Source organism: Panthera uncia, chromosome B1 (genome assembly GCF_023721935.1).
Source record: "Panthera uncia isolate 11264 chromosome B1, Puncia_PCG_1.0, whole genome shotgun sequence".
Classification (NCBI taxonomy): Eukaryota; Metazoa; Chordata; class Mammalia; order Carnivora; family Felidae; genus Panthera; species Panthera uncia.
The window spans coordinates 158,255,232-158,458,341 of NC_064811.1; the positions used below are offsets into that span (position 1 = coordinate 158,255,232).

The 203,110-nt window shown below is 36.2% G+C and overlaps 2 protein-coding genes and 1 pseudogene across 11 annotated transcripts in view; all 3 read left to right on the forward strand.

Moving 5' to 3' along the window:
• Positions 1–25,161: 25,161 nt before the first annotated feature.
• Positions 25,162–156,666, forward strand: LOC125923825 (disintegrin and metalloproteinase domain-containing protein 5-like). Of its 8 annotated transcripts, none has more exons than XM_049632427.1 (21): positions 25,162–25,341; positions 25,833–25,912; positions 41,482–41,537; positions 43,952–44,030; positions 44,771–44,847; positions 45,669–45,843; positions 46,721–46,786; positions 72,603–72,674; positions 72,867–73,030; positions 73,771–73,852; positions 92,039–92,175; positions 94,916–95,105; positions 97,089–97,184; positions 113,026–113,221; positions 122,038–122,128; positions 122,652–122,871; positions 134,791–134,877; positions 135,576–135,687; positions 144,806–144,965; positions 146,899–146,949; positions 153,489–153,643. In XM_049632427.1, the coding sequence occupies exons 1-21, from the start codon at positions 25,287–25,289 to the stop codon at positions 153,607–153,609; spliced, it is 2,367 nt and encodes a 788-aa protein (XP_049488384.1). In that variant the 5' UTR covers positions 25,162–25,286; the 3' UTR covers positions 153,610–153,643. The 8 variants fall into 8 exon arrangements, with proteins under 8 accessions (XP_049488384.1, XP_049488387.1, XP_049488386.1 ...); XM_049632428.1 differs by lacking the exon at positions 153,489–153,643 and adding an exon at positions 156,502–156,666 and having other exon boundaries at positions 25,166–25,341; XM_049632430.1 differs by lacking the exon at positions 43,952–44,030 and having other exon boundaries at positions 45,785–45,843.
• LOC125923831 (60S ribosomal protein L15-like) lies at positions 143,559–144,191 on the forward strand (annotated as a pseudogene).
• A 30,838-nt stretch (positions 156,667–187,504) lies between the features above and the next one.
• The window catches only part of LOC125923284 (A disintegrin and metallopeptidase domain 3-like), a 138,429-nt gene continuing 122,823 nt past the window's right edge, over positions 187,505–203,110 (forward strand). For 2 of the 3 annotated variants that reach the window (XM_049631462.1, XM_049631461.1), the window contains exons 1-4: positions 187,505–187,634; positions 188,165–188,244; positions 193,097–193,152; positions 200,420–200,498. In XM_049631462.1, the coding sequence (XP_049487419.1) occupies positions 187,577–187,634; positions 188,165–188,244; positions 193,097–193,152; positions 200,420–200,498 (273 nt within the window). In that variant the 5' untranslated portion in view covers positions 187,505–187,576. The remainder of the gene's footprint in view (positions 187,635–188,164; positions 188,245–193,096; positions 193,153–200,419; positions 200,499–203,110) is intronic. The other variant, XM_049631460.1, reaches the window with a different exon arrangement.

A 203,110-nucleotide genomic window follows, 5' to 3' on the forward strand; every position in this document is an offset into this window, starting at 1 on the left:
TCTTTTCTTTTCTTTTCTTTTCTTTTCTTTTCTTTTCTTTTCTTTTCCTTTCCTTTCCTTTCCTTTCCTTTCTTTTCCTTTCTTTTCTTTTCTATTTTTTTTTATTGTGGATGTTTTCCTATTTGACCTTAATTTTTGCCTAGTAGTTTTCTTTTAATTTTGTTTTTAAATTTTATTTTTTTAAATTTACATCCAACTTAGTTAGCATATAGTACAACAATGATTTCAGGAGTAGATTCCTTAGTGGTCCTTACCCATTTAGCCCATCCTCCCCCCCAGAACACCTCCAGTAACCCTCAGTTTGTTCTCCATATTTGTGAGTCTCTTCTGTTTTGTCCCCCTCCCTGTTTTTATATTATTTTTATTTCCCTTCCCTTATGTTCATGTATTTTGTCTCTTAAAGTCCTCATGAGTGAAGTCGTATGATACTTGTCTTTCTCTGACTAATCTCACTTAGCATAATACCCTCTAGTTCCATCCATGTAGTTGCAAGTGACAAGATTTCATTCTTTTTGATTGCCGAGTAATACTCCATTGTATATATACCACATCTTCTTTATCCATTCATCCATTGATGGACATTTGGGCTTTTTCCATACTTTGGCTATTGTTGATAACACTGCTATAAACATTGGGGTGTATGTGCCCCTCTGAAACAGCACACCTGTATCTCTTGGATAAATACCTAGCAGTGCAATTGCTGGGTCATAGGGTAGTTCTTTTTAGGTCAAAATATTTTCTAATTTTCACTTTGATATCTGAATTATAGGTTACTTAGAAGTGTATTGTTTAACTTCCAAATATTTGGATATTTTCAGTTTAATCTTTTCTTATTGATTTATAATTAATTCAATCATAGGCAGGGAACATACATACACAATTAACAATTCTTTGAAATTATTGTTTTCTTTATGGTCCAGACTATGATGTACTTTGGTGAGTGCTCCATGTGCACTAAAAAATGTACAATTTGCGGTTATTGAAAAATGTCAATAAAGTCAAGTTTGTTACCAGTATTTTTGAAACCTTTAAATTTTTTTTCCCTTTTCTATTATTTCCTGAGAGACATGTGTTAAAATTGCCTATTATTGTTGTTCATATGTTATTTGTTTTAAGTATATTATTGGTGTTTCACATGTTTTCAAGTTATATTTTAGTGCATATATCTTTAGGATTGGTATGCTTTTCTGATGAAGTAACTGACCCTTTATCACGACATAATTCTTTTTATTTCTAATAGTCTTAGTTTTTAATTTTACTTTTTTTCTGATATTAATATAGCCATACCAACTTTTTTACAGTTCTTTGCATACAGATATCTTTTTCATCCTTTAACTTTCAATGTATCTTTCCTTATATTTAAGATATATCTGATGTAAACAGAATAGAGTTGAATCTTATATTTTTTAAATTCAGTCATATAATGTTTTCAAATTGAAGTGTTAAAAGCATTTACATTTAATATAACTTCTCATACTATTGGTTTTAAGTCTACCATTTTATTATGTGTTTTCTATTTGTCCCACATTTCTTTGTTCTTTCCCCCACCTCTGTTTTTCTTTTAGGGTAATTGAGGATTAATCTGTTTTTCTTCCCTGTTGGCTCTTGTAGCTGTCCTTTTTTTCTTTTTTAAAGTTTATTATTTATTTTGAGAGAGAGAGAGAATTACAGTCAGGCTCCACACTGTCAGCATGGAGCCTGATGCAGGACTTGAACACATGAACCATGAGATCATGACCTGAGCCAAAGTTGGAAGCTTAACCAACTGAACCACCCAGGCGACCCTCTAGCTATCTTTTTAAATATTAATTTTTTGGTGGCTACTCCAGAGATTATAACATTTATCCTTAATTTATCACAGTCTACCTTGAATTAGTATTATCCTACCTAACAACAGAATACTTTACAACAGTATAATTTTTGTTATCTCCTCCTACCCTTGGTGCTCCTACATTTAATTCTACACATTTAATAAATTCGACCTATATACTGCTATTATTTTCACCTGAAAGAGTCAATAGTGTTCTCAAAAATTTAGTCTTTTACATTTACCCACATGTTTAATCTCTCAGGTACTCTTCATTTCCTCTTATAGATCTGTGCTTCCATGTGGAATCACTTCCTTCAGTGTGAATAGCTTTCTTTAGTATTCCTTACAGTGTGCTACTGGTGGTGATAATTCTTTCACTGTTTTTTGTGTTTGAAAAAGTTTTTATTTATCTTCATTTTCATAAGATATGTCTAATTATTGCACCTAGAATTCTAAATTGCCATTATTTTCCTTTCAGCACTTTTATTTCTGTGTTTATTTGGTGTTTTGTTGTTTTTAAAGTTTTTATTTAAAGACTACTAGTTTTTAAACATGCTAGTTAGTTAGCATATAGTATAATATTGGTTTCAGGAGTAGAATCCAGTTGATTCATCACCTACATATTACACCCAGTGCTCATCCAAGTGTCCTCATTAATGCCCCTTGCCCATTTAGTCCATCCCCCTGCCCAACACCCCACCAGCAACCCACCATTTGTTCTCTGTATTTAAGAGTCTCTTAGGCTTTGTCCCCCTCTCTGTTTTTATGTTATTTTTGCTTCCCTTCTTTATGTTAATTTCTTTTTTTAAAAAAATTTTTTTAACGTTTATTAATTTTTGAGACAGAGAGAGACAGAGCATGAATGGGGGAGGGTCAGAGAAAGGGAGACACAGAATCCGAAACAGGCTCCAGGCATTGAGCTGTCAGCACAGGGCCCGACGCGGGGCTCGAACCCATGGACCGTGAGATCATGACCTGAGCTGAAGTCGGCCGCTCAACCGACTGAGCCACCCAGGCGCCCCAATTTCTTTTGTATCTTAAATTCCATGAGTGAAGTCATATATTTGTCTTTCTCTGACTAGTTTCGCTTAACATAGTATACTCTAGTTCCATCCACATTGTTGCAAATACACACACACACACACACACACACACACACATATATATATATATATCTCCATCCATTCATCAGTTGATGGACAACATTTGGGCTCTTTCCATACTTTGGCTATTGCTGATAGCACTGCTATAAACACTGGGGTGCATGTGCCCCGTCGAAACAGCACTCCTGTATCCTTTGGATAAATACCTAGTAGTACAATTGCTGGGTCATAGTGTAGATCTATTTTTAATTTTTTGAGGAACCTCCATACTGTTTTTGAGTGGTTGCACCAGTTTGCATTCCCACCAGCAGTGCAAAAGGGTTCCTCTTTTGCTGCATACTCACCAACATCTGTTGTTGCCTCAATTGTTAATTTTAGCCATTCTGACAGATGTGAGATGGTATCTCATTGTGGTTTTGATTTGTATTTCCCTGATGATCAGTGATACTGAGCATTTTTTCACGTGTCTGTTAGCCATCTGGATATCTTCTTTGGAAAAGTATCTATGTCCTTTGCTCATTTCTTCACTGGATTATTATTTTTTTTTTATTTTATTTTTTATTATTTTATTTATTTTTTGGTGTTGAGTTTGATAAGTTCTTTATAGATTTTGGATGCTAACCCTTTATCTGATATGTCATTTTCAAATATCTTCTCCCATTTTGTTGCTTGCCTTTTAGTTTTGCTAATTGTTTCCTTCACTTTACAGAAGTTTTTATCCTGTTGAGATCCCAATAGTTCATCTTTGCTTTTGTTTCCCCTGCCTCTGGAGACATGTCAAGTAAGAAGTTTCTGTGGCCAATTTCAAAGAGGTTGTTGCCTGTTTTATCCTCTAGGATTTTGATGGCTTCCTGTCTTACATTTAGGTCTTTCATCCATTTTGAGTTTATTTTTGTGTATGGTGTAAGAAAGTGGTCCAGGTTCATTCTTCTGCATGTTGCTGTCCAGTTTTCCCAACATCTTTTGCTGAAGAAACTGTCTTTTTTCCATTGGTTATTCTTTCCTGCTTTGTCAAAGATGAGTTGACCATATAGTTGTGGATCCATTTCTGGGTTTTCTATTCTCTTCCATTGATCTATGTGTCTGCTTTTGTGCTAGTACCATACTGTCGTCATGACTACAGCTTTGTAATACAGCTTGAAGTTCAGAATTGTCATTCCTCCAGCTTTGCTTTTCTTCTTGAGGATTGATTGCTTTGGCTATTCAGGGTCTTTTGTGGTTCCATACAAATTTTGGGATTGTTTGTTCTAGCTCTGTGAAGAATGTTGGTGGTATTTTGATGGGAATTGCATTGAATATGTAGATTGCTTTGGGTAGTATAAAAATTGTAACTATTTTTGTTCTTCCAATCCATGAGCATGTAATATTTTTCCATTTCTTTGTGTTTTCTTCAATTTCTTTCATCAATGTTTTCTATAGTTTTCAGAATATAGATCTTTTACCTCTTGGCATAGGTTTATTCCTAGGTATCTTACTGATTATTTTGCAATTATAAATGGGATTGATTCCTTGATTTCTCTTTCTTCTGCTTCATTATTGGTGTATAAAAATGCAACAGACTTCTTTTCATTGATTTTATAGCCTGCAACTTTGCTGAATTCATGTATCAGTTCTAGCAATTTTTTCTTCTGGGTTTTCTACATACAGTATTATGTCATCTGTGAAGCATGAACGTTTGACTTCTTCCTTGCCAATTTGGATGCCTTTTATTTCTTTTTATTGTCTAATTGCTGAGGTTTTATGACTTCTAGTACTCTATTAAGTAACAATGGTGAGAGTAGACATCCCTGTCTTGTTCCTGACCATAGAGAAAAAGCTCTCAGGTTTTCTTCATTGAGGATGTTATTAGTTGTGAGTCTTTTGTGTATGGCCTTTATAATGTTTGTGTATGTTCCCTCTATCCCTACTTCATTGCGGGTTATTTATCAAGAATGGATGATGTATTTTGTTATATTTGCTATATTTGTTTCACCAAGAATGAATGCTATCCAGGGCCAGCTCCCTCCACCCCAGAAGTGCACACCACAGCTCCACTCTGGGGAAAGTTGTGCACTTCCAAAACCTCAGAGTTTGAGCTCCAAACACTGTTTGCAAAAAAAAAAACAAAAAAAAAAAAACCCACCACACACACACACACACACACACACACACAACAACAACAACAACAAAAATCCTGTGGAATGCAGCACTTCTTGATCCCTAATCCATGGTCCAGAGAGGTTTTCCTCCTGTGTGAACTCAGTGCCACACTTTCTCCACCCATCTCTCTTTGTCTCCCTTTTGTCTTTCCACAGGAAGGGTTCCCTCCCCTCCATAGCACCACCATTTTTCTCTACCCCAATTCACTTCCACGCAACTTCTACCTGCCACACTGTCTCCCTCCAACAGTGGAGACTCTTCTGCTACTTCTCAGATCATTTTCCTGGGTGTTCCAAGTGATATGACCTCAATATAGCTGTGTTTGAGGGACAAGGAAAGCCCCGGGACCCTACTTCTCTGCCATCTTAACTCCTCCACCTTGTCAGAAACTTTTAACCATGACTGTTTCTCTGAAGACAAATAATATGTGAAAAAAAGTGGCATTCCTCTCCCACAATAACAGGCACTGCAGCAGCAGAGCCAGTGGGTGAAATCCTGTCTTCAATACCCACTATGTTAACAAGGCAATTTTACAGAGCCTGTGTATGGAACTCTGACTTCCACTGCCACCATCTTGCAATAACAAGGTGATGGTCCTCTCTAGTTAAGTCAGTGAGTGGAATCTTGATTCAAATGACAGTTTTTTCCTCAGAAACAATGCAGGACAAAAGAAGTAACAGAACATTTATTTTCAAGTGCTAAAAGAACTCTCAACACAGAATTCTATATCCAGAAAAAATACCTTTTAGAAATGAAAGTGAAAGACATTCTGAGATAAAGAAAAAGAATTTGTAACCATCAGACCTGTTCTAAAAGAATAGCTAAAGGAAATTGGTAAGAAAGAAAGAAAATTGTATTAAAAGCAAACTTGGAATACCAGAATGAAAGAACAATGGAAAGGCTAAATACATGGGCACATACAATAGATTATTCTTTTACTGTTGAGTTTTGAAAAGTGTGATGATTGAAAGCAAAAACTGTAACTGCTAGATAAAGTTCTCATTATATGCAGAAAAATATTTGAGACAATGATATCATAGTGGGGATCACTTTGTGTGGATGTAAAGGGGCCTAAATGATGATAAGTTACCAACATTCCACTTCAAGTGGTAAAATGTTAATACCAGCAGACTGTAATAAGCTGTATTATATATATTGTAATCTCTAGAACAACTACAAAGAAGCTTTTAGTTTTTACATGTTTATACAGTTGTTTTAGTGTATACTGTTTTTATATGGTCTTTAAAAAAATAGTATAAATTAAAGTGTGGTGCTGAAAAATGTTCAAATAACTTATAAAAAGTCAGGAAATGGGAAACAGAGTGGGAAGAAACAGAAACCAAATAACCTGATGGTAGGGTTAAATTCTTATATATCAATAATTACATTATATAAAAATGGCAAACACATCAATTGAAAAACAGGGATTGCAGAAATCGATATTTAAATGACACAAATTTCTAAAAAAAAATCTCCCTTTAAATATAACATATGTAGGTTAAAGGTAAAATGATGAAAACAAGTATATGATGCAAACACTAATCAGGAGAATGCTTTAATGGCTATATTAACATAAAAGTAGACTTCAGAGCAAAGAAAAGTTCCAGAGTGACATTACATAATAATAAAAGGGTCAATCCACCAAGAAGACATAACAGTATTATATGTATGTGAACAAAACAAGGGAGTTGCAAAATATGTGAAGCAAAATTGACAGAACTGAAAGGAGAACTCCATTATATTATTATCAGTTGAGGAATTCTCCATCTTTCTCTCAGTACTTTATAGGACCTTAGACAATAAAGGTATAGAAGAAATGAATATCCCATCATCCAATGAAACCTACTGGACATTTATGGAACATATTATCTGACAACAGCAGAATACAAATTCTTTTTAAGCACACGTGAGACATTTAGTAAGCTAGACCATATCTTCAATCATAGAATGGATCTCAAAAATTTATACCTCCTCACACTTTTGTTTCTTGGTTGATTCCTATTATTGAATCTGGGTGAAACCTCCTGACTTACTTCTAACAGAATATCACAAAAGAGATGGGGTGTCCTTTCTTACATTAGGTAATAAAAAAACTAATGTTCCCATCACGCTTATATTCTCTGTCTGACTTTTCTCCCTTGCTTGCACTAATGAAGCAAGGTGCCATGTTTTGAGATCCACCTTGAGTAGGCACACATAGAAAGGAACTGAGATTGACCTTTTTCCAAAAGCCAGGAAGAAGGGCTCTGGCTCAATAGTACATGAACTGAATCTTGCCAACAAGGACAGGAGGAAGTGGATCCTTCTCCAGTTAAGCCTTAAGATGACTGCGTCCCAAGGTAACATCTTGATTCATGCCTGAAAGAGACTCTAATTTAGAGGATCTAATAAGTACTGCCAGGATTCCTGATCTATAGAAATTAGTATTATAAATGTTGATGTTTAAAAAAAGCAGAAAGGGAGGGATAAAAGGAACAAGGGAACTCCAAAATATCCAGCAAACACTAAACAAGATGGCATTAGTAAAGCCTTACATATCAATAATTACTCTATATTTAAATGGATTGAATTCTTCAATCAAAAAGACACAGTGAGGGGCGCCTGGGTGGCGCAGTCGGTTAAGCGTCCGACTTCAGCTCAGGTCACGATCTCGCGGTCCGTGAGTTCGAGCCCCGCATCAGGCTCTGGGCTGATGGCTCGGAGCCTGGAGCCTGTTTCCGATTCTGTGTCTCTCTCTCTCTCTGCCCCTCCCCCGTTCATGCTCTGTCTCTCTCTGTCCCAAAAATAAATAAAAAACGTTGAAAAAAAAAAAAAAACAAAAAGACAAAGTGACTGAATGGATTAAAGTTACTACTATGAACAACTTTATGAAAATACATTGGATAACCTTGAAGAAGTGGATACATTCCTGGAAACATACAACTTACCAAGAGTGAATCCTGAAGAAAGAAAAAATATAAACAGATCAATAACAAGTAAGGTGACTGGAATCAGTAATCAAAAACCTCCCAACAAAGAAAAGACCAGGACCAGATGGTTTTACTAGTAAATTCTACTAAAGAAAAATTAATGCCAATCCTTCTCAAACTTTTCCAAAAAATTGAAGATGAGGGAAAACTCACACTCATTCTATGAGGCCAGTATTGCCCTGATACCAAAGCCAGATGATGACAGTATGAGGAAATAAATGGAATCCCTTATGAACATAGATGCAAAGATTATCAGTAAGGTATTAACAAACTGAATTCAACAGTACATTAAAAAGACATACACTCTGATCAAGAGGGATTTATCTGTGGAATTTAAGCATTATTCAACATACACAAATCAATAAATGTAATACACCACATTAGTAGAATTAAAGGTCAAAATCATAACATCTCAATAGATGCAAGTAGAGCATTTAACAGAATATAACATTGCTTCATGATAAGAATCCTCAACAAATGGATACATAGAAGGAATATATCTCATTATAATAAAGCCATATATGACAAACTCACACCAAATATCATACCTAACAGTGAAAGGTTGATAGCTTTTCCTCTGAGATAAGAAGAAACATAAGGGTGCCAACTCTTACCACTCCTCAATATAGTACTGGAAGTCCTAGCTAGAGCAATTGGGTAAGATAAGAAAAGAAAAGCCATGCAAATCAGAAAGGAAGAAGTAAAACTGACTTTATTTGCAGATTATATAATTTTATACAAGAAAATCCTAAAACTCAACCAAAAACTCTTAGAACTCTTAACAAATTCAATAAAGTTGCTGGGTATAAAATCAACATACAGGAATCAGTTACGTTTTTTACATACTAACAATCTGAAAAAAAAGTAATCTCATTCAAAGTATATCAGGATATTAAAATACTTAGGAATAAATGTAACCAAGGAAGTGAAAGATCTGATCTTATCAACCATAAGGCTTGATAAAAAAAGTTGAAGATGACACAAATAAATGGAAAGATAATCCATGTCCATGGATTGGAAGAATTACTTTTGTTAAAATTGTCCACACTACTCAAATCCATCTGTAGATTCAATACAATCCCTATCAACATTCCAGGTACTTTTCATAGAAATAGAAAAGAACAATCCTAAAATTTTATGGAACCACAAAAGACTCCAAATAGCCAAAACAACCCTGAGAAGGAACAAAGCTGGAAGCATTGTACTTCCTGATTTCAGACTATACTCCAAGGCTATAATTATCTCAAAAGAATATACTACAAGCATAAAAGTAGACCTATAGATGAATGAAACAGATTGAGAGCCCAGAAATAAACCCCTGTATAGATAATATTTGGAAAGGGAGCCAAGAATACTCAATGGGGGAAAAGATAGTCTTTTCAATAAATGGTTTTAGGAAATCTGATAACCACATGCAGAAAAATAAAATTAGAGCCCTGTCTTATACCACTCATAAAAATTAACTAGAAATGAATTAAAGACTTAAACATAAGACCTGAAACTGTAAACCTCCTAGGAGAAAACATAGGGAAAATCTCCTTGACATTGGTCTTGGCAATGATTGTTTTGGTTATGACACCAAAGCACAAGTAACAAAGGCAAAAATAAATAAGTAGGGCTGGAGCTTCTGTACAACAAAAGAAATATTCAACAAAAGAAATATTCAACAAAATGAAAAGACAACACATGGAAAGGGAGGAAATATTTGCATATCATATATCTGATAAGTGGTCAATATCCAAAATCTATAAAAAAAATCATATGGGGCATCTGAGTGGCTCAGTCAGTTGAGCGTCTGGCTTCCGCTCAGGTCAAGGTCTCAAGGCTTGTGAGTTTGAGTCCTGTGTCAGGCTCTATGCTGACAGCTCAGAGCCTGGAGTCTGCTTCAGATTCTGTGTCCCTCTCTCGCTCTGCTCCTTCCTAGCTCATGCTCTGTCTCTCTCTCGCTCTCAATAATAAATAAAATATTTTAATTGTTTTTAAATCATATGACTTGGGGCGCCTGGTGTCTCGATTGGTAACCCAGATCATGATCTTGTGGTTTGTGAATTACAGTTCTGAATTGGGCTTGCTGCAATCAGCACAGTGCCCACTTTGGATCCTCTGTCCCTCTCTCTTTGCCTCTCTCTCTCTCTCTCTCTCAAAAATAAACAAACATTAAAAAGACTCATATGACTCAATAACAACAAAACCCCCAATATTTTAAATAATATTTTTATAATATTAAAAAATGGGCAGAGTAACTGAATAGACATTTTTGCAAAGAAAGCATACAAATGGACAATAGCTATATGAAAAGATGCTCAGTGTTGCTAATCATGCAAATCAAAACCACAATGAGATATCACTTCACACCTATTAGAATGGCTATCATCAAAAAGACCGGAGACAACAAGTATTGGCAAGGATGTCGAGAAAAGGGAACCTAAATGCAATATTGATAGAAATGTAAATGTATACAGCCACCATGGAAAACAGTATTGAGATTCCTCAATGTTGAACACCGAATTGCCATATGATCCAGTAATCCTATTTCTGGGTGTATATCAAAAGAAAATGTAAACAAGATCTTGAAAGAAATATATACATAGCACAGTGATATATTAGGCAGCTATTAAAAAGAAGGAAGTCCTGCCATTTGTGACACGTATGGGCCTTGAGGGCATTATGCTAAGTGAAATAAGACAGAGGGAGACAAATATTGTATGGTATCTTTTACATGTGAACTCTAAAAAAACTGAACTCATAGAAAGTAGAATGATGGTTACCAGGAGGTGGGGGCTGAGGGAATTAGGGAGGTTTTGGTCAAAGGGCATAAACTTCCAGTTAGAAGAAGAATAAGTTCTGGGTATCTAATGCATAGCATTGTGATTATAATTAACAGTATTGTATTGTCTACTTGAAAATTGCTAAAAGAGTACATCTGAAATGTTCTTACCATAAAAAAGAAGTGGTATCATGTGATGTGACAGAGGTGAGCAGCTAATGCTATGGTGGTAATCATATTACAATGTATAAGTGTATCAAATCAAGTTGTACTCCTTAAAATGACACAATGTTATATGTCAATTATATCTCTATAAAGCTGAAAAACAGACCTAATAAATAAATGTTAAAACATAAAAAGAGAAGGAAACAGCAGACAGATGAAGGAAAAGAAAGAAGAGGGGGAGAAACACACATGCATATTGCGTAGAAATACAAACACATAGACTAGTAACAGTTGTCACCATATATCTGAAAACAGCTCTATGTATAGACTCTCAGCACATGAACTTCATGGACCGTAAACAAGTTACTCTCTAAAGTAAGGCCAAGTCAACTTGATTTTACCCACAGAATGACATGAGCACTTATGGAAAGTCATCTAAGCCTCACATATCAAGTTTTTGTCCTCTATTGTGTTTTTATTTCAGCTAACTTTTGTAGTTGTTAATGTACAATACTAGAATATTGAGTTTTAAAACTACACTAGTAGTGAGAATGTTGAACATGCTAAAAAGTGGCATCAAATTTTTACAGAAAAAAGGTAGAGATTATTGTGGTAAATATAATTATTAATCAAAAATGATAAGAATAAACATCTCAACAGAAAGAATAGTTGTGAAGGAAAAAGAATAATTTGAGCAAAACATGAATACATAGATCTATGCCTAAGGTGTAAGAAAAAAATATGTCTGGGGTGAAGATATTTTCTCTGAATTGTCTGATTAAAAATATCTATGTACATATATATGAACAATATAAAAGAGCTAGGTGTATTGGGGCTTACATTTACTATACAAATACAAACATCATCAAGAAGACAATAAACTTCATATTAAAAAAAAGAAAACATAAAATTATAATTCAAATGAGGAGCTATCTATCTGACTCCAAAGACTGGCACTAACAAGCTATTAGACATGAAGATGCTACTTAATCTCTCTGAGCTTAAAGTTCATCATGCATTAAATGAGGCTAATTATACCCAGGTAAGAGTATTTTCAATGATTCACGTGAAGTCCTTGGCTTGTGGACATATGAGAGTTTTTCAATAAGTGGAAGCTATCATTGGAAAATATCTTCTAATCTCTAATCCTAATAATGAGTTACTAAAATCAGAATAGGCAAGGGGACATTTCACCATACCCGGCACCTAGTAAGGTATGAAGTAATGTTAGTCTTTTTGCCTTGTTTTTACTTATTATATTAATTTGAATAGGAAATGCATAAAATTCAGTTTCATAAGGAAATAAAAGATTAATTATTAAGTATTTGCTTATTCTCACATAATGAATGACTAAATTCTCATTAATTTGCTTTTTAGAATAGTCAGTTTCTACTTCAGAAATGAATTTCCCAGTAGCATATTTGATTAGGAGGGAGGTATTGACTTTTCATTTCTATTAGGATGATTTTGTAAAAGTATACCAAAAACGTGTTTAAATAAGGACAAAAATATATACATAAGTGGAATATAGGCAAACTCCTACTCATGACTCTTAAGGATGAGCAAGGATGACCAGACAAAACAGTGAATGGAAAATAGACTTTTCCATCATCACAATAATTCATGAATGTACCTCAGCTAAGGAAAGCAGGTAATACATAATACATTGTTAAAAGTGTACAGAATAAGGTACTTTGGGGGGAGTCAAGCATTCTCATGATAGTTAGATGAAGATTTTTGGTTGTAGGCTAAACTGATAGTCTACTGAGTTCTGGAATAAGGGAGGCACATCTATCAAATCTTTAGAATCCCTTGACTTGATTGTTTCATCTTTCATTTTAACATGATATTATTTATATTGGATTACCCAGAATGAAAATGTTTTGGTTATTTCTTTTTACAACTAAATAAATGTTTGCTGAATAAGAAAGTTAAAAAATGTTAATGCTGTAAGATATGAAGTTTAGGGTAATTTGTTCCACAGTGATAAATAACTAATCCACCTACTTTAGCTTTAATACACAGTAGGTATTTGAAAATAGTAATTTTTTAATTAGAAGACAAAATGCTTTCAATATAGGAGAAACCATCTGATTTAACAGATAATACTTCATAAAAAATCCATTTAAAAAACAAACTTCAAAGATTACAAAGCAGATCCAATATGATTCATTTTCAGAAACCAGTTTCAAGGTACTCAATACAAGGTGTGTTGCCGTTTTTCATTAGGAATTTTGGATGCCACTAAGATAACATTTTTAGCATTTAAAAATTTTGAAATAATATATTACTTATTGGAGTAAGGATAAACCAGAACTAATATATACATAATGTGCACTCTTCCGTATTACAGCATATGATTATATTTCAGACTCAGATTTACACCTGTGTGACTCTGGAAGTTAATTTTTGAAATCACATATTGCAGAAGCAAAATCAAACTTGATATTACATATTTATTTAGAAAAGAACCAATATTAATCTAGTGGTTGTACATTCACAAGTTAGTGCTGGGTAGCCTTATAGAAAGACAGGTGTTTATGTACACTACATTTTCCAGTGCATCTTAGTAATCAAACTAGTCACTTTCAGGAATGGAATTATTAAGAATTGCTCAAAGCCCTTCCTCTATGCAATAATTTATAAAATATCTACAATGACACTTCAAACACCTATTTCATATTTCAGGACTCTTATCTTGGTTTCATGGCTTAAATTCCTCCAGAATAGAATAAAAATAAACCTTAATATTTCATTAACAAAATAAAAACTTAATGGTCTGGTAATTTGCCTTGATCCCTCAACTCATGATTTTATTATCTATTACTAAATGATCATTTATTACCAAATATTCAGCCAATGGCATGGCATAGAAGATTTATATTAATAGTAAATGTAAGTTTTGGGCTGGTGGTAAGATGGCAGAGTAGGAGGACTCTACGTTTACCTCATCCCATGAGATGAGTAGATAACACTCACATCAGTGTAAATAACCTAGACAATGACCAAAGACTGGAAGAACAAACTCCACAACTAAATGTAGAGAAGAAGCCTCACTGAAGAGGGTAGGAAGAGCAGAGTCTTGATGGGAGCTAAATGGACTGAGTCTATCCATGGCGGGGAGGAACCTGAGGACATGGAGAAGGGAGAGAAACAGACTATCACACCAGAGAGCCCACATGGGAAAAACAAACCCCCTATAATTTTGGCTTTGAAAACCAGAGGGGCCAAATTAGGAGAGTTCTTACAGCCAGTGGGACTTAAAACCTGGAATTTATAAATTTTTTTTAACATTTATTTATTTTGAGACAGAGAGAGACAGAGCATGAACGGGAGAGGGGCAGAGAGAGAGGGAGACACAGAATCAGAAGCAGGCTCCAGGCTCTGAGCCATCAGCCCAGAGCCCGACGCGGGGCTCGAACTCACGGGACCGCGAGATCGTGACCTGAGCTGAAGTCGGACGCTTAACCGACTGAGCCACCCAGGCGCCCCTGGAATTAAAAATTCAGCAGGCTCAGCTCTGGGAGAGCCAGAAGGTCAAGAGGAAGCTGAGTCCCTGCCCTTAAAGAGACAGCACAAAAAACAGCTTGTGGAGATACAGCATCGAAGCAATAGTTTGAAGTGTGCCTGGAACATATGGGAGGGGACATAATTTATTAATCTCAGAGCAAGTGCTGGAGGGGCCAAGATCATTGGTAGACTCTTCCAGGAACAAAGGAGCTGGCAGGTGCAATTTCCCTTCCCTGGTCCCAGCATAAACAGGGCCTCCAACCAGAACCAGCACAACACTGACACTCATTACCTAATTAATGACACTGTAGCCCCATACCCCTCACACATTGGCAGATCCACCCCTTCCAGCCAAGCCTGCTTTAGTCTAAATGCTGCATGTCCCCTCCCCCAGAGAATTTCCTCAAACCTTACTAACACTGGGCCTCCCCCAAAGGGTTGAAGATCCACCCCTTCCAATTGGCTCTTGGCTAGAGGCCAGCCAGGGCAGTGCTGCAGGCCTGGCAGTGTGCAGGTAGCCCCAATGGGGGCCAGTACTACACTGAGTGACTCTGCCTCTGGGGAGAGGACAAATGTCAGACTGTGGCCCTAGCAGCAGGCTGGGGGCAGACTGCTGGTCTGACTGCAGGCCACACCCATCAGTGAAAGCTTCTCAGGGGGCAATACAGGGAAAGCATCTGAAATTGGGTACTACTGTGTCTATAGCAAGCTACTGGTCTGACTACACTTAAGCCCAAGGTGGCCACAGACTGACCCACTAACACCACAGGGACAAAACATTGCCCACAACAGGCAAAGAGAGACATTGCAGACAATTGGACTGAAGGGAAAAGTCATCAGAGCACAACAGCAGGGCACACACAACACACATAGGAGGCACTCCTTGAAGGACCAAGTCCTAGGCAACAAGGTCACTACACTGCAGAGCACTATAGGACCACTTCTTTGTAAGACCACTACTTAAAAAAATTTTTTAAAGTTTATTTAGAGAGAGAGAGTACTAGTCGGGGAGGGGCAGCTATATAGAGAGAATTCCAAGCAGGCTCCATACTGTCAGTGCAGAGCCTGATGTGGGGCTTGAACTCTCAGACTGTGAGATCATGACCTGAGCCAAAATCCAAAGTCAGACACTTAACTGACTGAGGCGCCCAGGTGTCCCCATAAGGCCACTATAAAGAGCAGAAGACATATCTGCTTTCCTAACATACAGAAATACAGAGTTAGACAAAATGAGGAGACAGAGGAATATGTCACAAATGAAAGACCAGGACAAAATCACAACAGAAGACCTAAATGAAATGGAGATAAGTAATATGTCTAAAGGAGAATTTAAAGTAATGATCATAATTATACTCACTGGGCTTAATAAAAGAGTATAGGACCTCAGTGAGACCCTTAACAAAGAGGTAAAAAAGAACTGGAGAAGAACAGATTAAGTGAATTTAAAATACACCTGATGGAATGAAAAGTAGACTAGAAAGGGAAGAATGAGTCAGTGATCTGGAGGACAGTATAATGGAAAGTAATCAACCTAGCAGGTGAGAGAACAAACATTATGCAAAATGAGAATAGACTTAGGGAACTCAGTGACACCATCAAGTGTAATAACGTTTACAATATAGGGATTCCATTAGAAAAAGAAGAGAGAAAAGGGGGCAGAAAATTTATTTGAAGAAATAATAGCTGAAAACATCCTAAATTTGAGAAGGAAAATAGAAATACGGATCCAGGAGGCATAGAGATAACCCAACAAAATCAACTCAAGGAAGTGCACATTAAGACACACACATTTTAATTACATAGTAATTACTATGTAATTAAAATGCCAAAGAGTAGTGATAAAGACAGAATTTTTAAAGCACCAAGAGAAAAGAAAACAGTTATACACAAGGAGAACCCCATAAGGCTATCAGCAGATTTTTCAGCAGAAAGTTTACAGGCCAGAAGGAATGATATATTGAAAGTGCTGAAAGGAAAAAAATATGCAGTCAAGAATATTCTATCCAGCAAGGCTGTCATTCAGAATACAAGAAGAGATAAAGAGTTTCCCAGATAAAAGTTAAAGGAGTTTGTGGCCATTCAACTAGCCCTACAAGAAATATTAAAGGGGATTCATTGAGTGGAAAGGAAAGAATGCAAGTAAGACTAAGAAAAGTAAGAAGCACAAAACAGGGGCGCCTGGGTGGCGCAGTCGGTTAAGCGTCCGACTTCAGCCAGGTCACGATCTCGAGGTCCGTGAGTTCGAGCCCCGCGTCGGGCTCTGGGCTGATGGCTCGGAGCCTGGAGCCTGTTTCCGATTCTGTGTCTCCCTCTCTCTCTGCCCCTCCCCCGTTCATGCTCTGTCTCTCTCTGTCCCAAAAATAAATAAAAAATGTTGAAAAAAAATTAAAAAAAAAAAGAAGCACAAAACAGATATGCAAAAAATAGAGATAAAAGAATCCAAGTATGTCACTAAATAGAGCACAACTTAACACAAGAGCACAACTTAACACAAGAGCACAATAACAGATATGCAAAAAATAGAGATAAAAGAATCCAAGTATGTCACTAAATAGAGCCAACTTATTGTGAGAGAAGAGAATAAGGAAACAGAGAAGTCACAAAACAAGTGACAAACTGGCAATATATACGTATCTATCAATAATTATTTTGAATGTAAATGGACTAAAAACTCCAATCAAAATACTTACGGTGGCAAAACCTATCTATACACTGCCTAAAAAATTCATTTCAGACTTAAAAACACATGTAGATTGAAAGTGAGTGGATGAAGAAACATTTATCATGAAGTGGATGTCAAAAGAAAGCCAGGGTAGTAATACTTATATCAGACAAAATAGAGTTTAAAACAAAGACTGTTAAAAGAGACAAGGAACAGTATACAATCATAAAGGGAACAAGCCAACAAGAAGATTTAACAATTGGAAGTATTTATGCACCCAAGATGAAAGCACTCAAATACATAAAGCAGTTAATAACAAACATAAAGGAACTAACTGATAGTAATACAATAGTAGTAGGGAACTTTAACACCCCAATTACATCAATGGATGGGTCATCCATATAGAAAATCACAAAGGAACAGTGGCTTTGAATGACACATTGAACCAGATGGATTTAACAGATATAATTAATAATTAATCCTGAATCCAGCTGAGCTGCCTAGACTCTTGGCTCAGCCTTGCCAACAACAGACATGGACATGCCATCCCAAATCCAAAACAGGTGAAAAAATGTATTTTCTGAAAAGGTACTATGGAATTGGGGTAATGTTGCTCCTGCAGAGTTGCCTGTAAACTGAACGAGAATTAGCTCAAGTGAAAATAAATGTTTTGGTTAATGGATAGGATAGGGAGCTACCCATTGCAATCTACCTGCCAGTGACAAGCAGGGTCAATAATAATTTTAGGAACAATAGGACACCTTGGGCAAGAGCTAATTTGTAGCTAACTTCACACTGATGAGTTTCTTAAAGGCATTCTTATGCTGCATTAGCCTGGATCCATATATAGGCAATTACTTATTTGTTTTCAGGGTGTTTGATGTGTCAGGGATGCTATAGGTTTTGCATGCACATTAACAGCATCGTTCAATGTCAATGTATGCTAGAGATTTTGTGAATGTCCACCAAATTAGTTTTTCTTTTTAAAAAATATTTATTTATTTATTTTGAGGTGGGGGGCAGCAAAAGAGAGCCTACTCAGGCAGGCTCCATGCTCACCACAGAGTCTGATGTGGAGCTCAATCTCATGAAACGTGAGATCATTACCTGAGCAGAAATCAAGAGTCAGATGCTTAACTGACTGGGCCATCCAGGTGCCCCTAGTTTTTCAATTCTATTAGAAATATCAGAAGATTGACTGTACAGGAATTTGACCAGTTCAATGCTAGTCACATTTCTCCACCCACTAGAATGCCAGATAAGTCAGCTAAAAATTAGAATGCCAGGTGTCAGCACAGACAAGTAATAGAGGTCTATAAGGATTAGGCCTGATGTTAACTATAGAGTCCAGGTAAATTCCATGAGTACTGTCTTTACTCATGCTCCCTTGATTAGGTTCCTTCACTCTCCTCTAAGAGTATAAGCCAAGAGGCTGGGTGTAGTATATCTGCCACCTTAGCTGTTTGGAAGTGAGGGTGGTGGAGCCATCCATAAGTTATGTAGCAGTCAGAGAAGAATGCCTCATAAGAGGTAAGGCTCCAGGATCATGAGATGATGAGATGAGAGATGAACTTTATCTGTCAATACAATGGCACTCTCATTTCCCATCTAACTTTATGGTTTTTCAAGTAGGACACAATCCTATTCCACTTAGATATTTTGGTTTGCAGAAGGACTTGGTGAAATTTATGAACCATTATGGTTCAACTAAAGTCAAATAAGCACCTAGCAATAGAAGTTCAAACTGAATATACATACCCTATGGCAGAATTAAGGAAGCTATAATTTATACCTTCTCAAAGACTTGCTAAAAATGATGCCGCCACATCATCAAAGAATAACACATGGACAGTCATATCATGATCTGGTCATTCAGAGCCCAAAGGATTGGAGACAGTAATTAGCCACTTATTGTAGGAAGAATTCTAAAGATGTCCCTCCAAAATTCCTGTGCTCTATTCAGTTAGACAGTAATCTAGGTATTCCCGTGAAGGGACTTTGCAGATGTAATTAATATTGCTAATCAGTGTATATATTAAGATAGAGAAATTATCCTGGGCACCTTTTGTAATTCTAAGGTAACCAGTAAAAGAAATATTTGAAAACTACATAGTTGTCATGCCAATAAAGGAAGAAAATGGAATAATAAAGAATGATAAATTCAAAAAATGGCAAGAAAGGTGAGAAAAACGTATAAAAAGGGCAAGGCAAGTGGAAAGTCAGTCAATAGGAAGATGATATATTACAATCCAACTATATGAATGATTTTTAATATAATTGGAAATAAATATAAATTGAATTATGTACTTATTCTTTAAAATTAGTTGAAATATTTTAAGACCTAGGACATGATAATTTTGTTAATGTTTCATGAGTGGTTGAGAAGAATATGTGTTCTCTACAGTTGATTTAGAATTGTATGAACGTTTAATGGGTCAAATTTATCTGAGTCATTTAATTCTATTAAATTTTTTTTTAAAGTTTGTCTGAATTTTGACCTATCCATAATTATAACGTGTGTTTAAATTTCCACCTCTGATTATGCTTTTGCCAATTTCCCCCTATATTCCTATAATTTTGTTGATATATTTTTAGGATATTTAGTTGTATAAACACAAGTTTAGAATCAAATTGAAAAATTTTTATTATTTTGGCATCTTCCCTCACCTTGCATCACGTAATATTAATATTGTCTCAGAATTTGATTCTGGGTTATTAGAAATATACTTTGTTACTGTTTCATTTGGTCAATTTTTCTTACATTTATTTATTTATTTTTTAAATGTTTTACCATGTGTTTAGATTTGTATATTTTAAGACTTTAATACATTTTTGGGGGGAGGGACAGAAAACTATCAGTGAGGACTTTATGGTAATAATGCTGTATTTGGTTTTCTCCTTGTAATCAAGTTTATGGTACACTACACGAGTGGTGCTTACCAGGATCTAAACTCCCCCTGTGAGATTAATAAGGTGAATCATGGTCTTTCTGTTAATAAAACATGCTCTGATTGACAGAAGGGGTTTGTATTCTGATTGATTCTTAATGCTGGTGATGGAAGCCAGGGAATTATAATGTAGACATGTTTCCCAAAACCAATATGACTACATATAAATGTTGTGATGGACACTTGATTAACTGGCAGGGCCCGTTTATTTGGGATGTGCTGGTCTTGCTGTCCAGTGTGTACTGAAAATCTGTTCTGGTGCTGCAGGGCAGACACACAGAGGGCACAGGATGCATTATTTCATTCATGCATATTCTGATTATTTCATTCCAGATTTCTGTATGGAAATGTGGGTCTTTTCAATTGACTCAAGGGTATGCATGAACACTCTCTCTGAGCCATTTCTCCTGTTGACTCCTGTGATGCCATATTTTTTCTGATCTTTCTCCTGCATCTCGGTCTTCTCCTTTGGGTCTCCTGTACAGGTTCAGTCTTCTTTCAGTTGCTAGAAGTTGTTTCATCATTAGTCACCACAGGTTGGTTGAGAGGTGATGGTGGGTCTGGAGGTGGCTTAGGAGGTATGGTTGGTCCTTCCAAGGAGGCATCTCCAGTGCAGAAGCCCTAGGAATGGCTGTCAAGTGACTTGCATTCTTTTCTTAGGGCTTAGCTCTAGCTCCTCTCAAGTTATCATGGGGCAGTCACTTTGTAGTCCTCATTTACTTCAGGTGGCAGAGCAGTTTCTGACCATGCCACCCTCTGAATATTATAACAGCGGTGTGATGGATGGTATGTTGTTTTAAGAGCTCTGTTCCTGGACTGAAGCACTTGCTCTCCTGGACTTGCCCTTGGCTGAACTGAATCTCCTCATTCACACTCTTGTGAGCACTGGGACAGCTCACATCCAATGACGGGTAATTGTGGATTATGAAGGTCCAGCCTCCTTGCTTCAACTCAGGACAGCAATGCAGGGCCATCCCATATCTCCCTGTGGGACCAGACAAAGTCTTTGCTTCAACTGTATCACATTTCTTCTTCTACTCAGTTCTGCATAGCTTATGCCCCCTTTCCTAACATGTGTCAATACTGAGAACAGTTCCCAGTAAAGCTCCTGCAACACACAACTGCGTCTCAGAGTCTGCTTTCCTGGGAAACTAGCCTATGAGTTTCTCACACCCAGTTAGTATGAGCAGAAGGCAGCTGCACTGGGGGACCTTCCCCAGTCCCCTGTTTTAAATTGCTATATATAAATTTATATACATAAACAAAATTTACATTTTCCTTACAAGCACTTTACTATCTGGCTATCACTTCTTCCTTTAAAAAAAAAAACAAAACAACTTAAATCCAAGCTAGTTAACATAGAGTGTAATAATAATTTCAGGAATAGAATTTAGTGATCCATCACTTACATGTAACAACCAGTGCTCATGCCCCTTACCCCTTTAGTTCTTCCCAACACCCACCCAACACCCTGCCATCAACCCTCAGTTTGTACTCTGTATTTAACATTTCTTATGGTTTGTCCCCCATCTCTGTTTTTATATTAGTTTTGCTTCCCTTCCCTCATGTTCATCTGTTTTGTATCTTAAAGTCCACATATGAGTGAAATCATATGATTTCTGACTGACTTATTTCACTTAGCATGATACACTCTAGTTCCATTCACATTGTTGCAAATGGCAAGATTTCATTCTTTTTGATTGTCAAGTAGTAGTCCATTGTATATATAAGCCACATCTTCTTTATCCATTCATCAGTCGATGGACATTTGAGATTTTTCTATACTCTGGCTATTGTCAATAGAGCTGCTATAAACATTGGGGTGCATGTGCCCCTTTGAAACAGTACTCCTGTATCCTTTGAATAAATACCTAGTAGTGCAATTGCTGGGTCATAGGGTAGTTCTATTTTTAACTTTTTGAGGAACCTCCATACTGTTTTCGAGTGGCTGCACCAGTTTGTATTCCCACCAGCAGTGCTAAAGAGATCCTCTTTCTCCACATCCTTACCAACATCTGTTGTTTCCTAAGTGGTTAATTTTAGCCATTCTGACAGATGTGAGGCGGTATCTCATTGTGGTTTTGATTTGTATTTCCCTGATGATCAGTGATGCTGAGCGTCTTTTCATGTGTCTGTTTGCCATCTGGATATCTTCTTTGGAGAAGTGTATATTCATGCCTTTTGCCCATTTCTTCACTGGATTATTTGTTTTTTGAGGGTTGATAAGTTCTTTTTAGATTTTGGATACTAACCCTTTATCTGATATGTCATTGCAAATATCTTTTCCCATTCCATCGATTGCCTTTTAGTTTTGCTGATTGTTTCCTTCACTGTGCAAAAGGTTTTTGTTTTGTTTTGTTTTGTTTTGTTTTAGTCTTGATGAGCTCCCAATAGTTAATCTTTGCTTTTGTTTCCCTTGCCTCTGTCAAGGGACGTGTCAAGTAAAAAGTTGCTGTGGTTGATGTCAAAGAGGTTGTTGCCTGTTTTCTCCTCTAGGATTTTGATGGATTTCTGTCTTACATTTAGGTCTTTTGTCCATTTTGAGTTTATTTTTTTGTGTGTGGTGTAAGAAAGTGGTCCAGGTTCATTCTTCTGCATGTCACTGTCCAGTTTTTCCAGCACCACTTGCTGAAGAGACTGTCTTTATTCCCTTTGATATTCTTTTCTGCTTTGTCAAAGATCAGTTGGCTATACGTTTGTGGGTCCATTTCTGGGTTCTCTATTCTGTTCCACTGATCTGAGTGTCTGTTCTTGTGCCAGTACCATACTGTCTTGATGATTACAGCTTTGTATATAGCTTGAAGTCCGGAATTGTGATGCCTCCAGCTTTGGTTTTCTTTTTCTTTTTCTTTTTCTTTTTTTTTTTTTTTTAATTTTTTTTAACGTTTATTTATTTTTGCAACAGAGAGAGACAGAGCATGAACAGGGAGGGGCAGAGAGAGAGAGGGAGACACAGAATCTGAAGCAGGCTCCAGGCTCCAAGCTGTCAGCACAGAGCCTGATGCGGGGCTCAAGCTCACGGACCGTGAGATCATGACCCGAGCCGAAGTCGGACGCTTAACCGACCGAGCCACCCAGGCGCCCCTTGGTTTTCTTTTTCAAGATTGCTTTGGCTATTCGGGTCTTTCGTGATTCTATACAAATGTTAGGGTTAGTTCTAGCTCTGTGAAGATTGCTGGTGTTATTTTGATAGGTGTTGTATTGAATATGTAGACTGCTTTGAGTAGTATTGACATTTTAATAATATTTGTTCTTCCTATCCAGGAGCATGGAATATTTTTCCATTTTTTTGGTGTCTTCTTCAATTTCTTTCATAAGCTTTTTATAGTTTCCAGTGTATAGATTTCTCACCTCTTTGTTTAGATTCATTCCTAGGTATTTCATGTTTTTTGGTGCAATTGTAAATGGGATCGATTCCTTGATTTCTCTTTCTGTTGCTTCATTATTGGTGTATAGGAATGCAAACAATTTCTGTGCATTGATTTTATATCCTGTGACTTTGTGGAATTCATGTATCAGTTGTAGCAGTTTTTGGAGGACTCTTTTGGGTTTTGAATATAGAGTATCATGTCATCTGTGAGAGTGAAAGTTTGACTTCCTCCTGGCAGATTTGGGTGCCTTTTATTTCTTTGTGTTGTCTGATTGCTGAGGTTAAGACTTCCAACATTATGTTGAGTAACAGTGGTGACGGTGGACATTTGGTTACTATTACTTCTGATGTCATTTAACAGTATCTCCTATTTCCCTAATCATTTCTTTATGTCAAAACTTCCTTGAACTGACATACTTAAGAACAAATTTTGAATTGTGTCCTTAATAATAATTCAAAGTTCCTTTCAGCCCACACTTTAATAACCTACTGATTTCATCAATCCAGTAAGTCTCTTAATGTCAATTTCTTGTTCCTTGAATGATCTGTTTTTTCCTCTTGTAGATTTCAGAATTTTCTCTTGTTGTCATTTTAAATTTCAGATTTGTTTTTCCTTCAATGTCCAGTTGTTAATATATGGGTTCTTTCTAAGGTCATTCTTTTATTTTTTAAATCGAGAGAAACTTTTCTATTATCCCTTTTAATATTTGCTTCTAACTTTTTAAATGCTATTATCTGGATAGTGACAGTTCTACTTCTATTCTTCTTATCTCAATTTTATTTTTGTATTTTCTACTTTTCAATTCTTTCTTATTCTTTTGTAGGAGAGTTTGTTAATCTGATAGTACAAGTTCCTAATTCATTAAAGGGTATATATCCATTCTGCTATTATTCCGTCTATTGTGACTTTATTTCTGGGCCACTTGGTATTTGTTACTGTTATATTCTGCAAATAACTTACTTTAGTTTTGGGGACAGCCAAGCAATTTCAAATCAAATTTATAATCATGATTTTGGCATTTATTAAAGCAATATTATAGTTAATGTGGGGTGTGGCTGTATTTTAATGTTTTTACTATGATGTGGGCTAGGATCTGTGAAGAAAAGAATGCCTATAGACTTCAAAAATCGAACTATTTTTGCTCCTTATAAAGGCAGAATGCAATAATGTCTAATTAAAGTAGTAAAAACTAGGGGCACAGGATTACACAGAGTGTAGCAATAATAATTTGGGATATTAAAGATGATTGGAAGAGACTGAGGAGGGATTGTATGAGGTCTGCATTCAACAGCTGTCCCATAATGGCTTATCCAACGAACTTAAATTTATAAAAGTCACAGTGTTTGCAGCAGTTTTTGCAAATACAAGCATTTTGCCTGTTTGGATGATATGTAAATATAATAATAGAGGACTGTTTGTTATCAGTAACTTGAGCATTTTTATCTTTGCTCTTTCTCCTCACTGTAACTAGAAATTACTTCAGAAGTCGTTGGACTAAGTACAAGATATAAACAAAAGCCTTACCAGGCACCACCCTAATCTGGGAATTGAAAATTTCACAGCCTTTCCTTCCTTAATAAACCCAATGTGTGTGGGTCTTGACAGTCTGGCCTTGAGCCCTCCCCGGTCTGTCCGCTCGCTGCACGTTACCATTACCGAGCTAGTTATGCCACCTCCAGGGGCACGGGGAGAGCGAGAGCCCCCAGTCGACCTCTCCCTTGAGCTCCTCCCTGAGGCGCCGCCTGCGCTTCCCCGGAGGCGCCCTGCGCGAGCTGGGCCTCCACCTTCCTCAACGCTTCAACTGCTGTTACACCGCCAGCCGTGCTCCAAGACAGCGGAGCCATGTTCCTTCTTCTGGTCCTTCTCACCCAACTTGGAGAGCTGCACGCAGACCCCCGTAAGTCTAGATACTTGTTCCCCCTCGCCATCTAACCCCCGGAGGGATTGTGTTCGCTTAGGGGGCTGTCATTTTTGGTCCAGGCCCCAGACCCAGACCTTATCCCAGCCCCGCACTCTCCCTACCCACTTTCTTCTTGCCCCTCGCTCGGGAGCCTGTGGCCAAGAAAGCAGAGGCAGACTCCAGGCAGAAAATCTTTTCACGTCTCTGGGTATTCTTTATGTAAAACGGACACAAATGGAATAAGGGGTCTTCCACGTACAAAATTTTGCTATTCTAGAAACAGTCGCATCGCCATAAAGAAGCTATTTGTCAATGATGTTCTGATTTGGTGACTGCTGTCCTTCACCTGCTTCACTGAAAATTGCAGGTCACTCTTGAATTCAGTATTATCTTTCCCCTGCAAAAAACAGAGAAACAAATGTGGAATTGGATATGGACAATGTAGGATTACAGGTATATCAAAATAACTTTGCTTATTTTTGTTTTAGATTCCGATAAAACATTTCTGGAAACCACAATTCCTGAAAAGATTTCATCATCTGATGCAAAAACAGATCCAGAAAATAATGTAATTGAGAAATATTTTTATATCATAAATTGGGCTAAGTTGCCTTTAATATTAAGACCAGAGTTGCTGAATGGAGGCAGGAACTCAATTCTTGGAGGCAGAGCTGATGGCTGGAGCAGGGTTCACAACAAGGAACATTTTGAAGTGTATGAATGTGTGTGACTTTATATGTGTGTGTGTGTTTCTGTGGAAGATGAAGGATTTTAAGGGTGGGATCTACCATGGCCAGGGCCAGGGAGAAGCTGGCAAAGTGCCTGACTCAGGCAGAAAATGTAAGGGAATGGCAAAAAACAGATTCCTCCAGGACCGGGATTAAGGTAAGGTGAGTGAGGTGAGTCAGGGTCAGATTCTGTCTTGATTTAAAACTTTGATAACTTGTTCATCATGATTTTTTTTTTTTTGCACTAATTTTGATGTCTTAAATATTGCATTGAAGTGGTTTTTTGTTTGTTTGTTATTGAGTTTTCTGGTCCCCCAGTGCTAGTCTTAGCCCAGGTGATTTCCTCCAGTTTATTTTCCTCAGGTTTCAGAGTCAGTGAGACTGAAAGGTGATCTGGTAATTAGCTTATAGATGGCTTATATAGCAATTAGCACATAGGTTTAACAGTCTGAGCTTGGGTATTGGTACATACTCCTTCTCTAATTCCTCAGGAAAATCTGTTTCTCACATGGTTCCTTCTATACTATAGGATAATCTAATACTAGTCATAATTGTGGTCTCCAAATTTATTTTTATCTTTTAGTGGTTTTTTGAAAACCTTCCCTCTGTTTCACATGAGGATACACTGTATCAGGTTTCTCCCTCCCCCATTACTCCCAGTTCTCTGAAGGTAGCCTCTCCTCCCATGCACTCTTTACATTTTCTTTCTTTAGTAACTAGGTTGGTTTGTTTGTTTGTTTGTTTGTTTTTTTACCACTCAGTCTCCAGCCCCTACCCACCAAGTGAATTCTTAGCTATGCAAGGTATATGAGTGCTACTCCAGCTTTTTTTTTTCTGATTGGAAAGAAGGGGTTCCATTGGACTTTTTATTTAATTTCCTTTTTCCTGAAATGAATAATACCAACCCTCTCTATTACTTATCACTGAGCAATCTTTGATATTGTCAATATCAATATCAAAGACAATAGTTGACTTGTCCAATATCTAACATTTAAAAAAAATTATTTAATAAAATGGAATTTCAGTGTGTTTCTTTTGACGATAACAGTTTTAAAAGCTTCCTTTTAATATTTTTGCAACAGTAAACTATTCCTAATGTGGGGTGTGACTGTATTTTAATATATTCAGTATAATATGAGGTAGGACCTGTAAAAGTAAGAATGCCTAGAAGACACATAGAGAGCTCCCAGATTTAAGAAATAAGAACATGGGGGTACTCAATTAATTTTGAATGTTTCTAATTGCCTATGCATATGTATATAAAGATAAAAAAATATTTCATGGGGCATACTATATAATTATAAATACTAAAAGCTATTTTTTGTTCATCTGAAACAAATTTTAAGTATTTTTGACTTATAAAAGAGGTGGAACTGAAATTAAAATATTTATTTGGGGTCTCAGAATTGCAATTCAGGAAGCACAGATTCCATAGCAACCCAAATTGTGTTCCCCCAGGCAACAAAAGTAAGACAAAAGGGGGTGCTTGTATAGTTGTTTACAAAGAATTTTGAGCAATGTTGGCAGAAAACTAATCTTGTCTGAATATAATTAGTTGCTAAGACTATCACTAAGAAAACTCTCTTCCTGTAATGAGTGTTTGGGCTGAGTTGTTGGAATATTTGCAGTTTGGCCCGATTCACAGGTTTGGCCTAGTCAAAAGTTCACACCATGTGAAGACACGCCTGAGTTTCATTTTCTTAATGGCCTCCTGGATCCATTTTAAAACCCCTTGACATAAATGACTCCATTTTATTTCATCTTTCTCAGTATCTAAATTATATACCTTTTTCTTAAATTGTATTTCCCTGATGATTTGACTTGCCTTAGCAGTAGTGTTGCATCCACACGACTCCTGAAACAGAATGCTACGGGCATCAGTGACAGTCACAACAAAGTTTATTACAATGAGAGGCAAGGCCAGCCGATGGGACCAACACTCTTGATAAGAGTGCGGCCTCGAACAGCCGGGGGACAGAGTTTTTATAACCAATCACATCGTTTTATCATCACCTGGGAACAGAACAAAGAAACAGGTTCCAGATGAGTTAGAAACAGTTGCCTAATGTGTTTACTTTAGACTTTCTGCCTCTAAGTTGCAACCAGTGGATCTCCTTGACCCTGCCTCTGATACTCTTTTCTTTGAACTTTTGTTTCCTTAATTGGTGAAGCCTAATTTACAAGGGTATGAGGCGTAGTTTACCAGAGCAAAGCAAGGCTGTTATCTCTTAACCTTCAGTGTCAACACAAAGCTGTTATTTTTCAAGCTAAGCATTAGCTCTACACTACAATTTAACCCTTACAGTAGTTCCTTGTTCTGAAGAATTTGCTTCTAAAATTATTTGCAGTTATTCCATTTAATTGTAACATAGTTTCTGCAGTTGGTCACATCCAATTTATTTCATTCTTTTTCCCAGTGAACATTTGTTGGTAAACACACGCGCGCGCGCACACACACACACACACACACACACACTGGAGATTAGCATTGTGAAGTTAACAACTCTAATCATTGCTCTTGTTAGCTTGCTTTTGCATTCTTTAAAATGTCTATTGACAAAACCAGAATATTGTCATTAAATTTTATTATCTTCTCCAACATTGCACATGATGCTTCCATTTCTTCCCATACTGGAAAACTATTTAGTAGTATCTAGATAAAAGAACAGAATTCTTCAAGGTATTAAAACTCTTTCAAAAGATAGAGCAAGTACCATACTAATTATCCACTTCAAGTTGGAATTTCTTTTCTTGTTCATAAGGCATGTTTTCCCCTTTAAGAACATACTTGACAACAGAGGGATACCTTTTGTTTGTATAATTTATTTATTTTTTAAATTTACATCCAAGTTAGTTAGCATATAGTGCAACAATGATTTCAGGAGTAGATTCCTTAATGCCTCTTACACATTTAGCCCATCCCCCCTCCCACAACCTCTCCAGCAACCCTCTCTTTGTCCTCTATATTTAAGAGTCTCTTATGTTTTGTCCCCCTCCCTGTTTTATATTATTTTTGCTTCCTTTTCCTCATGTTCATCTGTTTTGTATCTTAAAGTCCTCATATGAGTGAAGTCATATGATATTTGTTTTTCTCTGACTAATTTCGCTTAGCATAGTACCCTCTAGTTCCATCCACATAGTTGCAAATGGCAAGATTTCATTCTTTTTGATTGCTGAATAATATTCCATTGTGTGTGTGTGTGTATATCTATATATCTATATCTATATCTATATCTATATATCTATATCTATCTATCTATCTATCTATCTATATATATATATATATCACTTCTTCTGTATCCATTCATCTGTTGATGAACATTTGGGCTCTTTCCATACTTTGGCTATTGTTGATAGTGCTGTTATAAACATTGGGGTGCATGTGCCCCTTCAAAGCAGCATACCTGTATCCCTTGGATAACTACCTAGCAGTGCAATTGCTGGGTTGTAGGATAGTTCTATTTTTAATATTTTGAGGAAACTCCATGCTGTTTTCCAGAGTGGCTGCACCAGTTTTCATTCCCACAAGCAGTGAAAAAGAGATCCTTTTTCTCTGCATTCTCACCAACATCTGTTGTTTCCTGAGTTGTTAATTTTAGCCATTCTGACAGGTGTGAGGTTCTGGTTTGAATTTGTATTTCCCTGATGGTGAATGATGCTGAGCATTTTTTCATGTATCAGTTGGCCATCTGGATGTCTTCTTTGGAGAAGTGTCTATTCATGTCTTTTGCCCATTTCTTCACTGGATCATTTGTTTTTTGGGTGTTGAGTTGGATAAGTTCTTTATAGATTTTGGATACTAACCCTTTATCTGATATGTCATTTGCAAATATCTTCCCCCATTCCATTGGTTGCCTTTTAGTTTTGCTGATTGTTTCCTTCACTGTGCAGAAGCGTTTTATTTTGATGAGGTCCCAATAGTTTTTTTGCTTTTGTTTCCCCTGCCTCTGGAGACATGTTGAGTAAGAAGCTGCTGCGGCCAAGGTCAAAGAGGGTTTTGCCTCTAGGATCTTGATACTTCCTGTCTTACGTTTAGGTCTTTCATCATTTTGAGTTTATTTTTTGTGTATGGTGTAAGAAAGTGGTCCAGGTTCTTTTTTCTGCATGTCGCTGTCCATTTTTCCCAGCACCACTTGTTGACGAGACTGTCTTTATTCCATTTGATATTCTTTCTTGCTTTGTCAAAGATTAGTTGGCCATACGTTTGTGGGTCCATTTCTGGGTTCTGTATTCTGTTCCATTGATCTGCGTGTCTGTTTTTATGCCCGTACCTTACTGTCTTGATGATTACAGTTTGTAATACAACTTGAAGTCTGGGATTGTGATGCCCCCAGCTTTGGTTTTCTTTTTCAAGATTGCTTGGGTGTTTGGGGTCTTTTGTGGTTCCATACAAATGTTAGGGCTGTTTGTTCTAGCTCTGTGAAGAATGCTGGTGTTATTTTGATAGGTATTTCATTGAATATGTAGATTGCTTTGGGTAGTATTGACATCTTAATATTTGTTCTTCCTATTCAGGAGCATGGAATATTTTTCCATTTTTTTGGTGTCTTCTTCAATTTCTTTCATAAGCTTTCTATAGTGTATAGATATTTCACCTCTTTGTTTAGATTCATTCCTAGGTATTTCATGTTTTTTGGTGCAATTGTAAATGGGATCAATTCCTTGATTTCTCTTTCTGTTGCTTCATTATTGGTGTATAGGAATGCAAACAATTTCTGTGCATTGATTTTATATCCTGTGACTTTGTGGAATTCATGTATCAGTTGTAGCAGTTTTTTGGAGGACTCTTTTGGGTTTTTCTTCATAGAGTATTATGTCATCCACGAGAGTGAAAATTTGACTTCCTCCTGGCAGATTTGGGTGCCTTTTATTTCTTTGTGTTGTCTGATTGCTGAGGCTAAGACTTCCACTATGTTGAATAACAGTGGCGAGAACGGACATCCCTGTCTTGTTCCTGACCTTAGGGGGAAAGCTCTCAGTTTTTCCCCATTGAGAATGATACTAGCAGTGAGTCTTTCGTATATGGCTTTTATGATCTTGAGATACTATCCTTCCATACCTACTTTCTTGAGGGTTTTTATCAAGAAAGGATGCTGTATTTTGTCCAATGCTTTCTCTGCATCTATTGAGAGGATCATGTGATTTTTGGCCTTTCTTTTATTGATGTGATGTATCACACTGATTGTTATATGGATATTGAATCAGTCCTGCATCTCACGTATAAATCACACTTGGTCGTGGTGAATAATATTTTTAATGTATTGTTGGATCTGGTTGGCTAGCATCTTGTTAAGGATTTTTGCATCCATTTTCTCCAGGGAAATTGGTCTGTAGTTCTCCTTTTTAGTGGGGTCTTTGTGTGGTTTTGAAATCAAGGTAATGCTGGCTTCATAGAAAGTGGAAGTATTCCTTTTTTTTTTTTTTTTTTTTTTTTTTGGAATAGCCTCAAGAGAATAGGTGTTAACTCTTCTTTAAATGTTTGGTGTTTAAATGTTCTTTAAATGTTCTTTACATTTTTCCAGAATTCCCCTGGAAAGCCAACCTTCCCTGGACTCTTGTTTCTTAGGAGATTTTTGATTACTAATTCTATTTCTTTACTGGTAATGGGTCTGTTCAGATTTTCTATTTCTTTCTGTTTCAGCTTTGGTAGTATATATGTTTCTAGAAATTTGTCCATTTCTTCCTGATTGCCCATTTATTTGCATATAATTGCTCATAATATTCTCTTATTATTGTTTGTATTTCTGCTGTGTTTGTTGTGATCTCTTTCATTCTTGATTTTATTTATTTGGGTCCTTTCCTTTTTCTTTTTGATCAAACTGGCTAGGGGTTTATCAATTTTGTTAATTCTTTCAAAGAACCAGCTTCTGGTGTCATTGATCTGTTCAACTGTTTTTTTTGTTTTGTTTTGTTTTTGTTTTTTTTGGTTTCAATAGCTTTGATTTCTGCTCTGATCTTTATTATTTCCTGTCTTCTGCTGGTTTTGGGTTTCATTTGTTGCTCTTTTCCCAGCTCTTTGAAGTGTAAGGTTAGGTTGCGTATCTGAGACCTTTCTTTCTTCTTTAGGAAGGCCTGGATTGCTATATACTGCCCTCTTATGACCGTCTTTGCTGCATCCCAGAGACTTTGGGCTATGGTGTTATTATTTTCATTGGCTTCCATATACTGTTTAATTTCCTCTTTACCATCTTGGTTAGCCCATTCATTCTTTGATAGGATGGTCTTTAGTCTCCAAGTATTTGTTATCTTTCTAGATTTTTTCTTGTGGTTGATTTCAAGTTTCATAGTGTTGTGGTCTGAAAATATGCATGGTATGATCTCGATCTTTTTGTACTTGTTAAGGGCTAATTTGAGTCCCAGTATGTGATCTATTCTGGAGAACATTCCATGTGTACTGGAGAAGATGTGTATTCTGCTGCTTTAGGATGAAATGCTCTGAATGTATCTGTTTAGTCCATGTGGTCCAGTGTGTCATTCTAAGCCATTGTTTATTGATTGATTTTTCTGCTTAGGTGATCTGTTCATTGCTATAAGTGGGGTGTGAAAGTCCCCTACTCTTATGGTGTTCCCTAAAAATTGACATGTGTAGACCTAAGATCTATGATGATTTCTGTAGTTGCAAAGAGAGCCATTGCATTCTTTAATTATTGCAGTGGATTTCAATTGGACACCTGAAATTTTGCTTGCAATTTTAGAATCAGAAAATACTTCTGTCAGTTGTACATTCAAATAGTCATTTAAGTAGAAAGACTGGTGATATGCTATGTGAAAAAACATTGCAGTGTCTATTGAAATTCTTAGATCTTCTAAATTTTTTTCAATCCAAAAAAAATGTTGTATCACCTTTTTTTGGTACTGTATGAAGAAATGACTCATCTCTTTTGTTTAGTTGTTAATATATGTTGCCTTATATTTGACTTCCCACCATTTTTATGTAAAAGAACAATTGCATACTGTACAAAGAGCTTCAAAAGGACTTTTTCCTCGGTTGATAAAACTGTTTAGAATTTTGGCATTTGGAATTTAAATGTACACAAGAAATAGACAATAGTCCAAAATATTTCAAAAGGAATCGAAAATACTGAATTTGATCATGTTGCAGCTGGGTCAGTGCATCTGTACAAGTCCAGACTCAACTAATCATGAACAAGTTGAACCATTGAAAGGGTTGCAAAGTTGGAAAATAAACAGTAAGTTCAACTAGATATGTGATTCAAAAAAATAATGAACTTCCAGTTAGCCTGTTGTAGTAAACACAGTCTTCCTGCAGAAACCCAGAGCTAATCTTACATAAGGTTTTAGGAAGCCTGGTGTTCAGAGATTAGTGAGATTTCAGAAGGGAGAGTGCTTAGGTATTGACATGTTTTCAACTGTGTTAGTGGTTGTCGGAGTAAGGCTGCTTGTTGACCATCTCACTTTCAGAATCCTCCTCAGTGGAGTGAGGCACTTAAACTTATCTAGAAGCTGGGGCTGTTACTGCTTTGTTAACCTTCAGAAGCTAGTTATTTGAGTGTGGCTGTTGGTGACTGGCTGATTGTGTGCTTCTGATTGTGTCTCTGACCAGAAGTTCTCTCTAATTGTAGTTACTTGTTCATGACTTGGGACTTTGGCCAAAGAAGAGCCTTTCCCTTTCATGAGTATGAAAAATAAGTACTTAAAATTGTTTTAAAAAAATCTTTATTTACTTTTGAGAGAGAAAGAGAGACAGCATGAGCAGGGAAGAGGCAGAGAGAGAGGGAGTCAGAGTATCTGAAACAGGCTCCAGGCTCCGAGCTGTCAGCACAGAGCCTGATGCGGGGCTCGAACTCATGAACCAAGAGATCATGACCCGAGTCAAAGTCAGACGCCCAACTGACTGAGCCACCCAGGTGCCCCCCAAAATAAGTACTTTTTTTTTTTTTTTTAATTTTTTTTTCAACGTTTTTTATTTATTTTTGGGACAGAGAGAGACAGAGCATGAACGGGGGAGGGGCAGAGAGAGAGGGAGACACAGAATCGGAAACAGGCTCCAGGCTCCGAGCCATCAGTCCAGAGCCTGACGCGGGGCTCGAACTCACGGACCGCGAGATCGTGACCTGGCTGAAGTCGGACGCTTAACCGACTGCGCCACCCAGGCGCCCCCAAAATAAGTACTTTTAATTCTCCGTCTCTCATTTTGGATTTCCCTCAGACAAACCTATAGGGAGAGTTGAGGGATAATATCGGTCTTTATTTCTGAAGGTATGATTTTTAGCTCAAGTTGCCATTTAAATTATTTAAGCACAGTTACTCTGGTGGAAAAGAGCTTTGACTAGCACAGTTTTGTAATGTACTGAAAAAAGATGAATACAGAATATTTCGGGTGTTCTGACAAACTCAATACAGGGCACAGGGTAAAAATCATTAAACTCAGGACATGTCTATACATACAGGATGCCTGGCAACCCTAAACACATCCCAGGGTCTGTTTAGGAATGAATTTTTTTTTTTTTTACGTATTTCTTAGTGTCTCAAATGACTTCTTTGAGTTAGGTAGAGGAATTAAAGGCAGCCTAGGCCTGTTCCAAATCTTCACATGATTTGATCAAAGAGAACACTCATTACCATAAATTACACACACACAAAAAGGCCTACTTAGTTTACTGGTCAAAGAAAGAAGTCCTACTAAATGCTTTTCCTTTTTTCTTCTTTGGTTTCTGGGCAAAAAAGTATCATGATACAAACATTTTTCCCTAGAAACATATATCAATAACAAATGTTGCTGTAGTAATGATTCCTCCTGAAGCATGAATTGACTGAGTCAAGGCTATTTGAGAGGAATTTGGAACAGTAAGGTGGAGTCTCAGGATATTTTCTAGCACACCAAATTTATGCCAATGGAAGCTGCTCTTTACAACCCCTTGGAACTTATTTTTATTAATATTCTTCAAGTCTGTGTCCTAGTATCTTATAGGGGTGGTATAGTGTTTTCATATTGCTTGGTTTATTTACATAATAATGTTTGCATACTTTTTTTCCCCACCATAACCACCAGACCCCTAGTTCTATGTTAAATGAATTTTGTGAATGATGGTGGTATGTGTAATTCCTTCCACAAGAACAAAGTGAACAACATAAAAAATCTTTGTCATTCTTCCTGCAACTGAAAGTTTTGCTAATAGAGCAAACTAAAGAAGACATGTCCACATATAAAATATGGCCCAGAATATCTTTGAGATCCTCACAGCCTCCCCTCCAGTGCCCCCCATATAAAACAGTGAAAGTGGGAAATTCATTAATTTTTGCTTAGTTAGGAAGAATTATTAACATGCTACAGAATGTCATCCAATTCATTCCAGCAATGATGTAATATGTTATTAAGAGGGATTTGTAGGTCAATTTCTGTGATTAATTTGATTCAAATGTAGTGTTTCTGGAAATACTATATAGAGGAATTTTTTGGACCTCAAGTGCAGATATATACTCCGATTTCATAGCGTGCTGTGATTAATGGTCCTATCAAGCCCCTTAATTGTTATACATTCTCTTATTCCTATAGCCCCCATTCCCATTCCCTCTTCCATCTGATGATAACCATGCCTGTGTACTTGATATATTTCTTTACATCTATATATACATTTGTATTCAATTGTATTAGAATTCTTAGATGGCCCTCAAGAGTCTCACTCCTTGATGTACACACTGTACAATTCTGTTCTCTTGCAGATCAGTGAGACCTGTATATTTGATGGAGTAATCATTGCATTGATTAGTTTCTGTTTCACAAGACTCTATTACAGCTTTCTGGAGTATTTCTCCACCTGACCTCAGAGAACACACAAATTGCCATGATATGAACTGCCTATGGGGACCTTGTGGCAAAGGAACCGTTGGCAGTGTCTTTGAGCTGAAAACAGCCTTGGCATCCTTCCCATCCCCTTAACCCCTGACAATCACTGATCTTTTCACTATCTCCTTAGTTTTCCCTTTTCCAGAATGTTCTATAGTTGGAATCATATAATAAATAGCCTTTCCATATTGTCTTCTTCCACTTAGTAACATTCACTTAAGTTTCCTCCATGTCTTTTCATGGCTTGATAGCTCATTTCTTTTTAATGCTGAATAATATTGAATTGTCAGGATGTACCACAGTTTATCCATTCACTTACTGATAACATCTTGTTTGCTTACAAGTTTTGGCAATTATGAATAAAGCTGCTACAAACATCCATGTGTAGGTTTTTGTGTGCACATAAGTTTTCAGCTCCTTTGGATAAACACCAAAGAATGTGTTTGCTGGATCATATGCTAAGAGTACATTTAATTTTGTGGGAAACTGCCAAACTTCTTCCAAAGTGGTTGTACCATTTTGTATTCCTGCCTGCCTGCAATGAAAGGGAGTTCTTATTGCTCCACATCCTTGCCAATATTTGGTGTTGTCAGGATTCTGGATTTTGGCTATTGTAATAGGTGTGTAGTAGTAAATCTCATTTTAATTTACGATTCACTAATAACTTATGATGTGAATATCTTTTCATTTGCTTTTCTGCCATTTGTATATCTTCTTTGGTAAGGTTCAGTTATGGTATGACTGGGTTCAGTTCTTTTGCCCATTTAAAAAAATTTTTTTAACGTTTATTTATTTTTGAGAGACAGAGAGAGAGGCAGAGAGAGAGGGAGACACAGAATCCAAAGTAGGCTCCAGGCTCCAAGCTGTCAGCACAGAGCTTGATGTGGGTCTCGAACTCACGAACCACAAGATCATAACCTGAGCTGAAGTTGGATGCTTAACCAACTGAGCCACTCAGGGGCCCCTCTTTTGCCCATTTTTTAATGAGATTGTTCATTTTCTTTTTGTTGAATTGTAAGCGTTCTTTCTATATTTTGGATAACAGTCCCTTATCAGATGTGTATTTTACAAATATTCTCTCCCAGTCTGTGGCTTGTCTTCTCCATTGTCTCAAAACTTAACCAATTAATCTCAATTTATTCATCCTTTATTTCCTTCTTATTGCTATTTGCGTTTAATTTAAGAAATTTTTGTCTACTGTAGGGTTATACAATATATTCCTGTGCTTTTGTGTGAAAGCTTTATATTCCTTTTACCATTTAGTCTGTGATCTATCTGGATTTTTTTTTTTCTATCATGAGATAGAGAAGTCAAAGTTCATTGTTTTTTTCCATATGGATACTGAATTCACCAAGCAGCATGTACGGAAGACCATTTTTCCTCACCATATTATAGTGGCCACCTTCAGTTTTTACTGAAGGTCAGATAAGTATATATTTATGGCTCTCTCTGGATTCTCTATTCTGTGCCATTGGACTGTTTTTCAAAACTCTGGCCCATATTTCACTACCCTAATTACTGTAGCTTTATAAGTTAATATAAATTGGTGTGGGCACTCCTAACTTTTTATTTTTTTCATATTCTTGTCTTGACGATTCTAAGCTCAATTTGTTTATATCCACAAATGACCTGCTATGATTTTATTGAGTTTTCATTGAATCTATAGATCAAATTAGGGGAAATTAAACAATATTGAGTCTTCCAATTCATGTACATGGTGTATCTTTCCATATATTTTAGTTTTTCTTTCGGTAAGGCTTAGAAGTTTTTATTTTTGATGTCTTGAAAACCTTTTCTTAAATTTATTCTCAGTGTTTTTCGACATATTTTAATACTGTGACAAATGGTGTTTCTTTATGTTAATTTTCTAATTGTTGGTTGTCAATGAATACAAGCTAGATTATCAAAATTTGATGAGATTTGTTTTATTATTCTTCATATGACCTATTTTGAAAGATGTTATATGTGCATTTGAATATTTCTTTTTCAGTGATTGGATGTAGTATTGTATATACGTCAGATAAATTTAGTTGATTGTGCTGTCCAAATCTTTATGGCTTTACTGGTAGTTCTCTTGGGTCCTTTCTATAACTGATAGAATTATAAAATCTCCACATAGGCTTTTGAATTGTATATAATTTATTTTAGTTCCATCAATTTCTATTTTATATATTTTGGAGATATAATATTAAGTACATAAAATGTTTAAGACTGTAACATTTTTTTTAATTGATGCTTTTATCATTATAAAGTGTCCCCCTTTATTTCTTGTAATTCATTTGGAATTACATTATATATTGCTTGCTATTAGTATAGTTATCTTTCTTTTGGGTATTGTTTGCATGGTATAACTTTTAATCCTTTTATTTTCAGTGTTTTGTATTTAAAATGCTTCTCTTTTATATAAAAGTGTGTAATTATTATTTTTAAAATTCATTTGGTCTTTCTTAATTTTCCCTTTCCTCTGTTTTTATAATCCATGATGTGATTATTATTCTAATTTATCTTTTTAGGCTATTAGTGATGTATTCTTTTTTATTCTTTTAATGGTTAACCTTGTGATTATAACATGCGTCTTTAATTTTTTACCTGCTACATTAAATTTGTATTTTTGCCACTCCCTGAAAAGCTCAAGGACCTTGAAACTTTACTCCATTTATGTTCTTTTTGTCATTTATGCCATTGTCATATATCTTACAACTATGTTTTTTTTTTAATGAGAATAGCATTTACTATCACTGTTTAAAACAAATGATATTCACTTAAATTTACTGACATACTTATTTTTCCTGTGGTTTTCATTGTCATACATTTTCATCATTCTATCTTGGAGCAACTTACTTTCCATTAAAAAAGAAACACACTATTTTTAGTGTTTCTTTTAGTGTAGGTTTGCTGTCAGTGAATTATGTCATTTCCTCTTGTGAGGAAATGTGTTTATTTCGCTGTGCATCTGCTGGATATTTTTGCTGGATATAAACTCTTGGTTGGATATCATTGTCTTTCTTCACTTTAAAGATACCATTCCATTGTCTTCTGGTATCCATTGTTTCTGTGGGAGTATGCATACTTTATTTAAAAGCCTTTTGAGAGTAATGCACCCTTTCGTTCTTGTTGCTGTTTAAATATATGTTTTTTTGTCTTTTTGTTTTAGCTGTTAGAGTATGATATGCCTAGGTTTGTTTTCTTGGTATTCATTCTATTTTGGATTAATAGAGCATTTGAGAGTGTGAGTGGACATCTTTCATAAGCTTTGGAAAATCTCAGATATTATTTCTTTTTTTTTAATGGATTTTATTTATTTATTTATTTATTTATTTATTTATACAGCGTGAGTGCAGGAGCCAGTGGGGGTGGAGCAAAGGGAGAGGGAGAGAGAATCTTAAGCAAGCTTCATGCCCAGCATTGAGTCCGATGCAGGACTCAATCTCACAACTCTGGGATCACTACTTGAGCCAAAATCAAGAGTTGGATGCTTAGCCAGCTGAGCCACCCAGGTGCCCCAGGCATAAATTATTGATATTTAATTAATATTTCTTTCATAGTCTCTATATCTTTCTCCTGTTTGCAAAATTACATGAATGTTAGACATTTTTAATGGGTCACACTTCTCTTATTTTTGTTTTGGTATTAATTTCACTTTGTCAATCTGAATATTTTCCACTGACCTATTATATTCCTGTTCACCAATCCTGTCTTCTGCTCTGTCTGATCTTCTCTCAAACCCCTTTTATTGACTTTTTAATAGAAGGTATTACATTTTTTTCTGCTCTAGAATTTCAGTTTGTTTATTAGATATTTTACTCTTCTGAAAATCTCCATATTTTTCTCATTTTAGTCATGGTTATTATACATACTACCTGTAGCTTTGTTATAATTATCTATTTGTTTTCTTTTTTGCTGATTTTGGTAATTTTATCCTGTTCTTTTGCATTTCGTACAATTTTTTATTGAAAGTTGGTGTAATAGTTTGCTAGGGCTTGCATAACAAGGTAACACAAACCATGTGCCTTATACAACAACAATGTATTGTTTCACAGTTCAACAAAGGAGACTAGAAGTCCAAGATCAAGTTGTTGGCAGGGTTGATTCTTTCTGAAGACTCTTAGGGAGAATCTGCTCCAGGTCTCTCTTCTTGGCTTATAGATGGAATCTTTTTCTGAATTTTCATAGGCATTCCCCTTTGTGTATGTCTGTGTCTAAACTTCCCCTTTGTGTTTTTGTTTGTTTATTTATTTATTTTAGAGAGAGAGAAAGCATGCCATGCACCTGCACACAAGTGGGAGAGGGACAGAGAGAGAGAGAGAGAGAGAGAGAATGAGAATCTTAAGTAGGCTCCATGGTCATGCAGAGGAGCCCTATGTGGAGTTTGATCCTATAACCCTGGCGTCATGACCTAAGCCAAAATCAGTCAGATGCTCAACCAACTGAGCCACCTAGGTGCCCCTAAATTTCTCCTTTGTATAAAGGTATCAGTCAGATTGGTTAATGCCTACCTTAATGACCTAACTTTATTACTTCTGTAAGGACCCTATCTCAAATAAGGTTATGTTTTGAGGTCTTGGGATTATGAATTCACATATAACGTTGGAAGGAAGGAGACACAATTCAACCCAACCATTTGGATATTGTGTATGAAAAGTTTTAGAAGCTCTAGATAATGTCTTTTTGGATTTTTTTTTCTCTTCCTGTCAGTTTTGTACATTTCCTGTTATTTAAATTCTACCTGTTTTGTTTTGTAAGCTGTGTGGATTTAAAAATTTATTGATGCTGTCTTATTCCATTTATTTTTTATTATATTTGTTTAGTAACAAGGTATTTTTGGAGGGCACAATTCTCAAGATCCTCACCAGATTCCACTTATACTTATTTCTAGAGTGCCATTAAGATGACTCTTTCAGAACATTTATCTGTTGCAAAGAATCTTGTTCTGCTAGAATACAAAGTTAAGGCACTGAAAACTTTTAAGAGGCTATTTCTCTTGTTAAAATTATCTTTAAAAAGTAGCTAAATAAATGACTTAATGACTCTTATATTTTCTGTTATCTTCTGGAGGGTTTTCTAGACATGTCTCTGCTTCCCCTCTATCCTCTCTCACATTCTATTCCAGAGGAGTTTCACTGCTTATGTGTGGAAAGCAAAGTGCAGTGGTACTTATTATGTTATAGTGCTGGAGGTGTAGTGCATTTCCTGTACTGCTATCTTCTGGAGTATTTATTCCATTGAGCACAACAATATACTTTTTAGGAGGTCTGGGAGTAAACAAGCAACAGATTCTTTCAAGTGAGGTGAGCGTCTTTGGCATTTGCCTTGGGCATGGTGAAGGGTGGTATGTGTCTAATCCAAAAGGTAATAGTCATTAGGCAAGATTATCCATCAGAAATGTTAGTTAGGGTGAATAATAGACAGCGACTACTACCTAGTTCTCCATTTAGAATTCCGAGGCTTCAAATAGTCACATGGGAAGGGAAACATATGTAATGGTTATATCTTATTATTAATTTTGTCAATATTTTTAAAACATAACTCAGAAAAGAAATTATTTAGCATATGTTATTTACAAGTATTTTCACTGATTTTTTTTGGATACTCATGTTACAGATTGCTTATATCATTACAATAAAAGGAAAACCGTATTTTGTCCATCTCAGAAAGCAGTAAGTAAAAATTTTATCCTTTCAAATTTTAATTCTCTGGTTTCTTGATTTTTAAAAATAGGTATGAATAGAATAATTTCAATTAAGATGTATATTTGATACCTATATATATGTGATACTTACTGCATATTGATTATTGGGTAAAATCATAGGCATACTAAAGGTAATAAAACATGATCTGCAATTAAAGAATTCTTATATATTCAGATGAAATAATGGAGAAAGGGAGAATTTTGCTATAACATAGTATTGTAATAAATGTGTAAATAGTATTCTTTGGAAATCAATGAAGGTTTTTGGAAGGAAGTAAGAGATGACTTATCTCTTGAAGGAAGATACCTTGTGAGTTCTGTAAAGAAATGAGGTAGTGTAGGAGGACATTCTGTTTAGAGGAAATCATGTGCAAAACATGGAGGTATGAGACAGAGTGGATTCAGTGGTGTGCAGAAAGTCCACATGGATTACTAAAGGACATATTTCTGGAGGATAGAAGTAAAACATTTTGGAAAGGTAGGCAGGAGTCAGGTTGTAGATCTATAAAGCCATGCTAAGGATATTAGAAGCCAAAAATGTTTTTAAGCAAGTACATTATAGTCCCATTTAGTTTAGGCTGTTTTTGAGAAAGCAGAAGTAGAGGTAAGGTGTGTAATTCTGTGGTTATATAATAATTTAGGTGAATGATGATGGTGGCTTAAACAATGGTATTGTTCATAGCACTGGAAAGAAAAACTCAATAGACCTTGAAGATGGATTTGTTAGAGTGATTGGGAAAAAGTGAAGTATCTTGGATAATTTAGTTGTTGCTTGAGAAAATGGGTAGTCTATAGTTAATTAAGTGAGGAATAAGTGAGATATATATATGGGGGAGGGGGGTGAGTTTGATTTGGAATGCCTACGAGATATCCAAGTGGATTTTCTCCACTAGGAATATGAATATAAGAATTTGAATATATGAGAAGAGATTGGCAATGAGGATATAGGTTTAGCAGTAACCAATAGTTTGGCTATAAAATAAAAAGTGAGAATTTATAGAGTGCTTATGAATAGACTAGTGACTAAAGACTAAATCTTGGTAAAGATCAATATTTCTGAGATAGGTAGAACAAAAAAGAGCAGCCAACATGGAAGATCAAGCTGGAAGTGTCAGGGAGGTAGGAAGAGAAGCAGAAGAGTAATTTGTGATGTAAATTAAGTGATTATATTGAGTGATCACAGTTTTCAGAATGATGCTAGAGAGCAGGGCAATGTTGATTTTAAAATTACCTTTTGGATCTGACATTCTGGCAGCTATGAATCTTTTCCAGAGCCGTTTCAGGGTGACTAAGAATGGACACAGTGGAGAAATTATTTGTAGACTACTCTTATGAGAGTATATTTGGAGAATTGAAAATGTATAAAGAATAAAGTAGGACACAGGTCATGGGAGAATTATTTATGAAGATAATACTTTGATAATGAACTTTTTAATAGCATTAAGTTAAAAAAATAGTAGAGAGGAATAGTTTGAAATTATAGGATTGAAAAATTATGTATCTTCAATATATGGCATAGAATGGGATTCATAGCACAAGTGTTAAGAGTGTGCCTTGAACAAAAGAAGTAGTCATCCTCTGGAAAAAAAGATGAGGAATGAGGGTAGATATAGGTGATCTGAAACTGAAATGATGTGGAGATTATGTGAGATGATTGGCAGGAGTGGGGTCAAGTTTCTGAATTGTTACTGAGGATAATGAAGGAAAATTATGACAAAGGTTTTTGAGAACTTGGTACTTAGCTAAGCTTAGTGAATATGAATTTGTAGTAATGCTAAGAAAATATTTTTTAAATTCTGTCCTAAACCTAGTTTTTAATTTTAAGATTCAGGTTTAAAATCTGGAATCCGTGAGTAATAAAGACAAAGATTTTAAAGTTCTATGCTGGAGGGGCCCGTGAGTGGCTCAGTCGGTTAAGCGTCTGATTTCAGTTCAGGTCATGATCTCGCAGTTCATGGGTTTGAGCCCAACATTGGGCTCTGTGCTGGCAGCTCAGAGCCTGGAGCCTGCTTTGGATTTTGTGTCTCCCTCTCTGCCTCTCCTCCACTTGTGTTCTGTCTCTCAAAAATAAATAAGTGTTAAAAAAAATTTAAAGTTCTATGCCAGAAATTGGGACCTATGTTATTTACACCGTTTGCTATCTCTAGCTGTTTGGATTGTTCATTAGGATGCATTTTAGTGTTATATGTCACCAGAGTTAAATGCTTCCCTCAGCACTTGATTTATTGTAAACAACAGAGAAGTATTTGGACAAGAGGATATGCAAAGGTAACTGGCACTATAATTGTTCAGTAAAAGGAAAATTTGTACTATGAAGAATAATTTTTTATGTTTCATGTTTTCTGTTTGACAGATTGAACATGTTTTGTGATTTTATTCTAGATCATTTTTATCTTCGGTTTCTGTTGTTTACTTTTATGACAAAGATGACATCCAATATTCTAAGCCTTTGTCAGCTCAGGTAAAACAGCTTTTTCTTACAGATTTCTTTCTCTAGATTATCTTTAAAAATGTTAATTTCAGTGGCACCGGGGTGGCCCAGTTGGTTAAGTGTATGTCTCCACTTTTTTTAATGTTTATTTTTGAGAGAGAGAGAGAGAGACAGAGACAGAGAGACAGAGAGAGAGACAGAGAGGGGAACAGAGGATCCAAAGAGGGGCCTGTGCTGACAGCAGAAAGCCTGATGTGGGACTTGAACTCACGAACTGTGAGATCATGACTTGAGCCCGTCGGATGCTTAGCTGACTGACCTATCCAGGCACCCTAAGTGTCTGACTCTTGATTTCGGCCCAGGTCGTGATCTCAGTCCAGGTTGTAAGCTTGTGGTTTGTGGGTTCAAGCCCTGTGTTGAGCTCTGAGCTGATGGCATGGAGCCCACTTGAGATTCTTTCTCTCCCTCTCTCTCTACACCCTTCCCTTCCCCCCTTCCCTGCTCTCTATCTTCCTCTTCCTCTCTCTCTCTCTGTCTCTCAATAAGTAAACATTTTAAGAAAGTAAAAAATGTAAATATCCTGAAATTTACACATTCACTGACATTTAATAATCTGGACTACATCTTACTTCTACGTGGCACAAGTTTATTGGGTAATTGCCCATTCAGTTTGAAGTTCCAATATTGATAAAGTAATAGAAATAAATGACACATCTAGGATATCCATTTTAAAAATAAGTTATCTGTTTGTTTTTGTATATTCTTTTCAGATGGATTGCAATTATCAAGGATATGTTGCAGGTTTTCCAAATTCTCTTGTGTCACTCAACACTTGTTCAGGACTCAGGTTGTAGTCTTTTTAAAGATATTCTATTTGCTGGTATTAGATCCTGCTAGTCTATGAGTTGATTCTCTATTTATCTTTTCTAGTTTTATATTCACCTTTGTTATTTCAGTTCCCTAAGGAATGAACCAGAATTACTGATAAAATAGAATTGGTCACCTTGGAAACATTTGTCCCTGATGGAGGGCTACTTGTTGATTCTGACTGCTTGACGCTTTGAGCAGTCTTGAGTGTAGGGAGGGTTGGTTGGTCTCTCCATACTTCTTTAGTTTTTCCAGATTTTTAATGTTTTTACTGATTTATTAATCTCCTAGAATGGTTCACAACTGTAGAATGCCTAGATCTGATAGATATTTTGGCTCTACTTCTAGCCATTTTTAGGCAGGTAATACCTTCAGTTAAGCCCCCCACAAAAAAATGACTTATGGCATTAAGTGTCAGGAAAGATTAGATGTCTCAAAAAGAAGAAAGGACTTAAGACTAAGGAAGAGAGTGCCTGAAGATCTGACAGTTTGGCTTAGAAAATCTATACCCTAGGAAGGAATCCTAATCTGTTCAATCACATGGATCTATGCCACTAATATGCTTTCTTTAGATGATCAGGATATTTCTCTTAGAATATTTGTCATATAAAGCAATAGGCATCCTGTGGTATTACTGGCCTAGTTCTGAGTTTAACACTTCAATGCATAAAGAGGTAAAGTGGAGAAACCAAGGTGACTTTAAATGTAAAAAAAAAATGCATTTGGCCAAAATTCCACATTAGAATATTATAGTTTTGTTAGAATAATTTCGGACTTTGTTTTGATGATTTTAATACTCAGGGGAACATTGCAGCTTAAAAACATCTCATATGGAATTGAACCAATGGAGGCCGTATCAGGATTCGTGCACATGATTTATGAAGAAAAAAATGATAACACTAATATTCCTCTTTTAGGAGAAAATAAGACTTATAGCTATAATAACTTATATTATCACATCAGGAGGAGTTCAGAAGTAAGTGTTGACTTTTTAATTTTAACTTATTTGTTAAAACTTTGTGAAATGAAAAATACTCTCAGAGCAAAATTTAATGACTTACAGATCTTAAGGTTATTTTACTTTTTCATGAAGTCCCTCCATGACTTTTAAAATGGGTAAAGTTCTTTGTTAAGCTTGTTAGTAGATCAAAGTATAGTGAAAACTTAGGTAATTAATCTGGGAAACAAATGTGAACATAGGAGTTAAGACACCAAAAAAAATTAATTTCACATGTGGACATTTGGATGATTAATGTAAATGGTTCCTTTTTCTCAATTAGGCTGACAAATTAGGTTAAAATATTACGTGATCTGGATTTCTAAGTTAAGTCTTTGTTTCATGAGCGTTCATGAATGAATACTATTGTGGCCTACATAAGGTACATGTAAAGCAAAGTGATGAATTCTTCCACAAAGGCCTGTAAACTGCTATACCATCATAAATAACATTCCTGGCTCTAGTGAACTGCCATTGATTATAACCTTTAGTAATGTTTTTCTAAACTTTATTGTTTGCCAAAAGTAGTTTCCTAATAATTGGTAGCAGAAAATCTGCCTATGTGGAAGACTACTATGAACATTATCACAAGGCAAGAAAGAAAAGATTTATGTTGTAAACTTAAGATTTCCAATTTCAGCTATTGCTAAAATCAAAAGATACCTGGATTCTTGTATAGCGTGGGATCTCATTGAAAATTCTTATTAACCAAAGGCACTTTTTGGACCTGGAATTTTCTGAATAGTATCTAAATTTTGTATTTGAAAACAGCTTTGTTATATAATCAGTCTCTCACTTTATCAACAGAAGGTAAATTTTTGGAAATTTCTCAGCACTCATGTTGTGTGTTTTACAGAGAACTGAATTTTTCAAGTTATACCCTCAATATCTTGAAATATATATTGTTGTGGATAAAAATCTGGTAGGTCATTTTTTATGTACTGTTATTTTTAAATGATTTAACCTTTGTCTTTAACTTGATTTTAATGACATAATAAAAATTTTAAAACCACTTGTTGATAAATGTTTGTTTTTGCTTTTGCAGTTAATAACTTCTTAAAAATTGTGCATAAACCACATTTGTTAGTTCATTTATTTTATAAATAGGATCTCTAATTACTTTTGTAAAGTAAAGCATTTTTCTTTTTCTTTTTTTTTTAAACGTTTATTCATCTTTGAGAGACAGAGAGAGACAGAGCATGAGCGGGGAAGGGGCAGAGAGAGGGAGACACAGAATCCAAAGCAGGCTCCAGGCTCCAGGCTCCAGGCTCCAGGCTCCAGGCTCCAGGCTCGGAGCTGTCAGCACAGAGTCCAAAGTGGGGCTCGAATTTATGAACTGTGAGATTACGACTTGAGCGGAAGTCAGACACTCAACCAACTGAGCCACGCAGGCACCCCGTTTTTCATTTTTTTAAAAGCTTGTCAGTCTATTTTTCTTTTCTTTTTCAAAAGAACTACATCCTTGGTGAAACCCTCAACCCTCACATCCAATAGTACTTAACTGCTTCAGCCTAATAGAAAGGATAGACTACAAAACAAATATGCTACTTCTTCCAAGCAAAGGGAGAAAACAACTTATCTGTGCTATTCTCAATTTTAGGTAAATGAAATGATGGAAAAAACAAATGAACAAATTTTCGTATTGAGGATTATGCTTCTGATCTTTGAGTTTAGGTTTTTAATTTACACAACTTAGGTGGTTAGGAGATTCTAAACTATGAGGTTACATTTTTTTCCAGGTTGGTAAGATCTGAGGCTACCTGCTGGAGTCAAATAGTATTTCTCTCTGTGGGAATGCAACTTCAAACAGGATTCCCACAGATCAGCCATATATGAGCTCAAAATTCGTAAGAAAATGAGCCATCATAAATAAGGGTTAGCAAAACGAAACAAAATAATAGATTTAAATCCAGAAAGCGTTCAAATATTAACATTTTAAGTTATAAAAATATTTTGTTCCGTAAGGGAGTCTGTTGATTCCAGAAGAGGTGGATATGAGGCAGGAGAGCTGAGCTAAGTATTGGCAGAGGTTACAAATATTGAAGTGCATTGGCTCAATAAAGAGTGGAGGGTTTTTTTGTTTGCTTGTTTGTTTTTTGTTTTTTTAGTATAACTAGGATGATCTAGTACAAAGCCAACACATATTCCAAAATCCTATTCCTACAAGATTACAAAGCAATTAGAAGTAGGAAAACAGAATTTTAAGCATAATCAACACAAAGAAGTGAATAAAAGGAAAGAAAACCATTGTATCTTAAACATTTGTTTCATAAATGTGGGACAAATAAATGTAAAAGCTAAGATTAAGATAAATTTCAACTCAAATATATAAGTAATTATATTAGGTGTAGAGGGACTAAGTACTGTAATTAAAAACCAAAGGTAAAGATTAATTAAAAGAAAGACAAATATTATCATGCAAGACACCTGAATGCACATTTTCTATCTAAAACTGACATATGTAAAATATGGTACAAAATGAAAGTAAAAGACTTCAAAAGTATATAATAAAAATGAAAATTCTAAAAACTTGTTTTAACTAGATTAATATCAGACAAAGTAGACTTCAAGATAAACATAAGTTATCTATTACTGCATAGAAAATCACTCCAAAATTTAGTGGCTTAAACCAATGACCATTTATTTGGTTGGGAGCCCAGAGACCTTTTTGGATTTATATTAATCTCAAATCTTTTTAACTAATCTGGTAGTCTTTTATTGATACAGCTATCTTAAAAACTGTGGGCTTTCTTTCTTTTCTTTTTACAGGATTCCTTTTTAGGCAGTTTCCTCACAGAGAAAATATTCTTCATTAATATTTAAAAGTGCATTAGGGATACACTTAAGAGGTATCAGCTAGTTAGTTAAGTAAAATTTCCATTGCTGTGTGGTTACCAGTGGCAGGTATGAGGATTGACTGTGGCCTTGGTGAAGTTCAGTGAGGAGTTTGCTAAGGAAGTTCCCTGGTGCTCTTGAAATAGTCCAGCAGTGTGAAATTACCCATTTCTCTAATTGTTTTCAAGTGAATAAGTACAGAGTTTATTGTGTTTCATAGTAAACTAGATTTGGCAGTTACAAGTACATAATCTGGAGTCAGATCTAGCATTGAATCCTAGTTTTCTTTATTCTTTTTTTTATTGTGGTAAAAAGCATATGCCATTAAATTTACTATCCTAACTATTTTTAAACATACAGTTTGGCAGTATTGAGTATATTCACATTGTTGTTCAATAGCTCTCTAGAACCTTTGTATCCTGAAAACCAAAACTCTATGCCCTTTAAAGACTAATTTCCTCTGCCCATCCCAGGCCTTGGTGAACACCTTTCTACATTCAGTTGCTATGATTTTTACTACTTTAGATAATTCATATGAGTGGAATCATAAAGTATTTGAACTTCTCTGACTGCTTTATTATACTTAGCATAATGTCCTCAAGTTTCATCCATGTCGTAGCATGTGACAGGACATTTTTCCTTTTTAATGCTGTGTGGTATTCCATTGCATGTATATACTACATTTTTTTTACCCAGTCCTCTGTTCATGGACATTTGGGTTTCTACTACCTTCAGTCTATTGTGAATAATGCTGGAGGGAACATGAATGTGTAAATATCTCTTTGAGACTTTGCTTTGGATTTTTTTTTTTTTTGGCATATATCCAGAAGCTGGATTGTTAAAACATATGTTAATTCTATGGTTAATCTATGAGGAACTGCCATACTGTTTTCTATTATTAATATTTACACTATTAAATAATTTTAAAATTGTTTTTTGTTGAGTTATAGGAATTCTTTATATATTCTAGATACTAACTTCTTATCAGATATGTGGTTTGCAAATGCTTTCTCCCATTCTGAAGGTTGCCTTTCACTCTGTTGATTGTTTTCTTTGAGGCACAAAAGCTAAGTTTAATGTAATACCATTTGTTTATTTTTACTTTTGTTGCCTCTGCTTTTGGTGTGAGATCTAAGAAATCATTGTCAAATCCAATGTCCTGAAGATTTCTCCTGTGCTTTTTTTCTAGGAGCTTTATAATTTTAGGTCTTACATTTACATCTGTAATTAATTTCAGTTAACTTTTATATATGATTTAAAGTAAGGATCCAACTTCATTCTTTTGCATGTAGATATACAGTTTTTCCAGTGACATTTGTGAAAGACATGACCCATTTTCCACTCTGTATCTTGGCACCCATGTTAAAAATCATTTGGTCATATACTCAGGGCTTTGTTTTTGGGTGCTCTAGTCTATTCCATTGATCCACATATATGTCTTTATGCCAGTACCATATAGTGTTGGTTACTTTTGCTTTGTAGTATGCTTTGAAATTAGGAGGTGAGACATTCTGGCATTCCTCTTTTAAGATGTTTTTTCTATTTCTTCAAAATAGGCCATTGGGATTTTGATAGGGATTGCATTGAATCTGTAGATAGCTTTGGCTAATTTGGGTATTTTAACGCTATGAAGTCTTCCAACTCACAAACATGAGATATCTTTCCATTTGTTTTTATATTCTTTGATTTCTTTTACCAGTGTCTTTAGTTTTCATTGTGCAAACACTTCACTTCATTGGTTAAGTCTGTTATTAAGTATCTCTTCCTTTTTGATGCTATAGTAAAAGGGAACATTTTCTTGATTCCTTTTTGTGATTGGTCATGGTAGTATATTGGAACAACTGATTTTTGTGTGCTGATTTTATATCCTGTAACTGCTGAAATTGTTTCCTAGCTTTAACAAAAAATTTTTTTGGTAGAATCTATAGGGCTTTCTATGTATAAAATCATATTGGTGAACAGAGATAATTTTACTTATTTATTTCTAATTTGAATACCTTTTTTTCTTTGACTTCTCTGATTGCTATAGTTAGGACCTCTAATACTATGTTGAATAGTGTGGTGAGGGTGTGCATGGTTGATTTGTTCCTGTTATTAGAAAAAAAGCTGTCAGTCTTTCACTGTTGAGAGTGATATTAGCTGTGATCATATATGGCTTTTATTATGTTGAAGTACTTTCCTTATATTATTAGTTTGTTGGGTGTTTTTGTCATGAAATAGTGCTGAATTTTGACACTATTTTTGGCATCAGTTGAAATGATCATGTGGGTTTTTTTGTCCTTCATTTTGTTAATGTGTAGTATTACATTGATTTTTTGATGTGTTGAACCATTCTTACATTCTAGGTATAAACCCCACTTGGTAATAGTGAATGATCCTTTTATTAGCTGTTGAATTCATTTTGATGAAAGAATACCATTTTGATGATATTTTACTAGTGATTTTTGCTTCAATATTCACCAAAGATATTGGTTTCTATTTTTCTTTCCTTGCAGTGTCTTTATCTGGCTTCAGTATTGGGATAATGCTGACCTCACAGAATGAGTTTGGAAGTTTTCTTGCCTCTGTAATTCTTAGAAAGAGCTTGAGGAGGATTAGCGTTAATTTTTCTTTAAATGTTTGGTAGAATTCTCTAGTGAAGTCATTTAGTCCTGAGCTTTGTTTTGAGAATTTTTTGTGGATTTTCCAGTTTCCCTTCTATTGATTTATAGTTTCATTTTATTGTGGTCAGAGAGCATACTTGGTATTGTTTCTGTCTTCTTAAATTTGTTAAGCCTTGTTTTGTGGCCTAACATGTAGTCTATTTTGCAAATTGTTCAATGTGTCCTTTAGAAGAATGTATATGCTACTGTTAAGTGTTCTGTATATGTCTGTTAGGTCAACTGGTTTATAAAAAGTCTTCTTTTTCCTTATTGATTTCAGTCTGGTTGTTCTAGCTATAACTTGATCATGATGAATGATATTTTAATGTGCTGCTGAATTTGGTTTGCTAGTCTTTTATTGACAATTTTCCATTAATGTTCATCGGGAATATTGGCCTGTACTTTTCTTTCTTATAGCATCTTTTTCTGGCTTTGCTATCAGGGTAATGCTGGCTTCATAAAATGACTTTGGGCGTATTCCAACATCTTTGATTTTTTTTTTTTTTTGGCAGATTTTGAGAAGAATTGGTGTTACTTATTTAACTATTTGGTAAAATTCACCAGTGAGGTCCTCTAGTCCTGAGCTTTTCTTCATTGGGACATTAAAAAAAATATTAATTCAATTTCCTTCCTAGTAATTGCTCTATTCATTTATTTTATTTCTTCTTGATTAAGTCTTGGTGGGTTGTATTTTTTTTTTATTGAAGTATAGTTGACATACAATGCTATGTTAGTTTCAGATATATAACATAGGTATTGGACAATTTTATATATTACACAGTACTCACTACGTTAAGTGTAGTTACCATCTGTCACCATAGAAAGCTATTATAGTACTATTGACTATATTCTCTATGTTGTGTTTTCATCCCCACGACTTATTTTATAAATGGAATTTTATACCTCTTAATCTGCTTCTTATACTCTGCCCATCTACTTGACCCTCCTCCTTTTTTTTCAGTTTTGTTCTCTGTATTTATGAGTCTATTTATGTTTTTGTTTATTTGTTCATTTATTTTTTATTTTAGATTCCTCATATGAATGAAATCATGTAGTATTTGTCTTTCTCTGTCTGACTTATTTCACTTAGTATTATATCCTGTAGGTCTACCCATGTTGTCATGAATAGCAAGATTTCATTGTTGTTGTTTTTTTTAATGACTGAATAATATTCCATTGTTTATATATACCACATCTTCTTTATCCATTCATCTTTCAATGGACATTTGGGTTGCTTCCATATCTTAGCTATTGTAAATAATGCTGCAATGAACATAAGAGTGCATATGTGTTTTCAAATTAGTGATTTCATTTTTTTCTGGCTAAATAATCAGCAGTTGAATTACTAGATTATAATTGGTATTTCTGTTTATAATTTTTTGAGAAACATCCATACTGTTTTGCAGAGTGGCTGCATCCATTTACATCTTTTCAGGTTCTTTGCTGTTTTTAAATCAGATTATTTGTTTTTTGATGTTGAGGTGTGTGATTTCTTTATATATTTTGGATATTAACCCCTTATTGGATATATCATTTGGAAATATCTTTTATATTTTAGTAGGTTGCCTCTTCATTTTGGTAATGGTTTCCTTTGTTACCTTCGTATTTTGATATGATCCAAAAACTGTATTTTTGCTTTTGTTTCACTTTCCTGGGAGACATATATAGAAATATGTTGCTAAGGTTGATATCCAGAGATTACTGCCTATATTTTTTTTCCAGGAGTTTTATAATTTCATGCCTTACATTTAAGTCTTTAATATTTTTGAGTTTATTTTTGTATATTTTTATTTATGTATATGGGGTAAGAAAATGGCCTAGTTTCTTTCTTTTTTAAAAACAAATATTTATTTATTTTGAGAGTGTGAGCATGAGCAGGGAAGGGGCGAGCAAGGGAGAGAGAGAATCCCAAACAGGCTCCATGCTGTCAGCACTGAGCCCAATCTCAGCCCAATCTCACGAACCATGAAATCATGTCCTGAGCTAGGATCAAGAGTTGTATGCTTAACAACTTCGCTATCCAGGCACCCCAAAAGTGGTCTAGTTTCATTCCTTTTTCATGTAGCTGTCTAGTTTTAGACATTATTGACTGAGGAAACTGCTTTTTCCCTGTTGCATATTCTTGCCTTTTGTGTTGTAGATTAATTGACCGTATAATTATGGGTTTATTTCTGGGTTTTCTTTTCTGTTCCATTGATCTATGGGTCTGTTTTTGTTCCAGTACCATACTGTTTTGATTACTATAGCTTTGTAGTATAGCTTTAAATCTGGGGTTGTGATACATCCATCTTTGTTCTTTTTTCTCAAGATTGCTTTGGCTGTTTGGAGTGTTTTGTGGTTCCAGACAAATATTATTTGTTCTAGTACTGTAAAAAATATTATTGGTAATTTGACAGGGATTCCATTGAATCTGTAGGTTGTTTTGGGTAGTATGGACATTTCAACAATATTAATTCTTCTAGTCCAAGAGCATGGTATGGTATATCTTTCTATTTATTTGTGTCATCTTCAATATCTTCATCAGTGTCTTATAGTTTTCAGAGTACAGGTCTTTCTCTTATCCTTAAGTAGTTTGTTATTCTTTCCCCAAGTTTTAATTTAAATTGCAGTTAGTTAACTTATCAGTGTAATATTAGTTTCAGGTGTAGAATTCAGTGATTCATTACTTACATACAACACTCAGTGCTCATCACAACCAGTGCCCTCCTTAATGCACATCACCAGTTTAACCCATCCCCACACCAACCTCCCCTCCAGCAACCCTAGTTTGTTATCTGTACTTAAGAGTCTGTTTTATGGTTTGTCTTTCTCTTTTTTCCTATGTTTATTTGTTTTGTTTGTTAAATTCCATGTGAGTGAAGTCATAAGGTATGTCATTCTCTGACTGACTTATTTAGCTTAGCACAATACATTTTAGCTCCATCCATGTCATTGCAAATTAATGATTTGCATAAAATAAATAAATAATGATATTTTATGGCTGAGTAATATTCCATTATATATCTGTACCACATCTTCTTTATCCATTCATCAGTCAGTGGACATTTGAGCTCTTTCCATAATTTGGCTATTGTTGATAATTCTGCTATAAAGATCAGGATGCTTGTGTCCCTTCAAATAAGTATTTTTGTATCCTTTGGTTAAATACCTAGTAGTGCAATTGCTGGATTGTAGGGTAGTACTATTTTTAACTTTTTGAGGACTCTATTACTGTTTTCCAGAGTGGCTGCATGAGTTTGCATTCCCACCAACATTGCAAGAGGGTTCCCCTTTCTCCACATCCTCACCAATATATGTTGTTTCTTATGTTATTAATTTTAGCTACTCTGACAGATGTGAGATGGTATCTCATCGTGGTTTTGATATGTATTTCCATGATGATGAGCAATATTGAGCATCATTCATGTGTCTGTTAGCCATCTGTATGTCTTCTTTGGAAAATGTCTATTCATGTCCTCTACTCATTTCTTAACTGGGTTGTTTCTTGGGTGTCGAATTTGATAAGTTCTTATAGATTTTGGATACTAACCCTTTATCATATATGTCATTTGCACATATCTTCTCCCATTCTCTAGGTTGCCTTTTAATTTTGTTGATGGTTTCCTTCACTGGAACCTTTTTATCTTAATGAAGTCTCAGTAGTTCATTTTTGCTTTTGTTTCCCTTGCTTCTGGAGACATATCTGGTAAGAAGTTGCTGTGGCTGATGTCAAAGAGGTTGCTGCCTGTGTTCTCTAGGATTTTGATGATTTCCTGTCTCACATTTAGGTCTTTCATCCATTGTGAATTTACTTGTCTGTATGGTATAAGAAAATGGTCTAGTTTCATTCTTCTGCATGTCATTGTCCAGTTTTCCCAACACCATTTGTTGAAGAGGCTGTCTTTTTTTCTGTTGTGTAGAAGATGAATTGACAATATAGCTGTAGGTCCATTTCTGGGTTTTCTTTTCTGTTCCTTTGATCTCTCTGTCTGTTTTTGTGTCAGTGCCATACTGTATTGATCACTATATCTTTGTAATATAAATTGTAACATAAGTAATATAAGTTGAAGTCTGGAATTGTGATGCCTCCAGCTTTGCTTTTCTTTTTCAAGATTGCTTTGTGGTTCCATACAAACTTTAGGATTATTTGTTTTAGCTCTGTGAAAAATGCTGTTGGTATTTTGATGGGGATTACAATAAATGGGTAGATTGCTTTGGGTGGTATAGACATTTAACAATGTTAACTCTTCATCTTTCCTATTTTGAATGACAGCCTTGCTGGATAAAGTATTCTTGGCTGCATAATTTTCCCATTCAGGATGGTGAATATATCATGCTACTCCCTTCTGGCCTGCCACATTTCTCTGGGGAGATCAGGTACTAACCTTATTTGTCTTCCCTTATAAGTTAGTGACTTCTTTTGTCTTTCTGATTTTAGGATTTTTTTCCTTTTCTCTATGTTTTGCAAATGTAACTAGGATGTCTTAGTGTTGGCGTGCTTTTATTGATTTGTATGGGAGTTCTCCTGGATTTGAATGTCTGTTTTCTTTCCCAGATTAGGGGTGTTTTCAGCTGTAATTTCTTTCAAAGCTTTGAAATTATTTATTTGATTATAGACAGATGGACAATATAGGGTCGGAAAGACAGTCTGCAAAACACACTTGAAAATTGTTTAGCATCCAGTTTTTCTCTTGCTCAATTATTCAAGTGCAAAGAAATTGTATGGGACATAAAGTAACAAAATCAGATACAAATTAAGAGATAAGACTTCTTGATTTTATATATATATAAATATATATATATAATAGTTTTAAATTTAAATTCTATTTAGTTAACATACATATACGTATATATGTATACGTATATATATACGTATATATACGTATGTGTGTGTGTGTGTACACACACACACACACACATATATGACTTCTTTTTTTTTAATTTATTATTATTTTTTTAATATATGAAATTTATTGTCAAATTGGTTTCCATACAACACCCAGTGCTCATCCCAAAAGGTGCCCTCCTCAATACCCATCACCCACCCTCCCCTCCCTACCACCCCCCATCAAACCTCAGTTTGTTCTCAGTTTTTAACAGTCTCTTATGCTTTGGCTCTCTCCCACTCTAACCTCTTTTTTTTTTTTTTCCTTCCCCTCCCCCATGGGTTTCTGTTAAGTTTCTCAGGATCCACATAAGAGTGAAACCATATGGTTTCTGTCTTACTCTGTACGGCTTATTTCACTTAGCATCACACTCTCCAGTTCCATCCACGTTGCTACAAAAGGCCATATTTCATTCTTTCTCATTGCCACGTAGTATTCCATTGTATATATAAACCACAATTTCTTTATCCATTCATCAGTTGATGGACATTTAGGCTCTTTCCATAATTTGGCTATTGTTGAGAGTGCTGCTATAAACATTGGGGTACAAGTGCCCCTATGCATCAGTACTCCTGTATCCCTTGGGTAAATTCCTAGCAGTGCTACTGCTGGGTCATAGGGTAGATCTATTTTTAATTTTCTGAGGAACCTCCACACTGCTTTCCAGAGCGGCTGCACCAATTTGCATTCCCACCAACAGTGCAAGAGGGTTCCCGTTTCTCCACATCCTCGCCAGCATCTATAGTCTCCTGATTTGTTCATTTTGGCCACTCTGACTGGCGTGAGGTTATATCTGAGTGTGGTTTTGATTTGTATTTCCTTGATGAGGAGCGACGTTGAACATCTTTTCATGTGCCTGTTGGCCATCCGGATGTCTTCTTTAGAGAAGTGTCTATTCATGTTTTCTGCCCATTTCTTCTCTGGGTTATTTGTTTTTCGGGTGTGGAGTTTGATGAGCTCTTTATAGATTTTGGATACTAGCCCTTTGTCCGATGTGTCATTTGCAAATATCTTTTCCCATTCCGTTGGTTGCCTTTTAGTTTTGTTGGTTGTTTCCTTTGCTGTGCAGAAGCTTTTTATCTTCATAAGGTCCCAGTAATTCACTTTTGCTTTTAATTCCCTTGCCTTTGGGGATGTGCCGAGTAAGAGATTGCTACGGCTGAGGTCAGAGAGGTCTTTTCCTGCTTTCTCCTCTAGGGTTTTGATGGTTTCCTGTCTCACATTCAGACCCTTATCCATTTTGAGTTTATTTTTGTGAATGGTGTGAGAAAGTGGTCTAGTTTCAACCTTCTGCATGTTGCTGTCCAGTTCTCCCAGCACCATTTGTTAAAGAGACTGTCTTTTTTCCGTTGGATGTTCTTTCCTTCTTTGTCAAAGATGAGTTGGCCATACGTTTGTGGGTCTAGTTCTGGGGTTTCTATTCTATTCCATTGGTCTATGTGTCTGTTTTTATGCCAATACCATGCTGACTTGATGATGACAGCTTTGTAGTAGAGGCTAAAGTCTGGGATTGTGATGCCTCCTGCTTTGGTCTTCTTCTTCAAAATTACTTTGGCTATTCGGGGCCTTTTGTGGTTCCATATGAATTTTAGGATTGCTTGTTCTAGTTTCGAGAAGAATGCTGGTGCAATTTTGATTGGGATTGCATTGAATGTGTAGATAGCTTTGGGCAGTATTGACATTTTGACAATATTTATTCTTCCAATCCATGAGCAGGGAATGTCTTTCCATTTCTTTATATCTTCTTCAATTTCCTTCATAAGCTTTCTATAGTTTTCAGCATACAGATCTTTTACATCTTTGGTTAGATTTATTCCTAGGTATTTTATGCTTCTTGGTGCAATTGTGAATGGGATCAGTTTCTTTATTTGTCTTTCTGTTGCTTCATTGTTAGTGTATAAGAATGCAACTGATTTCTGTACATTGATTTTGTATCCTGCAACTTTGCTGAATTCATGTATCAGTTCTAGCAGACTTTTGGTGGAGTCTATCGGATTTTCCATGTATAATATCATGTCATCTGCAAAAAGCGAAAGCTTGACTTCATCTTTACCAATTTTGATTCCTTTGATTTCCTTTTGTTGTCTGATTGCTGATGCTAGAACTTCCAGCACTATGTTAAACAACAGCGGTGAGAGTGGACATCCCTGTCGTGTTCCTGATCTCAGGGAAAAAGCTCTCAGTTTTTCCCCGTTGAGGATGATGTTAGCTGTGGGCTTTTCATAAATGGCTTTTATGATCTTTAAGTATGTTCCTTCTATCCCGACTTTCTCAAGGGTTTTTATTAAGAAAGGGTGCTGGATTTTGTCAAAGGCCTTTTCTGCATCGATTGACAGGATCATATGGCTCTTCTCTTTTTTTTATTAATGTGATGTATCACGTTGATTGATTTGCGAATGTTGAACCAGCCCCGCATCCCAGGAATGAATCTCACTTGATCATGGTGAATAATTCTTTTTATATGCCATTGAATTCGATTTGCTAGTATCTTATTGAGAATTTTTGCATCCATATTCATCAGGGATATTGGCCTGTAGTTCTCTTTTTTTACTGGGTCTTTGTCTGGTTTAGGAATCAAAGTAATACTGGCTTCATAGAATGAGTCTGGAAGTTTTCCTTCCCTTTCTATTTCTTGGAATAGCTTGAGAAGGATAGGTGTTATCTCTGCTTTAAACGTCTGGTAGAACTCCCCTGGGAAGCCATCTGGTCCTGGACTCTTATTTGTTGGGAGATTTTTGATAACCACTTCAATTTCTTCACTGGTTATGGGTCTGTTCAAGCTTTCTATTTCCTCCTGATTGAGTTTTGGAAGAGTGTGGGTGTTTAGGAATTTGTCCATTTCTTCCAGGTTTTCCAATTTGTTGGCATATAATTTTTCATAGTATTCCCTGATAATTGTTTGTATCTCTGAGGGATTGGTTGTAATAGTCCCATTTTCATTCATGATTTTATCTATTTGGGTCATCTCCCTTTTCTTTTTGAGAAGCCTGGCTAGAGGTTTGTCAATTTTGTTTACTTTTTCAAAAAACCAACTCTTGGTTTCGTTGATCTGATCTACAGTTTTTTTAGATTCTATATTGTTTATTTCTGCTCTGATCTTTATTATTTCTCTTCTTCTGCTGGGTTTAGGCTGCCTTTGCTGTTCCGCTTCTATTTCCTTTAGGTGTGCTGTTAGATTTTGTATTTGGAATTTTTCTTGTTTCTTGAGATAGGCCTCGATTGCAATGTATTTTCCTCTCAGGACTGCCTTCGCTGTGTCCCAAAGCGTTTGGATTGTTGTATTTTCATTTTCGTTTGTTTCCATATATTTTTTAATTTCTTCTCTAATTGCCTGGTTGAGCCACTCGTTCTTTAGTATGGTGTTCTTTAACCTCCATGCTTTTGGAGGTTTTCCAGACTTTTTCCTGTGGTTGATTTCAAGCTTCATAGCATTGTGGTCTGAAAGTATGCATGGTATAATTTCAATTCTTGTAATCTTATGAAGGGCTGTTTTGTGACCCAGTATATGATCTATCTTGGAGAATGTTCCATGTGCACTCGAGAAGAAAGTATATTCTGTTGCTTTGGGATGCAGAGTTCTAAATATATCTGTCAAGTCCATCAGATCCAATGTATCATTCAGGGCCCTTGTTTCTTTATTGACCATGTGTCGAGATGATCTATCCATTTCTGTAAGTGGAGTGTTAAAGTCCCCTGCAATGACCACATTCTTATCAATAAGGTTGCTTATGTTTGTGAGTAATTGTTTTATATATTTGGGGGCTCCGGTATTCAGCGCATAGACATTTATAATTGTTAGCTCTTCCAGATGGATAGACCCTGTGATTATTATATAATGCCCTTCTTCATCTCTTGTTACAGCCTTTAATTTAAAGTCTAGTTTGTCTGATATAAGTATGGCTACTCCAGCTTTCTTTTGGCTTCCAGGAGCATGCTAAATAGTTCTCCATCCCCTCACTCTCAATCTAAAGGTGTCCTCAGATCTAAAATGAGTCTTTTGTAGACAGCAAATAGATGGGTCTTGTTTTTTTATCCATTCTGATACCCTATGTCTTTTGGTTGGCGCATTTAATCCATTTACATTCAGTGTTATTATAGAAAGATACGGGTTTAGAGTCATTGTGATGTCTGTATGTTTTATGCTTGTAGTGATGTCTCTGGTACTTTGTCTCACAGGATCCCCCTTAGGATCTCTTGTAGGGCTGGTTTAGTGGTGACGAATTCCTTCAGTTTTTGTTTGTTTGGGAAGACCTTTATCTCTCCTTCTATTCTAAATGACAGACTTGTTGGATAAAGGATTCTCGGCTGCATATTTTTTCTGTTTAGCACACTGAAGATATCGTGCCAATCCTTTCTGGCCTGCCAAGTTTCAAAAGAGAGATCAGTCACGAGTCTTATAGGTCTCCCTTTATATGTGAGGGCACGTTTATCCCTTGCTGCTTTCAGAATTTTCTCTTTATCCTTGTATTTTGCCAGTTTCACTATATGTCGTGCAGAAGATCGATTCAAGTTACGTCTGAAGGGAGTTCTCTGTGCCTCTTGGATTTCAATGCCTTTTTCCTTCCCCAGTTCAGGGAAGTTCTCAGCTATAATTTCTTCAAGTACCCCTTCAGCACCTTTCCCTCTCTCTTCCTCCTCTGGGATACCAATTATGCGTATATTATTTCTTTTTAGTGTATCACTTAGTTCTCTAATTTTCCCCTCATACTCCTGGATTTTTTCATCTCTCTTTCTCTCAGCTTCCTCTTTTTCCATAACTTTATCTTCTAGTTCACCTATTCTCTCCTCTGCCTCTTTAATCCGAGCCGTCGTGGTTTCCATTTTGTTTTGCATTTCGTTTAAAGCGCTTTTCAGCTCCTCGTGACTGTTCCTTAGTCCCTTGATCTCTGTAGCAAGAGATTCTCTGCTGTCCTGTATACTGTTTTCAAGCCCAACGATTAATTTTATGACTATTATTCTAAATTCACTTTCTGTTATATTATTTAAATCCTTTTTGATCAGTTCATTAGCTGTTGTTATTTCCTGGAGATTCTTCTGAGGGGAAGTCTTCCGTTTGGTCATTTTGGATAGTTCCTGGAGTGGTGAGGACCTGCAGGGCACTTCCCCTGTGCTGTGGTGTATAACTGGAGTTGGTGGGCGGGGCCGCAGTCAGACCTGATGTCTGCCCCCAGCCCACTGCTGGGGCCACAGTCAGACTGGTGTGTGCCTTCTCTTCCCCTCTCCTTGGGGCGGGATTCACTGTGGGGTGGCCTGGCCCGTCTGGGCTACTTGCACACTGGCAGGCTTGTGGTGCTGGGGATCTGGCGTATTAGCTGGGGTGGGTAGGCAAGGTGCACGGGGGCAGGAGGGGCAGGCTTAGCTCACTTCTCCTTAGGTGATCCACTTCAGGAGGGGCCCTGTGGCAGCGGGAGGGAGTCAGATCCGCTGCCGGAGGTTTGGCTCCGCAGAAGCACAGAGTTGGGTGTTTTCGCGGAGCGAGCAAGTTCCCTGGCAGGAACTGGTTCTCTTTGGGATTTTGGCTGGGAGATGGGCGGGGGAGATGGCTCTGGCGAGTACCTTTGTTCCCTGCTAAGCTGAGCTCTGTCGTCTGGGGGCTCAGCAGCTCTCCCTCCCTTTGTCCTCCAGCCTTACCGCTTTCTGAGCAGAGCTGTTAACTTATGACCTCCCAGACGCTAAGTCGCGCTTGCTTTTGGAACACAGTCCATCAGGCCCCTCCGCTTTTGCCAGCCAGACTCGGGGGCTCTGCTTGGCCGGCGAGCCGCCCCTCCACCCCGGCTCCCTCCCGCCAGTCCGTTGAGCGCGCACCGCCTCGCTGCCCTTTCTACCCTCTTCCGTGGGCCTCTTGTCTGCGCCAGGCTCCGGAGACTCCATTCTGCTAATCCTCTGGCAGTTTTCTGGGTTATTTATGCAGGTGTAGGTGGAATCTAAGTAATCAGCAGGACGCGCGGTGAGCCCAGTGTCCTCCTACGCCACCATCTTCCCTCTACTCTCTTCAGCTGTAATTTCTTAAAATACCCCTCTGTACCCTTTTCTGTGTCTTCATCTTCTGAGACACTTATAATAGGAATGTTATTATGCTTTATGTAGTTACTCTATTCCCTAAATCTATATTTGTGATCTAATATTTTTCTTTCCCTCTTCATTTCAGCTTCATTATTTTCCATAATTTTGTCTTTATATCACTTATTCATTCATCTGCTTCTTCCATCCTTATGGTCTTTACTTCCTGGACGTTCTGAATCTTGGTTATTGCACTTCTCTTTTTGGCTTACTTTTTAGGTCTTTTATCTCTGTGGTAAGGGATTACCTGGTGTCTTCTATGTTTTTATCAAGCCCAGCTAGTATCCTTATGATTGTTGCTTTCGATTTTCCATATGGCATTTTACTTATATTTGTTTTGAGTAGATCCCTGGCTGTGACCTTTTCTTTCATTTGGGATGAATTCCTCCATCTTGGCATATTGTCTAGGTCTCTATCTTCTTTTGTGTGTTAGGAAAGTGTGTTATGTTTCCTGCTCCTGAGAGTAATGGCTATATTATGAAGGGAGTCTATACTTTTGGGGGCCTGGCACTTTAAGAATTGTCTCTGGTATGTGCTGTGTGCACTCTGTTGCTGTGTTTTGCCTGCTCTTTCCCTCAAGTCAGTCCTCTGCAGAGTTTCTCCTTGCCTGCAGTGGGAGTATTTGGACCTTGTTTACTGTGTGGCAAGTTTAACTAGGTGTGCTCTGGTCTGCTTGTTTAAAGAGATTTGATGCTATTTGCATTAGAGCTGAAGCTTTGCATAACTCATGGTGCATTGGGTGGTGTTTGTGTTGGCCTTCTGGGAGAGGGGACTGCTGCTCTGATTCTCAGGCACATTTGCCCAAGGAAAACAGCATCTGTAGAGTGCAGGGGGCTGGGGCTTGGTGTAAGTAGTTTAGGCCACCACTTTTGGCAGAGTGCTGGTTACTGAAGTTAGTTTATGCTAAGGTGTGGGGAAGGCAAATGGCTCCACCCAGCTTCCTTGTTTCCAGAGAAGGAAGTTCATGCCTGCTGCTTTCTGGGAAGCCCTTCCAGAAGAGTGAATAACCTCTTTTGGTGTATCCCTGGCATGCTTCATATTGTTGCCTTTACACTGTCTGTGTCCAGGCTGCCTGCCTGCCTGGCAGTGCAGTACACTGTGGGCTCTATTGAAGGCAGGATGGCTGAGTTTTAAAACTGCACACTTTAGGGGCTTAGTATTGTGGGGACATGTACTGGATCTCTGGGGGAGGGTCTCACCATGCTGGGACTGATGCAGGTTTGATACAGAATGGAAGTTTCACCAAAGCTCATGAGTGTTGAGTTTGGAGTAAAACACATCAAAGAGCCAGTGTCCAGGTTAGCTGCCTTCAGCAGGTGTCTCTGCATCCCTACTGAGGGGTGAGGGAGGGAAATGTTGCCTGCTGACTCTTTTGTCCCCAGAGAGACAGTGCCACCTCTCCCATATGTACTCCAACAAGGGGAAACTGTCTCTCACAGTGTCCCAGGGGATCCTCAGATTGCACTATCTGTCCCTCTTCTATCTGCCTTTGTTCTCCATATGAGCAGTGCAGCACTCTCAGGGCTCCACACTGGCCATTCTGTGGACCTCTAAAACTCTAGTCTTTGAGCCCTGCTGGGTGTAAAAACACAAAAATCAGCCCCTCTTGTTTTCCCACTCAGTGGCTTTGGAGAAATGTTTTCCTTGTGCAACCCCCTATGCACTCCTCTCTCGCTCTCTCTCTTCTTCTCTCTCTCTCTTTCTCTTTCTAAATCTCACCTCTCTCTGTGATCAGGGATCCCTCCCCTGCACAGAACTCATGATCTGTTTTCCTCAAACTAATATGCTGTTAGTCTATTTGGTAGATCTTTAGGGTTTTCTCCAGAGATTATCATGTCTTCTGCAAATAGTGACAGTCTTACTTCTTCCTTACCAATTTGGATGCCTTTTATTTCTTTTTTTTTATCTGATTGCTGTGGCTAGGACCTCCAGTGCTCTGTTTATTAAAAGTGGCAAGAATGGACGTCTTTGTCTTGTTTCTGATGTTAGAAAAAATCTTTCAGTTTTTCATCGAGTCTGACAATAGCTGTGAGTTTTCATATTTGGTCTTTATTATGTTGAGATATGTTCCCTCTAATCCCACTTTTCTGAGAGTTTCTATCATTAATGTTGAATTTTGTCATGTGCTTTTTCTTCATCTATTAGAATATTGTATGGTTTTTATCTTTCATTTTGTTAATGTAGTTTGTCATGCTGATTGATTTGATTTGTAGATCAACCACCCTTTTACCACTGTAATAAATCCCATTTGATCATGGTGAGTGATCCTTCTAATGTATTCTTGAATTCAGTTTGCTAATATTTGTTGAAGATTTTTGCATCTAAATTCATCAGGGATATTGACCTGTAGTTTTTTATTTTTGTAATGTCTTTTGCTGGTTTTGATAGTAGGATAATGCCAGCCTTGAAGAATGAATTTAAAAGTATCCTTTTTCTTCTAGTTTTTAGAATAGTTTGAGAAGGAAAGGTATTAAATCTTTCAGTATTTGATAGAATTTACCTGTGAAGCCATTTGGTCTTTGACTTTTGTATGTTGGAAGTTTTGATTATTGAATCAATTTCATTACCAGCAATTGGTTTATTCGGATTTTGTATTTCTTCCTAATTCAGTTTTGGAAGATTGTATGCTTCTAGTTATTTATCCAGTTTTTCTAGGTTGTCAGATTTGTTGGCACATAACTTTGTAGTAGTCACTTATAATCCTATGTATTTCTATGGTGTAAGTTATTTCTCCTTATTTCTGTTTTTGTTTGAGTCCTCTCTCTTTTTTCTTAATGAGTCTGACTAAAGGTTTATCAATTTTGTTTATCTTTTAGGCTCTTTGTTTCATTGATCTTTTTCTTTAAGTGTTTATTTCATTTATTTATGTTCTGATCTTTATTATTACCTTACTTCACCTAGTTTTGGGCTTTGTTCTTTTTTCCTTTAGGTGTAAGGATAGATTGTTTATTTGAAATTTTTCTTGTGTCTTGAGGTATGACTGAATTACTGTAAACTTCATTCTTTTATGGCTCTTGACTGTGCATGAAAAATTTTGAATCACTAGGTTTCCATTTTCATTTGTCTCCAGGTATTTTTAAAAATTTCCTCTTTGTTGGGGCACCTGAGTGCCTCAGTTGGTTAACTATCAGACTCTTGATTTCATTTCAGGTCATGATCTTGTGGTTCCTGAGTTTGAGCCCTGTGTTGGGCTCCAGGCTCACAGTGTGGAGCCTGCTTTGGATTCTCTCTCTCCATCTCTCTCATCCCCTTTCCCTACTTGTGTGCTCTTTCTCTCTCTCTCTCTCTCTCTCTCTCTCTCTCTCTCCAAATGAATAGACAAACCTAAAAAAAATTTCCTATTTGTTTTCTTCATTGAAACATTTGGTACTTCCTAGAAATTTAGTAAGCCTCTATGCCTTTGTGTTTATCCAGTTTTTTCTTGTAATTGATTTCCACTTTTATGCCATTGTGATCATAAATGACACTTTATGTGTAATTTTAGTCTTCTTAAATTTATTAATACTTGGTTTTTTCCTAACATGTGATTTATCCTGGAGAATTTTCCATGTGCTCTTGAAAAGTATGTATTTGCTGGTTTTGGATTAAATATTCTGTATGTATCTGTTAATGTCTATGTGTAGGTTATATGGTCAAACATGTCATTCAAAGTCACTGTTCCCTTATTGATTTTCTACCTGGATGATCTATCCATTGATGTAAGTGGGGTGTTCAAGAATCTTGTTATTATTGTATTACTGTAAAATTCTCCCCTTGTGTCTGTTAACACTTGCTTTATATATTTAGGTGCTCCTATTTTGAGTGCACAGATATTTACAATTGTTATGTCCTCCTGTTGGATTGAACCCTTTATCATTATGTAACACCCTTATTTGTGTCTTGTTAGTCTTTGTTTTAATGTCTGTTTTGTCTGATATAAGTATTGTGACCCTGGCTTTTTCTTCACTTCCATCTGCATAGAATATCTTTTTCATCCCTTCACTTTCAGTCTGTATGTGTTTTCAAGTCTAACACAAGTCTTTTCTAGGCAACCTATTAAAAAAAAACCTGTCAACCAAGAATATTATGACTGGACAAGCTGTCCTTGTCCTTCAGAAATGAAGCAGTGATAAAAACTTTCTTAAACAAACAAAAGCTGAGGGAATGTATCATGACTAGACCTGACACACAAGAAATGGTAAAGAGTTCTTTGAGTATCATTGGAAGCACACTAATTAGTGTAGCATTATAAAAACATATGAAGGTAGTATATAAAAATATCTGGTAATGATAAATATGTACTCAAAGTCAGATTTCCCAATGGTGATGTGTAATCAGTGTTTAGTTTAAAAATGAAAAACAAACATATCAGAAATAACTATAACAAAAATGCTTTTATTGGATACATAATATTAAAAATGTGTAAAGTGTAACATCAACAGCCTAAACTTCAAAGGAGAGAAGTAAAAGTATAAAGTTTAAGGATTTTATGAAAATCAAATTGTTATCAGTTTAAAATAGGATGTTAAAATTTTTACATACTTTATGTAAACTTCATGGTAACTGCAGGGGAAAAACATGTAGTAGTTACACAAAAGAACATGACAAAGAGGTCAAAGCATACTGATACCAAAAGTTATCAAATTAGAAAAGAAGACAGGAGAATAAGAAGCAAGGAACAGTGTATTTATAAAATAGCCAGAATGCCATTAATAAGAGGACAGTAGTAAGTCCTTACCTATCAATAATTACCTTAAATGTAAGTAGATTAAATTCTCCAATCAAAAGACATAGAATGCCCGAATGGATTTAAAAAAAAAATCCAAGGATATTCTGCATACAAGTAACTTGCTTTAGCTTTAAACACATAGACCTACTGAAAAGATAGAAAAAGAAATTTGAAGTTAATGGTAACCCAAAACACAAGCAGGGTTATCAACATTATATCACAAAATAGAATTTAAACTAAAAATGGTAAAAATAGAAAGAAGTTCATTATATAATAATCAAGGAGCCTATCTTCATTTTGTTCATGCATTGTTTTCTTAATTTTAATTGTCTCTATGTTCTTGTGGTTTACTAAGCTTCTTTAAGGTGATTACTCTAAATTCTCTGACAGTTTATAGGTCTCTATTTCATTGTGGTCAGTAATTGGAGCTCTATTAGTTTCCTTTGGTGGTGTCAAGTTTTCCTGATTTTTCATGATCCTTGATTCCTTATGTCAGTATCTGCCAATTTAAATAAGTGGTATTATTTTCTAGATTTTACAGGTTTGGTTTGGCAGAGATAGTAATTCACCATTCAGCTTAAATTGAACTCTGGGTGTGTCAGCTGGTATCATCCTTGGTCAGGTGGTGTTTGCTATCATGTCAGTTTTGGGGTAAGACTACTGATTGAGCTCTGAGGTTGAGGGTAGGTGCTGCTGGATAGGAATACTGGCTTAGTTCCTTGACCAAGTGAGGCTGTAGGATAGGTTCTGCAGTTGCCTGGATTATCTACTCCTGAAATCTAAGACTTCAGGACTAGGTCCATACTCAGCAGTAGGCAGGGTTATGAATTCATTCTTGTCCTGGTGTGGCAGCAGAACAAACCCCATGGCTTCCACAGCTAATGTTTGTGGACCCAAGTTAGGCAGCACTACACACTGAATTTTCTGGCCAGATGGGACTATTTGTTTTGCTCTGCAGATGTGGAAGGCCACAGACTATGTTTTCTGTTTAAGTGCTACTGTAAGCAGGACTGTAGGATGCACTAAGTAGCATCCTATGTGCTCTGGTAGGTTCCTGGGTGGGTGGGATAAAGTTGTATTCCACAGTGTGCTGAGATATGAATTAGTTTCCATGCCTGGTACTATCCTCAATAGAGAACACGGTTCTGGCCTGTCTCTTGCTTGGGAATCAAATTAAGCAGAACTATGTACTAAATCCCTGGCCTGACAGGCCACCATCCTACCTGTACAAATGGGTAGGACTACCAGCTGGGCTTTCTGTTTGAGTGTTGTAATTGGAGTTGCAAGATGGGATACACAGATTCCTCGAACTCTGATTAGGTTTCCTGCTCAGATGGGCTGGAGACTGTACTTGGCTTTGGGAAGGTCTATGAAGTAGTTTTCATGTCTGATTTTGGCTGCAGAACAGGCCCTCAAATAGAATGCTCTTTCTTTGTGGATCAGATCAGACAGAATTGCATCCTCAGCTCCTTGGCCAATGAGGACAGGACCATCATCTTGGCTCTGTAGATGCAGAGGCACTTGATAGGCTCTCCGTTGAAGTGTCTCTGTAATTGAGGCTACAGAGTGAGCTACCAAGATTTCTGGGAACTCTAGTTAGGTTTTATTGTTGGCAGGGTTGGATGGAAGCTGTACTCAGCAATGGGCAAGGCTACAGATTGGCTTCACTATCTGGGAATATTATGTATTCAACATTATATATTAAATATCACTAGACATGAAATATAGGTTAAATATATACAATATATTTAATATTATTGAATTAATGTTAAGTTTCTTGCACACAGGTGAAAATCCTTATTCTTAAGAACTACATGCTGAAGTGTTTGCAATTTAATATCAAATAGTCTAGCAAAATGGACAATGAATGCCCAGACCCACATCCATAGACACATATGATAAAGATATATATAAAGAAGTGTGTCTAACATTAATAGTAGATTAATCTAGGTGAAGGATAAATGGGTAGTCTTTGAATTTTAAATTTTCTGTAGGTTGAATTTTGTCACCATAAAAAGTAAGTGGTATTATCAAAATTAATGACTCCTTAGAATGGCTGAATTTTATTGTATGTAAATTATACCTCAATAAAGTCCTAAAAATTTTGGGGTAGAGTAACAACAAACAAACATTCATTTCAAGAAAATTATTTACACAGATTTTATCACTAAGTCAAAAAGAAAGAGAAATGCACTATTTCCTCTAATGACTTGGTAGGGTATTGGGTTTCATCATTTACATGATCATATTCAGCAAATCCCTAGTGAGAATTTATATTAAGCATTTCAAAAAAAAGAGTTGAATCCTAATAAGTCTTAAAATGTTTTTATTGTCACCTCACAAGGGGTTGAGGTCTTCTTATGTAGGTGAGTCCAGTTGATAAAAATGGAGAAACTTTTTTTACAATATTTAAACATATCTGAATATACAATCTTGAATGTATAACTTGGAAATCAGCACCAAAATATTCTCAGATAATATAGAAAAAGTCAAAAGAAAATACCATGAGGACATGAATAAGAAAAAGAAAATTATAGGTCAGCTTTATTGATTACAATATTGTGAGTGTGATAAATATCCCTTTCAAAGTACAGAGAATCTCAGATTATGTGACATTTATGAGACAGCTTAAACAAAATGGAAGTGTTAGGTATAAAACTTTTTTAATGTTTTATTGTTTTAATTTTATTCATTTATTTTTGAGAGAGAGAGAGAGAGAGAGCAGGGAAGGGGCAGAGAGAGAAGGAGAGAGAGAATCCCAAGCAGGCTCCATGCTGCCAGTGCAGAGCTTGATGCAGGGCCCGATTCAATGAACTGTGAGATCCTGACCTGAGTTGAAATCAAGAGTCAAGGTGACTCAACTGACTGAGCCACCCAGGCACCCCATTTTTAAAATGTTTTTTGTAAGTATAAAACATCATTATTATTATTTATTATTTTTTATGTATAGAACATTTTTTAAAAGACCATCAAAAATATGCCAGGATTGGCAATCAAAAGATAATGAAGGTGGTATTACTAACAGATAAAGTAAAATTTAAGATACTTAAAGTAGAAGAATGAGGATATTTTATATTGAAAGGTATAATTCAAATTAAAGAAGCATTTCTTTTTTTTTATTTTTTTAATGTTTATTTACTTTTGAGAGAGAGAGACGGAGCACAAGTGGGGGAGGGGCAGAGAGAGAGACACACACACAGAATCCGAAGCAGGCTCCAGGCTCCAAGTTGTCAGCATAGAGCCCATCATGGGGCTTGAACCCACAAACCATGAGATCATGACCTGAGCTGAAGTCAGATGCTTAACGAACTGAACCATCTAGGCACCCCTAACAAAGCATTTCTAATGATGAATATTTAGCTGACGAGTTATGAAGAAACTATAAAAACAAAACCTCTGGAAATATTCAGAAGAAAGTGATAAATGTCAAAACTATAGTGGAGCACATTAAGGCATTTTTCTTAGCCTCTAACAGATAGAAAAAAATTTTAACATACAAAGATCAAATTATTTATCAACCAGCTTTACTTAACACTTAACCTTTGTACCTTATGAGTGAATGACACATACATTTAATGGTAGTCATTTCTAGGTCACAGGGAAAACAGTAATTTTGTAAAACTAAAAACTGACATGCCAAAACTCCATCATAATACACTAAAACAATAAGGAATAAAAAGAGATATAATAATAGAATGAAAAATTTTAAATATTACCATAAGTGACTTTTTCAAGGTGGAAACACAAAACTATATAGGCTATTTAGAAATTAATGAATTCCATACAATATTTAAAAATTTTGGAGCATATGTATCAGTCACAACAAACTTGGTGGCGCTATGATAAAAAAAATCCTAATCGCTAAACACAGTTTGTTTTTTGTTCATGCAACATCAGCCATGGGTCTGGGTGGCTCTTTGGGCAGCTGTCTTCCATGTGTTGGCTCAGCATTCCAGAATGTTTAGGTTTTTTGGCATTTCTACATTGATAGTTTTTTTTTCTCCCATTTTCTAAGTCAATAGAAGAACAGACCAGACATGAGCCACAGTAGGGAAATACTTTCTCTCAGAAGTGACATTTATCACTTTTGTCTTCATTCCATTGTCCAAAGTGAACTGGCCTGCTTATATTTAGAAAGGAAGCATTCCTGGACTAGAAGAGAGCTGAATATTGGTTAAGAGGGAGAATGCCTACCACAGAGAATTGTACCAAGACTTAAGTTCTAAAACTGTAAAGCAAGAGGAATGTGAGGCGAGCAGGCAATAGTTAATAAGTTGAACCACAGGAACATTAAAATAAATAAGTAAATCTAAGAGCTGGTTATTGAAAAGAAAAATAAATGGGTAGAAAGTACTATTAAGCAAAAAGAAAAAAAAAACATGGTTTAGAAACGATCAAGATGATATAACTATGGCCTTGGAGAAGAGTAAAACAAACAAATGCAAATTTGATGAATTCTCCAAAGGAGATACGAATTTAAGTCAAATTCATCATGTTGTACACCTTAAACTTACATAATGTTATATATAAATTGTATCACAAAAAAGATGGAAAAAAAAGAATTTTAATAGATTCAGTTGCCAGTGTTAGGTATAGATAGTTTTAAAGGAAAGTTTTTAAGTGTTTGGGAAAACATAGTTCATATACTACTACAATTTTAGGGTATATGAAAAACATACAACTTAATTTTAAGTAGTGCTATAATAATTACTAAGCAACATTCATTTGCTCCATTATGATAAAGTGTGTACACACATAAAAACACACGAGCAACATGTCCATATTAAAGCAGTATTAATTTTAATAGCATATTAATAGAATGTAATGTTTTGATCAAGAATATGATGGCTTAGTGTTAAGTAATATATTAATGAAATGCATTGCATCAATAGGTCAGAAGACAAAAGTAATTATCAATCATTATCAAAATGCTGCTGATAAAAATTCAACTCCATTTTTAATAAAAATTTTAGTAAATAGGGAGATATATAAATAGTTTTTTCTCAACATGATCTAGAATACTCATAAACTGAATACCACCTAATGATGAAATTTATGAGGTTTTCCAATGAAAAATCCATAGCAAAGCTCACAATGGTGATATCACCATTGTTGTTTAATATTGTCTTGGCATTTTTAGGCAGTTAGACATAGAAAGAGCTTATTGGTGATGAGAAAGAATATTTCCAAACACATTATCCAGAATCACTTTAAAAGTGAACCTCTCATTAAGGCTCTCCTACCCCTCCAAAAAAAGTATTTTTCCCCTCTTCATGCTTATATGTTTTGGTTTGTGATTACATGTTATTATTTTAGAATAAGTACATTTTAAAATACCACATCAAAAACTTATGATTAAATTTTCATAAGTAATAAGTAATGCTACAAGTTGAGTGCATTAAACATTAAAGTCATGTTATTAAATATTTTTATTTACTTATTATATACATTAAGTTATAAATTATTTTATTTAATTATATATAATATATATATATATTGATTTCCTAGATTTCAACTAGAATATAGTCCTATGGCTACTTTCGAATATAGCACATTGTATAGGTGAAAGGTATGTGATATTTTCTTGATGGCATCCATTAGTTTTTAAAAATAATTTATCTTTTTCAGTTTGATTACATGGGCTCTGATATAAAGGTTGTAACACAGAAGATTATTCAGATAATTGGCTTTGTTAACACTGTAAGTTTTTATGTACTTTGTTTATATATTTTGTAAAAGTGTAGGTAATATGAATTGATGTGTATAATATTTTGTTGTACTGTTGAAGTTCCTATAATCAAAATACTGCATTAAATGTCATATGTGTTCTTATGAAAGTTTAATATAATTTAATTAAAATTTATTTAAAATTTATTATTATTATTTTTTTAGATACTTTCACAATTAAAACTGACTGTTGTAATATCTTCCATAGAAATCTGGTCAAATAAAAACAAAATTTCTACTACAGGGAATCCTAATATTATATTATCTAGATTTTTAGAATGGAAATACAAACATGTCTCCCAACCTCATCAGACTGTATACTTATTTGCGTGAGTATAGTATTCCATTTTTGTATAGCATTAAAGGAATAACCCAAAATGATTTCATATGTTAATTATGAAAATAAGCACTTAATGAATATATACTCTGTCCTATAAATTTGTTAGACACCATGGGATGGGAAAAACATGTAAATTTAGAAGTCCTTGTTTTCAAGGAGCTAATGTGAGGCAAGACTTAAAAATTTTTATCAACTGACATAAAATGACCTGATAAAAGTAAAATTACATGAAATACTGAAATAACTAAAGAAGGTTAATGATGAGTGATATAATTTCTTTGGCTTTCCTTGTTATACTGCTTGCTCTCTCTACATTTTTGTCTCCATTTGTTTTTTAAATAACATCAATATATAGAATTTATACATGCTCTAGAATCTAATGCACAGAAAAATCTATACATCTTTAATGGATAAGTGAATAAGGAGATCACAGAAAACTGAATGTACAGGAAACCAGAATAAAAACTATAAACATTAGTGCAGTAGCCTTTTGCATAAGCTATTAGGCCTTATCCTTATTACACTTCTGGAAGTTTATTAAATTTACAATTTACAAAATATCGAAATATTCTTAACATTGAAGATTTGAAAAACATATTTAAATAGTTTAATTCAGAGTAGCATAGTGCTTAGGACATAGTAATTGTTTAATAATTGTTGCTATGAAAATGATTATCATTAATAATACCATTCTTAAACGCAATTCTGAGGAAAATTATTATTTTTTAGCTTCAAGAAACATCCTAGTTTTATAGGAGCCACATTTCCTGGGAAAATATGTAATAAGAATTATGCTGTAGGAGTTGCTCTGGTATGTAATTATTTTCCAAATCCTCATATTTTCATGTTTTAAAATTTTCTAAATATTTTAAATGAATAAGTATATTAGTTTAATCATCCTTTAATAGTTTTTATATTGCTAAATTGGAGCATAAATACTAAACTATATAATTGCTTTTAAAAACACAACAACTTTAAATTAAACTGATCACAATGCCATATTATTTTTAAAAAACATATTTGACTAAGTAAAAGTTTAATTGTTTTGAACAGTGGCATGCTTGTATCAATATTTATTATATAACCAATGTAATTTTAATGTTAATTATTAAACATATCAGCTTCTTACAACATTAATAATTGGTGTAAATTCATTTGCTCTTTTATTACATGACTTTTTTTATTTTAACGTAACTTTTATTGCATTCAATTCTTTATTATGTTTGGGATGAGCAGACTGTTGGAGGAAGAAACAGCCATCAAATGTTCATAACTACTGTTTTTTGGCAAAGTAAAAATGATCTCCTGCTACAGAATTATATTCCTTTTACAAGTTATATAAAAAATGGGGAAGGGAACTAAAAGTACTTCAGAAGTCTGAGCTATGATTTTTTTTACTGATCCGTTTGCACAATTGGTTGTGTTTTAGTAGCAAGTAAAATGAAGCAAATTGCTATTCACAGATATTTAAAATCAGTTCCAGGGCGCCTGGGTGGCTCAGTCGGTTGAGCTTCCGACTTCGACTCAGGTCATGATATCACGGTCTGTGAGTTCGAGTCCCATGTCTGTGGGCTGTGCTGACAGCCCTGAGCCTAGAGCCTGGAGCATGGAGCCTGCTTCGGATTCTGTCTCTCTCTCTCTCTCTCTCTCTCTCTCTCTCTCTTTCTCTCTCTCTGTCGGTCTCAAAAATAAATAAAACATTTAAAAATTAAAATCAGTTCTTCACTTATTATTCCTATAAAATACATATTGATTGATTAGATAAATCCAATAACAGTTGTGCGGTTGTTACTATGGGTAGAGAACAATCATACATTTCATAAGGATTTGTTTTTATTCTTAGTGCCTAGTTTTGGTTTTCTCTCAGTGAAAACTTGAGGAAAGACCATCAGAAATTGTCCAGGTCTTCATTGTTGTTGTTAATTCTCCTTTGAAAACAATGTTTCATTGCTGAAGACTAATTTTTAGATCGTGTGTGTGTGTGTGTGTGTGTGTGTGTCTGTGTGTGTGTGTGAAGCAAATAAAGCAGACGATAATTATTGAGTATAAGTGGTTAGTATGTATGTTTTTCTGAGGCATTCTTTAAGACTTTAGTTTTGATTGGAATTTTCATAATAGGAATTTGTAAATAAAAAGGTGAATATATGAGTTAAGCAAGAATGCTATTAAAATATCAGTATAACATTAAAATATAAATATAAAAATAAATTATTTCTGATTGTGCCAACAACAAAGAGTTTGAAGATTAGATTTCAAAAAGATAGCTACCAATCATAATATTCCAGAAGTTTTTTTTAAATTAAGAATTACTTCCTTGAATATTGTGGCTTTATTAAATGTCTTGAAATCACGATAGTTTAGGTCCTCTGACTTTGTTCTTTGTCAGTACTACATTGTACATAATTTTGCATTCTCATATAGATTTTGAAACCAGCTTTTCTAGTTACACACACACACACACACACACACACACACACGCACACATACACACAGGCTTAGATTTTGACTGGGATGGTGTATAATTTATGAATGAATTAGAGGAAATGACGTATTATCAACATTGGATCTTCCCATCCACTAACATTGTTTATGTCTCCATTATTTTTTTAAAATTTTTTTTTAATATTTTTAAATTTATTTTTGAGACAGAGAGAGACAGAGCATGAGCAGGGGAGGGACAGAGAGAGGGAGACACAGAAGCCGAAGCAGGCTCCAGGCTGTCAGCACAGAGCCCGATGTGGGGCTCGAACTCACAGACTGTGAGATCATGACCTAAGCCAAAGTCAGAAGAAAACTGACTGAGCCACCCAGGCACCCCGTTTATGTCTCCATTATTGATGTCCTTAAAAAATTCTCTGTAGAGATTTCAAACATCCGCTAAATTTATTCATAGAGATTTTATATGTTCTGATGCTGTTGCAACTGGTATTGTTCAAATTTATCTTCCAATTTTTCACTGTTAGTGTATATATATGTGGTCTATTTATATATATTTTTTACATATGACCTTGATGAATTTATATAGGAGATCCATTATTTTTTCCAGCTTTAATGAAATATAATTTTGCATATATCATTGTTTAAGATGTACAGCATAATGATTTGATATATGTCTATGTTGTGAAATGTTTTCCACAGTTAGGTTAGTGAACATATCCATCACATCTCACATAATTGCCTTGTGTGTGTGTGTGTGTGTGTGTGTGTGTGTGTGTGTGTGGTAAGAACCTTTAAGATCTACTCTGTTGGCAACTTGCAAATGTACAATACAGTATTGTTAATTATAGTCACTATGCTGTACATTGCATCTTCAGAAACTAGAAGTTTGTACTATTTAACCATTGGCACTTATTCCTGCCCCTAGAAACCACCACTCTGTTCTCTATTTCTAGGATTTTGGTTGTGTTAGACTCCACATATGAGGAGATCATACAATATTTGTCTTTCTCTGTCTTATTTCACTTAACATAATGCTCTCAAGATTCATACATGTCACAAATGTCAGGATTTCCTTTTTTATGACTGAATGTTATGTATATATGAATATATATCACAATTTATTTATCTATTCATCTATCAGTGGACACTTAGGTTGTTATCATGTCTTGACTATTGTGAATAGGGCCGCAGTGAACATGGGGTAAAAATGTCTCCTTGAGGCAGAGGGTTTTATTTTTTCCAGATATATACCCAGAAGTGGAATTTATGATTCATATGATAGCCCTATTTTTACTTTTTTCAGGAATCTCCACACTGTTTTCCATAGTGGTGGTACCCATGTACATCAGCAGTGTACAAGGGTTCCATTTTTTCCACCAGCATTTATTATCTATTTTCTTTTAGATAATAGTCATTCTATTAGGTGTGAGGTGATATCTCTTGTGGTTTTGATTTGTAATTCCCGGATGATTAGTGATGCTGACCATGTACCTTTTCATGTACCTGTTGGCCATTTGAATATCCTCTTTGGAGACATGTCTATTCAGGTTCTTAGACCATTTCTTAATCAGATTATTTGGGTTTTGGTAGTGAGCTGTGTGTGTTCCTAATATATTTTGAATATTAACCCCTTATCAAATCTATAGTTTGAAAGTATTTTTCCCAATATCTAGGTTGCCTTTTCATTTTATTGATTGGTATTTTGCTGTGCAGAACATTTTATGTTAAATAAGTACTACTTATTTTTGCTTTTGTGGTTTTGTGTTATATCCATAAAATCATTGTGTAGACCAATGTCAAGGAGATTTTTCACTATGCTTTCTTATAGGAGTTTTATGATTTCACTTCTTACGTTTAAGTATTTAGTTCATTTTCAGGTAATTTTAGGAAGTAGTATGAGATGGAGGTCCAGTTTTGTTATTTGCATGTGAATATCCAGTTTTCCCAACATAATTTATTGAGGAGACTATCTTTTCTCAATTGAGTGTTCTCAGCTCCCTTGATAAATATTAGTTGACCATATACACGGAAGGGTTTATTTCTGGGCTATCTGTTCTGTTCCACTGGTCTTTGAGTCTGTTTTTATGGCACTAACACTTTTTGATTACTATAGGTTTACCATATAGTTTGAAAACAGTAAGTTTGATGCTTCCACCATTGCTCTTTTTTGAGGGAGAGCTTAAACAACCAATATATACAATATTGCAATATTGCAACAATATTGCAATTCTGGATGCAAGAAAGTCTAACATCAAGGTGCTGGCAGATACAGTGTATGGTGAAAGCTGACTTCTTGATTCATAGACAACTTTTTCTTTTTGGTACTTATGTTTTTTTGTTTCAGTTTTTATCTAATTCTAGTTGGCTAACATATAGTATAATATTGGTTTAGGAGTAGAATTTAGTGAACCATCACTTACATATAACACCCAGTGCTCACCACAACAGATGACCTCCTTAATACTCATCACCCATTTAGCCCATTCCCTACCCATCTCCCCTCCAACAACTCTGTTTTTTGTCCTTGGTTAAGACTCTCTTATGGTCTTTGTCTTGCTTTGACTGACTTATTTCGCTTAGCATAATACACTCTAGATCCATCCATGTCATTGCAAATGGCAAATTTTCATTCTTTTTGATCACCGAGTAGTATTCCATTGTGTAAATATATACCACATCTTTTTTATCCATTCATCAGTTGATAGACATTTGTGCTCTTTTCCTAATTTGGCTATTGTTGATAATGATGCTATAAACGTTGGGGTGCATGTGTCTTTGTGAATCACTATTTTTGTATCATTCGGGTAAATTCCTAGTAATACAATTGCTGGGTCATAGGGTAGTTCTATTTTTAACTTTTTGAGAAACCTCCGTACTGTTCTCCAGAAGGACTGCACCAGTTTGCATTACCACCAACAGTGTAAGAGGGTTCCCCTTTCCCTACATCTTTGCCAACATTTGTTCTTTCTTGTATTGTTAATTTTAGATATTCTGACAGGTATGAGGTGGTATCTCATCATAGTTTTGATTTGTAATTCTGTGATGATGAATGATGTTGATCATCTTTTCATGTGTCTGGTAGTGTCTGTTAAGTCTTTCTTGGAAAAATGGCTATTCAGGTTTTCTGCCTATTTCTTAACTGGATTATTTGTTTTTTGGTTGTTGAATTTGATAAGTTCTTTATAGATTTTGGATACTAACCCCTTATCAGATGTGTCATTTACAAATATCTTTTCCCATTCCATGGATCGCCTTTTAGTTTTATTGATTATTTTCTTTGATATGCAGAAGATTTCTTTCTTTTTTTTTTATCTTGATGAGGTCCCAATAGTTCATTTTTTCTTTTGTTTCCCTTGCCTCTGGAGATGTATCTTACTACATACTAGAAGTTGTTAGAGCTGAGGTCAAAGAGGATGCTGCCTGTGTTTTCCTCTAGGATTTTGATGATTTCCTATCTCACCTTTAGGTCTTTCATCCATTTTGAGTTTATTTTTGTGTATGGTGTAAGAAAGTGGTCCAGGTTCATTCTTCTGCATGTCGCTGTCCAGTTTTACCAACACATTTGTTGAAAACACTGTCTTTTTTCCATTGGATATTCTTGCCTGCTTTGTTGAAGATTAATTGACCATAGGGTTGTGGTTTCATTTCAGGGTTTTATTCTATTCCATGGATCTACATGTTTGTTTTTGTGCCAGTACCACACTGTCTTGATGAGTACAGCTTTGTGCTTGAAGTCAGGAATTGTGATGCTCCAGCTTTGCTTTTCCTTTCCAAGATTGCTTTAGTTCTTTGGGGTCTTTTGTGATTTCATACAAATTTTGGGTTTATTTTTTTTAGCTCTGTAAAAAATGCTATTGGTATTTTGATAGGGATTGCAATACATGTGTACATTGCTTTGGGTAGTATAGACATTTTAACAATATTTGTTCTTCCAATCCATGAGCATGGGATGTTTTTCCATTTCTCTCTGCCATCTTCAATTTCTTTCATCAGTGTTCTATATTCTTCAGAGGACAGATCTTTACCTTTTTGGTTAGGTTTATTCCTAGGTATCTTATGGTTTTTGGTGCAAGTATAAATGGGATTGATTCTTTGATTTCTTTCTTCTGTTTCATTAGTGGTGTATAGAAATGCAACAGTTTTGGTACGTTGATTTTGTATCCTGTGATTTGGTGGAATTTGTGTTTTGGTTCTAGAAATTTTCTAGTGGAGTCTTTTGGGTTTTCTATATAGAGTATCATGTCATCTACAAATAGTGAAAGTTTGATTTCTTCCTTGCTGATTTTAATGCCTTTTATTTCTTTTTGTTGTCTGATTGCTGACTTCCAGTACTATGTTAGGTAACAGTGGTGAGAGTGGATATCAGGTTTGTTCCTGACCATAGAGGAAGAGTTCTCAGGTTTTCCCCATTGAGGATGATGTTAGCTGTGGGTTTTTTGTATATGGCTTTAATGATATTGGGGTATGTTCCCTGTATCCCTATTTTGTTGAGGGTTTTTATGAAGAATGGATGCTGCATTCTGTCAAATTCTTTTTTTGAATCTATTGGAAGGATCATATGGTTCTTATTCTTTCTTTATTAATGTGGTGTATCACGTTGATTAATTTGGAAATATTGAACCACTCTTGCAGACCACAACTAAATCCCATTTGATGTGGTGTGTAATTCTTTTAATGTACTGTTGGATACGATTTGCTATTATCTTGTTAGAAATTTTTGCATCCATATTAATTAGGGATATTGGCTCCATAATTTTCTATTTTAGTGGAGTCCTTGTCTGGTTTTGGATTGAAGGTAATTCTGGCTTTGGAGAATGAGTTTGGAAGTTTTCCCTCCATTTCCACGTTTTGGAACAGTTTGAGAAAAACAGGTATTATTTCTTCTTTAATTTCTGGTATAAATCCCCCAGGAAGCCATCTGTCCCTGGACTTTTGTCTGTTGGGAAATGTTTGGTTACTTATTCAGTCTTTGCTAGTTATGGATCTGTTCACATTTTCTATTCTTCTTGTTTCAGTTTTGGTAGTTTATATGTTTCTATGGAAAATTCTTTCCATTTCTTCTAATTGCTCAATTTGTTGGCATATAATTTTTCATAATATTCTCTTATAATTGTTTGTATTTCTGTGATGTTATCTCATTTGTGATTTTACTTATTTAGATCCTTTCTCTTTCTTTTTGGTAAGTCCGGCTAGGGGTTTATCAATATTATTAATTTTTTTTAAACAACCAGTTCCTAGCTTCATTGATCTTTTCTACTTTTTAAAAATTCTATGTCATTTATTTCTGCTCTAGTTTATATTATTTCCCTTCTTTTGCTGGATTTAGGCTTTATTTGCTATTCCTTTTCTAGCTCCTTTAGGTGTGAGGTTAGGTTGTGTGCTTGAGACTTTTCCTTCTTCTTCAGAAAGCTCTGTATTGCTATATACTTCCCTCTTAGGACTGCTTTTGCTGTATCCTGAAAGTTTTGGGCCGTTGCGTTTTCATTTTCATTGGTTTCCATGTATTTCTTTATTTCTTCTTTAATTTCTTGGTTAACCCATTAAGTCTTTAGTAGGATGTTCTTTATCCTGCATTTATTTTTGGGCTTTCCAAATGTTTTCTTGTGGTTGACTTCCAAGTTTCATAGCATATTGGTTAGAAATATGCATGTTATGACCTCAGTCTTTTTGTATTGTTGAGGCCTGATTTGTGACCCAGCATATGATCTCTTCTGGAGAATGTCCCATATGCACTAGAAAAAAATGTGTATTCTGCTCCTTTAGGATGATATATATGTGTTAAGTCCATCTGGTCCAGTGTGTCATTCAAAGCCATTGTTTCCTTTTTGATTTTCTGCTTAGATGATCTGTCCATTGTTGTAGTGGGGTGTTAAGGTCCCCACTATTACTGTATTGATATCATTGAGTTTTGTTGTATTTGTTATTTATTACTTTTTTTAGAGAGAGAGAAAGTGCGAGTGGTGAGAGAGGTAGAGAGAGAGAGAGAGAGAGAGAGAGAGAGAGAATCTCACGCAAGCTCCATGTTTTCACAGATAGACCCCTTTATTATGATATAGTACCATTCTTCATCTCTTGTGCCAGTCTTTGTTTTAAAATCTAGTTTGTCTGATGTAAGTACAGCTACTCCTGCTTTCTTTTGATGTCTCATAGCTTGATAGATGGTTCTCCATCCCTTCCCATTCACTCTGCAGGTGTCTTAGGCCTAAAATGAGTCTCTTGTAGGCACCATATAGATGGGTTTCATTTTTTTATCTGTTCTGATACCATATGTCCTTTGATTGGAGCATTTAATCCATTTACATTCAGAGTGATTACTGTCGATATGAACTCATATACTGTCCAGGGCCTTGCACTTCAGGAAGTGTTTCTGGTATATGCTATGTGCCCTTTGCTGTTGTGTTTTCACTGCACTTAACTACTGATCAGTCCTCTGAAGGGTTTTTCCTTGTCTGCAGTGGGTATTATTTGGACTTTGTCCACTGTGTGGTGACAAGTGTGCGCTATTCACTGAAGTCCATCGGTGCTGATGGGCAGGGGTAGAAATTGTGTCAGCCAGCTCTATCATCTTGGAGAGGGGAGTTCATGCCCACCACTGTTCAGGAATTCCCCACATAAGAGCAAATAACCTCCCCTCAATTGTCCCAGGCATCCTTCAGATCTTTTACTTCACCCTGTCTTTGTCTGAGCCAATGCCCACCTTTATAACAGTGCTCCTGTGTTTTATCTCTGGCACACGAACTGTGTTTCAAAACTTCAAATTTTAGGGACCCACTGCAGCACAGATTTGTGCTGATCTTTTGGGTGAGGTCTTGCTGTGCTGTGGCTGGTGCCAGTTTGTCCCAGAAGAGAAGTCGTTTGAATGTATAGCGGCTTGGAGTTTATGGTAAAGAACAGCACAAAGCCAGAGTTCAGGTTAGCTGCCCTCAGCGGGTGCCTCTGTTCCTATGCTAATGAATGGGGAAGCTCAATGGTGCCCACCAGCTCTATTGTCCCCAGAAAAGCAGTGCCATCTTTCCCAAATGCACTCTAAGAAGGGGCACTGTTCCTTCCAGTGGGACCCAGGGGATATTCAGACCACGCTATCTGCTCCAAGGCCTCTGCACCCCTTCTCCACTGGAGCACCTCTATACCCACCAGACTCCACCCTGTGATGGTGTGGACTTATAAAACTTAAGACTTTGGGCTATGCTGCTTGTAAAAACTTGCAATCATCAGTCCCTCTTGTTTTGCCCATCTGTGATTTGGGGGATGTGTTTTTATTGTGCAATGCCCTGCACCCTGTTTTCTCTCTCTCTCTCTCTTTCCTCTCTCCTTGATCAAGGCTTCCTCCCCTCCACTGCATGGGTGATTCTTTTCTCCCCCCAGTCACATCTCTGAACCTCCTACCTTCCATGATGTGGCCTCTTTTCTCCCTCTAGTTGTGCAGTTTGTTCTCTCAGTCCTCAGATTGATTTCCTGGGTGTTCAGAATGATTTGGCATTTATCTAGCTGTGCTTGAGGGAAAAGGCAAGTCTAGGGTCCCCCTACTACTCTCCCATCTTAGCTCCCGGTCTAGAAGGGGAATATGGGCATTTTAACAATATTAATTCTTCCAGTCATAGAATATCTTTCCACTTATTTGTGTCATCTTAAGTTTCTTTCATCAATATCTTATAGTTTCAATGTGCAGGTTTCTCATCTTCTCAGTTAAATCTATTCCTAGATATTGGGGCACGTGGGTGGCTCAGTCAGTTAACTGTCTGACTCCGACTCACATCATGACTCGTGGTTTGTGGGTTTGAGTCCCAGGTCACACTCTGTGCTGACAGCCTGGAGTCTGGAGACTGCTTCAGATTCTGTGTCTCCCTCTCTGTCTCTCTCTGCCCCTTCCTTGCTCATGCCCTCTCTCTCTCTCAAAAATAAAATGAACATTTAAAAAATTAAAAAAATTATTCCCAGCTATTTTATTCTTTTTAATACAATTGTAAATGGGATTGTTTTCTTAACTTCTCTTTCTGATAGTTAGTTATTAGTGTATAGAAATGCCGCAGATTTCTATATATTGATTTTGTACACTGCAACTTTACTGAATTTATTAGTTTTAACAGTTATTTTTTTTTTTTGGTAGAGTTTTAAGGTTTTCTATATTTGCAAATAATCACTGTTTACTTCTTTCAATTGGATGTCTTTTTTTTCTTGCCTAATTTCTTTGGCTAGGACTTTCAATACTATGTTAAATAAAAGTAACAGTAATGGAATTCCTGTCTTGTTTGTGATCTTAGAGAAAAAGCTCTCAGTTTTTCACCTTTGAGTATGATAGCTGTGAGCTTGCCATATATGGCCTTTATTATGTTAAGGTACGTTCCCTCTAAACTCACTTTGATGAGCAATTTTAATCATAAATTGATGTTGAATTTTATCTTCTATTCATTGTCCTGTTTTTTCTTTTTTAATCTTTCTCTTTTTTGTCTTCTATGGTTTTCATTGTACATTTCATAGGATTCCATTTCCTCTCCTCTCATCATATCATCAGTTATATTAAGAAACCTACTTAAGCATTTGTCCTAGAGTTTACATATACACTTGCAACTAACTTAGTTGTAATGTAGTTTTAATTAACTAGACTAAACTAATTGAACTAAAATAGCACTAATCTAGATGGGAAAAAAATTTAAGGTTACCTAGGATTTATTTTCATCAGATATTAAAAGACATACAGACATATTAATGACTCATGGAAGAGGGGAAGATGGCGGCATAGGAGGACCTGGGCTCACCTCTTCCTGCTGGTCACTTAGATTCCACCTACACCTGCCTAAATAACCCAGAAAACCACCAGAAGACTAGCAGAATGGATTCTCTGGAGCCAAGCACAGAGGAGAGGCCCATGGAAGAGGGTAGGAGAGCGGAGAGGTGGTGCGGGATACTCGGACTGGAGGGAGGGAGCCGGGGTGGAGGGACAGCCCGCCAGCCAAGCAGAGGCCCCAAGTCTGGCTTGCAAAAGTGGAGTGCCGGACGGAGTGTGTTCAGACAGCAAGTGGGACTTAACATCTGGAAGGTTATAAGCTAACAGCTGTGCTCGGAGAGTGGGAGGGCTGGAGGACAACAGGAGGGAGAGTTGTTGAGCCCCGGGCGACAGAGCTCAGCTTGGCCAGGAACAAAGGTGCTTGCCAGCGCCATCTCCCTCGCCCATCCCCCAGCCGAAACCACAAAGGGAACCAGTTCCTGTCAGAGAACTTGCTTGCACCGCGCAAACACCCAACGCTGTGCTTCTGTTGATCCATCCCTCCAGCGGCAGGTCTGACTCCCTCCAGGTGCCACAGGGCTCCTCCTGAAGCAGATCACTGAAGTATAAGTGAGCTGAGCCTGCCCCTCCTGCCCCAGTGCACCTTGATGATCCATCCCAGCTAATACGCCAGATCCCCAGCACCACAAGCCTGACAGTGTATAAGTAGCACAGATGGGCCACGCTACCCCAGTGAATCCCACCCCTAGGAGAGGGGAAGAGAAGGTACACACCAGTCTGACTGTGTCCCCAACAGTAGGCTGGGGGCAGACATCAGATCTGACTGAGGCCCTGCCCACCAACGCAAGTTATTCAAGACAGCACAGGGGAAGTGCCCTGCAGTTCCGCACCACTCCAGGGACTATCCAAAATGACCAAACGGAAGAATTCCCCTTAAAAGAATCTCCAGGAAATAATGACAGCTAACGAACTGATCAAAAAGGATTTAAACACTATAACAGAAAGTGAATTTAGAATAATAGTCATAAAATTAATCGCTGGGCTTGAAAACAGTATAAAGGACAGCAGACAATCTCTTGCTACAGAGATCAAGGGACTAAGGAACAGCCAGGAGGAGCTAAAAAATGCTATAAATGAGCTGCAAAATAAAATGGAGACAACCACAGCTCGGATTGAAGAGGCAGAGGAGAGAATAGGTGAACTGGAAGATAAAATTATGGAAGAAGAGGAAGCTGAGAAAAAGAGAGATAAAAAAAAAATCCAGGAGTATGAGGGGAAAATTAGAGAACTAAGTGATGCACTAAAGAGAAATAATCTATACATAATTGGTGTTACAGAGGAGGAAGGGAGAGGGAAAGGTGCTGAAGGTGTACTTGAAGAAATAATAGCTGAGAACTTCCCGGATCTGGGGAAGGAAAAAGGCATTGAAATCCAAGAGGCACAGAGAACTCCCTTCAGACGTAACTTGAATCGATCTTCTGCACGACATATCATAGTGAAACTGGCAAAATACAAGGATAAAGAGAAAATTCTGAAAGCAGCTAGGGATAAACGTGCTCTAACATATAAAGGGAGACCGATAAGACTCGTGACGGATCTCTCTACTGAAACTTGGCAGGCCAGAAAGGAATGGCAGGAAATCTTCAATGTGATGAACAGAAAAAAATATGCAGCCGAGAATCCTTTATCCAACAAGTCTGTCATTTAGAATAGAAGGAGAGATAAAGGTCTTCCCAAACAAACAAAAACTGAAGGAATTCATCACCACTAAACCAGCCCTACAAGAGATCCTAAGGGGGATCCTGTGAGACAAAGTACCAGAGACATCGCTACAAGCATGAAACCTATGGACATCACAATGACTCTAAACCCATACCTTTCTATAATAACACTGAATGTAAATGGACTAAATGCGCCAACCAAAAGACATAGGGTATCAGAATGGATAAAAAAACAAGACCCATCTATTTGCTGTCTACAAGAGACTCATTTTAGACCTGAGGACACCTTCAGATTGAAAGTGAGGGGATGGAGAACTATTTATCACGCTACTGGAAGCCAAAAGAAAGCTGGAGTAGCCATAGTTATATCAGACAAACTAGACTTTAAATTAAAGGCTGTAACAAGAGATGAAGAAGGGCATTATATAATAATTACAAGGTCTATCCATCAGGAAGAGCTAACAATTATAAATGTCTATGCGCCGAATACAGGAGCCCCCAAATATATAAAACACTTACTCACAAACATAAGCAACCTTATTGATAAGAATGTGGTCATTGCAGGGGACTTTAACACTCCACTTACAGAAATGGATAGATCATCTCGACACATGGTCAATAAAGAAACAAGGGCCCTGATTCATTCCTGGGATGCAGGGCTGGTTCAACATTTGCAAATCAATCAACGTGATATCTCACATTAATAAAAGAAAAGATAAGAACCATATGATCCTGTCAATCGATGCAGAAAAGGCCTTTGACAAAATCCAGCACCCTTTCTTAATAAAAACCCTCGAGAAAGTCAGGATAGAAGGAACATACTGAAAGATCATAAAAGCCATTTATGAAAAGCCCACAGCTAACATCATCCTCAATGGGGAAAAACAGAGCTTTTTCCCTGAGATCGGGAACACGACAGGGATGTCCACTCTCACCGCTGTTGTTTAACATAGTGCTGGAAGTTCTAGCATCAGCAATCAGACAACAAAAGGAAATCAAAGGCATCAAAATTGGCAAAGATGAAGCTAAGTTTTCATTTTTGCAGATGACATGATAGTATACATGGAAAACCCGATAGACTCCACCAAAAGTCTGGTAGAACTGATACATGAATTTAGCAAAGTTGCAGGATACAAAATCAATGTACAGAAATCAGTTGCATTCTTATACACCAATAATGAAGCAACAGAAAGACAAATAAAGAAACTGATCCCATTTACAATTGAGCCAAGAAGCATAAAATGCCTAGGAATAAATCTCACCAAAGATGTACAAGATCTGTATGCTGAAAACTATAGAAAGCTTATGAAGGAAATTGAAGAAGATATAAAGAAATGGAAAAACATCCCGTGCTCATGGATTGGAAGAATAAATATTGTCAAAATGTCAATACTACCCAAAGCTATCTACACATTCAATGCAATCCCAATCAAAATTGCACCAGCATTCTTCTCAAACTAGAACAAGCAATCCTAAAATTCATATGGAACCACAAAAGACCCCGAATAGCCAAAGTAATTTTGAAGAAGAAGACCAAAGCAGGAGGCATCACAATCCCAGACTTTAGCCTCTACTACAAAGTTGTAATCATCAAGACAGCATGGTATTGGCACAAAAACAGACACATAGACCAATGGAATAGAATAGAAACCCCAGAACTAGACCCACGAATGTATGGCCAACTCATCTTTGACAAAGCAGGAAAGAACATCCAATGGAAAAAAGACAGTCTCTTTAACAAATGGTGCTGGGAGAACCGGACAGCAACATGCAGAAGATTGAAACTAGACCACTTTCTCACACCATTTACAAAAAGAAACTCAAAATGGATAAAGGACCTGAATGTGAGACAGGAAACCATCAAAACCTTAGAGGAGAAAGCAGGAAAAGACCTCTCTGACTTCAGTCGTAGCAATTTCTTACTTGACACATCCCCAAAGGCAAGGGAATTAAAAGCAAAAATGAATACTGGGACCTCATGAAGATAAAAAGCTTCTGCACAGCAAAGGAAACAACCAACAAAACTAAAAGGCAACCAACGGAATGGGAAAAGATATTTGCAAATGACATATCGGACAAAGGGCTAGTATCCAAAATCTATAAAGAGTTCACCAAACTCCACACCCGAAAAACAAATAACCCAGTGAAGAAATGGGCAGAAAACATGAATAGACACTTCTCTAAAGAAGACATCCGGATGGCCAACAGGCACATGAAAAGATGTTCAACGTCGCTCCTCATCAGGGAAATACAAATCAAAACCACACTCAGATATCACTTCATGCCAGTGAGAGTGGCCAAAATGAAGAAATCAGGAGACTATAGATGCTGGAGAGGATGTGGAGAAACAGGAACCCTCTTGCACTGTTGGTGGGAATGCAAACTGGTGCAGCCACTCTGGAAAACAGTGTGGAGGTTCCTCAAAAAACTAAAAATAGATCTACCCTATGACCCAGCAATAGCACTGCTAGGAATTTACCCAAGGGATACAGGAGTACTGATGCATATGGGCGCTTGTACCCCAATGTTTATAGCAGCACTCTCAACAATAGCCCAATTATGGAAAGAGTCTAAATGTCCATCAAATGATGAATGCATAAAGAAATTGTGGTTTATATACGCAATGGAGTACTACGTGGCAATGAGAAAGAATGAAATATGGCCCTTTGTAGCAACGTGGATGGAACTGGAGAGTGTGATGCTAAGTGAAATAGCCATACAGAGAAAGACAGATACCATATGTTTTCACTCTTTTGTGGATCCTGAGAAACTTAACAGAAACCCATGGGGGAGGGGAAGGGGAAAAAAAAGAGATTAGAGTGGGAGAGAGCCAAAGCATAAGAGACTCTTAAAAAGTGAGAACAAACTGAGGGTTGATGGGGGGTGGGAGGGAGGGGAGGGTGGGTGATGGGTATTGAGGAGGGTACCTTTTGGGATGAGCACTGGGTGTTGTATGGAAACCAATTTGACAATAAATTTCATATATTGAAAAAAAAATGACTGTGATGCAGGAAGAAGTTTATCACACAGTTCCCTAGAAACAGAAGGCACACCATGCAGGGACCATACAAGGAAGCACCAAGATTGTTCAGGCAGTGTAGTGAGCAAGGGGTAACATGGACAAAAACTTCCGTTGTTGTTTCTTTGGGGAGGAATGGGTAAGGCAAGGTAAGCAGGTCTTGGATTGGCTCATTTAAATAATTTCAGCAGTCTTTCTCGCATGGAGGCTGTACCTAGTTGTCTGGTACTTAACTCTGGTGTGGTTTGGGCAGATGAAGAGTGGCCTAGGGTATGTCAGCCTAATAAAAGAAGGGATAGGGCATATGGGCTCTAGGTTGATTGATTTGCATATGAAAGATACACTTGCAGGTAAGTTGTTTACTATTTTAAGAAATTGGGTAACTCTGGGATGGAAAGTCTAGCATTGGCAAAGCCCCAGATATTAAAGCATCACAATACATAAAATAAAATACATCATTAATACAATTAGCCCATTAATACAGTTTGATACATTACCAAATTTAAGGGGTAATAAAAGAGAAGACTTTTATATAGTAGGGCATAAGTTGTGTGAAACAGCACAGAAAACATTTTATTATGAGTAAAAGGGAGAAACACAGGTAGAAGTATAAGAAGCCTTGTAGGCCTTCCCATAACTAAATTAAAACACCTCATATATAATGAGTCTTTCTATATATGAAGGCAAGACATATCCCCTTCAAAGGTAGGAAAGGGTAATGGGAAAGTTTTTAATGTTGATGTGAGGTGTAAGTTAACTAAGCATCCTTGAATTAAGAGAGATTAAAGTCTTGGGCAGTAGAGAAACTCATTTAGGGATCCATTTGCTGGACTACAATTTGAAAAGGAATTGTTTGAGGAGACCATTATCCTCTTAGTTGAACCTGCTATCTGGGACCTATCAGGAACATTGAAAGTTATACTGAATGCTTCTTTAAAGAGACCAGCATTTTGTCTTCTAAGAAGTGAAATGTGTTTCTTAGTTAATATTAATGATCTCTATAACTCTGGAGGGGATGAGGAATGTCCTGGCAAGTCATTGTATATTGTCCTAAGAGCTGCTCCTGATGAAAAGCTTGGATGGAGGAAGAAGGTGGTGCTTGAGTTCAAGCAGTTTTCAACTAAATGAAATTGCTTTTCTCTGAAGGTGGACTGAAATGTCTGATGCACCAGTTGATTGCTTTAGTGTCTGTAGTTGAAATATTAAGCAGCCAGCACAATATTGTGGGATGGAAAATTTAGAAACGTCTTCATGGATCATGGATGCCTTCTCTGAACTCTTCTTTATTTGCCATCTGTTCATAGTGCTTTAGCCTGGGTCATCAGGAACCCATCACTTTTTTTTTTTAATTTTTTTTAACGTTTATTTATTTTTGAGACAGAGAGAGACAGAGCATGAACAGGGGAGGGGCAGAGAGAGAGGGAGACACAGAATCTGAAACAGGCTCCAGGCTCTGAGCTGTCAGCACAGAGCCCGACGTGGGGCTCGAACTCACAGACTGTGAGATCGTGACCTGAGCCGAAGTCGGACGCTTAACCGACCGAGCCACCCAGGCGCCCCCATCACTTTTTTTTAAGACTATTTTTTTTTAGAACAGTTTTAGGTTTACCACAAAACTGAGGGTGAAGGTACAGATTACCCATATACCTCCTGTCCCTAACATGCACAGCCTTCTGTATTATCCACATCCTCACCAGAATGGGATATTTTTGTACTAAGGATGAACCTACATTGACCCATCAAAATCACCCAAAGTCCATAGTTTACCTTAGGGTTCAGTCTTGGTGTTGTACATAAGTTAGGGCAAAAGATGATAGATATCTATCATTTATGGTATTATAACAAGTGTTTTCACTCCCCTAAAAATCCTCTGTGTTCTGCCTATTAATTTCTCCCCTCCCTGTCTGCAACCACAGAGCTTTTTATTGTCTCCACAATTCTGTTTTTTTCTGGAAGTCATACAGTTGGATTCTACAATATGTAGCCTTTTCAGATTGGCCTTTTTTCACTTAATAATATGCACTCAAGCTTCCTCCATTTCTTTTCATGACTTGATAGCTCATTTGTTTTTAGTGCTTAATAACATTCTGTTGTCTAAAATGTGCCACAGTTTATCTGTTCACGTACTGAAGGTCATTGTGGTTGCTTGCAAGTTTTGGGAATTATGAATGAAGCTTCTGGAAACATCTTTGTGTAGAAATTCGAAACTATCCAGAGATGAACAATATACCTATTGAGGGTGTTTTGGTTTTCTATTGCTATGTAACCAATTATGCCAAAACTTAAAGAGATAAAAACAAGAGAGTTCTGTGGGTCAACAATCAAGGAGCAGCTGAGAGGGTTATCTCACAGTTCAGCATGGGCAGGATTTTCTTCCAAACGTAGTCATTTGGCTGTGGTAGACCTCAGAAAATCTGTTTCCAAACTCATTCTTGTGGGCCTCTCTACAGGACTACTTCATGACATAGTAGCTGGCTTCCCACAGAAAGACTGAGACCTAGAATCCAAAAAGTCAGTCTTTTTATAATCTGTCTTGGAAATGGTGAACCATCTGTTCCTCTACATTTAGTTAATTAGAGGCAAGTCAAAAAGTCCAGTTTACACACAATGGAATGGAAATACTCAAAGACATGAATACCAGGAGGTAGATATCTTTGGGACTCATTTTAGAGTCTGCCTACTGCAGAGAGAATGTAAAATTGATTATTAAAATAAAAGATTAAAATCATTTTCTTTAAAATAACTCAAAGAGGCAACATTATATGGTGTTTGAGACTCAGTTGGATTAGCTAAGATAGCTGATATTGTCATGAATAGTATTTTGAAATTAAACTACTGTGTTTACTTATCTATGTTTAATAAATCTATTATCCAAATGCTTATATAACTCTACTACAATTGCATTTACATAGGCATCTTGGATGCATTGATTTAAAAAATGAGTTTTATGTACTAATTTTTTACTATAATTGTATTTAGAATAGTATATATATAACATACACTAATTTTTTATAGTATAGTAATTTTAATTTTGTTATAGTATAGTATACTATAGTATTCTTAGCTAACTCTTTTCTTTTTCCTTGTCTTTAGTATCCAGAGGATTTATCCCTGGAGTCATATACTATCAGTATTGTGCAGTTGCTTGGCTTTAATCTGGGATTGAGTTATGACAATCCTGACACTTGTTATTGTTCAGAAGATGTTTGCACAATGTCACCTAAAGCAGTGTAAGATAATTTTCTTTATTACACATATTCCTTTATTTATTTATTTTTGTTTGGTTAGGACCTTTTACACTTCTATTAACCAAACTGAAGTAATTGACAGTTATAGAACACTATACCTAACAACCACAGAATACACATTTTTCAAGTACAACAGAACACAAACCAAAATAGGCCCACCACCTCCCCCATGTGTCTCCATGCCTGGAGAAACTCTCTTCCTCCTTCCTGCATTCTGGAGTCTGACTTGTATTTTTCTCCCCTGGCCAGATTGAAAGCACCCTCTAAGGAAAAGCCATATGAATTGTGTAATTTCAGTGATTGTGCATAAAGCTAAATTAAATGCTTTGATATTTGCATTTAAAACTGGCATTGTACGGTATAGGGATGAGTGGTACAATTCATGTTAGTAGTTTCAATTAAGAATTTTTTTTTATTTAGAAAGACATTAAATTGTAAATAAATAATAACACCATGACCCATTGAAAGACTGCTGAAGAAAGGAAAAAAACCTTTATTTTAGAACCATTAATAATACATATTCCCTGCTCTATTTCTTAAATATATTTTTAAAGTTTATTTATTTTGACAGAAAGAGAGAGAGAGAGAATGCACAAGTGGGGGAGGGACAGACAGAGAGGGAGAGAGAGAATCCCAAGCAGGCTCTGTGCTGTCAGTGCAGAATCCAGCGTGGAACTCAATCCCATGAATCATGAAGTCATGACCTGAGCCAAAATCAAGAATCAGATGCTCCACTGACTGAGCCACCCAGGCACCCCTTCTGTTGGTTTTTTAATCATTTCAACATTCTATTTGTTTCATATATTTTTCTCCTGATGTTCATGCTTTTTGTCCCTAAGAAGTACTTGGTCTACTCTTTACTACACACCTATTGCCCAGGAGAGTGCTCAGTAAATATGTTGCAAACAGTGACTAAATCAGCTCAGTAGATTTTCTCATTATTTCATTTTATCCTTTGATTACTGAATCCATGATACCCCAAAGTTTTGTAAAGGCACAAAGTAGATAATAACTAAATTTATTTCTTCTTCCTCGGATAAGTGGTTACTCAGAAGAATATTCATTCTTTCACCATCTTCTTGAGCATTTTATTTATAAACTTTATAATAATTCAACTTTGTCAAGGTATGATTCTTGCTGCAATAAAATTTGTGCACTGTAAGTGTACAAGTTTATGACTTTTGACAAATACATAAATATCTTTGAACCACAGTATCAGTGAGATTATGCAACAGTTTCATTTCCCCAAAAGTTCCTTTGTGACCCTTATTGTCCTTCTACCTTTTATCCTTGCCCCAGGCAACAACTGATCTGATTTATTGTTACAATTAGTTTTCCTTGCTTCAGAACTTTATGTAAATTGAATTATTTGTGCTCTATTTTGAGTATTGAATCTATGACTCTGAATTATGTAAACACTTTTTTTAATTATTTGAATATTTATAGTGCTTTAATTTAGGTATTTGTATGCCAAATCGTAACATCTGAACCATCTCAGTTTTGATTTCTTTTGACTGCTTTTTTTTTTTACATTGACTATGGATCACATTTTTTATTTCTTTGTGTTTCTGTTGTTGTTATTATTATTATTAGCATATTAGATATTTTTGATAATACAATAGAAAGCTTGGATGCCCCTACCTTCCTCTGAAAAGCATTGATTCTTGGAAATTCAATTATTGGCTAATTATATTGAATTTTATATGCTTGGTTTTACACTTTGTTAATATGGATCTATAGAAAGCTCAGGGTATTTTGAAACCCCTATAACTTGGCCGGATTGAACTTCCAAATTCACTCTCTTCTGGGGATCTTGTCAGGGCTTGAATTTAGGCTCTATTGGAATTGAGATAGAGTAGATTCTAGTTAGGGCAGAGGTCAGCAAACAACAATCCCCAAGCTAATTTCGGTGGTAGCCTGTTTTGTAAATAAAATTCCATTGAAATACAGCTAGGCTTATTGTTTCACTTATTGTTTATGGTTGCTCTTGTACTCCAGTGGCAGAGTTGAGTAGTTGTACCACAGTCTATGGCATATTAGTCTATAATATTTATTGCCTGGCCCTTTACAGAAAAAGCTTGTCACCCCCTGGTCTAGGACATAATCTTTACTCTTAAGTCAGATTCTTTATAGTGTTTTAGTTGGATGCTGAGCTATTACTAGAGTGCTAACAGCTCTCTCACTGTCAAGACAGGTACTTATGGTGCCCCTCCCATTGTGTAGCTCAAACCACAGGTTTTTATTTGAAAAATGTTTAATTATGTTGAACAAAAGCCCTAATATGTACTTAAGTTAATGCAAACATCTTTATATTGGCATTACAAGAAAAATCCAAGACATATTTAAAAAAATAAAAAATGTGTTAAATACTGAGGCTAAACATTTAAAATTCAATTGTTTGGCATTGGCAAAGAAAATAAAGTGAACACAGTTCTTATGTTTAAAGGTTTAATAAATGTCATAAGACAGGTAAATAATACATCTTGTTTAAAACAGGATGAATGGCAATGAAAAGATTTTGGATTTTTTTTTCATTCCAAGAATTTTCATGGTGAAATTTTAAAAATATGGTAAAACATGTTATCAACGCAATGAATAGCTTTCAAAATGTGCTTTTTTCCCATAATGCTTTTTAAATATCTTTCTAAAACATCATACATTAGTGGAAATGCAGAGATATACAGCAATAATTTTTGTCATACCCATTTTTAAAATATTTTAGGCAGTCTCGGGGTGTAAAGGATTTTAGCACCTGTACGTTGGATGACTTTAAATACTTGGCCTCACATTCCGGCCTTGGATGTCTTCAGAGAATCCTTCCTGAAATGCCAGTTTATAAACAACAAAAGAAAAGGACATGTGGCAATGGACAATTGGAACAGGGTGAACAGTGTGATTGTGGAACTGTAAAGGTTAGTAGAAATTTTTTCAATTTTTAAAATTTCCTGTATTTGTGTGTAATAGAAAAGAAGAAGATGAAGACCTTGTCTTTTAGAAAAATAAATTTAAAAAGACCTTCTTTGGGGAAGATGGAAGCTTTTAAGTTTCCTTATTTTGCTATTTTTTGAAGTGGACAGCAAAAGCCTTTTAGATAATATTTACCTTCTGACATTCTTTAGTGTATGCATCAACTCCAAACAAAATAATTAGTTACCACAAAGAGTGTCTAAAGAGTTGAAGAAATGTACTTTTAACATCAAGCAGTAACAAAAACAGGAATATCTAAAGACCATAGACTATTACCAATGGAATAGCAAAATGCATTGTTTGATAATATAGAGTGAAAAGTGTGCTATTGGCAGGTGATGTCAATTAAAAGTATTTTTTAAAAAATCTATCACCTGTAGAAAATATATAAATATAGAACCAAACCCAAAGAAAGATGAAAGATGATAGAGGAAGCATTGACAATAAAGTGAAGTAGTCATAGGATAATAAAATGAAACAGCAATTGTAATATATGGAACATATTATTAACTATATATTAATATGTTATTAAATATACAATATGTAAAAATATGTAATACATTATATATAGGCATATTTATATTTACTATATATGTGTGTGTGTGTGTGTGTGTGTGTGTGTGTATTTAATGGCACTGGAACACATTTAAAAGAAAGAAGCCAGAGGAGAGTTTACTCTTGAAAAATTGCAGCTGGAACAGATAAGAATTTTGAGTTTATATTTTCCTAGTCTTGGGTGCTCCTCTACTTCCACAGTTGTGGCAGAATGAAATAGCTGTGAAAAATTGCAGCTTTACTGACTCGGTGTGACAGAGAACAGATTTCAGGGATGAGAATCACTGGAAATTTAAGGGGAAAACCCTGAAAGTAAGACAACTGTGAAAGTGCTAAAACCTAAAATCTGATGACTAATTTTACACATATTTGGCTGACTGCTAAAATATGCATAGTCCAGAAATACCCCACGGAGGAAAAAAGTAGGGTGAGACCATTGAAAGACACCGGTGCACCAGGCGAACCCTGTGAGTTCGATGATTTTTTTTTAAGAGAATATTTTCTAACCATGTGCAATTCAGGCAGCAGAAATCCAAAGCCCTACTGGTTTCATTTATCAGAATGTAGAGCCTGAGACTGGCTACAACTGGAAATTAAAGAGGAATCTTCAGAAACAAGGCAATTACAGGTAGATTATACCCTGAAATCTAAGTACTGTCTCGATTAAGAATGCTACTTCGGGTAACTAAAATATTAGTCCAATTAAATCCATGATAAGTAGAAGGAAATAATGATAAAGGTAAAAGTAGAAATCAATGAGATAGAAATCAGAAGATGAATATCAATGAAAATAAAAGCCAGTGCTTTGAAAATAATCAATATATTTGATAAATCTGCTGTTCTGATGAAAGAGAAATGAGGAAAAGAAAGGAATTCCCAGTATCAGTAATGAAAGAGGGTACATAAGGAATATTAAAAACTACTTTATGTAAATAAATTTGACAATTTAGGTGAAATTGGCAAGTTTTTTTTTTTTTTTTGCTTTTTAAAAATTTTATTTATTTATTTATTTATTTATTTATTTATTTATTTATAATATGAAATTTATTGTCAAATTGGTTTCCATACAACACCCAGTGCTCATCCCAACAGGTGCCCTCCTCAATGCCCATCACCCACTTTCCCCTCCCTCCTACCCCCCATCAACCCTCAGTTTATTCTCAGTTTTTAAGAGTCTCTTATGGTTTGGCTCCCTCCCTCTCTAACCCTTATTTTTTTTTTCCTTCCCCTCCCCCATGGTCTTCTGTTAAGTTTCTCAGGATCCACATAAGAGTAAAAACATATGGTATCTCTCTTTCTCTGTATGATTTAAAAGACAAATTATCATAACTGATGTCAGAAGAGACAGTTTGAATTTGTCTATTTGTTTACAGAATTGTACACATAAAGACTGCTGTGATCCTAAAACATGTTCAATGAAAGCAAATAAACAGTGTGGCTCTGGGGAATGTTGCACACAAGATTGCAAGGTAAGAGGCAATCTATTTTAGAGTAGCTCAGCATTAAATTTCTTTTCTTTTTTTTTTTTTTTTAATGTTTATTTATTTTTGAGACAGAGAGAGACAGAGCATGAATGGGGGAGGGTCAGAGAGAGAGGGAGACACAGAATCTGAAACAGGCTCCAGGCTCTGAGCCGTCAGCACAGAGCCCGACGCAGGGCTCGAACCCATGGACCATGAGATCATGACCTGAGCCGAAGTCGGCCGCTTAACCGACTGAGCCACCCAGGCGCCCCTAAATTTCTTGAAATACTGTTTCAAAGAGCTGGGAAGTATGTCAATATCCTATCTGCCTTTCCCATTGTATTATATCCAAGTACATTGGACCCTTCTTACACTTCAGTCCATTTGGTAATCTGTCATTTCCAGAAGTCTCATGTACATATGCCTGATGATTCTTCTTTCCCAACAGTTACAAATCTTTCTTGTACCTGTTGAGACATTCCTATGATCAACATACACCTGAAGCAACCCTCTTTAGTAAGGTCTTATTTTTTAACACCCTACCTTACATGGGGTCAAGAAGTTAGATTAGATTTTTTTGTTATTGTTGTTAGGTAAATTCTCTTTACCATCTTCTGGTAAAGTCTTCTGTTCCTTTGCAGTTCAGTTATTGTTACAATCAATTAAGTGCTCTTTATTTAAAGCATTTAAAGAATTCCTGAATAATTGCCCCACACCCAGAAAAATTAACTGGAAATCTAAAGAAAAAAGAAGCAAACTATGAAAAAAGTAAATGGCAGATGTTCAGATAGGATTGGAGTAAGAATATGCTTTTATCTTTAAAATTTTGTTCCTGGGGTGCCTGGGTGGCTCCGTTGGTTAAATGTCTGACTTTAGCTCAGGTCATGATCGCACGGTTCCTAAGTTCAAGCCCCACATCGGGCTCTGTGCTGACAGTTTGGAGCCTCGAGCCTGCTTCAGATTCTGTGTCTTCCTCTTTCTCTGCCCCTCGCCCACTCATGCTCTGTCTCTGTCTCTGTCTCTCTTAAAAATAAACATTAAAAAAATTTTTTTTTAATTTTGTTCCCAAACTTTATTGGGATATAATTGGCATATAACATTGTGTAAGTTTAAGGTGCACAATGTAATGACTTCATACGAGCATATATTGTGAAATGATTACAATAAGGTTAACACATCTACAACTTTACATAGCAAAAATATTTAACATTTACAAAGAAAATTTCAAATATACAATACATTATTAACTATAGTTACCATGCTGTACATTAGATCCCCATAGTGATTCATTTTATGGCTGAAAATGTGTACCCTTGACCAACATCTTTCCATTTTTCCCCACAGTTTTACTTCTTCCTTTCTTTAAAAACAATTTTTTTAATGTTTGTTTATTTTTGAGAGGGGGGGGCATGGAGGGGCAGAGAGTGAGGGAGACAAAGAGTCTGAAGCAGGCTCCAGGCTCTGAGCTGTCAGCACAGAGCCTGATGTGGGGCTTGAACCCACAGACCATGAGATCATGACCTGAACCGAAGTCGGATGCTTAACCGACTGAGCCACCCAGGTGCCCCTATTTCTTCCTTTCTGACTTGAATATCTTTTATTTCTTTTCTCTTGCCTAATTCCTCTGGCTAGGACTCCTAGTACTATGTTAAAAAGAAGTAGTTGGAATGAAAAACTTTGTCTTGTTCCTGATCTTACAGTAAAAGATTTCAACTTTTCACAATTGAAAATTATGTTAGCTACGGCTTGTCATATATGGCCTTTATTATATTGATACATTTGCTCTATACCAAACTGTTGAGAACTTTGGTCATGAACGTGTGTTGAATTTTGTCAGATATTTTTTCTTCATTTCTTTGGAGGATTACATGAATTTTACCCTTATTTATATTAATGGGGGTGTATTATGTTTATTGCTTTCTGTGTCATCCTTACATCCCAGGGATAAACCTCACTTGATCATGATATATGAACCTTTTAACATGCTGTTGAATTTGGTGTGCTGATATTTTGTTGAGAATGTTCGCATCTATGTTCATTAGGGATATCAGCCTGTAATTTTCTTTCTTTCTCTTTTTCTTTCTTTCTTTCTTTCTTTCTTTCTTTCTTTTTCTTCTTCTTCTTCTTCTTCTTCTTCTTCTTCTTCTTCTTCTTTTAGTGTCTTTGTCTGTCTTTGTATCAGGGTAAAGCTGGCCTTGTAAAATGAGTTTGGGAGAGTTCTTTCCTTTTTAATTTTTGGGGGAGTTGAGAGAAATTAGCATTAATTCTTTAAATATTTCATAGAATTCACCTGTGAAACCATCTAGTCCTGTTCTTTTATTTGTTAGGAAGTTTGATAACAGATTGAATATCTTTAGTTGTGATTACTTAGTTCAAGTTTTCCATTTCTTCTTGATTCAGTTTTGATAGATTACCTGTTTCTAGGAATTTATCCATTTCTTGTAGTGTTACGCAATTTGTTGGTGGATAATTGTTATGGAAGTCTCTAATGATACTTTGTATTTCTATGGTATCAATTTCAGTGTCTTTTCTTTTCTTTCATAATTTTATTTTATTGAGTAGTCTAGCTAAAGTTTTGCCATTTTGTTTATCTTTTCAAAATCCATCTCTTGGTTTAATTTATTATTTTCCTATTGTCTCTCTGGTCTCTATTTCATTTATTTCTGCTCTGATCTTTCTTATTTCCTTTCTTCTACTAACTTGGGTCTTAGATTGTTTTCCTTTTTTAATTCCTTTAGGGGTAAAGTTAGGTTATTTGAGATTTTTTTTAACATAGGCATTTATTGCTGTAAACTTACCTCTTAGAACTGCTTTTGCTATATCGCATATGTTTTGGTATGTTGTTTTTTGTATTTGTTTTTGTTGATTTTAAGATACTTTTTATGATTTCCTTTTTTCCTACTTCTGTGGGCCATTAGTTCAGGTATGATGTTAAATTGTACATTTTGTGGATTTTTCAGTTTTTTTCTCTGAAGTTTCATAACATTGTGCTTGGAAAAGATATTAGATATTATTTCAGTTTCCTTAAATTTCATAAAACTTGCTTTGTGGACCAACATATGTTTTGTCCTGGAGAATGTTTCACATGTGCTTGAGAATATTTTGTTCTTATTGGACATAATGTTCTATATATGTCCTTAAGGTCCATTTGGTTTATAGTTTTATTCAGGCCTGCTATTTTCTTACTAACTTTCCTTCTGATTGCTCTGTCCAATGTCAATAGTAGGGTATTGAAGTCCTCTACTATTATTGAATTGCTGTCTGTTTATCCCTTTGGTCTGTCAATATTTACTTAAGTTTTTAGGCATTCCAATATTTTGAGCATGTGTAGTTACAAGTGTTATATTTTCTTGACCTTTTTTTTTGTGATTGTTTTAATTGAAAGTCTGTTTTATATTACGTAAGTATAGCATACCCTGCTCTCTTTCGGTTACCATTTGCATAGAATAGTTTTTTCTTCCCTATACTTTCAGCCCTTGCATGTCCATAAAGGTAATTTGAGTTTCCTACAGCCAGCTTATTGTTGGGTTCTACAATAGTAATTTGATTGGAAAAAATCCGTTTACATTTAAAGTAATTATTGATAGTTAAAAGGACTTTCTACTGCCATTTTGTTAATCATTTTCTGGTTTGTTTGTTTTAGTTCTTTTTTTCCTTTATTCCTTTCTTACTCTCTTCTTTTGTGATTTATTTTTTGTAGTGCCATTCTTTAATTCGTTTCTCTTTATATTTTGTGTATCCACTGTAGGTTTCTTCTTTGTGATTGTTATAAGGCTTACATAAAAATTTTTATAGATACAATAGATATAATAGTCTATTTTTTAAGTTTTTATTTTAATTCCAGTTAGTTAACATACAGTGTGTGATAATAGTTTTAGGTATACAATGTAGTAATTCAACAGTTCCATACATCACCCTGGGCTCATCACAAAAAGGGCACTTCTTCATTTTCATCACCTATTTAACCCATACCCCCACCTACCTCCTCTCTGATAACCATCAGTATGTTTTCTATAATTAAAAGACTGTTTCTTGCTTTGACTATCTCTCATTTTTTCTCCTTTCCTTGTTTGTTTTGTTTCTTAAATTCTACATATGAATGAAAACATATGGTATTTGTCTTTCTCTGTCTAACTTATTTTGCTGAGCTTGTTGTTGCAAATGGCAAGATTTCATTCTTTTTTATGGCTGAATAATATTCTGTTGTATATATGTATATATACCACTTCTTTATTCATTCATCACTTGATGGACACTTAGGCTGATTCCATATCTTGGCTATCGTAAATAATGCTTCAATAAACATCAGGGTGCATGTATCCCTTTAAACTAGTGTTTTTGTATTCTTTGGGTAAATACCCAGTCATGCGATTATTGGATTGTAAGGTAGTTTTATTTTTATTTTTTTAACTTTTTGTTTACACTTCTAGTAGTTAACATACAGTGTAATGTTAGCTTCAAGTGTACAATACAGTGATTCGACACTTCCATACAACACCTGGTATTAATACTCATCACCTGTAATAATCTATTTTAAGCTGATAATAACCTACCTTCAATCATATACTAAAGCTCTACATTTTAAATTCTCGTTTAATTCCCCCACATTTTGTGCTATTAATGTTACAATTTGCATCTTTTTATATTGTGCATCCTTTAACAAATTATGTAATAATATTTACTTTATAATACTATTGTCTTTTAACTTTTTACTGGAGATAAAAGTATTTTGCCACCATTACAGTATTAGGGAATTATGAATTTGATTATATATTTACACTTACCGGTGCGTTTTATACTTTTATGTTTTCTTGAGTTATTGTCCTTTCATTTCAATTTGATGAACTCCTTATAGGATTTCTTATAAGACAGGTCTAGAGGTGATGCACTCACTTAGCTTTTATTTATCTCGGAATGTCTTTAACCCTCCTTAATTTCTGAAGGAAATTTCTTGCCTTGTATAGTTTTCTTATCCAGCAGTTTTTTTTTTTTCTGCTGCTTCATTTTTGGTGTATAGAAATGCAAAAGATTTCTGCAAGTTGATTTTATATCCTGTGACTTTGCTGACAGTTTGAGAAGAATAGATGGCTTGTGAAGTCATCAGGCCCAGGATTCTTGTTTGTTGGGAGATTTTTGATAGATGATTCAATTTATTTGCTGGTTATGGGTCTTTTCAAGTTTCCTATTTCTTTCTGTTGCAGTTTTCGTAGTTTGTATGTTTCCAGGAATTTATCCATTTCTTCCAGATTGCCTAGTTTGTTGGCATATAATTTTTCATAGTATTCTCTTGTGGTGTTGGTCCCTTCTATTTCTGTAGTGTTGGTCCCTTCTTTCATTAGTGATTTTTATCTATTTGGGCCCTTTCGCCTTTCTTTTTTTTTTTTTTTTCAACGTTTTTTTTTTTTTTTTTTTTTTTATTTATTTTTGGGACAGAGAGAGACAGAGCATGAACGGGGGAGGGTCAGAGAGAGAGGGAGACACAGAATCGGAAACAGGCTCCAGGCTCTGAGCCATCAGCCCAGAGCCTGACGCGGGGCTCGAACTCACGGACCGCGAGATCGTGACCTGGCTGAAGTCGGACGCTTAACCGACTGCGCCACCCAGGCGCCCCTCGCCTTTCTTTTTGATAAGTGTAGCTAGGGGTTTACCAATTTTGTTAATTCTTGCAAAAAACCAGCTTTTAGTTTTGTTGATCTGTTCTACTGGTTTCTTATGTTTATTTCTATATTATTTATTTCTCTAATCTTTATTATTTCTCTTCTATTGGCTTTAGGCTTTATTTGCTGTTCCTTTCCTAGCTCCTTTAGGTGTAAGTTTAGATTGTATATTTAGATTGTATATTTCTTGCTTCTTGAGATAGGCTTGAATTGCAATTTACTTTCCTATTAGGACTACTTTTGCTGCATCCCAAACTGTTGTGTTTTCATTTGTATTTGCTTCCATGTATTTTTAATTTCTTCTTTAATTTCCTGGTTAACCCATTCATACTTCAGTAGGATGTTTTTTAACTTCCATGTTTGAGGGCTTTTTTTTTCCCTTGTGGTTGACTTCAAGTTTCATAGCTTTATGGTCTGAAAATATGCATGGTATGATCTCGATCTTTTTGTACTTATTGAGAGCTGATTTGTGATCCAGTATGTGATCCCTTCTGGTGAATGTCCCATGTACATTTGAAAAGAACGCTTATTCTACTCTTTAGGATGAAATATTCTGAATGCATCTGTTAAGTTCATCTGGTCCACTGTGTTATTCAAAGCCATTGTTTCCTTGTTGATTTTCTGCTTAGGTGATCTGTCCATTGCTGTAAGTGGGGTGTGAAAATCCCTTAATATTATTGTATTATTATCAATGAGTTTCTTTGTGTTTTTTATTAATTTTTTTCTATATTTGGGTGCTCCAAATTAGAGACATAAACTTTTTTTTGTTAGAAAACCATGTTTATTAACATAATCATGAAGCTTTTACATTTATTTATTTTATTTATTTATTATTTATTAAATGTTTATTTTGAGAGAGAGAGAGAGAATGCATGCACGCAAGTGGGGGAGGAGCAGAGATAAAGGGAGAGTGAGAATTCCAAGCAGGCTCCACATTGTCAGCCCAGAGCCCAACTCGGGACTTGATCTCATGAACTGTGAGATCATGACCTGAGCTGAAATCAAGAGTCAGTCATTGAAGTGACTGAGCTACTCAGGCATCTCAGAAGTTTTTAATCTTAGTCAAAGAAAGTTGAAGTCAAGACAGATATAATATAACTGCTATAACTCTTCTTATACACAGAGAATAATGACAGTCATAAAACCCAAAATAATATGAGACCACAGAGATTCACTGAGGCTATGTTTCTATTTCTGAAAGTGACAAATTCCATTGTTTTATATAATGGCTATGGTAAGCTTTTAAATGAAAGCCCCCACTCCCCATCACTTCCTTAACCTCTCCTTCCATATACAGATTTGGATAAGTGTAAATGGGATACTTTGCCTTATCCGGAAAACTTGTTCTGGAAGAAAGTAGAAGGAAGTTGAAATTTAATAAGGCTTGTGGGATTTTCCAAAGTTCAAAATATTATTGTGACTACTTGTGTGGTTCCCTGCCCCCAAATATATGCCCTACCAGATACTAGAGTGCTTAAAATTTCACAATGGATTTATTACTTTGGGTTTTAAGATGACTTTGGGGCATTGAGAATCTCTCTGGGAGTGATAACACCCAGTATGACACATAGTGAATGTCCAATAGATGTTTGTTTGTTTGTTTTTTATTTTTAATCATTTTATTTATTTTTTAAATTTACATCCAAGTTAGTTAGCATATAGTGCAACAATGAATTCAGGAGTAAATTCCTTAATGCTCCTTTCCCATTTAGCCCACCCCCCCCCCACAACCCCTTGAGTAACCCTCTGTTTGTTCTCCATTTTTAAGAGTCTCTTATGTTTTGTCCCCCTCCTTGTTTTTATATTATTTTTGCTTCGCTTCCCTTATGTTCATCTGTTTTGTCTGTTACAGTCCTCATATGAGTGAAGTCATATGATATTTGTCTTTCTCTGACTGACTAATTTTGTTTAGCATAATACCCTCTAGTTTCATCCACATAGTTGCAACTGGCAAGATTTCATTCTTTTTGATTACTAATACTCCATTGTATATATATACCACATCTTCTTTATCCATTCATCCACCAATGGACATTTGGGCTCTTTCCATACTTTGGCTATTATCAGTAGTGCTGCTATAAACATTGAGGTGCATGTGCCATTTGGAAACATCATACCTGTATCCCTTGGATAAATACCTAGTAGTGCAATTGCTGGGTCGTAGGGTAGTTTTATTTTTAATTTTTTGAGGAACCTCCATACTGTTTTCCAGAGTGGCTGCACCAGTTTGCATCAGTGCAAAAGATCTTTCTCCGCATCCTCGCCAACATCTGTTGTATCCTGAGTTGTTCATTTTAGCCATTCTGACAGGTGTGAGGTGGTATCTCATTGTAGTTTTGATCTGTATTTCGCTGATGATGAGTGATGTTGAGCATTTTTTTCATGTGTCGGTTTGGCCATATGGATGTCTTTTTTTGAGAAGTGTCTATACCCATGTCTTTTGCCCATTTCTTCACTGGATTATTTGTTTTTTCGGTGTTGAGTTGGATAAGTTCTTTATACATTTTGGATACTAACCCTGTATCTGATATGTCATTTGCAAATATCTTCTTCCATTCTGTTGGTTGCCTTTTAGTTTTGCTGATTGTTTCCTTTGCTGTGCAGAAGCTTTTTATTTTGATGAGGTCCCAATAGTTCATTTTTGCTTTTGTTTCCTTTGCTTCCAGAGATGTGTTGAGTAAGAAGTTGCTGCGGCTGAGGTCAAAGAGGTTTTTGCCTGCTTTCTCCTCGAGGATTTTGATGGCTTCCTGTCTTGCATTGAGGTCTTTCATCCATTTTGAGTTTATTTTTGTGTATGGTGTAAGAAAGTGGTCCAGGTTCATTCATCTGCATGTCGCTGTCCAGTTTTCCCAGCACCACTTGCTGAAGAGACTGTCTTTATGCCATTGGATATTCTTTCCTGCCCTGTCAAAGATTTGTTGGCCATACGTATGTGAGTCCATTTCTGGGTTCTCTATTCTGTTCCATTGATCTGAGTGTCTGTTCTTGTGCCAGTACCATACTGTCTTGATGATTACAGCTTTGTAGTATAGCTTGGAGTCTGGGATTGTGATGCCTCCTGCTTTGGCTTTCTTTTTCAAGATCACTTTGGCTATTTGGGGTCTTTTTGGGTTCCATACAAATTTTAGGATTATTTGTTCTAGCTGTGAAGAATGCTGGTGTTACTTTGATAGGGATTGCATTCAATATGTAGATTGTTTTGGGTAGTATCGACATTTTAACAATATTTGTTCTTCCTATCCAGGAGCATGGAATCTTTTTCCATTTTTTTGTGTCTTCCTCAATTTCTTTCATAAGCTTTCTATAGTTTTCAGTGTATAGATTTTTCACCTCTTTGGTTAGATTTATTCCTAGGTATTTTATGGTTTTTGGTGCTACTGTAAATGGGATCAATTCCTTGATTTCTCTTTCTGTCACTTCAACCAATTTCTGTGCATTAACTTTATATCCTACAACTTTGCTGAATTCATGGATCAGTTCTAGCCATTTTTTTGAGGAATCTTTTGGGTTTTCCATGTAGAGTATCATCTCATCTGCGAAGAGTGAAAGTTTGACCTCCTCCTGGCTGATTTGGATGCCTTTTATTTCTTTGTGCTGTCTGATTGCTGAAGCTAAGACTTCCAATACTATGTTGAATAACAGTGGTGAGAGTAGACATCCCTGTCTTGTTCCTGACCTTAGGTGGAAAGCTCTCAGTTTTTCCCCATTGAGGGTGATATTAGTGTTGGGTCTTTCGTATATGGTTTTTATGATCTTGATGTATGATCCTTCTATCCCTACTTTCCTGAGGGTTTTTATTTTTAATCCATTCTGATAACTTATATCTTTTGATTGGAGCCTTTAGTCCATTTATACTCTGAGTAATTATTGAAAGAGATGAATTTGGTGCCAATGTGTTACCTGTAGAATTGATATTTCTGGCAATGTCCTTTGGTCCTTTCTAGCCTTTGTTGCTTTTGTTCTTTTTTTTTTCTGACTCAAAGGTTCCCCCTTAAAATTTCTTTGTAGGGCTGGTTTAGTGGTCATGAAGTACTTTAGTTTTTGTTTGGGAAACTCTTTTCTACCTTCTATATTGAATGGCAGCCTTGCTGGATAGAGTATTTTTGGCTGCATATTGTTTACATTCAGCACATTGAATATATCTTACCACTCCTTTCTGGCTGCCAAGTTTCTGTGGAAAGATCTGCTGTGAACCTGATCCCAACCTGATGCCTTATAGTTTAGGGACTTTTAAGTTTTTTCAGGATTCTTTCCTTGTCTTTGTATTTTGTGAGTTTGACTATGATATGTTTTGGTGATGGCTGGCCTTTGTTGAATTTAATGGGAGTTCTTGGTGCTTCTTGGAACACAGATTTGAAGTCTGTGTTCTTCCCCAGATTAGGGAAGTTTTCTGTGATAAATGGCTTACATAAACCTTCTGCCCCTTTTTTCTCTCTTTATCTTCTGGCACTCCTACTATACAAAGGTCATTATGTTTTAATAAGTAATTGAGTTCCTTAATTCTGCTTTTGTGTCCCTGATCTTTGTTTCCCTCTTCTTTCCAGCTTCATTATTTTCCATAATTTTATCTTCTATATCACTAATTCACTCCTCTGCCTTACCCATCCTCATTTTTATGGCCTCCATTTGGGTTTGCATATTGGTAATAGCATTTTTAATTTCAGCCTGACTAGATTTTAGCTCTTTTAGCTCTGCAGAAAGGGATTATCTGATGTATTCTATGCTTTTGCAAAGCTGCCTATTATCCTTATCATTGTTCTTTTAAATTCTAGTTCAGATATCTTACTTATAACTACATTTACTAAGACCCTGGCTATCATTTCTTCTTTTCTTTCTTTTGAGTTGAATTCCTCCATCTTGTCATTTTGGAGGAAGAAAAAACAACAACAACAACAACAACAACAACAACAATAATAGAATGAAATAAAAACAAAAATTGTGCAAAAATCAAATAAAGGAAGCTAGACCCTAGGTGTGTTTTGGTCTTCCTGTTAACACAAGCTTGATAGAAAACAAAGAAAAGAGCAAAAAATAAAAATTTTAAAAATAAAAAATAAAATAAAAAATTTTGCTCTTTCTGCATCCAAGACACAAAAGAAAAATAACAACAACAACAGTAAAAACCAACAACAACAATGAAAAATGAATAAACAAATTACAAACAAAAAATCCCAAATGAAGCTAGATCCAGTTTCCCCTAGAGCTAAAACCTTGCAGCAGTCTGTGGGTGGTAGATTAAGATCGTGGAAGGGATTCACGCTTGTCTTCTGAGGGAGGAGCTTGCTGTTCTGATTCTCAATCCTACTTGCTCTAGTGGAGATGTGCCTCGAGGGCCGGGGGTGTGTGGGCTCTTGGTGTAACAGCTCCATTCTCCATTTGGTCGTGCTTTTTAGCTTCCTGGTGTCCGACAGTATTGGTGGACTAAAGGTGAAAATGGCTTCACACTACTGTCAAGTCTCCAGAGTAGGAAATTCATGCCCTCACAGACACAGGATTGCATATCAGTCACCGCTCTTATATCCCCCACTTCTGTCAGCACCCTGCCTTCCCCTGTGTCCCAGCTGTCTGCCTACCAGGCAGCATCTCCTTCCAGAATTTTATATCAGGTATGGTTGTGTTTCAAAGTACTTCAGAAGACCCTTGGGATTTGGACACAGTGATCTTCTGGGGGAGGGTGTCACCACACTGTGGCCAGCATGTCTCAGGAAATAGTCATGCCACTGCTCAGTGGCAGGGACTCAGAGTTAATGGGAAGTCACAACACACAACTGGCACCAGGGTATGCTGCCTTCAGCCAGTGTCTGTGTTCCTTTACGGGTGAATGGGTGAAGGTGACAGCTTGATGGTGCCAGCCCTGTCTTTTGCCCACAGAGAGGCTGTATCATCTCTACCAAGCATATTCCAAGCAGGGGAACTGCTTCTCCTTGAGCAACCCAGGTTATCCTCAGATGGCTCTGCACACTCCAGGGGCTCCACCCTGCTTCCTCCAGGGAACACCACCAGGGGCTGACCTCTGAAACTTCAGACTCTGTGCTCCACTGTTCGTAGAAAGTACTGGTGGTATTGAAACTGTCCTTTTTCCTCTGTCAGTGGTTTTGGGGAACAGTTTTCTTATGCAGTCCCCTATGGATGTTTTCACTCTTTCTCTCTTGCTGCTTTCAGGGGGGAGTGCTTTCTTATGCAAATCTGATGCACTTCTCCTCCTACCTCCCATCTTTCTCCTCTCTGGGAAAACGGCTGTCTCCCCTCTGTGGCACTGGCACTGTGGCTATTCTCTCCCCCAGTTCACCTCTTTGCACCATGTACCTGTTGTGTTCTCTCCCTCAAATTATACAGATTGTTCTGTTAGTCCTCAGATCAATTCCCTAGGTATTCAAAATACCTTGATGTCCATCTAGCTATGTTCAAGGGACAAGACAAACCCAGGATCCCCTTACTACACCATATTAACTGCCCCAAGCCATAGGCTCTCTTTAATATTTTTTCTTTTTTCTTCTTCTGACTGGATAATTTTATTTTATTTTATTTTTTTTAACTTTTTTTTTTAACGTTTATTTATTTTTGAGACAGAGAGAGACAGAGCATGAAGGGGGAAGGGGCAGAGAGAGAGGGAGACACAGAATCTGAAACAGGCTCCAGGCTCTGACCTGTCAGCACAGAGCCTGATGCGGGGCTTGAACTCAGGGACCGTGAGATCATGACCTGAGCCGAAGTCGGACACTTAACCGACTGAGCCACCCAGGCGCCCCTGACTGGATAATTTTAAATGATTGCCCTTGAGTTAACTGTTTCTTCTGCTTGATCAGCTGTGCCTTTAAAGCTTTTTAATAGAATTTTTCAGTTCAATCATTGTATTATTCAGATCTAGAATTTCTTCTGTTTGGTTCTTTTAAAAAAATTTTTTCTCTTCTTTGTGAAACTTCTCATTTCATTCATGTATTGTTTTCCTGATTTTGTTTATGTCTATCTGTGCTCTCTTGTCTGAGCTTATGATGATTATTTTTAATTTTTTGTCAGACACTTTGTACATTTCCATTTCTTTCATTTGTCTTCCACAAGACCTCTGTTGTTGGCATCATGTTTCCTTGATTCTTGATGTTTCTTGAAGTCTTGAACTGCTGCCTTCACAATGGAAGTGTTTCACATCTCTTCTAGTGTTTACTAGCTGGCTTCGAGAGAGAAAGAAACCAGTCAGTAGTCAGACCAACTAGAGTTTTGGGGGTCTCTCAGACCTTTTTTATGGGTGTGCTTGTTCCACTCCTCTTCCCGGGTTGTTTCACACCTCCAGAGGGCCGGAGTTTAGGGTTGTACACCTTCTCTCAATCCCAGAAAGTCAGTATGGCTATGGAGAGCCCCTCAGAAAATTTCCATAAAACAGTGCCCTGAAGTGTTCAAGGTTGTGCAATTCAGCAAAGTCCAGCCAGGTGCTGATATCCATGTGTTGTCTGCAGGATTGTGCCCACTTGTTGGAGCCTCATGTGTGCCATCTGCTGGAGAGTTTGTCGTTCTGGCGACAAGTTGTGAGTGTGGAGTACTGGGGGTGTTAGTTGGCTTGTTGTGGGTGTCCTCAGATAATGCATCCTGTTGGCTCATGGGTGAGGTTCTTGCTGAAGTCTGTAAGACAGTTAATTAGATATGTGGCTGGTTGTTGTAATCTATGTGCTAGTTGATGTGAACCCCCATCTCTTTTCCCTAGTCCTTGGTATCTCAAGACTATTTAAGTATGCCAATTCCCTAAGTGGTCTGAGTCGGGTGAGACAAAAGTAAATCTCTTGGACAGTGTTTTTCAGGGCTGGGGAAACCAGCTTCTCATCACTTTTATTTTCCTCTGTCAGAGAAATCACAAGCCAAGAGTCTCTCTTGGCATTGAGCGGTGCCACCTTGAGGAATGGATAATGTGGGTAAAATGAAACTGTTCTTACCATGTTCCAATGAATCTACTCTCAGATTTTTTGCTTCATGTGGGGACTAGAACCTTTCAGCCAGATTGTCATTCAAGGTAGTTGTTAAAACAGGCATTTCTGTGAGGATATGCAGCCAGGAATCTCTTATTCTAACATTTGCTGATGTTACTCTCCTCTTCTTTTCCATTATTTAATATAATTTAGTCATAATTATTCATATTAAGGGTAACTTTAAAAAAATTGACTAACCTATCAAACACAAGAAGTATAGAAGATTACTAAGTTTCCTGACATTGATGCATCAAAAGGGAATAACTTAAACCAGTTGTATCAACAGGGATATGTGAACAAGTGCTATTGAGACTGGAATAGTCGTTGGGCCTAATTATCAAAAGGGACATAGCCCAAGCTATGAATTTTCTGATGTACATAATACTCTCTTTACTATGCAGTCAAGGCTGGTGTGGTGGTCAGAGGCAATAAATTAACCCACCCATTCCTTAGTTGTGTAAAGGGTCATAGCCCTGACAATGAATGACACATTACATGTACAGACTGAAAGTCTTGGCAAAAAATAAAAATAAATTAAAAACAAAATAAAAAAACAAAAAAGATTTTAAGAGAAAGCACTTCAGAAACAAGGAGTCAGCCATTTTTAAGTTTTAGGGCCATTTTGGAATTAGGGAGCCAAGTAAAGAAAAATTAACACCTCTTAATAAAGGAGCAAGTAGGATGATAAAACATTTGAGGAACTGCACATTTATAAGTGTATTGAAAAAGAAGTTGGGTGAAAGAAGCCAATCTGAAAAAGTTACAGACTCTATGATTCCAAATATATGACATGCTGGAAAAGGTCAGACTACAAAAAGGACCATAAAAAGATCAGTGATTGCCAGGGACTGAAGGGGAGATGAATGGGCAGAGCATGAGGGATTTTTAGGGCAGTGAAAATACTTTGTAAGATACCATAACAATAGATACGTGTCATTATACATATGTTTAAGCCCATAAAATATATAACAACAAGAAAGAACTTTCATGTAAACTATGGACTTTGAGTGATTATGATGTGTCACATAAGTTCATCAATTGTAACAAATATACCACTCCAGTTGGAGATGTTGATTAGAGGGGAGGCTTTGTATGTGCTGATCAAGGGTTATATGGGAAGTCTCTGTACTTACCCTCATATTTTCTGTGGCCCTTAAACTGCTATAAAAGACAGTCATAACAATAGAGGAAATTAGAATAAATGTAATATTTCCATTTATACATATTTATAACAGGAAGCATATTTTAAAGAAAGTAATATTAATACTTTTTCATTATACTTATATGTATCTTCCTTTAGAAACAATTTTGATCATTGTTTTTTATTTGATTGTTAACTCTATAAGCTTGGGTGACACAAGTATTGTGTTTTGTCTTCCCACCCATCACTTGAAGAATTTGTGTCAGAATTGCTATATATTGCAAATACTTGCCAACATGGAAAAAAGTATACAGAAAACCTATTTTGGGGAGTGGTGAATGTTACAGAGGTTGAGCCTCTAGGACCTTTGAAAGCTAGAACAAATTTGACTTGGTCTGCATAGGATAGTGATGATAGCGATGAGAAACTGGGGCTTAGGTTGAGGAAAGGGTTTGCAGTGATGATATTTGGGTATTTGTTGGTGAAGACAGGTATACAGGAAATGAATCCTGAAGCTATTAGCTAAAGCATAAGTGCTAAAGAGATCAGAGATATGTAATTGAGGACATTATTTTTTTTTACAGTTGTTTACAATATGATATGTGAAATAAACATTTCCTGTGTGTCCTTAAATTACCTTTAAAAACATCTAGAAACTGTTTTCTAAATCTTTATCATGTATATTTATTGTTTTGTAAATGGTTGATTTCTGCTTTAAGGAACAGCATATGGAGAAACCATGTGAGCATAGCCATAATGGGTTGGAAGTAACTTTTTTGAAAGTAATTTTTATGTTAATTCCTTAGCCGTGCTTTTTGTCTTTCTTTTTTTTTTTTTTTAAAATAATTATGGTAGTCTACTTATCTTTGAGTTTCTCACTTCTCTCACGAGCATTATCCACTCCTTTATCCACAGTAAATTTAGTTTTTTAAATTTCTGTGCAATGCTTAAGTAGTTAATAAGAAGACTTAATTTTCTCATTGCTCTTAGCAACTTAGGAAAAAGTAAATGAATGAAAATTTAAAACTTGAAGGGAAGTAGAACTTGAGTATCATTGATGCATAATCTTTTCTTATGTTCCTTTTCCCTTTTAGCTAAAATCAATTGGTATACAGTGTAGGAAATCATATGATGAATGTGATTTCACTGAATATTGCAATGGAGTTTCCCCACACTGTATGCCTGACACTTATGCACGTAATGGACAAAGTTGTGATTCGGGCGATTCCTTCTGTTACAAAGGACGATGTCGCATATTTACCAAACAGTGTAAAGAATTGATTGGAGGAGGTAATGACCATAAACTTTCTCCTTAGTTCCTAAATTCTGATTATTACAAGCTTTGTTATTCAATTTTATAGAACAAAAGTAAATGTGATTTTTAATGAGTGACATCTGCCTAGTATATATTAGTGTTAAAGGAAATAAAATTTTCTTGATTCTGAAAAATGAAAAAAAACCCCAGAATTTATATGGAATTCTTGTTTGCAAAGGAAGAAACCTCAAGTGGAAATGCAATTTGTCAGAATATTATATAGAATTTGTGGTGGTGGGGTTTAGTTTAGGCTTAAATGAAACAAGGGTTTTTACTAGAACAAAGCAGAGCTCACCAAAGCCAGTAGGGAGATTCAAGACACCCTCTCGTTAGAGATTCTTACCACAGTGCAGTGCCTTACAAGCAGGGAGAAAACATCTAGCTCTCAGCTTCACCCAGCAGAGAAGGATTTGCTTAGATGTCCAACATGCATACATTTTCAAGGGGGATGCCCAAACATCTGGAATCTGTCCTGCCAGTTCTGGGAGCTCTGATGGGTCTGAACTGTCTAGATGTCCAGGGGCAACAGGGGTGGCAGCTTGAGCTATTAGACATCAATGGTACTCCTCCTGCTCACCACCAAGTGAGTAGATAAATAATCCTAGTTCCCAGCTTTCTATTTGGGAGGCAAAGACTTGATCCATTAGTCCAGATCCCCAAGTACCAAACAGAAATCATGACGCTTATAATACACTAACAACTGAAAAATGCGTTAGAGGTATTCAACAGCAGACTAGATCAAGCAAACAAAATGACCAATGAACTCAAGGAGAAGTCACTGGAAATGATTAAGTAAGAACAGCAAATAAGATAAAGGAATGAGAAACAGTGACTTAAAGGACTTATGGAGCACCATTAGTGGGACTATATGCATTATGAGAGTTCCAGAAAAAAGAACAGAGAAGAAAAGGATCAGAAAGCACATTTGGGGCACCTGGGTAGCTCAGTCTGTTGAACATCTGACTCTTGGTTTTGGCTCACATTTGGTTTGTGGGATCAAGCCCCACATTGGGTTCTGAACTGACAGTGTGGAGCCTGCTTGGTATTCTCTCCCCCCCACTCATGCTTGCTCTCTCTCTTTCCCTCTCTCTCTCTCACTCTTCCTAAAAATAAACAAATAAACTTTAAAAAAGAAAGAAAGAAAGCATATTCTAAGAAATGATGGTTAAAAAATTCCAAAGCTGGAAGAAGGAAATGAGATATCCAGATTGAGAAAGACCAAATAACCTCAAATAAGATAAACCCAAAGAAATCCATAAAATACATTATAATAAAATTGCCAAAATTCAAAGACAAAGAGAGAATTTTTTAAGTAGAAAAAAAAAGTAAGTTTTTACATCCAAAGGAACCCCCATAGGACTATGAGGAAAGTTTTCATCAGAAATCTTACAGTCCAGAAGGTAGTGGGAAGATATATTCAAAGCACTGAAAGAAAAAGCTGCCAACAAAGAATATTATATCAGGCAAAACTGACTTTCAAAAATTAAGGGGATATAAAATCTTTCCAGACAAACAAAAGCCAAATGAATTCGTGACCACTAGATCTGCCTTACACAAAATGCTAAAGGTAGTAATGCTAGCATTATGGTGGCATAAGACATCCCTCTTTTTGTGTTTCCTTTTTAACAAAAAATCCACATATATTTATTATATATCAGGTCTATTTTAGGAAGAACAGAAGATGGGAAAATTGTTCCCAAGCTCTAAGAAATTAAATTTTAGATGTAAACATCTAAAAGATGATGTTAAGAGTAAAATACTAATTAGTAATGGGCTTCTGAGTAAGAAAATAATGCAATGAAGCTTTAAAAATGTTTTAGCTGAATTATTTTAAATAATATATAAGACAATGTCTACATATAAAATGAAATGGGTTCTTTTGTCTTTCCACAAATTTTTTATTGTGTTAAAATACACGTAACATAAAGTATACCATATTGAGCCATTCGTAACTTTTCACCTTGTAAAACTGAAACTCAGTACCTATTAAGCAATAACTCCATTCTTTCTCCTTCAGTCCCTGGCAACCACCATTCTACTTTCTGTATCTTTGATTTTGACTATGCTAGGTACCATATGAGTAGAATCATATAGTATTTGTCTTTTTGTGACTGGCTGATTATTTCACTTAGCGTAATGTCCTCAAGATTCACCCATGTTGTAGAATATTGCAAAATTTCTATCCTTTTTAATGCTGAATAAAATTTCATTGTTTGTGTGTATATAGCACATTTTTATTTTTCCATGCATCCATTGATGAACACTTGGGTTGCTTTCAAATTCTTAGTTAATTTTTATTTTGTTTTTTGAGAGAGAGACAGAGTATGGGGCAGAGAGAGAGAGGGAGAAAGAGAGAATACCAGGTAGGCTCCATGTTGTCAGCACAGAGCCCGATGTGGGGCTTGAACCCACAAACTGCGAGATCATGACCTGAGCCAAAACCAAGAGTAAGACTTTGCCTCAGGTCATGATTTCACAGTTCGTGGGTTTGAGCCCCACGTTGGGCTCTGTGCTGAGAGCTCGAAGCCTGGAGCCTGCTTCAGATTCTGTGCCTCCTTCTCTCTCTGTCCCTCCTCTCTCCCCCCCACCCCCGTCTCTCTCTCAAAAATAAATAATGGGGGAAATAAGGATGTTATTTGAGTATTGAGTTTTTGTTACTCTACCTCCTTAAATTTAAATTTTGCACCATTCTAATCCTGGTCCTTGGGTAGAATTTGGAGGAATTGAGAAGTTTGAACTAGATTTAATCAAACAAAATCAAATCAAATCAGTAAATTGGGACAAAGCAAACAGATGCTAATTACTTATTGGGTGGGTTCAAGAGTAGGCCTTTTCAAAAGAGAATTGCTTATTATGGTAGATTCTGCTCACAAACCTATTTGTAGATTGTGTTTTGTAGCATCCTTTATGTGTATAGGTTGTGTCAGGAGAGAGAATGAAGTTTATTGAGCATGTTCTTCAACTATGAGAACTGTAAAGTTGCTAAGGAGAGCTCCTTTGCCAATTAATAGTGGTGACAACAAAAGATCTCAGTTTTTATTACATGTGACTAACATGATCAACACAACACACCTCTAAATAACCAAGTCAAAGTGATGGGGCAGCTATTATTAGATTTGAATTTTTTGTGATTTAAAAATTAGACATAACTAAACATATGACAGGGGTGAAGTAGGTGCACATTGGCATCCTTCCTGATTTTAAAATGCAGTAATTATTTTTTTTAAGATTTTATATTTTATTTTGAGAGAGTGTCAGTGGGGGAGAGGGGCAGAAGGAGAGAGAGAGGATCTTAAGCAGTTTCTGTGCTCAGCATAGAGCCAGACGTGGGGCTCAATCCCATGACCCTGAGATCATGACCTGAACCAAAATCAAGAGTCAGAAACTCAACTGACTGAGCCAAAAAAGACAATTCTTTTTTTTTTAATTGAAGTATAGTTGACACATAATGTTACAGTAGTTTCAGGTGTACAGCGTAGTGATTCAACAACTCTATACATTATGCTGTGCTCACCATAAGTGTAGCTACCATCTGTCCATACAACACTATTACAACACCATTGACTATATTCCCTATGTTTTACTTTTTATCCCCATGACTTATTAATTCCATAACTGGAAGCCTGTATCTCCCATTACCCTTCACCCATTTGCCCATCTCCCATACTCCTTACTGGCAACCATTAATTTATTCTTTGTATTTATGGGTCTGTTTCTGCTTTTTGTTTTTGCTTTTTGTACATGTTTTGTTTCTTAGATTTCACATATAAGTGAAATCATATCGTTTTTGTTTTTCTCTTTCTGACTTATTTTACTTAGCATAATATCCTTTGGTCCATAAATTTTGTCACAGATGTCAGTATCTCATTATTTTTATGGCTGAGTAGTGTTCCATTGTGTGTGTGTGTCTATATATATACATATGTACATATGTATATATATAGACACACACACATATATGTGTGTATATAAATATGTATATGTATATGTATATGTATATGTATATGTATATATATAAAGAATATTACATCTTCTTTAACCATTCATCTATTGATGGATGCTTAGGTTGTTCCATATTTTGGCTACTGTAAATAATGTTGTAATAAACATAGGGATGCATGTATCTTTTTGAATTATGGTTTTTTTTGTCTGTTTGTTTTTTTGGGTATATACACAAGAGTGGAATTAGTCATATGATATTTCTATTTTTAATTTTTCAAGGCACCTCCATACTATTTTCAATAGTGGATATACCAATTTACATTCCTACCAAAGGTGCACAAGTGTTCCTTTTTCTTTACATCCTTGTCTTTATTTTTATTTTTTTTACTTTTAAAATTTACATCCAAATTAGTTAGCATATAGTGCAACAATGATTTCAGGAGTAGATTCCTTAGTGCCCCTTACCCATTTAGCCCATCCCCCCTCCCACAACCCCTCCAGCAACCCTGTTTGTTCTCCATATTTATGAGTCTCTTCTGTTTTGCCCCCTCCCTGTTCATCCTTGTCTTTAATTGTCTTTTTGATTCTAGTCATTCTGAGAGGTATAAGGTGGTGTCTCATTTTGTTTTTTCTTTGAATTTTTCTGATGATTAGTGATGAGTATCTTTTCAGGTGTCTGTTGGACATCTGCATGTCTTCTTTGGAAAATGTCTATTTAGGTCCTCTGCCCACTTTTTAAATTGGATTGTTTGCTTATTTTTGGTGTTGAGTTGTGTAAGTTCTTTACATAATTTGGATCTTTTTTTTTTTTTTACATAATTTGGATCTTAACCCTTTATTGGGTATATATCATTTGCAAATATATTCTCCTATTTAGTAGATTGCCTTTTTTCTTTGTTGATGGTTCTCTTTGATGTGCAAAAGCTTTTTAATTTGATGTAGTCTTACTAGTTTATTTTTGCTTTTCTTTCCCTTGCCTGAGGAGACATATTTAGAAACATGCTGCTATGACTGGTGTCAAAGAAATTACTGTGTGTTTTCTTCTGGGAGTTTTATGGTTTTGTGCCTTACTTTAGGTCTTTAATCCACTTTGAGTTTATTTTTGTGAATGGTGTGAGAAAGTAGGCCAATTTTTATTCTTTTTCATGTAGCTGTCCAGTTTTCCAGCACTATTTATTGAAGAGTCTGCCTTTTCCCCAGTGTATATTCTTGCCTCCTTTGTCATAGATTAATTGACAATGTAAGTATGGGTTTATTTCTGGTCTCTGGATTATGTTCTGTTGATCTAGGTGTCTCTTTTTGTTCCAGTACCATACTGTTTTGATTACTACAGCTTTGCACCATATTTTGAAACCTGGAATTGTGATACTTCCAGTTTTGTTCTTCTTTCTCAACATTGCTTTGGCTGAGGTCTTTTGTGCTTCCATAAAAATTTTAATATTATTTGTTCTATTTATGTGAAAAATGCTGTTGAATTTTTGACAGGGATTTCATTGAATGTGTAGATTGTTTTGGGTAGTATGAAAAATTTAATAATATTGATTCCTCCAATCCATGACCATGGAATCTTGCATTAGTTTGTGTCATCTTCAACTTCTTTTGTCAGTGCTTTAGTTTTCAGAGTACAGGTCTTTCACCTTGGTTAAGTTTATTCCTAGGTATTTTATTATTTTTTGGTGCAATTGTAAATGGAGTTGTTTTATTAATTTCTCTTTATTCTACTTCATTGTTAGTGTACACAGGCACAAGAAAATTTTGCATATTAATTTTATATCATGTAACTTTACTGAATTCTGCACATTTACTGAATTATTACTTCTAATAGTTTTTTTTTGTGGAGTCTTTAGGCTTTTCTATATATAGTATCATGTCCTCTGCAAATAGTAACTGTTTTACTTCTTCCTAACCAATTTGAATTTCTTTTATTACTTTTTCTTGTCTAATCGCTGTGGCTAGAATTTCTAGTACTAAGTTGAATAAAAGTGGTGAGAGTGGACATTCTTGTATTTTTCCTGATCTTAGAGGAAAAGTGCTGTTTTTCACCATTGGGTCTGATGTTAGCTGTGGGTTTTTCATATGTGACCTTTATTATGTTGAGGTATGTTCCCTCTAAACCCACTTTGTTGAGATTTATCATAAAAGGTTATTGAATTTTGTCAAATACTTTTTCTGCATTTGACAAATGATCATATAATTTTATCCCTCATTTTGTTAATGTGGTGTATCCACATTATTGAACCATCACTGCATCCCCAGAATAAATCCCACTTGATTGTGGTGGATGATCCTTTTCATATATTGTTGAATGTGATTTACTGATATTTATTGAGGATTTTGTATGTATGTTACTCAGAGATATTGACCTGCAGTTTTTGCTTTGTAGTATGTTTATGTGGTTTTGGTCTTAAGGTGATGCTGGCTGCATAGAGTGTATTTGAAACTTTCCTCTTCTTTTATGTTTTGGAAGTTTGAGGAGAATAGGTATTAATTATACTTTAAATGTTTAGTAGAATTCTTGACCTTGACTTTTATTTTTTGGTAGTTTTTTGAGTACTAATTTAATTTCATTACTAGTTATTGGTGTGTCCAGATTTTCTATTTCTTGTTTTGTTAAATTGTTTTTTTAAAGAAAGAGAGAGTTTACATGAGCAGGGGAGAGGGGCAGAGGAAGGGAGGGAGGGAGAGAAAGAGAAAGAGAGAGAGAGAGAGAGAGAGAGAGAGAGAGAGAATCTCAAGCAGGCTCCATGCTCAGTGCAGAACCCAACATGGGTCTTGATCCCATGACCCTGGAATCACAACCCAAGCCAAAATTAAGAGTTGCTCAACTAACTGAGATGCCCCTAAATTTTCTATTTCTTCTTGGTTCACTTTTGCAAGATTGTATGTTTCTAAGAATTTATATATTTTTTTCTGGATTATCCAATTTGTTGGCATATAATTTTTCATAGTAGTCTCTTATAATTCTTTGTATTTCTGTGGTGTCAATTGTTATTTATGCTCTTTCATTCTGATTTTATTTATTTGAGTCCTCTCTCTTTTTTTCTTAATGAGTCTGGCTAAAGATTTATCAATTTTGTTTATCTTTTCAAAGAACCTGCAAGCTCTTGATTTCATTGATCTCTTCTGTTTTTTTTTGTTTGTTAAATTTTTTATTTATTTCTACTCTGATCTTTATTCTTTCCTTCCTTCAACTAACCTTGATCTTTGTTCTTGCAAATTGAAGTGGGTGCAAACTGGCAGTGGGAGGGAGAGGGGAGAGTCCCAGAGCTCTTTGCACAGAGTGCAGAGCTGAAACTGAAGTGGATGAAGGTCATGTTGTCCCAGGGCACTCCATGCACAGGGTATCTAAAGCAAGGCAGGGCATGGGCTGGAGGTTCCCAGGGCACTTTGTGCAGGGGTTGTTCTTGTGGGGTGGCTGGAGCTAAAGCAGGTGTGAGCTGGGAGGTCCCAGGGCATTCTGAACTGGGAGTGCCCCCATAAATCCATCTATAGTCAAGGTGGTATGGGCCTGGTGTGTTCCCCAGGTGCTTTGCACCTATGTCAGTTGGGCAAGATGGTTGGAGCTGTAGTGAGCATGGACCAGGGGTGCCCTGGTGTGGCTTTGGCCACCTTGGTGGGATTACTGGGGATGTCATGGGCTAGGAGCCTGGGACTCACTGAGGTAGTAGACCAGCTAGGGCACCCAGGCCCCTTTCCTGTCCATGCTATCAACGTAGAAAGAGGGTGCAAATCGTGGTGCTTGCCAGCCCCTCCAACCCAAAGGAGTTTTAGTAACTTCCCTGCCATGAGGCAAGATTCTAAGGCTAGTTCTTTTATATTCTAGCTGCTCCTTTAAACCACAGCTTTTTATCTGTGCCAATAGGGTCCAGGGCTGGTATGGGCCAAGGACCCAGATCTCACTGAGAAAATTGTCAGCTGTGGTATCAGGATCCTGCTTTTGCCTATGCTATCAAGGTGGAGGGGATATGTTAACTGTGGTGCTTGCCAGCCCCTCTGACCCATAGAGAGTTCCAACAGCTCTCCTAGTATTTGGCGGAGTTCTAGAACTGCATCTTTTATATTTTAGTTGCTCTTTTAAATTGCATCTTTCCCCCCTGTGATTTCAGGGCAGATGAATCCGCTCATGGTCCCTCAGTCCTATCCCTCCCTACTGGAGCATCAAGGGTGGAAGTTTCCTTTGCTACCATGTCTCCACCTCTCTTGTGATTCTCTTTATGGTCTTTCTGTCTTTCATTGTGTAGAAGCCATTCACTCAGTACTCAGTTCTTCAGGAGGAATTTCTCTATAAATAGATGTATATTTGGTGTGTCCATGGAAGGAGGAGAATTCAGGGTCTTCGTAAGTTGCCACTTGGGACTGGAGCCCTTCAAAATTCTTTTTTTTTAGTGATTGTTAGCATACTAGGAAACAGAGATGAGGGCTTAAGTGTAGAAGAAGAAGAGTTAAGTCAAATGCTCTTTGGGTTTCTTATCAGCATTGCATTATAGATACTCTTTCTCTCCTGTTTCATTTGGACTAAGGACAAACTATGTTTTCACACTGGATAGGAAACTAAGACAGAAAGTAAACAATTTAGAGGACAAAGAGAGAGCTATGGCTACTTATATTCCTAATAATGTAACAGCATTTGAATAATTTTGCTGGTTATTTTCTGTTTGGTGCAGAACAAAGTCTATAGATTTAGAATGAGAGGCTCTCTTTTTAATCAGATCTACTCCAGCAACTTTTTAATGCTAGGCAATTATAAGCCTCCTTAGGTATCACATTATAATTTCCAAAGTGAGTTTATTATTTATATAATGATTGTTGGAATTATGTTTTGTAATTTACTTAAATTTTTTTCTTTCAGCTTCTAGAGGTGCTCCATTTGCTTGTTATGATGAAGTAAACTCAAGAGGAGATAGATATGGAAACTGTGGCCGAAACCATTGTAGTTATGCGTATGTATTTAGAAAATTATAATTTTGTTTGGGATGTTGGTTATATATTGCCAAGATCCTAGAATGTATATGATAATATATCTTATATCTTATTATATGGCAGTTTATCACACATTTCTTTGTTTCATGATCTGAGCTGAACAGTATTACCCATTGCCTACAAATAACATGTGTTCAGTGCCTATAATGTTATAACAACGATATTTATAGTGAGAATTATTTATCCTGTTTTACTAATGAGAGAATTGAAAACCAGTGATAATTTGCTCAAATTTCAGAAGCTAATATCAGACAGATCAGGGCTGTCAGGTTGCAAATATCATTATTTTTTCCCTTGCCACTTCGCCTCACAAAACAAAAAGAGTCACATCATACATAAGTCACTGTGCTCAAAAAATTTGCTGAGAGAAAATTATTGAGACCTGGAGTTAAATTAGTAAGACACTTTAAAAAAACTTAGGTATATCAGCAATCTATGTTATTTCAGTAAAAAGAGAATATTTTTTCTGCCTTATGCTTCTAGTCATCTTCTATGTGGAAAATTAGTTTGTGCTTGGCCACACAAAGAATTAGTGTCACGTGCAAATTTATCTGTGATTTACACACATGTACGGGAAGAAATGTGTGTATCTACATATCGGAACCAAAACAAGGCAAATAAAAATCCATGGACAACAATTGACAGTCCTGAAGAAAGAGATGATACATTTGTAGAAGATGGATCTGTGTGTGGTCCTGATATGGTAATTAGAACAACAACACTTAAAGTGTTCTAAGAATTTTTTTATGGTTATACTCATTTTGAACATACACCAAACAATTCATTTTTAAACAGACTTATTGAGATATTATTTACCATAAAAGTTACCCATGATGTGTACAAATATTTGCTTTTGATTAATGTATGGAATTGTACAACCATCACCACATCCAGTTTTAGAACATAGCATTACTTCCCCAAATTTCCCTCTTGCCCATCTTTCCCCATAAGCAGCACATCCTGTTTTCCCAGATACTAACATCTAACCATAATATGGTACATTTGTTATAATCAGTGAACTAATGTTGGTACATTCTTATTAAATAAATTCCATACTTCATTCAGATTTCTTTTACCTAAAGTCTTTTCCAGGATTCCACTCAGGATACCACATTACAATTATTAGTTATGTATCCTTAGGCTTCTCTTGACAGTTTCTCATAGTTCTTTGTTTTTGATGACCTTGACAGTTGAGGAGAACTGGTCAGATACTCAGTAGAATGTCCCTCAAATTAAGATTTGTCTGATGTTTCTCTTATGATTAGGCTTGGGAGGAAGACCACAGAGGTAAAGTGCCTTTTCACCATATCATTATCAAATGTACATAACTTGTTGATGTTAACCTTGATGGCCTGCCTGATGTAATGTTTGTCAGATTTCTCACTGTAAAATTACTCTTTATTTCCCTTTCCATGTTGTCCTTCCTTGAAAGAAGTTACTGTGCATAGTCCATATTTCAGGAGTAGGAAGTTATGTTTCACCTTGGGGGCTCAATAGCTTGTCTATTTTTCTCCATTTATTTATTCAATCATTTATTTGTAAGATTATAGACTCACGGATATTTATGTTATAGTCTGGGTTATAAACCAGTGCTACTGTATTTCTTTCATTGTTCAACTTTTTCTAGCTTTGGCCATTGGGAGTTCTTTTAGTTGACTCATGTGTCTCTTTGACGAACTCCTAACATTTTGAGGTTTTTTGTTGTTGTTGTTCTTTTTGAATGCTTCCTTACTTTCTGGAATCACAAGATGTTCATTCATATTGTATGTTTCCTACCCCAGTTTCTAAAATCAGCCATTCTCTAAGAAGCCCTGGTTCATCTGAATGGGAAATGGTATTTAGAAAACAAGATCTAGGTATTAATTGTGCTTTTTGCTACTGGAGTGTCACTGCTTCTGGTCCCATCAACAGACAGAGCTAGGAAATCTATATCTTTATAATATTCATGTCTATGTAAACATATGGATAAATACACATGAATATATGGTATATGTATACATGTATATATATTCACACTTACACTCATTATATGGGTGTGTGTGTATATATATATATGTATATATATATATATTTCTATATATACCTACATTAAAAAGAATGAGGTCAAAATTATACTTCCAAATTGAATCCACAATATAAGGTTTATTCTAGCCTCCTACCTTTTCATATTTGTGACTGTTTTCAAAAAACCAAACAAAAGAAATAAAAAATATTTTATTCAAGAATTATTTGGGTTAATTCATTTTTCCTACGTGATGTGGTTAGATTATTTATTTGAAAACAGTACACTTTGGGATTTTCCCCTGTCCTTGTTCATTTTATTTTAGTTATTGATATGTGAAATATAAAGCAATTTTTAAGATTCAGAACTATATATGATTATACTCAGAGAATTATCATCTTTTTATCCTTCTACTCCATTCCCATTGCTACAAACTTTCTATCCCATTCCCATTACTCTCCCCTACTCCCAATAGAAAAACAATTAGTTTTTATTATTTGTTTCTATTATCTTAGTTTTTATTTAATTTCTAGTTATCTTACCTTTTAGTTTTTGCACAGTAGAGTTGATACGTGCATTTTTTATATCTTTTATTAAACAAAAATTAGTATACTATATATGATTTTGCACTTTTTGCTTAACACATTTTGTTGGAATTAATCAGCTGTAGAGTGCTTCCTTATTATTTTATATTTTCTGGCTGAATTTTATTTGATTTATTAAAATTAATGCAATTTTAAATTATGAAAAAATACACATATCAAAAATGACTTGAAAATAGAGAAGAGGAAAAAGAGGAAAAAAGCATTCATACTATCATCACGTAGAGATAAATTCTCTGTATTTCAGAACACTTATTTCTAGTATTTTTAGTGATTATAATATGTTTTCACTGTTTTAATAATACAAAATTAATAAAAATGTAAATTATAAAGGTAATATATCTTTGAATAATTTTTGAAATGGCAAAAAATATGAAGAAAGATAACCATTACACAGAATCCGTTTACTTAGAATTAGCCACAGTTATTGGTGGTCTTTTTTTTCAATTAAACTTTTTATTTTGAAATAATTACACTTTAATGGAAAGTAAAAATAGTTCAGAGAGGCCTTGCCTATCTTTCACCTAGATTGTCTTAATGTCTTTAACCTGTATGATATAAAAAACAGGAAATTGACTTTGGTATAAACCTTATTTAGATTTCATCTCTTTTTATATGAGTGTGTGTGTGTGTGTGTGTGTGTGTGTGTGTGTGTAGTTCTGTGCCATTCTATAGCATGTGTATATTCATGGAACCACCACTACAATCAAGATACAGAACTGTTCCATCACAAAAAGGGAACTGTCTTATGGCTTTACTTTGTATTCATACCTCTCCCCTGTATCCCTAATCCCTCATTCTAATCAATTCTATATCTCTATAATTCTGTCATTTGGAGAATGTTATAATAATAGAATCACGTAGTAACCTGTAGAGATTAGTTTTTGTCAGCCAGGGTAATATCCTTGGGATCTATTTAGGAGGATGCATGTGTCAATAGTTTCTTCATATTTAGTGCTGAGTAATATTCCATTGTATAAATGTACCACAGTTTGCTTAACTATTCATTCTTAACCATTAAGAGTATTTGGGTTTTTCCAGTTTTCATCTATTACAAATAAAATTGCTATTGACGTTTGTGTATAGGTTTTGTGTGGATGTAAGTTTTCATTTCCTGGAGCACAATTGCTGAGCCATGTGGCCAATGTATAAGTTCCTAAGGAATTGCAAATCTATTTTCCAGAGGGTTGTACCTTTTTACATACCCATCAGCAATATATGAGAGATCCAGTTCCTCTGCATCTTCACCAGCATTTGGTATAAACAATAATTTTTATTTTAGCCATAATAATAGATGGATAGTAATATCTCATTGTGGTTTTAAGTTGCATTTTCTTAATGGCTAATGATGTATATCTTTTCATGTGTTTATTTGCCATTTGTATATCACTGTCAATAAAATGTCTCCTGAAGTCCTTTTTGCATTTTCTGGTTGGATTTTTTTAAGTTTATTTATTTTTGCGAGAGAGAGAGTGAGTGAGGGAGGGGAAGAGAGAGTGTGAGACAGAGAATCGCAAATAGACTCTGCATGGTCAGCACAGAGCCTGACTCAGAGCTTGAGCCCATGAATCACAAGATCATGACTTGAGCCGAAACTGAGTTGGATGCTTAACTGACTGAGCCACCAAGGTGCCCAGTTGTTTTTTTTTTTTGGTCAAGTTTTGAGATTTCTATACTGGATGCTGGTTTTTTTTTATCAGTTATGTGGCTTATAAATATTTTCTTTTAATCTGTAGCTTAATTTTCATCCTCTTCACATAGGCTTTCACACTTTCAAGTCAACTCAAAAAGCGCTTTGCCTAGTCCTAGATACCCAAAGTTTTCTCCTATGTGTTTTCCTAAATGTTCTTTATCTTGAGTAAATTTTTGAATAAGGTGTGAGATTTAGGTCAAGATTTAGGTTAAGATTGTGGATAATGCATTATGGTTCTGCAGAGAAACAGAATAGTGTGTGTGTGTATTTACAGAGACAGAGGAATGGCTTATTTCAAGGAATTAGGTCATTTAACTGTGGGCGGTTGGCAAATTTGAAATCTATAGGGCAGGCAGGCAGTCTGGAAATTCAGTTAAGAGTTGATATTACAGTGTTGAGTCTGAATTCTGCAGAGCAGCAGGATGGAAACCCTGGTTGGTTTCTGTGTTGCAATCAGGAGAATAATTCTTTATTGGGAAAACGTCAGTCTTTGCTCGTAAGGCCTTCAACTGATTAGATGGATCCCACCCACATTATGTAAGGTAATTTACTTTACTCAGTGTCTCCTGACTTAAATGTTAATTGCATCTAAAAATACCTTTCACACACAAAAAAAATAAATAAATAAAAAAATAAAAAAATAATAAAAAAAAATAAAAATACCTTTCACATCAAACAACTGTGCGTCATACTTGACATGTAAAATTAGCCACCACAGTTGTGTAATTGCTCTGGTACCATTTGTGGAAAAAACTACACTTCATTCATTACATTGCTTTGCACTTTTGTTCAGAAACTATTGATCATACTTATGTGGGTATATTTCTGGGGTTTTATTGGTTTTATGTTCCTCTACCAATAACACAGTGTTGATTACGTTAGCTATATAAGAAACCTTATTTTGTGGTAGAGTGATTCCTTTCATTTTATTCTGTCAAGATTGTTTTAGGTATTCTATCACTTGTATTTACCAATATAATTTTAGAGTAAGCTTCTTTTTTTCTTACAAGCCAGCCTTGCTGAAATTTTAATAGAAATTGCATTAAACTTATATCAATTTATAGAGAATTGACATCTTGGTAACACTGGAACTTCCAACCCATGAACTTGGAATATTTCTCCATTTATTAAAGCTTTCTTTGATTACTTCTATCATCATTTTGCATTCTTCAAAAAACCAATCCGGTACATTATTTAAGTGTATACATATTTTTTTCATTTTCTTTTGAATGATTGTAATTATTAGAACTTTTTTTTATATAGTTGACACACAACGTTCCATTAATTTCAGGTGTACAACTTAGGGATTCAACTTCTTTTTATGTTATGCTATGATCACCACAAGTGTAGCTATCATCTGTCACCCTACAATGCTCTTACAGTACTACTGACTATAGTCCCTGTGCTGCACCTTTTATTCCATGACTTGTTCATTCCATAATCAGAAGCCTATATCTCTCATTCCCTTTCACCCATTTTGCTCATCCCCCCCACTTCCCTTGTCAACCATCAGTTTGTTCTCTGTATTTGTAGGCTGATTCTGCTTTTTTTGTTTGTTTACCCATTTTTTTTTTTAGATTCCACATATGAGTAAAATCATATGATATTTGTCTTTCTCAGTCTGACTTCTTTCACTTAGCATAATACCCTCCAGCTCCATCCATATTGTCACAAATGGCAAGATCTCATCATTTCTTATGGCCGTGTAATATCAGAGCAGTACAGTACTGGCACAAAAATAGACACATAGATCAATAGAATAAAATAGAGAGCCTAGAAATAAATCCATGCTTGTGTGGTCAATTACTATATGACAAAGGAGGTAATAATATACAATGGGGGAAAAGACTGTCTCTTCAACAAATGGTGTTGGGAAAACTGGGCAGCTACATGCAAAAGAATGAAACTGAACCACTTTCTTACACCAGACACAAAAATAAATTCATAAGGTATTAAAGATCTAAATGTGAGACCTGAGACCATACAAATCTTAGGAGAGAACACAGGCAGCAATTTCTCTGACATAGAAACATTTTTCTAGAGATGTCTCCTAAAGCAAGAGAAACAAATGTAAAAATAAACTGTTGGGACTACATGAAACAAAAAACACTTTTGCACAGTGAAAGAAATTCTTCTGTGCTTTTAAACATTGGTTTCCTCATGTTCATTGTTAGTTTATAGAAATGCCATTACTTTGTGTGTGTGTATCTTGCATCCTGTAATGTTGCTGAACTAACATACTAGTTCCAGGATTTTTTTTTCAGAGTTTCTTTGGGATTTTCTACATAGACAAATCATGTAACTTGGAAATATAGACAATATTGTTTCTTCCTCATCATTCTATATACTTTTAATTTCTTTTTATTGCTTTACTGCCATGGCTAAAACTTCTAGTGCAGTATTGAATATAAATGACAAAAGTGGACATCCTTGCCTTGTTCCTGATCTTAGGGAGGAAAGTGTTAGGGCTTTACATCACTAAACATGATGTTATTTGTAGTTTTGTTTTGTTTTCTTTTTGTAGATGCTCTTTATCATGTTGAACTAATTGTCCTCTACTGAGAGCTTTTATCCTGTGCCTTGGGTTTTTAATTTTTTTTAATTTTTGTCACATGTTTTTTTCTTTATCCTTTGATGTAGTCATATGATTTTTCTTCTTTACTTTGTTGATATATTGGATTACACTGATAGATTTTTGAATGTTGAACCAGCCTTATATACCTGATATAAATTGTTCATGGTTTATAATTCTTTTTATACATTATTGGATTTAGTTTTCTAATATTTTGTTGAATAATTTCTGTATCTAAGTTCATGAGAGATATTGGTCTCTAGTTTTCTTTCTTTATACTGTGTTTATCTGATACTGAATATATTATATGAATTCATAAAATGAGTTTGGGAATTACCCCCTTCTTTTCTATTTTCTGGAAGAGATTATTTAAAAAATACATTAATTGGTCTTGAAATGTTGGTTGAATTCTCCCCTGAAATAATCTAGGTCTGGAGTTTTCTAAGGAACTTTTAAATTATGAATTCAAAGTCAGTTGTTATAAGTATCTTCATGTTATCAATATCTTATTGGTGAATTTTGGTCATTCATGATTTTCTAAGAGTTGGTCCATTTCTTCTGAGTTTTTGAATTTATGTCTGTAAAGTTGTTCATGGTATTTCTTATCATCTCTTTTAATGTCTGAAGGATTGGGTAGTGATAACCTTGACTCAATTTCTAATACTGGTGATAGTTCTCTCTTTTTATACTTCTCAGTCTTGGTAGATATTCATCAGTTTAATATGGGTTTTCAAAGAACAATGTTTTTGTTTCATTGGTTTTCCACATCATTTTCCTATTTTCAGTTTCATTAATTTCTGCTCTTACTCTCTTTCCTTTTACCTTGGGTTTATTTTCCTCTTCTCCAGTTTCTTGAGGTAGTAACTTAAATTATTGATTTAAGGCCTTTCCTCATTTTGAATTTAGGCATCTTGTGCTATAAATTTCTGTCTCAGCACTGCTTTAGCTGTACCCCACATATTTTGGTATGCTATAGTTTCATTTCCTTTCAGTTCTATGTGTTATTTACTTCCTTTGGGAGTTCTTCTTTGACATGTGAATTATTTAGAAGTGTGGTGCTTCCTGAAGGGATAGGAGGAGTTTCCCCAGGCCAAGCAACAGCACGTCTCTCAGGGAGGAGGGGTGTATTAGAATCCTCCATTTGGTCCCTCCATCCCTTTCACCCCTACAGTTACTTTTATGTGTCTGGGTAGAGAAAGGACTCTCAGATCACTAGGATCTGAGAAGATCAAAAAAGCTTGCTGGGCTCATTTGTTTGTTATGTTTGCATCTCTCCTTCCGGTTGTACCCATCCACCCTGGTTCATCTAGACATGGTAGTGGCTTTCCTGGTTGGGCTGCTTGCTCTGTTTAGGCTCCTTCTCCAATATTACTTGCCTGTCCTGGCACTTCCTAGAGAAGGAAAGAATCTCTAGAGTTTCAAGTTAGTGGGGCTGTGGGGTAAAAGTAGCTTCTCAACTGGACTGTTTGCCATGACTAAGTCCCTCTTGCTGGTTTTGCCCAGCTGTCCTTTTATTAGGAGGAAGAGAGGAGAGTCTTAGTTCCCAAGTGGAAGGAGAAAGATTCCTCTGGCCATTTACTATTGGTGGGGTTCTAAGTGCATCCCTCTTGCAGCTGATGGTGTTAGTCTTGATATCCTCTGATGTTGTCAGAGGGGATAACATTTGATCTGGGGAAGGAATGAGCCTACCTGGATTGCCTTCTGGTACTAGTTTGAGGTGCAAGATCTGGATGGACTTCTGTTGGGTTGGAGCAGAGGGGAGATGGGGAGAAGCACAAGACACACTACTGTTCTTCCAGTTCAGGTCTCAAACCAACTCACCCTTTTTCTGACCACCACTGAGTTCTTCTTTTTGTCTCCCAAGCCATTTATAATTTTATAATATTTTATAATTGTACTTAGCAAGGACACACAGAAACAGGTCTATGTTATCTTCTCTAGACTCAAAGTCATAATGAATTCTTTGAATATTTGTTGTGATATTGTTTATATTTCCTATAAATTTTGCTTCATGACTTTTCAGTGCTAAGTTATTCCTTTCGTGTGTGTGTGTGTGTGTGTGTGTGTGTTTGTGTGTTTGTGACTTCCCGCATCTTTTCCAGACAAATTAATCCATGTAATGATATATAAATGTATAAAGTCTAGAGTCTAATCAGCAGTAAAAGCAAGTCAAACAAGGTTCAGGCCCCTACCATATTGAAATAATTCTCAGATGAGGAATTCAGATCCCTCTTTGCCTTATTTCCAAGTTTGAATACATTTTCTTAAAAGTATTACGTTTTGATCATGAATAATGTCAAATATTATTTCTCAGCATAAAAATGATGGGTCTTGGTTTTGGGTTGATTATATAAATAGGTGAACATACAATTTTGAGCAAACTAGAACCAGAGAGTTACTGTCTGACAAATTCAGAAGGAATTTGGTCTGGATCTTTAAAATGATATTTTAGGGGCGCCTGGGTGGCGCAGTCGGTTAAGCGTCCGACTTCAGCCAGGTCACGATCTCGCGGTCCGTGAGTTCTAGCCCCGCGTCGGGCTCTGGGCTGATGGCTCGGAGCCTGGAGCCTGTTTCTGATTCTGTGTCTCCCTCTCTCTCTGCCCCTCCCCCGTTCATGCTCTGTCTCTCTCTGTCCCAAAAATAAATAAAAAACGTTGAAAAAAAAATTAAAAAAAAAATAAAATGATATCTTACTATGAGGCTAGGAAACCAAGTCCAAGAAATTTTCCCTACCATATTTCACTTGAAATATTTATAAATATAGGTGAATGTCTCTCTTCCCAAGGTTCTGAAAGGCTGCTAACGTCCTTGGCCCGTCAGGAAGAACACATTCTTACTAAATGTGAGCTCTCTAGAAGTCTAGAACAGATATTATGGAACAGAAATCTTTTATCTATGATATTTTCATTTCATATACTGTAGTTTTTATTCTAGAAGTTCTGTTGGTTCTTTTTAAAAATGTTTATTTATTTTTATAGAGCACGCGTGAGCAGGCGAAGGGCACAGATAGAGGGAGAGAGAATCCCAAGTGGGGCTTGGACTCAGGAACCTTGAGATCATGACCTGAGCCAAAAGCAAAAGTCAGATGCTTAACTGACTGAGCCACCCAGGCGCCTCCTATTTGTTCTCTTTTTTATATCTACTAATGCTTTTCTCATTATGTTCAGGTCCTTTTTATATCCTTGAGCCTATAAAGTTTGTTTACAACAGCTATTTTAACATTCTTGTCTGTTATTTCCGTCACTTTTAACATTAGTAATTATGGGCTCCGTTGGCTTGATTTTTCTACTATTTATGGGCCACATTTTCCTCCTTCATATTTTTATTACATACTGAATCTTATGAATTGAGTATTATTGAATGACTTCTTGCTTTAAAAATAATTGAATTTCTTTAAATTACTTGCAGGTTGGTTTCCTTTCAAGACTTGTTGTTACGTTCTTTTTAGGGCAGAGAGTAAATTTGCCGCACTTCTAAGTTATGGCCCTTTATGGTCTCTACTGAATGTTCTGTGAATTCAACAAGGTCTGTATGTTTGGGCTGGTAGGACCTTGGACAATTTCCAGACTTCTGTGATTTTAGAAATTGTTCATCTTACAGATGTTGATAATCTTTCTTTCTCTGGAAGTTGTTCTTGGTCAGTAATTCCCTCTTATGAAATAGTCTTCCCAGCAAATTCTAGCTTCCAGCCTCCTAAGCCTTCACTTACCCAAATCTCTGTCTATTAGATTTTTAAGCTGTGTTTGGGTGTCATCTCACTACACCTTAGTCAGGAAATTCCTTTTAAGCAGAGAGCCTGGACAGTGGGAGGCCTCACCTAATTTGTCTTTCTTTTTTCTGAGATAATAGTCTTGTGCTGCTTGTTTTCCATTCTCTAGAAATAGTTGTTTCCTATTCTTTACCTATTTTTCTACTTTTTTATGGTAGAAAGGTAATTCTGGACCCTGCTATTTTAATCTGACTGGAAGCATAAGTCCTTAATTTTTTTTTGAGCCTACATTGCCATGACAAATAAAGAAACAGTAAGAATATTGTTTCTGATGTTTGAGGAATCAGTGAGAATCAGTTACTAGTTTTAAACTGCTTTAGTTATAAAAGCATAGATACTAAATTGAGGATTAGGGATGCAACAAGTAGAAAGGAAAAGGGCTTCCTCACATACCATCAGAAAAATAAAAAAATAGAAAAGAAACCACAATTAATTTTCCTCATCATTTAATTCAGTCCTGTATAATTACATCATATCCCTTGGATCGTGAATTAGTAGTTTGTTTTCATGTGGCTTGATGCTTCTGAATGTAAAGGGTTCTAGTAAATCCTCCTGCAGCTTTGTAGTGTGGTCTGAAAATTGTCTAATTCATGCCAGCTTAAGCCCCACATCCTATATCTGTGAGTCTAATTCTTCAAGAATTTGTTAAATAAGTTTGTTAAATGAGTGAAAGAGAATGCAGGAGGCATTTCTGGTCACTTAGTGTATCTAGTTCATTGGCTTCCAGACATTATATCTGGGTAAGGATACAGTTAGACAAGGTCTACTCCATTTTATTTCTAAGCTTACCATTAAAAAAAAATGTTTACTTTTGAGAGAGAGAGAGAGGGAGAGAGAGAGGAGCAGAGAGGGAGAGAGAGAATCCCAAGCAGGCTCCACACTGTCAGTGCAGAGCCCAACTTGGGACTCGATCTCATGAACTGTGAGATCATGACCTGAGCCAAAATCCAAGAGTCAGATGCTTAACCATCTGAGCCACACCAGCACCCCAACTGACATATATTTTTTGAGAGAAAGTCTCAAGATGTGCTTGCTAAATTCAAATTTATTTCTATATAATATATTTTGATAATAGTCCATGAAAATAACCAAAGTTTCAGTAACATCTTGCTCATCTGGAAGCATGTGGAATACAAATTTGATCTGTGGTCTCTTTCCCCTTCAATTCTAAATGATAGTGTATCAGATCTCTTTTTTCCAGTGTCCCGGTCCTCCTCTTTCTGCACACCTGGTTGTTACTATGATCCAACGACAAAATTTACTCAAAAAGTAAAACCCTTTCACAAAGTACTGAATTTACTGAAAATTTTTCGATAAATGAAAAAAGTCACAAAAATTAATGCCATAAATTAGAACAGTGTAAATCCACAAATTAAACATTCCTTTTCTTTGAAGGCTTTTTAGCCATCTCATAGTTGGGAGTCTTTCATTGCCCTAGTATCTCAAATAATTATCTGTCATCCTTGCTGTTCTCTTTCTCCTCATTTTTTTTTTAACATGGAATCATAAGCTGTCTTCCTTTGTTGCTCATACCGTGATATTAAGATCTCAACCTCCCACCTCATAGTTCTCAACCTTAACTGCTTGCAATAATGAGGGGACCCTGTCCCCAGAAATTTCGAGATAAATGTCTCAGATGCAGCCCAGGCATGGGTATTTTTTTAAAATGCTTTTTAGATAATTCTTGAACTCCAGGAACTAGTCAAATTATTCTTCCAGATAGTTCTCTTTTTAAGAGGGTTTCTAATGTTAGACGGTAAGAAAATAAAACTTCTAACTTCTCACATGTGGTTACATCTTTATAATCTGAAGGCACATAGCTTATTTCACATTTATTTCAATGTTTCAATTATCACCTTTTTTTTTGTATTTTTATGCCAATTCTTGAAAGTATGAATTGTGAAATTTTCTTGTATTTTTCTTCTGTATTATCCAGGCACACAATCTGATTATTATGCCTATTTTCACTTCCTTTTGCTTTCAGTACTGTGTCAACTTTAACTGTGTAGAAATTCAATACCAGGTAAATTATCAGACGTGCAATTCTTCTCATCATTGCAATAGCCATGGAGTAAGTAATTTCAATTTTCATTTTAAGCAACATGCTTTAACATTTCAGTAAACAGTTTGGAGACTTTTTAAAAAATCATTAAAATGGCTAAAAATCATTTTCATGCTGCTAGGTGTCATTTAATAGTCTATAATTTATAACTTCAATCTTATTTTCTCAAGAAGTCTTGCCAAACTGTTTATTAGAGAAGATAAAGTAGAAACATTTAAGATGACTCTGGATGTATAAAGTATTTGGTAAATATATGGTGCAAATGTGCTATATGCACCATGAATTACTATACAACCAAAATAATCTTATTTTCACAGAGAGGAGGTAGAAACTAGTAAACAAGGTCATTAGAATTTTCTTACTAGTCTTGCTCGTTAGAATCTGGGCTGTTTTGTGAAACTATCAACTAAATGATAATTAGTGGCATGTTACCGGTAATTACCAATATTTGGGTCTGGTTGTGGAAAGAGATGAAGAATTTTTTAAAAAATGCTTTGGCAGCAGAAGCTAAATATACTTACTAAAGTATGGACAATTTCAAGAGAAAATATGTGAAAATTTGTCGAATTTGTCTATTCAAGTTAAATTCTCTGGAATGGATAAACTCTCTGAAATAAATTCTCTGTTGAATAAGTATAGAATATTCATTGGTCTCTATTGAACCATCTTGGTCCACAAAACAACGTTCTATTTTCTGATTACTCCAGATTTGTAACAATTTGAATCATTGCCATTGTCAAAATGGGTTTGCTCCTCCTGAATGCCTGGAGAAGAAGGGAGAATTTGGAAGCATAGATGATGGACACATACCTCCATCTGGTTAGTGTCTTTCAAATTTCATTATTCAAAGATAATATGTAAGAGAAGAAATTAAAGTATAGATTCCAAGCTAGGTTGCAAAACAACTGATACCAACAAACATGGTTTTGTTTTATTTGTAAGATTTTTAAAAATCTAAGACGGTAGAAGTTTGTTCTGCACTTTTATATTTTTTTAATCTTTTTTTAACATTTATTTATTTTTGGGAGACAGAGAGAGACAGAACGTAAGTAGGGATGGGCAGAGAGAGAGGGAAACACAGAATCTGAGGCAGGCTCCAGGCTCTGACCTGTCAGTGCAGGGCCCAATGTGGGACTTGAACTCACGAGCCGTGAGATCATGAGCTGAGCCTAAGTTGGATGCTTAACCGACTGAGCCACCCAGGCACCCCTGTTTTATACTTTTATATTAATATTGATGTGGTTTACTAACAAAAAGTACACCCAATTAAATGTTAGACAATTTAAAAGTAGAAATTTCAGTGCATAAAATTTGACTAGTTAATTTAGATTGTTCACTTAGGGTTGTCTTATACATTTCTGGTTTAAAATAGTGTTTGTTAGTAGTTGTTGTTATATCAATGCCACCAGAATTTTTCAAGCTATCTTTTATTCCTTTCTGCTGCATTGTAAGGGTTCTCATGTAATCTTTAGAAATATCCTCTCTAGAATCTCTTCCCTGAGTTTTCTGAGTAGTATTTTGAGTTTAAGCAGATCTAGGCAGGCCTGGGTATATCTGGGGGATAGTTCCTGGTTTTAGAAGATATTGGAGCCCACCTAGAATAACCTGGAATCAGAGGCTAGCCGTCCTTACCCCTTTCCTTTTGGGGAAAATCATGAAATTCCTTGGCAGATTTACATGAAGCTTGGATACTAGGGGAAAGGCAAACCTAGGGTGACGAACTTTTTACAGAGTTAACACACAGCCATATTAGACTCTGTTTTAGAACCCCCCCCCAAAAAAAGGGAATAATAATTTAACATGCAACATATAAGTATATATATATATTTATTTTTACATATTTATTTATTTTCACATAAATATGTATAAAATAGATGTTTATTTAAATTTATATTATTCTGTGTTATTGATTGTTTTGTTACATAAATGCTCTTATTTAAGCAAAACACTAATAGAACTCATTACCAGTGTCAATTGATAATAGTTTATAGTACAACAAATTAAGCAAATAATATATGTGAGCAAAAATATAACAATATTTAATAAGGATAATATTTTATAATATATTGTTTAATATAGCAATTGATGTTTACCTCTTTTTAAAAGGTCTTTACTGGATATTTAAATTTTGTAGCTATCCTGTTGTATATTATTAAGATTCATAAATGTAAGACTTTTCAAAAGGACAGTATAAATATAATAGGATTAAATATATGCTCTATATTTAACAAAAAATAACAATGACATGATTCTTTTTGTCCTATGATATGGTCAGGTGTAATTTTGACCCTTTCCATTTAATTGTCCAATTATCCTTCTTTGAATTGCTTGCAGACTTTCAGACATCCTTTCTTTTAAGCAGCAGCAAAATGGAATAGAGCCAAATATATAATTCCTTTTGACTTGAAGCTCTGCTTTATCAAGCCACTTACTAAATTCAGGTGTCTGTCCATTGTGATGGCATCAGCCAAGGATCTTTTCAACAAATGTATTTGAACATGGCATACTTTGGGCTTTATTTACTAGACACAGTAGGTTTTTAGAATTGTAGAAATTAGTTTGCAGGTCTCCAAAAACTTTCATTAGCTTTGTTTCTACAGGTGTCTTCTGGTAGACCAGGTATCTTATCAATCAGTTCCTTTGCATATTTAAATTCATCATACAGGCTACCCGTTTCAAAAATTCTCATCATTTTTAAACAGTGCAGGGGCGCCTGGGTGGCGCAGTCGGTTAAGCGTCCGACTTCAGCCAGGTCACGATCTCGCGGTCCGTGAGTTCGAGCCCCGCGTCAGGCTCTGGGCTGATGGCTCGGAGCCTGGAGCCTGTTTCCGATTCTGTGTCTCCCTCTCTCTCTGCTCCTCCCCCGTTCATGCTCTGTCTCTCTCTGTCCGAAAAATAAAAAACGTTGAAAAAAAAATTAAAAAAAAAAATAAATAAACAGTGCAAAGCACATTGGATGTCATAAGTAAAATCTTTTTTTCTTAGGGAACATGGTTAAAACATAGAAGTAATTTGAGTTTGTGAAATTTAAGTTTAATTACAAATAAATTACAATTTTAATTGGGACCTGAGAAGGTCCTATTTAACTTCTTGCCTTTTTCTAGTTACATTTTTTGAATTCTTAAACAGCCTTATTTCCATTATTTCATTGTATGAGTTGATGTCACAGCCTATGTGAAATTTTTCCCCCTAGGATTCACATATTATCAAATTGTTTCAGAGAAACAGTTTGTCAATTTCTGTTTTTACTGCAACCTTTCTTTCTATTTGAATCCTCAATGTATTGAAAAATTATAGAAGTACATTCTTCTTGTCCAGCGTTTTAAGAAAAAGGTGTTATGTCAGGCCAGTATTTTCAACACATTTTCTATAGCCGGTAACACTAAGAGCAATCTTGTGCGTGTCCACTTCTGAAGAAGCATCACCTCCCATTTCATAAAGTTTAAAAAATCCCATTATGAGCTTCTACACACTTTGAGGAAACAAAAGTGACCAAAAGCTTTCATGATGAAAGCCTCTATATCACAGGTAAACATATCTCCCTCCATTCAGCATTGTGTCCAAGGTGTATAGGATATTTAGCAGGTAGGATCTTTTCCTTGTCTTTGATAAGAAGTTTATAGACTGGATGGGACTTGCAGAAGTTTACATTTGCACTGCCTGCTAAGTATGCATACAGATGAGCAAAGTCTAGTTTAGATTTGAGCAAGATAACAAAATTTTTCTTTATCTTATCTATAATTTCATTAAAATTTGCATAGAAATTAAGAAACTTTTTTAAACTTCATCTTTGAAATCAAATTACGTCAGAGCTGGAGAAATACTTTCCTGCCATATTCACTTGATAGGACAGAATCGTTGCTACACTTAAGGGGCCAACAGATGTTATCAAAATTTTCACATTTTTCTCCCACCGGAAATTTTAGTGTAATCAGTGAATCAGGAAATGTAACTTCATTTGGTTTGGTAGGGGAATGAGTGATAGGGCAGTGCATGTTTGTTCCTATAGTGTGCTCAAGCTAATTTGCTGGTTATTTTTGTCGGGACTTTGGTGTCTTTTGGGGAGAGAAAAGTTTTTTGTTTGTTTTTATTTGGGAAACAAAAAGTGGAGTTGATTTAAACATACTTGCTTATTTCATCCAAGAAATTTGAGATTCAACCTCCAAATGTGCTTTCACATACCTATTGCATATTCCTTTTTTATTGAGATATAATTGACATACAGCATTATATTAGTTTCAGGTGTACAGTATGATTCAATATTTGTATACATTGTGAAATGATTGCTATAAGTCTAGTTAGCATCCATCACATACATAGTTGTAGGTTTTTTTTCTTGTGATGAGAACTTTTAAGGTCTATTCTGTTAGAAACTTTCAAATATGCAATACAGTATGACTTACCGTAGTTACAATGCTATACATTACACTCCTAGGACTTATTTATTTTATAACTGGAAGTTTGTACCTTTGACCCTCTTCATCCATTTCATTTACTGCCACTCCCACACCTCTGGCAACCATCAATCTGTTCTCTGTATCTATGAGCTTGTATTTTTTTTAACATATAAATGAGATCATACAAATGTACTGTCTTTCTGTCTGACTGATTTCACTTAGCATAATGACCTTGAGGTCTATCCATGTTGTTACAAATGGTAAGTCTTCATTCTTTTTATGGCTGAATAATATTCCATTATATATATAACCCCATTTTTTTATCCATTTATTCATTGATAGACATTTAAGTTGTGTCCATATTTTGGCTATTATAAATAATGCTGCAGTGAACATGGAGGTGCATATATAGTTTTGAGTTAGTGTTCTCATTTTCTTTGGCTACGTACCCAGAAGTGAAATTGCTGGATCATATGGGAATTCTATTTTTAATTTTTTTAAAACATGTGAGGTGATATCTTCTTATGATTTTCACTTGTATTTCCCTCTTGATTAGTGATGTTGAGCATCTTTTCATGTATGTTAGCCATTTGAATGTTTTCTTTGGAAAAATTTCTATTCATGTCTTGTGCCCATTTAAAAATCAGATTATTTGTTTGTTTTTTTGCTGGTGAGTTGGATGAATTCTTAATATATTTTGGATATTAACCCCTTATTAGATATATTATTGACAAATATTTTCTCTCATTCAATGGGTTGCCTTTTAATTTTGTTGATGGTTTCCATTGCTGTGCAGCTTTTTAGTTTGATGTAGTCCCGCTTGTTTATTTTTGCTTTTGTTGTTTTTACTTTTGATGTCAGATTTCAAAAAATTATCACCAAATCAGTATCAAGGAGCTTACTACCTGTTTTATTCTAGGAGTTTTATGGTTTCAAGTACATTCAAGTCTTTAAAACATTTTATATTAATATTTGTATATTATGTAGAATAGTCCAATTTCATTCTTTAGCATGTGGATAACCAGTTTTCCCAATACCATTAATTTAAGAGACTGTCCTTTCCCCATTTTATATTCTTGGCTCCTTTGTCATAAAATAATTGACCATATATGTGTGGGTTTATTTCTGCATCCAAATTATTTTTGTCATATTGTGTAATATGCTCTTTGGTTATTTATATTTTCAATCCAGTGGTATTAAAAATAGTCATGTAGGGTCACCTCATGACTGGGTGAGGGTCACCTCACCCAGTTGGTTAAGCATCTGGCTCTTGAGTTGGGCTCAGGTCATGATCTCACAGTTCATGGGTTTGAGCCCCATGTCAGGCTTTGTGCTGACAGTGCAGAGCCTACTTGGGATTCTCTCTCTCTCTCTGCCCCTATCTCTCTGCCCCCGCTCCACTCATGTGCTATCTCTCTCAAAATAAACAAACTTAAAAAAAAATAGTCATTTAGTTTTCATGTTCAGTGATGTCCGGGTCATGCTGGTGTTAGTATTGTAATGATTCTGATTATCATCATCTGAGCTCTTAGAAAACATGATTATAATATTGACAATAAGAAAAATTATATTAGCACTCTCTTGACACAAAGCACAACAGTTAATCCAAAGACTAAGTCAAAGATGGACTGTTAATGATTTCAATACCCTTAGGCTGCACACTTAAGTCGCATCACTCAAAATGAACCACAAATTAGGGGTGCCTAGGCAGCTCAGTCACTTAAGTGTCCGACTTCGGCTCAGGTCATGATTTCACATTCTGTGAGTTCGAGCCCCGCGTCAGGCTCTGTGCTGACAGCTTAGAGCCTGGAGCCTGCTTCGGATTCTGTGTCTCTCTCTCTCTCTCTGCCCCTCCGCCGCTCATGCTCTGTCTCTGTCTCTCAAAAAATGAATAAACGTTAAAACAAGTGGACCACAAATTACAATTGTCAACATCTGCAGTCAGAGTTAAAAACAGCAACCATAGAAGGCGGATAATTTATGCTTACTCATTTGACCCCAAAACAACGTTGCTTTTAGTTCCTGTTTTTTTTAACTTCCAAATGGATTTTGTTCTTTAACTTCAATCTTCCAAACCAGTTTTCATAACTCAGAAAATTTTGCATCTCAGTATTGGATTATTTGGTATTTGAGACTTCCCATAAGACAACTTTGATGGTCCCAGGCCAATGTTCATGGTTGCTTTCCCTATATCACTCTGGGTCCAAATGGCAGTAGAATGGTGGCACTTGAACCTGGGATCAGAGGAAACCTTTTAATCCAACTAGTTTCCCTTGGTCAGCTGCCATAAGGTCTGTCTTAATCCCTTATATTCTGGGGCCTGTAGGTCTACTATGAAAGCTCCTCAGGCAGGAAGAATCCTCTCTTATTCATGGATGAATCAGTGTTTTTTGTTTTATTAAGGCCTCCAGCTGATTGGATGAGGCCTACTCACATTAAAGAAAGCTATCAGCTTTACTTAGTCTACTGGTTTAAATGTTAATCTTATTCCAATTCACACTCACGGAAACACCCAGGATAATATTTAACCAAATATCTAAGCATGTTGTGGCCTAGTCAAGTTGGACACATAAAATTAACCAGCACACACACTAATAATAGTATTTGCTAATAGGAAGATACTAGGAGCCCCTCGCTATAAAATTTTTTTGGTAGGGTATACTTACCTGTATACATAGATTCTTCTTTTTTTAAAAATTAATTAATTAATTAATTTTGAGAGAGACAGACAGAGTGAGTGGCGGAGGGGAAGGGGTGGGGGGAAGAGGATCTGAAGTGGGCTCCGTACTAATAGCAGAGTGCCTGATGCAGGGCTTGAACTCTCAAAGCATGAGATCATGACCTGAGCTGAAGTCGGACACTCAATTTACTGAGCCACCCAGGCATCCCTGATTATTCTAAATAAACCTGGAATCTATTTATGGCAGAATAGCCAGTTGGAGAAACTGGGTAATCATGTAAGCTGCATAATTAACAGTGCCATTCATGACTACTTTACTCAAAGCTCTCATCTGTTTTTTTCTGAAATCATTCTGAATGTAGGGGAAAAAGGAAAAGAAGGGAAACTTTTAGGAGTTGCAGCTGATGGATTCAAGCTCTTTCATGAAAAACAAAACAAAACAAAACAAAACAACAATAAAAAAACCCACCTTTTTTCTGTACCTGATGTTTGTCTATAAAGTTTGGCAGGGGTAAGACTTCTGTTTTAGGGAGTCTGATTTAACAAACTCTTGAGCCATAAAGGCTAAGACATTTGGGGTAATAAAAGGGAGGAGGTGAAACACCATTAATAGTTAAATGCCTGAAAAATTCACTACACCTTTGGAATTAAGTAAAAGAAGCTTGAGAGAAGATTATTGGGGACTAATCTTAACCAATGTAAAATGGCGACCCAGAGTAAATAAGTGAATAAATATTCTTTCATGGTGGTTACTAGTAGTGCCTGTTAAAACTAGACAATAGGAGGTAAAGATGTAAGACCAGTTTTTTTTGGGGTTTCTAGAAATCCTACTCATGTTCTGAGGCTTTCTGGGCATATATTACATTCCTTTTCGAATAACCCATGTGGCATCATTGATTATCCAAAAGACTATAAAAGTAGCTGAGAATCAATCTGCAGTATTTGGCCAGAGAGGATGCCCTCTTCATCTGATTCACTGGCTTTCTGATTACAAATATAATGTCATCCTCATTCCAGAGGTATTGGAAACCCCAATCACAAGCACAAAGTAGACTGGAAAAGTGTTGCTCCTAGTTTGAACTGACTTGAAAAATGCTACAGGAACTAAAAGAGAAGCACTGGGGCAGTCTTCAGAGGAGTATATTAAGCCCTGACCATGCACAACTGTAGCTGGGGGGGTGGCTCCTCTACTTATCAGATCCTCCATTGTTTGAACTAGCAGAGAACAGTATTTGGTATTTGGTATCTATACCAAATTAAAAAAAAAAAAAAACAACTTGCCAATAAATTTTGGAGAAAGCAGAGCTTGATAACATTATAAACCCAGATCGGTGGCTGGTATATACAATGTGGTGGAAGTTGAGTACCCATATAGGTCAGATGCTTAGGAATGAATACAGATGTCAGCTGAGAATGAATAAGAACTGATGAGGAAAATGTAGATGTTAACATCAGTCAAAAATGGGTCAAAGTCAAGTTTGGCCATGCATTCTACAAAATAATTCTAGAGCCATCTTAATTTCCTATGGCTATATATTTGATTAAAAACTTAAGAGGAGAAAGACTTTTTTCTTTCTGTCTGGTGGCAGCTATCAGCTCAAAGGTAAGACAAGATGGGCGATTACAAGTACATCCAGGAGCTATGGAAGAAGAAGCAGTCCCATGTAATGCGCTTTCTTCTCAGGGTGTGTTGCTGGCGCTATCGCCAGCTCTCTGCTCTCCACAGCCCCCTTTCCAGCCCCCCTAGCTGATAAAACCCTTAAAGCCCACAGACTGGGAGTACAAGGCCAAGCAAGGTTATGTCATACATCAGATTCGTGTGCGACATGGTGGCCATAAATGCCCAGTCCCTGAGAGTGTTACCTATGGCAAGCCTGTCCATCATGGTGTTAACCAGCTAAAATTTTCCCCAAACCTTCAATCTGTTGCAGAGGAGTGAGCTAGATGCTACTGTGGGGTTCTAAGAGTCTTGAATTCTTACTGGGTTGGCGAAGATTCCACATACAAATTCTTCGAGATTATCCTCATTGATCCATTCCATAAAGCTATTAGAAGAAACCCCTACACCCAGGGGATCACCAAACCAGTCCACAGGCACAGGGAGATGGGAAGGCTGACATCTGCAGACCAAGAGCAGTGGCTTTGGAAAGGGGCACACTATCGGTGGTCCTCCCCATGCAGCATGGAGAAGATGCAATACTCTTCAGTTCTGCTGTTACCACTAATATAAATAATGCTCGTAAAATTCTTACCTAATAAACAATGTCGGACAGTAAAAAAAAAAAGAACTTAGTTAAATAATTTAGTTATTTAGTGAGTACAAATTTTTAATATTTAGAAAAAATATATAATGTAATGTAAGAGAAATTAAATGCCACATTTCTCAGATTTAATTCTCATGTATAGGTACAATCCCAATACTCTCTATGATATACATGTTTGAATTTTGGATAAGCTATATCAGAAAGAAGTTGAAGAAATGGTTGCAAGCATTAAACGTATACTTCATGAAGGAAGATTACCTTCAATCAAATAAATCTATACTATAAATCTACTATAGGGTGTAAGGTTGGAAATTCCTGAGCAATAAAGCACTAGTAGCAGCCCATTTTATATTTTATATGTTAGTTTAAATGTTAATTTATATGTTAGTTTAATTCATATTTTATATGTTAGTTTTAATAGTTTGTACGTTAGTTTAATATTGTAATATATTCATAAAATATGAGTGAAATGTTTAGTGTTTGGGAATAATGTTGGTAATGATATCCTCTACATATTTTCATTTGGTTAATAAAATTTCTAATATAATTTGAAATTATGAGTATAATATGAAATTACCTATAATTTTCCATTACAGGTAAAAGTGATTTGGGGGGACGATCTACCACTCCTTCAAAACACCAATTTGAACTCATTTTCTACATTTCTCTACCTCTGCTCATCGTCACTGCTGCTGTTGTAATAAAGCAGAATAAAATAAGAGAGCTGTGCTACAGGGGGGAAACTGAAAGTGACAGGTATGTTTTTGTTTACTCTTACTAAATTCAATGAGTCAAGAAAAAAGTATTCCTGTTTCATCAGGGATAATCTAAGACAGGAGGTAGAACAATATGAGGCGAGGCCCAAGGAAATATTTCAAATCCGTCTGATGTCCTCCTTTTTTTTGTTGTTTCCTAGTTTTACTCCTTACTATAACCATTCATTTTACCACTAGTATCACTTTCAGAGGAGCTATATCTGCCAAGAGTATTGTGGAGGTCTGTTCAGCCTCTTAGTCTACCAATTCTGTCTTCGGGCTTCATGAGAATATGTAATACTGCATCTCAAGGAATTTTTTAGATACAGGTACTCAGACCAGTAACAAATGACTTTATTAGAATGGCTCTCTCAGCTGAAAATAGTATTTATGAACCTGCTTCCATAATATTTATTTTCCTAAGTATTGATGCTGCTAATTTATAAAAACATTTCTTAACCAGAAATTACATGTGCAGTTTGTAACACAGGTTAGGACACAGAAGGCAGCGTCATGAAATGGGAAAAAATTACATTTTAGCCTCAGAAAACCTATTTTTAATGCCTAAATCTTGCATGCAGAAACTATGGCACCTTGAGCAAGTGATTTAATCTCTATGTTCTTAAAATTATTCTCTATAAGAAGGACAGATTCCATATGTTTTTACTCCTATGTGGATCCTGAGAAACTTAACAGAAGACCATAGGGGAGGGGAAGGAAAAAAATGGTTAGAGAGGGAGGGAACCAAAACATAAGAGACTCCTAAAAACTGAGAACAAACTGAGGGTTTATGGGGGGTGGGAGGGAGGGGTGAGTGGGTGATGGGTATTGAGGACACCTGTTGGGATGAGCACTGGGTGTTGTATGGAAACCAATCTGACAATAAATTTCATAATAAAAAATATTATTCTCTATAACTCTATACAATGAGAGATAATAAGCTTCCCTTATTATTTTCAAAAGTATAATAAACTTTTGGGTATACAAAACTAGTAAGTGAAATCACCACATTATCTGTAATCTGTTACACAAATATTTAGTCATAATTATTAAGCCCCTTATTCATAATTTACTATGTTTTTCCACAGAGCGATTTACCTCTAGTTCTAACTTCCAGGAATTGGTAGAAAGAGAAGACATGAATATATTATGAAAGGAAGAAAAAAATAGGAATATATAGAAAAATTAACTGAAATTTTTGACTGCTACTTTAAGGCTTTAGCTTAATTTGACCAGAGGAGTTAGGGGTATCATAGAAGCAAAGGGCCTGTCTGTACGTATGTGGGCTTATAAATAATAATACATGTAAAAGTAAGATGAGAGGAGTTAGCCAACAAAGCAAGGTGGCTGATGGCATTTGTTCTAATATTAAGCATCTATCTATAGATGAATGCATAAAGAAGATGTGGTAGATATACACAATGGAATATTACTCAGCTATAAAAAATAATGAAATCTTGCCATTTATAACAACATGGATGGAACTAGAGTGTATTATGCTAAGTGAAATCAGTCGGAGAAAGACAAATATGATTTCACTCATATGCAGAATTTAAGAAATGAAACAAAGGAACAAACAAGCAAAAAAAAAAAGACAAACAAAAAGCAGACTCATACATACAGAGAACAAACTGGTTGCCAGATAGGTGGTGGGTTGAGGAAATGGATGAAATAGGTGAAGGGGATTAAGACTACACTTACCTCGATGGACACTGAGTAAAATGATTGTTGAATCATTATACCATACACCTGAAGGTAATATAACACTCAGAGTATGTTAATGTAATTCAAGAAAGACAAAAAAGAATTGTACCTGTTTTATTTTGTTGGAAAGAGACATTTAATGAGTCACTCTGTTTCTTTGAAAAATATTCACTTAGTTGTTCAAGATTTAAAAATTTTCCCACTTAAAATAAACTTTGTCAATTTTATAGATCTGTGTCAGAAGAAAGCAGCAGTAACAGCAAATTATCCCCCAGTGAAAGGTGAATATAGAACAACGCGATTAACCGTTGTGCATTGTATGTTTTGATCATTGTTTAGGAGCACTTCAAAATTATTAATTTGAAACCAAAATATTTGTTCATAAGATTCTTTATGTTTCTCACTGTTAGTTAGCATTTATAATACGAAAAAAACAAAGCTTGCTTTCATGATATCTCAATCTCTCTTTACCAACCTACCCTAAAGGAGTGATTTTTGTGTACACTCACAAGCATCAGTAAGCACATAATTTGTGGGATTTTTTTTTTGAGCATTGGTAAAGAGCACTTATATCTTAATGACATTTTACTGCCACATGTAAAGAACACTGATATTATAAGGGATATCATATGTGCTTGTAGTTACACTATTGTCTTAGAAAAAAATAACTGCTAATAAGATAAAGACTTGACATTTTCATTCATTTTACTGTCTTAATTCATCTGGGAAAGTAAATTTAGAGATGAGACTATGGAGTAATCAAACAGAATATTTTGTAAAATTATATATTCCTTCTTTGTTATTGGTATATAAATATTTCCCATACCGTATGATGGGTAGAATATAAAAGGAGACAATATTTTATATAGCATCCCAGATTATTTTTCAAATTCTGTCTTCATCCTTGCAGTACAAAGTTGCATGCTATGATATTTGTGTAACAAATATTGAGATACATGTCTGAATTGAGGGAATTCCTAATTTTGAAAGAAACTCTATTAAGTATGGACAGTCACCTTCCTAATCTTATTGTCAAGACTGACTGTTTTAGGTTCTAAAAAAATTAGGCATATCATTGCTTTCTAGGTAAGACTATACTTTAATCCTTTTAATCACAATGAAATGCGTATTACAGGACAGAGAACAATCAAATGTGGTTTATTTCATGATAATCTCTATCAAAAAGAAAAAGAAGAAATAATTGCACTCAAAGACTGGATGGAAACAAATAATTAAGGAAAGAGCAGAAATAAATGAAAAGGAAAATAAACAGAAAAATAACAAAAATGAGCAAAGAGAGAGGCGGATTCTTAAAAATAGTAATGCATATAATTAACTGAAACTACACTGTGTATAAACCTTCTTTCAAGTAACATCTTCTTCATTAAAATATACGTGTAATGTAAGTTTATGTGTAGAAGGATATGAGAATGACCATATGCTTAACTCATTGGAATGTGTATAATACGTCCTTTACCTAACATTTTCTTTCATTAAGACAAATGTTTGTAAATGTATCTGTTGAAGCATATGAAAATAGAAAAAAAATTAGTCAGTGGCTCAAAATAAAAAGAGAAAGGTTATAAAATACCAATGTCAGGTAATAAAATTGTATATTTTAAAAATCTTTTGGACATTAGAAAAAAAGATAATAATAGTGATAACTTAAAATCAATAAATTTAAATTTTCATATGAAATATATGTACTTTCCAAAAACATATCTTTCCCAAAGTAGAATAGAGAAAAAAAAATGCAAATATGAATAAGTCTTTCCCATTAAATATCTGGAAACTGTCACTTAAAACTTTCTCACAAAGTTGATACTTGGGCATATTGTTTTCATGGCATGCATCAGGAACAAAAGAGCCAAGATAAATTAAGCCAGCACTTCCTTAATCACATTATCTTATATTGCATTGGCCAAACAAGTCACAATACCAAACCCAATGAGGGGATGTGTGTGATATACTCCACCCACTCTAATAGGAGATACTAAAAGGCCACATGGCAAAGAGCATGGGTGAATAGACATATACCAGAAAAAGAATGAAGACATGGGAAAGTAATTCAAACCATTATATCTTTCAAATATTTAAAAAAGAAGTAATACCTGTCTTACACTAGTCATCTGGAGAATATAAAAAGAAGCGTATCCCAGGTTTCTCCATGTGGCCAGACTAACTTTAATACCAAAACTTGACAAAAGCTCTACTAGAAAGGAAAATTATAAATCAGTTTCTGATTAAAGATGCAGCAATTTTAAATAAAACATTTCCAAATAAATCTAGTTAGCATTGTAAAAGATAAATAGCCATGGAGGGGAAGGGTGAACTAATAACGATAAGTTCATTTAAAATTAGAAAATAATATAATTTACCATATTGATAGAAGAGAACAATATGTGATCATTTCTATAGGTGAAGAAAAAAATAGCCTTTCACTACAAAAATGCCCACTTAACCAGTGATAGAAGGATATTGCAATTTGGTAAAGGAAATTTGAAACAAGAAAATATACAGAAAACATTCCAGTTAATGCTGAAATTGTGAATGTTTACCCCTGAGATCAGGAACATATTTCATAATTGTATTCTTTTTCAACATTGTATGGGTGATCCTAGCCAGGAAAATAAGGTAAGAAAAAAAAGTAGAAAGATTGGAAATAAAGAATGAATAATGTCATTGTTTGTAGATAATATGACTGTGTACATAGAAAAGTCTAAGAAATTACAAACAAATTAGAGTTAATAAATGAATTTAAGGTGCCTGGATACAAGGCCAATATATAATCAGTTTTTTTAATGTTTATTTATTTATTTATTTGAGAGAAAGAGAGAGAGAGAGAGAGAGAGACAGAGAGCCCACAAGTAGGGGAGGGCAGAGAGAGAAACACAGAATGTGAAGCAAGCTCCAGGCTCTGAGCTGACAGCACAGGGCCCAATGCAGGGCTTGACCTCACAAAGCCCGAGATCATGACCTGAACTGAAGTGGGCCGCTAAACTGACCAGGCACCCCAAGATTTTATTTTTAAGTAATTTCTATACCCAATGTATAGGGGGGGACAGAGGATCTGAAGTGGGCTCCATGCTGACAGGCTGACAGCTGCAAGCCCGATGTGGGGCTCGAACCAACGAATAGTGAGATCATGACCTGAGTCAAAGTCGTATGTTCAACTTGACTGAGCCACCCAGGCACCCCAATATAAAATCAATTTTAACTTTACACATACACAAGCAACAAACAATGAGAAAATTAAAATTGAAAAATGCAACTATATATACTTTGTGTATGTGTGTGTGAGAGAGAGACAGACAGACAGATACACAGACAGAGAGACATACATGGGAATGTATTCAGTGAGAATATGAAAGAGATTTATACTTGAAATACAAAATATTGCTGAGAATTTTAAGAAGACCTAAATCAATTGAGGAACATGGTGTGATCAATATTTTAAGATATAATTTTTTCCCAAATTGATCTATAGATTTAATGCAATCCTAAAATAAAAATCTTGACATTATTTTTGATGGAAAATTATAAAATGATTGTAAAATTTTTGTGAAAATAGAAATATAATAACATAATGTTGAAGATGAAAGAAAAAGAAAACTTTCACTGCTTAATATCAACACTTTCTATTCAGTGATCCATTAATTCTTGTTTTGTGTGTGAGGTAGTGATAAAAGTTTATTTTTCCCATATAGATATGTAATTGATCCACAATTGTTCAAAAGAACATTCTTCTCTCCACCACATAGCAGTGGCGCCTTAAGAGTGGAATCTCTATTTTTTTTTGTTGGTTCCAAAAACAGACCCACAATATACACATGTCTTATTTACTCTTGTTTTTAATTTAAAAAAAACATTTATTCCCTTTTTTAGAGACAGAGAGAGACAGTGTGAGCAGGGGAAGGACAGAGAAAGAGGGAGACAGAGAATCCAAAGCAGGTGCCAGGCTCTGAGCTGTCAGCACAGAGCCCGATGTAGGGCTTGAACTCACGAACTGTGAGATCATGACCTGAGCCAAAGTCAGATGCTTAACCCACTTGAGCCATCCAGGCACCCCACGTCTTATTTACTCTTAAGTATAGTTGGCTATATTTATATTAGAAAAATATATGTTAAGTCAAAACCTGTCACAAGAAACACAGGTCATACATTATTTACACTATATGATGATAAAAAGGATTAATTCACCAGAAATGTGTATATATATATACGTATATGTATATATATACACGTATATATATATATATATATATATACGTGTATATATATATGTACGTATATATATATATATACACGTATATATATATATATGTACGTATATATATGTATGTATATATGCACCCAACATCAGAGCATCTAAATATATAAAGCAAACGTTGATAGATATGAGCAGAGAAATCCATAGACAGCTATACAGTAAAAGTAGGAGACTGCAGTATCTCACTTTCAATAATAGAACATTCACACAGCAAATCAACTTAAAAAGAACATCCTTGAGCAACCCTATAGACCAATGGGACCTAATAGACATATATGGAACAGTCTACCCAACAGTAGCTGAATATAAATTCTTAAGTGTACATGAAATATTCTTTAGTATAGATGAAGTATTAGTTGACAAAAGAAATCCTAACAAATTAAGAAAATTTATGTCATACCAGGTATCTTTTCTGACCACAATGGAAAGAAACTAGAGATCAGTAGCAGAAGGAAAACTGGAATATTTACAAAAATGCAGAAATTAAACAGTACATTCTTGAACAACCAATGAAGAAGAAATAAGAAGGAAATTAGAAAACTTTCTTTTGGAGTATTTTTTAAGAAAATATCTTGAGACAAATGAAAGTGAAGACACAGCATACCAAAACACAGCTTAGGGAAGCCTGGGTGGCTCAGTTGACTGGTTAAGTGTCAGACTTCAGCTCAGGTCATGATCTCACAGTTCATGGGTTCGAGCTCCACATCCAGCTCTGTGCTGACAGCTCAGAGCCTGGAGCCTGCTTCTGATTCTGTGTCTCCCTCTGTCTTTCTGCCCCTCCCCCACTCAGGCACACACACACACACACACACACACACACACTCTCTCTCTCTCTCTCAAAACTAAATAAACATTAAAAACAATTTTAAAAAGTAGTGCTTAGAGGGAAGTTTATATCAATAAAGGCCTACATTTTTTAAAAAGTAGAAAGATCTCAAATAACAACCTAATTTTACACATCGAGAAATGAGGAAAAGAAGAACAAACTAAAGCCCAAAGTTAGCAGAAGGAAGGAAATAATAGAGATTAGAGCAGATAATAACAAAATAAAGAATAGAAAAGCAGTTGGGGTGCCCGGGTGACTCAGTCAGTTAAGTGTCCGACTTTGGCTCAGGTCATGATCTTGCAGTTCGTGAGTTTGAGCCCTGGGCTTTGTGCTCAACAGCTCGGAGCCTGGAGCCTGCTTCAGATTCTGTGTCTCCCTGTCTCTCTGCTCCTCCTTCATTCATTCTCTCTCTCTCTCTCTCTCTCTCTTTTAAGAATAAACAAATATTAAAATTTTTTTTTTAAAGAATAGAAAAGCAATTGAAAAAATCAACAAAAGCACTGTTTTTTAAATGAAAATTAATTAAACTTTAGCTAGACTAACACAAAAAGAGAGAAGACTAATATGAATAAAATCAGAAATGAGAGAGCAGACATTACAACTGGTGCTACAAAAATAAAAAGAATCATAAAAAATTATTATGAACAATTACATACCAACAAACTGGAAAACCTGAAAGAAGCGAATAAATTTCTAAAAACACCCAGCTTACCAAGGTTAAATTATGAAGAAATAGAAAGTGAACAGATCAATAACTAGTAAGTTTGAACCAGTAATCAAAAACGTCCCAGCAAATAAAGTCCAGGATAGACTGGCTTTACTGGTGAATTCTACCAAACATTTAAGGAATAATTAATACCAATCTTCCTCAAACTCTTCCAAGATATTGAAGAAGAGGGAACACTTTCAATCTCATTTTATGAGTCCAGCATTACCCTGACACCAAAACCATACAAGGACACCACAAGAAAAGAAAACCATAGGCTAATATCTGTGATTGGTATAGATGCAAAAGTCCTCAGCAAAATACTAGCAAACAAAGTTCAACAGCACATTAAAGGATCATCCCCATAACAAAGTGATATCACTGGGTTGTAAGGATGGTTCGACATACAAAAATTAATCAATGTGATATCTCACATTAACAAAATGAAGAATAAAAAATGGCAGGGTCATTTCAATGCATACAGAAAAGGCATTTGACAAAATTGAAAACATTTTTATGATACAAACTTTTAACAAATTAGGTGGAAGGAGATTACCTCAATATAATAAAGGCCATATATGAAAAGCTCACAGCTAATATCATACTCAACAGTGAAAAACTTAACCACCACATCTTACTAAGTCTAGTAGTGGAAGCTCTAGCCAGGACAGTTAAGTAACAAAAAGAAAATAAAGGCATCTAAATCAGAAAAGGAAGAAGTAAAATTGTTCCTGTTTGCAGGTGACATGATTTTATATTTTGAAAACCCTAAAAATGCAATAGGATCTGCTGAAATAAATACTTGGGAATAAAATAAATAAAATACTTGGGAATAAACTTAAGTAGGATGGTGAAAGACTTGTGTATTGATAACTGCGAGACATTGATGAGAAGTTAAGTAACACACAAATGAGAAGACATTATAGGTTTTTGATTGAAAGAATTCATACTGTTAAAATGTCCATACTACCCAAAGTTCTCTGCAAATTTGATAACATTTCTATGGTATTTTTGACAGAAATACAAAAAACAATTCTAAAACTCATGTGGAACCACAAAGTACCCTGAAGAGCCAAAACATGCTGAGAAAGAACAAAGCTGGAAGCCTCACACTTCCTGATCTCAAAACATACAGATGACCCTTGAACAACATGAGTTTGAACTGTGTGGGTCCACTCATACACAATTTTTTAATAAATACAGTATAGTGCTGTAAATGTATTTTCTCTTCTTTATGATATTCTTAATAATCTTTAGCTTACTTATTAATACAGTATAATATATATATATATATATATATATATATATATATAAATTGAAGAAGAGGGAACACTTTTATGAGGCCAGCATTGGCTGTTTTAATTGACTGTTTTTATTGACTGTTTATATTTTAATTGACTGTTTATATTATCAGTAAGGCTTCCAGTCAACAGTAGCCTATTAGTAGTTAACTTTCAGGGAAGTCAAAAGTTATACACAGATTTTCAACTGCATGGGGGGTTGGTGCTCCTAATCCCTGTACTGTTCAAGGGTCAACTGCGTTGCAAAGCTACTATAATCCAACAGTATGGTGCTCATATAAATACAGATACAGACCAATGGAACAGAATAGAGGGCTCAGACATCAACTCATGCATATATATATATATATATATATGTATGTATATAGTCAACTGATCTTTGAAAAAAGTGCTGAGAATACACAGTGGGGAAGAGAGTCTCTTTGAGAAATGGTGCTGGGAAAACCTGTAGGATATCCACATATAAAAGAATGAAATTTGACCCTTTCTTTACACCATACACAAAAACAATTCAAAATGGATTAAACACTCAAATGTAAGACCTGAAACTGAAAAACTCCTAGAAGAAAACTTAGGGGAAAATCTTCATGACATTAGCCTTGGCAGTGATTTATGGGGTTGCTTATTTTCAAAAAACATTTTAAGTATTTTTAATGTACTATCAAATTTTATTAAAACATATAGGATACTTTGCTAAGTATACAAGTTAAAAAGAAGTTTCTCATAATCACAGTATTCAAGAAAAATTTCCTTTAACAATATAGATGCATATCTTCTTAAATGTTTTTCTAAGCGAAACATACGTATACTTTTTTTTTACTTAGAGACTATTATGGACAACTTTTAATATCTGAAGATATAGGTCTATGTCATCATTTTGTGACATATAGTATTCAATTTAAAAATGAAAAATAACTCATTTTAAAAATCCATCATTATGAATATTTAGACTACTTCCAGTTTTTCATTGTTGCAAACACCCTGTAATAAACATTATTATATAAATATACCTTTTAGAGCAATTGTCCAATTATAGTCTCAGAATAAATCCCTATAAGAGAAATTCATCAAAACATAAATATAATATATACACTATCATTGTCTTTGATACCTATTGCCAGATTACCTAGTTGTAGTGATAACCACCAATCCATTATATCAGGTTGTAACTTTTATAAGTTAGTTACCATTAAGTAGTCAGTTGCATATGTGAATGGTATACTTTCTGAACTATAGAATATCTTAAATTTTAGTTTATTTTTCTATCCTATTGAATTTTCTGTTAGTTTCCACTGTGTCATTTAGTAATGAGTTATTTCTATAACAAGTGCAGCACAAATAGAAAATACACAATACAGGGGTGCCTGGATAGTTCAGTCAGTTAAGTGGCAGACTCTTGGTTTTGGCTCAGGTCATGATCTCATGGTTTGTGAGTTTGAGCCTTGGGTAGGGCTTGCGCTGATAGCATGGAGCCTGGTTGGGATTCTGTCTCTCTCTCTCTCTCTCTCTCTCTCTCAAAATAAATAAATAAACTTAAAAAAAGAGAAAATACACAACATACTTATCTGAGATTACAGGAATTTTTGAGACTTTCTTTATATGAGAGATGCTTAGTGTATTTTTACCCTCTCCCATCTCTCATTGCACTGGTTTTTGTTATGTAAATTGGAATTTTAGACCTAGCCTACCATTAATAAATTCCTGTTTTTAAAACATGCCTTATTTTGGTTCCAAAATTTTTGTCATTTTCAATTTTGTACTGAAGTTTTCAACAAACATTTTGACTTTATTTTATGCTTAACTGTTTTCATTTTTCATTATAAAGGGTGATATTTAGATTTTAATTACATTAAGATCCTTTTCCATCCAGAGACATTGGTATTCCCAAATCTTACCTTGACTGTCCTTTCTTTCTTTTTTTAATGTTTATTTTTTTTCTCTTGAGAGAGAGAGAGAAACGGAGAGAGAGAGAGACAGAGAGACAGAAAGAGAGAGAGGGAGACACAGAATCCAAAGCAGGCTCCAGACTCTGAGCTTTCTGCATGGAGTTGGATGCTGGGCTCGAACCCATGAACTATGAGATCATGACCTGAGCAGAAGTTGGATGCCCAATGAACTGAGCCATCCAGGTGCCCCTTGACAGTCCTTTCTTAATTCATTCAATAAATTGTATCTGTATGTGAGTATGTGAATCATTCTGGTTCTTATGACAATTGTAACAAACAATAAACATTCATTTCAAAAATACAGGTATGCAAAATAATGAAACAGTGATCATTAATTTTAGTACCCACGAAGATTATTGTTAAAATATTTTAATATATAGTTGCACACATGTGTGTGTGCATATATATTGGTGTTTTTATATTTTACCAAATGTGATTGTACTTAGAATTATTGCAATTTTTTTTCTTTTTTATTCTAAATTAAAATTCATATATTTAGAATGGAAATTTCAAAGTACTTTGTTTTATTGACCTAAATAGTTTCTGAACATAGGCAAATGAACAACTTACAGAATTTTAGGAAGCTGCTTCTATTACAAAACTAAGAGTATTTGCAGTTGAGGTAACAAATAATTGATTTTCTGGAATTAATTTTTATTTCCCTGATCCTTTCCCTTCAGTTAATTATAACCTTCAAGTTATTTGTGTTAGGGCTTGAAAAAAAGAGAAAAAAGCACCACTGGCATTTTGTTTGTGTTATATTCTATTTTGTTTTCTCTTGCAGCAACAGTCTGTAACAACATTGGCCTGGAGAAAGGACATTACCAAAGAAATCCTCAGAAACTGAACTAAACCAAGAAGGGAAAAATAATTTCACCCTCAACTCTGTTGGCACTACTGACGGTTTAAAGTATGAAATAATAAATCATCAGCACTTGAATCACCAAAATTATGTCTGATGTTTTCTTTGTATTTTCAGTCTCAGCTTCCACCCTATGTACTCCAACATGAATCCATCAGAGGCTCTGAATCAGGTGAAAGCAGCCTAAGACCCTCATCTCATGAAGCCAAGAGGGCCTGCCAGTTCACTCTCAAGAGTGAAGTATACAGTGTCGCGTTTTTCCCTTATGCTCCTTAGGTTGACCCGAGTCTTCTTTCCTCAGTCTAACCTCCCTTCTTCTCTTCAGAGCTCCTGGCTTTCAGCTAGCCTGTGACTTGCCCCAGTGGCACTTATGAAAATAGGATCCAAATTCAATCCAATGCTTCTCTCTTTGAAAGCTATATACATGCTTGAGCCTGTTGAGACTCCTATTTACCAAGAGCAGATTTACTGTAGAGCTAAGGAAGCAAAAGCATCAGGGCCACTTACATAAGGCTCTTTTCAAAGTCAGGACCCAATTTTATATTCTCTTTTTCAGAGATAGTTCATCAAATTTGATAGAGTTTAGGCCCTACAGAATCTGAATTTTCCTCTTTGCCCCAACCTTGGCAGTGGTGTGCTGGAGCCAGTTCGTACCAGCTTACAAGAATTCATTACTAAAATTTGAGAAATTTTGCTCTCATATAAAAAGACAACAAATTTTCGGGGTGCCTGAGTGGCTCTGTTGGGTTAAGTGTCCGACTTTGGCTCAGGTCATGATCTCATGGTTCGTGACTTCAAACCCCACGTCGGGCTCTGGGCTGATAGCTCAGAGCCTGAAGCCTGCTTTGGATTCTGTGTCTCCCTCTGTATGCCCCTCTGCTGCTTGCACTCTATCTCTCGCATTGTCTCAAAAATAAATAAATATTTAAAAAATTTTAAAAAAGACAATACATTTTGGTGAAGATGTGGAGAAATTGGAACTGTTGCCCACTGTTGGTAGGAATGCAAAATGGTGCAGCTGTTATAGGAAAAAGTACGGTAGTTTTGGTATGGTAGAAAAGTATGGTAGAAAACTACCATATGATCCGGCAAAGATGGAGAAAAATCATTTTGCTTTTAGATTAGAAAAGGGAGATGGATATGGAAAATAGGAGGGTGCCACTGAAATAAAATGTTTTGCTTCCTGGAAGACCACTTCTCTATTACTCATAATTTCATACAAATTGTGTAAAAGGCCAGTGAAAAGTTGGAAATTGGGTGGTTGTGTAAAACTTTGAGGATTTAGAAAGCTTATGAAAGAAATTGAAGAAGACACAAAAAAATGGAAAAAGATTCCATGCTCCTGGATAGGAAGAACAAATATTGTTAAAATGCCGATACTACCCAAAGCAATCTACATATTCAATGCAATACCAATCAAAGTAACACCAGTATTCTTCACAGAACTAGAACAAATAATCCTAAAATTTGTATGGAACCAGAAAAGACCCCAAATAGCCAAAGCAATCTTGAAAAAAAACCAAAGCAGGAGGCATCACAATCCCAGACTTCAAGCTATACTACAAAGCTGTAATCATCAAGACAGTATGGTACTGGCACAAGAACAGACACTCAGATCAATGGAACAGAATAGAAAACCCAGAAATGGACCCACAAATGTATGGCTAACTAATCTTTGACAAAGCGGGAAAGAATATCCAATGGAATAAAGACAGTCTCTTCAGCAAGTGGTGCTGGAAAAACTGGACAGTGACATGCAGAAGAATGAACCTGGACCACTTTCTTACACCATACACAAAAATAAACTCAAAATGGATGAAAGACCTCAATGTAAGACAGGAAGCCATCAAAATCCTCAAGGAGAAAGCAGGCAAAAACCTCTTTGATCTTGCCCGCAGCAACTTCTTACTTCACACGTCTCCGGAGGCAAGGGAAACAAAAGCAAAAATGAACTACTGGGACCTCATCAAAATAAAAAGCTTCTGCACAGCGAAAGAAACAATCAGCAAAACTAAAAGGCAACCGACAGAATGGGAGAAGATATTTACAAATGACCTATCAGATAAAGGTTTAATATCCAAAATCTGTAAAGAACTTATCCAACTCAACACCGAAAAAACAAATAATCCAGTGAAGAAATGGGCAAAAGACATGAATAGACACTTCTCCAAGGAAGACATCCAGATGGCCAACCGGCACATGAAAAAATGCTCAACATCACTCATCATCAGGGAAATACGAATCAAAACCACAATGAGATACCACCTCACACCTGTCAGAATGGCTCACATTAATAACTCAGGCAACAACAGATGTTGGCGAGGTTGTGGAGAAAAAAGATCTCTTTTGCATTGTTTGTGGGAATGCAAGCTGGTGCAGCCACTCTGGATAACAGTATGGAGGTTCCTCAAAAAGCTAAAAATAGAACTACCCTACACCCAGCAATTGCACTACTAGGTATTTATCCAAGGGATACAGGTGTGCTGTTTCGAAGGGACACATGCACCCCCATGTTTATAGCAGCACTATCAACAATAGCCGAAGTATGGAAAGAGTCCGGATGTCCATTGATGGATGAATGGATAAAGAAGAAGTGGTATATATATACAATGGAGTATCACTCAGCAATCAAAAAGAATGAAATCTTGCCATTTGCAACTACATGGATGGAACTGGAGGGTATTATGCTAAGTGAAATTAGTCAGAGAAAGACAAAACTCACATGACTTCACTCATATGAGGACTTTAAGAGACTAAAACAGACGAAAATAAGGGAAGGGAAACAAAAATAATATAAAAACAGGGAGGGGAACAAAACAGAAGAGACTCATAAATATGGAGAACAAATTAAAGGTTACGTGAGGGGTTGTGGGAGGAGGGATGGGCTAAATGGGTAAGGGGCACTAAGGAATCTACTCCTGAAATCATTGTTGCACTATATGCTAACTAATTTGGATGTAAATTTTAAAAAATAAAAAATAAAGTTAAATTATAAAAAAAAACTTTGAGGATTTTTATTCCTATTTAGGAAACACAGGGCTTAGTAGTTCTGTATCAGTCAAAATATGTGCTGTTACTCAGATATACTTTCGTATGAAGTCATTTAATAGTAAATGTAAATTCTCAAATCAAAATGTAAAACCATTTCCTCATTGCTTATTGCACACAGACTTTGATCCCTGACATTTTTCTGGAATCACTCTGGAAAAATTTCCTTATCTCTACAGTGTTAAATTCTATGGATTCTTCTCAGTCCTCTTTTTCTGTTTTTGTTTGTTTGTTAGTTTGTTTATAATTGATTATTCCTCATTTAAAATTTGTTCCTTCTTTCATTTCTGAAACATTTCATCTCTTCTGATTCCTAGTTGCACATCTACCTCTGAGAATTCTTTCTCAATGTACTTTGTTACCATCCATTTATTTTTCCTTAAATATTGATGTTATTCACCCTTGACTTCCATCTCTTTTCATTGTACACCAGCAGTTCATAACTAACTGTGTGCATCATTCTACCTGGGGAGATTTTGCAAAATACTTATTCTGAAAGCACCAACTGTTGAAATTTGTATTCAGTAGGATATATCTCTGATAATGCTGGTTATTCCCCTGATATAAAATACTCTTCGTTGCTGTTAACTCAAATATATATATATGGAGAGAGAGAGAGAGAGAGAGAGAGAGAGAGAGAGAGAGGGAGAGAGAATCTGAAGTGTGTGTATACACACACACACACATACATACACACACACGTATAGGTCAGTGTTTTATCTGAGTTCATATGCCAACCTAAATTCCTGGTAGCCTCATGATGAACTAGACACAGATTACCAAATTAATTCTTGTTGGTGATTGTACCTCTCCCTAAGTGTGGGTCATTTTTTGAATTCCTGGGTAAAAGAAGAGCCCAACTTAGATAGGTAGAGCTCAGGACATGCAGAGTACTCACATATGGATCCCCTAGGAAAATATACAGAGCCTGCCTGCTTCTCCAGAATTATAATTAGAAACCAGGACACATTCCAAAGGAGAATGATTTCATCTATGAAACTTGAGATGATCCATACTAACATGCTCCCCTTTGACTCATAGCTTCAGCTGAACACTATTTAGATGGATTCTGATGGATGGTTTATGTCACCTTGTACAGGTATGGCCCATTTTCTGGGCAGTGGAGTCTGTCCTTTATTTGATGATAGACCTCCAGGCTTCTTCAGTCTTGCAGCTCTGTGTTCTCAGCACAGGACTCCATAGTTGCCAACAAAACTGAAGAAAGTGTGGAAAACTCACTCCTGTCTGCTATCACTAACTGTCAGTGATACAAAAAATTTATTCTTATGGTGGATTGGCTCAATTTAGTCACATAGTCCTAACTTCAAAGGAGGCCAGAAAACATCAGAACTCATGGAATATTTGGGGACCATTATTGTCCCTACCACATATGAAATGGAAAAAAAATTAAGGCTGTGTGATATCTGTGATAACTGTGGCCTGCCACAGTTCCCATGTTAGAAGACCTTCTAAAGAACCTTTTGACAGGGCTGCAGTCATAGATTTGACTAGATCAGCTCCTGTCACTCATAAGTCCCTATAGAATCAGTTTGTTAGTTTCTGGGTTGGATGTTAAACAAATTTCTGAGGTACACTGACACTGGAAAAGTGCCATTGCTGTACTGACAAAGACTTTAGCCATTTCTAAAAGTTGGACACCCTGGATGCACATAAGTATGTGCATAAACTGAGTGCCATGTGTGACAGGCACAGGAATGTTCCTTACAGTATTCTTGCTATAAGGAGCATGAGTAGTGAAGGGCCTGAGCTGACACACTCTGAAATACACAAGTACCTTTTTATCGAGGTCACACTGCCCATGATCTGCTCTCAACCAGTGGTGGAATGTTGATCAACATACTAAAGCAGGCATTCCTAGGAGACTTAGGACTCCTCTGACAGCTGACTCTAGCTTGAAGACTCCCCAACAGTCCTGATGAAACTTCCTTATGTTGAATGAGCCCTCCTTAAACTATGTGAATCCTAGATTGCTGCCTTCCAGTTTTCCCTCCCTCTCTCCTCTCCTTGGGGTCAGACTTGCTTCAGTCTGCCACCTTTCTCAGCCTTTTCATCTTTCTCCCCATTTTCCACATAGTGGTTTTCCTCCTAATAAAATCTGTGCACATTTAGTCCTGTCTTGGCATCTGCTTCTCAGAAGATCCAGGTTAAAACAATAACGAAAGTATTATGAGTAAATTGGTAGTAAGATGTGGATTTGGTTTGGTTCATCGAATCTGGGAACAAATCAGGACAGGATCCTCGTTGGAAAGAAGGGCACAGATAGTCCCTAACACAAGGTGGCAGTACGATTCTAAAAATTTCATGGCAACCGGGAAAAGTAGCCCAGTAGAGGAGAATGTGGTGGTAGAGATGCAATAAACCAGGTTTTTAAAGTCAGTGGAGTTAGTGGATTACTGCTAAATTTTGTTAATGCCCTACAGAAGGATGATAAGAGAACTAAGGCTGTTGACAAGAAGTTACTGGCTATGCCTGTGAGCCATAGAGTATCAATGGTACTTACAAAGAGGCCTTTATCAGCCATTGTTGCCTATCAGACATAGGTGGATGGAAGGCAGAAGATCTATTTGTTACACTTCCAAGTTTAGAGACTTCTGAATACTCAAAGGAGCTCTGTTAGGCTGTGGGAAAAACCTGAGATCCCGAAAATAGGAAAGAGGACTTCTGGATGTATGCCACTGAGGATGTTGATTTTTTTCACCGACCTCCTCCACTCACTGGTTGGAAGCCACTGTGCTTGAAGATGCTGCAGAAATTTCTTCCTCACAGAACAACAGATGCCTTCACCCCTATCTCATAGGAATTTCCGATTTCTTTTTCTGACTCACAGGCCAATAATTAGGGTTAAATCCTGTCAACACAGATGGTGATGTGCTGGCCAGGTGGTAATGCTTGGCTGCCAGAATCCAAGAGACCTAAATCAGCATGGGTGAAGGAGCAGCCAAGGGGACTTGACTCACAGGTAGTTTTGCAGAGAGTAAATAGAGGATTGTGGCTTTTGGATGCAAAATAGATTGGCAGCCAACTAGAGAGTTGCTTGACATCAGTAATGAAGAGAAAGCAAGAGTAGCAGGACACTGAGAATTGTTTTCCCAGTAAAAAAATCACAATACCTGAGTCCCAGTTCCCAGACCTGAACCATTTTTCAAATCTGAAACCCATTGACTGAAAACATGGTTTGGTTCCTTGTTGGTAAAACCCTCTAACTCCATGGAAAGTATAAACTGTCATGATACCTCCTGTCTTTCCCTAAAGGAAGCTGCAGCCAATTACTCAAGTGTCTGTACTCTGACAAAAGGGGACTGACATTATATTTTGAGGACAATTAGACACAAATTCTGGGTTGATATTGACATCATCAGCACCCTTGTTGGATTTGGGGCCTATGAGAACCAGGTGATAAATTGGTTCTTGGCTAAAGTTTGGCTCACGGTTGCCTCCTGGGTATATACACGCCTCCAGTGGTCATTTACCAGTTCTCAAGTGCATAATTGGAACGGATATACTTGGCAGTTAGAGTAATCCCACATCGAATCCGTGATCTGTGGAGTAAAAGCTCTCCTAGTAGAAAAGACCAAAAGTAAATCTCTGACTGATACCATTTTCCCTTGGCCAAGATTGTAAATAAAAACAACATATCTTGTATGGGGACAGATGGTAGCTACACTTGTAGTGAGCAGAGCATAATGTATAGAGGTGTTGAATCACCATGTTGTACTATTGAAACTAATATAACATTCTTTGTCAACTATACTCAAAAACAAAAAAACAAACAACAAACAAACAACAACAATAAAAACATATCTTTGGGGAAAGGAGGTAGTGGAAATTAGTACCACTTTTAACCTGCAAGGGTGGTGGTCTCCATCATATTTTTGTTTAATTTCTCAGTCTTGTCCCAGCAAAAATGAGATGGAACCTGATAAATGATTAGACCAGTGCAGAGTTAACTAACTGTATAGTTGGCCCTTGAACAACAAGGGGTTAGGGATGCTCCACAGTTGAAAGTTCATGTGTAACTTTTTTGACTCCCCAAAAACTTTACTAAGAGCCTTCTGTTGTCCGGGAGCCTTGCCGATAACATGAATACTTGATTAATACATATTTTGTGTGTTATATGTATTATATCCTGTATCCTTACAATAAAGTAAGCTAGAGAAAAAATGTCTTCAAGAAAATCATAAGGAAAAGAAAACACATTTACAGTACTATACGTATATTTATGGAAAAAAATCTGCATATCACTGGACCTGAGAAGCTCAAACTTGTGTTATTCAAGGGTCAAGTGTATACCTAATTTCAATCAATGTGTCACATGTGGTATCATTTCTGGAGGTGATTAATAACACCTCAGGTGCATAGCCTGTGGCCATTGATCTGGGGAATATATTCTTTTCCACTGAGATCAGAAATAGTTTACATTCACGTTTACATTCACTGACTGTGCTAATTCCCTGTGCAGCAGGAATAAGAAAATGAAAAATACAATACACACCAGAGGAATCTCTTCTTTCCTCAGTGTGCCTCTGGTATGCTCTAATGGCAAGGTTTAGCATCGCCTTCACTGGTAATGGATAAAATGTTTAGAATTCAATCCATTTTTGCAGAGTAAGTATTAAATAGTGAATTCAAATCTGAGAGGCAATAAATTGATAACTTGAATATGATTAGATAAAAGTGAAGGAAAAAGCCTAAGCTAGTTTATGGGTGGTTTGGCCTGGCCTTCTGGGTATGGGCCTGAAGAGTATTAAAGCATTGGAGACAAGGAGGTCTGGGGTAGAGGCATATGGGTACAAAGTGTTAATATTTTTGTATTACATATTAATGTCCACTAGAAAACATTCATTACCAAGAAAGGTACTAGAAAGAAAGTTCCCCCAAAGGTGTCATGATAGGCATATAAATGGCATGGCCATGGTAGCTATATATAGGCTTAATACCATAGATTTCCACTTACTGAGGCAGACAGAGTTATTGCTGCCTCTGAATGTCAAACTTGTCAAAGGCAGAGACCAATATTAAGGTCCAATTTAGCACTTCTTTTTTTTAGGAAGGTAGCTGCCACTTGGTGGCAAGTTGATAATATCAGAACTTCTTCCATCCTAGAAAGGCCAGAGTTTTCTTTTAATTTTGTTCAATTATTCATTCGCCTTTTCTACCTGCAGAGTCTTGGTGGGCACTACTGTTTATGGGATTACTGATATAACCAGTAATATAGTGGAATCCATAGGCATTAGAATCCCACATTGCATAGCATCTGACCAGGGCACCCACTTCACAGTGAAGAAGGTATGGGAATGAGCCCACGACCATGAGATCTACTGATTGTTTCTCATACTGTGCCACTTAACCTCATAGAACTCTTGAACAACTACCTAAAGGTGAAAATGAAGCACCAGCATGAAGGTGGTATTCTAAAATAATGGGATGATATCTGTGATGATTAATTTTATGAGTCAACTGACTCAAGTATAAAATGCTCAGATAGGTGGTAAAACATTACTTCTAGATATCTGAATAGAACAAAAAGGCAGACAAAGGGCGAATTTGCTCTCTCCTTGAGACACCCATCTTTTCCTGCCTTTGGACATCGGTACTCTTGTTTCTTGAGAACTCAGATCAAGGGCTTACATCATCAGCACCAAATTCTCAGCTCATCAGACTCATCAGACACTGATTATACCACCAGTTTGCCTGGTTCTCCAGCTTGCAAATGGCTGATCATGGGACTTCGTGGCTCCCATGATCACATGAAACAATTCTAAAATAAATTTCATATGTATCTTTATATATGTATATAGACATCCCATTGGTTTTGTTTCTGTGGATAACATTGACTAATACAATATCCTTAGGATGTAATATATTTATTAGTCCAGAATTCCTAATGTGTCACTGAAAGGAAGGAATATAGAATGGGAATATAGGGGTGGAAGTAGGAGTGGCCCCATCTACTTTTTTCCCAACGCCCAACTGGGGGATTTTTTGGCTTTCTGCTCCACGTTCTTGGGTCTTTGGGTAAGAGATGATGATTCCCAAAGGAGGCAGGCTCTTTCCAGAAAAAAAGAGCAAATTTCTAACTTTCTAACTAAAATACAAGGATCGCTGCTATCAGGGCACTTTGAACTTTTTGTGTCCAGTGACAAAAAAAGCAAAAAATAAAAAAAATTAAAAAAAAATAAGAGTCACTGTCCTGGCAGGGACAGTGGACTCTGATTAGCAGGAGGAAGTGAGAGTGTTTTTACCCAATGGAGGCAGGGGTAACACAGTTGGAGCCCATGTGATAGACACCTGAGGGTGTCCCATTGTAACTATGAATGGACATGTTCAACAATGCTGAAATAAGGAAAGTTTGATTATTAAGGCTTCTGGCACTTCAGGATAAAGTTCTGATTACACCATCAGGAAGCCATGGAGACCTTCCAGGTGAGAGCTGAACAGGAGGGGAGTTTAGAAGAATCAGTAGATACCAGGGGTTTGGATTTCAACACATATTTTATTGTGATAAAAAATACATAACTTAAAATCTACCCTCTTAACAAATTCTTAGTAGACAGTATTGTTAACCACAAGCACAATGTTATACATAGATCTCCAGAATGCTTTATTTTGCGTGGTTGAAGTTCTATATCCACTGAGGAGTAACTCCTCATTTTGCCCTGCCCCCAACCCCTGGCAACCACCACCACCATTTTACTCTATGCGTCTAAGTTTGACTACTGTAGATACCTAATATATAACTGGAATCGTGTAGCATTTGTCCTTCTGTGACTTGCTTATTTCAATTGGCATAATTGTACTCAAGGTTGATCCATGTTATAGCATGTGACAGGATTTCTTTACATTTCACGGCTAAATAATATCCATTATATGTATAAACCACATTTTTTTAACCCATTAATATGTTGACGGACATTTAAGTGCTACCATTGCTTCACTATTATGAATGCTGCTGCAATGAAAATGGAGTGCAAATATCTATTTGAGATCCTGATTTCAATTATTTTGAATAAATACCTAGGAAGGGGATGTCGCTGGGCCATATAGTTGTTCAATTTTCAGTTTGAGGAGGTTTGACACTGTTTTCTATAGCAGCTGCACATTTTTACATACCCACTAGCAGTGTAAAGGGGTTCCAATTCCTCCATATCCTCATCACAACTAGTCATTTTCTGAGTCTTTTTTTTTTTTTTTTGTATGCCCATCCAAACACGTGTGAAGTAACATTTTGGTTTTGATTTACATTTCCCTAATGATTAGTGATGTTGAACATCACTATTTTGCTATGGAGTTATAGGAGATTCTTGTAAGTTTTAGACATTCTTTTAAAAATTTTTTTAAATGTTTTATTTATTCTTAGAGAGAGGGAGAGAGAGAGAGAGAGAGAGACTGAGTGGGTGAGGGGCAGAGAGAGAAGGAGACACAGAACCTGAAGCGGCTCCAGGCTCTGAGCTGTAAGCACAGAGCCTAATGTGGGGCTCAAACTCATGAACGGTGAGATGACCTGAGCTGAAGTTGGACGCTTTACCTACTGAGCCACCCAGGCACTCTTGGACATCAATTCTTTATCAGATACACAGTATGAAAATATTTTCTCTCATTTTGTAGGTCACCTTTTCTTTTTTTTTCCATGCAGAAGCTTGCTACTTTAATATAATCTCACTTGTTTATTTTTGCTTTTGTTGCCTGTGCTTTTGGTGTCATGGCTATGATTGCTGTTATGAAGTTTTTCCTGAAGTTAAGAAGCTACAATTTCAGGTCTTGTAATTAACTATTTAATCCACTTTGCATTGATTTTTGTGTGTGATGTCAGATAAGGGTTCACTTTCATTGCTTTGCTTGTGGATATCCAGTTTCCAAATATTACTTGTTGAAGACACTATGCTTACAGCAATGGGTATTCTTGGCTCCTTTTCCAAAGATTAGTTGACTGTATATGTGTGAGATGACTTCTGGGCTCTCTATTGTGCACTATTTGTTCATGTGTTTGTCTTTTTTTTTTTAACGTTTATTTATTTTTGAGAGACAGAGACAGAGCGTGAGCAGGGGAGGGGCAGAGAGAGAGGGAGACAGAATTCGAAGTAGGCTCCAGGCTCTGAGCCCTCAGCACAGAGTCCAATGCAGGGCTCAAGTCCATGAACTACGAGATCATGACCTGAGCCAAGGCAGACATTTAACTGACTGAGCCACCCAGGTGCCCTTATATGTCTGTCTTTATGCCAGTACCATACTGTTCAATTACTGTAGCTTTTTAATCTTTTCAAATCGGGAAGTATGAGGCCTCCTGCTTAGTTCCTATTTCTCAAGATTGTTTTGGTTCCAAAAGGTCAATTTTTGTTCCATATGAATTTCAGGATTGTGTTTTCTATTTTTATAAAATAACACCATTAAAATTTTGATAGGAATTGTGTTGAGTCCATAGATCACTTTGGGTAGTTAGTATGAATATTTTAACAATATTAAATCCTGTAATCCAATAGCATAAAGTGCCTTTCTGTTAATTTTTGCCTCAACTTCTTTCTGCAATGTTTTCTACTTTAAGTGTACAAGTCTGTCTCCTTATTGGTTAAGCTTACTCTTAAGCATCTTTTTGATGCTATTGTAAATGAGAGGGTTTTTTTTTTTTTATTAATTTCCTCTTTTGGTTGTTGATTGTATGTAAAAACACAACTGATTTTTGTATGTAGATTTTGTACCTTAAATCTTTGCTGAATTTGCTTATTAGTTCTATCCTCTCTTATTTTTTGGAAGAGTTAGAGAAATATAGGTATTAATTGTTCTTTGAATGATTAGTAGAATTCAACAGAAAGCCATCTTGTCCTGGGCCTTTGTTTGTTGGGAAGTTTTCAACTACTGATTCAATCTCCTTAGCAGCAACTGGTGCATTTTCTATTTCTTCATGATTTAGTCTTCGAAGGTTGTAGCTTCAAGGAATTTATCAATTTCTTCTAGGTTGTTCAATTTGTTGGCATATAATTGTTCACAGTCATCTCATATGATCCTTTGTATGCCTGTGGTACCAGTTTTAACTTCTCTTTCATTTCTAATTTTATTTATTTGAGTCATCTCTGTTTTTCTTGGTAAGTCTTGCTAAGGGTTTGTCCAATTTTAAACTCTTTTCAAGGAACCAGCTCTTGATCTTTGATCTTGATCTTGATCTTGATTCATTTATCTTTTCTATATCATTTATTTCTACTCTGATTTTTATTATTTCCTTCCTTCTACTAACTTTGGGCTTAATTTGCCCTTCTTTAGTTTATTTATTCGCTAAAGTACGTTGTTTATTTGATATAAATATCTTTAAATTTTTAAAAACGTTTATTTATTTTGAGAGAATCAGAGACAGCATGAGTGGGGAAGGGGCAGGAGGAAAGGGAGACAGAGAATCCAAGTAGACTCTGCACTGTTAGCATGGAGCCTGATGTGGGGTTTGAACTCACAAAACAGTGAGATCATGACCTGAGCCAAAACCAAGAGTTGGACGCTTAACTGACTGAGCCACTCAGCGACCCTCTTATATATTTTTAAGTTTATTTATTTTTACAGAGAGAGAGAGAGAGAGAGAGCACGTGAGTGGAAGGGGTAGAGAGAGCGAGCAAGAGAGAATCCCAAACAGGCTCCACACTGTCAGCACAGAGCCCGAAGCAGGGCTCAAACTCACGAATGGTGAGATCATGACCTGAGCTGAAATCAAGAGTTAGACACTTAAACAATTGAGCCAACTGACTGAACCATTGTGCAATTATTTGATATTTTTCTTGTTTCTTGAGATAGGCATTTATTGCTATGAACTTCCCTCGTACACTTGATTTTGCTGCATCCCATAAGTTTTGCTATGTTGTTATTTCCCTTTTCATTTGTCTTGCAGTATTTTTTTTTATTACACTTTTGATTTCTTTGCTTAACATTTGAGGTTCTTTCATAATCTACATAAGTGTCATATGTCAGATATTCAGTCTGAAACTTTCTCCCAGTCTGAATTTTAATATTTTTAATCCTCACAGCAGGGTTCCTCACAAAACATATGTTTCAAAATTTAATAAAATCAAATCTATATTTCTTTTTATGTGTTGTGGTTTTGGTGTTAAGGTCAACAACTTTTTGACTAGCCCTAAAATCACAGATATTTTCTCCTAAGTTTTTCTTCCAAAGTTTTATTGTTTTACATTTTATACTTGCTCTTGGATCAAATTTTATCTAATTTTGCATAAGGTATGAGATATCAGTCCAGGTTCATTCTTTTGTTTGTGGATGCTTAATTGTAGTTGCATCATTGCACCAAGAAGCATAAAATACCTAGGGATAAATCTAACCAAAGTTGTAAAAGATCTGTATGCTGAAAACTATAGAAAGCTTATGAAGGAAATTGAAGAAGATATAAAGAAATGGAAAAACATTCCGTGCTCATGGATTGGAAGAATAAATATTGTCAAAATGTCAATACTACCCAAAGCTATCTACACATTCACTGCAATCCCAATCAAAATTGCACCAGCACTCTTCTCAAAACTAGAACAAGCAATCCTAAAATTCATATGGAACCGCAAAAGACCCCGAATAGCCAAAGTAATTTTGAAGAAGAAGACCAAAGCAGGAGGCATCACAATCCCAGACTTTAGCCTCTACTACAAAGCTGTCATCATCAAGACAGCATGGTATTGGCACAAAAACAGACACATAGACCAATGGAATAGAATAGAAACCCCAGAACTAGACCCACAAACGTATGGCCAACTCATCTTTGACAAAGCAGGAAAGAACATCCAATGGAAAAAAGACAGTCTCTTTAACAAATGGTGCTGGGAGAACCGGACAGCAACATGCAGAAGATTGAAACTAGACCACTTTCTCACACCATTCACAAAAATAAACTCAAAATGGATAAAGGACTGAATGTGAGACAGGAAACCATCAAAACCCTAGAGGAGAAAGCAGGAAAAGACCTCTCTGACCTCAGCTGTAGCAATCTCTTACTCGACACATCCCCAAAGGCAAGGGAATTAAAAGCAAAAATGAACTACTGGGACCTTATGAAGATTAAAAGCTTCTGCACAGCAAAGGAAACAACCAACAAAACTAAAAGGCAACCAACGGAATGGGAAAAGATATTTGCAAATGACATATCAGACAAAGGGCTAGTATCCAAAATCTATAAAGAGCTCACCAAACTCCACACCCGAAAAACAAATAACCCAGTGAAGAAATGGGCAGAAAACATGAATAGACACTTCTCTAAAGAAGACATCCGGATGGCCAACAGACACATGAAAAGATGCTCAGCGTCGCTCCTCATCAGGGAAATACAAATCAAAACCACACTCAGGTATCACCTCACACCAGTCAGAGTGGCCAAAATGAACAAATCAGGAGACTATAGATGCTGGCGAGGATGTGGAGAAACAGGAACCCTCTTGCACTGTTGGTGGGAATGCAAACTGGTGCAGCCACTCTGGAAAACAGTGTGGAGGTTCCTCAAAAAATTAAAAATAGACCTACCCTATGACCCAGCAATAGCACTGCTAGGAATTTACCCAAGGGATACAGGAGTACGGATGAATAGGGGCACTTGTTCCCCAATGTTTATAGCAGCACTCTCAACAATAGCCCAATTATGGAAAGAGCCTAAATGTCCATCAACTGATGAATGGATAAAGAAATTGTGGTTTATATACACAATGGAGTACTACGTGGCAATGAGAAAGAATGAAATATGGCCCTTTGTAGCAACGTGGATGGAATTGGAGAGTGTTGTGCTGGGTGAAGTGGGCCATGCAGAGAGAGACAGATACCATGTGTTTTCGCTCTTGTGTGGATCCTGAGAGACTTGGAGGGGACCCATGGGGGAGGGGAAGAAAAAAAAAAAAGAGGTTGGAATGGGAGGGAGCCAGAGCATAGGAGACTCTTAAAAACTGAGAACAAACTGAGGGTTGATGGGGGGTGGGAGGGAGGGTAGGGTGGGTGATGGGTACTGAGGAGGCTACTTTTTAGGATGAGCACTGGGTGTTGTATGGAAACAAATTTGACAATAAATTTTGTATATTGAAAAAAAGGGGTCTCTTGTGGTTTGGCTCCCTCCCTCCCTAGCTTTTTTTTTCCTTCCCCTCCCCCATGGTTTTCTGTTGGGTTTCTCGGGATCCACATGGGAGTGGAGACGTGTGGTGTCTGTCTTTCTCTGTATGACTTGTTTCACTTAGCATAACACTCCTAAATGTCCATCAACTGATGAATGGATAAAGAAATTGTGGTTTATATACAAAATGGAATACTATGTGGCAATGAGAAAGAATGAAATATGGCCTTTTGTAGCAACGTGGATGGAACTGGAGAGTGTTATGCTAAGTCAATTTATTTGTTCTTAACACTCACGTTTAGATTACCTGCAAAAACTTCATTAGACATGAGCCAAAGTTGACCATTATTTTTTACTGACAAATTTTGCAACAGAGATAACTTGAATTTATTTGCCTTTAAGTAAACCCAGGCAGAATAAAAGCTTTATATTTAATGCTAAAAAAAATTGTAGTTGCATCATTTATTTAAAAGGCTAAAATTTTCCCATTCAATTACTTTAGAAATTTTGTTAAAAACCAGTCTGGCATGTTAATATAGATTTATTTCTAGGTTCTCTACTCCATTCAACTGTTCTCTATCTATCTTCAGCCAGTACTCTACTGTCTTTTAACTATAGTTATTAGTAAGACAACATCAAGTACAGTGTTCATTTTACTCATCTTTTTCAAAATTGGTTTAAACATTCTAGATCTTTTGCATTTTCATATACATTTTGTAATTACCTTGTCTATATCTACAAAAACAATTGATGCAATTTTAATATGAGTATTCCATTGTACACACACACACACACACACACAATTGCCAACAAGTTGGGAAATCTGGAAGAAATGGACAAATTCTTAGAAACTCACACACTACTATAACTGAAACAGGAAGAAATAGAAAATTTGAACAGGCCCTTATCCAGCAAAGAAATTGAATCAGTTATCAAAAATCTCACAACATATAAGATTCCAGGGCCAGATGGTTTTCAGGGGAATTCTACCAGACATTTAAAGAAGAGTTAATACCTATTCTTCTCAAACTATTCCAAAAAATAGAAATGGAAGGAAAGCTCCCAAACTCATTCCATGAGGGTAACATTACCTTGATTCCAAAACCAGACAAAAGCCCACTTAAAAGGAGAATGGTAGGGAATATCCTTTATGAACCAGAATGCAAAAATTCTCAACAAGATATTAGCAAATCCAATTCAACAGTACATTAAAAGAATTACTCAGCATGACCAAGTGGGATTTATTCCTAGGATGCAGGTCTGGTTCAATATTCACAAGTCAATCATGATACACCACATTAAAAGAAGAAAGAATAAGAACCATATGATCTGCTCAATAGATACAGAAAAAACATATGACAAAATAGACATGTTTCTTGATAAAAAAAAAAACCCTCAAGAAAGTAGGGGTAGAAGGAATACAACTCAACATCGTAAAGGCCATATATGAAAGACCCACAGCTAATATCATCTTCAATGGGGAAAAACTGAAAGCTTTCCCCCTAAGGTCAGGAACTCACCAAGGATGTCCACTCTCACCACTGTTGTTCAACATAGTACTGGAAGTCTTGGCCTCAGCCATCAGAAAATAAAAAGAAAGGAAAGGCATATGAATTGGCAAGGAAGAAGTCAAACTTTCACTCTGCAGATGACATGATCCTCTACATGGCAAATTCAAAAGATTCCACCAAAAACTGAAAGAACTGATACAAGAATTCAGCAAAGTCATAGAATATAAAATCAATGTACAGAAATTGTTTTTAATTTCTAAACACCAATAATGAATCAGAAAAAGAGAAATCAAGGAATTGATCCCATTTACAATTGCACCAAAATCATAAGATACCTAGGAATAAACCTAACCAAAGAGTTAAAAGATTCCTATGCTGAGAACTACAGAAATCTTATGAAATAAATTGAAGATGACAAAAAGAAATGGAAAAAAATTCCATGTTCACGGATTGGGAGAACAAATATTGTTAAACTATCAAAACTACTTAAAGCAATCTGCATATTCAATGGAATCCCTACCAAAATAACACCAACATTTTGCACTGAGCTAGAACAAACAATCCTAAAATTTGTATGGAACCAGAAAAAAAGCCAAATTGCCAAAGTAATGTTGAAAAAGAAAATCAAAGCTGAAGGCATCACAATTCCAGACTTCAAGCTCTATTTCACAGCTGTAGTCATCAAGACAGTATGTACTGGCACAAAAACAGACACACTGATCAATGGAACAGAATAGAGAACCCAGAAATGGGCCCACAAATGTAAAGCCAACGAATCTGCCACAAAGAATGAAAGGGTATCCAGTGGGGATGGGGGGAAACAGTCTCTTCAGCAAATGGTGCTGGGAAAACTGGACAATGACATGAAGAAGAACACACCTGGACCACTTTCTTACACAATACACAAAAATAAATTCAACATGGATGAAAGACCTAAATGTGAGACAGGGTTTAAACCATCATAATCCTGGAGTATAAAACAGGCAACAACCTATTTGACGTCGGCCATAGCAGCTTCTTATTGGTCATGTCTCTAGAGGCAAGGGAAATAAAAACAAAAATGAATTATTGGGACCTCATTAAGGTAAAAAGCTTCTGCATAGTAAAAGAAACAATTAACAAAACTAAAAGGCAACCAACAGAATGGAAGAAGATATTTGCAAATGACATATCAAATAAAGGGTTCGTATCCAAAATCTATGAAGAATTTGTCAAACTCAACACCCAAGACACAAATAATCCAGGGAAGAAACAAGCAGAAGATATGAATGGACACTTTTCCAAAGAAGACATCCAAATGGCTCTAACAGACACATGAAAAGATGCTCAACATCACTCATCATCAGAGAAATAACAAATCAAAACCTCAATGAGATATCACCTCACACCTGTCAGAATGGCAAAAATTAACAACTCAGGAAACAACAGATATTGGCAAGAACGTGGAGAAAGAGGAACCCTTTTGCACTGTTGGTGGGAATGCAAACTTGTGCAGCCACCCTGGAAAACAGTATGAAGTTTCTTCAAAAAATTAAAAATAAAACTACCCTAGCCCCAGCAATTGCACTACTAGGTATTTATTCAAAGGATACAAAAATGCTGATTCAAAGGGACACATGCACCCCAATGTTTATAGCAGGGCTATTGAAAATAACCAAAGTATGGAAAGGGCCCAAATGTCCATCGATGGATGAATATATCTATCTATCTATATATATATATATAGATATATATATATATTTTTTTCATACACACACACCACACACACAGACACACACACACAATGGAATGCTAGTGGGTGATCAAAAGGAAGGAAATCTTGCCATTTGCAACAATGGACAGAACTAGAGTGTATTATGCTAAGCAAAATAAGTTAGTCAGAGAAAGACACATATCATATGATTTCACTCATGTGAAATTTAAGAATTTAAGAAACACAACAGATGGACATAGGGGAAAGGAAGGAACAATAAGACAAAAACAGAAAGGGAAGCAAACCATGAGACTCTTAAACACAGAGAACAAACTGAGTGTTGCTGGAGGAAGGCGGGTCGGGGGAATGGGCCAAATGGGTGATGGACATTAAGGAGGGCACCTGTTGGGTTGATCACTGGGTGTGTTACGTAAGTGATGAATCACTGGGTTCTACTCCTGAAGCCAATAGTATATTGTATGTTAACTAACTTGAATTTAAATAAATAAATTAAAAAGTAACAATAAGTTACATTTGATCCAAATGTCAAAGTTATATTTTGGATGAAAATACAGACACACACACACACACACACACACACACAGATCTTCTACTTACTATCAGAAATTAAGAACACAATTCCATTTATAATGGTATCAAAAGAATAAAATACCTAGGAATACATTTGACCAAGGCAGTAAAAGACCTATACTGTGAAAATTATAAGGCATTAATGAAAGTGAAGAAACACACAACATAGAAAGATACACAAAAGCTATATTATTTTTTTCCCTTTTTTACTCTCATTTTCTTCCCCAGTAATTTAATGATTTCTTGCTTCTACTAGTTTCTCTAAACCAACCCTTCAAGAAATATAAAGGGTGACACTTTGAGTAGAAAGGAGAGACTAAAAGTGACAAAGAAGAGAAAATATCCAGAAACATGGCAAAACAAGTAATGAAATGGCAATAAATACATATCTACAAATAGTTACTTTGAATGTAGATAGACTAAACTCTCCAATCAGAAGATAGAAGATGTCACAATGGATAAAAAAATAAGACCCATCTATATGCTGCCTACAAGAGATTCATTTTATATCTAAGGATACCTGAAGATGGAAAGTGAGGGGATGGAGAAACATTTAGAACACAAAGGGATGTCAAAAGAAAGCCAGAGTAGCAATACCTACATCAGAAAAACTAGATTTGAAAAAAAAAGACTGTAACAAGAGACAAGAGGGGCACTATACAATCATAAAGGGGAAAATCCCATAAGAATATCTAAAAGTTATAAATATTTATGCTTCCAATTATAAATATAAATACTGCCAACATGGTAGTATTCAAATATGTTAAAGAATAACAAATACAAAGGAACTCATTGAAAATAATACAATAGTTGGGGAGGGATGATGGCGGCGTAGGAGGACGCTGGGCTCACCGGGCGTCCTGCTGATCACTTAGATTCCACCTACACCTGCATAAATAACCCAGAAAACCACCAGAGGATTAGCAGAACGGAGTCTCCGGAGCCAAGCGCAGACCAGAGGCCCACGGAAGAGGGTAGGAAGGGCGGTGAGGTGGTGCGCGCTCCACGGACTGGCGGGAGGGAGCTGGGGCAGAGGGGCGGCTCGCCAGCCAAGCAGAGCCCCCGAGTCTGGCTGGCAAAAGCGGAGGGGCCTGACGGACTGTGTTCCGACAGCAAACACGACTTAGCATCTGGGAGATCATAAGTTAACAGCTCTGCTCAGAAAGCGGGAAGGCTGGAGGACAAAGGGAGGGAGAGCTGCTGAGCCCCTGGACGACAGAGCTCAGTTTGGTGGGGAACAAAGGCGCTCGCCAGCGCCATCTCCCCCTCTCATCCCCCAGCCAAAATCCCAAAGAGAACCAGTTCCTGCCAGGGAACTTGCTCGCTCCGCGCAAACACCCAACTCTGTGCTTCTGCGGAGCCAAACCTCCGGCAGCGGATCTGACTCCCTCCCGCTGCCACAGGGCCCCTCCTGAAGTGGATCACCTAAGGAGAAGCGAGCTAAGCCTGCCCCTCCTGCCCCCGTGCACCTTGCCTACCCACCCCAGCTAATACGCCAGATCCCCAGCACCACAAGCCTGGCAGTGTGCAAGTAGCCCAGACGGGCCAGGCCACCCCACAGTGAATCCCGCCCCTAGGAGAGGGGAAGAGAAGGCACACACCAGTCTGACTGTGGCCCCAGTGGTGGGCTGGGCGCAGACATCAGGTCGGACTGCGGCCCCGCCCACCAACTCCAGTTATACACCACAGCACAGGGGAAGTGCCCTGCAGGTCGTCACCACTCCAGGGACTATCCAAAATGACCAAACGGAAGAATTCCCCTCAGAAGAATCTCCAGGAAATAACAAAAGCTAATGAACTGATCAAAAAGGATTTAAATAATATAACAGAAAGTGAATTTAGAATAATAGTCATAAAATTAATCGCTGGGCTTGAAAACAGTAGAGGACAGCAAAGAATCTCTTGCCACAGAGATCAAGGGACTAAGGAACAGTCACGAGGAGCTGAAAAGCGCTTTAAACGAAATGCAAAACAAAATGGAAACGACAACGGCTCGGATTGAAGAGGCAGAGGAGAGAATAGGTGAACTAGAAGATAAAGTTATGGAAAAAGAGGAACCTGAGAGAAAGAGAGATAAAAAAATCCAGGAGTATGAGGGAAAAATTAGAGAACTAAGTGATACACTAAAAAGAAATAATATATGCATAACTGGTATCCAGAGGAGGAAGAGAGAGGGAAAGGTGCTGAAGGGGTACTTGAAGAAATTATAGCTGAGAACTTCCCTGAACTGGGGAAGGAAAAAGGCATTGAAATCCAAGAGGCACAGAGAACTCCCTTCAGACGTAACTTGAATCGATCTTCTGCACGACATATCATAGTGAAACTGGCAAAATACATGGATAAAGAGAAAATTGTGAAAGCAGCAAGGGATAAACGTGCCCTCACATATAAAGGGAGACCTATAAGACTTGTGACTGATCTCTCTTTTGAAACTTGGCAGGCCAGAAAGGATTGGCACGATATCTTCAGTGTGCTAAACAGAAAAAATATGCAGCCGAGAATCCTTTATCCAGCAAGTCTGTCATTTAGAATAGAAGGAGAGATAAAGGTCTTCCCAAACAAACAAAAACTGAAGGAATTTGTCACCACGAAACCAGCCCTACAAGAGATCCTAAGGGGGATCCTGTGAGACAAAGTACCAGAGACATCACTACAAGCATAAAACATACAGACATCACAATGACTCTAAACCCGTATCTTTCTATAATAACACTGAATGTAAATGGATTAAATGTGCCAACCAAAAGACATAGGGTATCAGAATGGATAAAAAAACAAGACCCATCTATTTGCTGTCTACAAGAGACTCATTTTAGATCTGAGGACACCTTTAGATTGAGAGTGAGGGGATGGAGAACTATTTAGCATGCTACTGGAAGCCAAAAGAAAGCTGGAGTAGCCATACTTATATCAGACAAACTAGACTTTAAATTAAAGGCTGTAACAAGAGATGAAGAAGGGCATTATATAATAATCACAGGGTCTATCCATCAGGAAGAGCTAACAATTATAAATGTCTATGCGCCAAATACAGGAGCCCCCAAATATATAAAACACTTACTCACAAACATAAGCAACCTTATTGATAAGAATGTGGTCATTGCAGGGGACTTTAACACTCCACTTACAGAAATGGATAGATCATCTAGACACATGGTCAATAAAGAAACAAGGGCCCTGAATGATACATTGGATCAGATGGACTTGACAGATATATTTAGAACTCTGCATCCCAAAGCAACAGAATATACTTTCTTCTCGAGTGCGCATGGAACATTTTCCAAGATAGATCATATACTGGGTCACAAAACAGCCCTTCATAAGATTACAAGAATTGAAATTATACCATGCATACTTTCAGACCACAATGCTATGAAGCTTGAAATCAACCACAGGAAAAAGTCTGGAAAACCTCCAAAAGCGTGGAGGTTAAAGAACACCCTACTAACGAATGAGTGGGTCAACCAGGCAATTAGAGAAGAAATTAAAAAATATATGGAAACAAACGAAAATGAAAATACAACAATCCAAACACTTTGGGACGCAGCGAAGGCAGTCCTGAGAGGAAAATACATTGCAATCCAGGCCTATCTCAAGAAACAAGAAAAATCCCAAATACAAAATCTAACAGCACACCTAAAGGAAATAGAAGTAGAACAGCAAAGGCAGCCTAAACCCAGCAGAAGAAGAGAAATAATAAAGATCAGAGCAGAAATAAACAATATAGAATCTAAAAAAACTGTAGAGTAGATCAACGAAACCAAGAGTTGGTTTTTTGAAAAAGTAAACAAAATTGACAAACCTCTAGCCAGGCTTCTCAAAAAGAAAAGGGAGATGACCCAAATAGATAAAATCATGAATGAAAATGGAATTATTACAACCAATCCCTCAGAGATACAAACAATTATCAGGGAATACTATGAAAAATTATATGCCAACAAATTGGACAACCTGGAAGAAATGGACAAATTCCTAAACACCCACACTCTTCCAAAACTCAATCAGGAGGAAATAGAAAGCTTGAACAGACCCATAACCAACGAAGAAATTGAATCGGTTATCAAAAATCTCCCAACAAATAAGAGTCCAGGACCAGATGGCTTCCCAGGGGAGTTCTACCAGACATTTAAAGCAGAGATAATACCTATCCTTCTCAAGCTATTCCAAGAAATAGAAAGGGAAGGAAAACTTCCAGACTCATTCTATGAAGCCAGTATTACTTTGATTCCTAAACCAGACAGAGACCCAGTAAAAAAAGAGAACTACAGGCCAATATCCCTGATGAATATGGATGCAAAAATCCTCAATAAGATACTAGCAAATCGAATTCAACAGGATATAAAAAGAATTATTCACCATGATCAAGTGGGATTCATTCCTGGGATGCAGGGCTGGTTCAACATTCGCAAATCAATCAACATGATACATCACATTAACAAAAAAAAAGAGAAGAACCATATGATCCTGTCAATTGATGCAGAAAAGGCCTTTGACAAAATCCAGCACCCATTCTTAATAAAAACCCTTGAGAAAGTCGGGATAGAAGGAACATACTTAAACACCATAAAAGCCATTTATGAAAAGCCCACAGCTAACATCATCCTCAACGGGGAAAAACTGAGAGCTTTTTCCCTGAGATCAGGAACACGACAGGGATGCCCACTCTCACCGCTGTTGTTTAACATAGTGCTGGAAGTTCTAGCTTCAGCAATCAGACAACAAAAGGAAATCAAAGGCATCAAAATTGGCAAAGATGAAGTCAAGCTTTCGCTTTTTGCAGATGACATGATATTATACATGGAAAATCCGATAGACTCCACCAAAAGTCTGCTAGAACTGATACATGAATTCAGCAAAGTTGCAAGATACAAAATCAATGTACAGAAATCAGTTGCATTCTTATACACTAACAATGAAGCAACAGAAAGACAAATAAAGAAACTGATCCCATTCACAATTGCACCAAGAAGCATAAAATACCTAGGAATAAATCTAACCAAAGATGTAAAAGATCTGTATGCTGAAAACTATAGAAAGCTTATGAAGGAAATTGAAGAAGATATAAAGAAATGGAAAGACATTCCCTGCTCATGGATTGGAAGAATAAATATTGTCAAAATGTCAATACTGCCCAAAGCTATCTACACATTCAATGCAATCCCAATCAAAATTGCACCAGCATTCTTCTCGAAACTAGAACAAGCAATCCAAAAATTCATATGGAACCACAAAAGACCCCGAATAGCCAAAGTAATTTTGAAGATGAAGACCAAAGCAGGAGGCATCACAATCCCAGACTTTAGCCTCTACTACAAAGCTGTCATCATCAAGACAGCATGGTATTGGCATAAAAACAGACACATAGACCAGTGGAATAGAATAGAAACCCCAGAACTAGACCCACAAACGTATGGCCAACTCATCTTTGACAAAGCAGGAAAGAACATCCAATGGAAAAAAGACAGTCTCTTTAACAAATGGTGCTGGGAGAACTGGACAGCAACATGCAGAAGGTTGAAACTAGACCACCTTCTCACACCATTCACAAAAATAAACTCAAAATGGATAAAGGACCTGAATGTGAGACAGGGAACCATCAGAACCTTAGAGGAGAAAGCAGGAAAAGACCTCTCTGACCTCAGCTGTAGCAATCTCTTACTCGGCACATCCCCAAATGCAAGGGAATTAAAAGCAAAAATGAACTACTGGGACCTTATGAAGATAAAAAGCTTCTGCACAGCAAAGGAAACAACCAACAAAACTAAAAGGCAACCAATGGAATGGGAAAAGATATTTGCAAATGACATATCGGACAGAGGGATAGTATCCAAAATCTATAAAGAGCTTACCAAACTCCACACCCGAAAAACAAATAACTCAGTGAAGAAATGGGCAGAAAACATGAATAGACACTTCTCTAAAGAAGACATCCGGGTGGCCAACAGGCACATGAAAAGATGTTCAACGTCGCTCCTTATCAGGGAAATACAAATCAAAACCACACTCAGATATCACCTCACGCCAGTCAGAGTGGCCAAAATGAACAAATCAGGAGACTATAGATGCTGGCGAGGATGTGGAGAAACGGGAACCCTCTTGCACTGTTGGTGGGAATGCAAATTGGTGCAACCGCTCTGGAAAGCAGTGTGGAGGTTCCTCAGAAAATTAAAAATTAGACCTACCCTATGACCCAGCAATAGCACTGCTAGGAATTTATCCAAAGGATACAGGAGTACTGATGCATAGGGGCACTTGTACCCCAATGTTTATAGCAGCACTCTCAACAATAGCCCAATTATGGAAAGAGCCTAAATGTCCATCAACTGATGAATGGATAAAGAAATTGTAGTTTATATACACAATGGAATACTACGTGGCAATGAGAAAAAATGAAATATGGCCTTTTGTAGCAACGTGGATGGAACTGGAGAGTGTGATGCTAAGTGAAATAAGCCATACAGAGAAAGACAGATACCATATGGTTTCACTCTTATGTGGATCCTGAGAAATGTAACAGAAACCCATGGGGGAGGGGAAGGGGAAAAAAAAAAAGAGGTTAGAGTGGGAGACAGCCAAAGCATAAGAGACTGTTAAAAACTGAGAACAAACTGAGGGTTGATGGGGGGTGGGAGGGAGGGTAGGGTGGGTGATGGGTATGGAGGAGGGCACCTTTTGGGATGAGCACTGGGTGTTGTATGGAAACCAAGTTGACAGTAAATTTCATATATTAAAAAAAAAAGAAAATAATACAATAATTGTAGGTGACTGTAACACCCCACTTACATCAATGGACAGATTATGTAAACAGAAAATAGACAAATAAATAATGGCTTTAAATGACACACTGGAACATATGGACTAAACAGATATATTCAGGACATTCCTTCCTAAAATAGAAAAATATATATTCTTTCAAGGGCACATGGAACATTCTCCAGAATGCATCACATATTATTAGGTCACAATAAAGGTCCCAACAAATACAGAAAGATTGAAATCATACCATGTACCTTTTCTAACTACAACACTGTGAAACTAGAAGTCAACCACAAGAAATATCTGAAAAGACCACAAACACATGGAGGTTAAACAACATGCTATAAATAATGAATTGGTAAACTGAAAAATCAAAGAAGAAATTTTAAAAAATACATGGAACAAATGAAATATTCAAAAATAAATCCAAAATGTATTAAATACCTAAGTGTGAGAGAGGAAATCATTAAAATCCTAGAGGAGAACACAGGCAGCAACCACTCTGAGATCAGCACATTGGTCATCACAACGTCTTCTAGATATGTCTCCTGACGCAAGGGAAACAAAAGTAAAAATAAACTATTGTGACTACATGTCATAGACTCTGGGTCTAAAGTTCTCTCTTGTCTACCAAGAGAGTGGTATGCAAGATGAAAAGCAGGAGATTGCTAATGTCCAGGAAAAGAAAAGAGCCCTGAATAAGGGTTCTTGCCCTGTTTTTATTAGGATCAGAAGGCTTACACACATGGCAATAGATGCACAAAGAGACAATGAATCTGTGAACATTAAATTGTGGATGTGAGAGAAATGGGGTCTTGAAGATATTTGGGGTTAGGGGTTTGGGTTAATACAAAGCAAAATCCTGACAGTGGGCAGTCGGGCAGAAGATTGTTTACAGCAGACATGAGGCAACACCTCTGTTTATCTTAGCTAGCCTAGAGGATGAGACAGGTAGGGGAAATAACCTCAGAGTGAACAAAGCATATTTCTTTTCTTAATCTCCACTCTGGGCTGCTCCACCTGCAGCACAGTGGTCTATAGGCCAATTTACCTGTTTACCTAACTTGGTCTTTTCATCCTGTGAAAGCAGCTTTTTCTTATAATACTAAATTGGGGGTGCTTCCACCTTGAATATCTAATCTTGTTTATTTCATATACCTATGTATTGTGCACCTTTGTGCCCTTATTTCTGGGCCTTTGCCCCTCCCTCTTTATTCTGAGTGCTCTGCACCTCCTCTCTATTCTGGGGTGCCTTTGCACCTCCCTATTCTTGTTTGCCATGTCTTGTTTACCCAAACTTGGGTGTGAGCATCCTATGGCTTTACATTTCTTTATGCCTGGTTAACCCATTGGTGTAAGCCTGGGGGATTCCTAAGCTTATCCCCCACAACAACATCAAAATAAAAACCTTCTCCACATTGAAGGAAACAATCAACAAAACCAAAAGGCATCCTATGGAATGGGAGAAGATATTTGCAAATGACATATCTGATACAGGATTTCTATAAAAAATCTATAAAGATGTTATCAAACTTGACACCCAAAAAACAAATAGTCCATGAATGGATGTTTCTTCAAAGAAGACATACAGGTGGCCAAGGGACACATGAAAAGATGTTCAACATCAGTGATCATCAGGAAAATGCAAATCAAAACTATAATGAGAAATCACATCACACCTGTCAGAATGGCAAAAGTCAACAACACAATAAACAATAGGATATGGAGAAAGGTGAACTCTCTTGCACTGTTTGTAGGAATGGAAATTGGTGCAGCCACTCTGGAAAATAGTGTGGAGGTTCCTCAAAAAGTTAAAAAATAGAAATATGCTATGATCCAGCAATTACACTACTAGGTATTTACCCAAAGGAGACAAAAATACTAATTCAAAGGCACACATGCACTACAATGTTATAACAGCATTATCTACAATAGCCAAACTATGGAAAGAGCCCAAGTGTCCATCAACTGATTAGTGGATAAATAAGAAGTGTTACACACACACACACACACACACACACACACACGGAATACTACTCAGCCATAAAAAATGAAATCTTGCCATTTGCAATGATGTGGATGGAGCTAGGAAGTATAATGCTAAGTGAAATAAGTCAGTCTGAGAAAGACAAGTACCTTATGATTTCACTCATACATGGAATTTAAGAAACAAAACAAATGAGCAGAAGGAAAAAAAGAGAGGCAAACAAAGAAACATACTTTTGGGGTGACTGGATGGTTCAGTCAGTTGAGCGTCCAACTCTTGATTTCAGCTCAGGCCATGATCTCAAGGTCTGTGAGATAAAGCCCCACCTCAGGCTCCCTGCTGAACATGGATCCTGCTGGGGATTTTCTTTCCCGTCCTCTGCCCCTCTTCCCCACCTCTCAAAATAAAGAAATAAACATTAAAAAAAAAAGAAACAAACTCTTAACTATAAGCAATGGTTTCCAAAATGGAGATGGGTGGGGATGGGTGAAATAGGTGATACAGATTAAGGAGTGCACTTGTGTGTACACTATTGTACACCTGAAACTAATGTTACACTGTATGTTAACTAACTGGAATTTGAACAAAAACTTAAGAAAATGATAACAGGGGCGTCTGGGTGGTTCAGTTGGTTAAGCATCCAACTTCGGCTCAGTCATTATCTTGCAGTCTGTGAGTTTGAGCTCTGTGCTGACAGCTCAGAGCCTGGATCCTGCTTCGGATTCTGTGTCTCCCTCTCTCTCTGCCCCTCCCCTGCTCACACTCTGTCTCTCTCTCTGTCTCTCTCTCTCAATAGATAGATAAATAAATAAACAAATAAATAAACATGCATTTAAAAAATTAAAGAAAATGATAACTGAAGGTAATTTTCTTAAAAGTTATAAAGAAGGCCATAAAAAACAAAATTGGTGCCCCTCTCATCCCAGTGGCTTAGTCTTCTCAACAATTTCATCAACTTCCACATTAAATTATTCAGCAAACTGATTTTTCTTCCTAAATATTTCTCTGGTATTTATACTACTTTTATTTTTCTTCCCACTCTAATCCTAGGCTGAGAATATTTTTGACCTAAGCTATGTAAAATTCCCTTCAGAAAAAAAATTCCCCTCAATGAACCTATTGCTTCCAGTTGTCATTATTTAATCTTACCATCCCCAAGTTATTACAAGTTATCATTTTTTTTTATTTGAGAGAGAGAGAGAGAGAGAGAGAAAGAAAGAGAGCACAAGGGAGAGGAGCAGAGAGGGGGAGAAAGGGAGAGAATCTTAAGCAGGCTCCATGCTCAGTACCAAGCCCAACTCAGGGTTTGATCCCATAACACTGGGATCATGACCTGAGCTGAAATCAAAATTCAGATGCTCAACCAACTAAGCCACCCAGGAACCCCTACAAGTTATCATTCTAACACAAAATCCATCATTTATTTTCAGTAAAACTCTTGGATGATATATTTAAGAATAAAGTCCTAAACTTCACTAACATCCATACAAATCTATATGGCTCACATCTCAACTGTTATAACCACCTCTAGGTTCACTTGATATCTGTAAAGAAAACAAAATTATATTAGCTTTATTCCCAAAGAATTTTTTATTTCTAGCTATGGTATCTCTTATACACATTCAGTTTTCTGTTAGTTTCTGAGGCACTTGGAGATAGGGACGGTGTCACACATAGTTTGATATCTGCCTGGTTTCAGGCTTGTAATAAGCATATAAAAATTATTGAATTAAATTCAAATGACTTGAATGCCTATGAATCATGCCCAGAAAAATTAGCAGTTGATACCAACAATGCAAATACAGTAATGAATTTAGATAATAAGTATATATTTCCCTTTTGGTTTTATCAGGTTATAGACAATCAGGGAGAAATTTTACTTTAAGAGCAACATAATTTTGATATGTTAATTCCCTCATTTTTTATATAATTTGACAAAAAGATGAAATACTAATTTTAAGGTACATAGACACATTCAAGTAAATTAAATGAATACAGTATACACCAAGGACCACACTAAAACTAAATGCTTAGGCTGTAAGTACTTTAGTGAAATATGCAAAATTGCTATTTTTAAGTTAAATCCCTTTTGTTACCATTTGTTACCTGTACCAATATTTTCTTGATAAATAGACACTAAAAGTAGTTTTAGGAAAAATATGAAAAAGGTATATATATATATATATATATATATATATATTCTTAAAAGGCTATACTCCATTACATTTTTTTTCTTTTTACAAATTGAGAAAATCATTTGTTTTGTGGATAAATATTGTATTTAAGGAATGTGAGCAGAAGCATTCCATGGAAGGACAACTTGAGAATTGTCTGGCAAAAAAAGTCCTGGCAAAACTGAAATTATGCAAGTCATCAACCTGCATATTAAGCCAAAAAATGAAATTTCTTTCCAAGTTATTCCGTTTTCATGTGTGAATGTCATACCAATGGGGAAAATGTTTACATTTGACCTTTTACTAGCCACAGATTTTTCCAAGAAGCCAAGTTATTCACAATGGAATAAATAAAATAATGGGAAAATAAAGTTGTTCTTACAGGATTTCACAGTTGTGATTTGTTTTTTGGTTTTGGTCTGATACTTAAACTGCTAATCCATAATGAGGGATTAAAACACTTGCATACACCCATTTCATATTTAACTTTTACTTAATTTCCTTAACCAAAGGGTTTTTTAAGAAACAAAGTTATCTACGATAGAAGAATTTATTTATACGATTTTTTTACACTCTTTATTTGTGTGCACGTGTGTTTGTTTCGACCTGAGACTTAAAATAGAAATACCGCAGTAGCCACGGTTAAAACATGCAACCGTCTGCTACTAACCATATTGTGAATTTCCATTTTGTTTTTCTCCACTAAAGTAATTCAGTCATTGTGCCAGAAAATGATCACGTGGACTACTGATACAGCCAAGCACTTCACCAACAGATGGTCCATTTCCAAAGGAGAAAACTTCACTTTATGACCCTTACGTAATCCCTAAATGTGTTTCAAATATCCGCATTTGGAAAATAAAGCCCAAGCCCAAGCCCACTTGTGCACCAAGCCAGGCTGCCTTGTGCCTCCACAGCCCAGAGGGCGGTGGGTGGGCGCCGGGACTGTGGCTGTGCTTGCGGGTCAGCAGAAGGGGCGGGGCGGGCTGATCAGCCGCGTGCCCCTCCCCCCATCGCCCCGTCACCCCACCGCCCCGCCGCCCGCGCCGCCCCCACTCCCTGCAGGCCCGGAGCTCAGGGCCCAGCGCGCGAGCTGCAGCCATTCCGCAGCCAACCGCCATCACCGTGGCAAGGCCGCCAGGCCGCGCAATGCTGCCTGTCCTGCTGATCCTCTCAGGCCTGGGCCGGCTGACCTCCGCCGGCCATCGTGAGTGTAGGACCTGCTCCGTAGAGGGTCACCTGTCGCAGAGCCTGTGGGCGTGGCGGGCTCCAGAAGCTTGCTCCAGAACCCTGTGCCCGGCTGGGGGGAGCCCTGCGTCCTGTCAGAGCCCGCCTAGAGTCAGGATCCTGCGGGGCCTGCTGCTGGGAGGGCTCAGAACAGGACTGGGACAGTTGTCCTCACGTGCCTGACCCTGCACTTGGAGGAGGGGGCGAGCAGCTTCTGGGAGGTGGGGTCCCCAGAGCAGCTCTTCTTCACCTATTGGGGCGGAGGTCAGCAAATCCCAAAGTGTCTCTGGAAGGTGGTAGGGTCACGTCCCATTTCTAGGTAGCCTCTTCTGGAATGCACAAAGTCTGATTCCGTGGTGGGAGCGTGCCTGCGTGTGTGTGTGTGTGTGTGTGTGTGTGTGTGTATGAGTTCGTGGAAGTTCAAAGAGTGATGTGAAGTGGCAGGACCAGTGAAGAATAAGGATGCTGGCAGGCACTGGGGAATGCTTACAGGTGTTTTCCTTACTGCAGATCCTGAAACATCACTTCTACAAATTACAGTGCCACGGAAGATAGAGACAAACACCGAGGGTGAAGTTTCAGAAACGCATGTAATTAAGAAATCACTTCTTTTTTGAGTGCTTTATTTTTACTGGGCTATGTGACCCAAATCAGCCCATGCACATATTCCTTTGAAATTTTGTGTCTTGATTTTTCTCATTTTCCAATGAACGTTATGAATCATTTTTAAAACACAGAGTCAGAAAAAAGTGCCCCAAATCCCTATCACACAAAATGATATATATAGCCTACTGGACTTTTTTTTTTTAACAGAATATGTGTATTTATTTTTTTCAACGTTTTTTTAATTTATTTTTGGGACAGAGAGAGACAGAGCATGAACGGGGGAGGGGCAGAGAGAGAGGGAGACACAGAATCGGAAACAGGCTCCAGGCTCCGAGCCATCAGCCCAGAGCCTGACGCGAGGCTCGAACTCACGGACCGGAGATCGTGACCTGGCTAAAGTCGGACGCTTAACCGACTGCGCCACCCAGGCGCCCCCAGAATATGTATATTTAAATATTTATCCTGTGTAAATGAGGTCACACTAACATTTACTTTTTATTTAACATAACTTTTTATGTTATTTATTTTTTAAATTTATTTAACATAATTTTTAAAATGACAATATATGGGGTGCCTGGGTGGCTCAGTCCTTTAGGCGTCTGACTTAGGTCATGATCTCACAGTCTGTGAGTTCCAGCCCTGCGTTGGGCTCTGTACTGACAGCTCAGAGTCTGGAGCCTGCTTCAGATTCTATGTCTCCCTCTCTCTCTGCCCCTCCCCTGCTCATGCTTTGTCTCTCTCTGTTTCAAAAATAAATAAAAACATTAAAAAAAATTTTTAAATGACAATATATAATTTCTTCATGCCTATATTTGTGTATATAGGTGTATATGTCTGTTAAAATGAAAGTGATATTATTTTAAATCTGATTAAAAAGTAAAGCAAGTACATTGTAAAATTAAGTCTAGACAGGACAGAGTTGTTCAGAAAGTGAATGTCCGCCTCAGTTTCTAAAGGTAGTAAATTTGAACTGAATGAATTTTTAGAGATATGCACACACCTGCACATATAATTTTAGTAATAATATATGAGTGTGATAATTGGCTTTTAATTTATTTATAAAGTTAGAATATACTTTTATGATAATAAATAAAACTGTCATTTTTCATAGCCATTCACATATGGATGTAACATTATTGTTTGTCAGATTTAAACATGTAGTTTTATAAACCTTCTTGGTAGTCATTTCCATAGGATCAATGGGCAAGCCATTTTAAAAAAATGGTGCAGGGGCACCTGGGTGGCTCAGTTGGTTAAGTGTCTGAATTTGGCTCAGGTTATGATCTTGTGGTTCCTGAGTTTGAGCCATGTGTTGGATTCTGTGCTGACAGCTTGGAGCCTGGAGCCTGCTTCGGATTCTCACTCTTCCTGCCCCTCCCCTGCTAATGCTCTGTCTCTCAAAAATAAATAAACATTAAATTTTTTTTAAATGATGCATATTACAGAATATCTATCAGAAAAGTTTTATTGTAGTTAACTTTCATTAACAAAGAATAATGATGCTTCTTGAGGGCTTTTGCAGGCTTGGTTCAGACTTCTTATACCTGTTTTTTTTTTTTTTTAAGTTTATTTATTTTGAGAGAGACAGAGTGTGAGCGGGGGAGGGGCAGAGAGCGAGAGAGAGAGAGAGAGAGAGAGAGAAGGAGGATCTCAGGCAGGCCCTGTGCTGTCAGTGCAGAGCCTGATGCGGTGCTTGAACTCACAAAACTGTGAGATCATGCCCTGAGCCAAAATCGAGTTAGATGCTCAACCAACTGAGCCACCCAGGCACTCCCGGCTTCTCGTTCCTGTCAATGTGATAAGTATAATGAATGCTTCACTTTTAATTGGCATTTTTAAATTAAGTCTTAAGACAAGATGCTTTTACATATATTGCCTATTTGTTTTTTTTTTTTTTTAATTTTTTTTTCAACATTTTTTATTTATTTTTGGGACAGAGAGAGACCGAGCATGAACGGGGGAGGGGCAGAGAGAGAGGGAGACACAGAATCGGAAACAGGCTCCAGGCTCCGAGCCATCAGCCCAGAGCCTGACGCGGGGCTCGAACTCACGGACCGCGAGATCGTGACCTGGCTGAAGTTGGACGCTTAACCGACTGCGCCACCCAGGCGCCCCCATATATTGCCTATTTGAATCTTTTTTTTCTTGTTAATTTCTTACCGATTTTGATTTCCCTTTTTAAAAAAGTTTTATTTATTTTAGAGAGAAAAAGCAGGAAAGGGACAGAGAGAGGGAAACACAGAATCCCAAGAAGGCTCTAAAGTGTCAGGACAGAGCCTGATGTGGGGCTTGAACTCACAAACTGTGCAATCATGATCTGAGCCCAGCAGTCAGACGCTTAACCAACTGAACCACCCAGGTGCCCCTTGTCTTCCCTTTTTATATGAATTAGTTTTGGTTAGGACACTGTTTTCAAGAAAGATGTGTTGATGTAAAGACACACGGGAATATGATAGGAATCCAAGGATTGGAACCTCTGTAGCAATATCTGAGAGGAGCATTGAATTGCCAACTGGAAAACTGTTAGACGCTGGGGTGGGTTTTATAGACTGAGTGGTCTGTTTGTCTCGTTTTATGACACACACACACACACACACACACAATCCAGTAATTATGTGTTCATAAAAGCTATTACACCCAAACAAATACCCAGAGAATTTAAAATGTTTAGGACATATACTGGGAACATGCTAACCAAAAGCAAACATGAGTATCTATGACAAAAGTGGGAGAAAACCAACATTTAGTACACATACCCACACACCATTATGAGAGATAAGCATGCTACTTAATAAAATATTCAGTTCACTAGGAATATGTAACAGTTCTAAATTTGTATGTTTTTAGAAAAATGCTCTCACATATAAGGACTGATTACACTAAAGGAAGAATTTTTCAAATCCATTTTCATAGTGATATCTTAAAATGTTTTTCTCAAGTGTTGGTTTACAAATCATAAAGGGATTCATAAAGACAATTTGGACAACAAAACTATTTTATTTGATGGGTTTATATAGAAGTGAACCCATCAAATTGAATATATTGTTTTTACCTCTCTGCTATTTGTTAGGACTCACTAAACTCTATGGGATATCACCATAATGCTTTTATTTAATGGCAAAAGTGCAGCAAGAGAAAGAGAATTCAGGCAAATATCAGGAATTCCAGAAGCACTCACAGTGAGCTTCCTATGAACCCAGTCTCTGCGTTCTAGAACATGTTGAGTCTCTGGCTTGAAATAACGAGACTTATGGTAGGAATTTTGGCTTTCGGAGGACTCCTTAAAAAGCTTTCAGTGATGCTTTAAGTAGCCAAGCCAACCTTGTCAAACTGGTTAGGGAAACATTAAAGAAGTTAACTTCAGTCTAAAGAGTTTTTGAACCTTAAAAAGTACCCTCTAAACCTCACTGTCTTTGTCTCAGCAGAGAGTCAGAACATCTAGACTTGTAGGCAACTCCAGAAATAAAGGTAGTGTTTTTCTAATCCAGCTGTAATTCAACTATATAGTAAATAATGCACATTCTTCTCAAGAATATACAGTTAATTCAACAAAATTGACAAAAACAAGGAAAAAATGTTAAAATATCAAATTCTGACAATACAGTATTTATCTTGTAACAATTCAATTAAGTTAAATCTTAAAACAATTTAAAATGTATATGGAAATTTAAAAATACACTTCTACATTATTCATGGGCTGAAGAAGAAATCGTAAGTCATAATGGATATTAAACAATAATAGATGAGATTGAAGAAATTACAACCCCAAATTCAAGTCATATTCTGAAATGACATAGAGGCATACTTTACAGTCATTTGCAATTTTGTAAATTTTATTCCTCTTTGCACCCACCAACAAAGATTCAAAAAATGTACTGAAGAAAACCATAGATTAAAAGGAGAAAAACAATGTCACAATAATTTGGGGAGATGTCAACACACCTTTTTCAAGAGTTGTAAGTTATAAAAGACGGAACACTATAGAAGGTTTAAAATGACTTATGCAGAAAATTGTACCCAATGACAACCATGCTCAATAGCAAAATTCACATTTTTCCCCATGTTTTCTACATTTTGCAAATGTGGAAATTAACCATGTGTATGTTTTATGATAATGTCACAAATTGGATTCTTTGGGATGTGGTCTTTGAGAGGATTCTCATGAAGGCAGGTACGCTCTTGTGATGAGCGCCTGTGGAAAGGATGAGAAGAAGCAGGAATGGGGAGACAGACTCAACTGAGTCTCAACAAAGTGTGAAGCTGGCATGGCCCATCAAGATCTGGAGTTGGAATGAGGGGGCTTCTCATTAAATGGGGGCTGTATCAGAAAGTTGTGAGTTGGTGTGAGGTGACCCTCTTCAGCTGAGGCAATTCCTAAAGAGGACAGGGAGATGAAGATTCTGTGGGTAGCACTTCTGACAGCTTGGGGACGCTTCCTATCATCTTAAAAGGGGACCCATGTTGTATTTAATTTTCAATTTATTTGGGGTAGAAATTGCAAAGTAGAGAAAAGATAATGAAATTCAGGTTTCTGCCAAGATTACTCAACATTTCTAAATGTATCCATTTTAAATTAAAATTTCATTATGATAATAAATGTTAATGACTAATGCTCTTAGTTTTGAAACAGATTTAGACTCCTTGATTTCATTGAAATTTAATTATGGTTAATTCTGTCATATATTCCAAGATGGAGAGAAGATAACAATATACTTATATATGCATATGTTATTTTGAGACATGTGTGATATGATCTATGTTTATATGAAAGAGTAAATAAATTTTAAGAATTTTGAATTTCTAATAATTGCATTCTCTCTGAATACTTTGCTGTAGGTCACTTATGCCATCAAAATTGACCAGAAAATATACACTCTCCACCTTGAAAAACAGTAAGTAGACATTCTTTTCATACAGTTGTTTTTAGTTTCTGAAATGTTTACAGTCACTACCCTAAGTTGAGCCTAAACAAGAGCATGACTCTTGTATTTAACATGTTACATCTTTGTGATTCAAGTCAGACTAGAGTTCCAAGTTTTCATCTTGAGATTTTAAGTCTAATGTTTGAGCCAAATTTTAATTTCATGATGTGAAATTAATGTATATCAGATAGATGAAAATTAGTCTATATAACTCTTTACAATATAACCACCACTGTAACAATTAAGGCAATAGCTTTATTTGTCCATATTGAATTTTGTTCATGCTGTCATTTTATATATGACTTTATGATTATATACATGATTTTAAGCATTTTACTTGATATTACACCAACATTTTTTTTAATATTTAAATTTTTTTTTCTGCATCTATTGACAGGATCATATGGTTCTTACCTTTTCTTTTATTAATGTGATGTCTCACATTGATTGATTTGTGAATATTGAACTACCCTGCAGCCCAGGAATGAATCACACTTGATCATGGTGAATGATTCTTTTTATATGCTGTTGAATTCAATTTGCTAGTATCTTGTTGAGAATTTTTGCATCCATATTCATCAGGGATATTGGCCTGTAGGTCTTTAAAAATTTTTTTAATGTTTTTTTTTTAGTGTTTTTAATGTTTTTTTAAATGTTGTGAATGTTTTTTAATGTTTTTAATATATTTTTTAATGTTTATTCATTTTTGAGAGAGAGAGAGACAGAGAACGAGTCAGGGAGGGGCAGAGAGAGAGGGAGACAGAATCCAAAGCAGGCTCCAGGCTCTGAGCTGTCAGCACAGAGCCTGATGCGAGGCTCGTACCCATGAACTGTGAGATCATGACCTGAGCTGAGGTGGGAGGCTTAACCGACTGAGCCACTCAGGTGCCCCAACACCAACATTTTTTTAATCTCTTAAATTTTCACTCTGTGAAGAAACCAATTTCACCAATTAATAACCTTGTGTGTATCTTTCCACCATTTTCTTTCTATTCTAAATCTCACCTTTCCTTTAAATAAAATATGTAGAAACCTACTAAAATGGGTTTGTTTTTAGACAAGTGGAAATACTGTTCTGTGATTGGCAGGTCTTATTTAATAACAGTGTTCATTTTCTTGCTTCATATATATATCTTAGCTCATTCTTTAACAGCTAACATCTGTAGTATGGCAGGTTGATAGGTAATGAGGTTGTTTCCAGGGATTGTCACTAAAGAGGCCTGCAATAAACATCCTTGTATGTGTGTTTTTATGTGATAGAGATTTTGTTTTGTAGGCCTGATATCAAGAAATGTGTTTCTGGATCAGGAAGTATGAATAAAAGTAATAATAGTGATAATGATAACAACAAAACAACAAAAGTAACTGACATTATGGGGCACATATCAATTACCAGACATATTTCTAAGCAGTTTGCATATAGTTACTGGTATAATGTCCAGACCAACCTTCTTTATTACTCACATTTTATATTAGGATTTTGAGAGATAATGCCAGTTTCTGAAAAGACAGTAGCAGTTTAGATTTTCAAAAGCATGCAAGATGTGCCAAAATATTATACTGCATCTTTGTGTCAATTTGTATTTCCCTAAATAAGTTATCTAAACAATTATCAACTATTTTCATTTTCCTGTTTCCTGGTTCTAATTTAATATTTATTTTTCAGAGCAGTTTTAGGTTCACAGCAATATTGAGTGGAAGGTACAGAGTGTTTCTGCATATACCCTGTGCCTCCCCGCACACATGTATAGCCTCCCCATTATCAACATGCCCCACCAGAGTGATATATTTGTTATAATTGATGAGCCTGCACGTCATTATCACCCAAAGTCCATAGTTTATATTAGTCCAATATTTTTTATATTTGCTTTTTTCTTTTGAATGATTAGACATTAAAAAAAGGAAAATTCTGAGAATAATATAATTACTTTCTTATCATGAAAGACACACATGTAAGCATTTTATTTATGTATTTTTCTAAAAGGTGTACATGACAGGTAATAGTGAAATCTATCATTTCCATTTCCGGAAATAGTTCTTTCACTCCCCAGTGCTAATCACAGTTATGATACTGACACATACTCTAGTGTCATGATTTTATCCTTACTCATCTGTATGCCTAGAGATGAATAAAAATAATCATGTTTTGCTTGATTTATTGACTTTGGCTCAGGTCATGATCTCGTGATTCATGAGATTGAGCCTTGCATTGGACTCTGAGCTAATAGCACTGAGCCTGCCTGGGATTCTCTCTATCCCTCTCTCTCTGCTTCTCTCTCTCTCTCTCAAAATAAATAAAATTAAATTAAAAAAAATCATCATGTTTTGAGTACTACTTTAAATACGCATAATGGTACAATACTTCTCTATATAATTTATCTTAATATGGTGGACCACTAAAGTGACCCCAATTCTTTACCTTTGCCTTTATCTTCACTCTTTGCCATGTAACTTTGAGTTCCTATCATCAAGAGGTGGAATATATGCATCACACCCCAGCCTCCCCACTCCCAGCCCTTGGATATGAGTTTATCTGTGCAAGGCCAACTTCATGGGTGTATGGTCCTCCAGGACTCCATGGTTAGACATGCTCTGTACTTGGTTTAATTCTCTGTTGTTGCTTCCCTGAGATTCTTAATACTTTTGAACAAGAGACCTCATATTTTAATTTCACTACGGGCCCTGCAAATCATGTAGCCCATTCTATGGCTATGTGACTTACTTTGGCCAAAAAGATGTTAGCTGACTTGATTTAAACAGAGGTTTGAAAAAGCTCCCCTGCGTTCCTGCTCTCCATCTTGTTTGTCTGCCATCCCCATGAGAATATGCTTGGGCCAATTTGCTGGGAGATGGAGACAGGTGGGGCACAGCCAAGGTGCCCTAATCATCTCTAGATAAGTCAACATTCAGCTGAATCCCAGACCATTGAGCAAGCCCGGCCGCCATTAGCAGAACTACTAAGTCTACTCACACTTGACCCAGAAGTGTGAGCAATAGATACTAATTATGTTACTGGGTGTGTTTCTCGTTTTGAGGCTGTGATTTTGTGCAAAATTTTTCATAACGTTTTTATTTGAGAGTCATTCATACAGATTTGTGCAGAATGAGTTCATTGATTGTAAATACATATGTAGCCATTGAATAAATATATCTCACTTGTTATTTGTCAACCTATATATTTATAGCAAGAAAAGCTGTATTGTGGCTACCTTTGGCCATGATGTTCTGGGCTCCAGTGAAATTGAAGAGCAATAAATGATACAATTGTCAAGAGTGCTGTATGCTACTAATTTTTACTTCCAAGGATTTATACCAGTCTTCACTCACACCAGTAATTCAAAAACATTTCTGTTCTCTACATTCTCAATAAAATGAGTATCTTCACTCACTTATTTTTGTTAATGCATAAGAAATGCTATTTTATTGTTATTTCTATTCATTTGTTTTGGGTTATTTATTTTCAATCTATGGCTTATCCTTCTGCTTTTCTTTCTGTTTTTTTTTTTCCCATGATCAATCTGTGGGAAGTTTTGTTTCCTGTAGATATTAACTCTTTATACGTTCTGTATGTTGCAAACATGCTATCCAGCTTACTTATTGTCTTCTTCCTTTGTTTGTGGGATTTATTGCTAAAAAAATGAAATATTCATATAATCATTATACTCATATTTTCTTTCATAGGTTCTCAGATTCCTCACTTGTGTCACTCACATCTTGAATTTATAATATTCCTGTAGAATTTTAAAAATTCTTTTTACATTTACGATGTAAATCCAATGCTTTCAGTTTCTTTACCTACCGTTTTTGCATTTTCCAAGTTTTATTTCTGCTCTCTTTTTATTTTTTCCTTTTATTGCAATTTTATGCAATATTGTATTAGTTTAGTTTGTATTGTTTAGTTAGACTAGTTTCAGATTATTTTCTTCAGATGGGTTGCTTTCTAAACCTGTTCATATCTGCAAATGTCCCTTTTGTTCTCATAATTGAATAAATCCCTTAATTTTTCATTTTAGTTTTAAATCATTACACATTAAAAAAATTTTTTTTATTACGTTTAGTTTTGAGAGGCAGAGAGAGACAGAGCATGAGTGGGGGAGGGGCAGAGAGAGAGGGAGACACAGAATCTGAAGCAGGCTCCAGGCTCTGAGCTGTCAGCACAGAGCCTGACATGGGGCTCGAACTCATGAACTGTGAGATCATGACCTGAGCCGAAGTTGGACGCTTAACCGACTGAGTCACCCAGGCACCCCAAATCATACACATTTTAAAACATTTTATGGAAATATATGGTCTCATCCAGGGTCTTATGGATCTGCCCTTTATAGTATAGGTTTTCCTTCAACTATTTTTCACATCTTTATTTTGGCTGTGTTTTTTTTACCTATTTGGTAGTAAATTTGTTCTGTTTATTGGCTAGGCCTCTAATTCTGTTCTCAGCACACAAATTCTCTTTGGGACATTTATTAAATTATTTTTAACTGTCATCATCATTTTAGTTTTGAGTATTTTTTTTCTTAAATGATATGCTTTGAAAGCTTATTAACTTTTTAACTTGTTAACTTTGCTTTAAATAATCATTATTTTCTGTAATCAATTTCTTCATTCAACCTCATAGGGAACTTGCTTTTAAGTTTTGCCTTTTTCCCTTTTGTTGTTCATTTTCCTTACATTGAATGTTGTTTTCCACTGAATGGTCATTTGTATTTTTTTATTTCACTAAGCAGGCTTCTTTGTTGTTTTGTGTAGAAGCAAAAGTATACTTTTATACCCAGGGTGAATAAACTTGCAAACTAAACTTTTATCCTTTTATTTTAAAAAATTTATTTATTTAAGTTCAAGTTAGTTAACATATAGCATAGTATTGGCTTCAGGGGTAGAACCCAGTGCTTCATCACTTACATATAACAGCCAGTGCTTATCCCAACAAGTGCCCTCCTTAAGGCCTATAGCCCATTTGGCCCTTTTCTCCCCCTGCCCCCACCTCCCCTCCAGCAACCCTCAGTTTGTTCTTCATATTTAAGAATCTCTTATGGGTGCTCCTGGGTGGCTTACTCCGTTAAGCCTCTGACTTTGGCTCAGGTCATGATCTCACGGTTTGTGAGTTTGGGCCCCATGTAGGGCTCTGTGCTGACAGCTCAGAGCCTGGAGCCTGCTTCAGATTCTGTGTCTCCCTCTCTCTGCCACTCCCATGTTCCCATTCGGTCTCTTCCTTTCTCTCTCTCAAAAATAAATAAATATTGAAAAAAAAAGTCTCTTATGGTCTGCCTCCCTCTCCATTTTTATCTTATTTTTCCTTCCCTTCCTTTATGTTCATCTGTTGTGTTTCTTAACTTCCACATATGAGTGAAATTATATATTTGTTTTTCTCTGACTGACTTATTTCACTTAGCATGATACACTCTAATTCCATCCACGTTGTTGCAAATGGCAAGATTTCATTCTTTTCATCACCAAGAAGTATTCCATTGTGTGTGTGTGTGTGTGTGTGTATGTGTGTGTGTATATATATATATATATATATACACCACACTTACTTCTTCTTTATTCATCAGTCTTTGGATATTTGGGCTCTTTCCATACTTTGGCTATTTGTTGACAGTGCTGATATAAATATTGAGGTGCATGTGGCCCTATGAATCAGCATTTTTGTATCCTTTGAATAAATACCTAGTAGTGCAATTGCTGGGTTGTAGGGTAGTTCTATTTTTAGTTTTTTGAGGAACCTCCATACTGTTTTCCAGAGTGGCTGCACCAGTTTGCAGAGTGGCTGCACCAGTGCAAAAGAGATCTTCTTTCTCCACTTTTTTGGCAACATCTGTTGTTTCCTGAGTTGTTAATTTTTGCCATTCTGATAGGTGTGAGGTGGTATCTCACTGAGGTTTCGATTTGTATTTCTCTGATGATGAATGATGTTGAGCATCCTTTCGTGTGTCTGTTAGCCATCTGGATGTCTTCTTTGGAAAAGTATCTATTCATATCTTCTGCCCATTACTTCACTGGATTATTTGTCTTTTGGTGGTTGAGTTTGGTAAGTTCTTTATAGATTTTGGATACTAACTCTTTATCTGATATGTCATTTGCAAATATGTTCTCCTTTTAATTATGCTTTTCAGAAATCTGTTGAATTTCGTTTTCCTGGGAAATGATTCTGGGTTTCCATTTCCACCACCTTCATTTACATGCTTAGTTACTAAAATGAGGCTCTGCCCTTGTGCCAGAATTTGTGTTCTAGGTACTTGCATATAAACCAACCCAGAATATTTGGGATGTCCTTGAATATGTGTGCAATATGAGCTGATAAATATCAGTTTTTTTCTGGGAAGCCCTCTGGTTTTGTTATTTAAATTGAGGAAAAGAGAAAGCTGTCAGGAATGAGCAAAGATGAAGGAGGTCTGGAAAGAGAAGTAGTGGTGAAAGTATGCACTCTGTGAATGCTGTAGTCCTTCTCTGACTCTTGGCATTGAACTGCCCCTTGATATCTGGAATCCTTGAGAAACCCCAGTTCTCTCCACAATAAATAATGGTGTCAGATTGTTCTGTAAGAATCGCTATCTTCTCTGTAAGATTTCACTTTGGTACCATTTATGTGAGGTTTGTCTGTAGAGATCATTTAGCTTATGAAATTTGAGCAAAACACTAGTCTTCTAAAAAAGGCTTTAAGAACTATTGTGTGCTTCTGCAATTTCTTTTCCTCTTCTGCTACAAGAAAAGCATGTTTCAGCGGGTAGGAGGTATGTCTTTTCCCAGGTTCCAGAATGAAGATAGTGTGGGGTTGACAATAAACATGTAAAGAACATTCACTGTTGATTTAAGGCATTGAGAATTCTGAGGTTGTTTTTACCACAGCACAATTTCATGAAAACTATCAGAAAAAGCATATATTTTTTGTTTCTTATCAATCCATGGCTACTTGTTAGCAAATATATTTATGCCCTGAGATTTACTGATGGTTGGATCTTAAAGAAAATTTGTTGTGGGAATCTGGAAGTCCTGGTTTTATTATACATAGATCTATGTCATTATGATGTCCCTACTGGTATCTGATTATACTGCTTATTATGTTTTCCTATATACAAAACATGCTGTCAGAAAGCAAATGAGATAATGGAGAGATGGCTCAATTTAATTTTTGGATATTTGAAACGGTAAAATTGAATGTAAATTATGCTTAATTTCATGATTTTGCTTGTATTTATATTACTATTACAGTGAAGTGTCATTCCTTTCGTTGAATTAGGTCATTTTTAGACCCTCATTTCCTTGTGTATGCATACAACAAATCAGGAACATTGTATCCAGATTCTTCATTTATGAAGGTAAGTTTTGCTTTGTGTTCTGTAGATTTATGTGTTTTTATTGTGTATATATATATATGTATACACATACATACATACATACATACATACATACATCATTAAAGTGCTGTTGGTGGAAAGCAAAAGGATGCCTTCTATCCCACAGAATTATTCGGCAAACAGATTAGAAGCCCAAATATAAGGTGGCAATTTGTAGGAAGACAGACTGAATAGAACAACTACTTTTCAAACTTGGAACTCGAATCTCCTATCCAAACAGGTCCTTTAAACTATGACAAGTTTAGAGGTCTTAGAGGGAAAGTGAGTTAAGGAGCTAAGAATAAGAAACCCCAAAACACAGAGTCATTTTGTTTATTTGTTTGTTTATTTGTTTATTTATTTATTTTTTTTTTGTTTTTGGAAAATATTTTTAAATTTTATTTTTGTAATTTGCATCCAAATTAGTTAGCATATAGTGCAACAATGATTTCAGGAATAGATTCATTAATGCCCCTTACCCATTGAGCCCATCTACCCTCCCACAACCCCTCCAGGAACCCTCTGTTCTCCTTATTTAAGAGTCTCTTATGTTTTGTCCCCCTCCCTGTTTTTATATTATTTTTGCTTCCATTCCCTCATGTTCATCTGTTTTGTCTCTTACAGTCCTCATATGAGTGAAGTCATATGATATTTGTCTTTCTCTGACTGACTAATTTTGTTTAGCATAATATCCTCTAGTTTCATCCACATAGTTGCAAATGGAAAGATTTCATTCTTTTTGATTACTGAGTAATACTCCATTGTATATATATACCACATCTTCTTTATCCGTTCATCCACCAATGGACATTTGGGCTCTTTCCATACTTTGGCTATGATCAGTAGTGCTGCTATAAACATTGGAGTGCATGTGCCCTTTGGAAACATACCTATATCCCTTGGATAAATGCCTAGTAGTGCAATTGCTGGCTCGTAGGGTAGTTCTATTTTTAACTTTTTGAGGAACCTTCATACTGTTTTCCAGAGTGGCTACACCAGTTTGCATCAGTGCAAAAGAGATCTTCTTTCTCCACATCCTCGCCAACATCTGTTGTTTCCTGAGTTGTTCATTTTAGCCATTCTGACAGGTGTGAGGTGGTATCTCATTGTAGTTTTGATCGGTATTTCCCTGATGATGAGTGATGTTGAGCATTTTTTTCATCTGTCAGTTTGGCCATATGGATGTCTTCTTTGGTGAAGTGTTTATTCATGTCTTTTGCCCATTTCTTCACTGGATTATTTGATTTTTGGGTGTTGAGTTTGATAAATTCTTTATAGATTTTGGATACTAACCCTTTATCTGATATGTAGTTTGCAAATATCTTCTCCCATTCTGTTGGTTGGTTGCCTTTTAATTTTGCTGATTGTTTCCTTTGCTGTGCAGGTCCCAATAGTTCATTTTTGCTTTTGTTTCCCTTGTCTCTGGAGATGTGTTGAGTAAGAAGTTGCTGTGGCCGAGGTCAAAAAGAGGTTTTTGCCTGCTTTCTCCTTGAGGATTTTGATGGCTTCCTGTCTTACATTGAGGTCTTTCATCCATTTTGAGTTTATTTTTGTGTATGGTGTAAGAAAGTGGCCCAGGTTCATTCGTCTGCATGTCGCTGTCCAGTTTTCCCAGCACCACTTGCTGAAGAGACTGTCTTTATTCCATTGGATATTCTTTCCTGCTTTGTCAAAGATTAGTTGGCCATACGTTTGTGGGTCCATTTCCGGGTTTTCTATTCTGCTCCATTGATGTGAGTGTCTGCTCTTGTGCCAGTACCATACTGTCTTGATGATTACAGCTTTGTAGTGTAGCTTGAAGTCTGGGATTGTGATGAGCTTTGTAGTGTAGCTTGAAGTCTGGGATTGTGATGAGCTTTGTAGTACAGCTTGAAGTCTGGGATTGTGATGCCTCCTGTTTGGTTTCCTTTTTCAAGATTGTTTTGGCTATTTGGGGTCTTTTCTGGTTCCATAAAAATTTTAGGATTATTTTTTCTAGCTCTGTGAAGAATGCTGGTGTTACTTTGATAGGGATTGCATTCAATATGTAGATTGCTTTGGGTAGTATCAACATTTTAACAATATTTGTTCTTCCTATCCAGGAGCATGGAATCTTTTTCCATTTTTTTGTGTCTTCCTCAATTTCTTTCATAAGCTTTCTATAGTTTTCAGTGTATAGATTTTTCACCTCTTTGGTTAGATTTATTCCTAGGTATTTTATGGTTTTTGGTGCAACTGTAAATGGGATCGATTCCTTGATTTCTCTTTCTGTCACTTCACTGTTGGTGTATAGGAATGCAACCGATTTCTGTGCATTGGCTTTATATTCTGCAACTTTGCTGAATTCATGAATCAGTTCTACCAGTTTTTTGTGGAATCTTTTGGGTTTTCCATATAGAATATCATGTCATCTGTGAAGAGTGAAAGTTTGACCTCCTCCTGGCCAATTTGAATGTCTTTTATTTCTTTGTGTTGTCTGATTGCTGAGGCTAAGACTTCTAATACTATGTTGAATAACAGTGGTGAGAGTGGACATCCCTGTCTTTTTCCTGACCTTAGGGGGAAAGCTCTCAGTTTTTCCCCATTGAGGATGATACTAGTGTTGGGTCTTTTGT

Excerpts from the sequence above, each read along its gene's own strand:
- LOC125923825 (XM_049632427.1), top strand. The coding sequence starts at position 25,287 with ATGTTCCTTCTTCTGGTCCTTCTCACCCAACTTGGAGAGCTGCACGCA. Across the intron at positions 45,844-46,720 it reads ACATCAGGAGGAGTTCAGAA|AGAACTGAATTTTTCAAGTT; the intron begins GTAAGTGTTGAC and ends TGTGTTTTACAG. Across the intron at positions 122,872-134,790 it reads CTGTGTGTGGTCCTGATATG|TACTGTGTCAACTTTAACTG; the intron begins GTAATTAGAACA and ends TTTTGCTTTCAG.